Source organism: Schistocerca piceifrons, chromosome 2 (genome assembly GCF_021461385.2).
Source record: "Schistocerca piceifrons isolate TAMUIC-IGC-003096 chromosome 2, iqSchPice1.1, whole genome shotgun sequence".
Lineage (NCBI taxonomy): Eukaryota > Metazoa > Arthropoda > Insecta > Orthoptera > Acrididae > Schistocerca > Schistocerca piceifrons.
The window spans coordinates 163,450,958-163,739,315 of record NC_060139.1 but is presented as its reverse complement, the minus strand read 5'-3'; positions in this window follow the sequence as shown (position 1 = coordinate 163,739,315).

Genomic DNA, 288,358 nt, shown 5'->3' with positions numbered 1-288,358 from the left:
TAAATTGCTGCCGAAATAATTCAGAGCACAATGCTGTCTTTCGCATAACACTCGCTTAATTGTAGAATTTCAGCTGGTTCAGACATTCTAAATCCCATTCAGCCATGAATACTTCTCAATACGAACGTAATTTAATGTATTCATGCGGCCAGTTACCACTCAAAATCTGTCACATTACAAGTCATAAACCACACTAGCAGCTCTCCAACACATACGATACCTCGAACGTCCGCTCAGCGCGGTAGGACGCTTCAAGCAGAATGACCAGGAGCGACAGTTCACGCTGCCTTATAAGCCCTCGTTAAGCCCTTGAAAGCTTCGATCGATCACAAAAATACATTAAATGTATCACCGTTAAAAAAAAGTGCTCATCATGTTGGAGAGTATTCTATGGCTGGCGACGATTCTGCCTTCCCGTATTCCATTTGCTCCATTCATGCCGCCCTCCTTTCTAGTGGTCCTCTGGTATCCTTCGCGTCCCGGCCATCATCTCAAACCCAGCTCCTGCTACATGACCCACGCTTTCTTTTCCACGCTAGAGTTCACTGTTGCACTTTCTTTGACTATCAACTGTCATTTCAGACGTTTCATCTCTACGGTGTCTATTACTGATTTAACGAAACCCGTCGCCCCTTCTATGTTGTTGGCCCAGCTTGGAGATGCCACAAGCTCGCCTCCAGAACGTCAACTGTAGAACAAGCAAATCGTCCCGCTGACGCTTGTTTACTTCTCTTGTTTCTGCGCTGTACTTAGAGGTTTTTTTCAACAATTGAATTATGTATCACGTGTTTGGTTCTGATTGTTATTTTGTTTTTCCAAAGTGGTGTATGGCCCTCTTGTTCTGCTCTATTTTATTATTTATGTCGTCCAATGATATCGTAACCCCCGGACATTTAAAAGAGTTTATATCCGTGATCTTGCCTCCAGATACCCTGTTGTATTGTCGCCTTCCTGGAGAAATACTGTTTTTGAAAAACTTATTTGAGGCCATAATATATTCCTCTTTTAACTTCCGAAGCAATTACTCAGCATCATTCTGGTCTCCTGCTACGTCCCCATGCGGACTTCCATGCCTTGAAATTTGCTCCTCCAAGCTTTACAGTATATGCAATGCACAAATACGACACATATGTCAAAAGAACTGTTTTTCGTTGATAGTTCCTCTCAGGCAATACATGTCTACAATTTTACCCACAGGTACTTACGACGTAAAATTTCTGCTCACTCACTCAATCTGTATTGTTGTTAATACATGACAAACAATAAAGATGTTCTCCTCTGTTTACACTTTTTATATTTTATGTATATAATACTACTTTTAAATGAGGAGTGTCTTTATTAAACGCCGCAGTACCATATAATTAATTACTATTAGCCGAGCGGTCTAAGGCGCTGCAGTCATGAACCGTGCGGCTGATCTCGGCGGAGGTTCGAGTCCTCCCTCGGGCATGGGTGTGTGTGGTTGTCCTTAGGATAATTTTGGTTAAGTAGTGTGTAAGATTAGGGACTGATGACCTTAGCAGTTAAGTCCCATAAGATTTCACACACATTTGAACATTTGAACGAAATTACTTAGAAAACTACACATCTCGTACATGATTACATAGGCAAAGGTACAAAGAATGACATGCTACATTCATTTTCTGTGGAAGTGTGGGAAATACGCTGTTCTGACACATTTTCATAATAAAAAACCATGAAGTATTGAACAGTTCAATAAATACGACATAGACAGGTCTTTGACTTCCTGTGATGACATCTAGTGACCTCAGCTGTTACCCAACACCTTGGTCGTAAAGATCACATGAAATGCTCAATAAGTATTAATTTATAATGGTTTGTGTAATGTAAAACACTTACTGTGCCACTGTAATTTTTACAGTACAGCTGATATTAAAGGCTCGATTTACGTGATTATGGCCATGAGATTGGTTTTGTAACATGACAAATTTGTGAATTATTATTAAATTTAAAAAATTTTCTTCACAGTCAGTCGGAGTAACTTTGTATCACGTATTTAAATTTTTTGAAAGTACTGGACACAAAAGAATTTGATATCACAACAGACATTGTAACATTTTACATCTAGAGTTAGTGAGTGCTTGGGAAAGTGAAACTCTGCGCTAACTATGCCCTATTAGAGTAAAATTTCTATTTTAATAATGGCACAAAGCTACAATGCCATTTAGGGAAACTTAAGACCAGTCTAATGCTCTAGGTAAATTTAGATTATGTGAGAAGGAAGCGAGGTGTTGATAAGAAGTGGAAGCAAACAGTGATAATTCAGTCTTGCATGTTTACTTTGAAATATAAAGATGTTTGTATATACCTGGCATTCCGTAACTTAAATCGCTGTCGCCAGAAGCTCTCTTCACAGACACTGCAATTAAAGGATAATCACAAGCCTGAAAGATTGTGAGAAGGTGAAAAGACAACTGAAATGCTAACTTGAAACCTAAGACGTAAGAAAACGGTTACATTCAGTACTAAATAGTGCAAGTAGATGGAGCAACAACCATTTGAAACAAAATCAATAAATGGAACAAATACTCTGACTGGTAAAAAGGAATAAAAGTAAAAAGCACATCCACTGTCTGTCGTTTTGCTGATTCCGCCATGTGCAGAGCCACGGTTTGAACCCAAGCGGTCCAAGATTTGCCCGCCAAACGTAACTGACACTACCCCGCCCCCCATGGCGAGGGGAAACCCAAATCCTTTTCTGGCCACTGCTGGCTGCTGTGGGGGAGGGGGGCGGGTCTGTCTGCACCCAGAAAAGTCTGGTTTGACGTCATTTTGATGTGTACACACTGTATCGAAGACGGCGGAGGCTATGTACTGACTTTTACGATCGTTCGAGACGCTGAACTGTGGTACCCATTCTTGCAGGCGAATTGACGGGAGTAGCTCATTACATCTTCATTTGGTACAGCTCATTGAACTACCATTATGAATTGCATTGAATTACTACAAATAACTGGAAGCTGTGTGTGTTTGTTCTGTCTTTGGGTGTGAGAATCTGTCTACTGTACGAGAAAGACCTGACAATATTATTGGCAAACGGTAACTTAAATTTCTCAAGTGTAATGTCATCATGGCTCAGTCGAATAAACACTGAAGTGCGGTGGTACATGTACTGTTTTCAGACCTACTGAAAACGTGATCTTTTTAATGAGGTATTGACGACAGTATAAAAATTAGGGCATGACTGTAGACAATGCATGTAAACTCTTTTCTCAAATACTTTTTCTCAACTACCAGTTTCAAGTGATTATACTGAGCTAACATGTTTCCAAATGGTCCTTTATATCAGTAAAATACAAAGTTTTCTTAATTTTTTCCTTTGATAACCATTTCCCACACGTTTTAAAATTTGCACAGTATTTTCATTGCATTTGTCAAATAATGACGAATGCTGGATTGAAGAATTCTGTACGCGTTAACTGTCGAATAAAACAGAATGAATATATTAAATGACTAGAAACAATGATCTCTGTGGCAGGCTACGCCCTTCACCGTCTAAAAGCAGTTCATTGTGTTATGTGTGCCAGGGCAGATTACTTTCCTCACATAAATTGTCATTAGTAAAATCCTAAACTTTTGGACCGACCGAGGTGGCGCAGTGGACTCGCATTCGGGACGACGACGGTTCAAACCCCAGTCCGGCCGTTCTGATTTAGGTTTCCCGCGACTTCCCTGAATCGTTCCAGGCAAATGACGGAATGGTCTCTTTGAAAGGGCACGTCCGACTTCCCACCCCATCATTCCCCAATTCGATGAGACCGATGACCTCGCTGTTTGGTCTCCTCCCCCCAAATCAACCAATATGAAGAATATCCAAACTACCTCTGTAAGGCAGAAATGAGTAATACGTATAACAAACAAAAAAAAGCAGAAGTGGTCAGTGTAGTGCACTGTTTAAAATAATAGAAATTTTGACACACTTTTTGAACGTAATTTAAAATTATTGATGATGACCTTAAAAGTAACACGTTTTTAAGATACAGCTCATTTTGTTTCTAATTTTTGAGGGAAACGGACACACTTTCACATTGTGACATTTTTATACGTCTAACATGTCCGAATACGGTGGAGCACATATCCGCTATAGTTTGTTCTCGTCAGGTTTAGCGTGGACTCCATTCCATACAGAACCTTCACGGAAATATTTGTATCAACTTAGAAAGTCAGGTTTGTGGTGGATTCAAGCAACAGAGCACTTACCACTTGTAGCGCTGAATGTACCAACTGCAGATATGTAGAGGTGCAAAGAATACTTGTGAGAAATTCGATGCAAACCGCTAAGCAAATCAGCTGTTACTTAGAAATGCCAGGAATATAATCCTAAAGTGCGACACGACTGGACCAGTGTTGCGCTTCACTTCCAAGGCTTTTGGGGTAGTTTAATGAATGAGACCATAATAGTAAGTGAAGTGAAAGCTCTAACAAACAGAAACGGGAGTTTGAATTAAGGCAGCGATAAATTCAAGACCTTGCCGGCCATCTCGTCCGTAATTCTGGGGGCACGAGTGCTTTATGTTGTGCTGCCAAGGGAGTAGAAAAAGAATGTGTCAAAGGGAGACGAACTGGTCTATAAATGTAACCGCGACACCACACATATTCAATAGTCTGATCGAACTTCATATAGCAAGAACTGCTAAGGCTATCCGCACTTAGCTGAAGAAGACCAACAAGTCGATCTTAGAAATTTAGCACTGAAAATTTAATTCTTCATTTGGGCTGGAAATCGAAAGTATGGCAGCACTAGTATTGGTACATCATACAGCATACTGTGTACAGTGGCTTGTGGAGTACGGGAGGACGTTGATGTTCGAGGGTGACTCAGATGGAAACCTTATGCATTTAATATTATGCAAATGAGGTAACACTGAAAAACTGTAAATCCTATTACGTGTAAAGAGCGAATTCCACCACTTTGGAAATACTTGGCTACCTCGTGAGAAGATTTAACTTGATTGTGAATGCAGCCACTCGCCCACCGCGGTTTTCACTTCTTCATCGCTTCCGAAATCCTTATCTTCCAGTGCTTCTTTGAGCAACCAAACACCTGAAAGTCACTTGGGGTGGGATCTAGTAGGTAAGAAGGACACATTCAAATTTAATTTCCTGTATTGTGGCTAAGGTTGAACGGTCAGTAAGGAGATGATCATTGTCATGTTCCACGAAAACAGATGCAATCAGAAATCCCCACCGAAGCATGTTTTGTAACAGACTTGAGTACATGAATTACTGGTAACTGCTAATCCCCTTTCCACATAATGCTCCAAAATTAGCCCTGTTGGAACCCAAAATAGAGTGAACTTGATTTTCCCTGCCGGTGGTTGAGTGCGAATTGCTTTCAGTTTTTGCCGAAGCGCTATGGTACAATTCCTCACTCGATTTTTTTCTTCAGTTTGGCGACAGTGCTGCCAGATTTCATCTCCCATAACAATTTTGTCCAGTAATCCACTCTCTTTGGCAGGGGAAACAATGCAAAAGTTCTTCACACGCACCGAAACGACGATACCTCATTTCCGTAGTGCCCATGTAGCGGACACTTTACAGAATCGTAGCACATAATGGACAATACTGTTTGTTGAGCCAAGACTAGCGGACGCGTTGGGACGTGAACATCAACGAGCGGGCGCCGTAGTATACAAACTTCCTTACGAATTTAACCGATCGAAGGATACTCTTCGTGAAAGTCGGAGTACGTGTCTTTGTGCGTTTGTGAGAGTCCGGAAATGCAACTGTGTAAACTTCCGGAAACTGGTTCCGATTCCTACATCGTATGGAACTTTCACAGCAAGAATAGTGTTTATGACCTTACTGCGAAGTTCTGTGAACGAACTTGTGGTCCTAGTATGGAGTCTATTATACGCTAAGGATCTCGATGAAAATCACGTGTCGTTGGCTTAACATCTCGTTAAATTGGTATTATTTTGTATATCCTTGGTGGTTTATCAAAATAATGTACTGGTAGATAGGAGATATCGAATGCATTTTTGAAATATTATGAACAGTAGTATCGATCCACTCGCGAATATCTCAACTGATTATTCGTCTCCAAATACGTCCCAAAGCGCCTTTACATTATGCAGCTTAAATGGACGTCGGGAGGCAAAGAGTTTGTGGATACGCAGTATGCGTTAGTCGCTGGCGCCGAGGGTGCTACGTCGTCTAGATTAGAAGGAATAGACTAATGCATAGTGAGTCGACACCATCAGTTCGTTCAATCAATACAACGCAACCGACTTAAAGTCTGAGAATTCCAGTTTCTGTGAAGCAGATCCACATAAATAAAACTCATTTTATTGGTTTGAAGGTCTCAGGAATTGAAAGAAGTACTTCAGCTGCTATTGTTTCCAGAAGTCTGACCACAGGTGTACTTCTCACTTTTTCTTTGGTGTGGTACAGCGATGAACAGACGTGCAGTATGAGTTACGCGTAGGATAGGTGGCCCCAGATGACCAAGTGCATGTAGTTTCAATTCGATCTGGTAGAGGTCATTAGCTGGCGGACACTGAGCACCAGTCAAAATACTATTATTTTCATTTGCAATTCCGCTTGTTTAATTTTCTAATTTTTTATTAGTTACTATTATAAGTGTACTTAGTTATGAGAGTGAAGAAAGGTGTGAATGTGAAATAATGTTTTACGTAAAGTTTTTATACTTTAAACTGGAGTAACTGGTTCCGTAATCAATAGTTGAGAATGATGTGTGTGTTAGTTATTCGTACCGGGGAATTTCTTATAAACTATTCCGTCTCTTCATAGTACTGGGTAAATGAGATTACGATATCCTTAAAGTAGTTCTGTTACGAGGGAGTTAATTTTATATTTGTGGGTTTCAAAATTTATTTATGTTAATTTACTGTTCTGATTCAGTGACAACTTTCCATTCATTATGTGTATATGCGCGGGTTTGATGTTGTATTACGATTGTGTGTGACGTTTCTCTGCCAATCAGAAATTAGCATATTCGCGGGTACTTTGGGAACTAGAAATTTATTTGTGTAGACTCGGGTCTTGGATCTCATAGTTATCAGACCTATTGGCAGGTACTCCGACGAAAATTTTTAATATTGCGATATTTCGGTAGCAAAATGTTTGAAAGTGTCGTCTAGTGTGGAAGAGAGTTCGATTTAGTGGTGGCATTTTAAATAATAAAATTCCGCGTGGCTTGTTGCTTACTAGCGAACGTGAACATTTTGCTGCTGGAGACTGATTACAGCAGCATTTGAGCGAGCTATTCTAAAAGAGACAATCCGCTTGTAAACCTTCCCTGAAGGATGACTAATAATTACCATAAACTGGATACGGTTCTGAATGAGGGTGTGTTTGTTTGTGTGTGTGTGTGTGTGTGTGTGTGTGTGTGTGTGTTGACTTTTCAGACTTAGGGCAGCTTAGAGTAAGGTTCGGTAGTAATTGGTGTATGCAAGCTAACCGTAACGTGGTTAAATTTTAAGCATATAAATGCTTTCGTTTAACTATAATTAACCTCCCACCGACAAAACAATATTTAATGCGACTGTGGTAACGAGGTGTACAGCCACTTATTCTGAAGTTCTTTTCCGGCTGGGAATTGCTGTTCAGTGACGTGAGGGAGGCGTACGTGTGAGAAGAGATTCATCGCAAGGTGAGTGAAACTTTATTCAAAGCAGCAACGCACTGCGCCGCCGCAGTACGCGTATTATTGTTCCAGACTTTTTGAAGTCTTAAGTTTCTACTTTTCCAGTGAATTGGAGCAGTTAGGAGTAGTCTACATGGACACAGAATTTTGCGCCAAATCACGAGTGATAATTGATGATAACTGACAAATAAACGATTATCTTGCCAGCCACTCCCGCCAATTGCATCACCGTAGTTCCTGTCGAAAGTGACAAATAATATTAAAAGGGGGGGGGGGGGAGGGATTCATAGAGAATGGCCAGAACAATAGCGGATTTCTGGCGCCCGAAAACACGAGTGAAGACAGCACAAACAGCACAAACTTAGTCACACATAAACGCAATAAAGAGTAAATAGTTGAAACAATGGCGATTACGGAATCGTTAGTGATACTATTACCCGCAGCTGAATCTTCACACGTTCCGTAACGGCTTCCTTGATCTAAGTGGAAAGCGTGACGGGATCTTGGCTCAGTAATAGTAAAGTTAGTCGTGTTTTACGCCGTGAACGACCATTACAAGATCTCTTCTTCAGGGCTGTGCACGCCGCCAGTCTGTGAACGGGCACGTCATTCTTTTCTGTGAGCCCACAATAGACTGCCGCCTGTTAGTCACTTGTTGTAACAGAGGTATAACTTTTGCCAACTACTAAATCAATGGTACAACTAGTCAGAATTTTTGCGCAGTTTTAATGTGAAGGAGTGCTGCATCTTACGATACTATCACGTTCGTTACGCTGATTCATTTGTGTAGTTTTGTGGAAAAATAATGAGTTGCTAGTGCCGCATTTTCTGCAGTACTGCATTGTCAGACTCTTGCGCCAATGCATTCTAGTGGCTGTTTGAACAATAGAGTGTGAAAGGTCGTGTGTTCGGTAAGAGGGTACAAGAAAATGCCTGAGGTACCGATATTTGTAGTGTTGATACATGTGGGGTTTTCAGATGAGAACAGATGTTTGCGATCCCAAAAATGTGAGAGTAGCTGAGAGTTACGGAACATAATGTTTCAAAGACACACACGCGAAGAAAGTTAGTTGATTCCACAGATTGGCTTTGCTTCCTTAGGGAACATAGTGACTGTTTCAGAATGAATATTTTTAATTACCGTATATATTTCAGCCAAAGGTCACGCAGAAATATTTTCCAGTTACGATTTCCTTCATGTTATTATTAGAAGTGTTAATAACTCAGTCACGTAGAGTTGCTCACTAACTTTACGTAGCATATTCAAATTGTAACTCATGTACTTTTCGTGACCTGACCCAGCACCTGTCAGGCTGCCCAGTACCAAATTAATCTGTTAATTTAGAGATTCATAATGCTGACAAAAGGACGAGTTTATTGGTACCAAACATGGACCTATTAACTGTGTAATTAAAAAGCTCACTAATTAAATAAATCAATTTGTGTACCAAAACCAATTTTCTCCGGCCAAAACAAGCCACCGATGTCAAGCCTGCAGGGCGGACTGTCAACAGGAGGAGAGAAAACATTTTTCCCCTCCACCATACATTTGATACTAAAATCGCTCAAGACGGCGAGTTTTCTGGGAGGCATTGCTTTCAAAGCTGGCCAAAGTGCACTCTGATACATTGCGGTACCGACTGTGCATCAGCTCAAAAAAATGGCGCCCAAACAGGCCCGGTAACCTTAACTTCATCGACAGCTACATCTACATCTACATCTACATTGGCACTCCGCGAACCTCTGTATGGCGCCTGGCGGGGAGTACGCTGTACCACTGTAAGTCATTTCCTAAACGGTGAACGGCCGAGCATCTCCGCCCGTGAGGAGCCATAGGAATCCTTAGCGCCTCCTTCCCCAGTTACGATGGCATCGGGCACTTTCTCGCCTCCTGCGGAAGCGTGCTATGAGGAGGCACGTAAAGAAACAAAACCACGATGAAATTACCTCCGCGCCCTCATTGTACGCAGTCGGTTGAAGATGCAGTCAGTATCCGCAAAATGGATGTTACCATCTTTGAACACTACCGCCTCTCCATCACCTTCGAATCAGCTACTTGTATGCGTCAACTAGGACAACATCGTAGGAAGTCGGAAGCATGTTGCAACTAGAGTGGCTGCATATCGTGCAATCGCAGTCCGTCGGCAATAATGCAGATTTAACGTGCCGTCATGTTTCTGCTAACGTACCTGTGTCTTGATTGCCGTGGATTTCCTTTCTCATTTTCGAGGTCCAACTCTCGACATCATCTCTCTCTCTCTCTCTCTCTCTCTCTCTCTCTCTCTCTGTGTGTGTGTGTGTGTGTGTGTGTGTGTGTGTGCGTCTGTAGGTGCTGTTTGTCGATGACATCTGGTGCCCCGTGCTCTAGGGGTAGCGTCTTCGTTTAGTGACCAAATCGTCTTGGGTGCTGGGTTCGAACACCCCACAACTCCGTTCCACTGCTTCAATTTTGAAGGAAAATTATAGTAAATTGTGCTCGAAGACTTCCAGCATAAGAAGTCAACCCTATTCTGCTAACGGACTTGTCATAGAGGGCGTAGAGGGGACAGACATTCAAAGCACTCTCTTGCCCTTGGGGCGAGAAACTGCCCTAAAAGGCGGAATAATCAGCAATGATCAACGATATGAGGATGCAGAAGGCAGTGAAAACCACTGCATTAAATACACACAACGTGTATCCACAGAACATGTGGCCTGTAGTTGAAATAGTGTCATGATGATCTCCCCATTGGCAAAAGACTCCGGACTAGTCCCATTCCGATCTCCTGAAGGGGACTGCTAAAGGCGAGGTGACCATGAGAAAAAGGTGGAATAACCAACAAAAGGGTATCATTCTACGAGTCGGGGATTGGAATATAAGAAATCTAAACGTGGTAGGAAAGTAAGAAAATAGGACAAGAATAATGCTAATGTTCAGTCTAGGTATAAGTAGCCAGTGAAGTGAAATGGATAGAAAGTTCAAATGGTTCAAATGGCTCTGAGCACTATGGGACTTAACATCTATGGTCATCAGTCCCCTAGAACTTAGAACTACTTAAACCTAACTAACCTAAGGACATCACACAACACCCAGTCATCACGAGGCAGAGAAAATCCCTGACCCCGCCGGGAATCGAACCCAGGAACCCGGGCGCGGGAAATGGATAGAAGACAAGGCTGTCTGGTCAGGTGAGTAAGCGGTAATATCAGCAACAGCAGAGAATGTAGGACGGAGTAGAATTTGTTATGAATAGGAAGGTATGACAGGGAGTGAGTTCCTGTGAACAGTTCAGTGAGCGGGTTGTACTCATCAGAATCGACGGCAAGCCAACATCGACAATGATAGTTCAGGTAAACATGCCAACGTCGCAAGCAGAATATGAAGAGACAGAAAAAGTATATGCGGGTACTGAATCGATAATTCAGTACATAAAGTGAGAAGAAAATGTAATAGTCTTAGGGGTTGGTATGCGGTTGCAGAAAACGGAGTAGAAGAGTTGTTACAGGACAATATGGGCTTAATAGTAGGAGAAAAACTGCGCTCTGCAATAAATTTCAGCTAGTAAGGCGACAACTCTCTTCAATATTGACGAGAGGAACAGATATTTTTGGAAAAAGCTGGAAGATACAGGAAGATTTCAGTTAGATTACAACATGACCAGGCAGAGATTCCGAAATCAGATACTGTATCGTAAGGCGCACCCAGGGGCGGATATAGACTCAGATCACAATCTGGTAATAAAGAAGAGTGAGACTAGTGAGGAAGAATCTATGTGCAAAGAAATGGGATACGAAAGTAGTAAAAAATAAAGAGATGCACTTAAAGGTCACTGAGGCTGTAGATACTGCGATAATGAGTACCTCAGTAGGCAGTTCATTTGAAGCGGAATGGACATCCCTACAAAGAGCAATCACAGAAGTTCGAGGGAAAATGTAGGTAAAAGGAAGGTAACTGCGGAAATATCATGGATAACAGAAGAAATACTTCAGTTGATCGACGAATGGAGGAAGTACAAAAATGCTCAGAAAAATTCGGGAATACAGAAATACACGTCACTAAGAAATTAAATAAATCGGAAGTGCAGGGAATCTAAGACAAAGTAGCTAGATGAAACGTGAAGAAATCGGAAAAGAGACTGTTGTCGGAAGGACTGACTCAGCACATAGAAAAGTCAAGAGAACCTTCTGTGAAGTTAAATGCAAGGGCGGTAACATTAAGAGTGCAATGTGAATTTCACTATTAAATGCAGAGGCGAGAGAGAACAGCTGGAAGGAGCACATTTCAGGCGTCTATGAGGGTGAAGACTTGTCTGATCACACGAAAAAATGACGAAACTGGAGTCGATACAGAAGAAATAGGAGACCCCGTATTAGAATCAGAATTGAGGAGAACTTTTGAACACTTAAAATCAAATAAGTCAGATCAGAATTTCTGTAATCACTGGGAAAAGTGGCAATAAAACGATTATTCACGTTCGATATGGAATGTATGAGACTGGCGACATACCATCGTATTTTCTGAGAATCATCATCCACACAATTATCCTCGGCCATAATGGCTATGTTTGTGAACCGTGACTGTATGGGATAATTATTTATTTCTAATTTTTGCTACCAGTCACTTTTTTATTTTATGTTTAATGTAGGGGATCACAAATTTAGCATTGGAGGGCAGCGTGGAGGGTAAAAATCGTAGAGGGAGACCAAGAAATCAATACACTAAGCAGATTCAGAAGGATGTAGGCTGCAGTAGGTACTGGGAGATGAAGAAGCTTGCACAGGATAGAGTAGCATGGAGAGCTGCATCAAACCAGTCTCAGGACTGAAGACCACAACAACAACAACAACAACAATGTAACATAATACAACACGTTTCCAACAGTGAATTACGTCAGCAGTCAGTGACAAAATACAACGTGCAATAGTGTAATGTCAATCAACAGCTTCACCATTACATTAGTGATGCAAGTGAAGCAGAAAGATGACGAAATCGTAAGTGATAAACTGTCATATAAAAGCCTTTCACACTATTTTCGTAACACATAACTGATGCAAATCCACCTGCATCCTACTTACTCAACCACAAGGAAGAAAACCAGCAGCAGAAGACACCACTGATTTCGATTTCTAGTCATCCACTGGCCCCTCCCCCCCCCCCCCCCCCCCCAATGCCACACCAGCCTCTACAGCAACAAACAATAGAGTAAGAGTTCTAGGTTAATCTAGTTAAGACTGTTTATTTTTAAGTAACATTTCTCTGTATGTATGTATGTATAAACGCCTGAAGATGAACAGAACATGTTAGAAACGCGTTGTATCATGTTAGATTAAACATAAAACAAAAAAAGTGACTGGTAGCAGAAATTAGAAATGTATAATCATCCACACAATTCCGAAGATGGCAAGAGCCGACAAGTGTTCGAATTATCGCATAATCAACTTAATAGCTCTTGCTTCGAAGCTGATGACAAGAATAAAATTCAGGAGAATGGAAAAGATAATTGAAGACCTGATAGAAGACGAGCTGTTTGTAAATAGCACCGTAAAGGCGGATCTCACGTTGCAGTTGATAATGGAAGCAAGGTAAAAAAATAAAAAAATCAAACACTTTCTAGGATATCGCGACCTGTAAAAATGTTCGAAAACGTAAAATGATGCAACCTGCTCGAAATCATGAGAAAAATAGTGGTTAGTTTTAGGGAAGGTCGAGGAAAACACAATATGCATAAGAACGAAGGGAGAACGATAGGAGTGGAAGAAAAACAATGAAAATTCTGGAAGAGGCAATGATGGAAATAAAAGAAAGGTTCAAGAGCGGAATTAAAACAGTAGGTGAAATTATATCAATGCTAAGATTCACTGATGTTACTGGTATGCTCAGTGAAAGTGAAGAGGGGTTACAGGATCTGCTGAATGGAATGAATATTCTAACGAATACAGACTATGGACTGAGGATAAACTAGAGAAAGACAAAAGTAATGAGAAGAAAGAAGAAGGAGGAACGAGGACTAAGAGAAATTTAACATCAGGATTGATGGTCACAAAGTAGATGAAGTTAAGGAATTCTGATACCTCAGCAGCAAAATAACCATGACGGGAGGAGCAAGGAGGATATAAAAAGCAGACTAGTACTAAAAAACTAGCATTCCTGGCCAAGAGAAGGCTACTAGTATCAAACATAGGTCGTAATTTGAGGAATAAGTTTCTGAGGATCTACAGAATTGTATGGCAGTGATACTCGGACTGTGGGAGAAACGGACAGAAAAGAATCGAAACATTTAAGGTGTGGTGCTACAAAAGAATGTTGAAAATTAGGTGGACAGGGAAGGTAAGAAATAACGAGGTTCTCCGCAGAATCGGCGGAGAAAGGAATGTATGGAAAACTCCGACAAGATGGAGGGGCAGGTTGATAGGGTATCTTTTAAGACATACTGCCTTGCTACAAGAGGGATCTGTAGAGGGTAAAAACTGTAGTAGGAGACAGAGATTGGAATACATGAGGCAAGTAACAGAGAACGTAGGGTGCAAGTCGTACTCTGAGATCAAAGGCTGGCAAGGAGAGGAGAAAAAAGGCTCGGCACTTACTGTAGCTTCCCCATATCAGTATTTTATCATTTATGTCATCGACTAGACAACCAAAACATGCAATACGTGAAGAAGACGGATTCCTCAGCAGTCAAAGGACAGAAGGCCAGGGCGAGTAATTCACTTACCTTCTGATAAGGGACAGTTGTTAGGTCGTCACGATTCTTTTCATTTCAGTCACCAGTGACGTGACGACAGCCACAATCGTTGTAATACCCTGTTAGAACCAAGTGATAAAAACTACAGTCGCTAGAAAATCATCTGAAGATGACTTGCTAAGAAACTGCTAATGATACTACTCCTTTAATCTTGAGCTAAAACGTATAACAAAAGAAATCGTAGTTTAGTTCATTGCATTAGTAAAGCAAAGACAGATGTTGGTATACTTCGTGGATTTTCAAGAATGTACGAGAAGAAATGGATGGACACGAAGATACTGATCGCTTCAAATAAGTGTCCAGTGTGCGATGATCAAACCTTACCAAACGATTGTGACATTACGGTCCAAGAAGAAAATTTCGAAATTGTTGAGGAAATGCTGTACATGGCCAAAGCCTTTAGGTTAGATTTGAAACTTGGTTCCGAATAATATTGTTCGAAGCCACTGCCTTATGCTCCGTGTTTGTTGTTATGCTTCCTACACTTGAGTGTCCTGTCCTGTGTCACTGTGAAGAAGCAAGCGCCTTTGCTGCCTGGAAACATTGCCGAGGTTCGAGACAAAGGGACATTCCCTCTTCAGTCTATCCAGCCCCATGATCAAGCCAGGCTCACTTCTACATGTGTTTGAGGTAGAGAAAGAGTTATGCATCGGTGTAACACAGTATTTTAAACTTGTTGGATTCATTAGCAGAGTGGTGTAAAAGTATGCGGAAGTAAGGAATACTGAGTTGGAGCATAATCAAAAAGTAGTTTCACTAAAATTCGTTATTTTACGTAATTTTGCATCCGGCTTGGTTTAAAGATGCAAGGGTTAACTTTTGGGAGTATACGAATTTTGAAATAAAAATATGATACAAAAATAGGCGAGAAAATGTGAATTTCAGGCTTGACGGAGAAAAGTTCATGCCTGTAGATCAATTCAGGTACCAAGGAAACTCGTACAATAGTTACAATCAAATACACATAGATGTAAATTAAAAAATTTCTCCTGGCTCCAGATCCTATCAGAGATACGTTGAAGACTAAAGTCATACCACATACTTCATAAAAGATCTACAACGCCGTTCTATGCCACTTTGTTCTCTATCGTTCGGATAGCTAACTAAAAAGGAGAAGCAAACACTTATGTTATTTAAAAGAAAGGCGATGGGATGAATCTGAGACCCGGTGAGAGAGGGGCAGATACTTTGAGAGCGACAAAGACGAATGAAATGTATGACATCATCAATCAGACCACCGTTTTACAATACCAAAAGAGCAGACGTCTCCAATGGGCAGGTCACGTAATTCGCATATCAGAGAACCGACTTTCTAAGCAACCTTTCATTGTCCACATAACAACAAGTCCCCCGTGTAGGCCATGAAACAGATGGGAAGACGACGTGAAGGATGATTCGGAAGCTTTCAGCTTAGTTAGTTGGGAGTAAACGACAACATACAGACTGCAATGGAGTGTGATTACTGGCGCACCACATGGACTATAGAACTGAACAAGCTAGTAAGTTGTCTTCGATGATTTTAGAAACTTTATAGAAAAATTAAGTTTTGGACTTAAGTCAAAAAACCTTAGTAGATTATCCTCTATTTAGATATAAGCTAGAATATAGATATTACAACACCATATTCTGTATGTAACATGATGACGATGTACCAGGATTGAAGAGGACAGAGTTAGACCTGAGTTATTTCCGGCGTGTACAATGTTCATACAACTCACGGGAATGCAGCCAGTTCTAAATACCCGTGGACTGTGATGGCTTGCTGCAGTTTTGCCTTCAAAATGCCAGTGTGTGCTCCTGCCGAAATATCGGTGGTAGTCACTATCACCGGACTGCATTCCCGGAAGTTGCATGAATAAAATAGAGTTAGTTTAACAGGGATACAGCAATGACAGATTCGATGGGGTGAGACAGCTTAAAGTTGCATTTTAAAATCGTACTAACTGCGATATTTATCAAGATTTAAAAATGAAATTGAAGTGAAATGTTTCTCAAACACGAATCTGTGGTATTATAAATTAGAGTGGTGATACAACCCCAATTGGGAAAGTTATTAGTAATTTAGTGTGACGAGAGGGCACTTTTTGAATGTTGAGGTAGGGGTCCCGGCGTACTCGAAGCGAGTGTTCTGTTTCACGGTCCGCTCCCGATCGAATCGAAAGTATATGAGCTGCCTTAGAGTTTCACTCGCTCAGAGCCTTTCCCTCATGAGTGTGTATCGCTGTCGGATAAGTCGGTTCCGAGTTTAGCGATAGAGTGCGTTCTGATGTTAACGCAAACGGGAACGCGAGCGTCGGATGGCTGTGTACGTACTCCCCTTGGTAATAACGAGGAACTTTAAAATGACACTGTTATAGAGCTCTTAGAAATTGAAGTTTCCAGCGAAATGCGAGTAGTTACAAGCATCTCTCACTTTGACCTGAGGTGTTTTGTGCGTCGCGCTTGTTCTAAACTCGCGTGGCGGGTGGTGTATTAAAAACTACTTCGCTTAGGCAAGAAAAACTGAACTCCGAATCGGTAGAACAATTTGTCGCAGGTCATGAATTTATACATAGCAGAGTTTTGAGGATATTTGGGATCTGTACTGTGCAAAGTGTTGATAGAGCAGTAACGAATTTATGCGCCTTATTGTGAAACAAAAGATTTTTTAATGTACTTGATTATTGCAAACACAGAACTTTTAATTTTTAGTCATCATTTCCCCATTCCCTTCAAAGTAGGGAGTATAATTTTATTTTCAGACCTGGTGAGCTCAAACGTGTACGAGTGGACTACTGATTTCGAGTAACACGTTTCCGGACTGTTTTATGGCTACTCATATAAGTAACTTTTGGAAACAAAAAACCTACGTGGCCACACAACTCCAGGTTATTTTGATTCGGGGCGGTGTTCTACACGGATTCGCAGAATTCTGGATGCTTGTTTGATTTCTGGTAGTAGACTGGCAGTTCTTTCGCCGGCACGAATCTCTGTTACAAACGTAGTTGCGCGAGTAGGACTGAAACATAACGTATTCATTTATATTAACAGTAACACTAGTCATATAGACATATACTGAAAACCTACTCGTTCCACATCATTTCGATAAAAGAATCGTTCAACTAACTGACTAGTTAACGTGTGCAATCTGTGGCGCCCTTCCACAGACACTGGGAACAAGAGCAAAGTTATGTGCTACCCTATAGACGAGTATGCAACTCATCTCGCAGGTTATGCCATCTTGAATAAGTGGATGTAGTCCAGCTGTATCATCACCAGCTTACTAAGGTCGACACCATTAGACAAGATATCGACGTTAGCATCCGGTAACGGTGTGAGGCAGTGAAGCTGCTGATCGGAAAAAAAAAAATAGTTTCTGCCACTGAAGTGCGTTCACCAAACGTGGAACAACATGAGAAACGCCCCAAGTCGAGGAAAACATTTATGCACTTAAACCCAAGGTCTGGCTTGTTCAGCTGGCTGCTGTGGTCGAGCGGTTCTAGGTGCTTCAGTCCGGAACCGCGCTGCTGCTACGGTCGCAGGTTCGAATCCTGCCTCGGGCATGGGTGTGTGTGACGTCCTTAGGTTAGTTAGGTTTAAGCAGTTCTACGCCTAGGGACTGATGACCTCAGATGTTAAGTCCCATAGTGCTCAGAGCCATTTGAACCATTTTCTGTCTGGCTCAGCTCAACAGACCACGCTAGACCTACGGCGAGCATGGAAATTTGACTGGCGCCTTCCGAGCCACATGAAAGTAAAGAGACGAGGTCGACATAGAGATCACTAAACAGACCTGGCATGCAAGTAGCTAGATACAGAGCTGAAAGAATGAGACTGGCCCTTTTGTACTTCTCAGTTTTGTGGCAAGGTGGAGAAAAGTAAACGACCGTGCCGCGTATGAGTCTTCAATTACGTCTGTAAACCTGTTTATTTGGAGATCTACAACTAAATACGCCAAATGTGATCTAATCTAAAGCAATACAGGTACAGAAACACATATTCGATATACCTCTATACATCTGTATTATTGTTTGCTTCCTATTTCACACACACACAAGCGCGCGCGCGCGCGCGCACACACACACACACACACACACGCACACACACACACACACACTTCAGTTCATTACGAAACCGACGTTTCCTTGATGTTTAAGAACGTGCCCTGTCAAATCACTTCAACTTTTAGTCTGCGTTCTTTTTCCCTAAATCGCCGCGCGGTCTCAGGCACCTTGCCTCGGCTCGTGCGGCTCCCCGCGTCTGAAGTTCCAGTCCTCCCTCGGGCATGTGAGTGTGTGTTGTTATTAGAGTAAGTTAGTTCAAGTTAGATTAAGTAGTGTGTAGGCCTAGGGACCGATGACCTCAGCAGTTTGGTCACATGGGAACTTACCACAAATTTCCAAATTTTTCCCTCATTCGATTCAGTACCTCCTTATCAGTTATTCGAGCTAGTCTCTTAATCTTCCGAATTATTCCGTAGTAACGCATTTCAAAAGCTTCTGTTGTCTTCTTGTATGAGATCGTTGTTGTCAACGTTTCACTTCCGAACAAGACTGCTTGCCAGACAAATACCTTCAGAAAAGTCTTCCGAACACATAACATATACACCAAGTTCGAAAATTTCTCTTTTTCGTAAATGTTATCATGCTACTGCCTTTCTGAATACTATACTTGTGAATTATCACCTATTTTGCTGAGTAAGTAGCAAAATACATTTACAAGTGTTAGTGTTTCATTTTCTAATCTGATTTATTTAGTAAGCATGATTTAGCTCGATTATATTCCATCATATTACGTGCGGATGTGTGCTCTCGCAGCGACGTCCATTAATAAAATAGGATTTCAAGCCACATCATTTGTTAAGTGCCCACGAGTTCTCGGCAGAGATATCCTCTGCCATTGTCAAGTGTTTATATAGCACAGCAGTGGCATCTAAACGACAATCAACTGTTTGACAATGGCAGACAAGGTCACTGCCGAGAGCTCGTGGGCAGCTAACCACTTGACACCGCTTGAAACCTGGGAATATTTTATTAATACCTTGTATTTGTCTTACTTTTGTTGAAGTTCATCTTATATACTCTTTCCAAGACACTGTCCATTCTTTCAAGTGTTCGTGGCTGATTTACGGGTAGAATTACAATGTCATCAACATACCTTGGTCTTATGTCTTCTCCCTGAACTTTTAATTCCCATTGCAAAATCCGTTGATTCCTTCATATTTCGCCCAGTCCTCAGGTTGAGTAACGTCGTGGATAACTTACAAACATGTCTCACTCCTTTTGTTACGTAAGTGTGTGTCTGTTTATAGCTTCTATAATGCTTCTTAAACTAAAAATTAGAACTGTTCTTACTATTAAATTAAAATGGAAAATGAATTAATGTTTTTTTTTAATTTACGAGATTATGGTGTGACATACCCAGCAGAGCGAGACTGGTTTGCCTGCTACTGGCTGAGAAACGCGTCACCGCCATTAGGGGCGGAGTCAACAGCGCTGTACGCACGCATGAGCCGTTATAGCGCTGCGGCCTTAGCGATTGCAGTGCGGTCTGCAGCGCCGTGCTGCGGCCGAATTGTTGACTGTGACGGGTGGCATGTGCTCAGCCCGCCCGACGGTGGGCGGCGTGTACCCTGCGGAAGCGGCGCAGATGTGGCGGCGCTTTGATCTTCCCGCAAACGGAGGGCCAAGTTTGTTTAGGACTATGATGACCCCGGCCCCAAAGGCCGCAGCTGATCGCATTTCCTGCCCTCGGATCCAACCCCCACCCTACCGCGCACACCCCTGCAGCCGGACGTGGCTCATTCCGCACACGTCTGTGGACGCAGGCGTGTCGACATTTAGCACCCTGTCCCACCCCGTCCCTCTTTAAAGCTACGGCTTAGGGCCACATCTACTGGTCGCGTACGTAGCGCCAGCGAGAGCTTCAGTACCCCGCACACATACGTTGCGACATGCTTCGAATGGCGAACAGCAATTAGGGTGGCCTCACTCTGCGCAGTTCCGTTGCTACATTCGGCATTTCGGACGCATTCTGATTACTGTACCGTTAGCTGAGGCACCACTTCAGGTCGAAATTAAACGCGGGAGAGTGCTCCGGATTTCCGTTCAAAATCGGACGTTGCTAGGAACCCCTGTGATTACACCGTATCCAAAGCTGGAGAATCGGACGAAAGTCGTCCTTACATTATAATTTTCCAATTTTTGAAATCTAAGAGATAAGAAATAAAGTGGAGTTGCAGAGCAACTGGGAGATGGGAAAGGTTTTTTCTTATTCTCCGCGCCCGCAGGCATATTTAATTCGCGAAATATGAGAGCTCTGTTAAGAGTAGATGAATGCAGCTAACTTGTCCTTTATCTAATATTATCATTCCGTAAGCAATGCTGCACAGTGGCAATGTATTTAAAGAACAGCGTGTAATGGAACCACTGAAAGAAGCAATTTTGATCAAGCGTTTATCTTCAAACATGCTTGTTACTAGTTGCAGCATTTTCACGAATACGTTCACGTATTATATATTTTTCACTTCGTGGTTGATGAAAAGTATGTGGGCACCTACTAGTGGACGTTACTATGAGGTGTTTCCACCCCTCTCCTTCACGTCGGCTTGAAAAATGGCGCTGAGCACTATGCGGCTTAACTTCTGAGGTCATCAGTCACCTAGAACTTAGAACTAATTAAACCTAACTAACCTAAAGACATCACACACATCCATGCCCGAGGCAGGATTCGAACCTGCGACCGTAGCAGTCGCTCGGTTCCAGACTGTAGCGCCTAGAACCACACGGCCACTCCGGCCGGCACGCCGGCTTGAACTCTGGAGATACTTCCAGTGAGATGTCTGCATATTGCGCAGTACTTGCGTTATCGTACTCATCCGCCAACAGTGGGCAAGTAACTTTCAATAAAAAGTCTGTGCTATACAGGAATGTACACTGAAGAGCCAAAGAAACTGGTATACCTGCCCAATACCGTGTAAGGCCCCCGAGAGCACGCAGAAGTGCCGCAACATAGCATGGCATGGAGTCAACTAATATCTGAAGTAGTGCTGGAGGGAACTGACACCATGAATCCTGCAGGGGTGTCCATAAATCCGTAAGAGTACGAAGGGTGGAGATCTCTTCTGAACAGCACGTCCCAAGGCAATAATGTTCATGTCTTGTTAGTTTGTTGGTCACTAGAAGTGTTTAAATGCAGATGAGTGTTCCTGGGGCCACTCTGTAGCAATTATGGACGTGTGGGGTGTCGCGTTGTCCTGCTGGAATTGCCCAAGTCCGTCGTAATGCACAATGGACATGAATGGATGCAGCTTATCAGACAGGATGCTTACGTACGTGTCACGTTTCAGAGTCGTATCCAGACATATCAGGAGTCGCGTATCACACCAACTGCACACGCCTCACACTATTACAGAGCCTCCACCAGCTTGAACACTCCCCTGTTAAAATTCGGGGTCCATCGATTCATGAGGTTCTCTCCATACCCGTAAACCTCCTTCCGCTTGATATAATTTGAAACGAGGCTCGTCCGACCAGGCTACATGTTTCCAGTCATCAACAAACAGTCCAATGTCGCTGTTGAAGGGCCCAGGTGAGGGGTAAAGCTTTTTGTCATGCAGTCATCAAGGCTACACGAGAGGGCTCGGAAAGCCCATTTCGTTCATGTTTCGTTGAATTGTTCACCCGCTGGTACTAATTGATGGCTCAGCTTTGAAAGCTGCAGTAATTTGCGGAATGATTGAACTTGTGTCACGTTAAACGATTGTCTTCAGTCGTCGTTGGTCCCATTATTGCAGGATCCTATTCCGGTCGCAGCGATGTCGGAGATTTGATGTTTTTACCGGATTTCTGATATTCACGGTACACTCGTCAGATGGTCGTACGGGAAAATCCCCACTTCATTGCTACCTCGGAGGTGCTGTGTTCCTTCGCTCGCGCGCCGACTATAACACCACGTTCAATCTCACTTAAATCTTGATAACTTGAAATTGTAATAGCAGTAACCGATGCAACAATTGCGCCACATATTTGTTGTCTTATGTAGGTGTTGCCGACTGCAGCGCCACATTCTGCCCGTTTGCTTATCTCTATATCTGAATACGCATGCTTATGCCAGTTCCTTTGGCGCTTCAGAGTTCGTAATGGATATAATAGTGCAGGTTGTAGACACGCGTCTGGCAGTGAGGCGTGCTTGGACTGCCATAATAAGGGGACTGCTCGCGATAGTTGGGAAATACGGGTTCGAATTGCGGTCCGGCTCGAACTTGATGATTGTTTATATTCGCAATTGTGAATACATTTCGTATGTTCACCCCCTTCCGCCTTTAGCGTTTTCTAAGGGGACCATTCCCTCCCTATCTAACCCATGTTAATTTAGGCAAGTATTTGACCCATTTCTGAAAAAAAGTATTTGATGCACGACCTTAATATTTTTACTGTATGTTACATGACGCTAATAGAGTGAACTGTACTAAAATCTACTTTTTCCATTTTATAGTTTGTAAGAAATACTTTTTTAAATTTATTAACAAAAAATATTAATTTTATTCTGCAGAAAATATTTTTTTGTGAACTTCCTAGTGGGGGAATATTAATGAATGTAGTACCAGAGGTGGCTTTTTATGTTATATAACAGTTTCCGATATAATGGGGCATATGTTCAGAAAATTTTAGTTGGCGGCAAATTGACTTTAAGGAAAAAAATTTTGAAATTTGTTACTTACAGTTCATGAAAACTGTCCTGCTGCATATGATGGCCATTCGTTGGCCTCTAGCAGGTCTTCCAGTTTTTTTTTTTTTTTCACCTTCCTGGATGTTTGTCTTGCTTTCTTGGCCATATTAGATGCAGACCTGTCTGCATCGGCTATCCTCATTTTATCACACTGTTACAGACCAGTGATCATATTTTCACCAGGATTAATTCCCAGCCCTCTGAATACTCAACACTTTCCAATACTACCACAATTGGATGTAATAACAGAATCATGAACTCCTAGTTCCACTGTGCGAATGCCTACAAATACAGTTGTAGGAAAGCGGTTCCAAATTATGCTGTTGATACATTCATTTGGGTTCTGTGTCTGCTCATGCAGACATTTCCTTAAAAGGTCGGGATGAGCCAAATCTCTCAAAATAGGTTTAATTGCTGTAATAACAGCAGCAGGAAGAGAATGCTGGTGAGAATAAGATTCTCCAGTTGCCTGAGCCCTATTGTATTTGCCGGCCGGACTGGCCGAGCGGTTCCAGGCGCTGCAGTCTGGAACTGCGCGACCCCTACGGTCGCAGGTTCGAATACTGCCTCGCGCATGGATGTGTGTGATGTCCTTAGGTTAGTTAGGTTTCAGTAGTTCTAAGTTCTAGGGGACTGATGACCTCAGAAGTTAAGTCCCATAGTGCTCAGAGCCATTTGATCCTATTGTATTTGCAATACGAATTTTCTCCTGATGCACACAATCCATGACATGGCTTATCATCAGTAGAGGACTTAAGGAAGAATATGGCCCAAACATCTCTCTTCATTGCCTCCAGATTTTCTATATTTCTCCTAATTGCCTGTCCGTAGTATACCTGCAAGTTTTCTTTTTCAGTTTTAGTTAACCGACCCAGTGCGGTCAACAATTTTCCATTTTCTAACTTTTTTCCTGTCATATCAACAGTTAGTGTTCTCAGCCTTGTTCCCAAACGTTTTTGAACGTGGCCTACACATTCTATTTTGCTAATAATGGCATCTCCATATGGCTTAGAGTTTACAGTGGGTGGGTTGACAGTGGTTGACAGAAAAGTGGGCGTGGCACATAAACACACGTGGTAGGAAAATGCTCTTTAAATGCTCTAAAAAAGTTTTTTTCATCAAAATCCTTTTCATAGCACTAAAATGAAACCTTTATCTATCGAAATATGATGAAAACCGAAAATGGATTTTTTTCCACCTGAACCACGGTGTAACCGCATTAAGGGAATCCAGACCACGAAAAACACCACCATGACGTAACATCACAACCTCCTTAGTGAAAAGATGGCTTTACAATTGAAAGCAGACATTCTCTGGACATCCGCCAGAACCAAACTCATACACAAGGTAGTTACAGAGTGTGTAGAGTTTCATAGCTCCAGATCACTCGTTTTTGGTCATCTGTCCAGTGTCGTCGCCCTTTACACCATCTCGAGCGTCGTTTAGCATTTCTGCACAAGCATTTATGCTTAAGAGAAGCTGTTCCACCATTGTACCTCATTCCTTTTACTTCTCTGTATACAATTACTGTGTTAGCTAATTTGCTGGTATCTCTTTGGAACCAACGAGTGATCCCCTCCGCTGATTTCATTGGATTTTTATACAAAAGCATTCCGCAATATTTGACGACTCCTGTAATAACAGAATCATGAACTCCTAGTTCCACCGTGTGAATGCCTACAAATACAGTTGTAGGAAGGCGGTTCCAAATTATGCTGTTGAAACATTCATTTTGGTTCTGTGTCTGCCCATGCAGACATTTCCTTAAAAGGTCGGGATGAGCCAAATCTTTCAAAATAGGTTTAATTGCTGTAATAACAGCAGCAGGAAGAGAATGCTGGTGAGAATAAGATTCTCCAGTTGCCTGAGCCCTATTGTATTTGCCGGCCGGAGTGGCTGAGCGGTTCCAGGCGCTGCAGTCTGGAACTGCGCGACCCCTACGGTCGCAGGTTCGAATCCTGCCTCGCGCATGGATGTGTGTGATGTCCTTAGGTTAGTCAGGTTTAAGTAGTTCTAAGTTCAAGGGGACTGATGACCTCAGAAGTTAAGTCCCATAGTGCTCAGAGCCATTTGAACCATTTTTCTCTGGCCATGAGGCCACAACCTTGTACGAGAGATTTCTGACTTCTTTTGCGTATCCCTTAGAGATGGACAATAAACTTCTTGCATTTGTAATCTCACAACCTGCAGCCATCTCCTAAACGCAGGATGCGCATCCGCTCCTGACGTACATCCTTTCGGCCAAACCTATATGCTCTTGTGCAGAGGTGTCCGGATACTTTTGATCAGATACTGTAAAAGATAACATATGCGTTTACTCATGGTTTAGAACATACAACACTCATGTTATAAGCATCAATATAATAGGTGCATCTACACTGAAGCGCCAAAGAAACTGGTATAGCCACGCGTATTTAAATACAGAGATACACTGATGCTCCAAAGAAACTTGTATTCAAATACAGTGGTATGCAAACAGGCAGAATACGGCGCTGCTGTCGGCAACGCCTATATAAGACAAGAAGTGCTGGCGCAGTTGTTAGATCGGTTACAGCTGCTACAATGGCAGGTTATCAAGGTTTAAGTGAGTTTGAACGTGGTGTTACAGTCGGCGCAAGAGCGTTGGGACACACCAATGCCGAGGTAGCGACGAAGCGGGGATTTTCCAGTACGACCCTGTCACTAGTGTACTGTGAATATCAGGAAACCGGCAAAACATAAAATCCCTGACATCGCTGTGGCCGGAAAAAGATCCTGCAAGAACGGGACCAATGACTACTGGTGAGAATCTTTCAACGTGACAGAAATCCAACCCTTCCGCAAATTGCAGCAGATTTCAATGGTGAGCCATCAACAAATATCAGAGCGTGAACCTTTCAACGAAACATTATCTATATGGCCTTTCGGAGCTCAAGGCCCACTCGTGCACCAATGACGACTAGACGACACGAAGCTGTACGCCTCGCCTGGGCCCGTCAACACAGACGTTGGAGTGTTGGTGACTAGAAACATGTTGCCTGGTCGGACGAGTCCCGTTTTAAATTGTATCGAGCGGATGGACGTGTACGAGTATGGAGACAACCTCATGAAGCAATGGACGCTGCTTGTCAGCAGGGGGCTGTTCAAGCAGGTGTAGGCTCTGTAATGGTGTGGGGCGTGTGCAGTTGGTGTGATATGGGACCCTTGATATGTCTAGATATGAGTCTGACAGGTGACACGTACGTAAGCATCCTGTCTAAATTCAAATGGCTCTGAGCACTATGGGAGTAAACTTCTGAGGTCAACATTCCCTTAAAACTACTTAAACCTAACTAAGGACGTCACATACATCCATGTCCGAGGCAGGATTCGAACCTGCGAACGTAGCTGTCGCGCGGTTCCAGACTGTAGCGCCTAGAACCGCTCTGCCACTCCGGCCGGGAATCCTGTCTGATGATCTGCATTGATCTGCATCCATTCATGTCCATTGTGCATTAATAAGGACTTGGGCAATTCTGGCAGGACAAAGCGACACTCCACACGTCCAGAATTGCTACAGAGTGGCCCCAGGAACACTCTTCTGAGTTTAAACACTTCCGCTGGCCACCAAACTCCCCAGAAACGAAAATTATTGAGCATCTCTGGGATGCCTCGCAACGCTCTTCAGAACAGATCTCCACCTCCTAGTCCTCTTACGGATTTATGGACAGCTCTGCAGGATAGTGTGAGTTCCCTCCAGCACTACTTCAGACAGTAGTCGAATCCATTCCACGTTGTGTTGCCGCACTTCTGCGTGCTCGCGAGGCCTCTGCACGATATTACCCAGGTGTATCAGTTTCTGAAGGTCCAAACACTTCTGATCAAGAGACCATCTTCAAGTTGAGAAGCGCCTGAAGTTGATCTGTCTCCTCTCATTCTTTTAAATTCGTTTCTTCATATTCATTTGCTAATTTGGAAAAAAAAATACTGGATAGTGCTTGTGAAGCTGAACTGATACGTGAGTTTCAGAAAGGCTATAAAATGTTTTTCAGAGGATGCCCTCCGACCGCAGAAAACACGAAAGTAGTTTTTCGCCAAAATGACGCATTCCTGGAATACTGGCTGAAAAGCGTTTCACTGAGATAGCAATCCCTTATGTTGAATGAGAAGCAGACGCCACTTTCAGTTACGCTTTGTTCTCTGCTTTGTAGAGGGTGGATGCCTGGGAAAAGATTTGAGCGTTTCTCTGTACACAGAAACACAATCCCATGGATTCATTCAGAAAATTTCGTTAGGTGTAAGTTTTAACTTTGTTATTAAAGCTTCCATATGTCAGAAGCTTTATAGGTAGCCCTCTGAAGGGCGGAGGATGGTGCAAAAAGTAAACAGAGCTCTGGAACTGAGAAGAGGTGGAGTTTCGGGGGATTATGTGGTAGGCATTCTTGGTCTGGAAGTGTTTCAGGTCTTGGCTTTCATTTAGCACTTTTCGTACTTGGGCTGATGAGCTGCGGAGGCAGAAGGATATCGAAAAAAAGGGACATCTGTACGTATCGCAATAGATATTTGGGGCTCGTCCAGTTGTGAGCGCACATGTCGTGCAGGCAGATTACGACGCACAGTCGGTAAGACGTATTTGTGGCGCGGGGTTGCGAGACTTTGATGAAGATTATGCACGATCGGACTATGTGCTGTTTTCAATTTGTAAGCATCACCCCAAAAATATAAATGTGCGCTTGCCTTACCAGCGATTTATTGGTCAAAGTACGGTATCTGGGACAACGGATACCTTCGCAGTCACATTCATGTAACCACTCGCACAACTAGCTACTAAAGGGAAATTTTGTGGTTGTGTTTCAGATCCATTATGGTATTATGCATTTTCGCGACCCTAAACAGTACAGCTTTGCCGGACATATATTGTTTAATTTACTGTATGAATGTTTGTATGTGGTTTCATCTCATTTTTCCATCAGACTTCGTGATACCTAAATACTGCATATTGTTGATCTCATCGGAATACATACACAGAAAATAAGTGTTTCAATCTCTTCATACCATGAATTTAATGGAAGTGTTTGAAAATTCTATCCCATTTGATGTTAAGTGTTGGAAATGTCGAGGTATCGACAGCAAAACCAAATTACTTGGGTCCATTTTGCTGTTATTTAAATAATTACTTTTCATGAAAATGATTAGTCTCCATTGCGTACCAAATTTAGAAAAGTAGCTGGGTTCATGGGCAATGTCTGTGTCACACAGGATCTGCCGGAGCAGACGCTCTTTATTGAACTGCGGTTCAGAGTTCGGTTAGTATGTTGTGGATTAGTGTTACATCAGGTTAAATATCGGTGATTTCAGGATCTTCTTCTTTCCACAGCTCCTCTTTGTAATCAAATATAAATTTCGTACACAGCGACGTGTGTGGTATAATTACCTCTCCCTTTTGCTTATATTCTCCAGATAACATTTAGAACCAGCCACGTTTCGTTCCTCACTTCTTATTTTCCTCTGTAGCTGATAGCTTGAACACTTAGCCTCGCTTGATTTTTAATTTTCCTACACTTGGATAACTTATCAGAGGTCCATTTTCTTTTGAGCTTACGACAGTTTGAGTTCAAAATACTTTACAAATGCGCACGAAATGAAAATAGGAGTTCATTTTATGTGATGTCAACCTCAACGAAGAATTTGTATTGTTATTCTTAATGATCTATTGGATCACGTGAGAAATAACTTGGCCTGTTTGTTCGATATGCTGTTGTGCATGGGGAATGTGTCGCCGTCGAGTGACTGTAGGAGCATTTAGGACAACTCAGATAGCATTTACATTTCGTGCAATTTGTGTACGTACAGTTTAATGTCAACTGAGGGAGAAACATACCTCTAATGTTCGAATATAGTATTAGTGTTTGCTGATGCTGATTGTGTTTTAAGGTGACTTAACGTCTAAAATCATGTCTCTTATTCACCGACCCCCGGCCCACGCCCCCCGGGACGAAATCAGAGTACCCGACCTGTCTTTATATGTTAATTGCCTGATATAGGCACATATATGTAGATAAACTGGACTGAGCTCTACGATAGGTGCAGGTAGAGTGAGGAGACACGAAGCAATCAGTTTCGGGAGAGACGTGATGTCCGTGAAGACGGGAATTACCAGATGTAAAGCTAATGTCGTCAACGCCGAGAGAATATCGCAACAATATCAATTTTTTTAAAAATCCAAAGAAGTAGCAAGGTCCCAACAGTGTTACGGAAGTGGGGCGGTGCTACGGATTTCATGTAGAAACGACAAGTGATTGCACGCTATGTGGCCCCCTTATTTATGCTAAGAAATTTGCATATCGTCGGAACCACGTCACAGCTTTGATGTATCGCCTGTGTGTCGACCCGGAGGCATTTCCAATCGATAACATGTTTTGTCTCTGATCTGATATGGAAATTAATATACAGCGGTACTGGAACTTCATCTGACAAACTCAAATGAATGTGGGACCTTTGTTGATAACAAATGTAACATTTAAAGTAAATGTGACCAACAGAGCTAAAGGGTTAACATAATTGAATCATCGACGAGGCGCTTGAGTGCCTGAGTGCATTGGCCACCACATCTGGCTAACGATACATATGTCACAACTACAAAATAGCTCCTTCCTTTACATTTGTCTTTTTTCTTTATACGCAAAATAATAGCTACCATTTTTTATTCGTTAGGCCTGATTCTAGATTGCTTTGAATATTCTTAGCTCTCTTTTCCCTGTTTTTCTAGCAGTATCTCTCTATTCTTTCACTGTGTTTCTTTTTGCGTTCTTCAGTCCATTCTGAATTTTGTCGGATTAGGTTCTCAGAAAATATTTATTTGTAAATTACGTTTTTAGACTTAGTTTACCTTGAATATACTACACTATTGGCCATTAAAATTGCTACATCTCGAAGATGACGTGCTACATACGCGTAATCTAACCGACAGGAAGATGTTGTGATATGCAAATGATTAGTTTTTCAGAGCATTCACACAAGGTTGGCGCCGGTGGCGGCACCTATAACGTGCTGACATGAGGAAAGTTTCCAACCGATTTCTCATACACAAACAACAGTTGACCGGCGTTGCCTGGTGAAACGTTGTTGTGATGCCTCGTGTTAGGAGGAGAAATGCGTACCATCACGTTTCCGACTTTGATAAAGGTCGGATTGTAGCCTATTGCGATTGCGGTTTATCGTATCGCGACATTGCTGCTCGTGTTGATCGAGATCCAATGACTGTTAGCAGAATATGGAATCAGTGGGTTCAGGTGGGTAATATGGAACGCCGTGCTGGATCCCAAAGGCCTCGTAACACTAGCAGTCGAGATGACAGGCATCTTATTCGCATGGCTGTAATGGATAGTGCAGTCACGTCTCGATCGCTGAGTCAACAGATGGGGATGTTTGCAAGACAACAACCATCTGCACGAACAGTTCGACGACGTCTGCAGCAGCATGGACTATCAGCTAGGAGACCATGGCTGCGGTTACCCTTGACACTGCATCTCAGACAGGAGCGCTGCGATGGTGTACTCAACGACGAACCTGGGTGAACGTATGGCAAAACGTCATTTTTCCGGATGAATCCAGGATCTGTTTAGAGCATCGTGATGGTCACATCCGTGTTTGGTGACATCGCTGTGAATGCACATTGGGAGCGTGTATTCGTCATCGCCATACTGGAGTATCACCCAGCGTGATGGTATGGCGTGCCTCTGATTACGCGTCTCAGTCACCTCTTGTTCGCATTGACGGCACTTTGAACAGTGGACGTTACATTTCAGATGTGTTACGACCCATGGCTCTCCCCTTCATTCGATCCCTGCGAAACCCTACACTGCAGCAGGATAATGCAGGACCGCACGTTGCAGGTCCTGTACGGGCCTTTCTGGATACAGAAAATGTTCGACTGCTGCCCTGGCCAGCACATTCTCCAGATCGCTCGCCAATTGAAAACATCTGGTCAATGGTGGCCGAGCGACTGGCTTGTCACAATACGCCAGTCACTACTCTTGATGAACTGTGGTGTCGTGTTGAAGTTGCATGAGCAGCTGTACCTGTACACGCCATCCAAGCTCTGTCTGACTCAATGCCCAGGCGTATGAAGGCCGTTATTATGGCCAGAGGTGGTTGTTCTGGGTACTGATTTCTCAGGATCTATGCACAGAAATTGCGTGAAAATGTAATCACATGTCAGTTATAGTATAATATATTTGTCTAATGAATACCCGTTTATCATCTGCATTTCTTCTTGGTGTAACAATTTTAATGGCCAGTAATGTATTTATGGGTGCCAATTTATTTTAGAACATTATCAACATCAGTTGTTGTGGGTTTTCATCGGTTCAACTTAGTTCACAGTTTTTGTGTGAGCTTGTTTATGCATGCTAGACAGGGGACCATAAATCAGTAATCGCCGTTTCTCAGAAGACTATGTGATTTTTTTCTGGTATTTGATAACTTTCTATCATTTCTTTTTAATCCAAATGCAATTTTTACAAGTTCGTTCTAGGAATTGTCGGAGAATTTTCCTCTCCTGTTTTACAATTTCTTTTTCTTTTTTTGTATCTGCCACCACTAGGTGACTTTCGGTGCTCTTAATGGTTTTCATATGCTTTCTTTGTTAGCTTTCACACTTAGACCCACCATTCCAATATTTACTCCTTTCCCTTGGTAGTTGACTATGTCTGCTTGAGAGATTTTGCCTTATTTGGCGATTAGTAGTTGTCTGTTGTATCCTGTGTTCGTCTCTCCCGGTAAGTGAATCTCCCCCTATGTAAACAGTAGCAAAAATGTGCCTACTTTTTCATGGAGTTACTCTTCAGATAGTGTTGTTTCTGATCTGAGTGCAATGTCATCAACAAATGCTTGACAAAGAAGGCGAATTATATTTTTGAGGTTTCTGCCAATATTTAAATCTTTACTTTTATTTCATATTTTTCTTGTTCTTCATCTTACTATAAACAATATCTTTACTTTCACGTGTGATTACATTTGATGGGTTTTAAGTCTGTCATTATCGTAGAAAATATTAATAATTATAATTCCGTGTCAAATCAGAAACTGCTAATAAATGTAATTGCGTATCAGATCATAACCAGAAGCGGATACACCCTTTCAGGCGCCTGGAACAGACCTGTGACAAACAGGATGAGATAACGACAACAGAAAGCTGTTTTCTTCTCAGCGGCTGAGGATGCACGTCAGTGAGGATTGTTGTTGATGGCTCGCCAACGTGACGATACACGTAATGAAGAAATTTGTAGTGGATGTTAGAATGACAGTCAAACTTTATGGCGATCACATGTCGAGGAAGGCCGACAGATGTTGCAGAGGGCACGGTACACCCAGAATTAATGTAGAACGGATTGAAACTTCAAAGGAGGACAAATTAAAAGAGAATAGACATTCAGCGTGCAATCAGAGCAGCCAGAGTTTAACGACACTCCTCAGCATCACGTGATGGAGAAATAGGCACTTCACCTACGAGAAGACGGTCATTGACTGTGGTTGACACTCGTCAGTTGCATGCTCAGTAGCAGTTTTCAATATTCATCGGAACAGCATTGAACAGAGAGTGCCCGTCTCTGTCTCAAAGAATTAAGTTAGAGGAATCTGAGTGAATAGCAGGTACAAATTACTGATAGGTCTCATGTGATATAAAGCTACTGGCCCTTGATAGATACTGAATTATTTCAAAATGTTGATGATTCCTTATTTTAGGCCAAGTGGTCAGCAATTAGCAGATCGAGTGCCAGTGAAACCACTCGTCACTGATAAAGCATTTGACATTAAACGAATTGACTAAAAGTAAGTACTTGCTACTTCAGCTGCTCAATCCTCCAACTCACGAGAATTGACCACCTGTTGTAACTGAACTCCCATCCCAACCAAGGGCAGCTCCTCCCTCTCATCTCCGTTATCAAGGTTGAGAAACAAGCTACTAGGCTAATATTGTCGTTATCGTCCTCACTGCACCACATAGGTAACACCGAAGCCGCAAGAAAAAAAAAAAATGGTGTAACGAAACTGTGCAACGAAGCGACAGATCCATTCCATGTTGCTTCTAGTCATCTTATACTTAGAAGTAGTACAACAAACTCAGATGATTTTTACAGTACATTTCGTTACGTCTCTCAATATATTATCACATAATCTTATCGTTTGTGTTGTCATAAATCACTCGGGAATCACACTAACAAAAGGGAGAAACAAGTACCTTGTAACGAAGAGTAGATGATAAGAAGGGGACGGCGCCTGGTTGGCTAGTTCGCCTGAAAACGTCGCAACAAAATGTACTGTGGTACCCTTACGGAAGCGCTTGGTGTCGCAAAAGAGTTCGCCTTCTTTTTTATTTTATTTTATTCTTTTTTTACCGCCCCACTTCATCGATCTCGTAGCGGATGGGGGGGCTGTGAGGCAGCAAATAGCAGGATACCGCACGACAATGTGGCCATCAGACTTGGCGACGAACGCGCTGTTTGTTTACCGCTGCCTAGGCGGAGTCGTCCGCCCGTACGTGTAATACGCTTCATTTAATTTTCATTCAGGGCCTTCCACGTAATTTATACAGGAGAGCGGACACAATCGGAAAAAACGTAAAAAAAAAGAGGTTCGCTGCGCAGTTACCTGTGCGCACGCCGACATATGCGTGTGTGTTAGTTAAAGAGAGGGAGGGAGGAGAGCGAAAAAGAGGGATGGATGAATGGTGTGGGAAAAAGAAGGGTGGGGGGAGAGAGAAGAGAAATGATGGTAGAGGAGGAGGCCTGTTTGTTCACGTGTCTGTGTGTGTGTGTGTGTGTGTGTGTGTGTGTGTGTGTGTGCACGCACGCACGCCTCGGTTCCGCGAACAAGTGCGTGGCGTTGGACACAGCAAATACGTAAAGTGACAGTAGAACTGCGTTAATTTAATGGAGCTGCCTCACCGACGCGGCCGATTTTGTCAGTGAGGGAAAAATTGTCCACGCTCGAGCGGTTTAGCCGAATTTGCGGCCAACACTTCAACACTTGGCTGGCTTCCTCCCTCCCCATTAGGTGACACTCGATGACCACGCTGTATAGCGTGGAAAGGGGTGCATGCACACGTATGTTAACTATTTCCGCACTTCTTTACTCGCACCGTATTAAGCATTTTTTCACAGTCTATGAAATTCCCGAGAAATAAATTAAACCAGCCTTACTGCGATTTCTTATGTGCTACTCTCTGCAGGTATGCTTGTTTTATAGAAAGAAAGCTCTCCAATGCCAGAAAGTGGGTACAAAGTTTGTCATTTACTTATTTAATGTTTGTGTCAGTATCAATGGAATACACTTAAGACTTCTTGAATAAAATTCTGGCGGATGTAGGGCAGCGTTATAATGAAACAATAAAACAGGTAATGTCGACGTTTCGACCGTCTTTCTAGCGGCAGTCTTCTGGGTGAGGAGGAGAATATTAGTGTTTAACGTCCCGTCGACAACGAGGTCGTTGAAGACGAAGTGCAAGCTCGGGTTAGGGAAGGATGGGGATGGAAATCGGCCGTGTCCTTTCAAGGGAAACATCTTGGCATTTGCCTGAAACGTTTTAGGGTAAACACCGAAGACCTAAATCAGGATGGTCGGACGCGTGTATGAACCATCGTCCTCCCGAATGCGAGTCCAGTGTGCAAACCACTGCTTTATGTCGCTCGGTCAGGGTGATTAAATTGGTGTATTCTGGGACTGTCTTCCCTGTAAATAGCATCTTGCTTCAGTTATGTCACAACTGACGTAACTTTCTATTCGCTGGACAAAACGAAATCAAAATTCCTGTGGCGGGTGTAGTTATCTTGGGTTACTTTCTGTGCTACAGTAACATGCAACTGAAAGACAACAGCGAAACGGCAGCTGTAGCAGTATAACTTAGGCAACAGCCTTGTAGTCCAATGAGTAGCGATTTTGACTTGTTTTCAAATGCATCATGTGACTCAGCGACCCAATGAGGCAACTAATCCACACTCTGCTAAGTTGTATTGCAGCCCGTTGATTGTTCTGTAGTGTTTGGCGGTGGAGTGGGCGGGAGGGGGCAGGGTGTTATTCGTACCATGACTAGGGACTACTCATTCAGATTACCGTTAAAAGGATCCTGGACGTTTATTTCAACATTCTCGGTGACTAAGCGTCGCCCGTCTTTTTATATCTTCCTCATGAGTATACTGCGGACACTCCCATCTTCCAAGAATACAGAACCTGTGGTCACGAGATTCCGAGCACAATTTCCTAGTTTGGAGAAAAATCTGGCACCTTACTGCACGTCGATTAGCCTGGTAAAAAAGTCGATCTCAATCCTAGAAAATGTCATGGACGGTTTGGATCCTTTGACGCTACTGACAGGTGTAAAGGCGGTGTTAAATGATATTGGCTTCGTGTCTGTTAGTGTGACAACTTCGTTTTATTGTCCAGTGTAATTGTCACTCAAAGAATAAAACGCAGTTCGAAAAGCTCACAACATCCAGATAACTATGGTACGATCAATAAATTTTCTGTCTACATGACCAACTTATTCACTCTTCCCTTCACGATTATCAATCAAAGTTAGCAAAGATGGAACTCGAGTTACATTATGGAATCATGGAGTCAAAAAAATTGTCTGTGGATTGGGCGCAAGGTTATATATCTGGAACTGGCATTACACAGAGGTCCAAAATCGGAAAATTTGGTCAATATAAAGAAGTACAGCTTCTCTCTAGATGTATATGCCGTCGTCCGAGTCGTAATATCTTTTATCTTATCTTTTTAGTCCTTGCGTAACATGAACGTTGGTGTCAGTAGAATCGTTCTGCAGTCTGTCTCAAATGTCGATTCTCTAAACTTTCTCAATCGTGTTCCGCGAAACAAACGTCTTCTTCTCTCCAGGGATTTCCGTTTTGGTTCATGGAGCATTTCCATAATACCTGATGTTTTGATGTAGCATACGGTTTCCAGGGACATCATCACACTTCTGGAATTTGTTTCAGATGCTCCCCCATTTTTCTCACACACTTGGTCTCATTTACATGAATTTATTTCCAGTGTGACAACCTCCAGATGCTGTCACCCGTACACACAACTTCTCTGAGCGAAGTTCACCTAATAATTCCCCCCCCCCTCCCCATTCCCAGCCTAACCCGCCCATCTGCCCGTAAATTAGATCAACAAGCGAGCAAGCGAGTATTACGTAAATGCTCCATGAACTCAGATGTAAATCCCTGGATGGAAGAAGACGTTTGTTTCGTGTAACACGACTGAGAAAGGTTAGAGAGCCGACGTTTGAGACACATTGCAGAACGATTCTACTGTCACCAACGTACATGTCACGCAAAGACTATAAAGACCAGATAAAAGAAATCAAGGTTCGTACGACAATACACACAGTGTCACTTTTCCTCGCTCCACCTGCGAATGAGAGAGGAAAGGGAATGACAACGGGGGCACCAGGTACCTTCCGTCAAGCACTGTATGGTGGCTTTTGGAGTATATACATACTTGGTAGCGCCGTCGTGATGTTACAGACTTTCATGGATGATGGAGAAGGGTAAATGTATCAATACGAGGTAATGAACCCTGGCCCGGAAACGAGCGAATCGAGAGTTACAAGCAAAAGTCGTTCTGATATTTCTGACTGTGGAATTCATGTACCGGTACTGTTGCTGCTAATACTGCAGGGTAGACCAACTTTCGAAGGTGATAGTATGGACCAAAACACTAAAACAATATGAAGTAAACATGAGATGTAAAATGCGTACCTTAAGAGCTATGAGCACTTGTTCAACTTCGATACTGCAAACTCTTTGGTTTCCATATTTTGGTGGATGTAAGATGGACTAAAACAAAAAAAGAGTTGGTAAGTATGGACTCTAAAACACGAACAGTACCTTAAGTGCTATGAGCACGTGTTCATCTACGCTACAGTCAAACATCTCTTCTATTGAACAAGTGGCCTTAGCTCTTTATGACTGGCGAAAACACAGCTCATTCCCGTTGCGATCGTCGAATAGACGCATAAAATTTTGGGTCAAATTTTATGCTCGTGTCTTATGATATTTCTGGAGACCAAAAATCTCCTCCGGTGGAAACAACATGGGATCCGAAAACAATGATTCTGTGGAACCCAGCTTGCTCTGTTCGTCTCCAGACCCAGAAGGCGTCCAACTAAAAAACTAACTGACTCACGAACCTAATTTTTATTAGATTCTTTAGTTAATGAGTTTACTCGTTAGTAAGTAGGATTTTTGGTTAGTTAGTTAGCTAGTCAGATGATTTCTTTGATAATTAAAAGTTGTGTGGCATCATGACCTCGAAAAAACAAAAAAGAACTTACCGATTCTGCAGAAAAAAATAATAAATGAAAAGCACCAGTTTGCTTTTGTTCTACAATATTGTAGAACAAAAGTAAACTGGTGCTTTTCATTTATTATAATGTTGTTCTACCAAGAACCGACGGAAGATTCTGTTAATATGAAAGAAATTAATATTTGGGTCAACATTTGTAAATCTCTAACTCCTCTCTCTCAAACCCCACCCAATGGGGAGAGCCGGCCGCGGTGGCCGAGCGGTTCTAGGCGGGATTAAAGAAACGCGATCTGTCTCGCGAGCAGCACAACAGGCATGACGCAAACAAAGCGTGTTCGGCTCACCACTACCGACGGCAGACTGACGAACTACATACATCAAAAAAGTTTTGCATCACCCCGGTTGCGAGAGTTCCGGAACCCCTACAGAAAATTGGAATAGAGATAAACATAAATATCATGTCCGCCCTTTTTATTGCTCATATAAACCACACATTGCATGTTGTACCACCAAACAGCGAGACCTTCAGAGGTGGTGGTACAGATTGCTGTATACACCGGTACTTCTAATACCCAGTAACACGTACTCTTGCTTTTATGCATGCTTGTATTCGTCGTGGCATACTATACACAAGTTTATCAAGGCACAGTTGGTCCAGATTGTCCCGCTCCTCAACGGCGATTCGGTGTAGATCCCTCAGAGTGGTTGGTGGGTCACGTCGTCCATAAACAGCCTTCTTCAATCTATCGGAGGCACGTTCGATAGTGTTAAAATCTGGAGAACGTGCTGGCCATTCTAGTCCGATGTCGTTACCCTGAAGGAAGTCCTTCACAAGATGTGCACGATGGGGCGCGAATGGCCGTCCATGAAGACATGGTTACACAATCGCTCGGAAGATGGAATTCACGTGTCGTACAGCCGTTACGGCGCCTTCCATGACCACCGGCGGCTTGCGTCGGCCCCACTTAATGCCAACCCAAAACAGCAGGGAAACTCCATCTTGCTGCACTCGCTGGACAGCGTGTCTAAGGCGTTCAGCCTGACCGGGTTGCCTCTAAACACGTATCCGACGATTCTCTGGTTGAAGGCATATGCGATACTCATCGGTGAAGAGTCCGTGATGCCAATCCTGAGTCGTCCATTCGGCATGTTGTTCGTCCCATCTGTACCGCGCTGCATGTTGTCGTGGTTGCAAAGATGGACCTCGCCTTGGACGTCGGGAGTGAAGTTGAGCATCATGCAGCTTATTGCGCACAGTTTGACTCGTAACACGACACCCTGTGGCTGCACAATAAGCATTATTCAACATGGTGGCCTTGCTGTCAGGGCTCCTCGGAACCATAATCAGTAGGCAGCGGTCATCCAGTGCAGTAGTATCCCTTGGGCGGCCTGAGCGAGGCATGACATCGATAGTTCCTGTCTCTCTGTATCTCCTCCATGTCCGAAAAACATCTCTTTGGTTCACTCCGAGACGCCTGGACACTTCCCTTGATGAGAGCCCTTCCTGGCACGGACGTGATCGAACCGCGGTATTGACCGTCTAGGCAAGGTTGAACTACAGACAACACGAGCTATGTACCTCCTTCCTGGTGGAATGACTGGAACTGATCGGCTGTCGGATCCCCTCCACCTAATAGGCTCTGCTCAAGCGTGGTTGTTTACATCTTTGGGCGGGTTTAGTGGCATCTCTGAACAGTCAAAGGGACTGTGTCTGTGATACAATATCCACAGTCAACGTCTATCTTTATGAGTTCTGGGAACCGGGGTGATGCAAACCTTTTTTGATGTGTATGCTAAGCCATTCAGACACAGCGATCATCGCAACTGTACAGACTACTCTAGCACGCTTCCCGTCACCGTCAAATTGGCGATTTATCCGCACTCTAATAATGAAGCGCCACTTGACTGTTACACTCATTACCCGCGGCATTTTGCTGATTCCCATAACAGTTCGTGCCTCGTTGGCATCCGCATTGAAGTGATCATTGGGCATCCTCGCCTTATTTATATGCAGGTGCTAAAAGGTGGGAATTTAAAGAGATGAGACCTGGATAAACTGACTAAACCAGAGGTTGTACAGTTTCAGGGAGAGCGTAAGGGAACAAATGGCAGGAATGGGGGAAAGAAATACGATAGAAGAGGAATGGGTAGCTTTGAGGGATGAAGTAGTGAAGGCAGCAGAGGATCAAGTACGTAAAACAATGAGGGCTAGTAGAAATCCTTGGGTAACAGAAGAAATATTTAATTTAACTGAGAAAATATAAAAATTCAGTAAATGAAGCAGGTAAAAACGAATACAAACGTCTCAAAAATGAGATCGACATGAAGTGCAAAATGGCTAAGCAGGGATGGCTAGAGGATAAATGTAAGGATGTAGAGGCTTATCTCACTAGGGGTAAGATAGATACTGCCTACAGGAAAATTAAAGAGACCTTTGGAGAAAAGAGAACCACTTATGTGAATATTAAGAGTTAAGAGCTCAGATGGAAACCCAGTTCTAAGCAAAGAAGGCAAAGCAGAAAGGTGGAAGGAGTATGTAGAGGGTCTATACAAGGGCGATGTACTTGAGGACAATATTATGGAAATGCAAGAGGATGTAGATGAAGATGAAATGGGAGATATGATACTGCGTGAAGAGTTTGACAGAGCACTGAAAGACCTGAGTCGAAACAAGGCACAGAGAGTAGACAACATTCCATTAGAACTACTGACGGCCTTGGGAGACCCAGTCCTGGCAAAACTCTACCATCTGGTGAGCAAGAAGTATGAGACCGGCGAAATACCCTCAGACTTGAAGAAGAATATAATAATTCCAATCCCAAAGAAAGCAGGTGTTTACAGATATGAAAATTACCGAACTATCAGTTTAATAGGTCACGGCTGCAAAATACTAACGCGAATTCTTTACAGACGAATGGAAAAACTAGTAGAAGCCGGCCTCGGGGAAGATCAGTTTGGATTCCGTAGAAATATTGGAACACGTAAGCCAATACTGACCCTACGACTTATCGTAGAAGCTGGATTAAGGAAAGGGTTCAAATGGTTCAAATGGCTCTGAGCACTATGGGACTTAACATCTTAGGTCATCAGTCCCCTAGAACTTAGAACTACTTAAACCTAACTAACCTAAGGACATCACACAACACCCAGCCATCACGAGGCAGAGAAAATCCCTGACCCCGCCGGGAATCGAACCCGGGAACCCGGGCGTGGGAAGCGAGAACGCTACCGCACGACCACGAGATGCGGGCGATTAAGGAAAGGCAAACCTAGGTTTCTTGCATTTGTAGACTTAGAGAAAGCTTTTGACAATTTTGACTGGAATACTCTCTCTCAAACTCTGAAGGTGGCAGGGGTAAAATATAGGGAGCGAAAGGCTATTTACAATTTGTATAGAAACCAAATGGCAGTTATAAGAGTTGAGGGGCATGAAAGAGAAGCAGTGGTTGGGAAGGGAATGAGACATGGTTGTAGCCTCTCCCCGATGTTATTCAATCTGTATATTGAGCAAGCAGTAAAGGAAACAAAAGAAAAATTCGGAGTAGGTATTAAAATCCATGGAGAAGTATTAAAAACTTTGACGTTCGCCGATGACATTGTAATTCTGTCAGAGACACTAAAGGACTTGGAAGAGCAGTTGAACGGAATGGACAGTGTCTTGAAAGGAGGATATAAGATGAACATCAACAAAAGCGAAACGAGGATAATGGAATGTAGTCGAATGAAGTCGGGTGATGCTGAGGATATTAGCTTAGGAAATGAGACACTTAAAGTTGTAAAGGAGTTTTGCTATTTGAGGGGCAAAATAACTGATGATGGTTGAAGTAGAGAGGATATAAAATGTAGACTGGCAATGGGAAGGAAAGCGTTTGTGAAGAAGAGAAATTTGTTAACATCGAGTATAGATTTAAGTGTCAGGAAGCCGTTTCTGAAAGTAATTCTATGGAGTGTAGCCATGTATGGAAGTGAAACGTGCACGATAAATAGTTTAGGCAAGAAGAGAATAGAAGCTATTGAAATGTGGTGCTACAGAAGAATGCTGAAGGTTAGATGGGTAGATCACATAACTAATGAGGGGGTGTTGAATGGGATTGGGGAGAAGAGAAGTTTGTGGCACAACTTGACTAGAAGAAGGGATCGGTTGGTAGGTCATGTTCTGAGGCATCAAGGGATCACCAATTTAGTATTAGAGGGCAGCGTGGAGGGTAAAAATCGTAGAGGGAGACCAAGAGGTGAATACACCAAGCAGATTCAGAAGGATGTAAGTTGCCGTAGGTACTGGGAGATGAAGAAGCTTGCACAGGGTAGAGTAGCATGGAGAGCTGCATAAACCAGCTTCAGGACTGAAGACCATAACAACAACACGAACATGAGTAAAGCCGACATATTACAAGGTCGAATTCCTGACTGTAAATGGAGGAAAAAAGGTCCCATGATCATGTGTACAAAACTGGACGGTGTATGTCCAACGACAACAAATCGTCCCGGATCATAGTACAGAACTGCATCGGATCCACGCCACAACTGATCTTCAAAGTGGCCTCCATAGGATGCAATGCACGCCTTCACACGTCGGCAAAGAGAACTGATAACACAAATACAATAAGTGTGATCGTCTGGTGCAAAAACCATCGACAGAATTCTTCCCATAGAGGGACACCCGCTGCTGATATTCCTTGCACTCGGTGCAGGTGATAAAGATAGTAACGGTTGTCATGCAGAATACACGTAACCGTACTTTTACACTAAGTTGGCAGGCCATTTGCCTGGAGCTTGTACTATGTTGTTGTTGTGGTCTTCAGTCCTGAGACTGGTTTGATGCAGCTCTCCATGCTACTCCATCCTGTGCAAGCTTTTTCATCTCCCAATACCTACTGCAACCTACATCCTTCTGAATCTGCTTAGTGTATTCATCTCTTGGTCTCCCCCTACGATTTTTACCCTCCACGCTGCCCTCCAATACTAAATTGGTGATCCCTTGATGCCTCAGAACATGTCCTACCAACCGATCCCTTCTTCTAGTCAAGTTGTGCCACAAACTTCTCTTCTCCCCAATCCTATTCAATACTTCCTCATTAGTTATGTGATCTACCCATCTAATCTTCAGCATTCTTCTGTAGCACCACATTTCGAAAGCTTCTATTCTCTTCTTGTCCAAACGATTTATCGTCCATGTTTCACTTCCATACATGGCTACACTCCATACGAATACTTTCAGAAATGACTTCCTGACACTTAAATCAATACTGGATGTTAACAAATTTCTCTTCTTCAGAAACGCTTTCCTTGCCATTGCCAGCCTACATTTTATATCCTCTCTACTTCGACCATCATCAGTTATTTTGCTCCCCAAATAGCAAAACTCCTTTACTACTTTAAGTGCCTCATTTCCTAATCTAATTCCCTCAGCATCAGCCGACTTAATTAGACTACATTCCATTATCCTTGTTTTGCTTTTGTTGATGTTCATCTTATATCCTCCTTTCAAGACACTGTCCATTCCATTCAACTGCTCTTCCAAGTCCTTTGCTGTCTCTGACAGAATTACAATGTCATCGGCGAACCTCAAAGTTTTTATTTCTTCTCCATGAATTTTAATACCTACTCCGAATTTTTCTTTTGTTTCCTTTACTGCTTGCTCAATATACAGATTGAACAACATCGGGGACCGGCTACAACCCTGTCTTACTCCCTTCCCAACCACTGCTTCCCTTTCATGTCCCGCGACTCTTATAACTGCCATCTGGTTTCTGTACAAATTGTAAATAGCCTTTCGCTCCCTGTATTTTACCCCTGCCACCTTCAGAATTTGAAAGAGAGTATTCCAGCCAACATTGTCAAAAGCTTTCTCTTAGTCTACAAATGCTAGAAACGCAGGTTTGCCTTTCCTTAATCTTTCTTCTAAGATGAGTCGTAAGGTCAGTATTGCCTCACGTGTTCCAGTGTTTCTACGGAATCCAAACTGATGTTCCCCGAGGTTGGCTTCTACTAGTTTTTCCATTCGTCTGTAAAGAATTCGTGTTAGTATTTTACAGCTGTGACTTATTAAGCTGATAGTTCGGTAATTTTCACATCTGTCAACACCTGCTTTCTTTGGGATTGGAATTATTATATTCTTCTTGAAGTCTGAGGGTATTTCGCCAGTTTCATACATCTTGCTCACCAGATGGTAGAGTTTTGTCAGGACTGGCTCTCCCACGGCCGTCAGTAGTTCCAATGGAATATTGTCTACTCCGGGGGCCTTGTCTCGACTCAGGTCTTTCAGTGCTCTGTCAAACTCTTCACGCAGTATCGTATCTCCAATTTCATCTTCATCTACATCCTTTTCCATTTCCATAATATTGTCCTCAAGTACATCGCCCTTGTATAGACCCTCTATATACTCCTTCCACCTTTCTGCTTTCCCTTCTTTGCTTAGAACTGGGTTTCCATCTGAGCTCTTGATATTCATACAAGTCGTTCTCTTATCTCCAAAGGTCTCTTTAATTTTCCTGTAGGCGGTATCTATCTTACCCCTAGTGAGATAGGCCTCTACATCCTTACATTTGTCCTCTAGCCATTCCTGCTTAGCCATTTTGCACTTCCTGTCGATCTCATTTTTGAGACGTTTGTATTCCTTTTTGCCTGTTTCACTTACTGCATTTTTATATTTTCTCCTTTCATCAATTAAATTCAATATTTCTTCTGTTACCCAAGGATTTCTACTTGCCCTCGTCTTTATACCTACTTGATCCTCTGCTGCCTTCTCTACTTCATCCCTCAAAGCTACCCATTCTTCTTCTACTGTATTTATTTCCCCCATTCCTGACAATTGCTCCCTTATGCTCTCCCTGAATCTCTGTACAACCTCTGGTTCTTTTAGTTTATCCAGGTCCCATCTCCTTAAATTCCCACCTTTTTGCAGTTTCTTCAGTTTTAATCTACAGGTCATAACCAATAGATTGTGGTCAGAGTCCACATCTGCCCCTGGAAATGTCTTACAATTTAAAACCTGGTTCCTAAATCTCTGTCTTACCATTATATAATCTATCTGATACCTTTTAGTATCTCCAGGGTTCTTCCATGTATACAACCTTCTTTCATGATTCTTAAACCAAGTGTTAGTTATGATTATCTTGTGCTCTGTGCAAAATTCTACCAGGCAGCTTCCTCTTTCATTTCTGTCCCCCAATCCATATTCACCTACTATGTTTCCTTCTCTCCCTTTTCCTACACTCGAATTCCAGTCACCCTTGACTATTAAATTTTCGTCTCCCTTCACAATCTGAATAATTTCTTTTATTTGATCATACATTTCTTCAATTTCTTCGTCATCTGGAGAGCTAGTTGGCATATAAACTTGTACTACTGTAGTAGGTGTGGGCTTCGTATCTATCTTGGCCACAATAATGCGTTCACTATGCTGTTTGTAGTAGCTTACCCGCATTCCTATTTTCCTATTCATTATTAAACCTACTCCTGCATTACCCCTATTTGATTTTGTGTTTATAACCCTGTAGTCACCTGACCAGAAGTCTTGTTCCTCCTGCCACCGAACTTCACTAATTCCCACTATATCTAACTTCAACCTATCCATTTCCCTTTTTAAATTTTCTAACCTACCTGCCCGATTAAGGGATCTGACATTCCACGCTTGTACTAGGGTTCACCTTAATATCCTGTAGAACGATGTCCTCCAAATCTGATGTACGCACAGTCCGCTGCCTCCCTTCGTCCGTGCAAAATGACCCTTGATCACACAAATGCCCTAAAAGGGATTTAAATGTTGTGTGATGTGGTTGGTGTCTGTGAAGGTACTTGTTTTGGTATAGCCGTGCAACCTCTCGACCGTTTCCATTTGCTTGTCGGTACACAAACACCACCTCCGCTTGTTCCTGACATGAATATCGGACCATTCTGCTGCTTACAGTACACCGCGTCAATCACACAGCCTGCAACACACAGGGAACACATGTCATGTGTTCAGGGTAACTTTGTCTGCTCCTTCTACCGTGGCGTTTCCGCACACATGTTCGTGGATACATGTTTCTTCATTTCGAGTAGGCAATCTGCCCCTGCAATTTTCGGTTTTATTAATGTTGACCTAGATATGTGGTGTCTGTTCTTTCGGAATGTCCGTAAAAACAAACGCCACATGTATATTTATCGTTCTTTATTAAACATGCTGCAGCCTTAGCCAAAGGCAGCCAAAGAGACTAACACACGCTAGTGGCTAGTCCGTTCGTTTCCATCAGTGGAAGAGGTTTTCGCTACCAGTAATGGAACGAACAGACATGTGAATGAGTAACGTACCGGTCGCGGACACTCGACCGAGTGGAATCTTCAGTATATGCCGAGATATTTTTATCGAGAGGAGCGTGTCATGCGTCGATAACGTGTTTTTCAACACTCTTCACTCATTAGTATCATAAAATTCACTCGCTAACTCGTGAGCATCTGCTGTACTCTTGGTCGATCCATGGTACGTGACTGCAGTCTAAGGAATTGTTTTCAGAATGAGTCTTTTCCCCTGCAGCGAAGTGTGAAGCTGTAGAACGTGATTATGAGTTGGACAGTACATAAAGTTACTGTGTTAACTAGCATTTTGTTGATTTTTTATTTTAAAGTGTTACTGCCTCGTTTCTTTATCATATAGTTATATTCAACATGGGTTAGAAGGACAGGAATCGTTATACAAAAGATTTATTTATATCTGTATGCAATATGTGCCGAAAAATCTGGACATTTACACATTAATAACTGCTATCTATTTATACGTTAACTTTCAGGTATTCTTTTGGGGCAGGCTTCTTCCTGCAGTAAACAAATCCTCCGAAACAGCATTCCTCACAGATGTTTTGTAGATATAATGTGTCCTCGAACTAAGGGTTCCTAAGTGAATCTTTGATCTTGTAGTAAATAAATTCTCCGCAGCTGAATTCCTCACTGCTCGTTTGCTCCACGATGTTTTTGTAGCATCTGATAGGGGACAATATTCCAGAGAAGTGAGAGCCATGACTCTTTGATCTTGGGCGTGAAGTTTTGCATTCCTCTCTTGATGACTGCTGTGGGATGAGTCATTTCAATTTTTCTTTTATTATCCCTCTTGGCAACCGTTATCTTACTGCAAAGTATTATAATACTAGATATACGCGTCTGTCACATACCACTTTCACAGTCAGTCAGAGATCGGAAAAGTCGCACTGCAATTGCAGTTCGTTTAGCAAAACTACTGGGTATTTGTACGTTTATTCTAGACTACTAAGCTGCGGAAAATACTTAATTTTTAATTAACAAACTTGGCCTGATGGTTAGGGTGAGAATCCAAAGCGATAACATTGAAGAAAGTGCTGTGCAGTCGTGACGGAAACGAATTTCAGTGGTTATCGCTTATTACATAGTTTGCGTAAAGTTACACACGCTCAATCAGAAAGTTATCTGTTCTCTATAACGAGTAATGAATATCTGTTCCGAATCTAGTCGTTATCGTTTCTAATTTTTGTTGTTCCGATTTTTAGTCAAGCCTTGAGAGGTCAATTTTCAACCACATTCTGGTAACACAATCTATCTGCAACCACTTCGTAAGTCTGAAAACGTCTGAGCAAAATTCCCACCAAAACGTCTGTGGACCTGCATCATTTCATCCTCATTCCGAACGTTTTCGTCAGTGTCTACTTCGTTCACCCATTTTCTTCTTACTTATGGAGTAATTATCGCACAGAGCCAATTCTGCACTTGGGATTTGCGATGGAACCTTTCACTTATAGCTCGCTTTGAGAGCGAGATGTGGAAAACGATGAGTCGTCTTGCAAGTATTACAAGAAATGGCGTTTTCCCCCAATTGTGCAGAACAGTCAATTGTTTTTGTTATACCTGTGGTTTTACTAACAATGTAGCTACCAAAATATACGCTGATGGTTTGTACAGGAGGAAAGCCTGTCGCTGGAAGTGCAAAGTGAGTAAGATAGCAACTCGACTCAGAAGGCGTGCACGGGAACAATGTGTAACGTTGTGGGTATTTCTAGCGAGACTACAGCGTGACCCTTACACCTGTTGCGCAAGAAACGCGCCGTAACTCTCATGGTTTAAGGCAGGCTCTGTCTGTCCAACACGGAATAGCTTAACGAAACACCGAATTACGTGACAAATGGCGTTTGATGTAATTATTACATCTTTTGTAGTAAAGAGGACAACTATCTGTACTCTCAAAATGAGAATATTTAATCAAAATGATGAACAGCAAATAAATGTCCATCTTTTGAACTAGGCTTAGGGGCACCAAAGAGCTCAGCAGTTGGCATTGTACACAGTCCGGTGACTTCTAGAAAGACACGTTTGGTGAGGAAATTACCCGAACAGATTATCATCTCTCTGCCAGCCACAAAGAAAACCTAGCTATACGGCTTCGTTTCTTGTCCTTTTTCGCTGCTGGGTAGAAGTACGTTGAGTCCACCTGACTGCAAACCCTGGCGAGATCAGGAATTGTTCCACCACCATGCTACAAAATGAGCTTATTAGGCGCTTTGAATAAAATACGGTGTAGAGTGTATCTGAAAGTAGAACGTGGGAAGACCAAGGAATGGTGAGCCCGAAAGTCTGAGCACCTGGGAATCATACCACTAACCGTTAGTAGTATATATCTGCATCGAGAAGTGGAGTAGTGGTATTCAATGTAATGGTCCACTTTAACAGAAGTAATATAAAAAAATGACATCAGTACCCGTCTACCTATACCGAAAGAAACATCGTGTTTCAATCTGAAGCCGAATGATTGAGCACCTGGGAATCGATTCGCAGTTAGTAAATGTGGATAGTGCTACACCATTAACATTTTGACCAAAAGCTACCAAACCTATACACCAGTAATTCTATGCCTGTAAGATAAGTCGAGTGAGACATAATAATCATATGACTCGGAGAAAAATCGGATCGTTGTCATCAGAGGTATGGGACCACCATATCGATAGCTCGCAGACAGTTGTCTGTAGTACAATAGCTGGAGAATTAGTGGTGCCGAGATGGACTCAAGACAGCGGAGAGACAAGAAGAGCATGTACGGTTCCTTACACAAAAGTTCATAGTACTATTCCACTGGCGCTGACGAATAGACGGATGACAACACCAGAAATTCGAGCAGCTGTTACAGGCAGAGTGAGGCCGTGAAGTATCGGGATCACATTGTGCGAAGCTGGAACAATAAGTGGAATTCTGTGAAGTTGAGAGATGAGTCAAGCAACTGTTTGTGGGCGACGTCAGCAGGTCTGTAGATGTCCCTGTGAAAGGTCACTGGAAGCAGCGGTTCTGCAACTCCTATATAAATTGATGGGATTAGATATGACAAGAAGACTGAATTGGTAATGTCACTGGAAGCAGCGCTCCTCCAACTCCTATATACCTTTGTGGGATTAGATGTGACAAGAAGACTGAATTGGTAATTGGTGAACAGATGCTGAATGCTCGTCAGTAAGTAATTTCCCGTGGCATAGTGTCGAAGGTCACTAACGATAACTTGTTGAGAAAACTGAGGTTGAAAGAAAAAGATGTTTATCATAAACGTTTAGTGTTAATGGTGTAATATTTGATACACTATTGGAAATCTTTGTTCCCATACAAAGGGCCCCGATACATTACGTAGGTACGCCTTCTCCGATCCTGGAGTACATAGTTTTTACACTGTCCATACACATGAACGTGACCACATGTCAGAAGCCGTAATAACAATGTTTTTCGGCGCGGACTACCGCGGGACGGGCAGGAAGAGATTCAGTGAGGTCCTGGAAGGTATCGACAGGCATGTGGAGTCAAACCGATTACAGTACAGTTGAAAGGTATGTACTGAGATTCGATCAGGATAGAGCCAGTGAAAAATGTCGCTAGTTCTCAACCGCAAGGTTGGACGAGTCGTACATCTTCGAGTAGCAAGATCTTTGACAGGTAACAGAGCTAGGTGCACGCGGTAAAAGTTTGAGTAGTGGTGAGGAGATGTGCAGAGACAGCAGACGTGTTTCGAGTCGGAGCTAGATGCCTGCAGGAGGCAGCCGGGTCGTGACAGCATCAAAGTAAGAATTGGCGCTACGCACATAATAAGCTATATACTGAGCGAAACTCGGCACATACCTGGGGAAACTAGAAAGAATAATTAATAAAATAGGTTTTCTTTGGTTAAATAATGTCTGAAAGCTAGATAGAAATCCCATTGTTGGTGCAATAAGCGTTTTGTGAAACTTTCTCGCAAATCCATGCTATAGAAGTTTTTTTTAGTTTTTCACATGTGCCTTAAAAGTTTGAACAATAAATATTTTTTGGATTAAATTAGAGTTTCATCTCACACCTTATGTCGTTCTCTGCATCCTGTGCTTGCATTGAACCAAAAGGTACAATAAAGTAAAGTTCCCATGAGTAAAGCTAATAATTTCATTTATCAGAGTAAAATTATCTATATGCCATTGCACAGTTGGCAAATTATTCAGATGAGGACAGAATTTTTATTAAGTAACAAACAGGGCCAAAATGAGTAAAGTTATCTAGAATGACAATTTTATGCCATTGCACTACGGCTGAGTTGAATATATGTTTTATTATCGGCTAAACGGGAAGGAGTGCACGAGCTAAGTCCACAGACGCAGTCAGATGCAGGTTGGTGACTTTCATTTATTTTGACCACTAAACTTTCATGCAGTCAAATGTGTATTTTGAGTGTTAATTTTCCAACAATATTTTCATGCAGTGAGATAAAGTTCAGTTAAATACGCAGTCAGATGCAAGTTTTATTAAAGACTAAAGCAGTCACATGCAGTTCAGTCTAGTTTAAATAGAGAATTTTTATTAACAACACTTTCACAGTGGCTAGCTGCGCTAGGTATCTCGGTTCAAGACCCACGGTGCGAAAGTCCGATAGAAGCGGTCCTACAGATTCTCGACTCGGCTTAAATCTGGATAGTCTGGTGGCCAGGGAAGTACGGTAACCTTATCCTGGTGCTCTTCAATCTGCTGCGATCTGTATCACGTGTTGCATTGTCGTGCTGGTAGATGCCATCGTGGCTAGGAAGAACAAACTACATGGTACCCAAGAACAGATTCATACTTATGTTGATACATTGTGCCTTCCAAAATGACGAGATCAGCCATGTTACGCTCTCCAGCCTGCACCATTCTGATTTTTGTTGCAAGGTGTTTGCTTTCAGACATGTCAGATCGTACACGCCAATGGCTATCTGTCCGATGGAACATAAGACTCAATTTATCAGAAAAGGCCACCTGCTGCCACTAATTGGACGTCCAATTGCGGTGTTGGTGAGCAAATTCTAGCCTTCGTAGCTGATAAACAGAAGTCAGCATTGGTGCGTGAACCAGGCGCCTGCTGAAGAGACCCATACGCAGCAACATTCACTGAACGGTTGTTGGGGAGACGATGATGGCAGTCGCTTGATTCATCTGAGCTATCTTATGCTCAATAGTCGCACTTCAGTTAGCCTGTACACATCTCCGCAGCTGTTGTACATCCGTATCACCAATGGCGCGTGCTGCACCAGAGTTGCCTCGGGGCCAGTTTTGGAGAGCACCATTTTGCCACGCGCAGTGTACCTTAACCGCAGCGGCACGTGAATGGTTTACAAACTCAGCCGTTTTTGAAACGATTCCATCCTTGGCCCTAAAGCCAATGACCATCCCCTTTCCCTCCGTGTCCGTATTACTTCAACGATTACATTTTTCCCGCGTCCCCCAGACACGGTTTATGTACCATCCACTGCTAGTTCTGCCATCTGATGTCTGTGATTAGTTATTGGACATTAGCATCGAACACAGATGGTGGTCACATTAATGTGAGTGGACCATGTATTTGGCTGTGTAACTTGTTTGCTGATTTTAGTTATCAAAGTTACCTACATTTAATAAATTTTGGGTGGATACCCATCAACTCTTTGGGATACAATAAGCATGTTGCGTCAGTCATAAAATTTAGTTCTTATGACATGACACATCTCGAACCTGACCAACTCTTTTACCCTTCCCCTCCCTTCCAACCCCATCTCCATCTGGACAAATTTCTGCAGACATCTATTTCCTCATAATGAAAAAACAAAATACTACAGTGAGAGACGCAGTTACACCAAATCAGCCCTTATCTATTACGCTGGGATACGTTGTTACTGGGAATTCTTTCTTTTTGTTCTTCTACTTCTTCGTCTTTTTCTTGTCTGTTTGCCCCACACTGATGCAGAGACGGCATGGTTAGTTTATGCGTCCTACGTAAGCGTCAGAAGCGACCGACAGCGCGCGACGTCTGGATACGCAATACTCCAGCAGCAAGAGGCAGCTTCAAGCGATACGCTCGGGTGTCCTACGTGGAGCGACGATCTCCCGCTATGAGATGGCTACTAGATACGACCAGCTGCTTCGATAAAACAGCGGCTGCAAACCGTAGAATATTGAACCTCGAGAGAAAAGCTACAAAATTAACTTTACCTAGGAAAATACGGCAATATGGAGCGCTGTGGATAACCTTTACAAAGGGAGAAATCTCCTCGGAGAAATTCATAATTTATATGATCAGCTGCTAAGATCACCAGAGATATGTTCAACTATCTCATCAATAAATTAAAGACGAGTATTTATTATGTGACGAAGAACTTTCAACAGCCGATAAGTGTGGAAGAATGGCTAATGGGGAAGAATAACTGGCGAAGGTAAATAATGAAGAATTAGTGACGTTTCCCAGAAGGTCTCTGCGGTGTAATGATAACGTCTTAGGCTAGTAGTCTGGATTGTCGTGGATCCCGGCTACTTGTTATATTTGAAATGACTTAGCTACAATTCTCTCACATTTTTTGTGTACAAAGTTTTGTCTGTACTCTTTACATTACATTTAAAGTATGTTTTTAAGGTCTTGAGGAAGTACTTGATCTTTGTGTCTATCACACACATTAAATTCCTAATAAAACACGATGAACAACTATGAAATGTTTTATTGTAGCGAACGTAATTCTTCAGCACTCAATGTTAACACGAAGCATTTCAATTAATCTAACGTAAGCAGATAAAATTTTGGAAAAAAAGTTATACGTTTTGTGAAACAATTTCTCTGATAGAAATAAATAAAACAGATTAGAGAAATATTTTATGCACCTCATTTACTACATATGATTTTGAGTGTTATTCGAGGGCACATCAGATGTTGATATGATCTATTTTATTTCCTTTGACAAAAAATGTGACTGATTTCTTTCATTTTTTATATTAAGTTTTATTCAGAAATTATGATCTTATTGACACATCATTTGTCTTCCTAGAGACTTCTTTTCTCGAAATTTCTAAATTTAGTACCTGTTTCGAATGAAGCCTTTATGACAGTTGAATATCACTCCAATGTATCTTTTTATGTGTAAAATAGTTGGGTCTTGAAAATATGAACTTTTTTGACTATTTGATTATATAGCAGCAGCTGTTCGTGAAATATTTCAATTTTTCCTCAATTTACTAATTTTTCCTCAGTTACCCTGATTGCTTTCAAGCAAGTAATTTTTTTCCAAAACTTGAAAATTCGAACAAAATCGCATTGCGCATGTTTACACGGAGTCGGGATTTCGCTCCGCTCAAACATTTGAACAAAACGTTTCTAGGGTTAATCATATGAGAAAATACGTCCTCTTTGTGTGTTGTCACTTGCAAAAAACGTCTTTTCGATATCCTGAACCGTTTATTAAATACGACGATTTTTGCGACCACATGATTCCCGACGCACAAGGAAGGATTTAGGTCCACCGCCAGTGACCAGTCCGTAGGTATGACAACAAATATCTCCAGAATGAAAAAGAATGGCCAAAAATGAGCTGTGCGCATACTCTAAGATACGAGTTTTTACTCCTGCGAACTCTTCAAACCTTTATGCCGTCATTTACTTAGTTTCATTGGATTGGGCATTTATTAAGAAAGAATGACAGACTGATAAAAACAGTTTTACAAGATTATGTAGAAGGGAAAAGGAAGCGAGGAAGGAAGAGAGTCCAGATACTGGATGACATGATGGACGGTACAATATACAGCAGCCCTAAGAAGGAAGCAATGGATCGCAGAAAATGGAGAGGCAAAGGACCTGCTAATATAGCAGATAACTGATGTTGATGACTTAGTTTCATGCAGCACAGTAGGTATGGCGAATGACGAAAGTGAATTCAGTTCTCATCGAGCGAAGATATCAGGCTATAAGATGCAGAAGAATTAAATTTTTTCACAAAATAGTTTTCTTAAAATCGTGTAATAAGCATCACATAGTAGCCGGCGCGTCCAACTTCGGGCATTGCTCAGTGAACTCATAGCTGCGAGTATTGCTCTCGCGCGTGCTGCATCGACAAGATTCAGACATGCTTGAATTCAAACGTCGCAGAGTTTTAGCAGAGTACTAGCAGTGCCATGGTCGTCGCTCATCTACGACACTTTCGTAAAGATACCTGTGGTTGTGTTTTGTCATCAGAAGTCGTCGGGCGCTGCCCACAGCCTCTGTCGTTTACGTAGGACGTGGCCTAAGGACAGGCCAGACGCAATACTCTGTCGTCACACCGTTATTCCCTGTATGGAATACGTGTACCCCAACTGTTTGCATGTAGTGTTACTCATGTTCAAGTGAACGAACGTTTTCTGAATGTTTTAGAATCGTTTACTGTAACTGAGATGGTTACCTACTCAGAATTCACCTTGTGGGACGTGATAAGGTACCTGAAAACCACATCCAGACTGACTGGCAAACTGATCCTTGTCCTTAATCCGACGTGCACATTTGATCTGTTGCCGGCACACCTATCCCTGCTGCGGGAGCGGGACACTTTTCTAAAAGTATAATTCGCTTTGGAAATGTGCCCATACAACCATCTCAACACTGGAGACGTTATATTGCAGTTTGGTTTGAAAAGTTCAGGTGTACACTAGTTTAAGTTATACCCTGGTACGAAGTTACACGGGCTTAACAAAGGACAGATCCCGACATAAAACAGATTTTGCACCCACAGCATATTGAAACGAATAAACACAGAGGTGGTATGCTATAAAAATCCTGTTGATAACACAGTAAGAACAATAAATCGCCATTGGCACACATATGAGATATTACCAGTTCAATACATATTAAAGAATGTATTAATTTAATACTAAAATATTATCTTCTATGTTCTGTAAGAACTGTTGCAAATTATGCGGTCAAGGATCTGAATATTTGTGCAAATCTGTAAGTACTATCTAGACAGAATTGGAGAACAGTATACAAGAACCAGATTTGGGTATTAAAGCCATGCGTATACGAGAGACGTACATATAGATGCTACATAGCGACATATGTTTTATGCTGAGCATTCCTTATCTTGCTGAGAAACACGTGGCAATAGAGTGATGTTGCTGTACTATGGTGTTCCACTGGCATTCTAATCATTAAGAGTTTTAGATTAGCAGCACAGGGAGCTATATCGGGATGATGGCACTGTTGACGAACTTGTATAATGTTTTATGCATTACTATACCGTTTTATGCTAACAAAGTTTGGAGGCTACTTGGGAAGTGATGACCAAGAGCCTGAAGATTACTTGAAGGCTGTTTGTGTGATACATGTTCTTTCTCTCTGCAAACACATAAATGGGTGGCATTTAAGTTGAGCGGATAAAAGTTTTAGTTGAACTGCCAATGACTAAATTTCTGCCATGCTATAACTGTCGTGATGCTCCTTGATGTTTGCATCTTATTATATCATGGTAATCTTGGAATTGTATGATGAATTAGTGCGATTTTAGATGTCCTCGGCCATATCTCTTACCAATCCTATGACACTGAAGTGGCGCTTTAACATGGCCGACTACCCATGTGGGAGACACTGACAGTTCTATCAAACACTTTAAATTTAAAGAGAAGTTTGACCTCAAAGTATTCAGACTTAGCTATCATAAAGTGTAATGAAATTGATGTACAGTAAAGGATTATTTTCCACTAAGAAATGTATAAATATTCATATATACCTGTACACACCATTTTTTATATCTTTGCATTAATTAAATTTTTAAGTTAACTCCCACCATCTCCATCTACTGTGTTTTTTATGTACTACTTTTATCTCCCCTCCGTTTTTTGTAAGTGTTCCCCTTTCACGTATTTTGTAAAATAGTTTGCCTGAAGAGTGGTGGACTGTGCCACTGCCAGTTTTCCCCCACCCATATGGGGCACGGGAATGAAATTACAATAAAGAAAAAAAGAAATCTAAAACTTCGTCAAGTGTGTAGGGGTACGATTCATCCTTAACGTTTTTATTTTTATACAGATCTGCCATAACATGAACTGTAGAGGCAATTATTTATACATGTCGAACCACTTCAAGAAGATTGCTCTTCATCTCGTCTTGAACTCATTTTCAGCACATTAACAACAACAACCAAGGAACACTAAGATATCAAGGAACTGCAGCAGGTAGGTGATGCAAAGATATTATCAGTAGTGTCCACAGGTGGCACATTATTTCCGGGCAGTGCAATATACTTCAAAATTTTTCGATCTGCTAAATGTTACTGCTAATCTTTCAAACTTACCTGCACTCATCCTATACACTGAGGTGACAAAACTCACGGGGTAGTCATTTGCACATATACTGGTGGTAGTACTATTGGGCACACAAGTTATACAGGGCAGTGCATTGGCAGAGCTGCCATTTGTACTCAGGTGATTTATGCGAAAAGGTTTCCGACGCCATTATGGCTACATGACGGGAGCGCCAAATAGCAGTTGGAGTTAGGTGCATGGGACATTCCACTTCGGAAATCGTTAGGGAATTCAGTATTCCGAGATCCACAGTGTCAAGTGTGTGCCGAGAACAGCAAATTTCAGGCAATACGTCTCCTCACCGAAAACGCAGTGGTCGACCGCCATCGCTTAACGACCTGGAGCAGCGGCGTTTGCGTAGAGTTGTCAGTGCTAACAGACAAGCAACATTGCGCGAAATAACTACAAAAAACAGTGTTGGACGCATGTCGAATGTATTCGATAGGTCAGTGTGGCGGAATCTGGCGTTAATGGTCTACGGCAAAGACGACTGACGTGAGTGCCTTTGCTAACAGCACGACATCATCTACAGTGGTTTTCCTGAGAGCGCAACCGTGTCTGTTGGACCCTAGACGACTTGAAAATGGTGGCCTGATCAGATTTCAGTTGGTAAGAGCTGATGGTACATTTAGAGTGTGGTGTAGACACCACGAAACCATTGACCCAAGTGCAATATTGGAGTGCCTGTGCTATGCTGATTACGACGCAAAGTTCCTTTGGAGATGCATGCATGCAGTGCCGACTACAGCTGCTATCAAACACATCAAATGAATTCAGAATAGCGACTTTCCAACACAACGTCAGATCTGTACGGGAATATAAGAGGGTTATTCAGAAAGTAAGGAACGATCGGTAGAGAAATGGAAACCATCGTAAAAATCCGGTGAAGTTTTGCACAGGAGTATTGGGCAGTGTCTCCAGCATGCCCGTCGATTGCGTTACGTCGTTCTTTTTAGTTCTGAGCACACAGAGAGCACATAAAGATACCTAGAACAATAGTGTCTCCCGCCAAGTACGAGGGCCTGGTGAGCAATTTCGCCTGAAGCTACGCAGCCAGCGTTAAACAACTGTCATGCGTTTTCTTCTTCAACACAATTCTCAGTCGGATTCTGCAGGGGCAATGAAGATGCTCCTGTATCGTTTTCAATTGGAAATGTTTGATTACACAAAATATAGCCCGTAATTGTCTCCCTCTGAGTTTCATCTCTGCTCACATGAACCGCTGGCTATGAAGACAACATTTTGGCATAGACAACGAGCTGTAGGCCAGCCTAGAGAATTGACAGAAAACACTGGCGGCTGCCTTCTACACGAGGGTATTGGAAAGTTGGTACAACGGTACAACAAACGTCTAAGTCGGATCGGCGACTATAGAGATAAGTAGCTGCAAGTCTTACGTAATTGTTGCAAACAAAACAGTTTTGATTATCACTGTGGTTTCCATTTCGCGACCTATCATTCCTTACTTTCCGAACAGCCCTCGTACATAAAGGATGAACGAGTGCAGGTCATGGAAGCGTGGTTGATGACATATGGAAGTTTGGATCTGCCTGTAAGTCGTGCACAGATAGCCAAATGGTAAGGCGACCGCTCGCCATAAGCGAGAAATCCGGGTTCGAGTCCCGGTCCGGCGTAAATTCACAATGTCGTCATTCTGTTCTATAGCTGACGGTAGTCCTTATTCCCTATTCCGAATTTATTTGATGTGTTTCGTAACAGCTGTGGTCGCTGAAGTGCCTGTTCCTTCTGACATGCATGCATGTCCAAAGGAACTTCGCATCGTAATCACGAGTAACATAGGCATTGCAATATCGTATTTATCTGCCGATACCGGAAAGTAAATTTCAAGTATAATGTCTGACCTGTACGGAAATATAAATAATGCTTGTACGAGTAGAGGTCGTGGACGCGTGGTGGACAACATACGGAAGTTTGGGTCTGGCCGTGATTCGTGTTCGGATTGCCAAATGGTTTGTTCGGTCAGAGGGTTTAGCTACCCTCTGTAATAAAAAAACTGAGTGAACGGTAACGAACAAGCTAAGCAAGTGTCATCGGACGTACGCCACGAACGAAATCAACAAACAACATAGAACAAAAAAAAGATAAAGCGACCGCTCGCGATTAGCGGGTAATCGGAGTTCGAGTCCCGGTCCGGCAGAAATTTTGAATGTCGTCACACTACAGCTGCTGGCTGCATACATTCGCAAATGCGAATAAATTTTATGTGATCGACCCAAGTTGTAAACAAGGCACTGTGCAAGGTGTTGGTGGCTCCATAATGGAGTGGGCTTGGTTTACACTGAATGGAGTGGGTCCCCTTGTCTAGCTGAAATGACCATTGACTGCCAAATCGTTATATTCGTCTGCTTGGAGACCACTTGCAGCCATTCATGGAATTCAATTTTTATGGATAAGAATGCGCCATGTCAGCGGGCAATGTTTGTTTGTGACTTGTTTGGCGAACTTTCTGGACAGCTCGAGCTAATGATTTTTCCTCCCAGATCACCCTACATGAATCCCATCGAAAATTTGCGGGACGTAATCGAGAAGTCAGTTCGTGCAAAACTTCCTGCACCAGCAATACTTTAGCTATTATGGGTGACTGTAGAGGCCCATTACATCTGCAGGGGGACTTCGAACGACTTGTTGAGTCCATGCCACGTCGAGCTGATGCATTACGCCGGGAAGAAGGAGGAGGAGGAGGAGGAGGAGGAGGATATTAGTGTTTAACGTCCCGTCGACAACGAGGTCATTAGAGACGGTGCACAAGCTCGGGTGAGGGAAGGATGGGGAAGGAAATCGGCCGTGCCCTCTCAAAGGAACCATCCCGGCATTTGTCTGAAACGATTTAGGGAAATCACGGAAAACCTAAATCTGGATGGCCGGAGACGGGATTGAACCGTCGTCCTCCCGAATGCGAGTCCAGTGTGCTAACCACTGCGCCACCTCACTCGGTAGGGAAGAAGGAGGTGCGACACTATGGTAGGATGTAACCCATGGCTTTTCTCGTCTCAGTGTATGTTTAAAGGGTGGTCCATTGATAGTGACCAGGCCAAATACCTCACGAAGTAAGCATCAAACGAAAAACCTACAAAGAACGACACTCGTCTAACTTGAAGGGGGAAACCATATGGCGTTATGGCTGGCCCGCTAGATGGCGCTGCCATAGGTCAAACGGATATCAACAGCGTTTTTTAAAATAGAAACCCCAATTTTTATTACATATTAGTGTAGTACGTAAAGAAATATGAATGTTTTAGTTGGACCACTTTTTTCGCTTTGCGATAGATGGCACTGTAATAGTCTTAAACGTATTAGTACGTGGTATCACGAACATTCCGCCAGTGCGGACGGTATTTGCTTCGTGATACATTACCCGTGTTAAAATGGACCGTTTACCAATTCAGGAAAATGTCGATATTGTGTTGATGTATACCTATTGTGATCAAAATGCCCAACGGGCGTGTGCTATGTATGCTGCTCGGTGTCCTGGACGACATCATCCAAGTGTCCGGACCGTTCGCCGGATAGTTACGTTATTTAAGGAAACGGGAAGTATTCAGCCACATGTGAAACGTCAACCACGACCTGCAACAAATGATGATGCCCAAGTAGGTGTTTTAGCTGCTGTCGCGGCTAATCCGCACATCAGTAGCATGAAAATTGCGCAAGAATCGGGAATCTCAAAAACATCGGTGTTGAGAAGGCTACATCAACATCGATTGCACCCGTACCGTACTTCTGTGCACCAGGAATTGCATGGCGACGACTTTGACCATCGTGTACAGTTCTGCCACTGGGCACAAGAGAAATTACGGGACGATGACATTTTCTGCACACGTTCTATTTAGCGACGAAGCGTCATTCACCAACAGCGGTAGGGTAAACCGACATAATATGCACTACTGGGCAACAGAGAATCGACGATGGCTGCGACAAGTGGAACATCAGCGACCTTGGCGGGTTAATACGTGGTACGGCATTATGGGAGGAAGGATAATTGGCCCCCATTTTATCGATGGCAATCTAAATGGTGCAATGTATGCTGATTTCCTACGTCATGTTCTAGCGATGTTACTACAAGATGTTTCACTGCATGACAGAATGGCGATGTACTTGCAACATGATTGTTGTCCGGCACATAATTCGAGTGCGGTTGAAGCGGTATCGAATAGCATATTTCATGACAGGAGGATTGGTCGTCGAAGCACCGTACCATGGCCCGCACGTTCACCGGATCTGACGTCTCCAGATTTCTTTCTGTGGGGAAAGTTGAAGGATATATGCTATCGTGATCCACCGACTACGCCTGACAACATGCGTCAGCGCATTGTCAATGCATTCGCAAACATTGCGAAAGGCGAACTACTCGCTTTTGAGAGGAATGTCGTTACACGTGTTGCCGAATGAATTTAGGTTGACGGACATAATTTTGAGCATTTATTGCATTAATGTGGTATTTACGGGTAATCACGCTGTGACAGCATGCGTTCTCAGAAAAGATATATTCACAAAGGTACCTGTATCACATTGGAAGAACCGAAATAAAATGTTCAAACGTACCTACGTTCTCTATTTTAATTTAAAACCCTACCTGTTACCAACTGTTCGTCTAAAATTGTGAGCCACATGTTTGTGACTATTACAGCGCCATCTATCACAAAGCGAAAAAAGTGGTGCAACTAAAACATTCATATTTCTTTACGTACTACACGATTATGTAATAAAAAACGTGGGTTCATATTTTAAAAAAAAACACCTGATATCCGTTTGACCTATGGCAGCGCCATCTAACGCACCAACCATAGCGCCATCTGGTTTTCCTCTTCAAGCTAGACAAGTTTCGTGTTTTGTAGTTTTTTCGTTTGACGCTTATTTCGTGAGATATTTGGCCCGGTCATGATCAATGGACCACCCTGTATAAGTTTTTGGTATTTAGTTCTGCGGGCCGGCCGTTGTGGCCGAGCGGTTCTAGGCGCTACAGTCTGGAACCGCGCGACCTCTACGCTCGCAGGTTCGAATCCTTCCTGGGGCATGGGTGTGTGTGATGTCCTTAGGTTAGTTAGGTTTAAGTAGTTCTAAGTTCTAGGAGACTGATGACCTCAGAAGTCAAGTCCCATAGTGCTCAGAGCCATTTGAACAATTTAGATTTTTGGTATCATAGACATAAAATAGTGCTCAGTGTTATTGTTCAATCTGTCAGTCTTACGCCTACATGTCGTATTTTGTTGCGCATCCACAAGTATGACGAATTAGTACTGATCATCTAGGGGCAACTGTATGATAGCGACAAGTCTTCCATCTCAAGAGGTAACCCTCGCTGTCGTTCTCCAGCTACTTTTCAGCAAAGACGCACCCGCTATGCAACAGCCGCAGCTGAGACCTGTTACACGTTCCATTTCAGCGCTGGAGACGGAGTCAACAGCCATTTCTGGCGAGCAGAACCACCGTATCACCTGACGCGGTCGCCACTCTGCTCGCAGCAGGCACTCGACTCGGCGGGAGGCTTCATTAATGGCACAGTGGTGGGCGTAGCCGCGCGTGCTGCGGCGTAGCGTGGCGCGGCGCGGAGTGCAGTCGCTTTCGCTGCCTGTTGTCTGGCTGCGGGCTCGCGGGAAGGCAGGCGCAGAGCAGTAAACAAGAGCCGGCCTGAGCCGCCGCCAGGAATATCCAGGCGACGCTGCCAAGTAGGATGGTAAGGGAGGGGGGGGGTGGCAGGAGGGAGGGCAGCTGCTGCGAGCCACGCTTTGTGCGTCGCGGCCGCGATGCCTCGGCGAGGCACCGGCCCCTCCAGCTGCGGAATAGCTGGCTCTTGCATGAGGTAATCCGGAACGCATTTGTACATCTAATCGGCAACCTCGTACCGGTTCTGTCGGATTCAACCTATTCCCACATGCGACGAGAGGAAGTGTCAGTGGAATTGCTAACATGATGCATGACCCACATAAACCTATATAAACAAAATAGCCCTGACAGAGATTCAGGAACCAGTTTTTAAATTGTAATACATTTCCAGGGGCAAATGTGGACTCCGACCACTATCTGTTGGTTATGAACTGCAGATTAAAACTGAAGAAACTGCAAGAAGGTGTTAATTTGAGGAGATGGGACCTGGTTAAACTGAAAGAACCTGAGGTTGTAGAGAGGTTTAGGGAGATCATTAGGGAACGATTGGCAAGAAGAGGGGAAGGAAATACAGTAGGTGAAGAATGGGTAGGTTTGAGAGATGAAATAGTGAAGGTACCAGGGGATCACGTAAGTAAATTGACGAGGGCTAATAGAAATCCTTGGGTAACAGAAGATATATTGCATTTAATTGATGAAAGGAGAAAATATAAAAATGCAGTAAATGAAGCAGGCAGAAAGGAATACAAACGAATCAAAAATGAGATCGACAGGAAGTGCAAAATGGCTAAGCAGGGATTGCTAGAGGACAAATGTAAGGATGTAGAGGCGCTTGTCACTAGGGGTACCATAGATACTGCCTACAGGAAAATTAAGGAGACCTTTGGAGAAAAGAGAACCACTTGCATGAATGTCAAGAGCTTAGATGGAAACCCAGCTCTAAGCAACGAAGGGAAAGCAGAAAGGTGGAAGGAGTATATAGAGGGTCTGTACAAGGGAGATGTTCTTGAGGACAATATTATAGGAATGGAAGAGAATGTAGACGAAGATGCAATAGGAGATATGATACTGCGTGAAGAGTTTGACAGAGCACTGAAAGACCTAAGTCGAAACAAGGCCCCAAGAGCAGACAACATTCCATTAGAACTACTGACAGCCTTGGGAGAGCCAGACCTAACATAACTCTACCATCTAGTGAGCAAGATGTATGAGACAGGGGAAATACCCTCAGACTTCAAGAAGAATATAATAATTCCAATCCCAAAGAAAACAGGTGTTGAAAGATGTGAAAATTACCGAACTATCAGTTTAATAACCCATGGCTGCAAAAACTAACACGAATTCTTTATAGACGAATGGAAAAACTGGTAGAAGCCGACCTCGGGAAGGATCAGTTTGGATTCCGTAGAAATGTTGGAACCCTACGACTTTTGTTAGAAGATAGATTTAGAAAAGGCAAATCTACGTTTCTAGCGTAGAGATAGCTTTTGACAATGTTCAGTGGAATACTCTCTTTAAAATTCTGAAGATGGCAGGCAAAAATACAGGTAGTGAAATGGTATTTACAATTTATACAGAAACCAGATGGCAGCTATTAGATTCGAGGGGCATGAAAGGGAAGCAGTGGTTGGCTAGGGAGTGAGACAGGGTTGTAGCCTCTCCCCGATGTTATTCAGTCTTCATTCTGAGCAAGCAGTAAAGGAAACAAAAGAAAATTTCGGAGTATGAATTGAAATCCGTGGCGAAAAAATAAAAATTTTGAGGTTCGCCGATGACATTGTAATTCTGTCAGAGACAGCAAAGGATCTGGAAGAGCAGCTGAACGAAATGAACAGTGTCTTGAAAGGAGGATATAAGATGAACATCAACAAAAGCAAAACGAGGATAATGGTATGTAGTTGAATTTTATCGAGTGATGCTGCGGGAATTAGATTAGGAAATAAGAATCTTAAAGTAGTAAATGATTTTTGCTATTTGGGGAGCAAAATAACTGATGATGGTCGAAGTTGAGAGATATAAAATGTAGAATGGCAATGGCAAGGAAAGCGTTTCTGAAGAAGAGAAATTAGTTAACATCGAGTATAGATTTAAGTGTTAGGAAGTCGTTTCTGAAAGTGTTTGTATGGAGTGTAGCCGTGTATGGAAGTGAAACGTGTACGATAAATAGTTTAGACAAGAAGAGAATAGAAGCTTTCGTGTTGTGGTGCTACAGAAGAATGCTGAAGAGTAGATGGGTAGATCACATAACTAACGAGGAGGTATTGAGTAGAATTGGGGAGAAGAGGAATTTGTGGCACAACTTGACTAGAAGAAGGGATAGGTTGGTAGGGCATATTCTGAGACATCAAGGGATCACCAGTTTAGTATTGAAAGGCAGCGTGGAGGGTAAAAATCGGAGAGGGAGACCAAGAGATGAATAAATACATTCAGAAGGATGCAGGCTGCAGTAGGTACTGGGAGATGAAGAAGCTTGCATAGGATAGAGTAGTATGGAGAGCTGCGTCGAACCAATCTCGGGGCTGAAGACCACAACAACAACAGCCCTGTCGAGGTGCTGCCATATTCGAAGCCAACTGGATACTTACCCGCCATTTTTTGCAACGTCATGTTGAGGGACACTAGACATCTGCTAGCGTGGAATCAAAAAAATGGTTCAAATGGCTCTGACCACTATGGAACTTAAAAGCTGATGTCATCAGTCTCCTAGAACTTAGAACTACTTAAACCTAACTAACCTAAGGACATCACACATCCATGCCCGAGGCAGGATTCGAACCTGCGATCGTAGCGGTCGCGTGGTTCCACATTGAAGCGCTTGGAACCGCTCGGCTACACCGGCCGGCGCTACCTTAGAATCATACAGTTTTGTTTGTTATACAATAACATTTGCTGCTACCAGTTGCGATTTTTCATTTGCCGCCTGCGCAACGTGTTTTGGGAAATAACAGCCAGTATGATGGTGCGTTTATCGTGTACTACGACATCTAAAGCCATTAGAACACCAGTTTCAGTGTATCTGTGTTACAGTATATTAAGCAACGTTTGAAATACGAATCGGAGCAGGCGTCCACCTGATTGTGTGAATAGATTAATGTCTTTTGAAAAATATTTTAATTGGGCCGAAATTAATTCTCAGCTAATGCCACAGACAAAGCACGACAAGGAATCAACCTCAGCGATCTCGTGGAACCGACGCATGAAATTTGATACCACATCAGTCATTTGGATTCGTTGATTAGCAGACCAATATCCAGCGGCTCTGTTGTTCTTGTAGTGTAGGGGTGGGGTGTTGGTTTAGATGATGACCTAGCTGCCTGCCTTAAATTTTAAGACACTGCGTTGTCGACGATATGCAAGGTTGACTCATTGTATGGAATCTCCTTAACGTCCCGTATGCCAAGCTGAATCAGATGTTACATAGCAATAGACGCTTCCTCGTACAAAGGAGACACTCAAATAGTGAGTTGTGGCGTTCCTTCCTCTCTTTCTGATTCAAGTGCAGGTGCTTGGCAGATGGGCCATAGGGTGCCACACACATGGAGTACCCACTGCTTTCGGCAATACATGGTCGCTTCTTTGGAACTGGCTTGCCCACAGCTTGAGCAAGGCAACAGTCAGAGTTTGTTCCTTGACCTCCCCCCTATTTGAGTTGGCATCTTGTTCCAGGAATGGGAGAACCTCTTAACAATGGAAAAAATAGAACGGAGAAGCTGTAAGGCCACGTATTTCTCGTCTTCGAAGGAGCACTACTCGATCTCGATCAACACTACCGCTGGACGTTTATGACGCATCGCCCCAACATGTGAGCAGGTTCTCCACATGAGGCAAGCCCACTTCGTCATTACCTTCCTTTGTTGCCTAGTCCATAGTCTAAACTCTGGATAGGCCCTTTATAAATTACGCATTGACTAGCTGTGGAAGAGCAACGTGTGTGTGTGTGTGTGTGTATGTGTGTGTGTATGCACGCGCCCCCACGCGCGCAATTTTGCGCTTCTGTGTGCGAGTGAGCGTGCACCCCAATATTTGAGTATTGTTCGTTTAATTAAGGCACCCTTTGCCGATAGCTAAGTCCCACTTGTAATACAGTGAACATGGTTCTCATAGCCCAATTTCAATTACATTCTCACTCTCATTGCATCATTATAATATAAATTTAACTTTCTTTGTGTTGAAAAGTACAGAACGCGGGCCCCTCCAGCCAGCAGGCAAAGAAGTCAAAATTGCTGTGGAAAGCAGAAGCGATGTTTATTGCCATCAACACATGCTAGAAGATTATTCTTCCACAGATTCCACCATCACTTCCTCCTCAGTATTGATCAAAATTATCTGACGACAGAAATGACAATTATTCAAATACGGCTTTTAAATATTGAAACCTTAAAATGAAAGTGTTGTTCGTAGTGTAAGTTTGTTGGATTGCTATTTGGATATCTAATTGCATTATTAGTTACTATGACTTTTTTTAATTACGTAATTCGGACACTTTTCTTCGGCTTAATTACACTACTGGCCATTAAAATTGCTACACCACGAAGATGACGTGCTACAGATGCGAAATTTAACCGACAGGAAGAAGTTGCTGTGATATGCAAATGAGCTTTTCAGAACATTCACAAAAGGTTGGCGCCGGTGGCGACACCTACAACGTGCTGACATCAGGAAAGTTTCCAACCGATTTCTCATACACAAACAGTAGTTGACCGGCGTTGCCTGCTGAAACGTTGTTGTGATGCCTCGTGTAAGGAGAAATGCGTACCATCACGTTTCGGACTTTGGTAAAGGTCGTCTTGTAGCCTATCGTGATTGCGGTTTATCGTATTGCGACATTGCTGCTCAGTTTGGTCGAGATCCAATTACTGTTAGTGGAATATGAAATCGGTGGGTTCAGGAGGGTAATACGGAATGCCGTGCTGGATCCCAACGGCCTCGTATCACTAGCAGTCGAGATGACAGCCATCTTATCCGCATGGCTGTAACGGATCGTGCAGCCACGCCTCGATCCCTGAGTCAAGAGGTAGGGACGTTTGCAAGACAACAACTATCTGCACGAACAGTTCGACGACGTTTGCAGCAGCATGGACTATCAGCTCGGAGACCATAGCTGCGGTTACCCTCGACGCTGCATCACAGATCGGAGCGCCTGCGATGGTGTACTCAACGACGAACCTGGGTGCACGAATGGCAAAACGTAATTATTTCGGATGAATCCAGGTTCTGTTTACAGCATCATGATGGTCGCATCCATGTTTGGCGACATCGCGGTGAACGCACGTTGGAAGCGTGTGTTCGTGTTCGCCATAGTGGCGTATCACCCGGCGTGATGGTATGGGGTTCCATTGGTTACACGTCTCGGTCACCTCTTGTTCGCATTGACGGCGCTTTGAACAGTGGACGTTACATTACGGGTGTGTTACGACCCGTGGCTCTACCCTTCATTCGATCCCTGCGGAACGCTATATTTCAGCGGGTTAACGCACGACTGCATGTTGCAGGTCCTGTACGAGCCTTTCTGGATACAGAAAATGTTTGACTGCTGCCCTGACTAGCACGTTCTCCAGATCTCTCACCAACTGAAGACGTCTGGTCAATGGTGGCCGAGCAACTGGCTCGTCACAAGACGTCACTCACTACTCTTGATAAACTGTGGTATCGTGCTGAAGCTGCATGGGCAGCTGTACCTGTACACGCCATCCTATCTCTGTTTGACCCAATGACCAGGCGTATCAAGGACGTTATTTCGGCCCAAGGTGGTTGTTCTGGGTACTGATTTCTCAGGATCTATGCACCCAAATTGCGTGAAAATGTAAACACATGTCAGTTATAGTATAATATATTTCTCCAATGAATAGCCGTTTATCACCTGCATTTCTTCTTGGTGTAGTAATTTTAATGGCCAGTAGTGTAGAATTGTAGCGAGTGGTCGCGTTCTGATCAGGAAATTGAGCGAAGAGTGAGGGTGAGTGGACCAGTGCACGCCTGGAGTCGTGAGTCATACAGCATTATCTATAAGAACATTTATCGGTCAAGCATGGTTTACAAAGAGCCGCAGGCGGCAACCGAGCATGAGCATACGTGCCGCAAAGCAATGCTGACGCCGCGTTAGGAAGTCTTGACGCTAATGCCGCTGAAGATCAGCGTCATTGCTGCGTTCTGTGCTGGGAGAGGAAGGCGCGGCCCGCCCATACTCACTGCGATAGCCCACTGCTGCTACCATCCCAGCACTCTCGAAAACAGCCCATCATGCACTCCGGTGGTGGCTACTGACTGTGGTCAACGGTGCTGGTTGTCTTGAAGACTAGGCTCGGGCCACGCACCATGGATCGCCCAAGACTGCAGCAGATGCTCAAGAATCGGGGCCATGTGGACGCTCCTCGCCTCGTCGTTACGAAGATAGTAGCTCACTGATTATATGAAATGACCCAGCAGAGGAGGAGGGCTGTCTGCTCATCAGTCTTATCATCCGCAATGACCCTGTAGGCGGCAGTAGCAGACCTTGGCTGTGACATGCATCAAGTTGGCTGCATCTCGGTGTTGAAGTCAGCTAACAAGAAGCAGACTGGCCATCACCGATCAAGTGTGTCATGGTTTCACTGAAACTCTGTCGTTCTCTCCGGCTCTAATGACGTGGTCATAATGGTAGCATGAGAGGTGTTCTTGAGCATCGGAAGCCTCTTTGTCTAAAGGGTCGAGCCTGAGTCTCTGACGTAATGGCTCTGGTTGCATGAGTTTGTTTCTCCCCATTTATCAGACCCGTCAGTACTCCTTACCTCGCTTCGGTAATTTCAATAAAGATTTTGGTTCACTGAACTCAGTTCTTTCTGTCTACGCTTGACTTAGAAGTGGTATTTCGTCGCTGAAGTTACATGGTGTTACTCCACAGCCTCTGTTACGTGGCGCTTGTGTTTCTGTGTACCCTGTTCCGAGGTTTGCAGCATCGGTGGTACTCTGTGTTGACATAGCGGTCTGCAAACTAGCTCAGCGCTAACCTTCTTTGCTCAGGGCTCGCCTGTTACAGTTTTAATAATATTTCAAGCGTGCCAAATACTCTAATACAGTATCAGCATTATTACACTTACTGCAGAAAGCCTTTACCTGCTCCTTTTCAACTCACTAATTAATTGAAATTTTCACTACCGTCGTCAGTCGATAAATCAAAATAATTGTCTCCTTGAGCTGATTTAATTAGGTGTATAGTGCTCTGCTGTAGATTTAGTGACTTATGCTCTATTTGTATAAATGTGTATCTCGCTTACTGTCTTTTTGTGAACTGCTAACGACAATCGTGACGTCATGCTAGCATACTGGTAAATGTGATAGACATACAACGACACACTGGACTCACACTGGGAGGACGACGGTTCAATCCCGCTTCCGGCCATCCTGATTTACTCTGCGATTTCCCTGAATAGCTCCAGGCAAATGCCGGGATGGTTACTTTGAAAGGGCACAGCCGACTTCCTTCCCCGTCCTTCCCTAATCCGATGAGACCGATGACCTCGCTGTTTGGTCTCCTCTCCCAAACAATCCAACCCAACCCAACGTGCAACCAGAAAATGAACGACTGCCTGCTAAAACCAAAACAAGCCACCTTGGAGCTTTTTTTCAGTATGTCAAGCCACGCTATGCTTACATCGCCTGGCTGAGTCAGTTTGTAAAACAAACTAAAACAAAAAATTATTGGACAATGGTTCCTCATCTTAGATACATCCATCCACAGATGGAGCAGGCCGTGCAGCAGGCCGTGTCTTGTTCTGCACCTATGGGTATCAAGAGTGTTCACTTGATGCCTTTCCTGTCGAACGAAAGTAGCTGTGAGCTGCTACGCCCAAGGTAGCTCTAAGCATGTACAGCACGTGCGTGTTTCCAGTGCTGTTATTTGGCCAGTCTCTAGCTATAGCCCCTTGTAACAGTGTATACTTACAACCATACATCTAAAAACCTGAATCAAAAAGCGGTTAAAAATTTCAGTCTGTTGTTATTCACACTCCCACAGAACACCGCAGTAAGTAAAAACGTGTATGGAACCGGTCACGCCTGAAACGGTATAAGAAATGACTACGAAATCCTAAAAGAAACGATGGAAACTTGATTTGCTTGACGAATTAGAGGCAACCATGCACTAGATATATCTTAACAATATTCCTATTGCACAGATGAATGACAACAGAACGAATTTTTTAATAGTTTCTGGATTTTTTTTTAATGCAGATTAATAGCTGTAAATATTTAGAGATTCACGGAAGTAAAAGCTGGAGACTGGGAAAATCTACATCTACATCTACATCCATACTCCGCAAGCCACCTGACGGTGTGTGGCGGAGGGTACCTTGAGTACCTCTATCGCTTCTCCCTTCTATTCCGGTCTCGTATTGTTCGTGGAAAGAAGGATTGTCGGTATGCCTATGTGTGGGCTCTAATCTCTCTGATTTTATCCTCATGGTCTCTTCGCGATATATACGTGGGAGGGAGCAATATATTGCTTGACTCCTCGGTGAAGGTGTGTTCTCGAAACTTCAACAAAAGCCCGTACCGAGCTACTGAGCATCTCTCCTGCAGAGTCTTCCACTGGAGTTTATCTATCATCTCCGTAACGCTTTCGCGATTACTAAATGATCCTGTAACGAAGCGCGCTGCTCTCCGTTGGATCTTCTCTATCTCTTCTACCAGCCCTATCTGGTACGGATCCCAAACTGCTGAGCAGTATTCAAGCAGTGGGCAAACAAGCGTACTGTAACCTACTTCCTTTGTTTTAGGATTGCATTTCCTTAGGATTATTCCAATGAATCTCAGTCTGGCATCTGCTTTACCGACGATCAACTTTATATGATCATTCCATTTTAAATCACTCCTAATGCGTACTCCCAGATAATTTATGGAATTAACTGCTTCCAGTTGCTGGCCTGCTGTATTGTAACCAAACGATAAAGGATCGTTCTTTCTATGTATGCCGTCCGCGGTGGCCGTGCGGTTCTAGGCACTTCAGTCCGGAACCGCGTGACTGCTACGGTCGCAGGTTCGAATTCTGCCTCGGGCAGGGATGTGTGTGACGTCGTTAGGTTAGTTAGGTTTAAGTAGTTCTTAGTTCTAGGGGACTGATGACCTCATATGTTGAGTCCCATAGTGCTCGGAGCCATTTGAACTTTTTTTTTCTATGTATTCGCAGCACATTACACTTGTCTACATTGAGATTCAATTGCCATTCCCTGCACCATGCGTCAATTCGCTGCAGATCCTCCCGCATTTCAGTACAATTTTCTATTGTTACAACCTCTCGATATACCACAGCATCATCCGCAAAAAGCCTCAGTGAACACCCGATGTCATCCTCAAAGTCATTTATGTATATCGTGAATAGCAACGGTCCTACGACACTCCTCTGCGGCACACCTGAACTCACTCTTACTCCGGAAGACTTCTCTCCATTGAGTTTTGAAATACGTGGTACGTTCACACCAATGTGACCACCGCCTGTGTTCGAAGTAAACGTGCAATAACCATTCAAACGCGCCAGATGACAGCACCAGCGTTGGAGGGTATATGAAGCGTGTCGCGGAACGTGGAAAACAATACAGTCGTTGTCGTTATGCAGAAAAAGAGCGATTTACGCGATGTCCAAAAGACCTTTACTATTGCCTTTCTGGACAAGAGTGGAAGCATTTCCGAAACGGCTGGGTTTGTAAATTGTTCCTGTCCTGTTGTGGTTCAAGTACACCGTACATGTCAACATGGGGGGTACCAAAAAAAAAAAAGTTCAAATGTGTGTGAAATCTTATGGGACTTAACTGCTAATGTCATCAGTCCCTAAGCTTACACACTACTTGACCTAAATTGTCCTAAGGACAAACACACACACCCATGCCCATGGGAGGACTCGAACCTCCGCCGGGACCTGCCACACAGTCCGTGACTACATCGCCCTAGACCGCTCGGCTAATCTCGCGCAGCATAGGGGGTACCCAAAACAGGTGCAGAGGCAATTGTGTTACACGACGGGTCATAGGTCACAGGGATGGTACTTAAAGTGGATGGATAAGAGGAGGACCGACAGTGCATTATGTGTATTATTTTATTTTATTTATGTCACTCATTAAATAAAATAAAATAACAAACTGAGTTTCAGTAATCTCATGACTAGAGCATTGTCTCTGTCGATATGCGTAATTGAATTTTGATCAAATAGGGCAGAGGTTTGTAACTTGAGCCGGCATGTTCCTTGAACCAGTTTCATATCCCTGATCATTACTCTCTTATTTCAGTCTTTATCACACCAAATAGTATCTATAATTATGTGAGTGTAGACTGCTGTTGTTAGAGGAGCAAGCGGCAAATATTTCAGTTTCCTATGTATATCTTTTTTCACCTAAAACTTTTGTTTTTAATTCAATATTATTCCAACTGTCTATGCAGAAATAAAATTAAACTTAATTGGTTTATTATTATAACACACATTTATTTTAGTAACTATGCTGCGAATTTTCTGGCCATTTTATTATTTTAGTTTGTGTTAACCAAATATTGAAGTGGAAGAAAAGTTGTACCTTGAGTCAGCTGGTGATAGTGCATCATGATCTTGGCCTAAGGTATACTTTGTAATGGACATATACAATAGGGGACAAGAGTTTAACAATATAGAAATTAAATTAATATATGGCTTTTATACTTTTACTGACGTGTATTTTAAATCCAATTTGATAAATAGAAAAATTACTTTTATGTGTGTATATTTGGACATTCAGTTTATTAGCTCTCTGTTTATATGCAGTTAAGTCTATTCGTAATATATAATTTGTCCACTTATTTCAAGCTGTGGTTCAATGTACACACTTCGTACAGCAATTTGAAAAATTATATCTACGATGCAGCCTTCTGATTCACTGATTATATTCAATTGTAGTTCACGTGATGGGAAATAATAAAGGTGATGAAATGATTAAATAAGCGAGTCAAAAACTGAGACTCTGAGCCCGTGGCTGTGTACAAAATATAGGTTGACTCTTACATGGAAGTTAACAGCATCCAGCCACTTTTTACAATGCTTTTTATTTCTTTAAATAACGCCATTACTGGTTTCGAACTGACAGGCTAATTTTCAGATGACTTGTTGACTTTTTACATTGTCTTTCGCGTTTTGTTTTCCCAGTTTAGGACACAGACAATGGAGACTGTTCTCATATTAAACAGAGAGGCATTTTGCCTCTGATCAAGATGCTGAAAGTAATAGTTCCAGGAGAGCTTTCCTGTTTTTTCCCTATCTTCAGAACCAGTCACTTAAAATGTTCCGCCCCTTTACGTTTCCTTGCACTGTAACGTAACGGCACGGATTTTTCATCGGCACCACCATCCCAAGGACATGTAATAAACGCGGAAAAATTAAGGGGAGAGGTAATGTAAAATGTGCTCTAGCCGTCTGAAGACGAACCTTTCGGTTCGAAACCGATAACGGTGCTATTTAAATAAATAAATAGTATTGTAAAAAGTGGCTGGTTACTGATACCTTCTATGTAAGAGTCAACCTGTATCAATTAAAGTGTCTGCTATGACAGTCCCTATTAAGGCGGTTGAATGCATATTGTTATTACTGATTAAGTATAATAACTGATACCTCACGTTCGAATAAAGGATAATATTAAGGCTTCCACCATGATAAATGTAAGTTAACACTCGAAATTACGGGGGTTGGACTTCATCGCGAAAAATATCATATTCTTATTTTCAGGTTCAAGACATTTCCTACACATCTGTATAACTTTAGACTGTATCTTCCGAACGAAAACGAACGATAGTTAAGGTAATTTGCATTTTTTGCTGCTTTTTGTAGTGTTCGTAAAATACCCCTTCACTCGATGTACACTTCACGGACAATGTGTTGGTGTTGCTAAGTCTGTGCTACGGGATATCATATTAACGTTCTGTACCCTAGTAATACATCATTATCTACTTAAAATGTAAAACACATTTAACAAAATCTGTTTGTTTCCTTAGTTTTTCTTTGGGGGGGGGGGGGGCACAAAGTACCCCATCCCCCCAGCCCCCCACTTGAACGACGCATTATGGAAAATCAATTGGTGTTGCTAGGGTTAATATACTGTCCCTTCTGATTCGTGGTTTGGACACAGCTGTCATACCCGCTACGTGTGACAACGTAGGAGTAACCGAGAAGGGACGTGAAAACTGGGAACTCTGGTTTACCCACCAGTTAACCGCATCCCTAACCGACTCGGCGAGCGGTTCCACGACGCCTTCCGTAATGCGGTTCGCCCGCCTTCCGTCCCTCGCGTGGCTTTTTTCGTCGCGTCGCTACGCAACGCAACAGCATGGCCATTAGTGCCTCGCTTGCGGTCGCGCCGCGGGCTCTGCTCTTTCAGCATCGGACGAAACTCGCACTCCTAACGCGCCTCTGTCACGGGGACCTGGCGAGCTTCCTGCTTTTAAGTCGCGACGTCCCGTCGCGCGGCCTTTGTAAGCCTTGCCGAAACAAAGGGGGGCGCGTAATGGGGCGGTCTTCTTCCTTCGTAATGACGTCTCCAAAGAAATGACATCCGGGTGAACGCATTAAAAATTCCGCTGAAGTTTTACCGTCGCCTTGGTACGAATAGTTGATGAGAGAACTTGGAAAAACCGGTAGGAAATAATGAGGGAGAATATTGTGCGTTTATCCTATTAGGCTTGAGTCCCTGCGGCTACATTTGCTCTGAGCACGACAGTAGCAATTTAATTATGTTTTAAATGGGGTCTGGATATACAAGGTTGTTTTTTGTGCTACACATAATTTTACTAATTCTGTGACGAAATCAGTTTATCGACTGATTACCTTAAACGGGCAGTCTGTACGATGGAAAGAATTTCTGAAATTATGTATTTTCCGTAAAATCGTAAATTTAATGACGTCAGTCACAATTAAATCAACCCTTTTCGAGAGAGCTCAGCTCTTAAGGTCGGGTGTACCAAAAGTTTCACATCAGTTTTTATATGTCTGCGGAAGGTGGAGAACGCCACAGGGGAAAATTCGCTGTTAAGAAAACGACGCAACACGAAGGAATTATCCGAATGGTACGGAAATTGGTACAGATAAACATGTACAGACAAATTAATGATTACAATTTAAGAAAATTGGATGATTTATCCAAAAGAAAGAGTTTCACAAATTGAAGAAGTCAAAACTCGTTGGTCCACCTGTGGCCCTTATTCAAGCAGTTATTCGTCGAGGCGCTGGTAGAGTTGTTGGACTGTATAGCTGGCGACAGTCAGGTTGGTGTCCTACTGGTGTTCAGGGCATCACTAAACTCGTCTGCGGTCTGGAATCTCATTGACAGGAGTAGAATTGTCTTCAGGAATGATTCTCAGCCATCGGTGGTATACCAACTGACTGTCTCCCGCCATACGGCTCCACAACCAGGACTGATGGTCTGAGGGTGCCATTTCTTTACATAGCAGATCCACTTTGGTTGTCATCCGCGACAGCCTTACATCATAGCGGTACATCGACGATATTCTACTCACCTTTTTGTTACCCTTTATGGTAAGCCGTTTTGACCTTACATTTCAACAAGATAATGCTCGCTCGTACACGACGAGAGTTGCTACTGCTTCACTTTGGGCTTGTGAAGCAATGCCTTGACCAACAAGTTCGCTGGATGCCTCACCAGTTGAGAACGTTTGTAGCATTATGGACAGGGCCATTCTACCATCTCCGGATACTGAAGTTCCAACGCGCCAATTTGACTGAATTTGTCGCGATATCCCTCAGGAGGACACCCAACAAATCTGTCAGTCAATGTCAAGCCGAATAACTGCGTGCAAATAGACCAGAGGTGGACCAATGAGTTACTGACTTGCACAGTTAGTGAAAGGCTTTCTCTTCAGTAAATGACGCAATTTTTCTGAAATTCTGGTCATTGTCTGTACATGTACATCACATCCACCGGTTTCCATCCCATTTGGATAATTCCTTCGTGATGCGTCGTTGTTTTTGTCTTAGCGCGTGTAAGTAGTTGGATTCGCCGGAGTCAGTGCCCTGACAAGGGGAAGATCTCAGACACTGCCGGCCGATTTGACTCTTGTTTGACAGGTCGCTTGCGTTTCTTCGATTTACTGTCAATCCACGTTCTGTACCCAGAAGGCAGTTCATTGCGTGGAACAGGTCCTGTAATTCTTCTTAACATCCGCTGAGGATAGCAATGTTAGCAGCGAATCATATCATTGATATCCTTTCACTTTGAATTTTAATTGCGCTCTTGAACCTTTTTATTTCCGTCAATGCTTCTTCGATGTGTGCATTGAACATAGAGGCGAAAGACTATATCTCTGGGTTACATCCCTTTTAATCAGAGAACCTCGTTGTTGGTCTTCCGCCCTTATCGTTCTCTCTTTAATCTTGTACGCATTGTACATTATCCTTCTTCCCTATAGGTTACTCCTATTTTTCTCAGTTGGGTATTGCTTACAGGCGCTCACCGCCGAGGTTATCAGCGTATTTTCTCAGAATTTCGATAATCTTTACCTTTTGCTTTTTCGGACGCTTTTTCCGGGTAGACAAATTCTATGAATGTGTGTGATTTTTCTTTAGTCTTACTTTTACTATTAATCGAAATGTCAAAACTACCGTGCCTTTACCTTTCCTAAAGCAAAACTGATCAATTTTCTTTACCACTCTTTCGTACATCATTCTTGTCAGCAACATGGATCCATGAGCTGTTAAGCGGATTATGCGGTAATTCTACACTTGTTTTTCTGGAAGTCAGATGGGGTATTGCCAGACTCATCCATTCTACCCACCAACGTGAATAGTCGTTTTATTGCTACTTCCCCCAGTGACGTTCGAAATTCTGATGGAATAGTATTTATCCCTTCTACTAAGGAATGTTAACTGGTAGCATGCTTTGACGCATCCATCGGCCAAGAAGTATTTATGATCTGTCGATAACGACTTCACTCGTTATAGCAACTAAAGAATTTACGTGATCATTTGACTGAGAAACTTTCTTGTTATTGCCATAGTGATCGCTAATCTAACACAGCAGAAGATGACATAATCCGAGAATTACTTTCGCTCCACGCTCTAGGAGCTAAGTGACATTTAAGATAGATTTGCTAGTGGAGTGTGACAGATACTTTAGTTCCACTCGCTAGGACGTAAGATGTGCTTAAGAATGGTCTGCTTGAGGTGCATGGGATGCTTCAGGAACAGTTGTGGATGGTTGGAAGTCTCAGGCGAGAGGAATATCCCAGCAGTTTCTTCGAAATACTTCCCAGGCTTGCAGAATCACAAATTTGTTCAGTTTTCTGTGTCGAGTGTCCGTATAATATGGAAAACATTGTACACACAACGACTACAAATAACACGAGAGACATATAGTCACTTACAGCTCGTCTAACTGTTCCACGTAGTGCTAACTGAGTTTTGATACTTAAAAATTGCGTCACGAACAACACTGTGGAAGAAATATCGCAATTCCATTTTCTAACCAGTCTCCCCGATTTATTCTCTCTGCAGATATCTTTATTATCTTCGGGCTGTCCTTCCACAGCACAGTGTGTTCTCTGTCTATAATAATGCTGTCCTTGGCATAACGTCAACGTATAGTATTCTGTTCTTGAGACCAGGAAACTGGGCTCTTCTGTCAGAAGCCAGGCCAAATGAGGGTCGGTGGTGAAATAGGACACCCGAAATATAGGCCGATCTAGCTGGCCTGCCTAGTAAAATTTCGCATTGGTGCCCTACCTGAAGCATGCATGGGAATGTCAAAGAATCTTAAGGCAAAAGAAGACATCAACAGTCCAAGGATGGCTATAGCAATTTTCAAGCTGCACGGCTTGCAACATCGGATCTGTAATAGGGGAGAAGTGACATAACACAGATATTTAAAGAGAAATGATTAATAAAGTCTTAAAATGGGTATTATTTTGTCATGAACTTATTCTTATGTCGAATCAGTTTATTCTATTGTACACAAATGCTGTAAAGAATGTTCTAACAAGTTTCTAACTAAAGGAAATAAATATTATAGTATCTTCTTCCCACTGCTTTCCTCTTTATTTTCCAGCTTTATGAGACAAGTGACCCCAAAAATATTTCATCCCAACACGAGCCTCTTTTACGAGGATTTCACAGTTTCTTTGTTTTCTTTGCAGATATTATTGTTCCAAGAATGAACTCGTAATCTCAAAGTATTGTGAACTGTATGACATTTAACTTTTTTGGCTGTTCAAAATATTTTCATTGCTGGGAGACCGTATCTAAACATTATAGAATCCACGTTCCCACAAATGAAACAAAAGTGAACTTGAAGCAGAAATAATACAGCAGACGTGAAATAATAACGGATGATGTTGATTCTTCTATGACGTATCCACCAATGTACGTCGTATCATGCTTGAAGAATAATGAAATATAACCTTTCAGTGACGCACAAACGAAATTTATTAGTCACTGCACTGGTAGTCCCATTTTCCGTAGTCTACACGAGACGATTTGTAACGTTGTGGTTAAAACAGGGCATGCATTGTTTCTTTCCGGAATTTCCGCGATGTGTTCGTTGCTGAGGGATGGTACTGACGTCACTCCACATTACGGCAAACTGTATCAGAATAGAATGTCCGAGTATAAATACAGCAAACATTTACACATGCGAAGCAAACAACATTCGTGCTCGCGCTCTCAGCAGTACAAACTCATAAAACAAACAGTATTACCCTCAGAGCAATGATAAATATCTGTCGACCATCGCACAGTTTCTCTCTTTGCTCAATAAAACGCGAACGTTCAAGTCTGGGAAACCTACACACACAGCTGTTCAGCCGTCTAAAGGGAGGCAGTTACATTTGCGGAATTCCACAACAATGCAATTGTTGTATGCCAGTATTGTTTTCGAAACATTATTATTTAAACATTTCCTTCAGTGGCTCCGGCAAAGAGTTTACAAGAATGACAGACATATTTTTGTTTTTGTTGTCTAGAAAATTTAATTTACTGGGAGCAGACTTAGTTTACCGTCACCTGTTTCATAAATACATGACTAATCAGAAACGAAGAATAAATTTCAAAATGTTACTTCGTAAAGCGCGTAGACCGTTAAAAATGTAAACTCGATTCCATCGTTGCTGGACAGGAAATGTTCAAAGTTCCTTCCACTTACAAAATTATAGCTCATACCTGGGCTAGCTACTACATGTTTAATTGACAGGATGGGTAATTTTGTACTGTAGATATTGCAGACCTCTAAGTCGGGATGGGGAAAACTTCTTAAGTAAAGAGACAGAACCACAAAAATTCCGTGACACAAGACCGTAGGTTGCTGCCGATCACGAGTACGATAATTTTCACTTCTTCTTAACATTCTGGAACGGCATTATACATGTAAAGCTAAAGATTTAGTGGAAATCTGAGCCTGGTCTTCGTACGAGTTCTTTCCCTTATATGGAATCTAAATTACGTATGTATTTTTTAATAAGTGTTCGCCATATAACAATTGTGCTTGATTTCATAGTGTTTACATTTTCATTATTGCGTATTAGTTTCAGCATGTATGTTCTTCGTTGTTCCTAAGTGTTAGCAAGTTAATGTTTTTAACACCTTATTTTATCAATTCGTATTACAAATAAAAGACACCCTCCGCCTTTGTCTGTTTGTATGTGGAGGCTAATTTTACTAAATACTTCAAAGATTTTAATACCGTTTTCACTAATTGATTCAGGAGAAAAGTTTTCATAGATAGTTTGTGAAAAGTAAGTAATAAATCAACAATTATCGGCTTCATATTAGATTGGCATTTACACTGACATCTCGTGGCAATAATGGGAGATAAAAGCTGGTCAGCTGTAGAGTTCGCTGTATCTGGATGGGAAAGGATTAAGTAAACAGACGCCTCAACTTTGCAGAACAGGGAACCTTGACTAGAATGTATACGTATCTGTCACCACGTAGGACTAGGTATACAAATAAATTAGAGTCCCGCACAGTGTTGTCCTGTTTTTGAAGGCTAATCTCAGGATATATTGCAGGGATTTTGATAAGATTTTGACTGTTAGACAGACTGATTCTCTAGAAAGGTATGTGTATATCTATACGTGATATGAAGTTCCCCCATTGTTTTTTTCTGTCTGAACGTTAGGGTAAGAAGTGTCGAGGGAGACAGAGATTCGAATACATCCAGCAGATAATTGAGGATTTAGGTTGCAATTGTTACTCTGAGATGTAAAGATTGTCGCAGAAGAGGAAACAGTGGCAGGTCGCATGAGACCAGTCAGAAGACAGATGTCTCAAAAAAGAAAGGAAATAAAGTTAAGGCTACACTCAAGAATTATTTTACGGATTTTGATATGATTTTGACCAATTGAGTCACGATGATGGTTTGTGTAAGTAACTTGTTACTGCTACACCAGACAAGTCATCCAGCCTTATGTACTCCGTGATATCCCATATTTCATGCCACATACCTGATGACGGGATTCTCCCGAAACGCAGCAAGTCAAACGAAATAATTTCCACTATCAAAACTTGTGATTTACCGTTTGTATTACGGTTAACGTTCTCTCGATAACAAAAGAACTGTAGTTGGAGTACAGGCTTTAACAAAGAGAGAGCAGAAAATGACGAGCGAGCGACCAATGAAGAGATACACTGCAGAATACTCTCAACACGAGAAAATTCGTACTTTGTAGAAAGCTGAGAGATCACCCGTGGTCTAGGGGTAGCGTCTTTGGTTCATAATCAAAACGTCTTCGGTCCCGGGTTCGATCCACGCCATTGCCTAAATTTTGATAAATAATCAGCATTGGCGGCCGTAGACTTCCGGCATAAGAAGTCAGCCTCATTCTGCCAACGGCCTTGTCAAAAGAGGGCGGAGGAGCGGATAGAGGTTCAGGGCACTCTCTTGTCCTATGGGTGGGAAATTGCCCCTTAAGGCGGAAGAATCAGCAATGATCAACGACATGAGGATGCAGAAGGCAATGGAAACCACTGCATTAAAGACACGTAACGTGTATCCACAGGACATGTGGCCTGTAATTGAAGAAGTGTCATGATGATCTCTCCATTGTCAAAAGATTACGGAATAGTCCCCAATTCGGATCTCCAGGAGGGGACTGCCAAGGGGGAGGTTACCATGAGAAAAAGACTGAATAATCTACGAAAGGATAACGGTCTACGAGTCGGGGCATGGAATGTCAGAAGCTAGAACGTGGTAGGGAAACTAGAAAATCTGAAAAGGGAAATGCTAAGGCTCAATCTAGATATAGTAGGGGTCAGTGAAGTGAAGTGGAAGGAAGACAAGGATTTCTGGTCAGATGAGTATCGGGTAATATCAACAGCAGCAGAAAATGGTATAACAGGTGTAGGATTCGTTATGAATAGGAAGGTAGGGCAGAGGGTGTGTTACTGTGAACAGTTCAGTGACCGGGTTGTTCTAATCAGAATCGACGGCAGACCAACACTGACAACGATAGTTCAGGTATACATGCCGACGTCGCAAGCTGAAGTTGAACAGATAGAGAAAGTGTATGAGGATATTGAAAGGGTAATGCAGTATGTAAAGGGGGACGAAAATCTAATAGTCATGGGCGACTGGAATGCAGTTGTAGGGGAAGGAGTAGAATAAAAGCTTACAGGAAAATATGGGCTTGGGACAAGGAATGAAAGAGGAGAAAGACTAATTGAGTTCTGTAACAAGTTTCAGCTAGTAATAGCGAATACCCTGTTCAAGAATCACAAGAGGAGGAGGTATACTTGGAAAAGGCCGGGAGATACGGGAAGATTTCAATTACATTACATCATGGTCAGACAGAGATTCCGAAATCAGATACTGGATTGTAAGGCGTACCCAGGAGCAGATATAGATTCAGATCACAATATAGTAGTGATGAAGAGTAGCCTGAAGTTCAAGACATTAGTCAGGAAGAATCAATACGCAAATAAGTGGAATACGGAAGTACTAAGGAATGACGAGATACGTTTGAAGTTCTCTAACGCTATAGATACAGCAATAAGGAATAGCGCAGTAGGCAATACAGTTGAAGAAGAATGGACATCTCTAAAAAGGGCCATCACAGAAGTTGGGAAGGAAAACATAGGTACAAAGAAGGTAGCTGCGAAGAAACCATGGGTAACAGAAGAAATACTTCAGTTGATTTATGAAAGGAGGAAGTACAAACATGTTCCGGGAAAATCAGGAATACAGAAATACAAGTCGCTGATGAATGAAATAAATAGGAAGTGCGGGAAAGCTAAGACGAAATGGCTGCAGGAAATATGTGAAGACATCGAAAAAGATATGATTGTCCGACGGACAGACTCAGCATACAGGAAAGTCAAAACAACCATTGGTGACATTAAAAGCAACGGTGGTAACATTAAGAGTCCAACGGGAATTCCACTGTTAAATGCAGAGGAGAGAGCAGATAGGTGGAAAGAGTACATTGAAAGCCTCTATGAGGGTGAAGATTTGCCTGATGTGATAGAAGAAGAAACAGGAGTTGATTTAGAAGAGATAGGGGATCCAGTATTAGAATCGGAATTTAAAAGAGCATTGGAGGACTTACGGTCAAATAAAGCAGAAAGGAGAGATAACATTCCATCAGAATTTCTAAAATCATTGGGGGAAGTGGCAACAAAACGACTATTCACGTTGGTGTGTAGAATATATGAGTCTGGCAACAATACCATCTGACTTTCGGAAAAGCATCATCCACACAATTCCGAAGACGGCAAGAGCTGACAAGTGCGAGAATTATTGCACAATCAGCTTAACAGCTCATGCACCGAAGCTGCTTACAAGAATAATATACACAAGAATGGAAAAGAAAATTGAGAATGCACTAGGTGACGATCAGTTTGGCTTTAGGAAAAGTAAAGGACGAGAGAGGCGATTCTGACGTTACGGCTAATAATGGAAGCAAGGCTAAAGAAAAATCAGGACACTTTCATAGGATTTGTCGACCTGGAAAAAGCGTTCGACAATATAAAATGGTGCAAGCTGTTCGAGATTCTGAAAAAAGTAGGGGTAAGCTATAGGGAGAGACGGGTCATATACAATATGTACAACAACCAAGAGGGAATAATAAGAGTGGACGATCAAGAACGAAGTGCTCGTATTAAGAAGGGTGTAAGACAAGGCTGTAGCCTTTCGCCCCTACTCTTCAATTTGTACATCGAGGAAGCAATGATGGAAATAAGAGAAAGGTTCAGGAGTGGAATTAAAATACAAGGTGAAAGGATATCAATGATACGATTCGCTGATGACATTGCTATACCGAGTGAAAGTGAAGAAGAATTAAATGATCTGCTGAACGGAATGAACAGTCTAATGAGTACACAGTATAATAATAAATGAAAAGCACCAGTTTGATTTTGTTCTACAATATTATTTTTATTGCTAACCGGATTTCGGCTTACAGACGTCTGAAGATGGCCTTGTAAGCCGAAAACCGGTTAGCAATAAAAATAATATTGTAGAACAAAAGCAAACTGGTGCTTTTCATTTATTTATAATGTTGTTCGACCAAGAACCGACGGAAGATTCTGTTAATATGAGTACACAGTATGGTTTGAGAGTAAATCGGAGAAAGACGAAGGTAATGAGAAGTAGTAGAAATGATAACAGCGAGAAACTTAACATCAGAATTGATGGTCACGAAGTCAGTGAAGTTAAGGAATTCTGCTACCTAGGCAGTAAAATAACCAATGACGGACGGAGCAAGGAGGACATCAAAAGCAGACTCGCTATGGCAAAAAAGGCATTTCTGGCCAAGAGAAGTCTACTAATATCAAATACCGGCCTTAATTTGAGGAAGAAATTTCTGAGGATGTATGTCTGGAGTACAGCATTGTATGGTAGTGAAACATGGACTGTGGGAAAACCGGAACAGAAGAGAATCGAAGCATTTGAGATGTGGTGCTATAGACGAATGTTGAAAATTAGGTGGACTGATAAGGTAAGGAATGAGGAGGTTCTACGCAGAATCGGAGAGGAAAGGAATATGTGGAAAACACTGATAAGGAGAAGGGACAGGATGATAGGACATCTGCTAAGACATGAGGGAATGACTTCCATGCTACTAGAGGGAGCTGTAGAGGGCAAAAAGTGTAGAGGAAGACAGAGATTGGAATACGTCAAGCAAATAATTGAGGACGTAGGTTGCAAGTGCTACTCTGAGATGAAGAGATTAGCACAGGAAAGGAATTCGTGGCGGGCCGCATCAAACCAGTCAGTAGACTGATGACCAAAAAAAAAAAAAAATTGAGCCGTGCGCCGGTTTCTATCTATACGTTATGAGAGCGGTCAAATACCGTCTTGCTGCACTGTGGCACGACGGACTTCGCCATGGCTCATTAGGAGGAGCGCAACTGAGGGTTTAACGCTGCACGGTGGATGGAGAGGGAGGTCTTGCTCGTAGGCGTTTCGCTAGAGCTCTCTTTTGGTACGCCACCTGAGTTGGAAGTGTGCGGAGGCGCAACGCATTGCTGTGTAGCGGCTGCTGATGGGAATGTGATGCACTGTGATGAATGGTGTTATCGAGTAGTGTCGTCCGGCATTATGTTGCGTCGCTTCGTTTGGAAGATTCATGCGAGGCAAGGTTTAAACTCGCAACAGGTTGCTGAGGCGGATTCACTGGTGATTTACTGCCGTCTTGTCTGCGCAGTATTACTGAACCTGTCGAGCGGCTCGTTGGTGCTAGTGGTATTCGTAACCTGTAAGGCACACAAACCATGTGTATGGAGTCAAGCTTATTTGTTGTGTTGAATGGGTGCCGTTGCTGTAGAGGAACTGATTATGAATTGTTGGTGTTGAGTCCAGTCGACCTATCAGTCTTGCTAGTGAGCAGCTGTTTAAAGCTGTGATTGAAGTGTGTTACTTTATTGATTTATTGGTTGTAAAACTGTTGTGATTATTGTAATTGCTTGGTTCAAGCAGTATCCTTAATGGTTAAGACCTTCAAAATAATTTTTTATTTGAACCGCTGAGTACCATAAGGACCTAAAACACACTGTCATCGATTTTAACATTTTCGTATGGATCCTCCTGAAATTTGTTGATCTTATTGTAAACCAGCTTTATCTGTATCTGTAGCTCCAGACGATGTATATGAACATTCACGAAAACCTGTCTCGTATATTTCTCGGATGTTCGTCCGTATGGGCCCAAAGCACAAAGTATAATTTAATTGCTCCACACTGCTCAAACGTTGTTTAGGGGGACACAACAAAATTTAGCGTCTACATCACGTACGTCATAATAATACGCCATAGTCTGTGATGTACTGCCAGTTTTATCTGAACTTCGATCCCGCCTGCTTAGCTGAGTCAGCCGGCACGGTAGTTCACCGTGTTCGGACAGTGGGCCGGTTGTCCTCTGTAGTAAAAAACCTCAGTAAAGGAACCAGCGATCAATTTGAGCGGATGTCATGTGACGTCCGCCCAGATCAAACGAAACGAGCAGTACCAAACAAAACAGTATATTAAAAAAAAAAGTTTAACGTGTTTGCCCACCATGCAGCAGGCCAGGGTTCAATTCCCGGCAGGGTTGGAGATTTTCTCAGCTCGTGGACTAAGTGTATCTGAACCTCAAGCCTGAAAATATGCCCAAAGAAAATGATGATAATGAGGGCCATGAAGTTTAGGTTCAAATGGCTCTGAGCACTATGGGACTTAACAGTCCCCTGAACTTAGAACTACTTAAACCTAACTAACCTAAGGACATCTCAGACATGCCCGAGGCAGGATTCGAACCTGCGACCGTAGCGGTCGCGCGGTTCCAGACTGAAGCGCCTAGAACTGCTCGGCCACACTGGCCGGCCATGAAGTGTAGGAATAGGTCGTAAGTGTGTATGTGGGGGGAGGGGGGGAGGAGCGGGGTCATCTGTTCTGTATGTTCTGATTTACTTTCACATTAATTACATACTTAGCAACTGTAAAGTGACACAATTGTCACTAATGTACACCTGGAAATTTAGTAAATTTACGCTAGTTATTATTTTATAAGAAATATAGTGTATTGAGACTTAGTTTAAAAACAAGTCAGACGTGTGAGAGTGCCAATTCGTCTATAAATCTCATTTAAAAAAAAAAAAAATAAAAATAAAAAAATAAAAAAAAAAAAATTGTTCAAATGGTTCTGAGAACTGTGGGACTTAACATCTGAGGTCATCAGTCCCCTAGAACTTATAACTACCTAAACCTAACTAACCTAAGGACATCACACACATCCATGCCCGAGGCAGGATTCGAACCTCCGACTGTCGCTGTCGCTCGGTTCCAGACTGAAGCGCCTAGAACCGCTCGGCCACACTGGCCGGCTCTCATTTTCACGAACATATATTTTTCTCCTAACTTTTTTCTGTACTTTGGGCGCTTCTGGTTCTGAGTACCTCATTTAATTTCAGTTAATTTCAATTGAATCAGAGTGTTAAATCAGTAGGAATACGTCATTTCAAGGATTGTGCCATCTATCCTTTGTTGAGTCCTCTGGAAAATAAAACGCTACTTTTGTATTAAAACCTTTCTCTACTGGAGCCCAGTACCTACCACTCTTCTGCTCCACACAGTTGCTACCATACTAAACAACCTTAACCATATCAAAATCACTTACGTAAGCAGGAAAATAAACAAACAGGCCAGGAAACACATGGGCTATGAAGATAAAATTATATGAGTTATGAATATAAAAGTTAGCCTCTATAACCGAGTTGTCGACGCAACCCGGCTCCAGTAGACTGCGGTGCATTCAACCTCGTGATGCCAGTTGATGAGTTACCTGATTGAGTGGTAGTAGCAGCAAGGTCGAAACATCGACAACGGCCAGGAGTGCGGTGTGCTGACCCGATGCCCATCCATAGAGCATTAGACGATGTATGATTGAGGATGACATGGCGGTCAGTCGACTATTTCGTGGTCTTCAGGGCCTGATCGTGAGGTTTCCTTTTACTTCCTTTCCTTTTCGCGAATATGAAATGATGGTAGGCGATACAAGTAACTGAGTGTACGAGTGTTAAATGACCAAGAATGTTCTTCAGAGGACTTCAAGGCGTAAGGAAATACGTGACCCATAATACAAGATTGATGACTGAGTAACACCGAACTCCCTAAAAAATGGTTCAAATGGTTCTGAGCACTATGGGACTTAACATCTGAGGTCATCAGTCCCCTAGAACTTGGAACTACTTAAACCTAACTAACCTAAGGAAATCACACACATCCATGCCCGAGGCAGGATTCGAAATAGCGACCATAGCGGTCGCGCGGTTCCAGACTGAAGCGCCTAGAGCCGCTCGGCCACATCGGCCGGCCCGAACTCCCTAGCTGAGAACAAACAACAGGGGAGAGTGTTGTACTTTGATGATAGTATACCTAGGAACACGTTCCCTGGATTGCTGTTTCACCCTATTGACGGATTTTAGAATCACATGAAAGAATGTGCACTAGAGACCACACTGAGCAGTTCACGCCCTTTTGTTGTTGTTGTTAGTGGTGGTGGCGGTGTGAGACATGAGGTCGTGTTGTGACCAACTTTTGCGAATACACAGACGGAAAAGAAATCGCGACGCCAAGAAATAGCTGTGTAACATGAATGAAAGTTGGTAGGGGTATTTCTACATCTGAAAGATGATGTCTATTCAAATTTCGCGTCAGTCGCTTAAGAGAGGCGCTAGTAGCGCCACTATAAATATGAAAATCAGGTTTGCTTTAAATATACGCTATAACGGCCGTGAGCGTTAGCTACCTTTGAGATTAAAAGAGGTGAGTTGATGATAGTCAAGAATGTCTTTAAGGCGAAAAAGACGCCATTATCAACCCTTCACTCATCCAAACGAGGTCGTGTAATAGGGCTACGATAAGCTGGATGTTCCGCCTGCGAAAAGGCAGTAATCTTGGCAGGAATGTATCCACTGTACGTGACTGATGGCAGGAGTGGTCACGAGAATGTACGATCTCAAGAAGACCGGGCTTCGGACAACTACATGGCGCTACCGAGAGGGAACACCATTGTATTCTTTGTGTGACTCTGAAGCATCGTACTGCGTCTGCAGCAGCAATATGAGCCGCAGCTGGCTCCACAGTTACACAACGAATTGTTACAGATCGGTTGCTTCAATAACAGTTCCGAACCAGACAACCCGTAACGTGCATTCCACTGACTCCAAACCACTACCGGTTGCGAATTCAGTGGTGTCAAGCGGGAGCTCAGTTGAAGGCGGTGTGGAGGTCTTTTTTGTTTCCTGATGAGAGCTGGTTCTGCTTGGGTGCCAGTGATGGCCCTGCGTTGGTTTGAAGGAGAGCAGTTAAGGACCCGCAACGGTCTGTCTGTATGCTACACACACAGGACCTGCATCTGGAGTTATGGCCTGGGGTGCGTTGCGTACAGCAGCAGACACACTCTCGTGATTAGCCCACGCACCTAGATTTCAAATTTGTACGTCAGTCTGGTGATTCGACCTGCTGTGTTGATATTCCTGAAACAGTATTCCACGGTGGTTTTCCTACAGGATAAAGGTCACCAATATACCGTTGTTGTAACCCAACATGCTCTACAGACGGTCGACAAGTTCCATGGGCCTGCTCAATGACTAGATCTGTCTCCAGTCGAGCACATATGGGACATCATCGGACTAGAACTCTAGTGTCATCCACAAACAGCATAAATCGTCACTCTATTGACCGATTAATGGCAACAGGCATGGAATTACATCCCACAAACTGACACCCGGAACCTGTAAAACGTGGTACATGCACGTTTTTATGCTTGCATTCAACATTTTGGCGGTTACCCGGTTATTAATGTACCAGCGTTTCACATATGCAATGGTCTAACTCGCGCTTACAGCCTGTAATCTTGCAGTGTTAATCACTTAAATATCTCATCAAGAAAAACGTATTCCTGAAATTTTACTCTACATTCGCTTTTTTGGTTTCTTAATTTTTTCCGTCGTTGTATTTTGAGTGCTACACATTCAGCTGTAGTAAAGCTATTTGGAAGGTATAGTTTACTCTTCAGTCACAGAAGTTTACACACTGAACCGCCGAAGAAACTAATATAGGCATGAGTATTCAAATACAGAGATACGTAAACTGGGAGAATACAGCGCTACGGTCGACAACGATTATATGAGACTACAAGTGTCTGGCCAGTTGTCAAATAGGTTACTGCTGCTACAGTGGCAGGATATCAAGATTTACGTGAGTTTGAAAGTGGTGATACAGTGGCCGCAAGAGCAGTGGGACGCAGCACCTCTGTGGTAGCGTAGGACCATTTCACGAGTGTACCGTGAATGACAGGAATTCGGTAAAGCATCAGATCTCCGACAACGCTTCGGCCGGAGAAGATCCTACAAGAACGGGATGGACGATGAGCGAAAAGAATCGTTCAGCGTGAAAGAAGTGCAACCCTTCCTTAAACTGCCGCACATTTCAATGTTGGGCCATCAATAAGTGTCAGCGTGCGAACCATTAAACGAAAGTCGAAGACCCACTCGTGTACCCTTTATGACTGCACGGCACAAGGTTTTACACTTCGCATGGGCCCGTTAACACCGAGATTGCACTGTTGATGACTTGAAACATGTTGCCTGGTCGGACGAATCTTGTTTCAAATTGTATCGAGCGGATGTACGTGAACGGCTATGAAGAGAGCCTATGAATCCATGGACCCTGCATGTCAGGAGGGGACTGCTCAAGCGATTGGTGGCTCTGTAATGGTGTGGGGCGTGTGCAATTGGAGTGTTATGGGACCCCTGATACGTCTAGATACGACTCTGACAGGTGACACTTATGTAAGCATGCTGTAGAACCACCTGCATCCATTTATATGTATTGTGCATTCCGAAGGACTTGGGCAGTTCCAGCAGGACAATTCGAAATCCCACACGTCTAGAATTTCGACTGAGTGGCTCCAGGACCACTCTTCTGAGTTTAAACACTTCCGCTTGCAACCAAACTCCCCAGACCTTAACATTATAGAGCATATCTGGCATGCCTTGCAAGGTGCTGTTCAGAAGAGAGCTGCATCACCTCGTACTCTTACGGATTTTTGGACAGCCCTTTAGGATTCATGGTGTCAGTTCTCTCCAACACTACTCCAGACATTAGTCGAGTCCATGCCACGTCGTGTTGCGGCACTTATGCGTGTTCTCGGGTCCCCTACACGATCTTAGGCAAGTGTACCAGCTTCTTTGCCCCTTCAATGTATTTAGTGAAATTCTATATATATTGCAAAACTAGTTGTGTAATTTGGACGGTTAATTCATACTTTGTCGGCCGTGCCTCATCCTCTACCCGGAAATGGAAGAAAGTGTTCTACTGTGGAACAAATGATATTTGCAAATGAAATTAATTTCGATAAGGTGAAAACAATTTTACCTGTCCGCTCCTAGTATCTGAGTGGTCAGCGTGACAGAATGTCATGCCTAACGGCCCGGATTCGATTCCCGGCTGGGTCGGAGATTTTCTCCGCTCAGGGACTGGGTGTTTTGTTGTCCTTATCATCATCCTTTAATCCCCATCGACATGCGAGTCGCCGAAGTGGCATCAACTGGAAAGACTTGCACCAGGCGACCGGTCTACCCGACGGAAGGCCTTACCCACACGGCATTTCCAGTTTTGCCTGTCTTGAAAATGGACATTGGTGTCAATTTCTATTAACTTCTGTTTCAGAATGTATGCGACTTGCTACTGGACTATGCTAACGCTTCTAGTAAAATTACTTCATTTCTGGAATTTTTTTGCTGGTGTGTGGTTCGAGGGGGGGGGGGGGGAAGAGTAATAATGTAACACACTGATCATGTTGTACCCTGGGATACTTTTTTTCATTTGGAAAACTTTATATTTTTAAGTAATTTTTGTTGCTTCAGAAAAAGGCTGCAGCGCACAAACAGTTGATCTAGAATTAGTAAGTAAATTAAACTTTGTTACAAGGCCGGCTAGAGGCGAAAGCCTGAAAAGCGTTCCACAGTACAACACACTCTCCTACTGAAAATGATGTTATGTTAGTGTGCTGTTGTAGTGGTCTTCCGTTCGAAAACTGGTTTTACGCAGCTCACCATGCTACTCTATGCTGTGCGAGCATCTTCATCTCCGAATAACTACAGCAACCCACATCCTTCTGAATCTGCTATCTGCATTCATCTCTTGGTCTCCCTCTACGATTTTTACCCCCCCCCCCCCCCCACTTCCCTCAAATACTAAATTAGTCATCCTTTGTGTCCAATCAACCGAGCCCTTCTTTTGGTCAGGCTGAGCCACAAATTTCTTGTCTCTCTAATTGATTTAGTACCTCCTCATTAGTTACGTGATCTACCTATCTAATGTTCAGCGTCCTTCTGTAGCACCGCACTTCAAAAGCTTATATTCTCTTCTTGTCTAAACTGTTTATCGTCCATGGTTCACTTCTATGTAAATACTTCCAGAAATACTTCTTGATGTTTCAATCTATACTCGATGTTAACAAATTTCACTTCTTCAGAAACGCTTTCCTTGCCATAGCCAGTCTACATATTATATCCTCTCTGCTTCGACCATCATCAGTTATTTTGCTTCTCAAAGAACAAAACGCATTTAAGTGTCTCATTTACTAATCTAACTCCCTCAGCATCACCGGATTTAATTCGACTTCATTCTATTATCTTCCTTTTGCTTTCGTTGGAGTTCATCTTATATCCTCCTTTAAAGATACTCTCCACCCGTTCAACTGCTTTTCCAAGTCCTTTGTTGTATCTGACAGAATCACGATGTCATCGGAAAACCTCGAATGTTTTACTTGTTTTGTAAATGAAACTGCTTTTTCCTGCTGCTAGCAGCAAAACAAGTGTTTATATGCTTGCTACGGAGGATGGCCACACAAACAAACTCCAAATGTTTACTTCTTCTCCCTGGACTGTAATTCTAACTCCAAATTATTCTTTTATTTCCTTTACTGCTTGCTCAAACACAGATTGAATAACATCGGGGGATAGGCTACAACACCGTCTCATTCCCTTCTGAACCACTGTTTCCCTTTCGTGCCCTTTATAACTGCCATCAGATTTCTGTACAAATTGCAAACAGCCTTTCGCTGTCTGTGTTTTACCCTTACCTCATTTAAATTTGAAAAAGATTATTCCAGTAAACATATTCAAACGCTTTCTCTTGGTATACAAATGCTATAAACGTAGATTATCGTTTCCTTAATCTATCTTCTAAGCCGTAGGGTCAGTTTTACCTCGCGTGTTCCAACATTTCTACTGAATCCAGACTAATCTTACTTGATTTTACATACGTCTGTGAAGAATTCTAGTATTCTGGAACCGCGGCTTATTAAGCTGATAGTTCGGTAATTTCCACACTTGTCAACACCTGCTTTCTTTGGGACTGGAATTATTATATTCTTCTAGATGTCTGACGGTATTTCGCCTGTCCCATACATCTTGCTCTTCAGATGGTAGAGTTTTGTCATGGCTGGCTGCCTCAAGGCTATCAGTGGTTCTAATTGAATGTTGTTTACTCCCGGGGCCTTCTTTTGACTTCTATCTCTCACTGCTCTGTCAAATTATTCAGGCAGTTCCATATCTATCATTTCATCTTCGTTTATGTCCTCTTCCATTTCCGTAATATTTCCCTCAAATACATCGTCTTGGTATACACTCCTTCCACCTTTCTGCTTTCCCTTCTTTGCTTAGGACTGGTGTTCGACCCGAGCTCTTGATATTCGTACGGGTAGTTCTTTTTTCTCCAAAGGTCTCTTTAGTTTTCCTAAGGGCAGTATCTGTCTTCCCCCTTCATCCATTCATTTTCCCCTAGCCATTCCTGCTCAGCCATTTTGCACTTCCTGTCGATCTCATTTTTTAGACGTTTGTATTCCCTTACGCCTGCTTCATTTACTGCATTTTCATATTTTCCCATCTATTAAATTCAATACATCTTGGGTGATCCAAGGATTTATACCAGCCCTCGTCTTTTTACCTACTTGGTCCTCTCCTGGCTTCAGTATTTCATTTCTCAAAACTACCCATTCTTCTCCTACTGTATTCCTTTCCTCTGTTCTTGTCATTCGTTTCCTAATGATCCCTCTGAAACCCTCTACAACCTCTGACTCTTTCAGTACATCGATGTCTCATCTTCTTAAATTCCTACCTTTTTGCAGTTTCTTCAGTTTCAATCTGCAGTTCATAACCAATAAATTTTGGTCAGAGTGCACATCTGCCTCTGGAAATGTCTCAAAATTTAAAATCTGATTCGTAAATCACTGTGTAGCCATTATATAACCAATCTGAAACCTTACGGTGTCTCCAGGTCCCTTCCACGTATACAGCAACCTTCTCCCATGAATCTTAAACCATATGTTAGCTATGATTAAATTACGCGCTGTGCAAAATTCTAACAGGCGGCTTCCTCTTTCGTTCCTTTCCCGCAGTTCATATTCACTACTAGTTTTCCTTCTCTTCCTTTACCCACTATCGAATTCCAGTCCCCCACAACTATCAAAGTTTTGTCTCCCTTAACTATCTGAATAATTTCTTTTATTTCATCATAAGTTTCCTCAACCTCCTCTTCATTTGCGGAGCTAGATGCCATTTGAACAAGTACTACTGCTGTGGGTGTGGGCTTCGTGTCTCTCTAGGCTACAATAATGCGTTGACTACGGTGTTCATAGTAGCTTACCCGCGTTCCTATTATTTTACTGATTATTAAACCTACTCCTGCAATACCCCTAGTTGATTTGGTTCCTGTATACTGAAAATGTCTGCGAAATGTGATCTCTCATTTTTTTTCCCAGGAGTTACTGGTTAACTCTGTACTTCCAGTAATTCTTCTGAATAGCTCTTTTTTTCTTTTTTGCATGGAATGGAAATACAACTAGGCTGTATACCTGGAAGCACACCATTAATATCTCCGAAACGTTTACAGACTAATGTGTGTCTCTGAAGACCATGGTGAAGCTTGCGCAGTCATAAAAAGGTCCTTATATGATACGTAGATTAAGTATTGTGCCAGGTGGTTTCCATTGCAGCCATAATTTCACGACGAGAAAGGGCACGTAGTGGAACATAAGTAGTAAGGCCATGTAACGTCATATCCTACTGATACAGGATCCTTGGAATTGAATGTGGTTGGAAATGATGCCTGCTTTGTTACATATTAGTAAGGAAAATCTCCTTTCGCAGTACTGTTTACATCATTGTTTGCACAGATCAGTGTGATGCACTGTGCTATTATTTACAGAGCTGTGAAATAATAATTACTACAAAAGAATCGATCTAAAACGCACAAAAGGTTCGGAAATAGTTTACAGAGAGTAATAAGATAAAGTAACGCTTTGGAATTCATATTTCGACGAAGCTGAACTCTTAAAAGGTGTATTAACTGTCTTCAAGATAGATATATTACAGAACACTGACAACCACCAAATTAATCAGTACGATTCGTTTATATCTGTCACTTATTTTATAATTATTTTACACATTTTTATAATTTTTACACTTCTAGTATCCGTGAGTACTTGAATTACGTCTCTTCGAATTTTCAGCTGCAGCTGTGTTTCCATTATGTTCTATCAACTGTCATGACATGTTCGTAACTACACGAAAGCTTAATTATTTATGTCCTCGACATTCTATTTGTAGAATTCGTCTTAACGACTGAGGCAGATGTTGCGTAATGTTACCACCTGGCAGGTCTCATTGTAAGACCTAGACACGAAGCGCCTCACGTGCCACTGTGTCAATTGTAAGAATGTCTTGGCAGCGAAAGGCGACAGCTGTCTTTCGATATTATGGATGTTCTCCTCGTTTGACCCACGCCGACAACAGGAGGCTTAGCCACAATTCCTTTGTAGCTACATGTGTAAAGGCAAAAAAGGACAAAGGAGAGAAAATGTATCGAGATAGAAACTCAGATTTCGCAATGTTGTGCACAGTTTCGAGTTTACAATACTACACAGGGTGATTACAAAAATGGAGCTGATTTTGATACTTTTCTGCGACCAACGAAACAGGAAAATATACCCATCGTTACTGGATGCACGTGGCCTACAGGTTTAGCACAGTAGGCGTAGACGTCCAGTTCAACGTCGCAGTGGCATGTCGCTTCCCCGTAAAAGAACGACGACGTCACAACTGTATCGATATTGTGTGTGCTGAATCCATATCATACACAAATCCCTCGAGAAAATGTATTGAAAGGGTACAGTACCGCCCAACACTGAAAATAGGTACGAAATTCTTGTCAGAACAACACATTTTTTGTGTAAAAGTAACTCAATTTCAATTAATACAGCGAAGCCGGATACCAGTGTGGGAAAGAATGACAATTTATTTATTTAATTGATCACATGTGCACTCCCTCAAAATAAATCCCTACATCCAGTTTGGTGAGATCTGTGAAAGGAATGAATGTATGGTCGTCTGCTAACCACAGATAGTGAATCGGAATATATGATCATCTTTGAGTCGATCCTTTGGCTACCTTTGGTGAGACCAAAGAGATGGAAGTTACCAGAGCTTTGAGCGTCTGAAATGTGGCTGACCAATAAGGTAGCAAGGTGCTTCTCCCACTTCGAGAGAGGTGCGAGAGAATCAGAATACGGCCATGTTTCAGCTACTCTGCCGCTGAACCTTCTGCTGTAAAGACCTGTTTTTTTGTTGTGCTCCGTAATGAAAGAGTGGAGGCATGGTATGGATGTGGAATATTTAAGAGTAGTTAGAATTAATAATTTCTCTTTCACAGGACCTTTTGTGGGGAAAATTACAAAGTGAGGCAGGTAATTTTAAGGGGATTGTAGTAAACTAACGGTCACAATGAGCCCACGTGTAGTTATAAGTTGAGATACTTCCGTGAGCTTAAGCTGAAATATTTAAGAATTAATAGCGTGTGTACAATAAGCTGAAATATTTAAGAAATAGCGTGTGTATCATAAGTTGAAGTATTTAAGAAATATCATTCCGTGTGACGCTGAATTTAAACTCTGAGAGAGAATCAAGGTGAGTCGGCCGTTTTTCCAGCAACGCCACATGGCTTGCATTGCACAGGAAGACGTGCGTTTATCTCCAGAGTTCACATTAGGAAAGTAGAAATTACAAAGTGGGGCAGTGTCGTGTGAAACTGGGATAAATATTGATTGAAGTGGGAAAGCGGAAAGTGATGAAGTTGTAACCGTTCTTTGTGTAATATTTCATATTGTTGTGTTGTGTATGTCTTGTAATTTGGGTATGTGTGTTTTGCATGGGAGTAGCAAGGTAGTTTCGAAAGATTTGTGGGTATGCCTGTTCCTTCTGTATCGCTCGATCTGGAGGAAAGTTTCGTGAGGATTATTGTGAGAGGCGAAGTGTGAGGTATAATAAAAGATCCACCATCCGATCCAGGGAGTGCACTGTTGCGGTAAATAGATTACGAGACCATAGTATAGAGATTCACTAACGTAAAGCCATGCCCACTGGGCGGAATTTCTCATGTGATTTTGTTGTAGGTTGTAGAATTTGTGTGTTTAGGAATAAATCAAATAGTGAAAAGAAAGAGATTGGTGGCCTTTTTCATTAAATTGTATGTTATCGTAATGTCCCGAATTTATATAAAAGCCGTTAAATCAAAGACAAAAGGTAAATGTGGTATTGCCAGTGCGTAGTGTACAGTCAGAGTTCTATAAATCACTGATAGTCACATGCGTGTTTCCGTTGCGTATTATTCATACAGGAGGATAATTTGTAACTAAATAGTAAGATGCGAGAATTCATGTTGCTCGATAAATTAAGGAAGATTCCACTCGCTTGGCAAACCACACATCTTGCAGGCCTGACTGCTTGATGCCACAGTATGAGAAAGGCAAGTGGGTGCCTCTCAGTATGTACACGGCTAACAGAACTAAGAGAGCTTGGCCAATGGTCTGTATAAAGATAGCGAACTGACACACGAGTATCTCTCTACTTTTCTGGGTTACGAATTTCCTTTCTTAATGCTCAGACTTTCCCCACCGTATGATACCAAGCGACACAATATGTTGAAAGTGTGCAAAGTAGAAAAACTCACGTTTAGCAGACAGACAGACAGACCGTTCTCATAGTAAAGATCTACATTTATATCTACATTTATATCTACATCTACGTGATTACTCTGCTATTCACAATTGCCTGGCAGAGGGTTCAGTGAACCACCTTCAAGCTGTCTCTCTACCGTTCCATTCTCGAACGGCGCGCGAAAAACAAGCACTTAAATTTTTCTGTCAGAGCCCTGACCCCTTTTACTTTATAGTGATGATCATTTCTCCCTATGTAGGTGGGTGCCAACAGAATGTTTTCGCAGTCTGAGGAGAGAACTTTCCTTTCGCAAAGAAAAATTCCTTTGTTTTAATGATTGCCACTGCAATTCATGTATCTCGTATGTGGCACTATCTCCCTCATTTTGCGATAATACTAAACGAGCCGCCCTTCTTTGAACTTTTCGATGTCATCCGTCAGTCCCACCTGATGCGGATCCCACACTGCACAGCAATACTCCAAATTAGAGCGAGCAAGTGTAGTGTAAGCAGTCTCTTTAGAAGACCTGTTTCACCTTCTAAGTGTTCTGCTAATGAATCGCTGTCTTTGATTTGCTCTACCCACAACATTATCTATGCGATCGTTCCAATTTAGTTTATTTGTAATTGTAATCCCTAAGTATTTAATTGAATTTACAGCCTTCAGATTTGTGTGACTTATCGCGTAATCAAATTTTAGCTGATTTCTTTTAGCACTCATGTGAATAACTTCACACTTTTCTTTATTCAGCGTCAATTGCCACTTATCTCACCACACAGATATCTTATCCAAATCATTTTGCAATTCGTTTTTCCTGAATCCGTGTTGACTATGTGTTAATAAACCGTTTTCTTCCATATAATTCATAATGTTGGAACACAGTATATGTTCCAAAACCCTACTGCAAATCTAAGTTAGTGATACGGGCCTGTAATTCAGAGGATTACTCCTATTTCCCTTTTTGGGAATTGGTGCAACTTGAGCAAATTTCCAGTCTTTAGGTCCGGAACTTTCTGTGAGAGAGCGGTTGTATATAACTGTTAAATATGGAGCTATTGCATCAGCATACTCTGAAAAGAACCTGACTGGTTCACGTCTGGACCGTAGGCGTTGCCTTTATTAAGTGATTTAAGATATTTTGATACACCGAGGATATCTACTTCTATGTTTCTCATCTTGGCAGTTGTTCTTGATTGAAATTCTGGAATATTTACTTCGTATTCATAGGTGAAGGAGTTATGGAAAACCATGTTTAATAACTCTGGTTTAGTGGCACTGTCATCAGTGACTTCACTGATTGGCAAAACTTTGCCAATCTTGATGATGTTGATATCTTTTAAATTTGGCATGCTTTTTTCGTTGCTTCTGCAACAACAATATGACCCGTTTTATGTACCATGGGAGATCAGCACCATCACTTATTAATCTATCTCAACTGCCGCCGATACTATCTCTCTGAAATCATTCCACATCTTTTCTACGCTTACGTTATCAGATTGGAAGGAGTGGAGACTGTCTCTTACAAAGGCGTTAAGAGCATTTTTATCAGCTTTTTAGATAGATGTACTTTATGTTTCTTTTTGCTGGTTGTAGGTTTTACAGCATTCAGCCCAGCAACAACTGTCTTGTGGTCGCTAATCCCTTTATTCGTCATGATACTCCCTATTTGTCTAGGATTATTTGTTGCTAAATGGTCAAGTATGTTTTCGCAACCATTTAGGCTTCGAGTGGGCTCATGAACCGATTGTTCAAAATAATGTTCTGAGAAAACATTTAGTACAATTTCGAAAGATCTTACATGCCTGCCACCAGCTTTAAACGTGTAATTTCTCCACCGTATCGAGGGTAGACTGAAGTCGGCACCGACTATGACTGTATGAGTGGGGTACCTATTTGAAATGAGACTCAAGTTTTCTTTGAACTGTTGAGCAACTATATCTTCTGAGTTCGGAGGTCCAATTAATAGTTTAGTTCGATTGTCAGGTATTATCTCTAGCCATATAATTTCGTAGATGGCTCCATTTTGTTTCTTATCAAGACCCTGAAAGTAATAGATCCAAGGGAGCTTTCCCCTATCTTCGCTGTCGTCAGGAACTGGGACTAATAATTTAAAATGTTCCATTTCACTGATTATTAGATTCTTTCTGAAATAAATTTTTTGTCCTACATGCTATTCATGTCACAAAGCGATCGTAACCTGTTTTGTTTCAATTAAGAATCAATCTGTTGGTGACAAGCTAACGATTTTTGCCACCGTATTTGCTATATATTTTACATTACATTCCATGTATTTTGAAATGAACTTGCGTCATGTATCTCAGGAGAAATGATTAACATTCAGAGATATGACGGGATTCCAAATTCGGTACGATAAACATGTCGTGAAAATGCACTTCTTCATCTTCGATAATGTGAAACAAATCTCTTTTACCACAAGCTCCTGGCTTTCCATATTTTAAAAGGTGGCAGTATGAACAAAAAGAAGAGAAAATTGCGTAGTAAAGATGGGCTCTAAATTGCATACATTATGAGCTATGAGCAATTTTTCATCTTCGCTATTGTGAATCACAGATCATCTACTGCAAAACTGCTCATATTTCATGGGTTTAGAGCCCATGTTTACTAGATAACTTTTTCCTGTTTTGACCCATACTGCCTCGTCCGAAAATGTTGAAAGTAAAGAGCTTGCAGTGGAAGAGATGTGCTACACAGTATCGAAGATGAAGAATTGCCCATAGTTTATACGGTGTGCATTTTCGAACCTATGTTTACGAGACGTTTTTGCTACGAAATATCGTTTCTGTCAGATCTCCGAATATTGACCATTCCTCCTGGGACACCGTATATATTAAACAAGGAACCAATACTCACTTCTCATGTTACACCACTCAAAATACCTACTGTTTTCAACATTAATAAATAGGAAGTAATTCTTTAATTTTATCCATATGGCCACACAAATTATTCTTCATATTCAAGAGTTTCGAGAGTACAAGTTCTCATCATCAAGTTTTCCGTAAGCTGCAGCCACTTTTGACGGCATGTTGCATACACGCAGCTACTTAGAAGGCCATTTTAGGTTGCTGCAATGCATCACAGTACGTGAGAGGGCGATGCGGTGCCGCCAAGAAATACAGGGTGTCCGAAAAGTCTTTCCCTGATTACATAAATTGATAACGCAGGCTAGAAGTAAGATACAAATATGAAACTTGTGTCGAATTGTTTACAACTATCAAAGTTTTTTTCTGTTTTAGATTCACAGTACGTAAGTAGTGGATAAGGTGCAGTGCCCAAGAAGCCATGTTAACCAATCACGAGAAGGCACAGTGTGTCCTGTGATACCATGAGACACGATCAGCAACCACAGTGCAGAGACACTTCCAGACAACATTTGGAAGGAATCCACCTGATGTCAAGAGCATTAAAGCCTGGTATGAAAAGTTCAAGAACGCAGGATCGGTAGCTGACCTTCCGAGGTCTGGTCGACGGAGAAACTCAGCAGACAGGCAGCTGTAAGGCAGTCTTTTCTGCGCAGTCCGAAGAAATCGGTGCGCATTCGGGAGGACGACGGTTCAATCCCGCGTCCGGCCATCCTGATTTAGGTTTTCCGTAACTTCCCTAAATCACTCCAGGCAAATGCGGGGATGGTTCCTCTGAAAGGGCACGGCCAACCTCCTTCCCTATCCTTCCCTAATCCGATGAGACCGATGACCACGCTGTCTGGTCTCCTTCTCCAAACCAACCAACCAACCAAATCGGTGCGCAGGGCCTCACGTGAATGACAGATGCCAAAAAGCTCTCTCCATGACATTTTACACAAACGTTTATTGTTTCGTGCATACAAAGTGCAAATCGTTCAGGCCTTGTTGCCCAATGACAGTATACATCGACATGACTTTGCGGTCGAAATGCTATCACGTATTGAGGACGATGATGGTTATCTCAGACGAATTGCCTTTTCGACGAAGCGAGCTTTTTTGTCAGTGGAGTAGTGAATCGCCATAATGAGCGCATTTGAGGTTCACAACCCCCTGGCGAGGTCATGGAGTGCACCAGAGGCAGTCCAAAGGTGAATGTTTAGTGCGCGCTATTGCACGATCGAATTATCTTCGCTGAAGCTACCATCACATCTGCAATGTATCTGGACATGTTGCAACTGTATGCTTCTCCACAGCTGCTTCAGTACCACCCCGATGTCTTGTTTCAGCAAGACGGTGCACCGCTTCATTGGGGTTTGGACGTCCGTGCCTATCTCGATATGACCTTTCCTGGGCGATGGATTGGTCGTGATGGGCCAACGGTTAGGCCTCCACGCTCTCCTGACATAACCCCATTAGACTTCTTTTTATGGGGTTATGTCGAGGACGAGGTCTACCGAACACGTGTACCAGATCTTGAAACCCTGCAGCAACGGATAACCACAGTCGTTGAATAGATCCCTCCAGTGATGTTGGCTAATGTGTGGACGGAAACTGAATATCGCCTAGATGTGCTACGTGCTACCAAGGTTGCTCATGTGGAAGTTTACTGATGTGTGAAAAAATACTCTCGTTGTTTTTAAACAATTAGACACCAGTTTCAATTTTGTATCTTACTTCTAGCCTGAGTTATCAATTTATGTAATCAGGGAAAGACTTTTCGGACACCCTGTACGTCTCGCTCGTTGACTGTACCGCTCGGGGTAGGCGCGTGGTCTCGTGCCTTGCAACGGTTCGCGCGGCTCCCCCGTCGGAGGTTCGAGTCTTCCCTCGGGCATGGGTGTGTGTGTGTTGTCCTTAGCGTAAGTTAGGTTAGATTAAGTAGTGTCTCAGCCTAGGCGTCCCGTAGGAACTTGCCACAAATTTCCAATTTCCACATTGACTCTGAAGAGATAAACAGGAGCCTGGAAACGCAGCCAGATAGCGTCTACTGATAATTTCCGAGCGACACACAGTCGTATTATAGAGGAGCGCACTATATACTAACGGTCGATTGAAGAACAGTGAATGAAATGAGTTCTTCTCCCATTCCTACTTTACGACCGTGGTAATTGTTTCACCAGTTATGTTTGATTAACTATCTTCTTACATGGTATGTTCAATAAGCATTTTACATTGTTACTGTTTTCAAAATGGAACACTGTACATAGAGGGCTCCCTTTCCAATGCTAGAGTTTGCGCCTATTAACACAAAACATTGAACTTAACGTAACCTGCCTCTTCTCGAATTCCTAGTACTTCGTCGGAAATCCTCAACATCCCGCCAACTCGACAGCATTTGTGCCTCAAAAACTTACCAATCCAGAGCTGCAGCTCTGAGTCATCACTCTTCTGACTGGTCTGATACGGTCCGCCACGAATTCCTCTCCTGTGCCAGCCTCTTCACTTCAGAGTGAAGCACTTGCAACCTACGTTCTCAACTGTTTGGTGGATGAATTCCAATCTCTGACTTCCTCTACAGTTTTTACCCTCTACAGCCCCCTGTAGTACCATGGTAGTTACTCCCTTATGTCTTAACAGATGCCCTACCATTCTGTCCCCTCTTCTTGTTAATGTTTATCCATATATTCCTTTCCTCTCCGATCCCGCGCGGAACCCCCTTGTTCTTTACCTTAGCCATCCAATTAATTTTCAACTTCTTCTTTAGCACCACATCTCAGATGCTTCGAATCCCTTCTGCTCCGGTTTTCCCACAGTTTATGTTTCATTACCGTACAATGCAGTGCTCCAAACCAGTTTCCTCAAAAATTTGTTAATCATATTATGACATATGCTCGATACTAGTAGTCTTGGTTGAGAATGCACTTTTTGCCGGTTATAGTCTGCTTTTAATGTCGTCCTTGCTCCGTCGTCATGGGTTATTTTGCTGGCTAGGTAGCAGAATTCCGTAAATTCATCTACACAGGATTGATGGTCACTAAGTAGATGAATGTGTATGGAATCACTGGAGGTGGTACGGGCAGACAGTCTTGTCAAGTAGATTACAACACGTTTCCCCAAAACTGCATTTAGTGATTTGTTATACAAACTGCCCTCAGAGGAAATATTTTAGACCTTGTAGCGGCAAACAAGCCAGACCTTATCGACAGAACAAGGACCCACCGTGGTATAAGAATTTTTAACGTTGTGCAGCCCTATCAGACTGGAAAAGAAAGCTGAGGATCTCTTAGACGATGGTCAGATTGGCTTCAGGAGTGGTAAAGGCACCAGAGAGGCAGTTCTGTTCTTTTACCTATCTTATGTACTGGTGCCAACTGTGCTTTTTTCCAGTCGCTAGACACTTGGCGCAGTGTGAAGGATTCGCGATAAACGCGAGCCGAGTAAGAGTGTTGGGTTGGGTTGTTTGTGGGAAGAGACCAAACTGCGAGGTCATCGGTCTCATCGGATCAGGGAAGGACGGGGAAGGAAGTCGGCCGTGCCCTTTAAGAGGAACCATCCCGGCATTTTCCGGGAGCGATTTAGGGAAATCACGGAAAACCTAAATCAGGATGGCCGGATGCGGGATTGAACCGTCGTCCTCCCGAATGCGAGTCCAGTGTGCTAACCACTGCGCCAACTCGCTCGGTTGAGGCCGAGTAAGAGACCAGTGCCGCAGAGTACTGTATGTAGAACCTAAATAGGATTCCTTGTTGACCAGCTGAGTTACTGTTTTCAGCTCTTTCAGTCGCATCTCTACGCCAGCGGTAATAAAAACGAAAACACGACGCTAGGCGATTGGGCTCTGCCGACCGCGTTACATCGACCGGCCGCCGTCCCATCCTCTGCTGGTGAGGCATGGACTTGCGTTGGGTCTGAAAACGGCACTCCCCGCCGTTTTCGACGCATACACTTTGGAGCAGATACCTTTGGGGAATCTGTGCGACAGTCAAACGGAGGTATGTTTGTACGATACTTCTGCTTGAAATATTTTTTAAGTTGAAGACTGCAACTCTCCTTTTACTGGACTCTGTTGTCACACACGATTGATCAACGAATGATTGGATGGAAGCCTTCGACACGCTTAGCGATTTTACACAGGACCAGAACTTACGCGGGCTCTCTAAAAATGGTTCAAATGGCTCTGAGCACTATGGAACTTTACATCTGCGGTCATCAGTCCCCTAGAACGGAGAACTACTTAAACCTAACTAACCTAAGGACATCACACACTTCCATGCCCGAGACAGGATTCGAACCTGCGACCGTAGCGGTCACGCGGTTCCAGCATGAAGCGCCTAGAACCTCTCGGCCACACCGGCCGGCGCGGCCTCTCTGCTAGATCCTTTATTAAGGTGTGACTGTGGTAATTGTTACATGCTTCACGCATCGATCGTTTCAGACAAATGAAACTCTTCTAACTTTTCCCTATCGTCATTAGCGCATTTTTTAACCGAGAGCGCAACAGTTTTTGTTTTCTTAGCATTACCCAAATTTTGTAATCAAACCACTGTGGGTATGTAACACGTCAGCCTAAGTTGCAAATAGAAACCAAATTTTACCCAGGTTTCAGCCAAAATAATTTGGCCTTCTTCAGCTGCTCGCTACGTTTAGTTTCCGGCTCAGCTCTCGCGGCCAACCGACCTCGTCCGCGCAGTGGGGCCTGCTGTTTCTCTTCAGCCCAAGTAATGTAGATTATGATTAGTTACTACGGTGCTGCAGTTTTATACTTGACATGGCCCAACTTTGGCATGCACTACTTTAGTGTCACTAGCTTCTGAAGAAGGGCAAATTATTTTGGCTGAAACCTGCGTATAGTTTGGTTTCTCTTTGCAGTTGAGGCTGACGTGTTACATGTTCAACTATCACAGTTGCTGATAGGGCTGCACAACGCTAAAAATTCTTATACCACGGTGGGTCCTTGTTCTGTCGATAAGGTCTGGCTTGTTTGCCGCTACAAGGTCTAAAATATTTCCTCTGAGGGCAGTTTGTATAACAAATCACTAAATTCACCTTTGGGGAAATGTGTTGTAATCTACTTGACAACACTGTCTGCCCGTACCACCTCCAGTGAATCCATACACATCCCAGTCTATACTCAACAGATTGAAGTCGCCTCTATCTAGTACTGTATGATCTGAGTATTTCCGCACTACTGATTGTAGACGTCGTTTGAATGAGTCTAAAACTGTTACGACAGAATGGTGTAGGCGGTATAAACATCCGACAATTAACTTGATTTCACCTAGGCCTGCTACTTGTGTCCAGGTAACTTCACAGTTAGACTCAGTTTCGACCGTGATACACACAATATTTTTGCCGACCGCAGTGAACACTCCCCTGCCCATTGCGTGTAATTTACATTTACGTATACGTTCCGTGCCTCTCTAAACAATTCGTAGCCTTTTGTTTCTGGTTTCATTCAGCTCTTCGTTCCGAAAATATTTGTGTCAGACAGCGTTATCAAATGGTTCAAATGGTTCTGAGCACTATGGTTCTTAATATCTGAGGTCATCAGTCCCCTATAACTTAGAACTACTTAAACCTAACTAACCTAAGGACGTGCCACATATCTATGCCCGCGGCAGGATTCGAACCTGCGACCGTAGCGGTTGCGCGGTCCTGGACTGAAGCGCCTAGAACCACTCGGTCACAGCAGCCAGCACAGCGTTATCACTGTCTCACCGACTTTGAAAGGGGCCTTATTGGTGAACCATATTTGGTCGGCTGGTCAAACAGTGCAATATCCATTTTTGTGGTTGAAACTTCCTGGCAGATTAAAGCTGTGTGCCTGACCAAGACTCGAAATAGGGACCTTTGCCTTTCGCGGGCAAGTGCTCTACCAACTGAGCTAACCAATCACAACTCACGCCTCGTCCTCACAGCTTTATTTCTGCCAGTACCTCGTCTTCTACCTTGCCCGCGAAAGGCAAAGGTCCCGAGTCCGAGTCTCGGTCCGGCACACAGTTTTAATCTGCCAGGCAGTTTCACATCAGCGCACACTCCGCTGCAGAGTGAAAATCTCATTCCAGTTTTGTGGTTGATTCTGGTGTGACAGTGGCTCGATGTTGGATTGCATGGGAACGTGAGGGCAGCCACACTTGTCGTCAACGTATCGATCGAACACGTAGGACTAGCAAAAGGGAGGATCGCAGTATTTTTCACCAAGAACTTTGTAATCCCTCTACATTTGCGCCTGCCATTCGGAAGCAAGCAATGATCACCCTGCTACATTCTGTGTCATCCCCCCACAATTCTTCGAAGTTTAATAGCAGCTGTACAAGCGAAATTACCATATCTTGCGTGGGTTGTCGTTAACACCACAGCAAGAGCGGATGCGACTGCAGTAGTGCCGTGATCGGGAATCATGGAGTGCTGATGAATAGCGCGTCGTATACAGCGATGAATCGCGCTTCTGCACTACCTGGATGCCCATCTTCATTGAGCGTGGGGGTGATGTCGGAAGAAGTCTAATTCTTCCAGTGTCGTGGAGAAGCACAGTGGTGTTACACAGCGGTGCTGCTCCTGGCGTCATGGTGTGGGGAACCATTGGATATGACTTCAGGTCACGGTAAGTTTGTGCGTCACGAGCATCCTGAGTCACTGTTTCGTCTTATGTGACACTATCGTGGTGCACGTTTTCAACAGGAAAGTGCTCGTCCACACATGGCACGACGAACTGTTTACTTAATGTTGAGCTTCACCCAGATCTGTTCAAACTCACCTTGCTTTTCTCTCGCATAATAATCTAAGAGCCAGGGATGAAGCGCAACAGACAGATTCCGCGTTCCTTGATTTCCGGGAAGTTTTTGACATGGTGTCCCAATGCAGACTGTTGACGAAGACCCGAGTATATGGACTGAGTTGCCAGGTATGTGAGTGGCACTGACTTCTTAACTAATAGAACCCACTAAGATGTCCCAGAAGGCGCTCCAGATTGGTACGACAGGATCTTTCTTATTTTCTGTATAGATGGATGATCATCTGGACAGATGAACAGCTATTTAGGGCTGTTAGCAGATGACGTTACGGTGTACAGGAAGGTGTCGTTGTTGAGTGACTGTAGGATGCAGTATGACTTGGACAGAATTTCTGTTGGTGTGATGAATGGCAGCTTGCTTTACAAGTGGGAAAATGTAAGTTAATGCTGGTGAGTAGGAACTGTTACCTTGGAATACAGCATTAGTAGTGTGCTGCTTGACACAATCAGGTCGATTGAATATCTAGGCGTAACGCTGTAAAGCGATATGAAACAGAATCAGTAGATCAGTATGGTAAAAGGAAAGGGGAATAAGAGGCATCGTTTTCAGAATGAGATTTTCACCCTGCAGGTGAGTGTGCGCTGATATGAAACTTCCTCGCAGATTAAAACTGTCAACCGGACAGAGATTCGAACTAGGGACTTTTGCCTTTAGCGGGCAAGTCCTCTACCAACTGAGCTACCCAAGCGCGACTCGCGGCCCCTCTGTATATTTTGCAGGAGAGCTTCTGTGAAGTTTTGAAGGTAGGAGACGAGGTACTGGCGGAAGTGCAGCTGTGAGGACGCGTCGTGAATCGTGCTTGGGTAGCTCAAATGGTAGAGCACTTGGCCGCGAAAGACAAAGGTCCCGAGTTCGAGTCTCGGTCCGGCACACAGTTTTAACCTGCCCGGAATTTCTTCTGAAAGGAGTACCAGCTTCAGGTGGATAGCTGGCAGGTTCATGAGCCATATAGTGTGGGAGGTAGTGGTGTTGTAACGGCCGCTACTATTCGCCACCTGAGCAAAAGGTAAATGCCACACGGCCGACAGGGAGCGGCGTTTGGCATGAGAACGCACTTCCCTCGGGGGATTGATAGAGAATTCTTCTTTCTACGGATAGATCGACGGCATTTCACTGGCGAGACCCACAGCAGAGAAGCAAGCTGTCTAATTTTGGGAAGTACTGCTTTCGACAAAAGCACTGTGGAGTCTGACACACACTCAATTCCTCCTTATAAGTGAATACTGGAACGGAATTTCTGTTTCTGGTCACTGAGCAAGCAGAATTCTTGACTCGTATTCTGTTTTATACTGAGGTAATTTTAGCTCTTGAAGGTTTCGGACGGCATATTGCGTCCACTGACAAGGGAAGCTCCCCATCGCACCCCCCTCAGATTCAGTAATAAGTTGGCACAGTGGATAGGCCTTGAAAAACTGAACACAGATCAATCGAGAAAACAGGAAGAAGTTGTGTGGAACTATGAAAAAAATAAGCAAAACATACAAACTGAGTAGTCCATGCGCAAGATATGCAACATCTATGACAGTGTGAGCTCAGGAATGTCGTGGCCCCGTGGTTAGCGTGAGCAGCTGCGAAACGAGTGGTCCTTGGTTCAAGTCTTCCCTCGGGGGAAAATTTTAATTTTTTATTTTCAGATAATTATTATCTGTTTGTCTTTTGGGAGTGATTATCACATCCACAAGAAAACCTAAATCGGGCAAGGTAGAAGAATCTTTTTACCCATTCGCCAAGTGTACAAATTAGGTCGGTCGACAACACATTCCTGTCATGTGACGCACATGCCGTCACCAGTGTCGTATAGAATACATCAGATGAGTTTTCCTGTGGAGGAATTGGTTGACCTATGACCTTGCGATCAAATGTTTTCGGTTCCCATAGGAGAGGCACGTCCTTTCGTCTACTAATCGCACGGTTTTGCGGTGCGGTCGCAAAACACAGACATTAAACTTATTAGAGTGAACAGAGACGTCAATGAACGAACGGACAGATCATAACTTTGCGAAAATAAAGAATTTAAAATTTTCACTAGAACGAAGACTTGAACCAAGGATCTCTCCTTCCGCAGCTGCTCACGCTAACCACGGGACCACGGCACTCCTGAGGTCTAACTATTCTAGATGTTGCCTATCGTGTACATGGACTACTCAGTTTGTATATTTTGCTTATTTTTTTCATAGTTCCATACAACTTCTTCCTGTTTTCTCGATTGATGTGTGTTCAGCTTTTCAAGGCCTATCCACTGTGCCAACTTATAACTAAATCTGAGGGGGGTGCGATGGGGAGGTTCCCTTGTGAGTAGGCAGGAGGCAGGAATTGCATGTACATCCCATACATTATCTCCACAGCGACCAACGCTCCAAGGGTCAGATCGTTAGTGTAGTACAGTTGCAGTCCAGGTGATATGCACACTCCGGATAGGAACATTCACAGTAATGTGTTGAGTTCAGTTTGTTTGTCCATTGAGCATTTTCTGAAAGTGCCAGTGAGGTTGTAAGTATCCAGTTTCTCACTGCTAAGCAGATTAGCCAACTCTGTGATTGTCTAATAACGAGGGGCGTGGTCTAAAGTCATACATAGGATCTGCCAGTCCCGAAATTAGATGATAGCTAGAATCTGATATTGTGTATTTCATATTTGTACAATTTTTGCATTCAAACGTTTTTTGTTGAGAGTAAACGAGTTACATTTTCCAGACGTGATTTATTCTAGCAGCATCCCGATAAGAATGATTGGCTTTATGTGGTTAACTGAAGTACAACCGCAGCATGATATTTCGTTTTACGAAAATCCCTAGTGGTAGGTTCTCAAAAAGCTAAGACGAATTCTTTGCAGACGAATGGAAAACCTAGTAGAAGCCGAGCTCGGGGAAGATAGTTTGGATTTCGTAGAAATGTTGGAACGCGGGAGGCAATACCGACCCTACGACTTATCTTAGAAGATAGATTACGGAAAGGCAAAACCACGTTTCTAGCATTTGTAGACTTGGAGAAAGCTTTTGAAAATGTCCACTGGAATACTCTAAAATTCTGAAGGTAGCAGGCGTAAAATACAGGGAGCGAAAGGCTATTTACAATTTGTACAGGAACCAGATGGCAGTTATAAGAGTAGAGGGGCATGAAAGGGAAGCAGTGGTTGGGAAGGGAGTGAGACAGGGCTGTAGCCTACGCCCGATATTATTCAATCTGTACATTGAGCAAGCAGTGAAGGAAACCAAAGAAAAATTTGGTGTAGGAATTAAAATCCATGGAGATGGAGTAAAAACTTTGAGGTTTGCCGATTACATTGTAATTCCGTCAGAGATAGCAAACACTTGTAAGAGCAGCTGAACGGAATGGACAGTGTGTTGAAAGGAGGAAATAAGATGAACATCAACAAAAGCAAAACAAGAAGAATGGAATGTAGCCGAATTAAATCAGGTGACGCTGAGGGAATTAGATTAGGAAAGATTAGGAAATGAGTCACTTAAAATAGTAGATGAGTTTTGCTATGTGGGGAGCAAAATAACTGACGATGGTCGAAGAAGAGAGGATATAAAATATAAACTGGCTATGGCAAGGAAAGTGTTTCTGAAGAAGAGAAGTTTATTAACACTGAGTACAGATTTAAGTGTCAGGAAGTCTCTTCTGAAAGTATTTGTTTGTAGTGCAGCCACGTATGGAAGTGAAACATGGACGATAAATGGTTTAGACTAGAAGAGATTAGAAGCTTTCGCAATGTGGTGCTACTGAAGAATTCTGAAGATTAGATGGATAGATCACGTAACTAATGAGGATGTACTGAATAGAATTGTGGAGAAGAGGAAATTGTGGCAAAACCTGACTGAAAGAAGGGACTGGTTGGTAGGACACGTTCTGAGGCATCAAGGTATCACCAGGTTAGTACTGGAGGGTATCGTGGAGGGTAAAAATCGTAGAGGGAGACCAAGAGATGAATACAATAAGCAACTTCAGAAAGACGTAGGTAGCAGTAATTACTCGGAGATTTAGAAGATTGCACAGCAGAGAGTAGCGTGGGCAGCTGCATAAAACCGTCTGTGGACTGAAGACCACAACAACAAGAACAGGCTCTCAATATCAGGGTCATTTCAGTAATTTGTAGGCGTGAGAATTCCATTGTGGTGACAGCCAGTCATAGACAAGCTACACGTTATGTGCATCACAGGCGTTTAAAGAGTATGTAAAATGAGACAAGAAATGAAGCAGCCATCGATGAACATCGTGTGGTGACTTGCGGAGACTTCACACAAATAACGGGCTTTCGATAACACATTTCGGCAGTTTACGACTCGAGATTATGAGCAACTGGTAGTTCGGTAGCGACGGAAGCCGCCGAGCTGGAGTAAGAAGCGCGGCAGCAACGAGTTACTCTGGAGGGCCGCCCCCCCCCCTCCTCCCCACTCACTACTTGTTAACCACTGCAAGTGGGGGCGCTCGGCACAGTTTGCAGCGCAAAACAGCTTCAGGGTCGGCGGAGGCGGCGGAGGCGGCTGTTGTGGCGTCGACGAGGGGGGCGGTCCGCTGCCACCGGCGCGGCGTCCCGTTCTCAAGTCGTCGTCTGCGCTGGCGCCTTGGCGGCCTATGACGGCAGCGGCCTGATTGAAATTAATGACCGGGGCACCGCTCCTGCAGACGTACACTCCGTAGCGACGGCGCTCCACGGCTCGACAGACAGCCGCTGCCCCTCCCCCTCTCCTTCCCCCCTCCCCCCTCGCCGTCGCTCTCTCAGTGATTTATGAACCCGGCCGTTTCTGCCACGCTACTACAGAGAGAAAGAGAGGGGCGGCAGGGTAAGGGGGTGGCGGGGGAGACGAGAGGAAGGGGTGGGAGAACCTACAACTGGGGCACCCTGCCCATCGCTCGCATTTGAATGCGATTCTGTTTGCTCCCGCTTTGGCTGCTCGGGCGTTTAATTACGGGACGTGAATTTAAAATTCTAGTGAGTCGATATGGGGCTTCGCCTGTGAACAGAGTAGGGGCGAGTGGAAACTAAAATGTTTCTCTCCGATTCATTTTCGCGCATTTTAAAGTGAAATTTAGTCCGTTTGAGAGGAATGAAGGTTAGCTGTGACAACGACGTGACGAGCTATGCAAGTGCCAATAGAGAGTACTTCTTTTTGCCCTACCCCAACTACCTCTATAAACTGGTAGGCAGCGTGAGAATTAACGACTGCGTCAGAGCTTTTACTACACATCCCTGAATTTTAAAATTTATGGGCAGAGCTACATTCACAATGACATATAAAATTAGCATACTGTGCCTCGTCTCCGTATTGCACACGCAGTCCTTTCTGTTGTCCTGCATTCTTCATTTCTTCCTGTTCCAGAAGATTTTTCTACACTAATAAATTGTGCGTGAAACACCTGATACTTGACGCATAGGCTGGCTGCTCTTTCTGGAATTTTATGTCCGTCACGCTGACACAAGAATTAGTTACAAAAATAAATTCCATGAAATGCAGCGTGAATCCACGATGTTGTTATTGGTGTGATCAGCACTCCGAAGACTGGTTTGACGCAATCTGCATGCTACGTTATCTTGTGCGAACCTCGCCATCTCCGAATAACTACTGAAACCCACATCATGTTGAATCTGCTTACTGTATTCATCTCTTAGTCTCCATCTGCGGATGGTATCTCCCTCCCCCCTCGCCTCCCCCCCTTCCCACATGTTGTTGTTGTTGTGGTCTTCAGTCCTGAAACTGGTTTGATGCAGCTCTCCATGCTACTCTATCCTGTACAAGCCTCTTCATCTCCCAGTACCTACCGCAACCTACATCTTTCTGAATCTGCTTAGTGTATCCATCTCTTGGTCTCCCTCTACGATTTTTACCCTCCACGCTGCCCTCCAATACTAAATTGGTGATCCCTTGATGCCTCAGAACATGCTCTACCAACCGATCCCTTATTCTAGTCAAGTTGTGCCACAAACTTCTCTTCTCCCCAATCCTTTTCAATACTTCCTCATTAGTTATGTGATCTACCCATCTAATCTTCAGCATTCTTCTGTAGCACCATATTTCAAAAGCTTCTATTCTCTTCTTGTCCAAACTATTCATCGTCCATGTTGCACTTCCATACATGGCTACACTCCATACAAATACTTTCAGAAATGACTTCCTCACACTTAAATCTATACTCGATGTTAACAAATTTCTCTTCTTCAGAAATGCTTTCCTTGCCATTGCAAGTCTACATTTTATATCCTCTCTACTTCGACCATCATCAGTTATTTTGCTCCCGAAATAGCAAAACTCCTTTACTACTTTAAGTGTCTCATTTCCTAATCTAATTCCCTCAGCATCACCCGACATAATTCGACTACATTCCATTATCCTCGATTTGCTTTTGTTGATGTTCATCTTATATCCTCCTTTCAAGACACTATCCATTCCGTTCAACTGCTCTTCCAAGTCCTTTGCTGTCTCTGACAGAATTACAATGTCATCGGCGAACCTCAAAGTTTTTATTTCTTTTCCATGGATTTTAATACCTACTCCCAATTTTTCTTTTGTTTCCTTCACTGCTTGCTCAGTATACAGATTGAGTAACATCGGGGATACGCTACAGCCCTGTCTCACTCCCTTCCCAACCACTGTTTCCCTTTCATGCCCCTCGACTCTTCTAACTGCCATCTGGTTTCTGTACAAATTGTAAACAGCCTTTCGCTCCCTGTATTTTACCCCTGCCACCTTCAGAATTTGAAAGGGATTATTCCAGTCGACATTGTCAAAAGCTTTCTCTTAGTCTACAAATGCTAGAAACGTAGGTTTGCCCTTCCTTAATCTAGCTTCTAAGATGAGTCGTAGGGTCAGTATTGCCTCACGTGTTACAACATTTCTACGGAATCCAAACTGATCTTCCCCGAGGTCGGCTTCTACTAGTTTTTCCATTCGTCTGTAAAGAATTCGCGTTAGTATTTTGCAGCTGTGACTTACTAAACTGATAGTTCGGTAATTTTCACATCTGTCAACACCTGCTTTCTTTGGGATTGGAATTATTATATTCTTCTTGAAGTCTGAGGGTATTTCGCCTGTTTCATACATCTTGCTCACCAGATGGTAGAGTTTTGTCAGGACTGGCTCTCCCAAGGCCGTCAGTAGTTCCAATTGAATGTTGTCTACTCCAGGGGCCTTGTTTCGACTCAGGTCTTTCAGTGCTCTGTCAAACTCTCCCCGCAGTATCATATCTCCCATTTCATCTTCATCTACATCCTGTTCCATTTCCATAATATTGTCCTCAGGTACATCGCCCTTGTATAGACCTTCTATATACTCCTTCCACCTTTCTGCTTTCCCTTCTTTGCTTAGAATTGGGTTTCCATCTGAGCTCTTGATGTTCATGCAAGTGGTTCTCTTAACTCCAAAGGTCTCTTTAATTTTCCTGTAGGCAGTAAGTATCTTACCCCTAGTGAGATAAGCCTCTACATCCTTAAATTTGTCCTCTAGCCATCCCTGCTTAGCCATTTTGCACTTCCTGTCAATCTCATTTTTGAGACGTTTGTATTCCTTTTCGCCTGCTTCATTTACTGCATTTTTATATTTTCTCAGATCATCAGTTAAATTCAATACATCTTCTGTTACCCAAGGATTTCTACTAGCCCTCGTCTTTTTACCTACTTGATCCTCTGCTGCCTTCACTACTTCATCCCTCAAAGCTACCCATTGCTCTTCTACTGTATTTCTTTCCCTCGTTCCTGTCAATTGTTCCCTTATGCTCTCCCTGAAACTCTGTACAACCTCTGGTTCTTTCAGTTTATCCAGGTCCCACCTCCTTAAATTCCCACCTTTTGCAGTTTCTTCAGTTTTAATCTACAGGACATAACCAATAGATTGTGGTCAGAGTGCACATCTGCCCCTGGAAATGTATAACAATTTAAAACCTGGTTCCTACATCTCTGTCTTACCATTAGATAATCTATCTGAAACCTGTCAGTATCTCCAGGTTTCTTCCATGTATACAGCCTTCTTTTATGATTCTTGAACCAAGTGTTAGCTATGATTAAGTTGTGCTCTGTGCAAAATTCTACCAGGCGGCTTCCTCTTTCATTTCTTAGCCCCAATCCATATTCACCTACTACGTTTCCTTCTCTCCCTTTTCCTACTACCGAATTCCAGTCACCCATAACTATTAAATTTTCGTCTCCCTTCATTATCTGAATAATTTCTTTTATTTCATCATACATTTCTTCAATTTCTTCGTCATCTGCAGAGCTAGTTGGCATATAAACTTGTACTACTGTAGTAGGCGTGGGCTTCGTACCTATCTTGGCCACAATAATGCGTTCACTATGCTGTTTGTAGTAGCTTACCCGCATTCCTACTTTCCTATTCATTATTAAACCTACTCCTGCATTACCCCTATTTGATTTTGTGTTTATAACTCTGTAGTCACCTGACCAGAAGTCTTGTTCCTCCTGCCACCGAACTTCACTAATTCCCACTATATCTAACTTTAACCTATCCATTTCCCTTTTTAAATTTTATAACCTATCTGCCCGATTAAGGGATCTGACATTCCACGCTCCGATCCGTAGAACGCCAGTTTTCTTTGTCCTGATAATGACATCCTCTTGAGGAGTCCCCGCCCGGAGATCCGAATGGGGGAATATTTTACCTCCGGAATATTTTACCCAAGAGGACGCCATCATCATTTAACCATACAGTAAAGCTGCATGCCCTCGGGAAAAATTACGGCCGTAGTTTCCCCTTGCTTTCAGCCGTTCGCAGTACCAGCACAGCTAGGCCGTTTTGGTTAGTGTTACAAGGCCAGATCAGTCAATCATCCAGACTGTTGCCCCTGCAACTACTGAAAAGGCTGCTGCCCCTCTTCAGGAACCACACGTTTGTCTGGCCTCTCAACAGATACCCCTCCGTTCTGGTTGCACCTACAGTACGGCCATCTGTATCGCTGAGGCACGAAAGCCTCCCCACCAACGTCAAGGTCCATGGTTCATGGGGGGGGGGGGGGGGGGGCACATATCCCTCTAATAATAAATCTGTGACTACTTGATGTTTCAGAATCTCCTACCAACCAGTCTCTTCTTTTGGTCAAGTTGCGTCACAAATTTCTTGCCTCCCCAATTATGTTCAGTGCCTCCTCATTAGCTATGTGATCGACCCATCGAACTGTCAGCACTTTTCTGTAGCACCACGTTTCGAAAGATTCCATTCTCTTTGTCTCCAAATAGTTTATCGCCCATGCTTCACTTCCATACATGGCTACACTCCAAACAAATAACTTCAGAGAAGACTTCCTACCACTTAAATTTATATCCAACGTCAGAAATGCTTTCTTGCCAGTCTACATTTTATATCCTCTTGGGTTTGGCTTTCATCACTTATTTTGCCGTCCAGATAGCAACACTTATCTTCAGTCTGATTACTCTAACATCACCTGACTTAATTCGACTACATTCCATTACCCTTGATTGCTTTTGTTGATGTTCAGCTTATATCCTCTTTTTTTTAACATTATCCGCTTCGCTCAGCCGATCTTCCAGATCCTTTGCTGTGTCTGACAGAATTACAATGACGTCGATACCAATCTCAAAGTTTTAATTTCATCTCCCTGAATTGTTATTCCTCTCCTAAATTTTTCTTTGATTCCTTTACTGTTTGTTCGATGTACACACTGAATAACATATGGGATAAAATACAACCCTGTCTCACTCTCTTCTCAAACAATGCTTCCCTTTCACGCCCCTCGACTCATTACTGCCGTCTCGTTTCTGTAACAGTTGTAAATAGCCTTTCACGCTCTGTATTTTATCTCTGCTACCCTAAGAATTTCAAAGAGATTTTTCCAGTCAGCATTGTCAAAAACTTTCTCTTCAAATGCTGTAAATTTAGTTTTAGCTTTCCTTAACCTGTCATTTAAGATAAGCCGTAGGCTTAGTATTGTCTCGCGTGTACCTACTTTTCTTGCTTGTAGCCCTCATGTCATTCTTCTGTAAAGAATTCGTATTAGTGCCTTGCAACGATGCCATATCAAACTGATAGTTCTGTAATTTTGACGCCTGTTAGCATCTGCTTTCTTTGTAGCAGGAATTACCACATTCTTATTGAAGCAAGAGGATATTTCTGTTGTCTCATACATACTGCACACCAGGTGGCAGGGTTTTGTCTTGGCTGGCTCTCCCAAGACTGTCAGTAGTTCTGACGGATTTTCGTCTACTCCCGGAGCCTCGTTTTGACTTAAGACTTTCAGTGCTCTGTCAAATTTTTAACGCAGTATCTTATCTCCCACCTCATCTTCATGTACGTCCTCTTGCATTTCCATAATATTGTCCTCAAGTACATCTTCCTTGTATAGGTCGTTTATGTACTCTTTTTCACATATCTGCTTTCCCTTCTTTGCCTAGGACTGGCTTTCCATTTGAGCTCTTGATGTTCATACAGGCACTTATCTTTCCTCCAAAGGTCTCTTTAATTTTCCTGTAGGTGGCATCTATCTTACCCCTAGCGATATACGCTTCTGCATTCTTACATTTATCCTCTAGCCATTCCTGCTTGGCGATTTTGTACTTCCTCTCAGTCTCATTTTTTAGACGTTTGTATTTCCTTTCACCTGTTTCATTTGGTGTATTTTTAAATTTTCTGCTTTCATCAGTTAAATTCAGTACCTCTTGTCTTGTCCAAGGATTCCTACTAGGCCTTGTCTTTTTAGCTATTTCATCCTATGCTGCCTTCACAATTTCATCTCTTAATGCTACCCATTCGTCTTCTACTGTATTCCTTTCCCCTGTCAATCGTTGCCTGGTAATCCTCCTGAAATTCTCAACAACCTCTGGTTCTTTCAACTTACCTTTGTCCCAACCCCTTAAGTTCCTACCTTTTTCAAATTTCTTCAGTTTTAACCTACAGATTGCAACCAATAAATTGTGGCCGCTGGGAATGTCTTAAGATTTAAAATCTGATTCCTAAATCTCTGTCTAACCATTATATAACCAATCCCAAATCCTTCTGTGTCTCCAGGTCTCTTCCACGTATAGACGTTCTTTTATGATTCTTAAACCATGTGTTAGCCACGATTAAATTACGCCCTGTACAAAACTCTATCAAGCGGCTTCCTCTTTCATTCATTTCCCCCAGTCCATATTCACCTACCACTTTTCCTTCTCTCCTTTTTCCTACTATCCAATTCCATTCCCCCCACAATTACCTTTTCGTCTCCATCAACTGTCTGATTCTTTTATCTCATCGTACATTTCTTGAATCTCTTCAACATCTACGGAGCTAGGTGCCCTGTAAACTTGCACTACTGTGACAGGGGCTGGCTTCGTGTCTGTCTTGGCTTTTCCCTTTTTAAATTTTCTAACCTACCTAATCCGATTAAGGGATCTAACATTCCAAGCTCCTATCATTAGACTGTCAGTTTTGTAACTCCTGATGATGATATCCTCCTGAATAGTCCCCGCCAGGAGATGTACTATGTCACTTTATCACTTAGTAAAAGGCGGTACAAATGACCTACGGAACCTAAGTTAATTGCTTACCCTTGATGAAAGGACCTGAGTTGGAGTCAATTCTGATAAAGGCATACATTTTTACATCCGTACAATACACCATTAATACAGTCGAAAGACTGATGACACAAAATAAATCAAAGATGGCTTCTCTATGCGTTGATATTTTCGGTAAGAGATACTAAAACTGTGAGCAATTCACAGTGTAGAATAACGCAACATCACAAGAACTGTTTACGTTGACACGACGTTAGAGTTATTTATTCCATGTCAGTGGCATGATACAGCAGTACTACTTCATCAAATATTGATTTCCCGTTGGACCCAAAGGAGTGAGAGACCTGTGGGTTCTATTTTTCTACCACTAAATCTACCCTACTCAATCAGCTTTGCAACATACGAACTTGGAATACCTGAGGGAAGATACAGCCCAGTCTCTCCTCTCCGGATCGTGAAAGATAAGCGGAAGATAGATACTTTCGGCTACCTCTGCGAACAGAGTCGGAGCCAAACCTATTCAAATTTACGCAGACTGCACTAATTCAGCCGTTTTCAGACATATACTTTGCTGATTGCATTACGAACAACGAACTGGAAGTGATGATGACGCAGTGGTAGAAACAAATAATAAGCATTGTTCGTTTCAGCAGATGAGAACTGTATTACTAAATTCCTTCTCTGGTTTATGCGTGCTGAAGTGATCTTCTACTAGTCTACACTCTCTAAAGATCTCCTTCACTGACAGTGCGCAACCGGTAACGATACCTGTCTTTGGGTCACTATAGTGTAGTTGATACTGATCTGTCAAAATATGATAACATGTCTCCGTCTTCTGCGATCACCTTAGGTTACAATCACGGCAGCCTGAGAGTCATTGTAAGACTCCTCAGGAAGTGTGGTTAACCCACAAAAGAGTAGCTTACAAAATTATCGTTTGGTATATACGATAATCCGCAATTTTTTGTCGGTCAAGGACCTATATCGGATGGAATCGATAAAGAAGATCCAATTGAATGTACCTCATTTCGTCTTATGTTCTTTTAGCAACCATGAATGCTTCATAGAGATGCGTATCTGATAATACGGGAAGATACTGCAACAGCGGTTTTGCGAATCACGTTGTGATTTGCTATTGAAATTCCTAGAATGTATGTCCCTCGAAATGTCATCGAATATATTGCTTCCTGTTATTTACATATTGTGTGAAACCATGAAGGTGATATCAGAGAGACTGAAACTCACTCGGAACCATACTAAAAGTCGCTTTTCCCGCACGCCGTTCGCTACTGGAACGGGAAAAGGAGGTGATGACAGTGGTTTACAAAGTATCCTCAGCCACGTACCATTAGATGGCTTGTAAAGGACATGCCTAAACATCCGTGCATTGTAGTGGGGATAGAATGCAGTGGATTTTTATTGCTTACCTGGACACATGGGATGGGCCTATGTTGTTTATTGCTCAAATATTAGATATCCACCTATCATCGGTGTTGCCTGATATGCTTCTCTTCGGCAAGTATAAACATGGGAAAATTTCAAACCAAAATCTTTTACGAAATTGCCAACATAATTATCAACAGATACAGCTCATTTACGATTTGAAATAGGAAAAGGAGATCACAAGTAACTTCAGAAAGGCACATTCGCTTTTAATCAACGTACTGCCGGCAGGAGTGGCTGCGCGGTTAAAGGCGCTTCAGTCTGGAACCGCACGACCGCTACGGTCGCAGGTTCGAATCCTGCCTCGGGCATGGATGTGTGTGATGTCCTTAGGTTAGTTAGGTTTAAGTAGTTCTAAGTTCTAGGGGACTGATGACCACAGCAGTTGAGTCCCATAGTGCTCAGAGCCATTTGAACCATTTTGAGCCAATCAACGTACTGCATTCTAGTAGGATCCACACCTACATACATACGCCGCAAGCTACTATACGGAGGGAACCTTGTCCCTGTGCCAGCCATTCCCTTTCCTAATCCACTCGCAAAGGAACAAAACGTCTGTGTACCATTGCACGAGCCCGAATTAGTCTTGCTCTGTCTTCTCGCGCCTCAAGAGAAATACGCATTGGCGGCAATAGAATTGTTCTGGAGTCAGCCGCAAATGCGGGTTTTCTAAGTTTTCCCAACAGTGTTTCATGAAAATAACAACGTCTCCCCTCCAGGGGTTCCCATCAGAGCTTACGAAACCCGTGATGCTTGCATGTTGATTGAACAAGGCAGTAAAAAACCTAGCAGCACTCTTCTGAATTGATTCAGTGCCTTTCTTCACTTCAATCTTAGATCTTCGGGATCCCAAAAACTCGATCAGAGCTCGAAAATGGGTCACACTAGTGTTCTATACGCGGTCTCCTTTACAGATGAGCTACATTTTCCTAAAATTCTCCAAATAAACCGACAGGCATTCACCTTCCTTACTACTGAAATTACGCGCTCGCTGCATTTCACGTCAAACTGCAACGTTACTCTTGTATATGAGTATACATGACTGTGTCTAGCAGCATGTAGCTAACACTGTTTACGAGCGCTACTAATCTTTATTTATCTGTAATGTCTACATTTAGAGAAAGCTGTCATTGATCACACCAAATAGCGATTGTATCCAAATCATCTTGTCCTAGAGTCACTTTAACGTGAAATTCTCCCGTACACTACAACAAATAGTCACACATTGCTACTCACCCCGTCCGTCAGAAAATTTACGTATATACAGATCTCTCTGATAAACACTCGTCGTCGAGGACAACCTAGTGGTTTCTATTACATAAAGTCTTTGAGCCACTCATATATCTGAGAACCATCCCGTATGCCTTCGTTAATAGTTTGCAGCGGGGCACTATGTCAAACGCTTTCCGGAAGCCAAGGAATATGGAATCTGCGTATAGCCCTTGATCCATGGTTCGCCCTACTTTAAGAAGGTCACCAAAGAGCAGTTAAAGGTAGCAGTGACAGCAGCTCACTATTGTTTATCACAATAGAATGCACGGCAAAGCTGTCGTGAGTATCTGTTGAGAGTGATGAAAGAAAGGTGAGCCCAGTAGTTGAAGACAAGGAGTTGAATGTCCACGCCTCAGCACAAAAAGTCACACCACAGATGGTGGAGGTCGGAGGGTTGCCCGTTCTGAAAAACTGGACAGGCGTCGTTCTGTGACAGATACAACGACGGCACACAACACTGATGAAGGACTTAAGTGGTTCAGAACACACCTTTCGCCTCAGACTGTTAAACGTAGGTTTCCAAAGCAGACGTCCGTTACGTGATCCCGTGTTGACACAGTGACATTGTTGCAGAAGGCTTGCGATCTTCGAGAGTGGAGCATGTATCAATGGAAACGTGTCGGCTTGTCGGACGAATCACACTTCCTATTACACGAGGTCGAGGGTCGTGTCCGCATACGCTGTCATCCAGGCAAACAGCTGCCCGAAACATGCAACGCGCCTCAGGTGCAGGCCGTTAGAGACAGAATTATGCTATGGGAGACATTCACCTCGGCTTTCATGCAAACTCTGATAGTAATCGAGGGCACTACGTCAGCTGCGGAATACGTGAACATTTTCGTGGGCCCGCTTCTCACTTCCATGCTTGATGTCTTCCCCTACGGCAATAACACATTCCATCAAGATGAGGGTCATCGTCTAAAGACCATATTCGAGCTACAATGGTTTCATGAACATGACAGCGACCTGGAATTGTGGTCCTGGCCACCATACGCGCCTCGTATGAAGGCTATTTAACACATCCAAGCACTATCGAACCCCAGCTTCGCATTCACAAACCATTGTTCCATCAGGCGACCTGTGCGCAGTCTGGTGCCATATACTTTCGGAAATGACTTTTCGCATACACGCCGCGTAGAATCGCTGTTGTACTGCATCACAAACGTGACCCAACTTGCTATTAAACTGGTGATTGTAATGTTTTGGCTCATAGCGTAATTCAGTAATTATATGACCCAACACAGAAAGCCGGAAAGACAAGGAAAAGGGAGTTAGATATAGTAGATATAGAGGATTTATGAAAGCAAAGTAAATGATGACAGAAGTCTGTAGGTTGATTCACCATATCCGCTTAGAATGTGAGAATGAGCGAAAACGAAACTTTCGACTTAAATGTGTCAATTATTCTTAATGTAGTAAACGTTGCGTTGTTGTTCGTGGAACTACATAACTCTAGCTAAACGTAGTTGTCGGATTCGAACCAAGGCTGCTTACACAAGTATTCATACAACAGAAGTTTCTGTCAGCAGGCGATAACAGTAAAATGTCTAACAGCATAAAATGAAACGACGAGTGTTCGGCGGCAGTGCAAATAACATGTTTCAACGATTTATGTTATCTTCTAGGCGTTATATTTCCCAGTGTACCTACTAGGCTTCAGCTCAAAGGTACAAATAATGTGAGAGTATACACTTAATTTGTAATTCTAAGGGATCAAATTCAGTTTCAATGGTACTCATCGTGTTCATGCAGCAGTGAACAAACAAACAAAGGAGTACTTCAGGTTATTTTAGGCAGCATGGAGAAGTTATTACGAGGGCGTGCTAAAGAATAATGCCTCCGTATTTTTTATCTGAAAACTCTCTTAACTTATTAAACAAATCAAATGTTATTAACATTTCACTTCTATATTCTTCCTGCCTACATATTTGCATACCTCTACCGCCAGAGGGCTCCGAACCGTAGTCTGTAGCATTGCAGTGTGTTAGGTAGCTATGTTATGCTGTAATCGAGTTTCGAATTCGTAGACTTCGTCTACACATGGACACGCCCTCCTTCAGTATGAAAAACAGCACACGCAACTCCCGTTGTGTACAGACCTATCTGCTCTGAAATAAAGTAATTTCTGGCCAAGAAATACTGGCATTGACCACATAGTACAGCCGCCGAAACCTCCAGTTCTTATAAAATTATTGGCATCTGTAAAAGCAGTCTGTCATTTGTGAATGATCCGACAATATGCGAGTTTCAATAGCTGAAAAATATCGGGTACTTTGGACCACTTAAAAACGAAACGTTCCGAGTCTCATGTAGCAGAGGAGCAGAGATGACATTCTGCCGTACATAAATACACAGCAGGCAGTGAAACTGGCAGTACCGATACAACCATACTGTCACACATCAGCAGCTCAGAGCTTAATTATTCATCCACGCCTCGTAAATCATGCTTTTTTTCTCGTAGTATCAATGCAAATTTATCTAAATTGCAGATTAATGTTGATATTACTCCAAATGCATGTTTAATTAATTTGCTACAGTGATAATCGATTGTTGTAACCTGTAGGCTATCGAAAATACAGTGTCGATGAATTATGTCCTATGTTTAACGGTCCCAATCTAGCTGACGTTGCATGATTTAATAGATGCTGTACTGCAGTGGCAAGGGGTGGAGGTTAAGTGTGCACCATATCATCGCAATATCTGCGTTCGCTCATCTCAGTAAAAGACCATGAGCCAAAATGTGCCTAATTCGTCATTGTGCAATTATGAAGTAATCATCTTCTGAGCAGTCGTAATAACGGAGCTTCTGTCTTTTCCTTCGACATCACAGCAACACATTCGAGGTTCTGTAATAATGAAAGAACACACAACAACAAACTCGCTTATGTACGTAAGTTAAAGTTTAATTTTTGGGCATTTCTACTTTTGACATACTGTACCTGATTTCCTCAACGCTAAGCCAAAAGGTGTTACGGGAAATTACATCCGCAAACTGTGACATTACGTAATACAGTTGACGAATAGATACGAGACTTAGTTATACAGTTCTAATAATCACCTCGGCACAATAAAGCTATATAATTTTTTTTTGTCTGCAGATGTTTTAGTTCTGATATACATTGAAATTTTCGCTCTACACATAGCGTCACAGCAAACTACTGTAGGAGATAAAACAAATGGCGCAGCCCGTTGATGAAGTCGTGAATCTAGGGTTAACGAACACTCCGTTATTATCGGAGTCTTCCGTTTTTTCACCCTAAATTTCTTCCTCCGTTTATTTTATTCTGACCTGGTCAGCTGTCGATCTGGACTTGCTTCTTGACGAAAATTATCGCACACAGTTATTAATGTATTATTTTACGTATTATTGTGGGTTTAAAATAACAAATTATGTTTGTTCAAACTATGGTATTACTTTTCTAAAAGCTTGAACTGATCGAAACTAGTAGCGAACTGTGCAAAATAAATGACAGCTGAATGTGTCAGCATGAATTTTGACACTATCGTTTTTCTCTGCCTAACCTGCGGTTTATTTACCTTAGCCAATGCTTGCAGCTCTTACATTCCATCAACACTGGTTTTTTCAGGAGTTCATACATTCAGTGGTGTCTCACGTTTTCAAAGGCCCAAAACTGCAGGACCCCAATACATCTTAGGGATGTTCAGCTCTGTTACCCGGTGCTTTCTGGAGTAACAGCCAAATTTATACATTTGAGCTCAATTGTGCCTTCTGCTAAAAAGCGAAACTTCTCACTTCATTCCCAGGTCGCAAAATGTTTTCGCCATGAGTTTTCACGATGTTAATCGAGAACAAAATTGGTTGCCTAGGCACGCCACTGCAAAAGCATGAGCGATAAACCGTCCCCTCTCACTAGGCAGGCGTTCTGCGAATAGGCTCTATGGATAGCGGCTGACTGCTGTCCTCCCTGGCGATCTGTGTGCATTTTCTACCGTTCAGAATGCTTTCTGTGTTCTCTCGCATCTACGAGGCATGCCAGTCAGAATCAACAGAAGAGGAAAAGTAAGTTTGCACTGGTCAGTTACCGACAATCTCTAGCACTGCTGTTTACCGGATTCCTCGGCATCAATAAATATTCCGATCAAACTGTCCTTTCATTATGAATTTACATATGTTACATGTGTGTTTCTGGAAAGTCATGCTACAGCATACCTAGAATCACGATGGGGCTATTTTCGAGGTATAACAGCATACCCAGAATCATGACGAGGCTATTTGGGAGGTATAACGTTTTCTGAAATTAGTATAACCTAGGTCTCTACCAAGTCATCCGTTGTAGGATGGATGAATATGTACAGGACTAACTCCACTGCCAGATTCCATGGTCGCAGATCGATTTTTCCGAACTGATAATTAGATATTTATGACTATACCTGTCGATATCTACAGCGTGATAAACAGAGCGCACAACCTGACATGAGAACTGCATTTCGCTTAGTGTTCAGCGTCGATAGGAGTTCATAAAAGATTTTTCCAGGGATGATATTTCTGAGGAATGTGCTATGCGACAGGCTTCATCTGCATCATCATGGCAAATGACGTGTTTTAATACATTATCTTGGGTGTTGCACCTTGAAATGTGTGGAATGTGTGGGTGGCACAATGCTAAGTACTCTCTGCCATGTACTTCACATTGGTTTTCAGAATCTGAGGAGGCCTATGTAGTTATATAGATGAAATCTGGTTTGGAAACTGTCTACTCATTATGACCCACTCATTCAGTACTATGCTCAAGTAAGAATCAGTGCAAATAACACATGCCCTGACCAGTAAGTGTTGAAGCGAAATGCAAAGAGCGGTCATTGTCTGTACGAAAATAATACTCTCAACGGATTTTCTATACAGATATCCAGTATTAAATACAATGGACAACTCAGGTAGTTACTAATGTAGAGCTGCATTACTAACATTATCATCCCTCATTGTCTTTACACATCAGGCTATTGCAAAAGATATTTGCAAACACTTTCTGTTGATTCTATGTGTATCATGGTGAAATGACCGAGTGCGGCCTACTATGACTGTTACACATAGTTGCAAAATAAACTGTCAGATAATCATTACAGCTCAGGTGTTGGGTTCAACTATGTAAATATAGGTGAATGAAGTCAACTTTCGAAAATATGAGCATATGGTAATTTCAGAAGCCTTCGTTTTGAGAGTGAAGAATTGAAACTTAAATCTGACACGGTTTTTCAAAATAATCTTAACAGTCTATTGATCCTCACAGCCATTCACCTTACCCAATGCTTTTTAATTCAACTTGTGTCAGTGAGTATCGCACTTTAGAAAGGACTGTGATTAGCTGACAATATCGATCCTACTTTGTAAACCAGATTTCATGAGCTGTAGGTCACCTTTGGAATCTCAATAACTGTTGACAAACGGTACAGGCACTTGCTTGGCATCCGACATCAAACTTAATCTATGTTTCCTAACAACTCTCAAGCATGATTTTATCAAATCTGGGTCACAATATAGTCAGATACTATGAAGATTATACTACTTTGTACTGCAATCGCCAACCAAGTGAGTAGATTATTTAAAAATAAATTTCTCACTTTCTATTCACTGGTTTGATGCCACTCTTCATCGTTTCTTATCTTGTCCTAATGTTTTCGCAACGACCTCGTTAAGGTGGTAAAAGATTTTTCCATCTTACATTCAATATTCATTTATATTACACTGAAGCGCCAAAGAAACTGGTATACGCATGTGTATTCAAATACAGAGATATGAAAACGGAGCTGCGGTCGGTGAAGCCTATATAATGTATAAGATAACAAATGTGTGGCGCAGTTGTTAGATCAGTTACTGCTGCTACACTGGCAGGTTATCAAGATTTAAGTGAGTTTCAACGTGGTGGGTGCTATAGTCGGAGCACGAGCGACAGGATACCGCATCTCCGAGGTAGCGATGAACTACGACCATTTTATCAGTGTACTGTGAATATGAGGAATCCGGTAAAACATGAAATCTCCGACGTCGCTGCGGCCGGGAAATGATCCTGATCCTGTTGGGGGGGGGGGGGGGGGGGGGGGTAACCAACGACGAATGAAGAGTATCGTACAACGTGACAGAAGTCCAACCCTCCGCAAATTGCCGCAGATTTCAATGCTGGGCCATCAACAAGTGTCAGCGTGCGAACTATTCAACGAAACATCATCGACACGGGCTTTCGGAGCCGAAGGCCCACTCGTGTATCCTTGATGATAGCACGACACGAAGCTTTACGCCTCGCCTGGGCTCATCAACACCGGCACTGGACTGTTGATAACTGGAAATATGTTGCCTGGTCGGACGAGTCACGTTTCAGACTGTATCGAGCGGATGGACGTGTACGGGTATGAAGACAATCTCATGAGTCCGTGGACCCTGCATGTCAGCAGGGGACTTTTGAAGTTGGTGGAGGCTCTGAAATGGTGTAGGGCGTGTGCAATTTGATATGGGACCTCTGATACGTCTAGATAGGACTTTGACAGGTGACATAAGTACGAAAGCATACTGTCCGATCATCGGCATCCATTCATGTCCACTGTGCATTCCGACGGACTTGAGCAATTCCAGCAGGACAATGCGACTCCCTACACGTCCAGCATTGTTACAGAATGTCTCCAGGAATACTCTTCTGAGTTTAAACACTTCTGCTGGCCACCAAACTCTCCAGACATGAACATTATTGAGCATATTGGGATGCCTTGCAATGTGCTGTTCAGCAGAGATCTCCACCGCCTCGTACTCTTACGGATTTGCCACAGTCCTGCAGGATTCATTGTGTTATTTCGCTCCAGCACAACTTCAGACATTAGTAGATTCCATGCTACGTCGGCACTTCTGGGTGGTCGCGAAGGCCCTCCGTGATATAAGGCAGGTGTACCAGTTTCTTGGGCTCTTCAGTGTCGATCACTATTTGTGATACATAATTCGATTGTTAATCATTTCTTTAGTTGATAGTGGCTATCACGACACATTAAAAATTAAGGTACTATTGAATGTCTACGGGATTGTTAGAGCTGAGCACTGACAAACATTCACAGAAGCTGCTATCGGCTAAAGATGGGCTGGGAAGAGACATTACCGTTGTTATCTTTTATACATTCTTCTTTCCAGCCTAATCTTCCCCATTTTCCAGTATTCTTAGCTGATGCAATCTCCTCAAATTTCCTTTTCCCAGAACTCGCTATATCAGGAAATATACACTTTGTAGACCTGTGAATTCTTCACATATATGCCAATGTCAATTGTTATTATTGTCATTATTTTTGTTGTTATTTTAATCACTATAAGTGGCTGCAGGTGAAGTATTACGAGTAATGCCAGAATTAACTTTGTTAGTTCATCCACAGTGTAATTTATTCTCACTGCCACTTCAGACATTTAGATCATTTTATTACTAGTTGAAATATTAAAATTCTTATTTATTAAGTAATTACGATGCAATGCGTACTGTACGTGCGAAACCCTGGTCATACTTAAGGCGGGGTGGTAGGACGTCAAACGGGGCGACTTGAAGCATGAGAGGTAGCACAGGACATTTTAATTTCCACTGTCTATACTATTAGAAATAAATTCATAAAACTTTGTCAGCATGCCCAGGAACGATTCAGGATTCACACTCATAACAGAGGAAGTTCAAAAACATAATAACATAAACTTTTTTTAAATGTGAAATTCATCATTTTTTTCACTTACTAGTGGTTGCATTTGTTGCTATAGGTACATTTTTCTTCATAATTAAGAGAGATTCTGCGATGAATTTTGCACAGCATACAAATCACACTTACAGGTATATGAAACTGTAGAATCTTCCCAAATCTATTAGAAACTGTCGTAACAATTGAGGTAATTAACTATAAAACTTTAGATTTCTCTAAACATGAAGTTTAAATGTAACAGCTCATTCATTTCTTCATAAATTAAATAAATTCTAGAGTTTCATACACCTATAGGTATGGTTTGTATGCTGTGCAAAATTCAATGAAGAATCTCTCTCCCTTATGAAGAAAAGTATACCTAGAGCAACAAATGCAGCCAATAGTAAGTGAAAAAATTATGAAATCTCACATGCAAAAAAAGTTATTTTGTTATGTTTTTGAACTTCCACTGCTCTGAGTGTGAATCCTGAATTCTTCTTGGTCATGCTGACAAAGTTTTATGAATTTATTCGTAAAAGTGTTGACAGAGGAAATTAAAATGTCCTGTGGTGCCTCTCCTGCTCCAAGTCGATCCGTTTGACGTCCTACCCCTTAAGAGACGGTCTGATGGCCATAATCAGGTCAGGTTAAATAATGAAATAAAAATAAATAGTTGAAACCAGTTGCTAAATAGTAAAGGTTTTTGCGTTTGTGGAATACATATATTCGTTTTTTGCCATTCTTGTTGAGTGCAAGAAATTTTATCATTACCTTAAGAGCTGAAATACAGAACCAAAATTCATGGAACGTTCTTGATGAATCGATCTTCGTGTGTGTGTGTGTGTGTGTGTGTGTGTGTGTGTGTGCGTGTGTGAGAGTACGTGCGCCCTTGTTTGAGATAAGGCAGCACCAGAAGGTGTGGAAATGCACTCGCGGAAAGAACTTGTCACTGCCTAACGTGCGGGGAACAGCTGCGTCACAAGAGTGGGTTGACGGTACAATGGGCCGCCGCAGCTGCCAGCCACAGATGTTATTTAACCTGGAGGAACGACCGCTTGCCAAGATTTTTTACGTAACCCCGTTTCCCGGCAGCCGCTGTATCCAGAGCCCAAGCAGCGCCAGCATGCTAAGCGAGCACATTCAACTCCAGGAAATCCCCCAAAGGTGACAAAACGCTTTTCAGATTTTCCCCAGTGACAGTAGTAAATACAATGTAACACTTCCTACACTACAAAGAGTTTGAAACATTCGTTTAATATTTTGTTTTGCCTGCTGACAGTTCCATCGGAATTTCTTGGAACATGTTTTAATTTCATCTTTCATGAACTATGTTTTAGAGGAGCCAGCCACTGTGTCTGTAATGACGTACAGAATAAAATTTCTGCATCAGCTACGTTTTACCCATTCGTAGCACAACCTGTATCTAGAATTTATTCCCATCTTCGAGTGCTGTGAGAGTTTACATAAGATTTGGATGAGTTGTCTGCGTGTGTGTTGTTCTGAGTGTCTTTCCCTGAAGTCGCCCCCTAACGTTCTCACTGTATCGCAAAACCGGAAGTATAAATCTTGCAATTTACTTGTCAGTGTTATAAGATATCATTTCCTATATGTCTCCTTGTAGCTATTGTGCTTCCTTCGTTAATAACTTTGGACACCGATTCATAAACACAGAGGAGGGTCTTCAAATACTTCAGCATATCCAGAAACAGTATTTAATGGTTCTGACGGAGGCTTAGAAATTTTTGTGCGCCATAAAACGTCTGTGGAAAACATTCTTAATGCCAAGCTAGATACTGAATCCTTTATTCTACTCAGATGTTCTTCTTGTGTATATTATCTAAAGTTAATCAAAAATATTTAATAGTTTTGCAAACTCTATGTAGTATGTAACAATTACGACACAAAATGAATGCTCTTTTGCAGAGTAGTATAAAACGTGTCATATCAAGAGCTTTGTTGTTTCTGACGGCATCTGTACGTGACATTAGGGCCGCGCCGGATTAGCCGAGCGGTCTAGGGCACTGCAGTCATGAACTGTGCGGCTGATCCCGAAGGAGATTTTCGAGTCCTCCCTCGGGCATGGGTGTGTGTGTTCGTCCTTAGGCTAATTTAGGTTAAGTAGTGTTTGAGCTTAGGGACAGATGACCTTAGCAGTTATGTCTCATACGATTTCACACACATTTGAAAATTTTTGACGTAAGGCAAAGTAAAAAGCTGTGACTATAGACTAAAAGAAATATTTCATCTTACCGTGTTCGTCGCTGTTTCACCAGATAGTATGTCGGGACAGTTCTAAGTTACTGAAGAAAATAGGCCACTAAATTAGGCCATATGTGACCGTACGCTGCCTATTAGGTGAAGAGAACTGTCCCCATATCTTTGTATTGTGGTATTATTTATAGGAAATAAACATTTTGGTCGAAGTAGAGAGGATATAAAACGTAGATTGGCAATGGCAAGGAAAACGTTTCTGAAGAAGAAGAATTTGTTAACATCAAATATAGATTTAAGTGTCAGGAAGTCATTTCTGAATGTATTTGTATGGAGTGTAGCCATGTATGGAAGTGAAAGATGGACGATAAATAGTTTGGACAAGAAGAGAATACAAGCTTTCGAAATGTGGTGCTACAGAAGAAAGCTGAAGATTAGATGGGTAGATCACATAACTAATGAGGAGGTATTGAAGAGAATTGGGGAGAAGAGGAATTTGTGGCACAACTTGATGAGAAAAAGGGATCGGTTGGTAAGACATGTTCTGAGGCACCAGGGGATCACAAATTTAGCGTTGGAGGGCAGCGTGGAGGGTAAAAATCGTAGAGGCAGACCAAGAGATGAATACACTAAGCAGATTGAGAAGGATGTAGGTTGCAGTAAGTACTGGGAGTTGAAGCTTGCACAGGATAGAGTAGCATGGAGAGCTGCATCAAACCAGTCTCAGGACTGAAGGCCATAACAACAACAATAACAACAACAACAACATTGTGTGTGGGTGAGAGAGTGTGTGAATTTATGCTTGTTGAAGGAGGCACAAGTAGTTAGATTAAAAAAAAGAAGAAGAAAGTATCCCATAACATCGGAATCTGAGTTCTAATATTTACATTTCCATGTTTCCGATTAAAGTGAATACATGAAATGACGACTGCTGCGGGAGTCAAAGAACATTCATGAAGTCATCATATTCAGTACCTGTGTAAACTCTTACAGGCTCGAAAATACGGACAGATTCTGGAAATGTGTTGTGTTATGAAAGAAAAAAAAAACATTACTGGTTCAGTAAATACATGATTACGTCATTAACTCTTTCACTCTACGTGAAACCTTTTCATGCCTCGTAAGAAATGCTCACGATATTACTGCATATAGATGCTATTATTGCCTCGCTGAAAATTGTGTGATGAAACGAGCTGTAAAATATCACGGTGTAGCGGTGCAGTGGACGCTGTTCGTCGACAGACTTCATACCTTCCTGCCTGGTGCTCGAATATACCACTTTCTGGAGCGTATGCATATGTGCACACATGTGCATCTGCGAATATTATTAAACTAAAAACAAACGTCCGATAATTGTAAGAATCGAAGTGGTAAATCTTTTTGTGCTCATCAGTGTTTTAGGTGGCTTGCAGTCGCCCACCAAGATTTCCTCTCCTGCGCCAAACACTTCATCTCGGAGTAGCCCTTGCAATCAAGTCATCAGTTTGTTGCTGGATATGTGCCAATCTCTGTTTTCCAGTACAATTTTTGTCCTCTACGTCTCCATCTAGCTAAACATTTTCAGCTGGTAGCCTTCATACGAATGCGATGTGGTACAATTATGCTGTTTAGGTACTTTCTCAAAATGAATAACTTTTCAGTGCTGACCTCTCTTGGAACATAGATTTTGTACACCTTCCCTACCAAAAAAGAGATTTTGGTCTGGTGTACGTGACATTGGCACTTTACACTCATGATAGTGCCCCTCTCAAAAAATTATTTTGCAATGGGTTCAGTTTTTTCTTTCTTTAACTGTGGAGGTGAAAGTCATGCATAGTGTTCTATAAATAGACATTCCGCATCCTAACTGTTTTTATTTTATTCATCTTTCGATCCTGCTACTAGATTTGGGTTCGCATCCCCACTTTCAACCTATCATTCCCGTCATAAGCCAAGCTGTAAGGCTTGGATCCGGCATTACCACTGATGTACATCTACATCTACATCCATACTCCACAAGCCACCTGACAGTGTGTGGCGGAGGGTACCTTGAGTACCTCTATCGGTTCTCCCTTCTATCCTCATGGTCTCTTCGCGAGATATACGTAGGAGGGAGCAACATTCTGCTTGACTCCTCGGTGAAGGTATGTTCTAAACTTCAACAAAAACCCGTACCAAGCTACTGAGCGTCTCTCTTGCTAAGTTTCCCACTGGAGTTTATCTGTCATCTCCGTAGCGCTTTCGCGATTACTAAATGATCCTATAACAAAGCACACTGCCCTCAGTTGGATCTTCTCTATCTCTTCTATCAACCCTATCTGGTGCGGACCCCACACCGGTGAGCAGTATTCAAGCAGTGGGCAGACACGTGTACTGTAACCTACTTCCTTTGTTTTCGGAGTGTATTTCCGTAGGATTCTTCCAATGAATCAGAGTCTGGCATCTACTTTACCGAAGATTAATTTTATATGGTCATTCCATTTTAAATCAGTCCTAATGCCTACTCCCAAATAATTTATGGAATTAACTGCCTCCAGTTGCTGACCTGCTATATTGTAGCTAAATGATAAAGGCTCTTTCTTTCTATGTATTCCCAGCACATTACACTTGTCTAAATTGAGATTCAATTGCCATTCCCTGCGCCATGCGTCAATTCGTTGCAGATCCTCCTGCATTTCAGTACAATTTTCCATTCATACAACCTCTCGATATACTACAGCATCATCCGCAAAAAGCCTCAATGAACTTTTATCCACAAGGACATTTATATATATTGTGAATAGCAACGGTCCTACGACACTCCCCTGCTGCACACCTGAAATCATTCTTACTTCGGAAGACTTCTCTCCATTCAGAATGATATGCTGCGTTCTGTTATCTAGGAACTCTTCAATCCAATCACACAACTGGTCTGGTAGTCCATAAGCTCTTACTTTGTTCATTAAACGACTGTGGGGAACCGTATCAAATGCCTTGCGGAATTCAAGAAGCACGACATGTACCTGGGAACCTGTGTCTATGGCCCTTTGAGTCTCGTGGACGAATAGCGCGAGCTGGGTTTCACACGATCGTCTTTTTCGAAACCCATGCTGATTCCTACAGAGTAGATTTATAGTATCCAGAAAAGCCATTGCACTCGAACATAACACGTGTTCCAAAATTCTACAATCGACGTTAGAGATACAGGTCTATAGTTTTTCACACCTGTTCGACGTCCCTTCTTGAAAACGGGGATGACCTGTGCCCCTTTCCAATCTTTTGGAACTCTACGCTCTTCTAGAGACCTACGGTACACCACTGCAAGAAGGGGGGGCAAGTTCCTTCGCGCACTCTGTGTAAAATCGAACAGGTATCCCATGAGGTCCAGCGATCTTTCCTCTTCTGAGCGATTTAAATTGTTTTTCTATCCCTCTATCATCTATTTCAATATCTACCACTTTGTCATCTGTGCGACAAACTAGAGAAGGAACTACAGTGCAGTCTTCCCCTGTGAAACAGCTTTGGAAAAACCAGTTTGTCTATGATTGCCGGACGTCAGCCTAATAACTTGTTTGATGGTAGGAATTATTGCTTGGAAATGGGGCTACAGACGTACGATATCATACCCGCCTATAAAATTCTTCGTATAATATAATGCAGAAGTTCGCGAGGAGTTCAATGTACTGATCATAGAAACAGAAAGTACAATGGTATTTAACTCACCTGACAGAAACGTTCAAAGAGGTTTACAGTGTTCCTCTGATATTCTTGCGACAAATATCGCATTAGCATTGAGAGTATGCATCTTTTTCCAGGGTCGTTGAGGGTGCCAAGACCTGATATAAACATAATATTAACACGGAGTGATTCCGATGATATCTTCAATAGGCAACGCCCTATAGAAACGATTTTGGTCAATATTACTGCCTTTTTCACCCACTAGTACTATTGTGCCTTCCAATCTTCACACACTGACCGTACATACTCTATCATCTGATCCATAGCAGCACTTCTTTCTTTTAGTGTTCAACCCTGAGGTTGGCTTGCAGCAGAGCGCCATTCCTCTCTTCTGTCTGCCTTCCTCTTCATTTACACGTATGTGTTACATCTGAAGTCACTCATGATCTGTTGCATGTATGATATCCTTGCTCACCCCTGCCGATTCCTTCCCTCAATAGCTCCTTCTCTGATGTTGTTGTGTCGTAGGCTGTGCCCTACAAGTTTGCCTCCTCTTCTTTGGATGTGCCTCCACAGAGATCTGGTTTCCTGTACTCTTCTAAGCACCTCTTCATCTGCTACTTTCTCTCTCCAGTTGATCATCATCCTTCTATAGCACCACACCTCCAGGGCCTCCAGCCGTCTTCTCTCTTCTCTTCCAATTGTACAAGTTTCACATCCGTATAGGGCCACACTCCAAACGAAACCTTTCATGATACGTTTCCTTATTTTCAGACTGATGTTGTTGCTGGTGAGTAAGTTCCTTCTCCGATTAAATGCAATTTTGTCCTTTTGTATTCTGCTCGCAATTTCTTTCTGGCTTCTACCATCCCTTGTGAATTTGCTTCCCAAGTAAGTAAATTCCTCTGTCACTTCCAGCTCCTCTCTTCCAATTCCCATTCTCAGAGGTTCATATTCTGCTCCTGTAATGCATACCATCACTTTGGAATTTTTCTTGTTTTTTCTCATTCCATACTGATTGCATAGAATTTTTTCCATTGTTCTGAGGACTTCCTCTAGATCTTCTTTTGTCTCCGTGACTATGGCAGTATCATCTGCCTAACGTAGCATATCTATCTTCTGCCCATTAATGTTAATGCCCACGTCAGTAGTTTCTCGAACTTGGTCTATAGCTTCCTGGATGTAAGCATTGAATATAAGGGGAGAGAGAGCACATCCTTGTCTTACCCCTTTTCTAATATTTTCTTCTGGTTCCTGGCGACCGTTCCTAATAACTGCCACCTCATTCTTATAGGAACTGAGTATCACACGGATGTCTTTGTACTTTATTCCACTTTTCCTCAGCACTCTGAACATCTCATGCCAGATAACGTTATCAAATGCCTTTTCCATGTCTACAAAGGCGATATAAGTTGGTTTATTTTTCTGTCATTGCTTTTCGAAAACGAGTCACAGTGCCAGAAAAGCCTCTCCTGTTCCCAATCCCCTTCTGAAACCAAACTAGCAAAAAACAGTATTAGGATTATAAAATTAGCTGACGCGATAATCAGATCCTAGTTTTGTTTTGAAGCATACATCTTATTTCAATACCAATGATCCAGTGAGCTGTGTTTATTGTTTACTTTATTTGCAAGCTATTTCGGGGGCTTTTATGTCTTTATCTTCAGACATTTACACAGAGCTGTCGCAGTGAAATTAGTAAAAACTGTACATTGTTATCGACCTACGTCTGTGTCGATCCAACGCAGCTGTGGTTGGCCAACAAGAGACACTTGCGCATGGATTTCATTTCGGTAACTATATGTGATTGTCTGTGGATGAAACTATAAAAGGCTTCAAAATAGCTTGTTAGCAAAACAAGAAATACAGCTGTCGGTACGAAACTAGCTTGTGTGATCTAAAACAAAATAATTTGCACCCGAGGAACCCATTATCCAGCACCATGGAATCAACAAGATGTTCTTTGTTCACCCTGCTATAATTTGCCAACACCTCTTTGACGTATGTGAAACACAATAAGCATATCTGAACACTTTTCAAATATCAGCGCTTAATGAACCACTAGAGTGACAGGTATAGTACGGAAAACATACACCAGGATGACCCCTGGTTGCTTTGTAACAATGTACTTAGAAGTAGCAATACCGTGGTTGGCCTGCATATGTCTTCCTGTAACTTAAAAAGTAAAATAACAAGAAAATGTCGATCTGAACGAAGTAATTCGTAAAGACAATGCACAAGAAAAAACAGAATGGAGACACTGACCTTTCTTCTTTGCTGAAACCTGGCTAGCTGTAAAAGCAATTGCTAATAAGGATATGACACCTTCAACGTGTGACATTGTGCTCTTACAACTTTTCTCTCCCTGTTTCGTTGTGTAGACGCGTAGTATATGGCGCTACAAGGAAAGAAATACGCGACAGTATGAACTGAACACTTAAGCAACCGAATGTGTGGACTGCAGTCAGTGTTTAGTGCAATATGCACTCGTCGTACTCATTCATTACCTCCTCTATTTCACTGCAGATAACACGTATCTACTCCCATTTTTACGAGAGATGCAGTACTTGTGACGTGCCTATTTTTGATTTATTCTGCTGCATCATGGAAGAACACTGAGATTCAGTAGATCAGCCAGTCAGATTATCCGACTAATAAATTTGTGAGGCGGCTGCCTCTTTCAGGCCTTTGTTTTCACATATTATCCTACGTACACACTGAATTTGAGCACGAGACTCCCATGCTTGTTTTCCGACTCAGTTTTTACGTGTCAACTGTTGACCTGTACTGCGTGCTGATTGAGGGAGTGTTTAGGGGGTAGCTTGCAGAAACGTAGGTTACCTATGTCTCTGAACGTAACCTGACATTTCATTCTTGTAATATTTTTTTTTCATTAAATGCTTCTGGTCTTGGCCGGGGGAACTCGTTTTCGATGGGGTGAAAACAGGAGGAACTTTTGCAACGGTCTGGAAGAGCTTCATGTCATTCAGAAGGCAGGTACGATGCTAGCAGACCGCACGGACAGTCGGTCGAGTCTTTCAGAGATTGGCCTTCTGGTTCAGCCTCCACAATGGCGGAACAGAAAACTGATATGTCCTCTATAGCAGAATGGGAAACTACTGGTGGAAGGTGTGAGAGCTCTGCTTGTTTGTTAACTCTGGGTAGAGGCCTCAGCTGTCCACTTGCCATTATCATACTGTGTGTGGTCTCCAGACAAGCATCATGAAAAGAAAAAAAAAAAGAAAGAAAGAAAAAACAACTACATGTAACCACTTGTGCGTTGCCAAATTTCCGAACTTTGTCTTTCGTGCAGCAGCGCTGTGCAAAGCCCAACAAAATTGTCATGATTCCCATCAAAAACGTCTGAACGTGGGAAGAGGCGACACACGTTCCCGATTTTCGTAACTCATTGGCGGATATATCTTGAACTTCATGGTGGGAGCTAGTGAAGGGGCTTTCACGTCCCCCATTGGAAGAGAGTTTCATATCTACATCTACGTGATTACTATGCTTTTCACAATAAAGTTCCTGGCAGAGAGTTCAATGAACCACCTTCAAGCTGTCTCTCTACCGTTCCACTCTCGAAAGGCGGGCGGGAAAAACGAGAACTTAAATTTTTCTATGCGAGCCGTTATTTCTCTTATTTTATCGTGATGATCATTTCTCCGTATGTAGGTGGGTACCAACAGAATGTTTTCGCAATCGGAGGAGAAAACTGGTGACTGGAGTTTCATGAGAATATCCCGTCGCAACGAAAAATGTCTTTGTTTTCATGGTTGGTACTCCAATTCACGTATCTCCCCTATTTCGCGATAATACAAAAGGAGCTGCCAGTCTTTGAACTTTTTCGATATCGTCCATCAGTCTCACCTGATGTGGATCACACAGCGCACAGAGGAACTCCAGAATAGGGCTGACAAGCGTGGTGGTCTCTTTAGTTCTTTAGTAGAGCTGTTGCACCTTCTAAGTGTTCTGCCAATGATTCGCAGTATTTGATTTGTTCTGCCTACAACATGATATATGTGAACGTTCGAGTTTAAGTTAAATGTAATTGTAATCTCTTAGTATTTAGTTGAATTTACAGCCTTAAGATTTGTGTGACTTATTGCGTAATCGAAACCTAGCGGATTTCATTTAGTACTCATGTGAATGACTTCACACTTTTCTTTATCCAGGGTCAACTGCCACTTCTCGCACCATACAGATATTCGTTTTGGTCATCATCTGATGACTTTACAAGACGGTAAAAGTATCATCTGCGAAAAATCTCAGACGGGTACTCGGATTGTCTCCTGTGTCGTTAATATAGATCAGGAACAATAGAAGGCCTATAACACTTCCTTGGGGAACACCGGATATTGCTTCTGTTTTACTCGATGACATTCCATCTATTACTACGAACTGTGACCTTTCTGACAGGAAATCAGTAATCCAGTCGCACAACTGAGGCGACATTCTACAGGCATGCAGTTTGGATAGAAGACGTTTGTGAGAAGCGGTGTCGAAAGCCTTTTGGAAAATTAAAAATATGAAGTCAATTTGACATCCTCTGTCGATAGCACTCATTACCTCATGAGTATAAAGAGCTTGTTGTGTTTCACAACAACGATGTTTTCTGAGTCCGTGTTGATGTGTCAATAAATCGTTTTCTTCCAGGTAATTCATAATGTTCGAACACATTTTACGTTCCAAACCCCACTGCAAATCGTTCATTAGTGATATGGGCCAGTAATTCAGATGATTATTCCTCTTTCTCTTTTTGGGTATTGGTGTGACTTGAGCAATTTTCTAGTCTTTAGGTATGAAACTTTCTGTGAACGAGCGGTTGTATATAATTGCTAAGTATGGAGCTATTGTATCAGCGTACTCTGAAAGGAATCTGACTGGTATACTGTCTGGACCGGAGGCCTTGCCTTTATTATATCTACTTCTATGTTTCTCATCTTGGCAGTTGTTCTTGATTGGAGGTCGGGAATATTTACTTGGTCTTCCTTAGTGAAGGTGTTTCGGAAAACCGTGTTTAATAACTCTGGTTTAATGGCACTGTCATCAGTGACTTCACCGTTGTTATAGCGCAGTGAAGGTATTGAATGCGTCTTGCCACTGGTGTGCTTTATGTATGACCAGAATCTCTTTGGGTTTTCTGTCAGATTCCAAAACAGAGTTTCGTTGTTGGAATTATTAAAAGCCTCTCGCTTTGAAGTACGCGCTATATTTCGAACGTCTGCAAAACTTTGCCAATCTTGGGGATTTTGCGTTCTTTTACCATCACTTATTATTTTATGTGGTATGTAACTCACAACTGCCGTCGATAATATCTCTTTGAAATCATTCCACATCTTTTCTACGCTTACGTGATCAAATCGGAAGGAGTGGAAACTGTCTCTTAAAAAGGCATTAAGAGCATTTTTATCAGCTTTTTTAAATAGCTATACTTCGCGTTTCTTTTTGATGGTTGTACGTGTTACGGTATTCAGCCTAGCAGCAACAGCCTTGTAGTTGCTAATCCCTATATTCGTCCAGGATTATTAGTCACTAGCAGGTCAAGTAATCTTTTGCAACCATTTACGCTTTGAGTGGGCTCATCAACTAACTGTTCAAAATAATTTTCTGAGATAGCATTCAGTACAGTTTCGGATCATCTTTTATGCCTGCCTCCGGCATTAAAAGTATAATTTTTCCAGCATATCTGGGATAAATTGAAGTTATCACCGGCTATAATTGTTTGAGTGGGGTACCGATTTGAAATGAGACTCAACTTTGGTTTGAAATGTTCAACAACTATAACCTCTGAGTCGGAGGGTCGATAAAACACACCAGTTAATAGTTTAGACCAATTGTCAAATACAACCTTTACCCTACCTGTTTCGCAGGAACTATCTACTTGAGTTTCACTAAAAGGTAAACTACTTCTGACGGCAAATCACCAGCAACTGTATTTAATCTATCGTTTCTGAACACTGTTAGGTCATTTGAAAAAAAATCGGCTGAACTTATTTCTGGCTTTAGCCAGCTTTCCGTACCTATAACTATTTGAGCTTCAGTGCTTTCTCCTAGGGCTTTGAGGTTTGGTTCTTTCCTAACACAGCTACGACAATTTCCAACTACTATACCGATCATTTTTATAACTACCTTAGGGTGTTTTACCATTCCCCCTTTTAGACGGACGCCCTTTCTGTGGTTTCCTGAGACCCTCTAACCTAAAAAACCGCACAGTCCCTATCACACAGCCCCCGCTACCCGTGTAGCCAGTTCCTGTGTGTAGTGTGTACTGAGGCCAATTCTGGGATTGGCTAGAAGGATTTGCTGCGTGCTTTTCTGGGGAGTGAAGGAAGACTATCAAAACTGAGAAAGGCATCCGAAATCAGATTCGAGCTCCAGCTTGGTGATTATACTCTGGACTCCGCATTCGTACGTGTTTTTCAATGACATCGGCTTTCAGGCAAATCTTCGATAATTCACTTTGAACTTAGGGGCATCTAGGATATGAGTCCTGAGAAAATGCGATGTACTGAGAGAGGAGTGCTTTCTCGGTTTCTATTTTTAGTCTTCATAACTTGATCTACGCGCCTGATGCATTACTATGCTTGTTTTTCTGCTGTAAAATTCTTGTTACAAAAGGGATCTTTACCGTAAACACTCATGTCTTGTTTCGTTATCGAGTTAAATTCACAGCAGCTCAGCAGTCTGACGATGATTATTTCTAGAATGAAAATTTCACTCTGTAGCAGAGTGTGCGCTGATATGAAACTTCCTGGCAGATTAAAACTTTGTTCCGGACCGATACTCGAACTCGGGACCTTCGCCTTTCGCGGGAAGTTGTTCTACCATCTCAGATACCCAATTCCGGAATCATCCCCCGAGCAGTGGCTACGCTACGCTTCCGCAATATCCTTTCTTCCAGGAGTGCTAGTTCAGTAAAGTCTGCACGAGAGCTACTGTGAAGTTAGGGAGGTAGGAGACCGGGTGCTGGTGGAAATGGAGCTCTGAGGATGGATCGTGAGTAGTGATTAGTTTGTTCAGGTGGTGCAGCACTTGCAGACGTCCCGAGTTTGAGTCTCGATCAGTCACACAGTTTTTATCAGCCAGGGAATTTCATGATTATTTCTATTTTTTTCCCTTTATTCATTGTCTGTTGTGTATTCTATTTGACTTCATACTCTTCTATTTGTGTAATTTTATAGTGTGGCAATCACGGTAGAAAGTGTAATTCGTGTCCTTTTATGTGTTTCAGCATCATCTCAACTTCACAGAACAGCATAGAGCTTGTGACAGCCCTAATAACCATTCACTTTCTTATCATTCTTCTTCCTTAATTACGTATTTCTTTCCCAAATTGTTGTATAACCTCGATGTTTATGTATCCTGAGTAATTTTCCCCGGTGTTTGAATAAATATTATTTTACCATATCAAATTATATCATTAAAGGATCATTAAAATAAATTATTCAAGTGAAACGGCCACGTCCTCCAAACACAAACAGCAGGCGAGGCAGATATCGTGCTTAGAAACTTACCAAATAAGGATACTGATATGTGGGGCAGTTGATTTTTCAATCAGTCTGTTAATTTCAGGGGCTACTCTGACATTTTACATGATCTGGAGTTATAGATTCAACAATACTTTGTCTGCGTACCCACAGAGCACCTGATGAGCAAGAGGTCCTGTTCACAGCACACCCGGCTTGTGGCAAACTGTCGGAATTTCACACGGCAATGGAACTAATTGTACCGTATGTCGTCGGTACTACCTCACTCCGCTTCTTACGTCACACATCACCTAGTGCAGTCTCAGGTAAAGTATCAGGTGAAGTTTAGGGTAGAATATTATGCATTCAAAAGCCAGAAATGTTGCAAATGTAAGAGTCGTTGAATACAGAACGGAAGGAGAGTTTCCATTAGGCTTCCCCGCGCCTGTAGGCTGTGTTTCCGATCATTCACATTTCCTACGTATCTGACATTGTACATTGTAGCACCATAGAAACTGGTACATGCATGATATGTAAACAGGCAGAATACAACGCTGCGCTCGTAAACGCCTGTATGGGACTAGTGTCTGGCGCAGTTGTTATGTACACTCCTGGAAATTGAATTAAGAACACCGTGAATTCATTGTCCCAGGAAGGGGAAACTTTATTGACACATTCCTGGGGTCAGATACATCACATGATCACACTGACAGAACCACAGGCACATAGACACAGGCAACAGAGCATGCACAATGTCGGCACTAGTACAGTGTATATCCACCTTTCGCAGCAATGCAGGCTGCTATTCTCCCATGGAGACGATCGTAGAGATGCTGGATGTAGTCCTGTGGAACGGCTTGCCATGCCATTTCCACCTGGCGCCTCAGTTGGACCAGCGTTCGTGCTGGACGTGCAGACCGCGTGAGACGACGCTTCATCCAGTCCCAAACATGCTCAATGGGGGACAGATCCGGAGATCTTGCTGGCCAGGGTAGTTGACTTACACCTTCTAGAGCACGTTGGATGGCGCCGGATACATGCGGACGTGCATTGTCCTGTTGAAACAGCAAGTTCCCTTGCCGGACTAGGAATGGTAGAACGATGGGTTCGATGACGGTTTGGATGTACCGTGCACTATTCAGTGTCCCCTCGACGATCACCAGTGGTGTACGGCCAGTGTAGGAGATCGCTCCCCACACCATGATGCCGGGTGTTGGCCCAGTGTGCCTCGGTCGTATGCAGTCCTGATTGTGGCGCTCACCTGCACGGCGCCAAACACGCATACGACCATCATTGGCACCAAGGCAGATGCGACTCTCATCGCTGACGACGACACGTCTCCATTCGTCCCTCCATTCACGCCTGTCGCGACACCACTGGAGGCGGGCTGCACGATGTTGGGGCGTGAGCGGAAGACGGCCTAACGGTGTGCGGGACCGTAGCCCAGCTTCATGGAGACGATTGCGAATGGTCCTCGCCGATACCCCAGGAGCAACAGTGTCCCTAATTTGCTGGGAAGTGGCGGTGCGGTCCCCTACGGCACTGCGTAGGATCCTACGGTCTTGGCGTGCATCCGTGCGTCGCTGCAGTCCGGTCCCAGGTCGACGGGCACGTGCACCTTCCGCCGACCACTGGCGACAACATCGATGTACTGTGGAGACCTCACGCCCTACGTGTTGAGCAATTCGGCGGTACGTCCACCCGGCCTCCCGCATGCCCACTATACGCCCTCGCTCAAAGTCCGTCAACTGCACATACGGTTCACGTCCACGCTGTCGCGGCATGCTACCAGTGTTGAAGACTGCGATGGAGCTCCGTATGCCACGGCAAACTGGCTGACACTGACGGCGGTGGTGCACAAATGCTGCGCAGCTAGCGCCATTCGACGGCCAACACCGCGGTTCCTGGTGTGTCCGCTGTGCCGTGCGTGTGATTATTGCTTGTACAGCCCTCTCGCAGTGTCCGGAGCAAGTATGGTGGGTCTGACACACCGGTGTCAATGTGTTCTTTTTTCCATTTCCAGGAGTGTAGTTACTGCTGCTACAACGGCAGGTTATCAATATTTAAGTAAGTTTGAACGTGGTGTTATAGTCTGCGCACGAGCGATGGGACATAGCATCTCCGAGGTTGGGATGAAGTGGGGATTTCCAAGTACGACCATTTCCCGAGTGTACGTCAGTATCAGGAATTCGGTACAACATCAAATCTCCGACATCGCTGCGGCTGGAAAAAGTTCCTGCAAGAACGGGACCACCGACGACGAAGATAATCGTTCAACTTCATAGAAGTCCAACAAGTGTCAGCGTGCGAACGATTCAACGAAATATCATCGATATGGGCTCTCGGAGCCGAAGGCCCACACTTTGATGACAACAAGACACAAAACTTTACGCCTCACGTGGGCCTGACGACACCGACACAATAGAAACAAGTTGCTTGGTCGGACGAGACTCGTTTCAAACTGTATCGAGCGGATGGACGCGTATGGGTTTAGAGGAAACCTCATGAGTCCATGGACCCTGAATGTCAGCAGGAGAATGTTAAAGCTGCTGGAGGCTTTGTAATAGTGTACGGTGTGTGCAGGTGGGACCCCTGTACGTCTAGATATGATTCTGACTAGTGACACATACGTAAGCATACTGTGTGATCACCTTCATCCATTCATGTCCACTGTGCATTCCGACGGTCGTGGGCAATTCCAGCTGGACAATACTACAACCCACACGTCAAGAATTGCTACAGAGTGGCTCCAGGAACACTCTTCTAAGTTTAAACACCTCCACTGGCCACCAAAGTCCCCAGACATTACCATTATTGAACATATCTGGAATGCCTAACAACGTGCTGTTCAGAAGAGTTCTCCACTCCCTCGTACTCTTACCGATGTATGGACAGTCCTGCAGGATGCATGGTGTCAGTTCTCTCCAGTACTGCTTCAGACATTAGTCGAGTCCATGCCACGTCGTGCTGCGGCACTTCTGCGTGCTTGCGGGGGCTCTACATTATATTATGCATGTGTACCAATTTCTCTGGCTCTTCAGTGTATAACGAAATAATAAGCAGCCAGTTGCATAAAAGAAATTCCTTTACCGCTTTCGTTCACTAAGTGCCCATCTTCAGAAGGTTATACCTACTGCATTATTTGCGAGTGACGGCAATAAGATGTGTACAGAACAATACACCACGGTCATGTGATTCATAGTGATTGTACAGCTGTTGGCAAATTAGCCATGTGTCTTTACTTCCTGTTTCGTTTCTTTGTACTAATTTTGTAGACACACTATGAATGATATGACCATGGTATTTTTCTGATACTCGCAATAATGCGATAGATATCACGATCTGAAGAAGGGCGCTAAGTGCCTAAAACTGGTAAAGAAATTATATTTCCTTTATACAACTAGTTTGTTATTGTTTCGTTATGTACGACTATAGTTGCTTACGGTGCATAAAATACTAAATATCTGAGATTGGTTGTACACTGCATTCGATCTTCATAACATCACGTTGCTCCCCTGCCCCTCCTTCCACCCGTGCCTCTGGTTTTAACATTGCTCTCTGAAGAGAAATGCGGTGTTGAGGAAACTTTCCCGGGTGCACGGCTGAGCGCTGATGAGGAGTACAGAATTCGATGTACAAGGGTAGTAAAGGGCAAAACGCGTGAAGAGACTTTCTGGAAACATTAGCAAGCTGAATAGCTTCGTTAAACAGGTATGCGGCAGTAATAACAGACACGGGATTCGTCGAGGTCGCAATAAAGGTTACAGTCGCTACGTGCGCCGTATCTCGGCGACACCCGCGACCGACTGTGCTGAGGTGTAAAGGTCTGCGGATGGCAATAACACAAGATTCTGCGGGGTGCTGGAGCACGTAATAATAGCCCCGAGGTTGCTGTTACCTGTACGCTCTCGAGGCTCCGGCGGCGTCAAAAATTGAAGCCTCCTCTTCTCCCCCCCCCCTCCCCCCACTTCCACCATCCGTGGCATGTTTCACCCCCTTTACCTTGCCCTGCCCCTAACCACCTCACTCATTTTTTTCCGCCGCCGTTGGCGCAGACGCCGCTCTTGCCCCCGCGGCGGCGAAGTTCAACTGGTTGGAAAGGGGTGAAGTAGTCTCGGAGAAAGGTAGGCGGCTGCCGGGGCGCTTCTTGCGGGCAGAGTTCAGATGAGAGAACGTGTAGGGCGTCGGCGGGAAGGATGGGTTAGGAGGGGCCGAGGGGGGTTGGCGCTGCCGGCCTGCGGTGCGGTACGGGGAGGCCGAGAAAAATTGCACAGGTCAGAACTTTTTCTCTCGCCGGGAAATTCCTCTAGAGCGGAAGAACAGGGAAACAGAGCGGCGGCGAAACGTACGGGAGCCCGCGCGCCCGAGCGGAAGCGGCGCTGGCTGTGTGTAGGGAGGGAGGCGGAGGATCGGAAATGCAGATGAAATAATTTTTTTTTCCCTCGTCTTCCTGTCGCTTTCCTAGTGCGTTCACATGTGTATAGAGGATACAAAAGAGGCCACCGAGAAAAGGACGGGATAAATTCGGCGTGGGACGTGGAAAATGTTAAAAGGAAACTACTGGAAGCTAGGGAGATTTAACTCGAATGGTAGAGGCGAGAGCGGTAAAAGCTCGCAGAGTCAGCATCCTCACTCACTCTCTCTCTCAGGGATAGTAAGAGGATAAGCCGTCTTTTGTGGCCGCAACAAGTCACTTGTGATGTTAACCCTTTTATTTACGTAAGTGATCCATCTTAACCGTTTGGTGCCAAACGGATACGTGCAACTCTTCACAATGAAGCGTCATCATAGCTCTCTCTCAGAGAGGTTTGTCACACATGGAAGGTGTGGTGTCACCGCCAGACACCACAATTGCTAGGTGGTAGCCTTTAAATCGGCCGCGGTCCGTTAGTATACGTCGGACCCGCGTGTCGCCACTATCAGTGATTGCAGAGCGAGCGCCGCCACGCGGCAGGTCTAGTCTAGAGAGACTCCCTAGCACTCGCCACAGTTGTACAGCCGACTTTGCTAGCGGTGGTTCACTGTCTACATACGCTCTCATTTACAGAGACGACAGTTTAGCATAGCCTTCAGCTACGTCATTTGCTACGACCTAGCAAGGCGCCATATTCAGTTACTATAATGGGAACAGATAATATTGTGAATCATGTACCGTCAGGAGCGATGTTCATTATTAATGGATTAAAGTTAAGTATCAAAGAAATTACGTCCGATATCTGAATTCTCATTCATTGTCATGTTTCAGACCTCACGTCAGTATAGTTCTTCCCTCCTCACGCCAGCCTGCGTGAGCTAAAACGGGTGCATTTCGGCGTCCATAAGTAACACGGTGTTGACTCTTCTGCCAACACAACAGAAGGGAAAAAAGTAATAAAAGCTCAGAGAGTGACGGGACCCCACTCGACTGCTCCTGTCATGGATAAATCCCAGGTAGTACCAGGAGTGAAACCTGGGTTCTCCGCATCTTATTCAGACATGCTGACTACGCTGTTACGGTGGCGAAAAATGTTACATATGTAACTCGTATTTATTGTCAGAAATGTGTACTAGTATTTTCATTTGGAACTTGGTCCGTAGTCAAATTTTTGAATGACATTAATCTGTCACACTTTGGATTACACTGTCTTTTTGTTTTGTCCTTTTCACTACTGCACAGTTCCGGCGGTGTAGCCATTTTCAAGTGTATGATGTACTCCTCGAACGGATATATCTGAAATGCATTCAAACGTTAAGTTTCTCATGCATTGCTAAAATGTAGTAATTCTTTCTTGAATTGCAGGGACGTACGATTACCCTTGGAAGAACCATAACTTCTTGTATATGTCCGTTTGAAGGTTTTCACCATACATTTAAAAGGGTTTAACGCAGAAAGAATGCAGTTGTGTAAACCAGAAACTAAAAGGATATTCTGTCCCTCTTCACGACAACCAGTGCCGAATTTCATGGGTAACAAAACCAGTTTTAATATAGTGGCACCGGCAGTTCAGTATGTGAGTATTGCCAGTTCTGAAAAATTCTATTCATTACTGACAGATTTCTCACGTCTCCTGTCTCATATGAAGAACTCTAAGAAGGGAAAAGATATGATAACAGAGAATATCTGAAGATGACTAGAATCAGTTGAAAATGGCAACAGCTAAACGTAAGAGAACTGCGCATTCAGATATGGTTAATAGAATTCTGTGTACTGCGGGATCAGCTAAAATACATATTTAAATCTTAGTGTGCTATTGCCTGTACAGTGTGTCGCAAAAATTTGCATTAATGAGACCAACTATGAAAATGAACTCTTTCGCGTAGGTACTCCTCTCAAGCGGAAGGACAAGGAAACGCAACGGCGGTGGAGTTTGTCGAACGAGGGAGCTCGCGGAGATGGAAGAGCCGGCGCTGCTTCATTGCAAGCCTATCCCTTGCCGGATCAAATTTTGACAAAAAATTTTCAAATAACGTTTCGACACTCTTCGCTGAGAGCAGACAACCGCCAAGCGCTATTTTATCTACCTGTCACACCGTACTGTTTCGTTGGTCTGTCGCTTCAGTCTTGCAGGCACTGACGAGTATTTCTCTCTCTCCTATTTTATGCGTGGAAGCATTTCACTGTGTAATTCTGGATGCTGCAGAAAGGTGACAGTATCCAACTCAAGTGCAATATTTGAAGCTCTTCCGCCGACTAAATGCCCCAGCGCGAAACGCCCCACTGTTTGTTGGATGTTTTCTATCAGTTTTATTTATCCAATCTGGTAAGACTCCCAGACTGATGAACAATACTGCGGTGTATATAGAACTAGGGTTTCCTAAGGCAATTCTTTCGCAGTTGAATTACATTTTTTCAATACTCTACCTGCGACTCCTAGCCTGACATTTGAATTTCCTACAGTAGGCTTTATGTGTCTGTTTTACTTGAGGTCTCTCCATATGGGCGCTTCTAGGTTCTTTACAGTGATTATGCCTTCGTAAAGGTTATTAGTCTATGCTCAAATAACTTTTGATTTCTGGTCATACCGTTTTCGAACCTTCACTCATAGTCAGTAGCTCATTGTGTTTCTTACCAGTTGGCTGCGTCAGAACGTAGAAGGTGTGAGTATTGCCTCAAGATTCTTACTGGTAGGAGCTCCGACGGCCGTTGTCAGCCAAAAGAGAATTCTTTTGGTTGAAGACGTACACCTAGGCTTCAAAAATAGTTAACCCCGCTTTGTTGACCCTATAGGTTGCACTAAATGGGAGATGGTATGGTAAGTGAAGCACTAGGTCTGCCAAAACCGAGTGATATTCGATTGAATACAGTAGTACGCTAAGTATAGCCGGAACTGACTCACTTCCAACTATAAAATTTATCTGATGCTAATGGTGCGTGGATGTAGTTACTTGTATCAGAAAGATTAGCCTAGTACTAGAGAATGGAAACACACGGCAAACAAGAATAAAACACTTTCCACGCAATTTCTATATTTTTCGAGTCCTGAAGGAAAACATTCTTGGCCATCGATTTGTTTCGTATGAAATAGTGCACGCCTGGGTACTTTTCCTACTCATCTGCATTAACTCCAGTTTTTCTACATTAAGAGCAAGTTCATTCATCAGACAAACTAGAAATTTTATCTAAGTAATCTTGTAGGCAAACCAGAGAGTGTACCAGCGTCGCCATCGCAAGGCGATGCCTATGTCGAGAATTGAGCGATACTGAGTTCGTGAAACGAGATGAGAAGTAAGACTAAAGACCGACAATAAGTACTAGTCCCCAATGCTCCGTAAATCTCGAATTCCTTTGAATAGTAGGTAGCAATCTGTAGAAGATCGACGTCAAGGACTAACTTCCGATCATTGAGAAATTCTGTGTTCTGTTCAAGACGAGATGGCGACCAAGCCTTGTCCCTGAAAGTATAGTGCTTGGCAATTCCTAAGAAACAGGGACAGTGCTGGAACAGAACAATCATAGGCTGTGACGGGCAACCTGAAACATACGTGATAGACGCAAAGACAGAGGTAATAGAGTTGGGTAGGTATATTTAAAACAGTAGGTTTTACCAAATGGGAAAGCAGAATAAAAGATTTAAGTAAGCACATATTTGACGCAGGTCATACTCCCAAAATAAAGGTCGTTATCGGTCGCTCAGTAGCCATTATGACCTCATTGGGAACTATTGCACATTTTTCACCTGTTATTTGCGCTGGATGCCAAACTGTTGAGGAGTCGTTGGGGCATATTGTCCACTCCCCTCTCAAGGTGGTTTTCAGTTCCTGCACGGTTAGGGAAGAGGGTTTTCGTCGAGAAACTCGTCTGCCAAGGGCTTCCCACACATGCTGTGTAGGGTTTAGCTCCAAGGAGTACAAAGGACATTACATATGTCAATATCTTCACTTTCCAGTGTGTCCAGCTCCATAGCGTCGTCAATAAACAAAAAGTCGGAACTTACCATAAGCCTAAAAAGACGGTCAGTATCAAGAGTAATCTCCGTGCAGTACCGCTGTGCTGTAACTATACCTTGGCCAAAGAAACGCAGTGGTGTTGGGCCACTATGCACATTGCGTGCCCACATCACAAGCCTGGGCCATGCCGATGACTTTCATGGACATTATGTGGTATGCAACTTGTTCCCCCCTCTTTCCACACGTAATGGTGGCCAGAATCAATTGCCATATTGAAACGGTATTCGTCGGAGAACATCACTCTAGACCACTGTTGCTGACCCCAATCAGCCTACATCAACTAACTCTTTCTCGAGGATGGCGTGTTTGAAGTGGGGTGCATTTATCAGGCTTCCGAAGATACATATCAGCTTGATTCAATAGCCCCAAAATGGTTCTAGCACAGATACGTGGATCGGCAGCGGCTGCAAGGTCTGTAGCAATCCGTTTCGCCACTACGGCTACGTTTCGATCCTCGGTGGTCCATCCACTACCACCGGCATGTTTTCGCTCTGCATTTCCACCTCAGCGGCGTTTCCGAATTGCGAGACGACACTTTTGGACACACATTGTTGTAGTCACAGTCCTGACTGACCGGCTTCGTGCAGACCAACGGCTCGCCCATGGTAGTAAGCACTCAAACGATGTCTTGCGGACGTGTTTTGTACCTGACGGAATGTTACACTAAACGACTCCACAACAACCTTCGTCAAATACGGTACTTCATGAACTGCCGAATGCAGAAAGAGAGTTCGTGCACAGGCTTCGTTGTGGTTAACATGATACACCCTCTTCATTTCTTTTATTGCCATATTCCGTAACAATTTTCGGTTAATACGTAGCAATCGGCAGTTGGCCCTTTGCAAGTATGTGTTGTTCCCTAACAATTGTCAAGCAAAGTATATCCCTGGTATGGTTTGACTTAATACAGAACAGAAGCAGTTCCGCTATCTGTCCTTACAGAACACAGTTTAGTAATAAAGTCTAATTCCTCTGAATAACCGAGCATTACAATGTAGGGATATGGTGTTGCCCTGAAACTAAAAGAGCTCCGTGTGCTTGTAGATTACTTACTCCGGTAAAAGTGTAGCATTTTTAGTTCGCCATATACAAGCTAGCATTTCGGTGAAACTCTCTATGCCTTTTCATCACCGACTACTTTACTGAAATACCACCGCTGAAAAGATTCCGCCGGCCGTTGTGGCCGAGTGGTTCTAGGCGCTTCAGTCCCGAACCGCGCTGCTGCTATGGTCGCAGGTTCGAATCCTGCATCGGGCATGGATGTGTGTGATGTCCTTAGGTTAGTTAGGTTTAAGTAGTTCTAAGTTCTAGGGGACTGATGACCTCAGAAGTTAAGTCCCATAGTGCTCAGAGCCATTTGAACCAATTTTTTTGAAAACATTCCTGTCCACTTTTAAGTCTTCGTTAAGGAGCACATAGTGATTCAGGACAGCCAGAACAGCGAATCATTAGAGAGCCTTGAAGAGATTCTCACTGTCTACTACATTCTGATGCAGCCGTCAGCTAACGAGCATAACGAGTAATTAAAAACGACGTGAGAGTCGAAACCGATTTTGGCAGTTAAAAAAATTGATGTGAGCATTGAATGACAACTTCTGTAATTAAATTCGATGAGCTAACGGGCGCTCTACAGCAGCAACACGACAAATTTGAACAAGTTACTATAGTTACTGTTTGGAGTGATTTAGCGGTGATGGTAATCGAACTGTGTTGGCTCGCTTCACTTATCTACTTAATTGTATTTATTGCCTTTCAGGGTCAACTGTATGAATCTACAACAATCATCGACCCTCTAACAGCGTCTCTATGCTTCGTTACAGTCTTCTGATATCGCAAATTTCCATACTTAACAGTATGGATCGTAAGCAGCCTCACTAAGCTTCCAACGTCATACGCTGAATCATTTATACGTAATGTAGATATTTAGGCCTTCGCCAAATCTTTGGGGTACTCCCTAAAATTACCTCTACATCTGTCGACTATTTAATTAAGAACAACGCCTTGAACTTAGGGAAACCCAGAATCCAGTCACAAAACTGGGATAATACGCAGTAAGCTAGTAATTTGTTCGCTAAAGGGCAGCGTGGATCTGCATCGGGTGCCATCCGGAAGTCTTAGACCACTTGGTGCCGTTGTCTATGCCGATCTGGAACTGAGCTGTTTCACAATAATTTTGATTTCGGAATCCATTTTGGTTTTTATAGATATACTTTTGCTATGTAAAAGAATCATAAAGTGTAGACTGCATATTACTCTCCACGACCTTGGAAAGAGATTTCAAAGAGGGCTCTATCGCACATCTGGAATCTGGTCAAAGTGCTACTAGATATAAGCCCAGTGAACTAGCGCCCTTTTACCAGGGGAAGAAGTTGCACAACCGACTGTCCTACTGGGCGAATGTGAGCAAACGCATAACTCAGAGACAGTAGCTCTAAACTTTAAAAGTTACTTACTTGCATCAGAAAACTGGTCGTAATCTTCGCTGTAGCTTAGTGAAAATCATAGCTGGATGTAAGTGGTGAGGCGTGTCGTAGCTGCATCATCTCCTGATTTACTCTTTCTACGGGGTAAATCAAACTATTCTCCCAACCAGTTTCAATAACAAGTGACAAACAATCAGTTATCTTTAATGGTAATGACAAGGGAAAGGATTAATTCGCCCCAACGCTTCATCTTAGATTTTGCATTTATTGTCACACCCTTCAGTGTAAACCACAGAACAAGCAAGTTTAACAATGAGAATATTTGTAACCGTAATATTTGCTATATAACTTAAGAATTACTTAATAAACAATAGGAATCCAAAATTAGTCCATTTTAACAAACTTTTTAAGACCGTAAACGGTAAATAAATTCCCATAAACTTGAGCAAGGATCACCTTTTCAGTCTCTGAATGAAGTCAGCGGGTGACATAGTGGACAATCAGACGTACATTAAATGTTACACCAGTAAGGACGATCACTCATTAAGAATTATAACCACAAATGAAAGAAGATTCATTTAAAGCAATTAACATCAATAGCAAATAATTAAGTCACGTCTCAGAAAATTTATCAAAACCAAATCTTTCAGTTCTATAACAGTGTTGGGTCGTGGAATACGCCGGATTACCGACACAGAAGGCTATATTTTACCAAACAGCAATTTCTCCAAGCCTAGAACTATCTTAATAGTGTACAATACTTAGGTTATCCAGAACTACTCTAATTCTCCTTTCTGGGGCATAACGATGGATTAGATCATTAAAATCTTATTTCATCCACCTGGGACATTGAGCAGCAATAGACACTAGGGCAACTCTTACCCCAGCGTGGCTCGGGAAAGAGAATGGCTCCACCAGGAGGAGGGAACATTTACCCAAACTAGAAAAGGAACTCGTCTAACACGAGCCACTAGGTTGGACGAAGACCAGTTGGTGATTTTTAATAATTTACCAAAGCTTGCTGGCCAGCGGACGACAATTACAGAGGCAAAGGTAGCTTTGTTTGTGCTCACAAGAATTGATAACCTCTGCAAATGAGATTCCACCAGAACTAACGCCGTAGTATCAATACGGGACTTCGGAGCTGAGGAGAGCAAATCAACAACAGTCTCCACCCAATAGGCCCAACATTTCAGACAGACCGAGCAACCGACATCAATCGTGGCTAGGTCGATTATCAAATAGAGACTCTAGCACTACCTTAAATATAATTAAATAGAGCACTTAAATACCACGGGAACTAAACTCCTTAATACGAGAATATATACACAATAACGACTAAAGTTTAATATGCCTCTGTACTAAAACAGATATTGGCGAACATTAACATAATCTCACATTTCAGACATCCATAAAATTAATTGGCTCTATCTCTCCAAAAAAAATGTTTGTGAAATCTTATGGGACTTAACTGCAAAGGTCATCAGTCCCTAAGCTTACACACTACATAACCTAAATTATGCTAAGGACAAACACACATACCCATGCCCGAGGGAGGACTCGAACCTCCACCAGGACCAGCCGCACAGCCCATGACTGCAGCGCCCAAGATCGCGCGGCTAATCCTGCGCGGCACTATTTCTCCGCCAGACAACGTGCTTCTCCAGAAGTGACCTACGCCGTCCATGGGAAGACAACGGTTTGCGGAAGGTCCACAGCCAAAAAATTTTCTTTTCGACGAGTGCCTTAAGTCCGCATGGCGTGCAAATGCACGATCATGCAAGGGGACAGTAGCACACACGCAGGGCAATTTCCGATCACAAACTCAAAGCAGAGAAACGTTGCCATATAGTTATTAATAGTGCCCACAACACCGGGAGATTGGCCCCGACAGACGACGGCCACTGCACTAACTAGATGAAAAATCTTAGTTTCAGTGACGACACCACATTCTGGAGGTTATTGGCAGCCGCAGACGGACTTCATAGCTTCCCCAACCCATGAACGGAAACCAAACATTGTCCACAGATTTACGGCCTCTTGTGTCCTCACGCCCCGGCTTTTTGTGCCCATTCAGACTTAGCATAGAGGGATCGAGCGTCCCGCTGCAGAACGGTCGTCTGGGCCAAACACTCATCTCAACTGCCTCCTCTGCCGTGGGCACGGCACACAGCACGGCACACACGGCTAACAGCGCGCTCGCGGAAGCTCAGCAACGCCCTCTAGGAAAGCGCATGAACTCCAAACAGGAGTAAACCAAGGGAAAAACAGGAACCGTGGCAAACGACACGGTTCACCTACAGATAAATGATCTGCTTCGGTGAATGCACTTTGACAGACCCACAGCGATAGGAAATATTGTCCCTTCGTTGAATTAACTAGGCACACGGAGGTTAGCCGACTCAGGTAGGTGCGCAGGCCCCCCATCGAATCCGCCCAGCGGATAACGACATGGGCCGGTGTGCTGGCCAGCCTGAATCTGATTTTAGGCGGTTTTTCACCTCCCACTAGGTGAATACCGGGCTGGTTCCCCCATCCCGCCTCAATTACACGACTCGCAGCCATTTCAAACACGTTCACACTATTTCATGGTTTACAGTACACGCAGACGGCGGGGGTACACTGATTCTGTCTGGGGGGATATGGAGTGGCAGCAGGAAGGGCATCCTACTACCCCCATCCATGAACCCTGCAACATCCGATTGTAACGACGCTGATCCTGCGAAAACTGGAGGATAAAGGCACAAACCAAAGAATGGCTCTGAGCACTATGGGACTTAACATCTGTGGTCATCAGTCCCCTAGAACTTAGAACTACTTAAACCTAACTAACCTAATGACATCACACACATCCATGCCCAAGGCAGGATTCGAACCTGCGACCGTAGCAGTCGCGCGGTTCCGGACTGAGCGCCGTAACCGCGAGACCACCGCGGCCGGCAAACCAAAGAAGAAGTAGTTGAATTAACTAGGCACACTGGTGTGTAAAGGTCAAAGACGAAAGTAGTATTAGCTTGATTTGTCATTGTCAAGTATCATAGCTCGATGAAACTTGAACCATAAATTGAAAGAACTGCTACAGTACAACACAGAAGGCAAATAAAATAAATACACAATGAGATGAACAGAAATGACACTTTTATTCAAAGACAATTTTTACACTGATGGTCCCTGGGCATTACAAAATGCGAGGTGTGGTTGTCAATAGGGTACGTCATCACCACAGACAGAAGTGCGTGCTATGCAACCTGCTCCCATCTGGACACAAGATTGATAAGGATTTCATGTAGTAAGGCATTCCATTTCTCCACCAGAACAATTTACGACTGCTGGGCCGTTGTTGCTTTGTAAGAACATGCGGCAGTACATGTCCCCACCGGATTTCACACATGTTCGATGGAATATAAATCGGAGGAACGTGCAGGACATTTCATTCGCCGAATATCCTTTCGATTAAGAGCTCGCTCCGCCTGCACTGTTCGATGCAATCTCGGATTGTTATCCATAGAAATGAAGGCAAGGACGAATGCACCACTGAACAGACGACGCATTTTGAGACGGAATACAGTGTCACAATAAGGCGACCAGTGAATGTATGGCGTTCGAAGATTTAGAGGTATCTACACACATGAAGCACTATGCCTCCACACGCCTTAGCCCATGAACTACCATGATCGACAGTGCTCCTGGGTATATTACGTGTCCTCATCTCGCACAATACTAGCATGTGAGACGCACGCAGGAACACTGCCGATTATGATCGAGTTGGTGGTCCAGGTGTTATGGAGTGGGAAGGCATAATGTTGCCTGGGCGTACTGAACTTCAAATACTTTAACACGGCACACTCACTGGTAAACGTCATTCTGACTCTGTACTCCTTCTCCATACGCGTCTTCCAGTGGTGTATTCGCTCTTGACTTCATTTTTCTGGATGACAAAGCGAGAGCGCATCAAACAGCTCAGATGGACGAACTCTTAAAACGAGAATATATTCGGTGTTTGTACTGGTCTACCTGTTGCCCCAAATTAAACCCACCCTGTGGGATGCGGTGGTGAGACGTTCTACAGCACGTCCAAATGCATCAACGATCATCCAACAGTTGTCGACCACACTCACACTGTTGGAGGAATGGAACGCCCTACCATAAGAGCCCCTTATCAGCCTTGTAGTCAGCAAGGAGTCACGTTGCAGAACATGTATTGCCGTACTCCCTGATTACACTCCATATTAAGAACCACGTCCCACCTTTAGTAATGCCTAGTGGTCCACCAACCATATGTCGGGGTGACTTCAGTATAATTATTGTCTACAAATGACAGTGTCATTTCTGTTCGTCTCATTTCTTTCAGTTGTTTCTGTGCGCTGTTGCAGCAGTTTTCTCTGTGCATGACCCAAGTTTCATGTAGCTGTCTTACTTCCTAGTGACACATTAGGCTACAGGTACTTCCGCCCTTACGTTTTGCACGCCAGCGTAATGTAGCTCCTTGCTAATCTTAGAATAACAACCACTGCGCCTCGCTAAGCCTATTCGAGCACCTCCCACAGTGCCAGGTCTCAACAACGGATGAAACTCTCTTCCGGATAAGTATTTTGTGCTAGTTGAGACTCTAAACCGGAACCTTACCGTTTCCGAATGTCGCTCATAATCGACTGAGCTTTTACTAAGAGCATTTATACAAAACGCAAAGTTTCGGGTATACGTCGCAGTCCAGCGTACCGTTTTAATCTGTTGAGAAGCGTCGCCAACGCACACACTCAGTTGCAGAATGGGAGAGACCTTCAGGAAACACTGACACCTGCTTTTGACATCGGAAAGTCCACATGATATGCAAGATCTGTCCGTCACGTCAGGTCGAAATGACGTCTGTGGAATGCCTCAGGGAAGGGTGATAGGACCGCTGTTGATATCTGCATACGTAAAAGTTCCGACGGGTAGGCTGAACAGAAGTCTGCGGCTGTTTGATGATGACACTGTAATGTTCATCACCGCAGTTAAGCGCTGTCGGGCGTGGCCGGCACTTGGATGGGTGACCATCTGGGCCACCTTGCGCTGTTGCTTTTTTTCGGGGTGCACTCAGCCTCGTGATGCCAATTGAGGAGCTACTCGACCGAATAGTTTCGGCTCCGGTCAAACAAAACCATCATAACGACACAGAGAGCGGTGTGCTGCTCACATGCCCCTACTATCTGCATCCTCAGCTGAGGATGATTCAGCGGTCGGGTGGTCCCGATGGGCCACTTGTGGCCTGGACACGCAGTGCTGTAATGTTCAGGAACGTGTTACCTTTGTGATAGAAGACAGGATGATTCTGACAGAATTTCTAGTTGGGATGATGAATCGCAGGTTTCTCTAAATGGTGGAAAATGTAGGTTAATGCAGTAATGTTCGCATACAGTGTTAGCTGTGTACTGTTTTGCACAATCACGTTGACTGAATATCTTCAGATCGTGGAGATTGCAATATAACTTTGCTCAAACTAGTAATCAGTATCAACGTATATCTGAGCAATAAAATTTCTGCTTTTTAAGCTTTCTTACGCTGATAAAGGACGATAAATAGTTTAGACAAAAAGAGAATAGAAGTTTTTGAAATGTGGTGCTACAGAAGGATACTGAAGATTAAATGGGTGGATCGCACAACTAATGAGGAGGTATTGAATAGAATTGGAGAGAAGAGAAATTTGTGGCATAACTTGACTAGAGGAAGGGATCGATTGGTAGGACATATTCTGAGGCATCAAGGGATCATCAATTTAGTATTGGAGGGCAGCGCGGAGGGTAAAAATCGTAGAGGGAGACCAAGAGATGAATACACTAAACAGATTCAGAAGGTTGTAGGGTGCAGTAGGTACTGGGAGATGAAGAAGCTTGCACAGGATAGAGCAGCATGGAGAGCTGCATCAAACCAGTCTCTGGACTGAAGACCACAACAACAACAACACGGATACAGAGATCACTATCCTTGTGACAATGTCAGATAATTACAGTTATAAGAATGTGCAGCTCATTTATGAAGGACGCTGCTTGCGTAACACTTCCGTTACCCATTTTTGAGTATAGCTCTAGAGTCTTGGATGCCCACGATGTCGTATTGAAGGAAGACAGCGAAATAATTCTGAAGCGTGCTGCTAGATCTGTAACCACTAAGTTCGACGAAGGCGCGGTTGTTGCGAAAGCACTCGGACAATTCCTGGTGGTAATAAAATGTTCTTCACATGATAGACTATTGAGTTAGTTTAGAGAAACTGTATATGCTGTAGACGGCAGAATGAACCGACTGCCAGCAACATGTAAGATCCAGTCAGATTAATGTGACCATAGCCTATGTTCGACGTCAACGTGCAATAACCACTCACAGACGGAAGAAGGCAGCGCTATCAGTGGACTGTATGTAAAACGTTTTGGGGGCACGTAGGAAACAATGCAGTCGTTGTCGTAATGCGGAAACTTAGCGATTTATCTGCTGTCCCAACAGGTATTTCATTGGCTTATGTGAATGCATGGTGTCTGTTGTCACGAACATGACGGAAAGAAGAGAACCACTCATTCATGTAATTGATTCGCCTAGATGGGCAAGGGATCCATCTCCTTCAGTGCGGATTCAAAAGTATATCCGACCTCCTGCGGGAATCTCAGAGTAGCGAGCATGGAGGAAATGGACAGGGACTGGGAATAGGTGGCGCTCGTTGAGAGTGTGGTCGGTTGTAAGGCATGCCAAGATAGTCCACCCAGTTGCGATAACACTGCGTCCCAGATGACGCAGTGGTTAACGCACCTGCGTAGTAAGCAGGAGATCCTGGATTCGTATCCCGGTCTGGTACACATTTTCACTCGTCGCCACTGATTCCGCGTAATGACCCGATGCAGCTTACATGAGTAAGCCCTTCCTTCTCCCCCCCCCCCACCACATCCCGCCCCTCCGCCTCCCACCGCCGGCCAAGGTGGTCGAGCGGTTCTAGACGCTACAGTCTGGAGCCGCGCGACCGCTACGTCGCGGGTTCGAATCCTGCCTCGGGCATGGATGTGTGTGATGTCGTCAGGTTAGTTAGGTTTAAGTAGTTCTGAGTTCTGGGGGACTGATGACCGCAGAAGTTAAGTCCCATTGTGCTCAGAGCCATTTGAACCATTTGAACCGCCTTCCACTATCAAGTTACATATCACTGGCTTTGGTGTCAAGCGTGGAAGCATTTGCGAAATACCTAAGTTTGTAAACCATTCTCTTGCCGCCGTGGTTAAAGAATACCATGCATGGGGAAATGGCGCTGTCTGAAACCGGCGTCGACGCAACTGTGGTTCATCACGGACCTTACATGACAGTGGTGAACGACGGCTGTGGAGGTGTGTACGGACGAACAGACGTGCAACTAAAGCAGCTGACCGCCCAAATGAACCAAAGGACCACCAGCAGCGTCTCCTCGACGGTTGTTCAGCGAACGTTGCTACGTATGGGTCTCCACAGCCGACACCTGGTTGATACATCCATGCTGACTGCTATTCGTCGGCGACGAAGACTGGAATTTGCACCATAATACGGCAGCTGGACGTCCAATGAGTGGCGACAGGAGGCCTTTTCAAATGAATCACGTATTATGCTCCATCACATGGATGTTCATTGGCATGTACGGCATGAAACAAAACCCCTGCAACAATCGTCGGAAGGGTCTGGATCTGAGGAGGGAGTGCTACGGTCTGGGAAATGCTTTCGTGGAATTCTGTGGGCCTTCTGGTCATTCTGGAATTCGCAGTAGATCAACACACGTTTGCATCAGTCCTTGGGACCATACCCACCTCTACGTGCAGTTGGTTTTTCCTTGGTACGATGTTATCTACCAGCAGTACAATGCAAAGTGTATTTGCGTAGTTCGAAGAGTAAGGGGATGAGGTTATCCTTTTCCGCAGGACACCGAGCTCCCCACGTTTAAACCCAATTGCATTGTACTTGCGCGGATCCTCAGCCGAGGAACTAGCGCAGCTGGTTGCAGTACCAGGATCGCTCCATACTCCAGTCCGTACTATCAGAACCTCTCTGCAGGCACGTCTTGTAGCTGTCCGCGCTGCTAAAGGTGGCTATCAATGCTTTTGACAGGTGGTCACATTAATGTGATTTGAATGTGTATGTCGTATAAGGACCGTTTTCTCTTCACTCGATATGCGTGTGAACAAACAAGGAAACAACTACGGTGGCGCTCTAAACTCTCGCTAATCCGGCTGCCAGACACCAGGTCTCTAAGTAATCCGACCCACATCTCAACTCTAGTCTCTCGACGCATACAAAACTGAATTCTTCTGTGCACCAATATTATTAATTAAATACAATGTTAACAATGCTATACACGTTTGAAATTATGGACTTTTTTCGGTTCAGTATTGTGGCTTCTAAACTGAAACGGATTATGATAGACCTCAAGCAGAAACTCGAAATTTGAGCTAAAATGAACTGAGGTTCTTTGCAGAAAGCCACTGCTGCTGAGCAACTGTTGGACGAGCGACTGTTTATGACCAAGAGATGAAAGCATACAGGAAAGTTATGATGAAAGTGATGAACAAGAGGAGGTAAGAGAAGAGAACATGAAGATATGTCACACTGCTGGTGCTGAAATTGCAGACATTTTCCCAACGTTTGCTATGCAACATAAAGTACCGATGTAATTCTGGTAAAGCGGTTGTGTGATAAAGCGTACTGCCATCACATATCATTACGGTGAAAAGTAAAAACTTGGGACATGTTCCATAGCCAGTGATATGATTCGGTACATACACACTCGATGACAAAGTTATCTTTGAAAATGAATCTATTGCTGTCCGCCCCCGATAGCTGAGCGGTCAGCGCGACAGAATGTCAATCCTAAGGATTCAAATGGTTCAAATGGCTCTGAGCACTATGGGACTTAACTTCTGAGGTTATCAGTCCTATAGAACTTAGAACTACTTAAACCTAAGTAACCTAAGGACATCACATCCATGCCTCAGGCAGGATTCGAACCTGCGACCGTAGAGGTCACGCGGCTCCAGACTGTAGCGCCTAGAACCGCTCGGCCACCTCGGCCGGCAATCCTAAGGGCCCAGGTTCTATTCGCAGCTGGACCGGAGATTTTCTTCACTCGGGGACTGCGTGTTGTGTTGTCCTAATCATCATCATTTCATACCCATCGACGTGGAAGTGGCGTCAAATGGAAAGACTGGCACCTGGCGAACTGTCTACCCGACGGGAGGCCCTTGCACACGACATTATATATTTTTGCAATGTATCGCTAAGAGCAGTCCCTAGGTGTTTATACTAAACTTAAAATATTCTCAATTACCCAGCAATATCGATAATCCTGTAGCAATAAGTGCAAGGAATGGCCGGATTAGCAATAGTCTATTGCACAAAAGCGTGTAATCAGAATAATCGCTGGAGTTCATTCAAGATCATCCTGCAGACACTTATTTAAAGAGCTCGGGATCTTAACTGTAGCCTCGCTATATATATATATATATATATATATATATATATATATATATATATATATATATATATATATATATATACGCTTACTAAATTTGTTATTAACAATCCGAACGAATTCAAAAGTAATAGCAGTGTACATGGCTACAACACTAGGAGAAAGGATGATATTCACTACTTAATGTTGAATCTAACTTTGGCTCAGAAGGGGGTAAATTATGCTGTCTAAAAAGTATTTGGTCACTTATATAACAGCATGGCAACGGCCTTGCCGCAGTGGGTACACCGGTTCCCGTCAGATCACCTAAGTTAAGCACCGTCCGTCGTGGCCGGCACTTGAATGGGTGACCATCCGGCCGCCATGCGTTGTTGCCATTTTTCGGGGTGCACTCAGCCTCGTGATGCCAATTGAGGAGCTACTCAGCGGCTCCGTTCAAAGAAAACCATCATAACGACCGGGAGAGCGGTGTGCAGACCACGCGCCCCTCCTGTCCGCATTCTCAGTTGAGGATGACACGGCGGTCGGATGTTCCCGGTGGGCCACTTGTGGCCTGAAGACGGAGTGCTTGTTTTTACCTAATAGTATCAAAAGTCTGACAGATAACCATACAGCATACGGACTCTCAGCTACCGGGGCGGACAGCATTTAAATTTAAGTTAATAGAAAAGAATTTCTGAATGGAAACTCCTTCACTTATTAGATGAATATTTGGATATAGTAAGTGGGTAATTTCCCCACCCCCGACCAAAAAGAAAGTGTCACGCAATATTTTGTGTAATGTAATATCTTGTATAGACACCTTCTATTAACCTGACACATTCCACATGATTACGAAGTGTCGTATTCATGATCTGTGCCGGCCTTACTTCTAGGCGCTACAGTCTGGAACCGCGTGACCGCTACGGTCGCAGGTTCGAATCCTGCCTCGGGCATGGATGTGTGTGATGTCCTTAGGTTGGTTAGGTTTAAGTACTTTTATGTTATAGGGGACTGATGACCTCAGATGTTGTCATGTAATATTTTGGTAATGTAATATCTTGTATAGACACCTTTTATTAACCTGACACATTCCACATGATTACGAAGTGTCGTATTCATGATCTATGCAACAACTACTAATCTAATCCAACTAATCTAATCTAATCTAATCTAATCTAAGGCACACTCTGGCATGTTCCATATGGTGGCATGCAAAGAATGTATACAAATGTAGATGTAATGGTGGTATCAGCAGACTCCAGCACAAATTACTATTGTTTAATCCCTCTAATGGATTGGATGAAGTGCACTCCATCACCCCATTCACACGGTTAGAGTGTGTGTTAATGTATGTGGTGTTTCATCACCACTTATGGTTTAGTACGATGCTGTCCCATAAACAGGGCCCTATGTTTAAGAACTCATAAAAGTAAACTACGATGGTGCAGAGTTGACGGACTTGCGAGACAGAGCTTGTCTGATGGATGAGGACCTGGCCGGCCTGACGCAATGATTTCCCCGTACACGGACCAGCCTGCAGCTCGGGGCAGCCCGCGCGAGGCCTACGCAGCGGGGGCGGCGCTGGGAGGCGAGGGTGTGGGCGTAGCAGGTGCGGGTGGCAGCCCTGCCAGGTACGGCCAGCCTCATCAGCAGGGGCTCACATGTTGTTGCTGCCAGGGTGCAGTCTGCAGGCCACGTAGTGATCAATCACCCTCCCGGCAGCCGCGCCACGCCGCGCCGCCTGGCACCGTCGATAACACAGCCGCCGCCCACCCCCTAGCTCACCTGCCCACCCCCTAACTCACCTGCCGACCCCCTGCACCGCTACACCTGCTGGGCTGGCAAAACAGCACCCCTGTCTGCTGCTATTAATGAAAATGAGTCGCTCATAGCCTATCACATTTGTAATTGCTCTGCCGTGAAAAAAATCCATTCAAAATATGTTACGGAATTTAAGTGTAATCTGTTTCTCATTTTTTCAGACAAAATTCCATTTCAGGTTTACATGTACAGGGTGAGTCAGCTGCCCTAACGATAAGTTTCACGCAACCCACAACCCCTTCAAGTACCGAGCACAAGATTCTCAGATTCTCCCACTCGCTATGCACAAACTGTTAGTCCTGCAGAAAAAATAAACACTGCCTTTCTTTAGGAAATTTATTCTAGTTAAACTTTTTGCTGGTATACGTTTTCACCGGCGGCCGCAGATTTCGAAAAAGTGACCTTTCTTGAATAACTCGAAAACGACTGTCTCTAGCGAAAACGTATCACAGTACAAAATTTAACTACATCAAATTTCCTACAAAAGGTCCTGTTCATCTTTTTTGTAGGACTAGTAGTTAGCACGTATCAAGCGAGAGAATCTGAAAATGCCGCAAGTGGTTTTTTAAGGCGTTGTGGACTGTATAAAACTCATCGATAGGCGCAGCTGCAAATGGCTCTGAGTACTATGGGAATTATCGTTTGAGATCATCAGTCCCCTAGAACTTGGAACTACTTAATCCTAACTAACATAAGGACATACCAACATCCATGCCTGAGGCAGGATTCCAACCTGCGACCGTAGTAGTCGCGCGGTTCCGGACTGAAGCGTCTAGAACCGATCGGCCACAGCGGCCGGCGGCGCAGCTGAACCACCCTCCATAATACCCGATACTATGCAACCACAGAAATCAAACCTCTAGACTACCAAGCCACACCTGTAACACTCATACTCCACTTCAACTAGTCTACGTGTCTTGCTAACCGAATGCAGCAAAAAATGTAGCACAATGCAAGAAATATTTTCCTTGATATGATTTTTCTGCACGGAAGCTCACCTTTTGTGACCGTTTCTGTTGATGAAGCATAAACGGCCACGAGAGGTGAGCTTTCATGAAGAAAAATCATTTCAAGAGAAATATTTCACTCATAGTGCTATATTTTTTCGGCATACGCTCAGCAAGACAGGGAGACTAGTTAAAGTGGAGTATGAGTGTTATTGATGTGACTTGGTAGTCTAGAGGTTTGATTTCTGTGGTTGCATAGTATCGGGTATTATGGAGGGTGGTTCTGTTGCCCCTATCGATGAGTTTTATACAGCCCATAATGCCTTAAAAAAACCACGTGCGGTACTTTCATGTTCCCTTACTTGCTATATTCTAATTTTTCTGCCTTCAGCAAATCAGAATTTCTTCGGTTTCACCCACACATGTTTTCGTAATGTTTAAGCATAATAAGTAATTCCGAGTAGAATGTTACATGAGAATACATGTAAGTTTAGAATTATTATTCCACTCAAAACTCTTTCAGTAAAGGTATGTAGCCCCTGTTAATTTATCTTTCCTTTATTACGCAATATCAAAATGTGACATAGAGGCCCAAAATGAGTTAAACACACAAGAGGTCATAGAATTTTTGCACATTAAAACGAAGGTCTTTAAATAATGCTAAACATTGACTTTACGCAATGCTGAATTTTTAAAATTTTTCTTGAATTGCTTGAGGCATGTTCTCCTGCTGTTCATTGGGTCACATCTTGGGTCTTTTCTCGATCGCCGTGCTCCCATTGACCGTTCAACAACTGACCACACTAATTCAGTGAGTCCCCCCCCCCACACACACACAAGCATAAAGCGTTACAGTGAAGCATTTGGACACCAATTCTCTGTATATAGGTGTAGGGGACGCGTTGCCCTTACTCTGCATCTGACGTCTCATCATGACATTTAGGAGGTCGTCGTGTGAGTAGGGCCTCCCGTCGGGTAGACCGTTCGCCGGGTGGAAGTCTTTCGATTTGACGCCACTTCGGCGACTTGCGCGTCGATGGGGATGAAATGATGATTGGGACAACATAACACCTAGTCACTGAGCGGAGAAAATCTCCGACCCAGCCGCGAGTCGAAGCCGGACCCTTAGGATTGACATTCTGTCGCGCTGACCACTCAGCTACCGGGGGCGGACATTTAGAAGGTGATTTAAAATTACAGCAATTCACTTAGGACGAAATGAAGATATAACAGCAAAAACAGATGTTCACGATGTTGTATAATGGGCGCAGGCTCTAAAAATGGAAATTGGCAGGACATATCCCAAGAAGAAATGACGGACAAAGCGGGTACTTGAAGAGAGACCCACAAAGAAAACGAAGACCACAAGGCAGACCACACCACCGTTACGATAACGAACTGAAGAATTTCGTAGGCTTCGGCTAGCAGGTGATAGCAGGAGACGTATGGTAACAGCGAATGAAATTCGTATTCCTTAATATGAAACAAAAGAGGCTACACTTTGGAAAGCTTGAAATAGCTGAACAATAAATAAATAAATATTAAATTTCATCTTGCATGTACTTGTTGTAACCACTTGAATTTCTAATTTTCTGACTGTGTCATCATACCTATCGAAGCTATGTCTTAGGTGTATAAGACAAAAAAAGAAAGGCGAAATGCGAGAAGAACTCACGCTCTGAGGGTTCCGGGGTTCCCTATATACTTCATTTTATACATAGACATGTATGTATTTCATTCATCCTGGCAATCGAGCGTCTCAACGATTGTTGCCTGTTATCGACATCTATACAGACTAGATGCTGGTCCTGGGTATTCTAGTACCGTAGCAATAACTCTACAGTAAATAGACTAACCGAGACATACAAAAAGAAGTCAACAGCAGACCTCGGTTTATATGTGAAGAGATATAAGATTTAATAAAATATTTTTAATTTACTTACTAAAACATAACTGTAACTTCCATTTTATGTTTGCATGCAGTAATGTTTGTCTATTAGGCTTTTGACAGATGATGAATATAATGTACATTCTAACGGCAAAAAGATATTTTTATGTGATATAATTACAGTTTCATAATTTTCAGTTTATTTGACTTTACTTGTACTGTGAAATCTTGATTCTACGTCAAATCTATAGGTTCTGATGTGTGACTTTGCGATTATCGAAAATGTAACATAAATGGCAGAAACTTTTGTTTGCACTGACTTAGAAGCTTAAATTTCTTACACCACCCAGAGACCGTAAACCTTAGTAAGTGACATAAATTTGAATTTGATAACCCAACCTCTCCAAGAGCGAAATTTGTCCTTATAGGACAGACAGACAGACGGATAAAAAATGACATAATATTGTTTGGTGTTATATAATTATAAATTATAAATTTCCTGGCTTTCTCCTATACTTGTGCTGTGAATTGCCAAATTTCATGATGCTAGATCAACGGGAAGTACACTACAGGTTTTGATGAGTGAGTTTTTATCAAAATATGGGACATAAATGACTGTATCTTTTGACTTAATTGACGTAGAAGCGAAACGTTTAACACTGCCAAAGGAATACAGACCTCAGTACGTGATATAAATTTGAACTTCAGACGCGTATCCACACCTGGTAAAAGGGTTCGTAACAGTCGGACATACAAATAAACAGACAACAGAGCGATCTCATAGCGGTTCTCTTTATACAGATTGAGGGACGGAACCCTAATAATTAAGTAACCATATTTATCAAAAGCGCCACGTCTCAGCCAGAACGTGTATTTCTTATACGTTTGACTAGAGGTGCAAGTGGCGCTCGACTTCGGCGCAGATTTTACAGAAATTATTACTCAGCTTTGTTTCACAACTTCTGAGGTTTTTATGGTTGAATTTTTACTTTTGTTGACTGGTAATCTATGTACAATATTACTTTATTCTGAAGCGACTTTCAAGTAGTATATCTATAACGACTCCTGCCCACTTTGTTTACATACTATATTCTGGACCAATCTGTATACAGCACATGAAAGAGGACCTTGACCTATTCTTGACGTCATAAGATAGTCTCTCCTCATCGATTAAATTATCATTCTAATCATTGACCCCTGTAGATGCACCAAAAATCTGCACCTGGTGACCTTACCGATAATCAGCCGGCCGCCCAATAGAATCACAAGTATGTAATTACGGTGTCACACAATTAATAACTTAATGACTTTATCTCGTCACACAATGATGGTTATGCAATGAAACATGGGTATGGTAAAACATGGTGATAAAAGTAAGGAGTTTGATCAAACAGATAAATCATGATAAAGGATGACAGCCAAAACAGTTGCAGGATAAAGATTTATTAAAATTGTTGACCAAAGTTTCGGTATATATAAATATACCTTCATCATAAGTAAAAAATCTATAATTACATCATTCAGTGGAGATTAATAAAACAATTGTGCCAAAGCCGTCCTCAACTATTAAGACATCTTCTCCATTTGTACAACATGATTATGGGCACAGGGTCAATGCAAACAGTTTAGCACCAGTACTTCGCCTATGAACTGCTGGTGCTAAACTGTTCGCATTGACTCTGTGCCCATAATCATGTTGTCAAATGGAGAAGATGTCTTAATTATTGACGGCGCCTTTGGCACAATTGTTTTATTAATCTCCATTGAATGATGTAATTGTAGATTTTTTACTAATGAGGAAGGTATATTTATATATACGGAAACCTTGATCAAGAATGTTAATAAATCATTATCCTGCACCTGTTTTCGCTGTCATCCCTTATCGTGAAGAATTTCAACAGTTGCTGTTTCAGCCTGTTTAAAATCTTGAAACAGCTAAATGAAATATTGATCTCTATAGAACCAGATTTATTACAATTTGCAATGTACTTCAGGTCAGACACTAATACACGACCTCATGAAATCATCAGATTCATTCAGTACTAATGATGGAAATAAAAGAAAGGTTCAGGAGTGGAATTAAAGTACAAGGTGAAAGGATATCAATGATACGATTCGCTGATGACATTGCTATCCTGAGTGAAAGTGAAGAAGAATTAAATGATCTGCTGAACGGAATGAACAGTCTAATGAGTACACAGTATGGTTTGAGAGTAAATCGGAGAAAGACGAAGGTAATGAGAAGTAGTAGAAATGAGAACAGCGAGAAACTTAACATCAGGATTGATGGTCACGAAGTCAATGAAGTTAAGGAATTCTGCTACCTAGGCAGTAAAATAACTAATGACCGACGGAGCAAGGAGGACATCAAAAGCAGACTCGCTATGGCAAAAAAGGCATTTCTGGCCAAGAGAAGTCTACTAATATCAAATACCGGCCTTAATTTGAGAAAGAAATTTCTGAGGATGTACGTCTGGAGTACAGCATTGTATGGTAGTGAAACATGGACTGTGGGAAAACCGGAACAGAAGAGAATCGAAGCATTTGAGATGTGGTGCTATAGACGAATGTTGAAAATTAGGTGGACTGATAAGGTAAGGAATGAGGAGGTCTTCTGCTCGTAAACACGGCTGTTCCTCTCCTCCCATTCTAGATTTTATCCGCATTATCAAATGGCAGCAGCTCTTTCTATTTTTTAACAGAGTCAACAACAAGGTAATTAACTTGGTGCCACCCGGACAGCTACGGGCCCTTGTTCTCAAACACAAAAACATCAGATGGCTTTCCCGTCTCATTTTATTTCAGATATTTCTATCTTTGTATTGCTTTCGAACAAGCATGCCCTCTCGATAGTGAAAGTTCTTCAAAGGAGCAATCGTCCTGCTAAACGATATTGAAAAATGTGGATGCCTTAAACGTTTTGCGTGGATACTTTGTCGCATCGAGAAGGCACGTTCCAACAGCGGTGGGATTATCTTTTATATTATAAATGGTATCAGTACCTAGTGTAAGAAATCTGTATTGATCTGAAAAGATAAAAAGTAACACTGGTTGTTATTCCCAGCGCCATTTAAAAAAATGTATATCTAAGACTGCTGCATTTTGATTGTCTTCCATCATTGTTTATTGACTCTTAACCGTGAAAGTTCAATGAACTTCTTAAACAGATAAAATGTTAAAATTAATGTAATCAGACTTTGATAGTGTTAGGGAAAATTGTTATCTGAATGCAAACCTCTGAATACGGCCTTCTGAAATTCATAAAACGCTAATCTAATCCAAAAATGTTATTCAGATAAAATATTTCATCTGATACTGCGGTGTTATATAGATAATTAATGTTCTACTTATTATTTTATAGCCGGCAGAACACAGAACTTACATGTTGTCTCTACCATGATCAATCGGATGAAAAAAGGTTAGTAAGGATGGAAGCAATAAGTGGAGCAAAAACATAAGCTTGACAACAACAACATAAAGTACCCAATGGCTGGCCTCTCAGGCTCGTCTACTTTAGTAGTAAACCTTGGTATTCAGACATCGAGTGATTTCAGTTTTATTCTTGGACTTTAAATACCACATATACAAATAAATAAATAATTTTGTGAGATATTTTGGTTTGGTATTAGAAAGCAATGCTGTACTGCTCACAGTGTGTCCCTCCATCTCGAGTGGACTCTTCATGTTAAAAACATCATACTACGGCTTTCTATCATTTGGGATGCAACATAGACTGCTCGTTCGTCAGATTTTAGCCCACATGCAATCTACGGTTCCGACTTCCTACTTGTGCTTCTCATCCCCCCTGCCAGCTCTTGTCCTTTAATAATGCCTGTGGCTCGATTAATAGCCAGTTGCTGGGTACATACCCTGTGGAAGTGTCCTCTTCTGAACCTGCGTCTCAATAAAACTAGCAGCTATATTTAAAAAGACCGCCATTAGAAGAATTTAATGTAGAAACCTAGTAACTGGATGCAACAATCACTGATATTAACTTCAGTCATATTTGTACTCCTGTTTAAATCTTGAGGTTGTCTGTAATTGGCTAGACTCTTTAATTTATTGGAATTATGGTGCCAAAAACTGTCGCGCACTAATATCATTATCCTTGTTAATGATAGCAGCATGTCACTTCCATTTTCCCCTTGCCTATAGCCAACCAAAATCCAATATGGCAGTTTCAACAATACATAAATAAATAAATTAATTAAAAGATCAAATACAGCTTATCCAGTCCATTGTGGTTTGTACCCTCTCCCTCAGGTAGTGCCGGCCGCTGTGGTCAAGCGGTTCTAGGCGCTTCCGTCCGGAACCGCGCTGCTGCTACGGTCGCAGGTCCGGATCCTGCCTCGGGCATGGGTGTGTGTGATGTTCTTAGGTTATTTAGGTTTAAGTAGTTCTATGTCTAGGTGACTGATGACCTCAGATGTTAAGTCCCATAGTGCCTAGAGTCATTTGAACCATTTTTAACCTCAGGTAGTCACGTAAAAATGGTGGAACAATCGATGATATGCAGTAAAAATTACGTAACCTTCACTTATACAGGCACCAAAGTCAAACATGTCTACTATTTTCCTGAAAGCCAAAGGTATTTGAGTACATATAAAAGATTCGGTACTTAATCAGTTTGAGGTTACAGTGATGCCTATGGTCAGTTTGGAGTTGACCACCATTGCCATACATAATATTGGTTATCGCAAAGGCATATGCACATTGCATACACCTCTGTAAACACTCTAATGTCTTATAATTCAATTTTATCTCACAAAGTATTTCCTGTCTCTGTTCCCACCTGCCGCACCACAAAATTTTTTCTCACATGTATGTGTGCACAAAATGTTTCTGCATAGCTATGATTTACATTCCACAGTAAATTCCATATCTTTCCATCTCTACGTTATCATTTAAACACACACACACACACACACACACACACACACACACACACACACACACACACACAAGCGCGTAATATGGGTATCGTGTATCGTTTTACTAGGAGAGACAGACCATAGTGCAGGATTTGTCCCCCTCACGTCTCAGGTTTCCTGATTGCACACAGCCCAGCAGGGTCAACTAAGACACGGAGAGAGACGATGCACATAAACTCGCTAATGTTGCATTGTGTGAACCACTAACAACGTTTTACAGAATAAATAAAATCTCAAACAAATTATGCTTTAGATATAAAATTTATTATAAGGAATTATTTAATAAAATTTTTGCAAATACAACACATTTACGTTCAATGATTTTACATATAATTGGTTTCACTGTGTGGGTTAGCAAACTTCGGAAAACAACATGAAGATAATGGTGGCATGAGTATGTGAATTCACAGATGTCAAAAGTACGTTTTTAAGGTTCTCACATTTTCACATTTTTTTCAGTTATTTACATTATGTACATGGTTTACAATAAAATCAGTCATTATCATTTTCATGTGTAAATTGCCACAAGCTATTGTGTTGATGTTGTCAGGAAGTATCTGTTATTGTGTTGAGGAGATAAAGCAAATTTGCTGTAGATGTCGTTGTTGTTATGGTCTTCGGCCCAAAGACTGGTTTCATGCAGTTCCTCGTGTTACTCTATGGCGTGAAAGCCTCATTATCTGCAAATAAGTATTCCAGTCTTCAGCCTTTTAACCCTGCTTACTGTTTTCATCTTTTGGTCTCCATTTTCACCCAGCCCAGCGAGGCAAAATGACACGAAACTGAATTGTGTGGGAAGCAAAAGGAATTCTTTTTAGCTAAAATAAGAGTCTGAAAGGCAGGAGAGAACACGAAGCCACAATGTGTGCGAGCAGCATTTTAGTCCAATAGAGGCAGCTGGAACGTTTGTTCAGATTTTAGTATTAAGTGCTCCTGCCAGCTCAGAGTAAATGTCTCTGAAGCAGGGCCAAATTCCTACACACATATATACTAGCCACGACTGAGACTCTGTCATTTAGTAGAAGAGATTTTGTGGCTTCTCCTCCACTCTATGGGAGAAATATACATTATTGAAGCAGGACAAAATCCACAAGAGCGGGAAATTGTGAAACTTGTTTATTATATTATCAATGGTCAGAACTCACGAGTACTGCTGCAATTGTTTCGTGAGATCCTGACATGGGCAGAACTAGATAAGTGTCGTGGAGAAGAGAACACACTTGTCTCAGAGACAACACACTTCTGAGGGCGCGACAGACGACACATGTTCCAGGTTTAAGGCAGTATGCTGTATCTTAGAGCTGCAGAGTGACATGTCTTCAACTTAGAGCTGCGTCCAGAGCTTACAGCGTAGTGAGCTTACAATTTTCAGCCACTATTACAGTCCTTAAGTGGCCTTGCACATCTTAAGAGTGCAGGACATGGACCACCATTGCAGCCACTGAGTCGAGGCAAGCACGAAGTCAATTAATTTGCATCATGATTTCGTTTTCCAGATGTAATGTTCATAGCCAGCTAGTTGGAACAATCACGCACTTAGGCGAGTGTATTGATGTTTTTCATGCTTTCTGGGGACCTTTCTTTAAATCATTATCGTTTCCCACAATCACCGGCCATATTCACGACACATTTTATATTGTTTCATATATCCAGTCACCTGTGTCAAGGCTACATACATATTTGCAAGGCAAATAAACCAGATAATAGTGACCATTATTTTCCTCTCGTACTTAGTTTCCTCTCGTACCTTGATGGATACCATTATCGATATGCGCATGTGAGGCGACGTACACCTCCTTGCATGCTTAATTTTGCCATCCCTAGTAATTTTCACTTAGAAAGCAATTATCTGTCGTGCAACCTTGTTCATTTTAAATTTGTATGATATTATGGGGGCTATCCATCACTGAAGGTCACCAGGGATGGAATCTGTAGCATTTTATGGGTATGCTAAACAGCTCAACCGACATCTCACATAGAAATTCGTTGACACTTGGCCAGAAGTTTTCCAGTCACTACCAACCCTTTGATTTTGGAGCCTTTTTTTTTAGGTGAATACATAAGGATTTGTCGCCAACTATTTCAGTCATTCATTTATTGATCATTTTTAACTTGAAAAGTGTGTATGAACACTAAAATAATAATGTACATCTAGAATTTAAATTAGACATAAGTTGCATGATCAGTTCTGATTCGTACTTCTTTTACAGCAAGAAGAAGGCACATAGGTAGAAACAGTTATTGTCATGAGATTTGACGTTGCAAATCAGGGGAACTATATTACTGCCTTTGGGTTTTTGATAGGATTTCATTGTGTTTCGTCGTGTGCATAGGTTAGAAATTTTGTCGGTCTCAGTGTCAGGGTACACCAAGGTTAACCCATGGTCGTGCAAGTAGTTTGTGAAAGATGAGTGAAATAGGGGAATAGCTAATCCACCTGGAACTGCAGACAGTGATCTTACTGTGGAAGTCGAGCAAGACAGTTCACAGAGTCTCTAATCTCTGGAAAATGAAAATAATGATTTGCAAGTATTATTAGCATTTGTAACGAATCAAAATACGTTCCTGTTAAAAGGGAACTGTCTGAGTCATTGTGTGATAAGAATGTGACGACGTCACAGCCAGTGAAATACTCTGTGTCCACTGGACATGAGGTAGTGACACAGAGTGTTGCAAGTAAAGCAGCATCTCCTTCGTCACCGTCTCCTTTTGCTCTCCAATCCTTCCTGAATGACATAACATTTTAACATATGAAACGACTTGACAAAATGTTTGAAAGATTCGAAGAGCAGCAGAAAAGATGGAAGGGCTTTTCAAAAAGGGAGAAGAACAGCATAGAAGAACGATAGAATGTTATAAAAGGCGGACTGAGTGTCATAACAAGATGGAAAGGTTTAAAAAAGAAAAGAAGAATCGAAGAAGATTTCACCGCACTCGTATGGATCAATAAACAACCCGAAGCGAACGATGTATGATTCAAGAAGGCAGAAAGACAGTTCAAGAAACATAGTGAACATTTTGAGAAGACCGAGCAACAGCTAATGGAGTAAATAAAAGGATTTGATGAAAAGAGTGTACAAACTGACAAAAATGTCAGTGAAGATATCAAGAAATCTAAAGGCAAAATGATGCAAGTAATTGAGGAACAAATGGGTAGTTATGTCAGTAATCCAGGTGCATTATCTAAAGAAGTTAACAGCATGGCAGATGAACTGCACAGTGACATAGATGTCCTTGAAGGATGACTGAATGCCGAAATGGACGATGTAAGCCAGGTGAAGAAACAAGTGGATCAGTTGTCTTTACGTAGTGATTCAAGTTCTGACAGCACCACTCCAGTGAACTTCAAACATCAGAAGGAAATAAGGGTGTTATTCCAAATTAAACCCTATCAATACCAAGGTATTTTCCATAACACACATTACCACTGGTTGGGGGGGGGGGGGGGGGAGGGGTTCTTCACTCCTACCCTAAGAAAATTCATTAATTATTGTTGAATTATATTAACAACATACTTTCTAAGTAGGTACTGAGGTGTAAATAGGGTACAGACTCTAAACATCTCTTAGCACAGTCGTAACAATATAAACACACTTTCAATAAAGTGTACTACCAACTTTATGACCACCTGAAAAAATTTTATAAATCCAGATTTCGTTAACTGTTGGTAAGTTTTACTCTAAAACACTTTGTAAAGATGTACTGAAATGCAAGTCAGGCCCTGAGCCTGGATGGAAATGATGTTATGTCATTCACTGGGGAAAGTGACATCTTCTTTTAAGACATGATTTTTAGGTTAAGTTTAACTGAAAAATATAAAAGGTGTATGGAATCTCGTAAAAGAGTTCGCTAAAAATAACAAATATTTTTTACAAAATTTTGAAATATTTTCAAAAGGTGGGCACCAAGTACCGATCCGCCTTGGCATCGCGAGGGTTATGGAAATACAGGCAGACATCAGCTGTCGCAGTCGAGAAGGGCTAGTAGAATTATTCATGGAGAAAAAACTTAATTGTGTTTCAGGGTATAGTAAAATAATAAGTAAAACGTTTGCATACAAATATTTGGATCAAACAGTTCGAAGACGGACTTCTGAGGACTAGATCTGCAGAGTACAAAATCAATATCACATGCACCCATCTCCTGGAAGAGGCAGAGGCCGTGATGCTTATAATCGTGGGAAAAATTCGAACCTACGAGGAAACAGGCATGTTTGTGTGGGTACTGGGTGCAAGAGAAGCCGAAGCTCGTGAAACTAGCTGATTTGTACTGATTCACTGTCTCGTAACCCAGTTCATTATTTCAGTGAGATGGTGATACGAAAGCACTTCATGAACATTCCATTTGAGCAGGAAGAATTAGTAAAAATCTGTCAAATTAAGTTGGTAAACAGCATACAGAAAGATAATACTCTTGCAGGAAGAGATCTGAATGCGTTCTCATATTTAATGGATGCGCTTGGGTATGACTGTGGAGTGGACGTTAGAGAACTAGTGCAATTTGTGCAAAGTGACTATGGGCTGGTACAACATGGACCACCTAGTGGAAACTGGTGAGTGAGGCATCCAGCCGCAAAAATGGAAATAAATGATGTACGGACAATCCTCGTGTATCATGGACAACACCGTATAGAACGGATGATTGACAAAATTAAGGCAGGCGCCATGACCAGGAAAGAGTGGGCACATAAATCGTTGAAATACGTAACTCAGGCCCATAAGATAACCCGAGGGACGACAGTGAAAGAAATACGGAGAGGCCTAAATGAGCGGTATCTCTGGAAATCATTGTCCTACATGCCACAGAACTGAGGGTGCTGTATGTTCATCTTCAGGAGCTTCGACAAACTCCTTTAGGGGAGGAATAAGATGAAATCACTCTTAGTTATCCCGTAGTTAATGTGAAAAAAAGTAGGAAGCTACAATGTATTTTAAACACTGGAAGCCAGACATCGGTTTTAGACAAGTGTGCATACGATGACTTGACAGGCTCGCCACTGGCCAGTTTGAAAGGCAAAAGATATAAAGATAAATGGTGTTATTAACGGAAAAACTGCCGAGGTCAGAGAACAGGTCGACATTGACTTCAGTGTAACAATGCAAAATGATGCGAGCTTTATGGTGATACAAGCCATATTAGGGCTAGAATTCATGCAGAAATATGAGATGTTAGTGCACTTAACAGACAGGATTGTTTTGGCGAGACTTGTGGATCATGAAGTGAGCTTTTGTCTTAATAATCATGCCAATAAGGACATGGGATCGAATTAGGTGGCTCTGAGGCTTGTGGGTACGAGTAGTGATGAACCATTGGCCACTGAGGATGGAACTAGTAAGAACCTGTATCGTACCGAGTCCCCAGGCATGAAGGAATTTGGAAATGTACTTCTTGCTCATTCATCGTAAACCAACACAGTAACTGCGACCGAGAGCAATGGACCATAAACGTTACAGGTGTTGCTGTAGTAGTTCCGTGGCGTGCATCAGTGGATTTTCATGAAAATTACTGTCAGGTTGAGCTGCATCCTGGATGTCAAGAATACACGGAATTTTTATGTTTCAGACGTTTTACAAAATCACAGTTCGCACTGAATGCGTCATCAGCTGGCTTCGTTAGGGTACTGGGGATCTATGATCTAGGATATGCTAAGGGACGAGTGATGTCGTACATCGACGACATACTCGTTGCGGGGAAGGCATGGAGTGAACACATTGCGGTACTAGATCAGTTGTTTAGTTCTCTCAAGGATCAGGGAATTGTGGTTGATCTAACAAAGTCAGAATTCAGACGCAAGAACGTACGATTCACGGGCGGTATATTCTCCGTTGATGGTATCCGGGCAAACCCAAGGCACTCACGGCAACAGAGAAGTACACGGTACTACGAATAAGAGGGTAACTCTGCACATACCATTAATTATACAAAAGGTTTAAAAGTTGACAGTCATAACTACCAAACTCTGTCGATTGATTGGAAAGAACATGGCATGGACTTGGAAAGAACTTGAGAAACGACAATTTAAACAAGTCAAAGAAGCATTATTGAGGGCTTCACTTCTGTTCCATCCTGATTTGAAGAGTTAATTCTGATTAATCCAATTAATTAATGGATATATTTCATACCTACTTTCAGTTGAACCCAGCATCAAAAGCATATCGTCATATTCATTGTTTGTGTTCAACATCGGGAAGCTGCACTATACAGGGTGAGTCACCTAACGTTACCTCTGGATATATTTCGTAAACCACATCAAATACTGACGAACCGATTCCACAGACCGAACGTGAGGATAGGGGCTAATGTAATTGGTTAATACAAACCATAAAAAATGCACGGAAGTATGTTTTTTAACACAAACCTACGTTTTTTAAATGGAACCCCGTTAGTTTTTTTTAGCACATCTGAACATATAAACAAATACGTAATCAGTGCCGTTTGTTGCATTGTAAAATGTTAATTACATCCGGAGATATTGTAACCTAAAGTTGACGCTTGAGTACCACTCCTTCGCTGTTCGATCGTGTGTATCGGAGAGCACCGAATTACGTAGGGATTCAAAGGGAACGGTGATGGACCTTAGGTACAGAAGAGACTGGAACAGCACATTACGTCCACATGCTAACACCTTTTTATTGGTCATTTTCACTGACGCACATGTACATTACCATGAGGGGTGAGCTACACGTACACACGTGGTTTCCGTTTTCAATTACGGAGTTGAATGGAGTGTGTCCCGACATGTCAGACCAATAGATGTTCAATGTGGTGGCCATCATTTGCTGCACACAATTGCAATCTCTGGCGTAATGAATGTCGTACACGCCGCAGTACATTTGGTGTAATGTCGCCGCAGGCTGCCACAATACGTTGTTTCATATCCTCTGGGGTTGAAGTGTAAGAACAGGAGAACGGGCTGGCCAATTTATGCGTCCTCCACGTCTTATGAAACTCCCGTCGAACATCCTGTCAAGGGTCAGCCTAGTGTTAATTGCGGAATGTGCAGGTGGACCATCATGCTGATACCACATACGTCGACGCGTTTGCAGTGGGACATTTTCGAGCAACGTTGGCAGATCATTCTGTAGAAACGCGATGTATGTTGCAGTCCTCTCAGATACACACGATCGAACACCGGAGGAGTGGTACTCAAGATGCAATTGCAAAACTGTAACAAATTTCTACTGTATCAAGCTGACCCTCGAACTGTATCAACTTGCCACCAGCCATTACTTACTTGGCCTAAAACTGTACAATTTACCCCATGAAACTCTAATGAGTTGCCCTATGTTAGAACATAAGTGTAACAAATTGCCCTCATTTTGTACCCAATTACATTTAAGCATCAAAAATGATAGTAATTTGCTCCATACATGTGTAACGGCATGGCCTATTCTGTTGAGTGAGGGAAATACTGACGGAGGATGCAGATTTACGCTGTTGCATACAGTCAAACAGTAATAGTATTGACAGGTATTTATTCAAGCAGCCTTATAGAGCACTCCAGTTGGCCTCTCGGCTGCACAATATGCTTGCAAATGTAGTCAGTTATGGAATGCACTAAAGCCCCAATCTGATGGTGATGGCCATTGTCCTGGATCGTCAGTGGCACCTATCAGAAAGCCGGGCACCCCACTGGCAGGTGAACCTATATGTGGTACCAGCACTGAAGAAGTAGTGTGGCCCATCCAGGTCCTCCAGAATTTTGTCTGCTATTCAGCCTGACACAGCCTGCACTTGGGTGCAATCATGGAGCAGCAATGCTTGGGGTACCCCAAACCCCCCCCCCCAAGAGTCAATCAGGACCATGACCAATGTGATGACTAGATAGTTCAGAGGCTGCAAGGGCGTGCCTCCCCTAGGTGGATCGTCGGCAGCCCGCAGTCCATTTGCCAAGGTCCCTCAGAGGGCTGCCGATGGTCACACACTAGCTGCCTGCGGTGGTGAAGTTTCCTAAGTCACACGGCCGCTACGCCACAGGTAGACATGCCTTCCCAGCACTCAATGAGGCAGTCGGTGGGTAGGTAGTCAGCTGATCTCTAATGGGGGGTTGCGGTTTCTCTGTACCTCAAAAGCTCTTCCTTCTCTCCATCTCTAGATGCAGACAGAATTGCGGCATGACTGAATGCTTTGAGCCCGTAAGTTCAGTTATTTATAACCCTGCAACTACACTTCTGATGTAGTCCTACTGGAGGGGGGACGAGTACGTTTGCTTCCTGTTACTTGTTCTGTCACCTCTTCCTAGATCTGACCTGAGCACAGATTGCTAGGCCCAATTAAATTTGAAATGTAAGTTTCTCTGTAGCTCACAAGTGTCTGAGCTACAAAATATTAGTCCACTCTTGGTCACAACATGTTATGTGTTTCATGCATTCGGCCACTGACTGGTGTCGCAAGCCACCATCTGCTTCGAGTATTTCGTTGTTATGTCAATATTACCATCTAGTGGCTTCCTTGATTAGCACATAGGCTGTCTGCCCTCTACTGCCTGAGTACAGTGGGAAAAAAACCTTTAAAAATTCACAATTCACATGTAAAATTTTTATGGGGTGTAGCGCGCCCCCCTCTTTCAGAACATTCGGCCTCAATCTTCCAAGACACGTCTCCAATTAAAATTAATTGTAACACAAAGAACTCTATAGCGTGCTGACAGAAACACCCAGTTCTAGCCATTAGCTGCCCAGATGGGCTTCTCCATTATCCACTGCTAACATGAGCTTACTCTCTTGAGTGCAGCCTTCAGGACCGTAACATATCTTAACAAAAAGGTGTTACCACTTTAAACAGACGTTTTTCTTTCGTCAACTGTTCCCTCAGCCTATGCCAGCTAATCTGTAGTCTGGCAGCTCAATCATTCGTTGACCTGTAGATTGTACGTGTCTGCATTTGTTACAGAAATAAAATATGCAAATAGCCGGTAGAATCATGACGCAACTTGTAGCTGAAATGCTTATTGATATAATAATTTGCTGACGATTTTCGTGAAACTTTTGAACATGTAGCATCTGTTCAATTGAAATTTTCCCCTGCAGCTATTTGACAAATTTATCTATTGAAAGCATAAGTTCAGGCTAGAGGGTGGCATTAAAGTACGTTAAATTCTGGGTGGGTAATACCATCTGTAACTCTCCAGCCGGTAGAATGTACTCTTCATCAATGTCATGACAGTCATACCAGTGAATGTAATTCGAAGGCGGAAAGCCTTCCCGACTATCTCACAAGCTCTACCGTTAATGATAATACTGCTTCCCTGCAACTTTAATTTTCTCAACCTCTCATGTTTCCCTTTTTCATAACAATTCACTTACACAGTTTCTGGTGATTAGACTACATACAACCAATGCCTCCCTATCTTTGGGAAATAAGACTGTGTGCACAGGAATTGCTTCTCGCAGTGGGTCTAATTCATATTCCTTAAATATGGGTGAATGTTGTAACATTGAAATTTCGAACCAACCCCTGTTATACCATACTGCTATACTACCATATATTTCCTTGGTCCACCTGTTCTTACCTATATCCTAGCCATATGAAAAACTATTGGTAAATTAGTTTCTGTCACTTCTGCTATATGTCTTAATTCTATTGAGAACAGCCTCTTCTTAGGGTGTAGCCAACATCCACGCTGGAATCAACATCAGCCTAAGCCATCTGTGTACTGCATGATACACTGCTTCTTGCAATGTGGTCGCCTCACTCACTGCATCACTGAGCCGATTTGCCACTGCACAGAGCAACCTTGTAATGGCCAACTTTTTATCTAGCACACTTAATTGTCCTTGTATCTTCCACAGATCGTTAGCCAACACCTTTTTCATATCACTAGTACACTGAGTTAGCTCCATAGTTAATTCCGGTACTAACCTCGCTTACTGGAATATATGTTATCCACAATGGACACAGCTAAACTCTGTGACTGTTCCTTCGTAGGATGTAGATAGTAACCCCCACCAGTCACCATTCAAGGTGATTTTACTTAGCATACGACCAATTTTGGGCTTGTGCTCTTCTTTAGCTGGTCCACATTCATGTACACTTTTCTGTACTGTGATGGAGATCAAAATAGCTGGTGTAACCATTTCGTTTCCACAATAAATTTATCACATTTTGTACAAAAATATTTCATCTTCTACAAATTAACTGTATATTAATCCCCACATTAATTATTGGTGTTTCCACATATATCTTGATAAAGTAGTGGTATTTTACTTGTTGCTAACTTCAGAAGCACATGTACTGACAACATCGAATATCTTTAGATACTGCAATAGTAGTAATTTGCTTCATACGTCTTTTGGTGTATGAAGTTGTAACAAATCGTCCCACAGCAATGGTCAATGGACAACGAAGGACGGTGGAGAATGATGGTCAGCTTACAATGAAGGACAGTGAAGAATGATGGTCAGTCTACAATAATGGTCAGTGGACAATGATGATCAGTGGACAATGATGGTCAGTTGATAGGATGATCACCATTACCACATACCACTGGTTGGGGCAATGGCACATGCACTCTATATAAACCTATATAAATATTGTAGTGCTTCACATTTTACTTTCATCCCACAAAATATTTTTCCTGTCCCTGTTTCATCTGTGCCTCATTTTTTAATTTTATCAAAATATTTGCATACAGCATTTTCACATTTCTCTTACTTACAACACCACAGAAATGCCTCATCGTTAAGTGTCATTTCTTGTGTGGAGCCACACAACACCATAAGTTCGACTCAACTTTTGCGTCATGTTCACGAAACAAATAGTTGAAATACATATACGTGAATTTTGTGTTATGTTCAAAAATATATCGACGTTACCTGTTTACATCATGTTCAAGGAAAGCGTAACACTTAGTCAGTAGTAATGCACATGCTATGGACATTAGTGCTGTCACTTGCTTTGAGAAAGAGCGGTCAGTGTGGGAGTTACACCCTCAAATCTGAGTTGCTGTGATAACACAAAGCCCAGGCAGGTCTCTTAAAAGATACAGAAAGACAATGCATCGGAATTTTCTAATCCTGTATTACATGCAGCACAAATATTATATTACAGAAAAAGGTCAATAAATAATACTGTGTGCACACTGTTTAAAGAAGAAATGCCACACTTGGATGTCAGCACGCAATTCCCCATCCAGAATCAAGACAAAAGTCTATCTACTACTACCAGATCGGATGCGTTGTGAAAACACATGTATGAAAACAAGTAACTGGCGGCACTGTTGTATCGTGCAACCCATTAGAATGTACAGAGAAACGTGTATCATCCTGCATTATTGAACAAGCTGTCGTAGATCACTGAGTAGACTGAAGGGACATCAAACCCACATCAACCTAGGAGCTAAGGTACAAATCCTCCTCAATTTCTTTTTCATTTTCTGGAGATTCGTTTTCTAGTTCTCGTCGTTTTTAAACAGGACATCATTTGACACATGACAATAGCCTATCACGTGGCAAGCGGTTACCATTTAATTGCACGCATGTGGCTACTAACTGTGTGTGTGAAATCTTATGGGACTTAAGTGCTAATGTCATCAGTCCCTAAGCTTACACATTACTTAACGTAAATTATCCTAAGTACAAACACACACACCCATGCCCGAGGGAGGACTCGAACCTCCGCCGGGACCAGCCGCACAGTCCATGACTAGTCCCGCGCGGCGACTAGTAACTGTGCAGTGCACAACAATAACTGTTGCTGTCAAGATTATACAGGATGAGTCACCTAACTTTACCACTGGATATATTTCGTAGTGTCATTGTTTAATACAAACCATACAAAAATGCACGGAAGTATGTTTTTTAACACAAACCTACGTTTATTTAAATGGAACCACGTTAGTTTTGTTAGCATATCTGAACATATAAACAAATACGTAATCAGTTCAGTTTGTTGCATTGTAAAATGTTAATTGCATCCGGAGATGTTGTAACCTAAAGTTGACGCATAGTGAGAGAAGTCCTGACTTGACAGCCTTATTTATCCATGTGCAGATGTGTGTGTGTGTGTGTGTGTGTGTGTGTGTGTGTGTGTGAGAGAGAGAGAGAGAGAGAGAGAGAGAGAGCGATGGTATGTATGTTTGTGTGTGTCTGTGTGTGTGTGTGTGTGTGTGTGTGTGTGTGTGTGTGTGTGTGTAAGTGTGGGTAATTTAGAGGTAAATATCGTATGTAAATATCTCTGAGTTTCATGGAAATAATGCAACGTGATGCCATTTTTGGACATCACTTTAATATTACTCGAATTAAAAACAGAGGCTTCTATTGAATGAAACAAGTATACTGTTACCATTCACTGTTTATTTATCTCCAAGTTACGTTTCACAGGTTTAAACCTTCATCATCAGGTGGATTTGCATTTGTTGGTATGATATTTGTCTGTGTTACGACTTTTTCTTTGCAGGAAAATGTGGCACTGTCTAGTGGAGAAACAAAACACTGTTTCAGAACATAGTTTTGGGTTTCTTTTGACAAAAAATTAAACGTATACCTAACGGTAAACATAAAATAAGTAAAATATAGTACCTCCAATGGTCACAGGTTAATTTCACAGTCGTAACACATAACATATATATACTGTCATATTTTGTAAACAAATGTGGCGTCTGGAAACTATTGGGTGCAAGGATCGTATAGCAGAAGAGGAAACATTATCACAAAATACAAAGAATATACATCGTTACAACATTATTTCAGAATAAATTTTAAAGGATTTGAAGGTGTTTGTTTTGAGGAGTCTAATACATGCGCTGAAATAAATTGTACGTTTACGGAAATATCCTTTACTTTCAGAGAAATAATGCAGATCTTTGACCTTGACATCTCTTCGAGTGAAGGCTACATAGTTTCTTTCTGCATATCTTCAAATGTCGAGCCATTTTTACGCAACTGGCTGTCTGTGGTTAATAATTTTACTGTGAATAGCTGGAGAGTGGGAGGCACAAAAGACAACTGAGCGAGTTCCGCCATCTCGGATTTTTTCCCCACTGGAACAACTGGGGTAAAACCGTCATCTTAGATTTTGATTGGCTGAAGTTTAGTGGGAAAGTGGGTGTGGCCTGATGGCTTCATTGGTGGGGATGATGATGTCCCTGATTAGGAGCACATGGATTGTGACACCACTGATAAATCAGTATCTTCGATCATATGATGTACGTGAAGTAGTCCAGAACAGAGAATATAAAAAGAAGTGGGCTGGGGTCGCCGTAGATCTACTATTACTTCATTTCAATTACAGGATATGATGACGGCATTAGGCGAAAGACGTCTGCAGTGTAGTAAATAAAAAGATACGTTACACGATTTTGAAAGGATTTTTCGTAAAAGCTGATAATGATTGTAGATGCACACAAGAAATTAATTAACTTTGTTTATAAAACAGCCTTACTTCTTGGCACGCTCTCCACAATTCTCTTCGCGAACGTGGCAGTATACATGTAAACTGTAATAAAAGCTGTCTTGTTAAGGACATTTTTCTGACAGTGTTCGTAAACGTAACTAGCGTTTCAGTAATATTTCACACCAGTTCTGCTTAGGCGGCTGGTCTGTCTGGAACACAGAGAGAAGCTGTGAACGTTAAATTTGGTTCCACTTCACGACTGCTGAAAGACAGCCTTGTTGTCAGGATGCACTGTGACGCACTCACGTTGGGCTGACGTATGGGACACCAGATATTTACAGGCCCTGTAAAAGCAACGGAACTGGAGGATGACGGGTCAGCTATAGCTGAAACGCCTCAACACGGGTGAGCTGCCAAATCTTGGCAGTTGTATCCCTCTGGAGATAAACAAACGACACCAAGACTGTAGTGACGACAGCGACGTTAAGAACCAGGAATGTGCGCAATATTCCTGCTATCTCTCTCTCTCTTTCTCTATCAGTCTATCCGTGTGTGTGTGTGTGTGTGTGTGTGTGTGTGTGTGTGTGGTGGTTTGTGGGAGCGTGCTCTTGTGGGGGAGAGACATGGTGAGTTCAGAATCTGAGTGGATGGGAGATTGTATAATGTGAAATCGATACAGATAACTGCTGACTGTTATACTGCTGACAGTCGCAGTCGAAACGCATGGTCATCTTCTTGTCAGAACCCACCTGATACTGGCCTGAACGAAATACGATAAGATTAAAATCAGGAGCTAAATGCTGGATAACCTGCTTAAGATGATACAGGAATACTACTACACTCTATGACATTCCTGTGTCAGTGTTCTCGTAGATGGTGATGAGAAATGCGTCGCAATGTAGGACAATTGGATGATCTGCAACTTGCCGGAGGCCACATGGAGATAAAATTTCTTGTAGAGCTCATGGTGGTCGTTAGGCAACTTTCATCCGTTACGGAGAGCATGCGGCTAATGCTCCGGTAAAAACAGCCGTTTTCAGTACGGTGTTGCTTATTATATATATTATACATCCGTTTGTATAGCACTGATTACTACATTTTTATCCTTTAGCTGCTTCCTTCATACCACCTCAATTTGCTCGTGGACTGGGTGAGAAGTTTATCGACATACACGTATTATCCACAAGCCAGTGTATGTTTAACCACCGAAAAATTTTCACCAATCTCAACACATTTCTATACGATTTTACATGATAGCCAGCAAACATTTCCAAGGAGAACGAACCATATGGCCACAGGAGTAACTCTAGTTTTATGTATAATGTTCACTACAGTTAAAGATTATTAAAGTGAACTTTTTATTACTTAAAAATAAGGTCTTAAAATGAAGTGTAGAATGAAATGTTTGAAAATACCGTTTAAAAAAATTCGTTTTGCAACTTGATCTGCCTTCTTGAGATCAATTTTTCTAACGTATCTGCGGAGGGCTAGGTTTCGTTTCTTTGTCTGTCACTTTTCATTATATTTTCAAGAGTAGAATTTCTTTCTGCCACATATAAAAGGGAACTAGAGACAGCGTCCACGTGGATGATCTTGTCATGTTTCTTGTTAGTTTAACTACGTTCGAAATATGGTCTACTACTCTCACGTCACACTTTGCGACAGCCAAAAAAATATATTATTGCTTACGATAAACGTGGAATTGGGATACTGAAGTATTGAAGAATGATGAGATGCCTTCGAAAATGTCTTAGAGTCCAGATAGAAAACCACAGTAGAAAGTTTAGCTGAGGAGGAGTGGAAATCTCTAGAAAGTGTAATCAAAGGGGATGTCTGTGAACGGTAACTGCGAAAAAATTGTCGTTGACAAAAGAAATACGCCAACTAGTCTAAGGAAGAAGGGAATAAAATAATGTGCGGGAAAATAGAGCTATACTGCAACACTGTTTAATTAAGAAGAATGTCAGTAGTATGCGCAGTGACGCAAAGTGGAAATAGCTGCAGATATTACTTTTTCTAGACATTGGAAAGGAAAGGCTAGTCGGGAGTACAGATTCCGCGTATAGAAAAGTCAAAATAACTATCACATAATTTAAAAGAAAAGATAGTTATCTCACTGACAACGTGATCAATGATGAAATTGCTGTAGATTTAGAGCACAATAAGGATCGACTTTTGGTCTGACACAGATTTATAAGATTTGTGGTCATACGTTCGTGTACGGACTGATGATATTCTGGCAGAACCTCTAAAATGGTGGGAGGAAGTGTCAACCAAGCGATTATCCAAGTGAATGTGTACAATCTATGAGACTGATGACATGCACTAGGGCATTCTGAATAATATCATCGAGTTAATCGTGGAACACAAATGATGTCGCACTGTGACCTTGACTGTTCAGATGAGGACCATAGACTCAAAAATGGAAATGAAAATTGAGGATGTATTAGAGTTATTTAGCTTCACGTAAGGTAAGATCAGGTGAAGGTCCTGACAGTTTGATCAGACTTTGCATGTAATAAAGGACGAATGGGTTTACAGTTTTTTTAGTATCCGGTAGCTCTATCGTTACAGATCCGCCACAAACAGCTACGCACCGTCACGCTAGGTCTCCACACTTGGGCTTGGCTAATCGCCACATACCGTTAGTTATAGGGGGGCACTACAGCGGGATCAGCTCTTTCATCGTAGTAAGCCTTTGCAAGTAATACCCTTTAATAACTGTAAGTTTTAATTATTTATTTCCAAGAACTGTATTCTCAACACAGAAACAAAAATTGTTATTAATTGATTGTGCGAATTCATTTTTTGTTAAAATGCGACAAACATACTAGACATCACCTATTGGAATTAGCCTTTTGAGATGTATTAATAACGTGAATTCTACCCAAGCAATATTTTATCCTGTGTTGCCGCACATAAATTCCACTGGTAAGTTACACCTGTTGCTCTTGCAACCAGTATGATCAGGTACGTCGTGATACATTTAATGTTTGACGACGTTGTATTTGTTAGCCCATTTTCAATTTTACAAACGTCTAAAGGCGTGAGAATGGTTCATGCTGAACCAAAATTGGTTATTTTAAAAAGTAAGGCAAACAAGGCGAACAGTAAAAAATATTTTCGCAGGCAGTGATTTTGGACCTTCTCCAAGGACATTACGTCAATTTTTGCAAAGTTTCTACACTATGTGTTAAGGACTCACCCGTAGACGTCTGTCATGCACAAAAGAAACAAAAAGTGGGAACATGCAGGGCCATACAGGAACGTAAGAACGCCACATGGCTGTAGCTACCTGTTGGCTGACGCCAAGACAAATAAAGTAAAGGGTTTGTACCTCAAAACAAACTTAAAGTGGTTGTAAGTAGTAGATATAAGTGTAGAATAGTAAGTGTTTTATTAATCATTTTCATGCGGACGTGTATTGTGTTTAGTATGTGAGTGTATATTACTTGGCCGTCAGCCTGGACTTAACATTTGTAGGTAGAGGAAGAACTGCCTTCAGCGACATAATGTACAGTAGTTCGCCAAACGAAAGCCCATCTGGTAGACACGACCTAATACAAGTCGAAGTGAATATTTAATTGAAAAGTAATATAAAGTGCGTTGGACAATAATTAATATGTTTCATTTGAATTTTCACTATACGTTTATGTTATGTTTGAATGCCACATAGGCAGAGACAATCGAAGTTTAAAACTCATATGTAGAGATGTCGTATGGTAACACCCAGGTATGTTTCAAATGACTCTGAGAACTATGGGACTCAACAGCTTAGATCATCAGTCCGCTAGAACTTAGAACTACTGAAACCAAACTAACCTAAGGACATCACACACAACCATGCCCGAGGCAGGATTCGAACCTGCAACTGTAGCGGTCGCGCGGTTGTAGACTGAAGCGCCTAGAACCGCTCGGCCACACCGGCGGCAAAACCCAGGTATCTTCAGTTCATTGCACAAGGGTAAAACCGTATATGAAAAGTGTGTGCCTTCTCCATGACAACTTGATATGGAAGTTTTGTTTCATGGATGAATAGCCATGTTTCTGTAGTTTCGTTATGAGCGTGTGTTTTGTAATAAGGAACATACACTGCCCTCCTAACGAAGTAATCTACAATGGGTTTTAACTTCTGGCAGTAATTACAATTAGGATATGACTATGCGGTAAAGATTATTGTAAAGTCAGGCCCGGGTCTGTAGCCACGACGAAGCACTCTTGTGATCCGCTATTTGACGTGGATGAATAAAGAAATAAAGCAAAGTCAGAATTACAGAACTGTGTATACTAAGTTTATAAAGGAAATGTCCTCGTCCGTAAGACGAACTGAAGTTAGATAAAGAAAGTAAAAAATTATTCGCAGTCTGGTGACTAACGAAAATTTTAAACCAAACGCGCGTTAGTGACCAGAAAGTGTGAGAGGCAACACGTGTGTAATGAAGAACCAACACTTCTTGGTACAAAGCCGTGCAATATTATGTGTAAAAACCTCGTCTACGTTACAACTTCGATATAAAGCTGTTGTGTCCTAAGACCAAGCTGTGTATTAAAGATCTGTGTACAAAACCTCTGTCAGAGTGACAGTGGAAACTATGTAGGCAGTGGTTACGCACAGGTAAGCTGAGATTCACTCGCAGACAATTCGCATACCTCGTTAACCGCCTGCGACGCAGCTCAGAGTATGTACGATCGAAGCACTAAATGTTTGCAGAATGCAATGAAACCGCGAGCGTCTGCGCTCTGTGAATTTACAGCTGACAGATAAGTCATGAGACAACGGTGCGTTAACGTGAATAAAATTAATCGTAGCGCAAACCGAGGCATCTTCAATAAACGTAGATGATGTTTGAGAATAAATCGCCAAACCAAATAATCTTCAGAGCTGGTCCTGAGTAAACAATAATGATGCATAATCCTCATGTGTTTCATCCAGTAGCATCCAGCGTCTAAGTCAATCAATGTGTAATTTTATATTCCAAAGATTTTCATGGGCGCACATGACGGAGCTGTGCGGCCGAAAGCATACCTAAGTTCGCGGGAACGAGGTAACGACAAGTTGACGGCAGCAGCTAAGCAGTCGTTGCTTGGGGCTTCGGAGTTGGACCCAGTGTTCCTGTCGACCGTTTCTCAACATCTATACCGAAACTATAACGACGTGGTAGCAGAACTTCGCCTTCGTTGTTGGAGATTCCTAAGATGAAGAATATCCCAGAAAAAATTTGAAATACACTCCTGGAAATGGAAAAAAGAACACATTGACACCGGTGTGTCAGACCCACCATACTTGCTCCGGACACTGCGAGAGGGCTGTACAAGCAATGATCACACGCACGGCACAGCGGACACACCAGGAACCGCGGTGTTGGCCGTCGAATGGCGCTAGCTGCGCAGCATTTGTGCACCGCCGCCGTCAGTGTCAGCCAGTTTGCCGTGGCATACGGAGCTCCATCGCAGTCTTTAACACTGGTAGCATGCCGCGACAGCGTGGACGTGAACCGTATGTGCAGTTGACGGACTTTGAGCGAGGGCGTATAGTGGGCATGCGGGAGGCCGGGTGGACGTACCGCCGAATTGCTCAACACGTGGGGCGTGAGGTCTCCACAGTACATCGATGTTGTCGCCAGTGGTCGGCGGAAGGTGCACGTGCCCGTCGACCTGGGACCGGACCGCAGCGACGCACGGATGCACGCCAAGACCGTAGGATCCCACGCAGTGCCGTAGGGGACCGCACCGCCACTTCCCAGCAAATTAGAAACACTGTTGCTCCTGGGGTATCGGCGAGGACCATTCGCAACCGTCTCCATGAAGCTGGGCTACGGTCCCGCACACCGTTAGGCCGTCTTCCGCTCACGCCCCAACATCGTGCAGCCCGCCTCCAGTGGTGTCGTGACAGGCGTGAATGGAGGGACGAATGGAGACGTGTCGTCTTCAGCGATGAGAGTCGCTTCTGCCTTGGTGCCAATGATGGTCGTATGCGTGTTTGGCGCCGTGCAGGTGAGCGCCACAATCAGGATTGCATACGACCGAGGCACACAGGGCCAACACCCGGCATCATGGTGTGGGGAGCGATCTCCTACACTGGCCGTACACCACTGGTGATCGTCGAGGGGACACTGAATAGTGCACGGTACATCCAAACCGTCATCGAACCCATCGTTCTACCATTCCTAGACCGGCAAGGGAACTTGCTGTTCCAACAGGACAATGCACGTCCGCATGTATCCCGTGCCACTCAACGTGCTCTAGAAGGTGTAAGTCAACTACCCTGGCCAGCAAGATCTCCGGATCTGTCCCCCACTGAGCATGTTTGGGACTGGATGAAGCGTCGTCTCACGCGGTCTGCACGTCCAGCACGAACGCTGGTCCAACTCAGGCACCAGGTGGAAATGGCATGGCAAGCCGTTCCACAGGACTACATCCAGCATCTCTACGATCATCTCCATGGGAGAATAGCAGCCTGCATTGCTGCGAAAGGTGGATATACACTGTACTAGTGCCGACATTGTGCATGCTCTGTTGCCTGTGTCTATGTGCCTGTGGTTCTGTCAGTGTGATCATGTGATGTATCTGACCCCAGGAATGTGTCAATAAAGTTTCCCCTTCCTGGGACAATGAATTCACGGTGTTCTTATTTCAATTTCCAGGAGTGTATTTGCATTCTGTAACCGGAAAGAGAAACTCTTAGAAAAATTTCTGTAAAACTTCATGCTTGTAGCAAGCGTTCATGTTTGATCTGCATATTTATACGTAGCTCTAAAATGTTAGAATAACAGCTAAGATTGAATGAAATATTTTACAAATGCTAGACATAAGAAGTATCTGAGCAGACTGGGCGTGGAGACAGGTCCTTTCCTGGTTTCTCGAGCCGTTTCCGCAGTGATCCGCCCACTAATAGGAGGACTACAAACCTTTTTAACGGCTCAAGCTAATAAGCCTCCTCTCGAAACAAAAGTAGTTTATAAATACTGCTGCAAAACTTTGTGCAGCCTTAAAAAGTAGACGCCGATTAAATGATTCATATGGCTCTCAGCACTGTGGGACAACATCTGAGGTCATCAGTCCCCTAGAACTTAAACTACGTAAACCTAACTAACCTAAGGTCATCACACACATCCATGCCCGAAGCAAGAATTATACCTGCGACCGTAGCAGTTGCGCGGTTCCGGACAGAAGCGCCTAGAACCGCTCGGCCACCGAAGCCGGCAGACGCCGATTAAAATACAATAATATACATAATAACAAGCAGCAGCAAACACTAGTTTATAAGATTAAAAAATGTCATGCATCTTTCGTAAACTGAACATTAACTAACGAGCTACATAGACGTTATGTGTAAAAGTTTGTGAACAACGATCGTTCCATGAACTGTTAGTGAATGTAACCCCAAACCGTTGAGATACTATTTATATGATGCGTATGTTATAAAATTAAGAAAAGCTAGTGGAATGCACATTACAGACAATATGCTACGTCCCCATATATCTTCGTCACGAACATCTCAATATAGAAGGGCCACTGTGATTGCGTCACTCTGCTTGACATTCTCTCTCTCTCTCGCACTCTTTCTCTGACACTGTCGTTATTATTAAGATCGCTCTGCGTCTTTTCTAGTCATGTTATAATGCAAAGGTGTGGGACTATGCACTGCTATACAATTATAGTGAGAAACATCCACAATTATAGTTATTTACACTGGCATAATTGACTTTTGTGGTGCGAAAATAGGAACTTACGTAGACGTAGTTACGGACGCTTATCTACAAGAGATTCTTTTTCCTTGGTCGTTGATTATAAGAGCATTTCCACCATACAATCATAATAATTAGATGCAAGACTCAATTCACGATTATTAAAGTAAATGTGGCTAAGAATTGTCCTGTAATTTACGTCCCAAACTGAAGTGTTAGACCACATGCCATATTTTACGTGCTTATTTTCAAACATTATTTGGATTTATTCAATGAAAGCCACAAAAGCAAATATTTACCAAAAACAAAAATGATTTTCAAACTCGAAACACCACAAGGAACTAACACAGAATCCCTATCGTCACATGTTGCCACAATTTTCCATAAAAATTATCCTGTTGGTCAAGAAGAAACTGCACCAGACGACTGGAGGTTGAAAATCCTCTTCCGTTGTAAACTTCTTTTATTATCATGACCGGTTTCGGGCCCTCATAAGCCTATCATCAGGTGTCGCAACTGTGCTGTGGCACCTGATGATGGTCTTATGAGAGCCCGAAACCGGTCGTGATAATAGAAGAAATTTACAACTGAAGCGGATTTTCAACCTCTAGTAACATGCTCAGTTGCGGATGTTCTTCCAACAAGATTGTTTGAACCAGAGGAATCAGACAGGATGTTTAGACGTGCAGATAGTCTATGAGGAGGAGGGTCGATGCCCACGGCTGTCGGGTCGGGGAGGGACTCCCCAAGGAGTTGGCGACCCCGTGGCCGGAGCGGTCACGTCACGGCGCTGACAAATGAAGTGATAATTAGGTGTCACTGGGCGAGTAATAGCCCCGAATCCCTGCGCTGCACACAGAGGGAACTGATGCCCGGACGTTTCGCTCCATGGAACACTAGGTGAGGGAGGGGTTTGTTGGAGGCTGATAGTGGGTGTCTGGAGGGGGCATATGGAGTTAGTGGCGGATGACAAAGGTGTCAGTTATCGAGCGCGCGCTTGTGTGTGTGTGTGTGTGTTTGTGTGTGTGTGTGTGTGTGCACAAAGGTGGTAGTGAGTTTTGAACGTATTGCTCTGGAATTTTGTCACCCTTTTCATATCAGTACATTTAACAGCGTGTCGTAATGTCTTCACGGGTAAGACGCTGGTCCCGCATTCGAGGAATGTGGAGTTTTTCTCTTCCCTATGGAGACTTAGTTTAAGTTTATTTATGTTAACTACTTCACGTCAGTGTCTGGATACTCCATTCTAGCCTCTTTCGTTTTATACTTGCGCTGATACACTTTTTCCGATGCTTTTTACGGCAACTGTTTGTGTAAACTTTCTTTATCAGTAACTGAACTGGCTGTCATCAACCTGGTAAAAACACAGCTTCATCATTACGCATCAACTGTCCTAATCCCTTTGCAGTTATTTAGAAAAACTTTTTTTTTGACATGTAAAGAAACTATCTGAAGAGGCCCCTCAAAAGGCACAAGCAGTATTGTGATTATTATTATCGAAGAAAACACGACACAATAATGAACATGTTTGAAGTTTTTAGTCATATTGAATGAGCTATACCACAATAAGGGCGAGTCTGTATTGAGGTCCGTAATGTTAAATTATGTCCAGCCCTTCTCTGATTTTCAAAATCCAAAGCTTCCCTCTCCTTACCCATAATGAAGAGCGTGAGAATGTGCACGGTTTGTAAATTAAAAAAAGATAACAAACCCTTTATGGATATATGAACAATACAAAATCGGTACCTCTTACAACTGCGTAAATCATAACCATACAATACAGACTTTTACGGCTGGTATTTACATCCTCGATAACACCAAATTTATCGGCATTAGTGCTGCAGTCTAAGGCCTGTTTCTGTGCATAACGCTTGTTCCCTATTACGGGACACTTCCTCAGAAGCTATTAAGATGGATTTACTTCATTTTCAAATATAATCTCAGTTGAATAATCTTATAACCTAAAACTTGCACCGCAAATATTGCGGAAATGAAAGTACTAGTGACGTGCAGCTTTCATGGAATGGATTAATAGTGTTTATTAGTATTAGTCGATCAACAAAGTGTAATAATACTCAGAATGTGTATTTTTGTGCACATTTACACTTTGTTTAAATGAACCAATGCCTATTGACATTAGCAAACTAAAATCAGGATAAATTAGAATATTAGTGGTGTTTACTGCAGGATTCTAGTGCGAGTTGTTTACAACATGTTGAACTTTTGAAAAGTTCCCACACCGACACCTGTAAAATACATGTGGTAGCACACACTAAAGACAACACAAGTGCATGCTCTAGTTCTGTGGATCCTGACCACTAACGAGACAACTGATCATAGCAGGTTGTGTTCAGAGTGACCACTGACAGCGGCAATACACACTTCCGGTTGGGTGCGGAACGACTGCCGCAAACATGCTAGCATTTCAGTGGAAATTTCCAAGGAGGCTACGCAGTGTGTCTTCGCATGTCATCGACCGTAGTTGGTATGTCCTTGTAAACAGCGTCTTGCAGATTTCCCCACAGAAAAAAGTCCACAGGCGTCAAATATGGGAAACGGACCGGCCAAGGTACGGGTCCACTGCATCCAATCCAACGATTTGGAAAGAATTCATGATGACATGCTTTAGTACTTTGTGCACTATGAACTGGACAACTATCGTAGCGGTACAGCAGGTTCCTCCTATTCTGCACAGGAACATCTTCTAGCACCCGTGGAAGATGGTCTGTTAGGAGTTTGCGATACCTGTGCGCTTTCACTGCTCCGTCTATGAGCTGATGGTTCACTATCCCACACTGCCCGTTGACACTCCAAGGACTCTGAATTTCAACCTGGCGAAGGCAACGGTGATTTTCAATAGACCAGTACTGCACGTTTCGACGGTTTACCTGGCCAGGATGGGTAAATGTGGCTTTATCACTAAACTAGATATATGATACATCTGGAGCATCCTCCCTTAATGCCCATGTACAGAAGTTAACATGATTGTCATAATCGTGATAGAGATGTGATATTGATAGAACCTGTGTCGATTGAGAATGCACAAGAGGACATGCCTGACTCATACTATCTCGTTGTGCGATTGCGCGGGAGCTAATGTGCCAATCAACTGCAACAGCAGCAGGAACAGTAATCTCGCCCTCTTCTGCCGCATACTGCGATATCTTGCCGCATACAGCGTACAACAAGAACTGCATTCATTCTTCCTACATTCTCCATACACCATGAGCATGTCCGGTTTTTATGCTTTGGTAAATCCCATCTTCCACTCACGGTCTGCTGCTGGGACTGTCGCACACTATCTGGCCAGCAGTCTCAATACACACAAAGAAGACACAAGCACACTGTAAGAAACACAACAACATCTCACCTAGCTACTGCACAGGTTCAATGGCAAAAACCAACGTCGGTGTGGAAACTTTAAAAATACGATATCTCGTAAACGACCTCGCACTGAGCTCTTGCAACAAACACGACTGACATTCTAATTTACCCTACTTTTAGTCGTTAGTTTCAGTAGGCATTGTTCCACTTTAAAAAAGGTATATTTCAACAAACATACACCTTTAAATATTATTACAATCTGTTTATTGGCTAACAATACGAACCCCTGACTGCCATTCCATTCTGTGAAAACCTCATATCAGTAGCTCATCATTCATTTTCGCAATATTGGCTGAGCAAGTTGTAGGTAATTCACCCTGTATAACTAACTACGTCTTTATAGCCTCTGACTGTGCCTCAAGTATAAGGGGCGGGTAAATATACCCTAGAGTATTGCATAACGCCCGAAAAATGAATGATAACAGAGGCAATCGCGCCCTTATCCTTTTAATGCGAACCTAATGTGTCATTATGAACACTCATTAAGGTTTTAAATATGTATTTAACAGATGTGCTAGATACTATAGACGTCTTATGACTCCCATTACTCATATAATAAATACTCACTAACATTATATCATCTGGATAAACGACGAAAAATTGCTGGATAACGGAACCTTTAGCTGCTGTTGTACCCTAGACTGTCTTATTCTGACTATGGAGCAGAAAATCTGAGACTCTGTGAGCTGGTGTGAAGGGCTACTATAGTTATGCTGCATTACGTGCGATATTTTTCTTTTCAATCACAGATCGGCTGCTAAATTAAAAATGCAGTAAAAATCCCGTGGAACTTATCACAGATAAATTGCGCACTGTCTTTAGTATGACAGTCTGTCCATCACTTCGAACTTTTCGGTTCTGAGCACACGGTGAGCATATAAAGGTGCATACAACAGTAGTCTGAAGTGTCTTTTGAAGGGTTTCGCATGATTTCGTGCAGCCCACATATCGTGACTGTCATGCGTTTCCTTCTTCATGACAATTGTAGGCCGTGCACTGAAGGTGCAGTGAAGAAGTTCATGCAGCGTTTTCGGTGGAAAGTATTTGATCACCTCCTGTACAACTCGGACATGGTTCCCACTGATTTTCATTGCTTCACTCACATCAACTACTCGCTTTGAAGACAGCATTTTGGCACAGACAATGAGGTGCAGACCAGCGTATGGAATTGACGGAAATCACACGTGACAGACTTATATGACGAGGGTATTCGGAAACTGGTATCTCACTATGACACATGTCTAAGTAGGAGCGGCGTCTATGTTGAGAAGTAGCTGGAATGTGAAGCTAAATGTTGCAAATTAAAAATTTTTATTTTTACTGTGATTTTCATTTCGTAACTGGATGGAGATTGAAAACAAAATACCTCTCGTAGTAGTAGTTTTATTCATCTGTAGATCATTTCTGCAAGGATAAGTGCATACTGCTGCATTATAAATTACTAAATAAAGTATAATTCATACACGCAGAAGTTTACATACTTACAGGTTATAAAAAAACCAGAATTATGTTGACCTTTGATCAATAGTACATCATGATACCAAGCCCGTTTGACAAAACTTGCGATTCCATTGTTTTCTTTCAGCTATTTTTCAGATAAAACTGCAGATCTGAAGTGCAAAAGAGGAGCCCATGGGATCGATGTATTGTATGGAGATATTTATTTCAGTTTCAGTCTCTTCCAATTTCTCTGCTAGATTCAGGAACAACATTTTTATCTCTGTTTAAAGAAGATAAATATCCTATAAATCCCTTTTATTTCATTTGACATTAACTGGCATATAATTATTTGGCACAATTTTGATTACGAAAGTCTTCATGACGTACATTAAATCAACAACTCTTACAATTTTTCAGAAGCATGCTCTGTTTCTCGTAAAAATCAATCATATGAAAGAAAATACGAAACGTTTATATTTTGGCAACGTGACAACTCCGTAAATTTTACGGAAACTCTGTTTCAAAATTGTGTACAGTAATCCTTTTGAACCTTATAAATTTTGCTAGTCTCAAGAACCGTGTTTTCTTTGTAACTGTTCACTCATATATGCATAAATATATCTAAAAATTTCAACTTGATCAATTACTGATTCTGGAACATTTTAGAACTTCAGACTATATTATATCGCGTGTCGAACGCACTAATTTGTTAGTCTTTGTTTCGAGCTCGAGTAGAACGATCTTTTGTTAACAAGCTGCGAAGTAAGCTCGTCTTTGTGCTGTGGAGAGAAAGTACACCACGTACGCCTTTTATATTGTAAACTATGATTTATAGTTGAAAATTCATCTGTAATGTTTAACTAGATTGTTAATTGAGAACAGTGAATATTATGAAATCTGTGTAAACTTGCAAGAATGCCCTCTTTAGCGACGTGCAAGAATTTGATGCATAAGTTCCGTTGTTTTCCGTGTGTGGATGGGTAAATAACCACTATATCATGAAAATGTGAATAAGTATAATTGGTTACGTTTAAAAGCGTGGACCTTTACATCGTCCCCTGGACAGCAAGAAGATGTCGTTTGGAACCACAATTGTATCCACGAGATAAGAGGATTACTAAAAGATTTCATTCATCGCAACAACCATACTCGAACTGTTTCCCTAGCTGAAGAAATACTATGCTTTATCATCAAACTGCACAATAACAGCTTTTGTATAGAACGTATGGAACGATAGTGCTAGATCTAGTTCGATAAGAATGGAGTAGACAGGTGACTAGTACGAACAATCAATTCAAACAGTTTTTAAATTGTTTCACATATACCGGGTGATCAAAAGGTCTGTATAAATTTGAAAACTGAATAAATCACGGAGTAATGTAGATAGAGAGGTACAAATTGACACACTAGCTTGGAATGACATGGGGTTTTATTAGAACCAAAAAATACAAAAGTTCAAAAACTGTCCGACAGATGGCACTTCATCTGATCAGAATAGCAATAATTAGCATAACAAAGTAAGACAAAGCAATGATGGTGTTCTTTACAGAATATGCTCATGTCCACCATCATTCCTCAACAATAGCTGTAGTCGAGGAATAATGTTGTGAACAGCACTGTAAAGCATGTCCGGAATTATGGTGAGGCATTGGCGTCGGATATTGTCTTTCAGCATCCCTAGAGATGTCGGTCGCTCATGATACACTTGCGACTTCAGGTAACCCCAAAGCCAATAATCGCACGGACTGAGGTCTGAGGACCTGAGAGGCCAAGCATGACGAAAGTTGCGGCTGAGCACACGTTCATCACCAAACGAAGCGCGACGGAGATCTTTCACGCGTCTAGCAAAACTTTTTTTTTGTTCTAATAGAACCCCATGTCATTCCAAGTATGTGTGTCGATTTTTACCTCTCTAACTACATTATTCCGTGGATTATTAAGTTTTCAAATTTATACAGACTTTTTGATCACCCGGTATATCAATGAAGCACAAACAAGCTGTTTTCTCTCTCTCTCCTATTCATCGAACCGTCCGAAATCCACTGTTGTTCAAGATTTATGAAATTTATTTTATTTTAATGTCGTAGCCAGATGCCTTTCCTGTCGCGATAACTGTCACTTAACCAAAAATGGTTCAAATGGCTCTGAGCACTATGGGACTTAACATCTGAGGTCGTCAGTCCCCTAGAACTCAGAACTACTTAAACCTAACTAACCTGAGGACATCACACACATCCATGCCCGAGGCAGGTTTCGAACCTGCGATCGCAGCGGTCGCGCGGTTCCAGACTGAAGTGCCTAGAACCGCTCGGTTACACCGGCCGGCGTCAGTTAACCGATCGTATGGAGATCGTGAGTGCCATCTGTCTGTGAATTGTTCAAACTTCGTTCTGTATGTTATCGTATTTTCTGTCTGTTTACTGCTTTTCTCAGGTGGAGGTAGGGAACCATTCCAGCAGTTGCTTACACGTCTATGGAAATCCACCTGAAATCTTCACAGGATATCCGGGGCACCAGATCATCAGCCGTTCACCCAACTTACTGTTTCGGTTAGTATCTGGCTCCTGTTCCGATCTTGCAAGTTAACGTGATACGTTTTAGGATATAGGCTACGTACGAGCAGGTCAACCACAAATAATACCTTCATTTATATATAATTTTCCAAGTAGAATTTCGGTATAACTATAAGTTTTGTGAGATGGTTATCATGCAGCAAAATCCAATTTTCTTACCTCATTGTCAAGCAACACACAAAGGGAGAGCTATTCCGTGAGTGCAGCGACTTTTATTGTGCCTGGGAAGGTGTGGAGACGGAGCAGGTAGTTGCTGTAACCGACTTGGTCAGCTCCACGCACGACTAGCTTTATCTCCCGGAGTCAGAGACAGGGTGGCTGTCGTAAAAAGGATAAGTGGCCCTGGAGAGCCATCCCTGCTCTTAACTGCACCTCCCGTTAAGCTAGGGGGCCGTCCGCGGGCGACACGCAAAGTGCTTTGTCGACCTGCCGAAGCACCAGCGCCGCCGCTGCTTAACTTTTGCGACGTTACGGCTTCGAACGGGTCTCCGGAGACCGTAAAGACGCTGGACACTTCGCAGAGCTAGTTCGTCTCCTAATAGAGACAGTCTTGCTACAGTGAAATGGGGAACGAACCGACTGGAGTATTTCTTGAACATCATTAAGAACAGAGAGACATATATTGCTGTTGTGATCTCTCGGGTTTTTTTCTGCGTAATTGATTAATACTGAGCTTTCGGAATAACAGATGAGTTGTCCTCTTTTTATGCACGATATTTCGACAGGAAAACCAGTCGTCTTTTCTGGGTGCTGCAAGTTGTGTGGTTATCGCAGAAGAGTTCTAGGACTGTTTCACAGAACTTTTTGGGCACGTTCTGATAGCTGTTCGACGGAAAATATTATGAACACTTTGCTGTCGTGGTACCGGGATATTGCTATCGCTTATCGTTGCAAATTTATGCGTAGAACACTTTGAAACAAAAACACGAGAATCCGCCAAGTTAAAACCAACGTGATTTTATCAAAAATGTTTGTGGTGTCACCAGATGAAATGGAAATGTTCCTGGAACACTTGCTGTTTATCCTAATGTAAAATTCATGACGGTACTTGAAAAAGAGGACCCTCTACCTTTCCTGGGTCGCAGTATACATAGAAAACTCATGCACACTGACAATCTCCACCCCTCGAACCATCAACCGTCACAAAGAAATGGGGTACTGAAGACTCTCCTCGGTAGAGGTCAAACACTTTCAGACAAGGAGAGCGTGAAACTGTGAAGTTAAATAAAAAAGGCCTGAGAAAGAGGTTAAGACTGAGACAGAGAAAAGGGAACCAAAAATTGCATAGCAGCCTTATGGTGTCATACGGAAACATGGCATCCTGCGAATTCCATTCCAACAACAAAGATGGAAAGTCTTCTTCGTAATGTTACAGCCGACCTAGTTCACCAAAAGCCAGATGTGTACCGCATTCCACGTGAATTTGGCATGTCTTCCATGAGGCAGTCTATTACAACAGTCGAAGAAAGATGTAAGAAACATCAACGACACACTTGACTAAAACAACAAAACAAATTATCTGTCACTAGGGGGGGGGGGAGGGGGTGTACCAGGTTCAGAACAAAGCGACACGTTGTTCTGTTATGTAAAGAAACCAGTCAGTCACTGTAGCTCTCCTTATGCAAACAAACCGGATGGGGGTGAGAGGAAACATCATCCCGTATCTCAAAAAGAAGTTGTTTCCTGGTATGTCACTATAGGAATTTCTCTTCTACTTTCGTCCAATACTCCCTTTTGTAGGGATATGTGACACTGTATTTGTACTAATCTGGACCATGTTTCATGCTAAAGTAAGAGGCAGCTCATAACCACATGTATGCAATTATCTTGAAAATGATTTGTTTGTGGTCTCAGGTGTGCTGGAATATTTTCCTATCTACTGTCATATACTTTCATCCGTATCAGTTTTCTCAATTAATCGTAATATACCCTGCATAACAGATACTGTGTAAGATGGTCATCTGAACAAAGAACAAATATCATGTCGTTTCTGGAAACACAGAATCTACTCTGTAGGAATCAACATGGATTACGGAAACAGCGATCGCGTGAGACCCAACTCGCTTGATTTGTTCATGAGACCCAGAAAATATTAAATACAGGCTCCCAGGTTGATGCTATTTTCCTTGACTTCCGGAAGGCGTTCGATACAGTTCCGCACTGTCGCCTGATAAAGAAAGTAAGAGCCTACGGAATATCAGACCAGCTGTGTGGCTGGATTGAAGAGTTTTTAGCAAACATAACCCAGCATGTTGTTCTCAATGGAGAGACGTCTACAGACGTTAAGGTAAACCCTGGCGTGCCACAGGGGAGTGTTATGGGACCATTGCTTTTCACAATATATATAAATGACCTAGTAGATAGTGTCGGAAGTTCCCTGCGGCTTTTCGCGAATGATGCTGTAGTATACAGAGAAGTTGCAGCATTAGAAAATTGTAGCGAAATGCAAGAAGATCAGCAGCGGATAGGGACTTGGTGCAGGGAGTTGCAACTGACCATTAACATAGACAAATGTAATGTATTGCGAATACATAGAAAGAAGGATCCTTTAGTGTATGATTATATGATAGCGGAACAGAAAGTGGTAGCAGTTACTTCTGTATAATATCTGGGAGTATGCGTGCAGAACGATTTGAAGTGGAATGATCATATAAAATTAATTGTTGGTAAGGCGGGTACCAGGTTGAGATTAATTGGGAGAGTCCTTAGAAAATGTAGTCCATCAACAAAGGAGGTGGCTTACAAAACACTTGTTCGACCAATACTTGAGTATTGCTCATCAGTGTGGATTCCGTACCAGGTCGGGTTGACGGAGGAGATAGAGAAGATCCAAAGAAGAGCGGCGCGTTTCGTCACAGGGTTATTTGTTAAGCGTGATAGTGTTACGGAGATGTTTAGCAAACTGAAGTGGCAGACCGCAAGAAAGGCGCTCTGCATCGCGATGTTGCTTGCTGTCCAGGTTTCGAGAGGGTGCGTTTCTGGATGAGGTATCGAATATATTGCTTCCCCCTGCTTGCACCTCCCGAGTAGATCACGAATGTAAAATTAGAGAGATTCGAGCGCTCACGGAGGCTTCCCGCGAACCATACGCCACTGGAACAGGAAAGGGAGGTAATGACACTGGCCCGTAAAGTGCCCTCCGCCACACACCGTTGGGTGGCTTGCGGAGTATAAATGTAGATGTAGATTTGGGGAGAAAAGCATGTAACAATGCCTTACTGAAAATTTTCTTTCCGTCCGTTGACGAAAATGTGTCCTCATCAACTTTAATAAAAAGAAAAGAATGGTCCAAGTTGACAGGTTGTTCCACTACAGAGATCAGTTTTCTTGCGATAGGAGGTGAGAGAGAGAGAGAGAGATTGAGAGAGAGAGTGAGAGTGGTGTGTGTGTGCGTGCGTGCGTGAGTGCGCTTGTGGGTGTGCGTGGGTGGGTGTGTCAGTGCGCATGTGTATGGGTGTGGGTGGGTGGGCGAGCGGATGTGTATATGAGAGAGCGGGAGAGAAAGCGCTGATTGACGCACGCACGAGGCCCTGCTACGGCACTGTGCGGGGGATTAGTGAATGGCGAGTCGTTAGCGGTAGCGAGAGGCGGGCCATTTCCTCGCAGCGGGCGCCGCCGGAAGCTCTCAACGTATTGATAAAGCCCTCCGCGACACCCACCGCCCTCGTCTGAGAAAGAATTCCAGCCCTGGCGGATATTGATGATTTCGAGATAATCGAATTGGCACTGGCAGCAAGCTCCGGCTGGAAGAAGCGCCCTCCAGCGCCGCCTCGCGGGGCCGTCGTAAATTAAACGGCAAGTGCCGGCGGCGCGGCTCCCGCAGGGTTCTGTAGCGGGGCTGTATATCTCCATCAGCGGTGCTCCGACGTTCCGGGAGAGCCTGTTAATACAGAGTTTAGCGTCTCGCTGCGTTAACGCTTCACAAGCTACAATCAGTGGGGACCCTCTATAAAGGCCTTTTAATATCCAGAGAATAGAGACGGCTGGGGAAATTTCGTCTGCCATCCCACTGGGCTTAATTTGTTTCCTTTGAAGTTCTTTTTGGAGATCCTTACGGTCTCTTCGTAAGATACAGTGATACGTTTTGCGCAACTGATGGTGATAAATTGCAGTTCCCAAAGAATTCATTAAATGCTAATGAAATTTAGTCTGCACATTACTTACATTAACACAAAGAAAAATTCTGGTGATGAATACTACTCTGATCCACATAGGACGCCATTATGAAATTTTACAATGAATGATAATAATACAATTGCAGTAGCGTATTTCATCAGCTGCAGGAGTGTGAATACATTTTGTAACGCAGATTTACTTTCACAGAAGAAATTTTGCCCATGGCTATTAAGTTAGAATACCTTCTTCAGTTCACTGTCACTTCATACACTGATGGAAAATATCGAACAACAAAAAATAATTACTGTAGAGTAATGTAATTTTGGGAATACATTTGTCAAGGCAAATATTTAAGTGATTAAAATTGTAAGATCACCGGTTAATGTATGTTGTTGTTGTTGTGGTCTTCAGTCCAGAGATTCTCCATGCTACTCTATCCTGTGTAAGCTTCTTCTTCTCCCAGTACCTACTGCAACCTACATCCTTCTCAATCTGTTTAGTGTATTCATCTCTTGGTCTCCCTCTACGACTTTTACCCTCCGCTCTGCCCTCCAACACTAATTTGGTGATGCCTTGTTGCCTCAGCATATTTCCTACCAACCGATCCCTTCTTCTAGTCAAGTTGTGCCACAAATTTCTCTTCTCTCCAATTCTATTCAATACCTCCTCATTAGTTGTGTGATCTACCCATCTAACCTTCAGCATTCTTCTGTAGCACCACATTTCGAAAGATTCTATTCTCTTTTTCTCTAAACTACACTCCTGGAAATGGAAAAAAGAACACATTGACACCGGTGTGTCAGACCCACCATACTTGCTCCGGACACTGCGAGAGGGCTGTACAAGCAATGATCACACGCACGGCACAGCGGACACACCAGGAACCGCGGTGTTGGCCGTCGAATGGCGCTAGCTGCGCAGCATTTGTGCACCGCCGCCGTCAGTGTCAGCCAGTTTGCCGTGGCATACGGAGCTCCATCGCAGTCTTTAACACTGGTAGCATGCCGCGACAGCGTGGACGTGAACCGTATGTGCAGTTGACGGACTTTGAGCGAGGGCGTATAGTGGGCATGCGGGAGGCCGGGTGGACGTACCGCCGAATTGCTCAACACGTGGGGCGTGAGGTCTCCACAGTACATCGATGTTGTCGCCAGTGGTCGGCGGAAGGTGCACGTGCCCGTCGACCTGGGACCGGACCGCAGCGACCCACGGATGCACACCAAGACCGTAGGATCCTACGCAGTGCCGTAGGGGACCGCACCGCCACTTCCCAGCAAATTAGGGACACTGTTGCTCCTGGGGTATCGGCGAGGACCATTCGCAACCGTCTCCATGAAGCTGGGCTACGGTCCCGCACACCGTTAGGCCGTCTTCCGCTCACGCCCCAACATCGTGCAGCCCGCCTCCAGTGGTGTCGCGACAGGCGTGAACGGAGGGACGAATGGAGACGTGTCGTCTTCAGCGATGAGAGTCGCTTCTGCCTTGGTGCCAATGATGGTCGTATGCGTGTTTGGCGCCGTGCAGGTGAGCGCCACAATCAGGACTGCATACGACCGAGGCACACAGGGCCAACACCCGGCATCATGGTGTGGGGAGCGATCTCCTACACTGGCCGTACACCACTGGTGATCGTCGAGGGGACACTGAATAGTGCACGGTACATCCAAACCGTCAGCGAACCCATCGTTCTACCATTCCTAGACCGGCAAGGGAACTTGGTGTTCCAATAGGACAATGCACGTCCGCATGTGTCCCGTGCCACCCAACGTGCTCTAGAAGGTGTAAGTCAACTACCCTGGCCAGCAAGATCTCCGGATCTGTCCCCCATTGAGCATGTTTGGGACTGGATGAAGCGTCGTCTCACGCGGTCTGCACGTCCAGCACGAACGCTGGTCCAACTGAGGCGCCAGGTGGAAATGGCATGGCAAGCCGTTCCACAGGACTACATCCAGCATCTCTACGATCGTCTCCATGAGAGAATAGCAGCCTGCATTGCTGCGAAAGGTGGATATACACTGTACTAGTGCCGACATTGTGCATGCTCTGTTGCCTGCGTCTATGTGCCTGTGGTTCTGTCAGTGTGATCATGTGATGTATCTGACCCCAGGAATGTGTCAATAAAGTTTCCCCTTCCTGGGACAATGAAATCACGGTGTTCTTATTTCAATTTCCAGGAGTGTATTTATCGTCCACGTTTCACTTCCATACATGGCTACACTCCATACAAATACTTCCAGGAACGACTTCCTGACACTTAAATCCATACTCGACGTTAACAAATTTCTCTTCTTCAGGAACGCTTTCCTTGCCATTGCCAGTCTACATTTTAATCCACTCTACTTCGACCATCATCAGTTACTTTGCTCCCCAAATAGCGAAACTCATTTACTACTTTGAGCGTCTCATTTTCTAATTTAATTCCCTCAGCATCACGCGATTTAATTCCACTACATTCCATTATCCTCGTTTTTATTTTGTTGATATTCATCTTATATCCTCCTTTCAAGACACTGTCCATTCCCTTCAGCTGCTCTTCCAGCTCCTTTGCTGTCTCTGACAGAATTATAGTGTCATCGGCGAACCTCAAAGTTTTAATTTCTTCTCCATGGATTTTAAATCCTACTCCAATTTTTTCTTTTGTTTCATTTACTGCTTGTTCAATATATAGATTGAATAACATCGGGGATAGGCTACAACCCTGTCTCACTCCCTTCCCAACCACTGCTTGCCTTTCATTTCCCTCGACTCTTACAAACGCCATCTGGTTTCTGTACAAATTGTATGTAGCCTTTCGCTCCCTGTATTTTACACCTGCCACCTTCAGAATTAGAAACAGAGTATTCCAGTCAACATTGTCAAAAGCTTTCTCTAAGTCTACAAATGCTAGAAAGGTAGGTTTGCCTTTTCTTAATCTATTTTCTAAGATAGGCCAGAATTGCCTCACGTGTCCCAACATTTCTACGGAATCCAAACTGATCTTCCCCGAGGTCGTGTTCTACCAATTTTTACATTGTCTGTAAAGAATTCATGTTAGTATTTTGCAGCCGTGGATTATTAAACTGATAGTACGGTAATTTTCACATCTGTCAACCCCCGCTTTCTTCGGGATTGGAATTATTACATTCTTTTTGAAGTCTGAGGGCATTTCGCATGGCTCATACATCTTGCTCACCAGATGGTAGAGTTTTGTCAGGGCTGGCTCTCCGAAGGCTATCAGTAGTTCTAATGGAATGCCGTCTACTCCCGGGGCGTTGTTTCGACTTAGGTCTTCAGTGCTCTGTCTAACTCTTCACGCGAGATAAATTATTGCACATGTGAAATTCTAGCGCACTAAGGACCGCTGTAACCTCCAGACTGTTAAATACAAGCATGCAGATGGCATGAATTGTGCTGTACGGGTGCTGGACTTCAGTTTGATGGATGGAGTTCCATGCATGTGGCACTTATTTACTCAATACAAGGATGGATAATCCTGGTTGTCGATGATGCTGGAGTTGTCGTACGTTGATTCGAGATAGCTCTGAAGATCTGAAGATCGAGCAGCCCATGGAGACATGTCGACACTTTGTAGAGGATGCTGGGTTACAACAGCGGTATGTGGGCGAGCGTTATCCTGTTGGAAAACACCCCCTGGAATGCTGTTCATGAATGGCAGCGCATCAGGCCGAATCACCAAACAGGCATACAGTTTTTCAGTCAGAGTGTGCGGTCATAAGCAGTAGCCCATAATTCCAGAAGCAGGTGTAGTGTGTCTAACAGACAAGGAAGATGACGGTAGGCTGTCAACGTGGCTCCTTCAAACCAATACACACTCATCTCTGGCACCGAGACGGAACCAGCTTTCATCAGAAAACACAAGTCTCAAGTGATGGTGATTTCGCGTCGGTTTTCGGGCCGGCAGAATGCGCTCTACAGCCCGTCTGGCTCAGAGCTATCCTTGAAGTAACCAATTTGTAACATTCTTTGTGTCACTGTGGTGCCAACTTCTGCTCAAACTGCTGCTGCAATTGTAGTACGATGTGCCAGAGCCATACGCCGAACATGATGGTCGTCCATCTCGGTAGTGCCATGTGATTATCTGGAGTCTGGTCTTCTTTGTGACTGTACATTCTCGTGACTACCGCTGCAACAATCATGTATAGTGGCTACTTTTTTGCCAAGTCTTTCTGCAATAACGGAGAAGGAATATCCAACTTCTCCTATCCTTGTTAGACGACCTCGTTCAAACTCAGTGAGTTTCTGACAATGAATGGCATCTATGTCGCCTTAAAGACATTCATAATTAACATTAATCCAACAGGTTCAGTCTCAAAGTGAATAACGCTCATGCCCGTTACAGCGTCTATTTAACGCATACCTGATTTGTGAAATTTGAACAGACATCGTCTTTCAGATGTAGAAACACGTCTCCCAGATTTCGTTTATGTCCCACAACTCTTTCTTGTACTGTGATTTTTTTCTGTCAGTGTAATTAATGTCTTGTTGGCCGCGGTGGCCGAACGGTTCTAGGCGCTTCAGTCCGGAACCGCGCGACTGCTACGGTCGCAGGTTCGAATCCTGCCTCGGGTATGGATGTGTGTAATGTCCTTAGGTTACTTAGATTTAAGTAGTTCTAAGTTCTAGGGGACTGATGACCTTAGATGTTAAGTCCCATAGTGCTCAGAGCCATTTGAACCATTTTAATTAATGTCTTTCCACGGACAAAAAGAATATTTTGACAGGCGGATTATGACGTGAATGACTTAGCTCATGTCATCTGGATCTATACTCCGCAAGTCACGTTATAAGTGTGGCGGAGGGTACATATTGAATTTGCTACTTGGTTTTCCGACGTTGGTCATGTCCTGTAGTTTCATTTTAAATATTACACGAACGTAAAAGGGGCAATCAAAAAGTTTCCCACCAAGGCTATTACTGCAGCCTTCGTGCAACGTAGCGCGACTCTGTTGCGGGTATATAACCATCGACATGGAGGAGAAGGATTAGTGTGCCGTTTGTCTCTTTCCGACGTTCGTGCGTTGATGCTAAAACTTTATCTATGATGGCCTTATTGCCAAATGTGCCCAAACAGGACCAACGTAATGTCATTCTTTTTTTGTTGCCGAAGGACAGACACAGACATCCATCGGAGAGTGAAGATTGTCTATGTGGCAGCATGCCTCTCGAAAACCACTATTGTGGAATAAAAACTGCAGCAGTGTATGCTGCTGCTTCAAGATGACCCACGTCCGCATATCGCAAATATCGTAACGCAGAAGTTACGCCAACTCAAGAGGGAGACACTCAAGCACCATCCCATAGTCCTGATGTCCCTCCATGCGATTATCACTCCTTCAGTTCCTTGAAAAAGTCCTACAGTGTCGACGATTCCTGTTGGACGAGGCTGTGCTGGAGACACAGTACTAAAAAATGCCAAATGATCAGTTGAGACGCAACATATCTGTAGATTAACATTCCCATTCATTATGCCTTTGCTGTTATTTAACAAAACCTAATAAGATTCAAGAAGCTCTCCCCAGCAGAAATCACAGAATACATCAACCATCTGGAACTGGTATTGAAAAATAGTCAATTACTTTTCAATGGAAAAACTACAAGAAAAGAAATGAGCTAGTTGTGGCCCAGCGAAACAGGAACTATAGCTGAAATATTACTCAGGCACAAACTTTCCACAAAATAGTCATCATGCATTCAAAAAGTTCAGCTCTACAGAAGACAGACGACACGTTTCTAATCATTGATGGGGAAACCAAAGGTAATGTCCAAGGCAGCTTCCAAACGTTCAAAAATTGCACAAGAATATTAAATTCACCTGTGAGCAGGAAATATATAACACTTTTAACTTCCTCAAATTAACCATCTGCAAACAAGACAGCAAATATGTCTTCCAAATTTACAGGAAACCAACCACCACATACATAAACATATAAACATACATGACTCCTCCTGCCATCCTAGCATTCACAAACTAGAAGCGTATGGCTCAGGGAACCACAGACATCTAAAAATCTCACAGAGTAATGACAGGCTCAAGAATGAAATAAACATCATAAAAAATAGCTGTAGCTTATGAGTATAAACCCACACTATTAGATAATTCAATTAAAAAAAAATAAAAAATAAAATGAACAAAAGAACCCCGAAGAACCAAGAAATTACACTAACAATATGCATCCCTTTCCCCTGTTTCAATATTTTTGTGTATTGGAAAAAATTGCCAATATCTTTAAGTGATACAAAATAAGAATTTCATTCCAAGCATGCAATAAAATATGCTATAGACTTCCTCATAACTTTAGCTGCAGTCAAGACAAATTTTCATTAATTTTAATTTGAATAATTAACAGCCTCAGTTGTATCGTTTGCCTAGAATTTACCTAGGTTTCAGTCGGGATAACTCAACCTTCTTCAGTATAATAGTAACTACCCTCTTTACATAGTGGACATCGTCAAGCTAAAACTACAAATCCATAAATTATCATCAGACTATAAAACTTATCTGGAACTGCCTCGGCCCCACTTCGCTACCGCGATGCGACAGCCACTAGGGCTGTACAGCTAGAAGTCAAAGGTTCCTTTTCAATGGAATAGACAAGAATTCGATTTAAACAATTAATGAAATCCTTAGAAGACCTAAATCTGGATGGCCGGATCGGGATTTGAACTTCTATACACCAGAAAGTGAACCCTGTGCCTCATCGCTGAATAAAAGCAATTGTATGAAGTTATAAAGCACGAAAAACTGAAGAAAACTAATGATATTTGATTCATTGCCCTCATAAGGCACCGATATGTATTCGAAACCCTGTTTTAGCTTTCCACATACGGTTACCGCAGCAAATACTTCACTTACAGTAAAGTACTGATTCTCACTAAATATAGTTCTCCTACAAATTCCACTTATTCTTCTCATCCGCTGTTTCAACATTTGTTCAACTTTATGGTGTGTGTTTTAAATGACATTAATTTTTGCTTATTTTTATTATAATACAGTCATCGTATACATGTTTAGGTGAAGATTCAAAGTCGTCAATGAGTCACTGTAAAGCTCATAATTTGCTCCATCTAGTCATTACTTCGCTGTTTCCACCTTTTAAAGTTTCAGTGCAAACTGTGCTTTTTAATGGGCGCTGTGTCACTGTTTAGAGGTATTCCCTTGCTCCGTCACGCTATGGATAAACATCCCCAAACAGTGAGAAAGTCTGTGTCAAAAAGCACAGTTTACTTAAGGTACGGAAAGGTAAAGTTCTGATTTCTGACCTAGACTGACCTATCGTGCCCGAACGACCTCCGTGTCGTCCTCCACTCTCCTGAAATTGAAACCGCTCCTAATCGGTTGAGTAACTCCTTAAGTGGTCTTAGGACGCTGAGGACACCGCATACCAGTCTTCCCACGAAGGAAAAGTCCTTGGCAGTACCGGGGCGTGAGTCTGAATTCTTCGAATGGCAGTCAGCCTCACTGAAAACTTTCTTTTTTTTTTCTTTCCAAGAAAGCGGTTTATTGCTCTCTCTTATACAAAATATATGCAGTAAATAGGCCCTATGGGGTGAGGACTTGTCCGATTACATGATGGAAGAAGAAACGGAAGTCGACAGTGAAGGGACACGGGATCCAGTGTTAAAATCAGATTATAAGAGAGCTTTGCATGACTTAAGATCAATTAAGGCAGAAGGGATAGATAACATTTAATTGCCAATTTCTAAAATCATTGGGGAAAGTGGCAACAAAATGCCACAAGAGATCGTTGGCCTGTAGAATATGAGACTGGTTATATACCATCAGGCCTTCGGTAAAATATCATTGACACAATTCACACAATTCCGAAGACTGCAAGACTTGACAAGCGCTAGAATTACCGCAAAATCAGCTTAACGTCTCAGGCTGTTGAAAAGAAAAGTATACAGAAGGAGGGAAATGAAGACTGAGGATTTGTTAGATTACGATCAGTTTAACTTTAGAAAGGCACCAGAGAGAAAGTTCTGACATAGCGGTTGATAATGGGAGCAAGACTCAAGAAAAATCAAGATGCGTCCATAGGATTCGTCGACCGGGAGAAAGGGTTCGAGAGGTGTCAAGATTCTGACAAAAATAGGGATTCCTTTCATGTTAATTTCTTAAATCTGTTCTCATTTACGGCAAACATTCCACTTCTAAATTTACTGTGGTGTTTCTGACTATATGGGAGGAGAATGAGCAGTGGAACGTGTTACTTTTACACATAATCAAGAACGATCTGTCACACTACTACACTTAAAAACACAGTTTATATGTAATTCATGTCAGACAGTCTCATATGGAGCCTACATCTACTTTCTTTTATATACTGTATATGATAAGATACTGTCATCCCTCTTCCCTTCTGTGTGAAAGGATGAATGAGCAAATGTATTTCTAGTTGCATGCTTGATGGTAGCAGACAAACCTGTCTGCTAGAGAACAGTAGGACCCACATCAGAATAGGTAGCTATGCTTTCTAAAAGCAAAGAGGTTTCTATTCATAGTATGGTCCTGTCCATCCCTTGTCATGTTGGCATAGGAAGCTGCCTCTCTGGTCACTTCCGATTGTATCTGAGAAGCACCCTCGGTAGGGGCCCACGGCAGTCGGTCCGCAGCGAGTGTCTGAAGTGGTAAGATCTCCGGCTAAGCGCGTCTCCGCTAGCTCCGTAGGACAATGGATTTCTTAAGTTCAGCATAACTGAAGATTTAATCGCCTTTATTTCAGGTTTAGATCTAAAATATCTAATGTTATCTTAAATTACAACGCAGTGTAATTCGAGTGCGAAGTTCAGAATATCTGCCGGTAGTTGCTTAGTGTCTACTTTGTGAGTAAAGTGGAACCACATGTTGATCAGTAACTCTAACTAAGATCATCAGTCTTAAATGCGAGTGTGCGTGAGATTATAATGTCTCATGTTGACAATATTTTTCAATATAGCAACTTTTCTTTATGTTCAACCTACGTGGGGTGTACTTTGTGAGACCAGTACCACGCGCTTATACAATTGTTTGACCCATCACGTTAATAGTAAGACGATAATAAACAGTTCGAGGTTTTTCTTTTGCAAATTGCGTTTCGATGTAATATATTTTAATTATCAAAATTATTGTGGAGTTACACTCTTTGTGTAAATCAAGTTGACCACGTGAAGCATGTAGTGTAATCATCAAAGTAGGCCTCAGCTATTCTTTTTGGGAAGATTTCACAGAGATTTAGTATGAATTTAGTATACCAGTGTGTGGTAATTTCATGACAGACAGAATTGCGCTATGAATGTAGCTTCTTTGGGTGAAAATTGAATCGGTTGGTTGTAGTTAATTTCCTCTTGCATACGTTTCAACGTTATTCGTGTGTTATTTTATGAATGCAGTGTTGTATGCAGTCTCCCAATATTGGCTCCATATTAGATGTCTTCCGTAAGATTACAAACTCAAATTTTTACAATCCTAAATAAGGCACCAGTTTAGTTATGAATCAAGTTTGATATGCTGCAATTTTAACGGAACAATGATCAATGTTAAAATAAATGTCGAAATATAAACTGATTTATTTCTTTTTATTCAAATTCTCTCTCTCTCTCTCTCTCTCTCTCTCTCTCTCTATATATATATATATATATATATATATATATATATATATATATATATATTGAAAGATGGCTACACTGAGTCACAGCGCCAGAGATTGCACCAAAGAGTATTATTCAGCCGCCTGTACTGGCAGTGCTTGTTGAGAGGAGGTAGTGAAGAGTGCTTGTCGGGAAGTCGTCGTGGAGAGTGCTTATTGAGAAGTGGGCAGCAGGAGTTCTGATGTAGCCGTGACTAGTTGTGACCATGTTGTATGCAGTTGTTCTGATGGGATAGACAGCCGATGCTGTTAGATTGCGGATGTTGTAATGATCAGAGTATATGTTTCGTCAATAATTTTTTTATTTCAAATGTTTTAATTAACAATGCCTCTTGGTCACAGGTTCAGTCAACAAAGCATCTGGCTTGTGTTCATGTATTAGAGTGTAATTCTGGTTTCTATATGCAATTATAGTGTTACTGGCTTTTTTTAATTACTTCAGTGTAAATGGTGCTTAAAATACCTTGTCTTATTGAGGAAGAACCGTGCCAGATGTGTACGTTGAATCACACTTCCACACACAGAACAGTTACACTTGTGGTTTGTTGTTCGTAGTTTTGTTTCGTAGCTTTTATAGTTGCTGGGGACTTAATTAATTAATTGTGTTAACGGAAGTTTTCTTTCATTCTTTGTTGTTATTCTGTGCAGTCAGATTGCATACTAATACTAGTCAGTGCCAACCAGTTACGAGACTGCGTAACCGGACAATCAGCTACTAAGATCAAAATTATTTACATTTTTATTTAATTAAGCCCCCATGCACGTGGCGACCGCTGCTTCGGATCGTCCCTTGGAATTCTTTTGATAGTAAAAATAGCAGACAGTAGTATTGTTGTAGTAATTCATAGTTTAGTAATTGTAGTCTATATTGCATGTGTAGATTTGGCAATGAACATTTGTAGTTCTCTTGTCTTTCTTCTAATGGTATTTTGCAGAATTTAATTTTTGATGTCTTGTATACGGGTTTGACAATTTTGTGCAATTATGAAGATTTTAATTGTTCGTTAATCGTGTTTGCCGGTAAGCATTTGTGTGAATGGTATTGTTGGTGAAAAAGTGTATACTATGTGTAATTTTTCTTGTAGTGACGAGTTTTGTACGTTTTGTAAATGATTACGCGATCGATGAAAAAGGCAAAAATGATGGATAGTCAGAATGACGAAATTGTTAACATGGTGAACTCGCCAACACAGGAGAACGGTATGATGAATAATGAAGTAGAAAACAATTTAATAAGTCGGGAAAATAGTCCGTAACCAGTTCAAAATTTTTCACAATCAAAAAATTTTCAGAATTCGAGATTAACGACAGAAGATTCTGGAATAGTATCGAACACAGATAGCTTTACGGCTATGACGAAGGAAGTTAGTTTTACGGGAAATGTTAGGGGTGAAAAGAATTTCGAACCAGTTAATATGGAGCAGTTGATGAGTGCGATATTAAATTTGGGATCTGAATAAAAAACCGAGATGGAAGCAATGGCAACACGGTTAGGCTCACGACTAAGGACATGCTTTAAAAACATGAAAGATGAATCAAAGAAAGAAATTAGAGAAGAAGTACAACCGATTTTGAATGCTCACAATAATAGTTTAATTTCAATAGAAGTTAGACAAGAGGAACACGACAGAGAACAGGAAGAAAGAGATCGCGTGATAGTACAAAAATTTTCAGAGTTAAATTTACAACGCGCACATGATAAGGAAGAAATATTTGAAAGAATCGAGGAATCTGGACCAAATGACAGAATAAATAACCTAACACAACAGCATGAACAGGTAACTACTAAATGTGTCCATACTGAAACCCGAGTCGCGACACTTACGGAAGACGTAGATAAACAGAAAGAAAAAATAGGTGACTTATCGGAAAGAGTTGAGGAGATTTCAGATAAATTGACAAGTCTTAGTTTAAATGGGGACAGAGATTCAGATGATAGAGCTCCATTGCCATTTGCAGAAACCGAAGAGTACCAGAACATAAATAAGCATGTTGAAAATCAGGGAAAATTTAATGAACGCGTCAAAAGGGAATTTGAGGCATTACGAAAGCAAGTCAAACAAATTGAAGGCGAAATCCTAGGAAAAAGACAGCAGAATAAATTTAGAATCACAGATAGCAGGGGGGTTTGAAGAAAATAATTTGTTTCATTTACGAGATGCAACAGGAGAGCGCCAGGCGCGCGAACTTGACAATAATCGACACTGGGACTGGGACAGATGCGGTAGGTTTTTGTCGCCACGAGGTGAAAACTTTGACTATAAACACTTTTTAATTGTTCGGAAATTTAAGATCTTTCACAATTCTAAGAATGACATACATCCATGTTCATGGTTAGATCAATTTATGTACGCACTTCCACCAAATTGGCTACTAAGTCACAAATTGGAATTTATGTGCGGCTATTAAGGTCCTCAGGGGATTCACTACACTAAGTGAATATGTGCCGTAGCGTGCACAGGGCCCCGAGCTGTAGTGGTGCTATTTCCCTGTTAGTTTTCTGCACTGCTGCCTACTCTTTTACTATTCTTTGTATCTATCAAAACAACTCTTCGACTATCAATCTATCTAGAGAGTCGGTAAAAAATAACCGGATATGACTATTTTACCCAAAAGTGATTTCGGAAATTACCGTTTGGACTTACTGTATCTTCAGCGGCATTCATTAGTAGTTTCAACGAAATTTTACCTGTTTATCATCGTGACAATATTACTTCATATGTTGACGATATTCTTTTGCTACACGTTCTTGGAGTGAGCATAAACAAATTTTGGATTCATTATTACGTATTTTTGCAAGAGTTGGCATTACAGTGAACTTGAAAAAAATCTGAATTTGGTCGTTCTCAGGTGAAATTTCTTGGTCATATTATTTCTACAGAAGGTATTCTTCCTGATCCAGAGAAACTAGACGCTATTCGTAATTATGCTGTTCCTACCACAAAACGTGATGTTCGTAGTTTCCTTGGTGTCTGTAATTTTCTTAGACACTTTGTTAGATTGGACGATTTGGCCACACCTCGTTTATGTGAACTGTCTGGTTTAAAGAATTCTAATTGGTGTTGGGATGAGGAAGCTCAATCAGAATTTGAACAACTTCATGATGCTTTAGTTGCTGCTCCACTTCTTTCACACCCGGATTTATCTGAAGATTTTTGTTTGGCGACGGACTCATCATACAAAGGCCTAGGTGCACACTTATTTCAAGAGATAGAAGATAACGGCGTTGTAGTGCAGAAAACTACTGCCGATCTGTTCTTGCCAAATGCAGATTATGTCAAAAGGCTAAGCCGCCAACTATTTCTCACAGAGCACCGTTGTTTCCTATCATTCCAGTGAAATTAAAGGACATGGCTGCAGTCGATTTGTTCGGTCCAGTGGTTCGTTCTACTAATGGTTTTGCGTACATTTTGGTAGCAGTGGAATTGACATCAAAATATGTGTGTTTTACACCTTTACGCAAAGCAACAGCTCGTTTAGTATCTAATGCTTTCATCAAACATTTTCTTAAATAAGTGGGTCATGTTGATAAAGTTATATCAGATAATGTATCACAGTTTCGCTCTAAAATTTGGCTTCATACTCTAAGGCGTCGTAAGATTAAACAAATTTTCGTTTCACTTTTTCACCCTCAATCTAACGCTTCAGAGAGATGGATGAAGGAAATCAATAAATTGTGTCGACTTTATTGTCATCAGAATCACAGAACTTGGGATCAGTATCTTCATATTTTTCAAAACATTCTGAATGAACTCCCTAATGATTCAACTTCTTTACCACCTATATTGATATTAAAAAATAAAGCACCGACAAATCGCATTTCTGAAATCGTTCCTTTTCCGCCTTCACGGAAACTGCGGCATTGTGAAATTGTCAACCTGGCTCTACGAAATATTGCATCTGCAGCTGCTGGAAGAGAGAAATCAGCTAAACGTCCTGGTCGTTTAAAAACCTTGTCAGTCGGTCAGAAGGTGTTAATTAAGTCTCACCGTTTGTCTCACAAAGGAAAAGGCTTGTGTCGCAAATTTTTTCTGCTTTATAACGGTCCATATAGGGTTCGTAAAATTATTCATAACACTGTCGAAGTAGAAACTCTTAAATCTCGGCGCTCTAAGGGAATACATCACATATCGAACGTTAAAATTTTTGTGGAATGACATACATTCGAGAAACCAATAGTTATACGTAAACATGCAGAGAATACAAGGATACCGCGCCGTGTTCCGGCGGCGGCACATACTCAAAGCAACAGTCAAATCTGCGCGGCGCACGAGGCAGTCGTTGACCGCAAACAATTACTTCATACGTCACGCGTACCTACAGCTGATCGAGCGCTCAGTGCGAATGCACTGACAGCCGTAAACAAATACACAGTCTAATTTCTCCGATTAAATTCAGTATAAAACTATAGTGACTTGATAAATTATGTTATTAACGTTCAGTATTTTTCAGGATACGGTTGTATAAAATATTAAAGAACTTCAGGTAAATTCTGTGTGTGTCCGACGTTCAGAGAACTTGCTATCGAGACAATTTCAGGAAGAATGTAATTTCGAAGAAGAAAGTAATAAACTAAAAAGGTAACTATTAATTGAGATTATTTTTCAGGTAACATATTTCCACTTGGTACGTACTTTAGACGTAATTTGCTGCTCGCGATTACGTGATTCATACTTTGTGCTAAATTTCATGTTCTATGAATTTACTTGTGAAGCAACGTGCTTGCGTACATTCACTGATTTTGACAATGATTGATTAATGAACAGGGTTGTTACTTGTGTATATTATGCATCGCTTGGCTGCACTGATTTTTCACTGATGTCATATTTTTTTTATTATGTGCCTGCTGTGCTTATTTATTTAAATTATAATTGTCACCCGATTAATTGTGCTGACTGTGGTTATGTTTGTAAGTTATACTTTGTGATTTATCTGCTTGCGCCTTCATGTTTACTTATTAAGATTACATATGAACATTTATTTGCTTATGCTGATATGATGCTAATGACCTGTTTATTATGTAAGATACAAAATTGATGCTTTGCGAATGGATTGCATATTTACACATTTCTATTTTCTTGTCATAGCTACTCTTTAATTTGGTATATAGAAATGCTGATATGCGGTGTACGAACATGGAGTTTAGGTCACACTATGGTATTAATTATAGATTGTTCGCTTGGCAGAGCCTCGTTGTGGGAATTGTGCTGCATCCACTTGTTAACATTCTGTTCTCCACTGGTATATTTACTCGCTATTGCATGTTTTGCTTACGCTCAGTGCCTTATATTTTTAAGATAAGAAAATGAACTGCTATAATTCGACGAACGACATTAGTACAAGAAACTTCATAGAAGTCACATGAGCTTGAGGTTTTATGGAAGCTGTATAAATTTATGCTAATAGGAAGGAAGCTAACGACATGACATACCAACACTAGGTTTAGACCATTGACAGTTATTATACCGCATTCTTCGTGAACAATTGAAATAGCAAGTGACACTTGACACAAGAAATACTCCACATGTTTGCTTCTGTTTTGCCATGATTCTTAAAGTGGTGTACACACTGTGAATTATTACTATCATTCACACTCCGTACTCGCACCTACTTACTGAAAGTTATTCGAACTAAAGGCTGTTAGAGGTCATGTATGCATTTCTTTTATTTAATGATGGACAAGGAAACCAAATTGTATTTTATGACTCATCATGAGTAGAAGATATTGGTCAGATGGATTACACAGAGGTTGTGTGTGGACATTGTGTCTTCGGATTGTATGGGATAATGAATTGAAGTTTGCACTAGAATTTTATCTGTACTTGTTCGAGGAGACTGACTAGAGGAAAGAGTTGTTATGGAAGTGAAATGATATTAGTGATAAGGTTTATATGTATCGACGTAAGAGGTATTATTGAAGTATTAAGATTATGTGATGCTGATGGTTATTGGAGTTTTGGTGGATAAGAGGTAAAGTAAATGAGGAGCATATTTTTTTTTGTTGGTTTATATGGAACAAGGAGGATGAAGATAGCAGACTAGAACACTCAAGTGGAAAGAAGATTGTCTACACACACACTTTGTTAAATTAATAAGCAGTATATATATATATATATATATATATATATATATATATATATTTTTTTTTTTTTTTTTTTTTTTTTTTTTTTGGAGAGAGGAAGTATTTGCGTATCTTGGCACACTGACAGTTGTTCAGCAACCGTACATTTTGATTTGGCTTGGCAAACATTGGTCTTGACGATGACTACGACGTTGACTAACTATTATTGACTGTTATACATTGCTGCCACTACTACTTGATACACAAATTGAACATAAAATTTTGGACCGAATTGCATTTACACAGTTAACACTATTCAATTACACAGTAGTACTTAATGTGGATGAAAGATGAGTGAGTGTGTTTTGTGTGTTTTCCTTTCCTAATCCCAAATAATTGGTACTGACTTATCTCCTAAATATTATTTTACTTGTATGTTGTGGCTTGCACTGACACCCATAATTATTGTAGGTTTACTGGTATTTGTGTATTTTTAATAGTTAATATGACAATTATCTGATTTCAATTGTGTGTTTATTATATTTTGTATTTTTAGTGTAAGAGCATTGATAATAATTTTGTAAAAGCAATTGTGTGTGCATTCAAACTGTTGTTCATGCTTGCACCTATCATCATTCATGGGTGCCACTTGGAAATGTTTAATTTCTGCTAATGAACTCTGATGAACTGTCTGATTAGTGGTAGTGAATATTATGGCCTGTTACCTGCACTTGTTCAACATTGATGGGTGCCACTTGGAAACGTTTAATTTCTGCTGATAAACTCTGATGAACTGTCTAATTAATAATAGTGAATATTATGGACTGTTACCTGCACTTGTTCAACATGATGGGTGCCACTAGGAGATGTTTAATTTCTGCTGATGAACTCTGATGAACTGTCTAATTAGTGATAGTGAATATTATGGACTGTTACCTGCACTTGTTCTTCATGATGGGTGCCACTTGGAAATGTTTAATTTCTGCTGATGAACTCTGATGAACTGTCTAATTCGTGATAGTGAATATTATGGACTGTTACCTGCACCTGTTCAACATTACTGGGTGCCACTGATGGACTGTTTCTACTGACAGAATGTCACTTGATGGTGTCTGCACCTGTTCAACATTGCTAGGTGCCACTGATGGACTGCTTCTACTGAAATGATGTCACTTGTTGGTGTCTGCACCTGTTCAACATTGCTGGATGCCACTGATGGAACTGCTTCTACTGAGATAATGTCACTTGTTGGTGTCTGCACCTGTTCAACAATGCTGGGTGCCACTGATGGACTGCTTCTGTTGAAATGATGTCGCTTGTTGGTGTCTGCACCTGTTCAACATTACTGGGTGCCACTAATGGACTGCTTCTACTGAGATAATGTCACTTGTTGGTGTCTGCACCTGCTCAACATTACTGGGTGCCACTGATGGACCGCTTCTGCTGAAATGATGTCTCTTGTTGGTGTCTGCACCTGTTCAACATTACTGGGTGCCACTAATGGACTGCTTCTACTGAGATAATGTCACTTGTTGTTGTCTGCACCTGCTCGCCATTTTTGGGTGCCACTGTTGAAGCTGTTTAAATACTGCTGATGAAATGTTATGAGACTGCTATTTGCACCTGTTGATCATTGCTGGGTGCTACAGTTGGAACTGTCAACTACTCTGAGGAGTACTACTTGTTTATTGAACTATTGAAAGGATTTTATGTGAAAATTTGTATAAACTGATTTTTTGTGTGTTTACTGTTTATGAGATGTTATGAGACTCTTACCTGCACCTATTCGTCATTGCTGACGCTATTGATTGAATTGTTTAACCACACGATACTTGTGTAAACTATTATGTAAAATCATATGTATGCAAGCATTTGTATTCCTTACTGTATTTTATATATTGGATTATTGAAGGGTCAGTGCAAAGCCAAAATTTATTTAGTTATGTGATATTTACTTATTAATATTACTTTTGATTTTTGTCTGTATTTTTTGGACGAATTTGGTGGTATTTTCACCACCAATGCTGGCAAAAATACCATCAAATTCTAGCCCGTGGAGGAGGGGCATATGAAAGGTGGCTACACTGAGTCACAGCGCCAGAGATTGTGCCAAAGAGTATTATTCAGCCACCTCCACTGGCAGTGCTTGTTGAGAGGTGGTAGTGAAGAGTGCTTGTCGAGAAGTCGTCGTGGAGAGTGCTTATTGAGAAGTGGGCAGTAGGAGTTCTGATTTAGCCGTGACTAGTTGTGACCATGTTGTATGCAGTTGTTCTGATGGGCTAGACAGCCGATGCTGTTGGACAGAGGATGTTGTAATGATCAGAGTGTATGTTTCGTCAATATATATGAAGGTAAAGAAAAAATTTTCTTTTTCAAATGTGCTAATTAACAATGCCTCTCGGTCACAGGTTCAGTCAACAAAGCATCTGGCTTGTGTTCATGTATTAGAGTGTAATTCTGGTTTCTATATGGAATTATAGTGTTACTGTTTTTTTTTCATTACTTCAGTGTAAATGGTGCTTAAAATACCTTGTCTTATTGAGGAAGAACCGTGCCAGATGTGTACGTTGAATCACACTTCCACACACAGAACAGTTATACTTGTGGTTTGTTGTTCGTAGTTTTGTTTCGTAGCTTTTATAGTTGCTGAGGACTTAATTAATTAATTGTGTTAACGGAAGTTTTCTTTCATTCTTTGTTGTTATTCTATGCAGTCAGATTGCGTACTAATACTAGTCAGGGCCAACCGGTTACGAGACTGCGTAACCGGACAATCAGCTACTAAGATCAAAATTATTTGAATTTTTATTTAATTAAGCCCCCATGCAATATATATATATATATATATATATATATATATATATATATATATATATATCACCGGTTGTCGTAAGGTGACTATTAAGAGATTATAATTAATGTTAGTCTGGTTGGGAATTTGGTAAGCTAGACTGGATACCTGGTGAAACAGTTGCTCATTAATGCAAGGTTAACTTCCCCAGATAGCTCACAGCTTTTAACCCGCTTTTATTATCTTGAATACCAGCACCGCTTTCAGAACCCCTTAGTGCATCAACATTACAATATATAGGGAACGGCAGGTAGTATTCAATATGTGCAAGAACCAAGGGGAAATAATACGAGTGGGAGTCCAAGAACGGATTAAAATGGGTGTCAGACATGGATGGTGTCTTTCACACCCACTGTCCAGCCTATACATCGAAGAAGTAATTACATAAATAAAAGAAACGTTCAAGAGTGGGATTAAAATTCAAGCTGGAAGGATATCAGTGATAAGATTCGCTGATGACATTGCTATCCCGAGTGAAAGAAAAGAAGAATTACAGGATCAGCTGAATGGAATGAATTGTCGAATGAGTACAAAACACGGATTGAGTGTAAATCGAAGAAATATTAATGTGATGAGAAGTAGCAGAAATGAGACTAAAGAACTGGTGATCACGAAGTAGATGCAGTTAATGAGTGCTACTACCTAAGCAGCAAAATAACCTGCGACGGACGGAGCATGGAGGACATAAAAAAAGACTACAACTGGCAAAAAGGACATTCCTGGTCAAGAGATATCTATTAGACCATTTGAGGAAGAAATTTCTAAGAATGAAGGTTCGGAGCACAGCATTGTATTGCAGTGAAGCATGAGCAGTGAAGAAGCTTTTTCTGGGGAGGGAGCAAAGGAACAGAGCGACATTATCTTCATCACTATGCGCCTTTTTTTCTTCTTCTTCTTTTATTTCCTTTTTTAATTCCGTAGTTTCACCGACTTTTTCTTTCCCGCAATCTCTCGGTTCACAGGCGCGTGCTTAATGGCCTTCTTTTTGTTTTTACAAAATCCCTTGCAAATGTGTTTCTCCATTGAATTACCCATCAAACGTCACGTGTATGAAAATATGACAAGTACAGAAGAAACATATGTTTGAAAACAATACAAACTCGATCCAGCGACATACCGATTACGGAGATCGATCGCCAACCACCATAACACCACCATTCCTTTTTTTCCAAAAACTTCATCGAACGAAGAAAACACAAAACTCTGCCAAGGATCGAAAATGGACCAGGAGTTGTGGTAGTCTAATACCTAGATCGCTTCTTTTTGAACAAAACTAATGGGGTCACAGTAATGAACTGCGAAACAATATAAATGAAACGAGGCCGTGACCAGGAAGCGACAAGGACCGGCTAAATCTGCCGATACCTTGAAGACGAAATAGAAGGTTCAACATATTGGCAAACAAGTCGCAATACAGTGGGAGACGTAAACACTTCCAGTATGCAGTGGCCGTACACTGGCAGAAAGCGAATGAGTCCGTATCGCCGTTCCAACTGCAATGAAATGGACGTAGCGTCCCAACAGCCAAGTAATAGTATTTGATTTTGCGTTTGGAAAGCAGGAACAGTCTGGACACAACAGGATATCAGCCGAAAAGGCGGTCTTCAGCCGATAGTGTTAGAAACGCTAATTGTCATTTAAGCGTTTGTCAGTTCGCTTCGCAACCATCGCTGGCAAATCCATGTTGTACGATGCCTATAGCGGGACAGCGACAGCATTGATCTGTGACACTAAGTCCAATGCGAAACAGGCGCTGGTGGATAGCAATCTGTGGACCATCTGATACTACGTGAAAGCCACCGCATCAGTAGAAAAGGAAGTCTAAGATGAAACCACGCCGCTTTCCAGGATGTTTGTGGCGATGCCCTGCAAGAGTCGTCGTACAGTCAATACGTGCTCCTGGCATAAACAAAAATTTGGTTGCGAGATGCGGTCTCTGTAGATTGTTAACCTCCAAGTGACTGACAGCAATATTAAATTTACCGATATGTTTTAACTGAAAATTCAATCGACCGATATCGACAGGCAGATAAAAACTGCCCTGTCGCAGACAGTAAAATTACCGAGAAGTGAATGTGTGGATTGCGGGAGCGATAGTCATCACAGTACTCTGAAAGAAATACCTACTCAGTTACGGGGGCGAAGCTTGAAAAAACAGCGAAAAAAAGACTAATTGTACTGCAAATGACAGACAGCTGCACAAACATTGATACGTCTTATTCGCTGCAGTCATGGACTGTGCGGCTGCTCCCGGCGGAGGTTCGAGTCCTCCCTCGGGCATGGGTGTGTGTGTTTGTCCTTAGGATAATTTAAGTTAAGTAGTGTGTAAGCTTAGGGACTGATGACCTTGGCAGTTAACTCACATAAGATTTCACACACATTTGAATATTTTTTTTTCTACGTCTTATAAAGAAAATAAACCCACTGACGATGCTGACACAGTAACGAAACTTGTATTTGTGTTAAAGAAGAATATGTATTCGCTCAATTTAGAATAATATGACATAATACAATCTTGTGAGAGCACTTCGTAATTCTTCTCTACATGGATAGGAAGCCCATACGAAAATTTCGGCATATAACATGTGTACGATGTTCAGAAAAGTGCTATAACACAAAAAGGTAATGCATAGATTTTAGGAGATAAATTCAGGAATCTACTTTCAGGAATCTACTGCAGGAATCTACTTTCATATGTCATGAGAAAAAAGAAGTCCAGAAATGCTACGGTACCAACGGTCATGCATTCTATTTAGCGTTTTTTTGTGTGACTACCCCAGTATTTCCTGGTAGCATGTCAGCAGGTCACAAGGTAACTGAAGTGAGACAATGTATCCCACTGCAGAAGTACATAGCAGAGACGTTAATGAGTTCACTGAGAGACACCACGCTCCAGTTCCAAACGGTCTCACGGGACAATCCAGGGAAGTGCCGACCTCTCCCGCACGAGTCTTCGCGCTGCAAACATTCATTTCACTTGTCATAAAGTCGGAATGCAATAACAGTTCGTCCTCCCCTCAACCTCCGGAGGCTTCGAGCAAGGACAATAAGGCAGAGGATCGTCTTCCGGCGACCCCTTCTTCTCTCCCGGCACGAGGCAGGTACCTCCCCACTCCCCCTGTTCCCCCCCCCCCCCACTACCACTTGCTTCCCCTTCCCCCGCCCCTCTTTCCGCTGCTGCTGTCCTTCCCTCACCTAGCGACCCAGTGAACAGAGACAGCCACCTCACTTCATTTTCTCTCTCTCTCTCTCTCTCTCTCTCTCTCTCTCTGCTGCGCCAGAGAGAGAGGAGGGTGCCGGAGGAAATTACACACCTGTCGGAACTGCAAAATACAAGACCGGATTGAGAGGAGTGGCGCCGACAGCGGCGAATCCGAGAACTCGCCGGAGCGCGAGCTGCTTTTATTTGCCGGCTCTCGCTCACAGGTACGGTACGAAAGCGCGCAACAGCGAGCGCCGTGTAGTCTTAGTGCTGATGACGAAACTGGAACTCTTCTACCTGTAAAAGTTCCCCGTTGCCTCCGAGAAGTAATAACGCGGACGAACTTTACTCGCGCCATACACAGCCGCTGGTTCCATCACTCACTCACTTTACACGTTTCTAGCTAAGGGTGGAAACGTGTGATCAAGAGCAGAGCTTTACATGACGCAATGCCTAGGTTCTAAAAAGCTTCCACTTCTTGATTCAAACTATTCTCCCCTCATAGAGTTTGTTTTTGCTCGTACTTTAAACTGTTGCACCATTTGCAAACTACGAGCGTCAATAAGAAATAAGAATCTGCCCGAAATAAGAATCATAAGAATCACGCCGAAAAAAAGTTACGTTGTTATCTTTTTGTGTCTTTGCAGGTGCAGAGGTGTACTTCTACAACTACTTCCACAGAAATACTCAGCAAATCACGCATAAGAGCCAGGCAGAGGGTTCATCGAATCACCTTCTCTATCACTCCATTCTCGAACAGCGCGCAGAAACAATGAACACATATATCTCTCCGTGTGAGTCCTGATTTCCCTTATTTAATTATGATGATCGTTTCCCCCTATGTAGGTCGGAGTCAAGAAAATATTGTCTCATTCAGCGTAGGAAGTTGGTGACTGAAATTTCGTGAGAAGATCCCGCCGCAACGAAAAACGCCTTTGTTTTCATGATATCCACCTCAAATCTTGTATCATGTCCGTGGCACTCTCTCCCTTATTATTCGATAATTTAAAACGTACTGCAGTATGCATGAAAATGTTGTGAGCCGACGCGGCCATTTGGATGCACTTTTCCTGGAGTCCCAGGAAACTTCCTGGCAGATTAAAACTGTGTGCCCGACCGAGACTCGAACTCGGGACCTTTGCCTTTCACGGGCAAGTGCTCTACCATCCGAGATACCGAAGCACGACTTACGCCCGGTACTCACAGCTTTACTTTTGCCAGTATCACGTCTCCTACCTTCCAAACTTTACAGAAGCTCTCCTGCGAACCTTGCAGAGCTAGCACTCCTGAAAGAAAGGATATTGTGGAGACATGGCTTATCCACAGCCTGGGGGATGTTTCCAGAATGAGATTTTCACTCTGCAGCGGAGTGTGCGCTGATACGAAACTTCCTGGCAGATTAAAACTGTGTGCCCGACCGAGACTCGAACTCGGAACCTTTGCCTTTCGCGGGCAAGAGCTCTACCAACTGAGCTACCGAAGCATGACTCAGGCCCGGTACTCACAGCTTTACTTCTGCCAGTACCTCGTCTCCTACCTTCCAAACTTTACAGAAGCTTTCCTGCGAACCTTGCAGAACTAGCACTCCTGAAAGAAAGGATACTGCGGAGACATGGCTTAGCCACAGCCTGGGGGAGGTTTCCCGCGAAAGGCAATGGTCCCGAGTTCGAGACTCGGTCGGGGACACAGTTAAAAAAAAAAAATGGTAGAGCACTTGTCCGCGAAAGGCAAAGATCCCGAGTTCGAGTCTCGGTCGGGCACACAGTTTTAATCTGCCAGGAAGTTTCATATCAGCGCACACTCCGCTGCAGAGTGAAAATCTCATTCTGGAGTACCAGGAAAGGTCCCAAGCACAGACCGTCTGAAGCGTTTCTCGCCTGGACAAATGTCGGAGTAGTGCATGTTGTATTCAATCCCCATGATATTTCTGTGTTTCATCGTCAATGGGAAGGTCCAAGGGTTACAGTAAACCTGCAGTGGTGCATCGGAAAGTACTACTGGACTGCCAGGAAAGTTTCCAAGCACAGACCACATTTTCATTTTTTCAACATCCTTACGTGTTTCGACACTCCGTAATTTTCAAAGTTTACAAAATACAAAACAAAACTGGTAACAGAAGACAGGAAAATATAATACATTTCAACATTGATAATAGAGATATTACAACGACAATAATATGGCTTCATTACATAAATCTTATCATGTCAACATTCTCGATCACGAGACAACTGCAAACTACCACAAAGGGAAAATTTTTGGAAGCCATGTGGACTAAACCGCAGTTTTCATCGTAAACAAAGTATAAATATTTTCACAGTCAACATGGAAATCACAATGTTTTTGACAAAAAGGTGTTACTTTACAGAACAATGTGTAACAGATTTTTTTTATCTAATACTTTGGAAGAACGCACTGATTGGCACTGGGGCCAACTGACTACAGTACAAAATGTGCTGCTCTTCTATGAGTTTTCTGGATATACTCCAATTAATCGTAAATGGTATGGATCGGACACCCCGCAGCGGTGCTCCAAAAGAGGACGGAGAAACTAGTGCAAGCAGAATTTTTAGTAGATCTGTTGCATCTTCTAAGTGTTCTGCCAATAAATCGCAGTCTTTGGTTCGCCTTCCCCACAACATTTTCGATGTGTTCTTTCCAATTCATGTTGTTTTTAATTGTAATTCCTGGGTAATTAGCTGAGTTTACGGTCTTTTGATTTCATATGACTTATTATGTAACAGAAGTAGTTTGGATTCCTTTTAGCACTCATGTTGACGATCTCACACTTTTCATTATTGAAAGTCAAACGAAATTTTCGCACCATACAGATATTTTTTCTAAATCGTTCCGCAATTTGTTTTGCTCTTCTGATGACTATACTAGGCGATAAACGACAGCATCACTTGCAGACAACCTAAGATGGCTGCTCAGATTGTCACCTAAATCGTTTAAATAGATAAGGAACGGAAAGGGCCTATAATACTACGTTGCTCAAAAATGCGTGTGAGTTCCTAAGGGACCAAACTGTGGAAGTCATTGGTCCCTAGACTTACGCACTATTGAAACTAACTTACGCTAATAACAGCATACACACCCATGTCCGAAGGAGCACCCGAACCTCCAGCGGGAGGGGCCGTGCAATCCGTGACATGGCGCCTCTAACCACGCGGCCACTCTGAGCGGCACACTACATGGCGAAACGCTAGAAGTCACTCCGGATTTGCTCGATGAAGTTCCGCCAATGACTACTAACTGTGACCTCTCTATTGTGACCTTTCTCACAGGAAATTACGAATCCAATCGCATAACTGAGATGCCATTTCATTAGCACGCAATGTAATTACAAGACTTCTTGAGGTACTATGTCAAAAGCCTTGAGGAAATCGATTTGAAATCACTTGTCCATAGCATTCAACACTTCGTTTGAGTATAGAAAGATGTTTTCTAAATCCATATTGATCGTGTATCAATAGACTGCTCTCTTCGTACATTTCTAGTACACATTGAAATCTCCTCGCCCCAGTACTGTAGTGAGTCGCTAGAGAAATATGACGTAGTGCGTCTTAACCGGAATTTGTCAGCTTTATTTTGAGTCATACAGCAGCGTGCTACGGTAGTAAGGTGTGAGGATTTCAGTGCGAACTAAAAATGCCCACATCTAATGTACCAGCAAACACACAAAAGTTAGCTACGTAATTTTATTTTATTATGGTTATTAAATATTATACATATTCAGTAATTGTTCTTGATAATTTAAACTCGACGTCTACTCCTCGAATTAGTGCTGCTGACGAAAGTGAAGTACAACCATTGTATCATGCTGTAAATGCTGGCGAATTCCCGTTGAAACGTGATCAACACAAGAAATAACCCATCTGGAACAAGTTTTTGTTGCTAAGAAATTGTTGTTGAAATAGATTTCTGGCATCTTTTTTGACCCAGAAGCGATAAAGACAGTAAATGCAGCTTTTTTAAACTAAATCTTTCTGTTTTAGATGCACCACTTATGGAAGAACGGTTGTGGGAGACCACCCGCCTACACCACCTCTGACATTTCAATAATGGAGGAGCTGCTCTATTAAAACACAGTAATAAAAATACATCATCCCAGTTAAATTACATGTTTATTTTTCAGATAATAAGAAAAAATTGTTCATAATTCATTTTTCTTTACAGAGTATTGATAAGGCCCATAAAAGCAGATCGTCTAACAACAAAATTTCTTGTGACAGTGTTAATGTTTCTCTCTCCTTGATACGGAACAGAGTGCACTCAGTTACATAAAAGTTTTCCGAGTACCGTAACGCGTCATAATATAAACACAGAAAAAAAGAGAATTACTATATTTGCTGAAGAAACTCTCACTACGGCTGATGTATTGTTCCAGTCAGTCATCTTTCCTGTTTACACGTTTTCATTCTTCTATGTAAACAGTATTTTCTAACTCACACCTCGTCACTGTTCGAGATGTTCACCCGTAATGTGGTGGAACAGCTGACTATCTCTAAAATCTTTTGAAGAAAACTATACTGTTAGTAGACCCAAGGAAGGCCACTGTAACCGTGGCCGAAACGTTGGTTTGTCTAGTACAGTTTTTTCCATTACGACAAGGTACAACACACAGAAAAGTTTTACATCAACAGACTCTCGCCGCGGAAGCCTTCACAATTATGCTGCACTAAATGTTCGCCAGGTTGAATCTGTCTTACCATGTATGTGTTGTTTAGCTCCAAGTTTATTATAATATGACATAAGTGTCTTATCCATCGGCAAATACACGTTTTACAAATAAAAACAATTCTCATTAGTGACAGCCACAGGTTCCAGATTTCATACAGTGTACTGTTCATCTCTCAGTAGCAGTTACAACCTACATCCTGAATTACTTCGTGGACGTATTCCAGCCTCGGTCTTCCTCTCAGCAGTATTCCATGATATAGTAACACATGTCCTATCATCTTGTCCCTGTCTCTGGTCAGTGTTTTCATATAAACCTTTCCTCGGTGATTCTGCAGGGAACCTCCTTATTCCTTACCTTATCAGTCCATCTAATTTTCGCCGTTTTTATTTAGAACACATCTCAGCCGGCCGAAGTGGCCGTGCGGTTAAAGGCGCTGCAGTCTGGAACCGCAAGACCGCTACGGTCGCAGGTTCGAATCCTGCCTCGGGCATGGATGTTTGTGATGTCCTTCGGTTAGTTTGGTTTAACTAGTTCTAAGTTATAGGGGACTAATGACCTCAGCAGTTGAGTCCCATAGTGCTCAGAGCCATTTTGAACACATCTCAATTTCTTCGATTGCCTTCTCTGTCTGTTTTCTCACAGTTCATGTATCACTACGAAACAATGCTATGCTCCAAACGTACACTCTCGGAAATTTCTTCTTCAAAATAGGCCAATGTTTGATACTAGCAGACTTCTTTTGGCCAAGAATGCCGTTTTTGCTATTGCAAGGCTGATTTTTATGTCTCCCTTGCGATAAGCGGGAATTCCGAGTTTGAGTCATGGTCCGGCGCAAATTTTCATTGTCGTCATTCCATTCTACAGCTTATGTTCGTCCTTATTCTCATTTGGTAAAGCATTTGATATACTTCGACATTGTCGTCACCATCTCACAAGGACTGGGAGACTGTTTCGTTCACCGCCATTGGGTTGGGTGGGCTGTTTGGGGGAGGAGACCAAACAGCGAGGTCATCGGTCTCATCTGACTAGGGAAGGACTGGGAAGGAAGTCGGCCGTGCCCTTTCATCCCGGCGTATGCCTGGAACGATTTAGGGAAATCACGAAAAACCCAAATCAGGATGGCCGGACGCGGGATTAAACCATCGTCCTCCCTAATGCGAGTCCAGTGTGCTAACCACCGCGCCACCTCGCTCGGTCACCTCCATTCCATAACCCTTTGACTACCACGGCACGTACATATGTGTCCAACTGTAGTTTTCCAGAGAACCAATTGAAATTTGTTGCACGTTACTGCTACGTATCAGTGTCCCACTGCTAAGAGGGGGCCTAGTAACGGTTAGTAAAATTCTTTTAATTACAGACTGTACGTGTCGATTGTGCCGTCGTCAGGTTGCATTGTTAACCCCGTTCTTAAGCCTACCATACTGTCTCGCCGAATTAGTTCGAACCCGCAGGGGAGCAACCCAGTTACAAAATTCGCAAAGTGGCTGCTTTCGCATCTTGTCGAACACATCGCGGCAACCATTTGCACTCATGAATCGACGCTTGCCATATCACAAACGAAGCCCAGATTGAGCACCTGCAGTGTGAGTTACAAACTTTGAGAGATGCACAGACCAATGATGTGTGTCTATTTGCAGGATGTCCTGTATTTTTTTGTGCACCCGTTTTCTGGAACACTGCAGGTAATTTTGAAAAATCCATTATGGCCTGCCCTCACCGCCCTCCCAACCCTCTTGGGAAACGGAACGGCGGGAAATATTCTTTTCATATTGTTACTTCTAACTAAGACATGAATTAAAGTAACCACACATAGGTGCGATTGCAGGCTTTCTTGGCGTATTCCAATGATGAAATGCTCTTCGCTTGAAGATCACTGATACGAAACTCATTGAAACCGAGAAAATAACTATACATTAATGTTCTGAAATATATTAGTAGTCAAAGAGCTAAAGGAGTAAACTATTTAGGCCGTATATTCAAGCCGCGACAATGTAAACACTTCCAACAGTCACTTATTTCCCGCACTTAAAGCTATTTTGAAAACGGTCCTCTCGCTGTACCCTACCTCCAAAATATTTCTTCACAGGATTTGTTTCTTATCTGTTTTAGCTTGCAAGTTCATAATAACAGAAGTAATGTTCCTGAAATGACCGCCTTACGTATAGCAAAGTTAAGCCAGTGAACCCGGAACTACATACAGTGGTAGTGGAAACCCGTCTGGCGGTCGACATAACTGCTAACTACGACTGTCCTTCTGTTTACCACATGTGTGCTAGGTTAAACGTGTGCTGGTTCTGCGCTATAAATTACGTAAGGAAATGGCCTGCTGTACCGTAGCTGCGGACGTAAGCACGAGGTAGGACGGCCGGGTCCACTGGCATGACGTACGCGCGTTGGCGCACGTTGCCCCCGGCAAAGTGCCAGAATGCCAGCCGCGGTAGCCCATGTGACTCAGACGCTAGGACATTGCCTGAGGGATCCACAACTGCATACACTCCTGTTTTTAATAAGACATTCTATATGAGGTTGAAAGGTCTCTGTTGGATTCCTTTCATGTTAATTTTATTAAAACTGTTGTCATTTACGGCATACATTCCAATTCTAAATTTACTGTGGTGTTTCAGACTATCTGGGAGGAGACTGAGTAGTGGAACGTGTTACTTCTACACATAATCAAGAACGATCTGTCACACTACTACACTTTAAAACACAGTTTATATGTAATTCATGTCAAACAGTCTCATATGGAACCTACATGCGCTTTCTTTTATATAGTGTATATGATAAGATACTGTCATCCCCCTTTCCTTCTGTGTGAAAGGATGAATGAGCAAATGTATTTCTAGTTGCATTCTTGATGCTAGCAGACAAGCTTGTCTGCTAGAGAACAGTAGGACCAACTTCGGAACAGGTAGCTACGCTTTCTAAAAGCAAAGAGGTTTCCATTCTTGGTATGGTCCTGTCCGTCCCTTGTCATGTTGGTATAGGAAGCTGCCTCTTTGGTCACTTCCGATTTGTATCTGTGAAGCACCCTCGGAAGGGACCCCCGGCAGTCAGTCCGCGGCGAGCATCTGAAGTGGTAAGATCTCTGGCTAAGCACGTCTCTGCTAAGTCCGTAGGATTTCTTAAGTTCAGCCTAACTGAAAATTTAATCATCTTTATTTCAGGTTTAGATCTAAAATATGTTATCTTAAACTGCAACGCAGTGTAATTCGAGTGTGAAGTTCAGAATATCTTCCAGTAGTAGCTTTGTCACTCCTTTGTGAGTAAAGTGGAACCACGTGTTGAGGATCCGTAACTAAGACCATCAATCTTAAATGCGAATGTTCGTGAGATTATAACGTCTCGTCTAGACAATATTTTTCAATATAGCGACTTTTCTTTATGTTTAACCCATGTGGGGTGTTCTTTGTGAGACCAGTACCACATGCTTATACAATTGTTTGACCAATCAGGTTAATAGTAAGACTATAGTAACCAGTTCGAGGTTTTTCTTTTGTAAATTGCGTTTCGATGTAATTTATTTTCATTATCAAAATCATTGTGGAGTTACACTCTTTGTGTAAACCAAGTTGATTACGTGAAGCATGTGGCGTAATCATCAAAGTAGCCCTCAGCTATTCTTTTCGAGAAGATTTCACTGAGAGTTAGTATGAATTTAGTATTCCAGTGAGTGGTAATTTCATGACGGACAGGATTGCACTACGAATGTAACTTCTTTGGGGGAAAATTGAATCAGTTGGTTGTGGTTAATTTCCTCTTGCATGTGTTTCAACGTTTTTGGTGTGTTATTTTATGAATGCAGTGTTGTATGCAGTCTCCCAATCTTGGCTCCATATTTGACGTGTTCCGTAAGATTACAAACTCACATTTTCACAATCCTAAATAAGGCACCAGATAAGTTATGAATGCTGAAATATTAACGGAACTATGATCAATGTTAAAATAAATGTCCAAATATAAACTGATTGTTTTCTTTTTATTTAAATTGTCCTTTTGTATATATATCACCGGTTGTCGTAAGATGACTATTAAAAGATCATAATTAATGTTAGTCTGGTTGGGAATTTGGTAAGCTAGACTGGATACCTGGTGAAACATTTGCTCAGTAATGCAAGGTTAACTTCCCCAGATAGCTCACAGCTTGTAACCCGCTTTTATTGTCTTGAATATCAGCACCGCTTTCAGAACAAATTAATGCATCAAAATTACAAGGTATAAAAGTCTCTTTCTTTTTGACACGTCTGTATTATCTGATGGTCTTGCTCCATCACGTTAATTTCAGTTTCCAACTATGCTTGTACTAATCAACGAAGTGTCGGTCCAGTAGCTGGATAAAGTCTACATACTGCTACGATACTTCGGCTGACAATCGTTCACCATCTGCAGGTGAGCTTACACCGGAAATTGCTGATGCAAGCCGCTGACTTGATGCCGAAAATTGGCTCGGCGGTGCACTCGCATAGATTTTTTCTGCATGACAGCCCCCTGACGAATTTAACTCCATCTATGCAATACAGTGGTATAGATTAACCTCACAAAAGTCTAACATAGCGATACGGACATACACTCCTGGAAATGGAAAAAAGAACACATTGACACCGGTGTGTCAGACCCACCATACTTGCTCCGGACACTGCGAGAGGGCTGTACAAGCAATGATCACACGCACGGCACGGCGGACACAACAGGAACCGCGGTGTTGGCCGTCGAATGGCGCTAGCTGCGCAGCATTTGTGCACCGCCGCCGTCAGTGTCAGCCAGTCTGCCGTGGCATACGGAGCTCCATCGCAGTCTTTAACACTGGTAGCATGCCGCGACAGCGTGGACGTGAACCGTATGTGCAGTTGACGGACTTTGAGCGAGGGCGTATAGTGGGCATGCGGGAGGCCGGGTGGACGTACCGCCGAATTGCTCAACACGTGGGGCGTGAGGTCTCCACAGTACATCGATGTTGTCGCCAGTGGTCGGCGGAAGGTGCACGTGCCCGTCGACCTGGGACCGGACCGCAGCGACGCACGGATGCACGCCAAGACCATAGGATCCTACGCAGTGCCGTAGGGGACCGCACCGCCACTTCCCAGCAAATTAGGGACACTGTTGCTCCTGGGGTATCGGCGAGGACCATTCGCAACCGTCTCCATGAAGCTGGGCTACGGTCCCGCACACCGTTAGGCCGTCTTCCGCTCACGCCCCAACATCGCGCAGCCCGCCTCCAGTGGTGTCGCGACAGGCGTGAATGGAGGGATGAATGGAGACGTGTCGTCTTCAGCGATGAGAGTCGCTTCTGCCTTGGTGCCAATGATGGTCGTATGCGTGTTTGGCGCCGTGCAGGTGAGCGCCACAATCAGGACTGCATACGACCGAGGCACACAGGGCCAACACCCGGCATCATGGTGTGGGGAGCGATCTCCTACACTGGCCGTACACCACTGGTGATCGTCGAGGAGACACTGAATAGTGCACGGTACATCCAAACCGTCATCGAACCCATCGTTCTACCATTCCTAGACCGGCAAGGGAACTTGCTGTTCCAACAGGACAATGCACGTCCGCATGTATCCCGTGCCACCCAACGTGCTCTAGAAGGTGTAAGTCAACTACCCTGGCCAGCAAGATCTCCGGATCTGTCCCCCACTGAGCATGTTTGGGACTGGATGAAGCGTCGTCTCACGCGGTCTGCACGTCCAGCACGAACGCTGGTTCAACTGAGGCGCCAGGTGGAAATGGCATGGCAAGCCGTTCCACAGGACTACATCCAGCATCTCTACGATCGTCTCCATGGGAGAATAGCAGCCTGCATTGCTGCGAAAGGTGGATATACACTGTACTAGTGCCGACATTGTGCATGCTCTGTTGCCTGTGTCTATGTGCCTGTGGTTCTGTCAGTGTGATCATGTGATGTATCTGACCCCAGGAATGTGTCAATAAAGTTTCCCCTTCCTGAGACAATGAATTCACGGTGTTCTTATTTCAATTTCCAGGAGTGTATATTGATGGCGGTAGTATCGCGTGCAGAAGATACAAAAGTGGAGTGTATCGGCGGGGCTATCATCTGTACACATGTAGTTCACGTGTAAAGTCTCCGACGTGATTATGTCCTCACTACGGCAATTAGCAGACTCTGAACGCGGAAATATAGTTGGAGCTAGACGCATGGGACATTCCAAGTCAGAAATCTTTAGGGAATTCAACATTCCGAGGTCCACAGCATAAAGAACGTGACGAGAAAACCAAATTTCAAGCATTACCTCTCACCACGGACAACACAGTGGCCGACGGCCCTCATTTAACGATCAAATGGTTCAAATGGCCTTGAGCACTATGGGACGTAACATCAGAGGTCATCAGTCCTCTAAACTTAGAACTACTTAAACCTAACTAACTTAAGGACATCACACACATCCATGCCCGAGGCAGGATTCGAACCTGCTACCGTAGCAGCAGCGCGGTTCCAGGCTGAAGCACCTAGAACCACTCTGCCACAACGGCCGGCACTTTATGATCAAGAGCAGAGGCGTTTGTGTAGAGTTGTCAGTGCTAACAGGCAAACAGCACTACATGAAATAACGGCAGAAATCAACGTGGGACTTATCCATTAGGGCACACGGCGAAACATAATGTTAATGAGTTATGACACCAGAAGATCGAAGCGAGTGTCTTTACTAGCAGCACGATATTTCATGCAGCTCCTCTCCTGGGCTCGTGACCGTATCAGTTGGACTCTATAAGACAGAAAAACCGTGGCCAGTTCAGACGAGCCCCGATTTCAGATGGTAGGAGCTGATGGTAGGGTTCGAGTGTGGTCCAGATCCAAGTTGTCAACAAGGCACTGTGGAAGCTGGCAGTGGCTTCATAATGGCAAGGTCTGCGTTTACGCCGAACGGCCCAGGTCCTCTGGTCAAACTAAACCGATCACTGCTCAGGAATGGTTATGCCCGGTTACTTAGAGAGATATTCATGGAATTCATGTTCCCAACAACGATGTCATGTCACCGATCCAGAACTGTTCTCGATACTTTTGAAGAACATTCTGGACAATTTACGCGAATAATTTGGACATCCAGATCACCTGACATAAATTCTGTCGAACATTTATGGGACATAATCGAGAGGCTAGTTCGTGTACAAAATGCTGCACTGGCAACACTTCCGTAATTATGGGAGGCTATGGTGGCAGCTTGGCTCAATATTTCTCTAGGGGACTTCTGCGATCCAGCAGAGTTCAAAATCAATTATGAAATTAGTAAAATTAATTGTTGCTTTGCGTTTCATGAGGGTAAAAATTTTGTTTTCTCAAGATGTCAGGGAAATCACCGGTTCCCAAGTCGTATCAAATAGATAGCCACCTCAATATCAGTAACATGTTCCATAAAATTCATTTCGAGAGACATCTATGTATTGAACCCCAGGATGATCTCGTCGTGCCCAACACTTTCGTGGAAAAATAATTCATGTCCAGTGTTCGGCTATGGCTGACTCACTGGGCTGCAAAAGCGAGCGTGCCGATTGTTTCACGCGCCTCAACAAAATGTGCGTGTGGTTTGACCAATGCAAACAGAATAGTTTTCTATTTTCCAACACGCTGTCAGGTATTTGGCGCCGTTGAAACGTCCCCTTAGAAAATTTTGAAAATGACTGTGCAGGTAAACTTCTACGTTATTTGATTTTCAAAAAGCTGAGCAAATCTGAACGTACTCAGACATTTCTCTCTTTACTTATTCTGATCATCACTAAACTGACACACAATATTTTTAGCGCAACGCAATATGATTTTCAATAATCCCCACGAAAGAATGACCCTGAGTAACAATAACCTATACCTTTCATGAATCACTTACCTCACAAAAATCTTCGTTACTCGAACTACTGCCATACAGCGAGCGCCAATACTGCCAGCCAAATAAAAGACTCTAACTACTGAAGGCACTAACTACTGATAGGCATAGTTAGCAAATGAAAGATTTTGATAGAGAACAAAAAATGGGTCAAATGGCTATGAGTACTAGGGGACTTAACATCTGAGGTCATCAGTCCCCTAGAACTTAGAACTACTTAAACCTAACTAACCTAAGGACATCACACATCCATGCCCGAGGCAGTATTCGAACCTGTGACCGTAGTGGTCGCGTGGTTCCAGACTGTAGCACCTATAACCACTCGGCCACACCGGCCGGCTATAGAGAAATAGAGAACAAACAATGTGTTTACCTTAATAATATTCTAAAGTCATCATATATATATATATATATATATATATATATATATATATATATATATATATATATATATATATCGGTGGAGAGAGAGAGATGCCAGAGTTTTTTGGGAGGTCACTAAAACAGGACGATCTGGACGTGAGTCCGCCAGAAAAAGGAAATTTGGAAAGATGGAGGTCACGAATTGACGATTTTTGAACGTTATTAAGGTAAATACATTGTTTGTTCCCTATCACAATCTTTCATTTGCTAACTATGTCTATCAGCAATTACTGCCTTCAGTAGTTAGAATCTTTTATTTAGCTGGCAGTATTGGCGCTCGCTGTATTGCAGTAGTCCGAGTAACGAAGTTTTTTGTGAGGTAAGTGATTTGTGAAAGGTATAGGTTAATGCTAGTCAGGGCCATTCTTTTGCAGGGATTATTGAAAGTCAGATTGCGTTGCGCTAAAAAAATATTGTGTGTCAGTTTAGCGATAATCAGAATAAGTAAAGAGAGAAATGTCTGAGTACGTTCAGTTTTGCTCAGCTTACAAGCACAGTTATTTGTAATTTTTCAAAGGGGATGTTTCAACGTTTGTTACTACTTACGTGTATGAAAGTGGGTTTTCTCAATTGTTGTGCATTAATACTCGTAATAAATACAGAAACAGACTTAATATTGAGGAAAACTTGAGATGTAATCTGAGGCCATTTGACCCAGACTATGAAGCTGTGAAACATAAAGATGTTCCTTCATCAGAATCTACATTTGAAAATTCACTAATTAATGATTTTCAGGTCTGATCTAGCGTCAAAGTTTGATTTTACCCTGAATCGCCTTGATTTCTGGAATCTACTTTACTGTACCCTATGTTCAGTTTATTACTCTGTCGCACATATACTAAAAGCTTAATAAATGTAAAAGCTTAATAAATAATTTAAATATCATTCCTCTTTTACTCACTGAATGTTTGTATCAGAACAGGCTTAATTTAATTTCACATTATTTGCTACAAATAGGTACCACATGTAATCATGAACGACTCTATGAAACAGTGTTTCCACGAAACTTTAGGTGCACCTTTTAGCTACTTCTCTACGTAGTCGCCGCTCTGATATAGACATTTGTCATAGCGTTGTACAAACTTTCCAATACCCTGGTCATAGAAGGCAGACGCCTGTGCTTTCCGGTACTTCGTTGTGCTGGTTTGCAATTTATTGTCTGTGCCAAAATGTTGTGTTCATAGCAAGAGGTCCATGTGAGCAGAGTTGAAACTCAGGGGGAACCAATTACGGTTTGCAATGTTGGTAGTCAAAGACTTCTATCGAAAACGCTGCAAGGGCGTCCTTACTACCCCTCCTGTAAGTGTCGAGAATTTTCATGAAGAAAGAAATGCGTGACAGTTCCGGTATGTGGAATTGCATATATCAGCCGAATTCGCTCAGCGGGCACCCACGCCTAGCGTGAGATATTATTGTTCTAGCCATCTTTACGTTCTCAGCGTGTGCTCATAACTGAAAAGAGCGACGTGACGTGATCGACATGGGTACTACAGACACTGCCGAACATATCTGCACAAACCTTCACTGCCGTTTCCATTTCACGATTTATCGCACTTTACCTTGCGAATAGCCCTCGTAATAGTTGATAGCCACGAGGCAATCATATGTGTTTTGTCAGCACCGAGGAAGATGGCGAAAATTATTTACTCCGTACCTTTCTTCAGCGCTGCGGCAGTGGTCTCTCAACCTTTCGCATCTGCCCTCCCCCCCCCCCCCCCCCACCACCCCCATACTCCTCAAACACCTCACTGCTAAAAAATGAACAAACTATAGTGATAAGCCAAAATTTCTGAAACTGTCAAGTAGTATGAAGTGAAAAAAATTCTGGGACTCTCCGCATTAGAGAGACCCTTGTGAAAAATTGACCAACATCAGAATTTGCTAAAAACGTTCGATTGGTTGAGTTATAGAGACTTTAGCCTATATGCTTGACTTCCTTGCACAATACTTCACACCTGATTGTCATCTGCGAATCTCTGCACCACAACCCGGTCCTCCAGCTACAAGCTTCAATGCGTTGTGTAGGTCACCTGTGCACTGTTACATAGGCGAGAGAATCTCGGAGGAGTTTAGTTGTCCACAGCGAGGAGACGTAAGGAACGGGCAGCGGATGTAGTGGAAAATGATATCGCGCGCTTAACAGGGTAAATAATTGGTACGATCTCGAAGTGTGAATTTTGGTAAGATCGCTTCAATGACAACCAAATGTAAATAAACAGTATGTTTTTCATTTCCTGGTCTCAGCAAGCAACAGAAGCCTTCGTTGTGGAGCACAGTAGCGAACATCACCTCGTCTGTGGCGCAGCGCATTCCTTGTCAACACCAGCAAACTACCGGCGAAACGTGGAACCACTTGAAGGAGCTGCGGCTGCGGGGGATGAGAGCATGTCTGGAATAGTTGGCCAAGAATTTTCGGCGTAACTCTGCCAGCTTAACGCTAGTTAGCGCCCTTTAGAGTCAGATGCTGTTGGCGAAGTGAGTGACGTCACTGGCGCCAAGGTCGCAGCTGCTGACGTCGATTTCATCGTGAACATCTCTAATATGATGTGACCTATGGAGAGCAGTTGCTGAACTGTTCATCATTCGTCCATTTAATTAACCACTGAAAGGCCACCCCAAGTCCCAATACACTGACGGAGAGAAAATCTTAACACCAAGCAACAACGAATGTAGAGCAATGAAATTTCGGAAATAAATTTGCCTAGGTGAAATATTTAGGCAATTAACGTTGCAAGATCACAGGTTAAAGTGGGTGCGAAAAAAGAAGCTGTTGCAAATGTAAAATTCTGGCACATTAATAACCGATGTAACCGTCAGAAGTTGAATGTAGGCATACAAAAGGGCATGCATTCTGTCCTACAAGTGCCGGCCGGAGTGGCCGTGCGGTTCTAGGCGCTACAATCTGGAACCGAGTGACCGCTACGGTCGCAGGCTCGAATCCTGCCTCGGGCGTGGATGTGTGTGATGTCCTTAGGTTAGTTAGGTATAATTGGTTCTAAGTTCTAGGCGACAGATGACCTCAGAAGTTAAGTCGCATAGTGCTCAGAGCCATTTGAACCATTTTTTGTCCTACAAGTGCCGGATGTGAAAGTGTGGGATGGAGTTCGACGTCTGCAGCACTTTGTCGGTCAACACAGGAACGATTAACGCTGGCTGTGGATGAAGCTGGAGTTGTTAAGCGATGATATCACATCCGCGGTCGATTGGAAACAGATCTCGTGATCGAGCAGACCAAGGCAACATGTCGACAGTCTGTAGAGCATGTTATTTGCAACATCGGTATGTGGGCGAGCGTTATCCTGTTGGAAAACACCCCCTGGAATGCTGTTCACACCGAGCGACGTGGCGCAGTGGTTAGCACACTGGACTCGCATTCGGGAGGACGTCGGTTCAAACCCGCGTCCAGCCTTCCTGATTTAGGATTTCCATGATTTCCCTAAATCGCTTCAGGCAAATGCTGGGATGCTTCCGTTGTCAGTGCACAGTCGACTTCCTTCTCCAGTCTTTCCTAATCCTGTGTGACCGATCACCTCGCTGTTTGGTCTCTTCCCCGAAATCAGTCAAACAACCAATATCTGTTCATGAAATGTAAGCACAACAGGTCGAATCACCAGACTCGCGTACAAATTTGTAGTCATGATGCGTGGGATAACCACAAGAGTGCTCCTTCTGTCATACGAAATCGCACGGCAGCACATAACACTAGCTGCAGGTCCAGTGTGTCTCGCAAGCAGCAAAATGTTCAAATATGTGTGAAATCTGTTGGGACATAACTGCTAAGGTCATCAGTCCCTTACACACTAGTTAACTTACATTATCCTAAGGACAAACACACACACACACCCATGCGCTAGGGAGGACTCGAACCTCCGCCGGGACCTCGCAAGCAGCCAGGTTGGTTGCAGGATCTTAGTTGGCCTCCTCCTAACCAGCAAACCACGGTCACTGGCACCAAGGCTGAATCAGAAAACACAAAAAACCTCTATCCTGCTCTTAATGAGCTCTCGCTTCACACCACTGTGATTCGGAGTCAGTGGAATACAAACCAGAGGGGGTCTGGCTCGGAGCTGTCCTTGAAGTAACCGACGGTCCATTTTAGCACGGGTAATGTATCACGAAGCAAACACCGTCCGCACTGGCGGAATGTTACATAATACCACGTACTTAAATGTTTGTGACTATTACAGCGCCATCTATCACAATGCGAAAAAAGTGCTCCAACTAAAACATTCATATTTATTTACGTACAACGCGAATATGTAATAAAAATGGGGGTTTCTATTTTTAAAAAACACAGTTGATATCCGTTTCACCTATGGCAGCGCCATCTAGCGGGTCAACCATAGCGCCATCTGGTTTTCCCCTTCAAACTAGACGAGTTTCGGTCTTTGTAGTTTTTTCGTTTGAAACTTATTTCGTGAGATATTTGGCCCGCTCATGATCACTGGCCCACCTTGTATACGCGAATCTGTATACACAACTGTTCTCCGCAAACCAACTTACTGTGTACACGCTGAGAACTACCACTTATCCTCTTTTCTTTGGTGTAGAATTGTGCGCGGGAAGAACAACTATTTGTAAAGCCTTGGTCAGCTGCTTTAGTCTTACCGATGATAACATGTTCATTAAAATAGTCTGTAGAGGAAAGAAAGGGGAGTGTGAATAGTCTCGTAACAGTTTCTCCGCCGTGCCTGCTCGTGACATGTGGTGCGAGGAGAGAACTGAGTGATGCCTCTGAGATTTCTTTCCAGTCGAAGCAGGAGTTGGTGTGAAGAGCTTGTTTCTTCTAAAATGCTGCTTCTAAGAAATTATATGTATACGTAGGAAGGCCGAATTTTCCGGTTTGAATAATATACGACGCTCAAAGTTGATAAATCCAATCTGGCTGGGGAGCGCCTGAAACTTGGGCTGCAACTTCGAGGCTTGTGGTTTACGTAGGAGACTGTGCACCCGATGAAGGGGATTAAAGCGCACGCTCAGAGTTTCGATTACCTGCAAACTGTGCCAGTAATCACTCTAGCAACTTGTAGCTACACGCTGCCATAGATGCCGGTTCACCTGCGCACCACCTGATTTTCAGAATATCGATTGAGAACACAATGCGTCTTGGCCAATTTAATACACGATTTACTTGATACCATGCCGTCATAAATCTCCCAGATAATTCCATTCTTCGGTAACATTTTTAAATAATACACGTCTCTCTCTCAATAGAAACTCCGCCTTTATCGATAAACTGCCGCTAAGGCCTAAATGGCCCTAGGACTCAACGGTTGAAGCGAATTGTGAGGAGCATTTGCAAGAATATGGAGAGACACTTCGAGCCGATCCATGGGTCACGGCGCAGACTTATAACTTCTTCGGTTGTAGACAAGTCAATCGAATTTAGTGTATAGCGAACGATAAAGTTTTAATGCAGCGATAGTAACGAAAATATTTACATGCACGAAGTATAAACGTAACTCCGGAGAACAGCGTCAGAATGGGATCCAAATTTTGTAACGATGAACTAGAAAGAAACTATTGGAATAATGTGTTTGAGACTAGTTCAGACGAATGTGTATGGAAATGAAGATGTTCTCTTATGTGTGCCTCACAAATTGACAGACAAAAGACAACACGTATGAATCGACAAACGTTTTCGTTAACACACGCGACCGTGATATATCTTTCTCCACATGGCATAATTCTTTACTTTACCAATTCTCTTCTGAGCAGACTGAGCACCAATTATGGGCAATAGTGTACGAATCGGGATGTGACTAAAGACGTATCACACCACTGATTACATCTTATAGAAGAGTTTACTGACAGTCTTCAGCATCTTTGTAAACGTTGCAAGGAGTAAATGGAGGTCACTGTGAAATATTTGGAGCTAAATAATTGATGTGTAATTTCTAATTCCGTAAGTAATGCACTACGTTGACAGTCCTACACACACATTCACTGCAGAAAGAGATTATCAGATCACAGCGGAGTGGAGCTATTCTGCGATTTCATTGAAGATTAATACAGTTTCCCAGATCAGATATTGAACCCGGAGACTTGTCTAGGCAGAATGCTGATTGTTTTCAGAAATAGTCTTTCACACTGCTGAGTGGTGAAAGGTCCTGAGGTCGAGCATAGATTCAGCAACAGTTTTAATCCGCCAGGATGCTTCAAATTTCCTGCAGTTATGGTAACATGTACTTTAAGGTAGGTAACCATGTTACATCATGCCCACCCAGGGCTTATAATGTTCAGCTGAGTTGCCTTTCTTAAAGGGTACAAAATATTTTCAAACATCTCTCTGTTTCTTTCTCATTTGACTCAGACGCTCATACCAATACTTTGATATCCCTTCAGTGGTTTGTGTAGTGCTTTTGTCGTATGTTCACAAACATGATGTCAGTGATTGTGGTGAATCCACTTAACGGCGGAGTGTGTGTTTGCTGTTGGTGGTGAATACTAAGAAAGCCGAAACCTGCGACCAGCACTTCACTTAAATCTCACTATGAGCACCAAAGGGTTCCCCGATTTTGACGTCCTTAGATAGGGAAAAGATCGCCGTACATTCTACACTCTTCCATGAACGTGTCACGGAACATTACTGAGTAACTTGTGTTGTAATTTTAGCTGGATATCACATGATATACAGATCAGTTCTGGCGATGAATATTTATTTCTCGATTTGGATTGAAACCTCTAAGGTAAGGAGTGGGAGGCGTTTAGTTGGTGACATAAGCTGTGGAAACTTAATATTAATTTTCTGAGTAGTAAAGGACTTCCAGATACTCTGGACGTGGACGAGAACATCGTTTCACAACAGAATACCCCTACCAAATTTTACCCGCTAATAATAGCTAGGCATAAACTATTAGGAAGCCGGCGTCCTTTGATCGTCGTTTGTTGTTTTGAAGTTCCAACAGCATGTTAGCTAGTCTTTCAAACGCCACACGTCTCTACGAACCGTAGGATGCTCTTGAGCACCCATGTTTACCCACGTTTCACCTTGGTTCCTTAAATGTTTCCTGTGTCTTTAGGAAGGAACTCTACTATGAACGGGGCTGGCGCAAAGATTTTAGAGCGATCCTTGCAGATTTTCGATGTGGTAGCCGACGGTTAAGAAAAATAAGTTTCGAAACTTGTGGAGCTAAGTGATGTTTTTAACGTAAGATTTTCGTTAATGTGTATTCCACGTTGCACCACTGACAGAATAAAGGAAATATTTTCTTCATGTTATTTGCAAGGGATTGTAGTGTTTTGCTCACTGTGGACCCCCCCCCCCCCCCCTCCAAAAAAAAAGTAAATAAAATAAAATAAAATCTGTTTATAAAGCAAACACTGACAGAAGAGCTTCGACCTCAAGACGGTTATTCAATGCGTAGTTTCGGAACACCGTGTAACACTCACAACAAGTGCCTTTGAGCATAATTAACAGTTCACAAACAGGCGATTCCAAAGTAAATGATAAAAAATGAGAAATAATCTCAAGGAATTTCACATCCAGAAACATAACGAAACTGCCAGACATGTACTTTACTCACACTTCGGGAGTTCATTTAGGAACTTGTAAGGGATCCGTGATCCCACGAACATAGATGCTAGCATCCGACGCCCAGGTCGATAGTAGGCAGGAGTCGACTGTCGAGTGCTGCAGGAGGCAGTGAGGTGAGTGCTGAGTGAGCAGTAGCACTGGAGTGTGTCGAGTGACAAGTAGTGCTGGAGAGACAGGCAAGAATGGTGGTGGAGTGAGTTGTAAACGGTAAAAAAATTTCACCGGAGTATGACGAGTGAGCACGTACCCCTGGGGTTGACCCTCACTAATACCGATTCGCGAGTGATATGAAACCGAAAATGACAATTGCCGGATTACGTGTTTCGCGTCAACCGTGTCGGCCAGCAACAACCATGGATTGCATTGAGGATTGTTTTGAATGTTAACCATCATCATTGCGTGTGACGAATTACTGAAAATCAGCAACCAATAAAAAGATATAACCGTAATTAGACGTGTGAGGCGAAGGTAGTAACTAAATCAGAATTTGTGTGTCAGTAGGAAGTCTATATCACTTTGTACATCGCAACGTTTGTGGTCTTTTTTTTTTGTCATCAGTCTACTGACTGGTTTGATGCGGCCCGCCACGAATTCCTTTCCTGTGCTAACCTCTTCATCTCAGAGTAGCACTTGCAACCTACGTCCTCAATTATTTGCTTGACGTATTCCAATCTCTGTCTTCCTCTACAGTTTTTGCCCTCTACAGCTCCCTCTAGTACCATGGAAGTCATTCCCTCATGTCTTAGCAGATGTCCTATCATCCTGTCCCTTCTCCTTATCAGTGTTTTCCGCATATTCCGTTCCTCTCCGATTCTGCGTAGAACCTCCTCATTCCTTACCTTATCAGTCCACCTAATTTACAACATTCGTCTATAGCACCACATCTCAAATGCTTCGATTCTCTTCTGTTCCGGTTTTCCCACAGTCCATGTTTCACTACCATACAATGCTGTACTCCAGACGTACATCCTCAGAAATTTCTTCCTCAAATTAAGGCCGGTATTTGATATTAGTAGACTTCTGTTGGCCAGAAATGCCTTTTTTGCCATAGCGAGTCTGCTTTTGATGTCCTCCTTGCTCCGTCCGTCATTGGTTATTTTACTGCCTAGGTAGCAGAATTCCTTAACTTCATTGACTTCGTGACCATCAATCCTGATGTTAAGTTTCTCGCTGTTCTCATTTCTACTACTTCTCATTACCTTCCTCTTTCTCCGATTTACTCTCAAACCATACTGTGTACTAATTAGACTGTTCATTCCGTTCAGCAGATCATTTAATTCTTCTTCACTTTCACTCAGGATAGCAATGTCATCAGCGAATCGTATCATTGATATCCTTTCACCTTGTACTTTAATTCCACTCCTGTACCTTTCTTTTATTTCCATCATTGCTTCCTCAATGTACAGAGTAGGGGCGAAAGGCTACAGCCTTGTCTTACACCCTTCTTAATACGAGGACTTCGTTCTTGATCGTCCACTCTTGTTATTCCCTCTTGGTTGTTGTACATATTGTATATGACCCGTCTCTCCCTATAGCTTACCCCTACTTTTTTCAGAATCTCGAACAGCTAGCGCAATTTTATATTGTCGAACGCTTTTTCCAGGTCGACAAATCCTATGAAAGTGTCTTGATTTTTCTTTAGCCTTGCTTCCATTATTAGCCGTAACGTCAGAATTGCCTCTCTCGTCCCTTTACTTTTCCTAAAGCCAAACTGATCATCACCTAGCACATTCTCAATTTTCTTTTCCATTCTTCTGTATATTATTGTTGTAAGCAGCTTCGATGCATGAGCTGTTAAACTGATTGTGCGATAATTCTCGCACTTGTCAGCTCTTGCCGCCTTCGGAATTGTGTAGATGATGCTTTTCCGAAAGTCAGATGGTATATCGCCAGACTCATATATTCTACACACCAACGTGAATAGTCGTTTTGTTGCCACCTCCCCCAATGATTTTAGAAATTCTGATGGAATGTTATCTATTCCTTCTGCCTTATTTGACCGAAAGTCCTCCAAAGCTCACCTATCTGCTCCCTCCTCTGCATTTAACAGTGGAATTCCCGTTGCACTCTTAATGTTACCACCGTTGCTTTTAATGTCACCAAAGGTTGTTTTGACTTTCCTGTATGCTGAGTCTGTCCTTCCGACAATCATATATTTTTGTGGTCCTTAATAATAGACAAACTTTGAATTATTCCACTATTCAGTCTCAGAACAGCCGAACTCGGTTGAAATACCCCCGAAGCCACAGCAGAAAAGCCGATAGCCTTTCATCCATTAAGCACACGGTCATATATCATAATAATCAACTGTTTGGCGACTTCGGCAAATTACACAAAATTCAGTAAAGGAATTAAACGGGGGTGTTTCAAACTCTAGCTTCACGGTTCTTCGCAGCGTTTTCTCTCCCTGACTGTGCTGAAATACGAGAAGGGGCGGTGTAAATTGGTAGAGTGCAGGTAGCGCAAGATCGCGAGTCTCATACACTGACTCTCCTCATAGAAGCAGTGCACGATAGTTATACATCGTCCCCGTACCGCGCATAGTCGTCGAAGTCATCCTCACTTCGGGCGCAAGAACGGTAGCGTCGTATCGCACTGCCGATTTCTGCAGAGCAAGGGCGCTAAATTTGCCGGTTCACTTAATCCAGCAGCAAGAACGGTGACCCGCAGGACCGCAACAGCAGCAATAGCACGATAGACGGTATCTTGCTCCCGCCTCCGGGGCTAATATCGAGACGGCGGCCTCCTGCAGGCAGCAGTGCGATCCCACGAGTGTGCTGCCGTTTGCGCGGAACGGAGCCCAGCAGGTGGTATGCGGTGAGCGTCGGAGGTCTGGAGCCCGCCAGCGTAACGTGCTCGCGGCCACCGCAGACTGTGGGGATCCCAACGCCCAATCATCTCGCCTCACCCTATCCTTGAATTACGTGACCGGCTTCCGGTCTGCTCCCTCCAGCATCCGACCCGGGCTCGATATCTAGTTCAGCCGGCAGCCGCGCCAAGAATTCGCAAGATGGTGTTTGCACAATGCCAGGTCCGACAGCAAAAGTAAAGGTACACCGAAGGCTGTTTTCTGGGCTTTAGTAAGCGTTATAAGCATTGTGGGTACGTTTCTTAGAAGCGGCGTCATAAGGAGGCAGTTTTCTCACAGATCATATACACTATGTGACCAAAAGTATCCTGGCACTCCCAAAAACATACGTTTTTCATATTAGGTGTATTGTGCTGCCACCTACTGCCAGGTACTCCATATCAGCGACCGCAGTAGTCGTCAGACGTCGTGAGAGAGCGGAATGGGGCGTTCCACGGAACTCGCGGACTTCGAACGTGGTCACGTGGTTGGGTGTCACTTGTGTCATACGTCTGTATACGAGACTTCCACACTCCTAAACATTCCTAAGTCCACTGTTTCCATTGTACCAGTGAAGTGGAAACGCGAAGGGACAGGTACAGAACAAAAGCGTACAGGCCGGCCTAGTCTGTTAACTGACAGAGACCGGCGACAGTTGAATAGGCAGACATCTATGCAGCCCATCACAGAGGAATTCCAGACTGCATCAGGATCCACTGCAAGTACTATGACAGTTAGGTGGGAGGTGACAAAACTTGGACTTCATGGTCGAGCGGCTGCTCGTAAGCCACACCTCACGCCGATAAAAGCCAAAGGACGCCTCGCTTGTGTAAGGAGCGCAAGCACTGGACGATTGAACAGTGAAAAAAAGTTTTGTGGAGTGACGAATCAAGGTACACAACGTGGCGATCCGATGGCAGGGTGTGGGTATGGCGAATGCCCGGTGAACATCTGCCAGCGTGTGTAGTGCCAACAGTAAAATTCGGGGGCGGTGGTGTTATGGTGTGGTCGTGTTTTTCATGGAGGAGGCTTGCACCCCTTGTTGTTTTGCGTGGTACTATCACAGCACAGGCCTACACTGATGTTTTAAGCACCTTCTTTCTTCCTACTGTTGAAGAGCATGTGGGGATCGCGATTGCATCTTTCAACACGATCGAGCACCAGTTCATAATCCACGGCCAGTGGCGGAGTGGTTGCACGACAATAACATCCCTGTAGCGGACTGGCCTGCACAGAGCCTCCTCTTGAATCCTATAGAACACCTTTGGGATGTTTTGGAGCGCCGACTTCGTGCCAGGCCTCACAGACCGACATCGATACCTCTCCTCAGTGCAGCACTCAGTGAAGAATAGGGTGCCATTCCTCAAGAAACCTTCCACCACCTGACTGAACGTATGCCTGCGAGGGTGGAAGCTCTCATCAAGGCTAAGGGTGAGCCAACACCATACTGAATTCCAGCATTACCGATGAAGGGTGCTACGAACTAGTAAGTCATTATCAGCCATGTGTCCGGATACTTTTGATCACGTAGTGTATCCACATATGTGGCAACTGAATATCGGTACGCTGAATAAATTTAGTTTAAAAGTGGGTTACCCGGGCTGTAACAGCTTTAGTAGGTTAATTTCATGTAGTTCATATTAAACACGATGTGGATACGTCTCTGTACATGCAGCCGCACATTTGTGCTTCATTGTTAACTTAACGAACAAAATACAGTGGCGTGTAAAACCTGAAGACAGAAGCTACTCTCTCATGTGTGTCACTGCCAGGTAACATACCTCAACGCATCCCTTATGCGTTGTACTTGTTTTTCTTGTCTTTTATTCAATACACCGGAATAACTTACATCTAATAGAGCTGCCAATGCGACTTTTTTTATAACACTACAGTCGTGTTGCTTTATATTTTAAAGTCTTCTTAACTGTTCCACAGGCACTTGCAATCATACGATATTTAACACCCAAGATAGTTAAAATATTTTACTTGTTCTATAGTTTTTTTCGTCAGCTACTGCCTTCGTTCTTACTGAATAATTTGCCATTGATTTCATATTATGTTCTGTACATAATTTATTTATTTATATATTCTTAATGTCTGTTTTCATCATGTATATTGTATTTAGTTCATAAATTACTTTTTGAAAATTCTCTTGTAAACGTTAGTGTAAGGTCGTCAGCATATAGGAGTGGGTTTAGCACCACCAAATTGTTTAGTTGTATTGTACCCCACTGATTTAGAATTCAGTCTGCGAGCTGCATCGTCAGTGTATATACTGAATAGCTTAGGGAATAGCCTACAGTATTGTCTCACTTATTTATTTATTTGTGCTGGTTCTGAGTATGTGCCTTCTACAGAAAAGATTACTCGGGTTTCATTATACTGAATTCTGATATATGATGTACACTGTAAGGGTACTACGACATATTAGTAATTTTCTCCTTTTTCTTGTTTTAAGAAAACTATTTTATTTTGGAGCAAATACAGTAGTCTGACTACAAATGTGTTATTTATGTTGAAGAAAAAACATGTCTATATGAGACATGCAGTCATAATGCGAAAAATCTGGAGCAATCAATTTAGAAAATGTTATTGATGTAAAACAATATCTGTCTTTTGTCTGACATACTTCACTTGTTACTTCACTATTCATGTTCGCTACTCGTAGCTGCTATCTGTTTAGAGGCATGTGTCAATGTAATTTTCTTTAAGTCTGAATAATTACTCATTTTTGTACTAGTATTGTGTAACATTCTTTCATTTTGTAACATTAGTACGCTTGTTATGTTATTGACAGGTCTTACAGTGGAAGGCTGACTGTAATTATTCAGAAGCTGCCTGCTTTTTAATTTACGAAATCCTGTTTGCTAGTGCTAACAATTTTGGCTCACTTCAGAGATTCAAAGCAGAATATAAGAAACCAAGCCTGTTATTCTCGCAGCTTACAATATATCCTTTACAGAGTTAAAACGGGTAACATCTGTGCTCCATTATTCTCAATTACTTTTCTCTAACGACATTATGAAAAGCTTTCTCCAAATCGATAAAGGCAATGTGTGTACGCTCGTTAAACTCTCTCTGCTTTACAATAATTTGTTGTAAAATGGAAGCAGGCTTACCTCTACATATTTTTCACATGTGCTTTTTTCCCATTCTTATACATCGATTTTGCTTTTGCTTTCTCCGCGTTTCGTCACACATCTTTTTGCTTGTGGCACGCGTTAAACAGACATAATATTTTGAGGGTGACAGTCATCCATATTAAATTAAACCTGCATTAATAGCATCCAAAGCAACTGCTTTTGTATTTTGTGTGGTTTTCAAGGCTGCTGTGAATTCTTCTATTTGTTATGTAATTTAGGTATTTTACTTCTGTTTCTGGATATTTTTCTTCCTGAGCATCGTACATAGGTATTTATAATTTGTAATCCTATCGTGCGTCGTAATGTTATTTGAATGAATAGTGTCATTTTCTGTTTTATTTAAGCTTTTCAAAGTCTTATATGCCATATGCTGGCGACCTTGAATATCACGTTCTGTGTTACTAACGTATCTGTCCAATGCTTTCTGTTGGGCTCTCTTCACGATTCGTTGAGTGTACTTCCTCTACTGATTACTGACTTGCTTATTTTCAGGGTAGACTTTGAAAGTTACTTTTATATGCTGTTTATTTCGTATTGTTACCGCAATTTCTGTTAGTCATATTTTTAACCAACACTTTTCTTGAGAATGAGATTTTCACTTTGCAGCGGAGTGTGCGCTGATATGAAAGTTCCTGGCAGATTAAAACTGTGTGCCGGACCGAGACTCGAACTCGGGAGCTTTGCCTTTCGAGGGCAAGTGCTCTACCATCTGACCTAGCCAAGCACGACTCACGCCGTGTCCTCACAGTTTCACTTCTGCCAGTACTTCGACTCCTACCTTCCAAACTTTACATGAGCTCTCCTGCGAACCTTGCAGAACTAGCATACCTGAAAGAAAGGATATTGTGGAGACATGGCTTAGCCACAGCCTGGGGCATGTTTCCACAATGAGATTTTCACTCTGCAGCGGAGTGTGCGCTGATATGAAGGATCGACTTAAAAAAGATAAAAGAACTAACGATAGAGTATTCGTGGCGCTCGTTCGATGAGTCACCATCGATTGAGTGCCACGAATACTCTATGGTAAGTTTTTTTTTAAAAAAATTATAAGGCCAGAAATTAATTTCATCGTATAAGTAAAAAAGGAAGAGTGGTAGGTTACTTATTTTATAAATAAAACAAAATTTAAAATAGAATGGTCCAATTATCATTGGCGAAACGTCACAGTGAATTTACTTTCATCTGTATCGTTCCTTGCGAGAAAGGGAAGAAGGATCAATTTCATGTCGCCTTTTTCCTAGGTAAAATTATCACACCATTATGAAAGAAAGATTGGTACAACGTTAGGAGTTTACATATGTTAATTTTCGTAAGACTTTGGCTTTTTATAATACAACGATAAGACATAGTTCTTTCACTGTCTAGTTAATGCAGCTGCACAATTTGATGACTTGTTCGATGGATAAGTCATGGTAAAATAAATAGTGAAGGACATTGTCCAGCAATATACTCAGCCCAATTTCTCGTCGAGCGTTATTCATCCCCCATTTCCAGCATGGTATCGAGATTTTTCAATGTCCATAATCGATGATTTAAAATTACGTAAATGGTGAAACTGTTGCTGGGCGATATAACCAACTATAGCAACTGAGAATGACTTTTTTCTTCCTAGCCGTACTGATATACGCCTGTTAAGAAATATAGCTCGTAACATAAATGGCAGCAGAATATTGACCCAAACAAACATACAGGGCATTGGCAAAATAATGTGAACACCTGTACTTCCTTTGGAATGGTTTATTAAAAAGGGATTGGACCCCCATTTCCCCCTAATACAGCTGCGATTCTTCTTGGGATACTGACATATAATGATTGTATAGTCTCCAGTGGAATGTTTTACCACTCTTCAATCAGAACCTCTTCGAACTCCTGTAGTGACGAGGGAGGCGGATATTTGCTCCAGAGTCTGCGCTCCAATACCACCCAAAATGGTATTTGAGAGGAGTAATATTGCTTATTGATAGCTTTAGAGTATAAATTCGTGGAGTTGTTAGTCAGTTGTTTGTTTTGGACAGCCAGTGCACTTTTGACACAGCTCAGCGAGCTTGAGCAGCCGCTGGTGAAGTGTCAGTGCAGCAGCAATGCAGTAGCGAGTCGCATATTTAGCTTTCATATTTGTTTTGTACTTTGATTGTTAATTTCTTTCCGAGTGTTTGTGCACTTGCATATTTAATTACATAAAATCCTTGCGTATTCTCGTATTTGAGACGAGTAATATTGCTTATTGATAGCCGTAGAGTATAAATTCGCGGAGTCGTTATATATTAGCAGTAGGACGGATAGGGTGTGTGCGTGCTGCATGCGGGCGCAGGAGGAACTGTCCGCGGTTCGCGAGCAGCTGAGCGTGCTGTTGGACACGGTCAGCCGGATTCAGGCTGCTGCCTCAAGGTGCAGCGACGGCGGAGGGTCTGGCGCGTCGCTTGAGACACTTCAGGTGTCGCTTGCTGCGTCCGCTGACTCCGCCGCCGAGGCACCTTCTAGTGTACCCAGCGCGTTGGGGTAAAGGAAGTACAGGTGTTCACATTATTTTGCCAATGCCCTGTATGTTTGTTTGGGTCAATATTCTGCTGCCATTTATGTTACGAGCTATATTTCTTAACAGGCGTATATCAGTACTGCAACGCGTTCGCGTCGCTCGAGGAGGAGGGCCAATGTGGAGGCTGGCCGGCTGGCCTCGCCCGTTCATCCTGTCAGTGGGCAGGTGGCCGCTCCTTCAGCAGGGCCCGAGCAGGCACACGGGGGCAAAGGCTTGCTGATTATTGGGAGCTCCAACGTTAGGCGGGTGATGGAGCCCCTTAGGGAAATAGCGTACAGGGCTGGAAAGAAATCCAACGTGAACTCGGTTTGCCTGCCGGGGGGCCTCATCCAAGATGTGGAGGCGGCGTTGCCTGCGGCTATCGAGCGTACGGGGTGCAGTCGTCTGCAAGTAGTTGCTCACGTCGGCACCAATGATGCCTGTCGCTTGGGTTCTGAGGCGATCCTCAGTTCGTACAGGCGGCTGCCGGATTTGGTGAAGACCGCTGGCCTCGCACGCGGGGTGCAAGCACTACTCTCTGTTTGCAGCATCATTCCCAGAGTTGATCGGGGTCCTTTGGTTTGGAGCCGAGTGGGGGGTCTCAACTAGAGGCTTTGTCGACTCTGTGACGGTCTTGGCTGCAGATTTCTAGACTTGCGCTATTGGGTGGGGAATTGTAGGACGCCCCTAGATAGGTCAGGGGTGCACTACACAAAGGAAGCGGCTACTCGGGTAGCAGTGTACTTGTGGCGTGCACATGGTTTTTTTTTCGGCTAGGCAGTAGTGCAAGTTGTCCTGATGAACACTCACCAGTCGACGTGCAGGGAGGGAAATCAGGACGCGTTCAATGTAAAGACACTTCAGCTATCAAGATATTAGCAGTAAATTTTCAGAGTGTTCGGAATAAAGTTCCTGAATTTACTGCCCTTCAGGACCACCACGCGCAAATTATTCTCGGGACTGAGACCTGGCTGAACCCTGAGATAGGAAGTTCTGAAATATTTAGTTAGGGTTGGAACGTGTTTGGAAAGACAGATTAGACACCGTAGGAGGTGGTGTCCTCATTGCAGTTGACAAAAATATTATGTCTACTGAGGTCGAAGTAGAGTGTGATTGTGAAGTTATCTGGGCACGTTGAACAGGGCTAGGGGATATAAAGTTAATTGTGGGGGTGTTATTACCCGCCACCAGGTTCCACCGTGACAGTTCTAGAATCATTCAAAGGGAGTCTACATTCTGTATCGCAGAAGTATCCGGATCATGCTATATTAGTCGGAGGCGACTTCAACCTACCTAATATAGACTGGGATGTCTATGGATTCATTACAGGTGGTACAGAGAAGCCGTCGTGTGAACTACTTTTGAACACATTATCCGAAAACTGTCTTGAGCAGCTAAATCGACAGCCAAAGCGTAATGGAAATATTTTAGATCTGGTAGCCACGAACAGAAGAGACCTCATCGACGGTGTCAGTGTTGAGACAGGGATAAGTGATCATGATGTTGTCATTACGACTATGGTTACGAAAGTTAAAAAGTCGGTCAAGAAGGGCAGGAGAGTATTCTTACTAGAAACAGCAGATAAACAGTTGATAGCATCCCACTTAGTAAATGACTTCATTTACTTCCGGTACGATGGACGTGGAAGAATTATGGGCAAATTTTAAACACATTGTAAGTCACGCATTGGACAAGTATGTGCCGAAAAAGTGGTTACGGACGGAAAACACCCGCCGTGGTTTAACAGCGCAATTCGGAGAATGCTCCGGAAGCAACGGCAGTTGCACTCGCTGTACAAGAAATATCGGGAGAATGAGGACAGGCAAAAGTTAGTAGAGATTCGTGCTGCTGTAAAAAGAGCGACGCGCGAAGCATACAACGACTACCACCGTCATACCTTAGCAAAAGATCTTGCCGAAAACCCAAGGAAATTCTGGTCTTACGTAAAATCGGTAAGCGGGTCGAAGGCCTCCCTCCAGTCACTCACTGGTCTGGCCTGGCAAAGGAAGACAGCATAACAAAAGCTGAAATTTTAAATTTAGCATTTGAGAAATCTTTTACGCACGAGGATCGTACAAACATACCGCCGTTTAAGTTTCGTACAGATTCCCGTATGGAGGAGATAGTGATAGACATCCCTGGGGTTGTGAAGCAGCTGAATGGGTTGAAAGTAAATAAATAGCCAGGTCCTGATGGGATTCCAATTCGGTTTTACAGAGAGTGCTCTACTGCATTGGCTCCTTACTTAGCTTGCAATTATCGCGAATCTCTTGCCGAATGTAAAGTCCCGAGCGACTGGAAAAAAGCGCAGGTGACGCCTGTATATAAGAAGAGTAGAAGGATGGATCCTCAGAATTACAGACCAATATCCTTAACATCGGTTTGTTACAGGATTCTAGAACATATTCTTAGTTCGATTATAATGAATTTCCTTGAGACAGAGAAGTTGCTGCCCATGCATCAGCACAGCTTTAGAAAGCATCACTCCTGCGAAACGCAACTCGCCCTTTTTTCACATGATATCTTGCAAACCATGGATGAAGGGTATCAGACGGATGCCACATTCCTTGACTTCCGGAATGCGTTAGACTCGGTTCCCCACTGTAGACTCCTAACTAAGGTACGAGCATATGGGATTGGTTCCCAAGTATGTGAGTGGCTCGAAGACTTTTTGTCCTCGATGGTGAGTGTTCATCGGAGGTGAGGGTATCATCTGGAGTGCATCAGGGAAGCGTGGTACGTCCGCTGTTGTTTTCTATCTACATAAATGACCTTTTTGGATAGGGTGGATAGCAATTTGCGGCTGTTTGCTGTTGATGCTGCGGTGTACGGGAAGGTGTCGTCGTTGAGTGACTGTAGGGGGATACTTGGACAGGATTTGTGATTGGTGTGAAGAATGGCAGCTAACTCTAAATATAAATAAATGCAAATTAATGCAGATGAATAGGAAAAAGAATCCTGTAATGTTTGAATATCCCATTAGTAGTGTAGCGCTTGACACAGTCACGTCGATTAAATATTTGGGCGTAACATTGCAGAGCGATATGAAGTGGGACAAGCTTGTAATGACAGTTGTGGGGAAGGCAGATGGTCGTCTTCGGTTCATTGGTAGAATTTTGGGAAGATGTGGTTCATCTGTAAAGGAGACCGCTTATAGAACCCTGGTGCGACCTACACTACTGGAAATGGAAAAAAGAACACATTGACACCGGTGTGTCAGACCCACCATACTTGCTCCGGACACTGCGAGAGGGCTGTACAAGCAATGATCACACGCACGGCACAGCGGACACACCAGGAACCGCGGTGTTGGCCGTCGAATGGCGCTAGCTGCGCAGCATTTGTGCACCGCCGCCGTCAGTGTCAGCCAGTTTGCCGTGGCATACGGAGCACCATCGCAGTCTTTAACACTGGTAGCATGCCGCGACAGCGTGGACGTGAACCGTATGTGCAGTTGACGGACTTTGAGCGAGGGCGTATAGTGGGCATGCGGGAGGCCGGGTGGACGTACCGCCGAATTGCTCAACACGTGGGGCGTGAGGTCTCCACAGTACATCGATGTTGTCGCCAGTGGTCGGCGGAAGGTGCACGTGCCCGTCGACCTGGGACCGGACCGCAGCGACGCATGGATGCACGTCAAGACCGTAGGATCCTACGCAGTACCGTAGGGGACCGCACCGCCACTTCCCAGCAAATTAGGGACACTGTTGCTCCTGGGGTATCGGCGAGGACCATTCGCAACCGTCTCCATGAAGCTGGGCTACGGTCCCGCACACCGTTAGGCCGTCTTCCGCTCACGCCCCAACATCGTGCAGCCCGCCTCCAGTGGTGTCGCGACAGGCGTGAATGGAGGGACGAATGGAGACGTGTCGTCTTCAGCGATGAGAGTCGCTTCTGCCTTGGTGCCAATGATGGTCGTTTGCGTGTTTGGCGCCGTGCAGGTGAGCGCCACAGTCAGGACTGCATACGACCGAGGCACACAGGGCCAACACCCGGCATCTTGGTGTGGGGAGCGATCTCCTACACTGGCCGTACACCACTGGTGATCGTCGAGGGGACAATGAATAGTGCACGGTACATCCAAACCGTCATCGAACTCATCGTTCTACCATTCCTAGACCGGCAAGGGAACTTGCTGTTCCAACAGTACAATGCACGTCCGCATGTATCCCGTGCCACCCAACGTGCTCTAGAAGGTGTAAGTCAACTACCCTGGCCAGCAAAATCTCCGGATCTGTCCCCCATTGAGCATGTTTGGGACTGGATGAAGCGTCGTCTCACGCGGTCTGCACGTCCAGCACGAACGCTGGTCCAACTGAGGCGCCAGGTGGAAATGGCATGGCAAGCCGTTCCACAGGACTACATCCGGCGTCTCTACGATCGTCTCCATGGGAGAATAGCAGCCTGCATTGCTGCGAAAGGTGGATAAACACTGTACTAGTGCCGACATTGTGCATGCTCTGTTGCCTGTGTCTATGTGCCTGTGGTTCTGTCAGTGTGATCATGTGATGTATCTGACCCCAGGAATGTGTCAATAAAGTTTCCCCTTCCTGGGACAATGAATTCACGGTGTTCTTATTTCAATTTCCAGGAGTGTATTCTTGAGTACTGCTCGAGCATTTGGGATCTCTATCAGGTCGTATTGAGAGAGGACATAGAAGCAGTTCAGGGGCGGGCTGCTAGATTTGTTACTGGTAGGTTTGATCATCACGCAAGTGTTACGGAAATGCTTCAGGAACTCGGGTGGGAGTCTCTAGAGGAAAGGAGGCGTTCTTTTCGTGAATGTCTACTGAGGAAATTTAGAGAACCAGCACTTGTGACTGACTGCAGTACAATTTTACTGCCGCCAACTTACATTTCGCGGAAAGACCACAAAGATAAGATAAGAGAGGTTAGGGCTCGTACAGAGGCATTTAGGCAGTCATTTTTCCCTCGTTCTGTTTGGAAGTGGAACGGGGAGAGAAGATGCTAGTTGTGGTACGAGGTACCCTCCGCCACGCACCGTATGGTGGATTGCGGAGTATGTATGTAGATGTAGATGTAGAAGGGTTCGATAATGTTCAAGCCCGGGGACTGTGTTCGCCAGGGAAGACGCTGCAGTTCAGTTACATGCTTCTTATACCACGATTTTACTGGCCTGGATGTGTGAATGGGTGCATTATCGTCCTGAAATATGGCTTCATTTGAACAATTGAATCGTGGGTGCACCTGATCTTCTAAAATGTTCACATAATCGTTTGCTGTAATGCTGGAACCATGATACGGCTACCCATACCATCACACTTCCACCTTCATGTTTAACCGTTGGAATCAACCAATCAGTATTATAAACTTCTTTTGGCGTTCTGCAGAGGTAAACCCGTCCCGATGCTGGAAATAACGAAAACGTTGACTCGTCGGACCATATGACGCGTTTCCACTGATCAGCCGTCCGGGCTAACACCATGTTTTACGCTTCTTTGCTTTGGTTGTCGTCACTAATAGTTTCGGTATAGCAACTCGTCCGCGAATATTCGCATTATGGAGTTCTCGGCGGACAGTGTCGATATATAGGGGGTCTCGAAGATCGCTATTGAGCTCTGCGGTCACTTTAGCCGCCGTAGATTTGTGTTGTTTTAACACAATTCGTACCAGCGTACGACGATCTGTGTCATTTAATTTTGATTTGCGCCCACTATTACGTTTACACGATGCGGTCTTCCCATGGTTTGTGTAGGCTGTCATGACTGTTGAACGAGTTGCTCTTGAAACATTCAACAGGTTGCCTGTTTCGGTTACTGATGATCCAGCTAATCGGGCCCACACAATCAGCCCTCTTCGGAACTGTGTTAGGTCTTTCATTGCATGCCGACCTCGGCCTCTGAATACAAATACTAAGTGTGCACTACTCGTAAATAACCCGTAGTGAAAACACGCAGTCCCAGCGCGACGCATGCCTTACCTGCGCTGTTGATAGTCAAACACAACCATCCCATTACTACCACTGCTAACATTATTTTGCCTATCCCCTGTACGTAATACCATACATGAATATCAACGAATAATCACATCAGTCCTCACCTGTATTCGCAAGCTACATTACAGTTTGTGGCGGAGGGCACTTCTCGCAGTTGGCGCTCTGGAAGAACTTCTGGGAATGTCTAGTTGCGCTCATTTCGCGAGACGCACATAGGAGGGCGTAACATGTTGCCTGATTCTCCCCGTAACGTACACTCTCCGAATACTTGTTTCAAGCATCATCGTGAGGCATAGCATCTCTCCTGTAGCGTCTACCCCTGTAGTTCGTTACGCATCTTCGCAATGCTCTCTCGTCTACCTAAAGCCCCGTAACGAAACTCACCGCTTTTGTCTGGATCTTAGTTGTTCCGTCTATTAATCCAAACCGATAAGGGTCTAAGGCTGATGAACCCTGACGTAGTAAAGGTGTTCCTCAATTAACATTTCGTTACTGCTCTTGACAGTATCAACGTCTCACGACGAGGGTTACCAAGAGGAAAGCTAAGCTGTGAAAATATCCTACGTTTTTGGGAACGAAAGTTAAGATGAAACATCTGCAATAAGACACGAGGCCTATAAATGTTGTCTCTGTAGTCAGAGCTTCCGTCGTGTAATAAAACTGTACCTTGCAGCAAGGTTTGCGGTTCCGTGTCACAGAGTATAGGAGCGTGCCATACCACAGCTTACGTAAAATAATATGACGGTACACAGGTGCACACACGAAGGCGGAGGTACCTTTCGAAGGAACAGTCCGTGGCGTGCGTGTGTCGCACATGCGAGCGCGTCGCGGTCGGCCCTAGCGGCTATCGACAGCTCGGTAAATAACGCGGAGCGGTCGACGTCGCTGGCCTAGTTGCAGTGGAGACATTTTTAATGGAGCGTGTCGCCGTAAATCTGCTATCAAGCAGCGCGACCGCAGGCCCGGGCCCGAGGCACGCCCACCGTCTCGCTAACGACGCGCGACTCCCACGCATCGACGTTCAATTGTTTCCTACTCCCAATCTCGAAAAATTCTTCTCTGCTGGACATGTTTAGCCGATTACGCCCCCTTGAATTATTTTCGGAAACTGAAGTAACATACCATTTATTTAGTGAATGCCAAACTGAACTGCTAATCACTGTTGCGGTGTACTATTTTATTTATGTTATCGGTTTCAGTGGTAAATAATCGTCATCAGGTATATGGTATTTTTATCTTTAAGCGTCGGAAAAAAGTCCCGTGTAACTTCGAATATACGCTGAGGTGACAAAAATACAATAGACATAAAAGGGTAGCACATAGCGGAGTTGTCATTTGCACTCAGATGATTCATGTGGAGAGGTTTCCGACGTGATTGTGGCCACAGGGTGGGAATGGAACCTCTTCCTACGACTTGGACGACCTCTTCACGCCCTTCTCGGCGGGAGGAGGTCGTTTTTGGCCCGGTTACGAATTGGACACTGCCGGTTCAGCCATCGCCATCTGCTGACGGCTGCGCCGGCGTCGTTCTGCCCATGTGGGCAGTTGCTGACTGTACGTCACATTTTTAACGTCCTGTCCGAATTTTAATACACTGCGCGTTGATCTTGGCCTGGCATGTACTCTGGATGCCATTTTAGCGGATGACTTCGTTTTATCCACTTGACAAAACTGTCTAAGGACATTTGATTATGCTGTTTTCTTTTAATCCCTTGCCTGTTAATATGTCTTTTATAGTGCTGTCCCTTTTAGTTGCTGTTTTAACCTTGTGCCTCGCAGTGCATTCCTAACTTAGTCTGGGCGCTAATGACCATTGTAGTTGTGCGCCCTAAAACCACAAAAAAATTAAAAAAACAGGGTGGGAATTAACAGACGTTGAACGCGGAATGGTAGTTGGAGCTAGACAGATGGAGCCTTCCATTTCGGAAATGGTTAGTGGGTTCAATATTCCGTTACCCATAGAGTCAAGAATGTGCCGAGAACATCAAATTTCAGGCAATACCTTTCACTAAGGATAACGCAGTGGCCGGCGGCCTTCACTTAGCGATCGAGAGCAGCGGCGTTTTGTGTAGGATTGTCAGTGCTAACAGACAAGCAACACTGCATGAAATAATCGCATTAATCAATGAGACAATGAGGGGAGTACGACGAACGAATGAGTTAGGACAGCGCAGCGAAATCTGGAGTTAGTGGGCAACTGCAGCAGACGACCGATGCGAATGTCATTGCTCACAGCACGACATCACCTGAAAAGCCTGTCCTGTGCTAGTGACCATATCGCTTGGACCCTACACTACTGGAGAACTGTGGCCTGGTCTGATGAGCCCCGATTTCAGTTGGTAAGAGCTGATGGAAGGGTTCGAATGTGTAGCAGACCCCACGAAGCTTTCGACCCAAGTTGTCTGCAAGGCACTGTGCAAGGTGGCGGTAGCTCCATAAAGTTGTGAGTTGTGTTCATATGGAACTTACTGGCTCTTCTGGTCCAACTGGAGAGATATTGACCGAAAACGGTTATGTGCGGCTACTTGGAGACCATTTGTTGCAATTCATGGATTAGAAGTCGCCAAAAACGATGGAATTTTTATGGATGACAATGCGCCGTGTCATCGGACAACAATTGTTCGCTTTTGGTTTGAAGAGCATTCTGGCAACTCGAGCTAATTATTTGGCCATTCCGCGCGGAGTAGCCGCGTGGTTAAAGGCGCCATGTCACTGACTGCGAGGCCCCTCCCGCCGGAAGTTCGAGTCTTCCCTAGGCCATGGGTTTGCGTGTGTTGTGTTTTGGGTACGTTAAGCTATTTTAGTGTAAGGAGTGTGTAAGTCTAGGGACCGATAACCTCAGCAGTTTGGTCCCTTAAGAACTCACACACATTTGAACATTTGGCCATTCAGATCGCTCGATATGAATTCCATCGAAAATTTATGCAACATAATCATCAGGTGAATTGGAGCACAAAATCCTGCACTGGCAACACTTTCGCAATTATAGACGGCTATACAGACAGCATGGCTCAATATTTCTGCAGGGGACTTACGACATTTTTTGCCCGTGCCACGTCGAGTTGTTGCACTACGCCGGGCAAATGGAGGCTTGACACAATATAGTGTTAATATGATTTTTCGACGTAAAGTAGTTTTGGACATATTAATAGTCATACACAAAGGATGAGATGAAAAACAATATTTCATTCTCAAGAATGGTCTGTTAAGGTTGAAACGTAGCACCTGCTCTACTAATTTTTGTTACTAAGTTATTATTAATGGCTTGATGGTTCTCTCCGGGCTATCCCGTGCCAGCCTTTTCACCTACTAAATTTTTCTGCGACCTACATTCATTTGAACTTGTTTGCTACATTCATGTCTGTGATCACCTTTACATTTTCTATTCCCTTCCCCCAACCCTCCACTCTCGCCAAAAAGAGCCATCCATTATCAAGCTGACGTTTTCTTGATGTCTCACCACGTGTCCCATCAACCGATACCTTTTTCTGGTCAAGTTGTGGCACAATTCTGTTTCCCATTTCTATTCAGTATCTCTTCATTAGTTTTTCATCCATCCATCAAAATTTCAATATTTCTCCTAATGTTTAAATTCATATTCGATGTATTTAAACAATGCTTCCTTCAGAATTTCAAACGGTTTATTTCAGTTGAAAATTGAAAATATTTCTCAAAAGTCACACATTTTCTCAGGAAGTTCAAAATTCCCTTGAATCGTTGCGTAGAATTCTTTCATGGTATAAAACTCTGTTAGGCTTTCTTCTGAAAGTAATCAGATGGTCCAAATGGCTCTGAGCACTATGGGACTTATCATCTGAGGTCATCAGTCCCCTAGAATTTAAAACAAACCTAACTAACCTGAGGACATCACACACATCCGAGTCCGAGGCAGGATTCGAAACTGCGACCGTAGCGGTTGCGCGGTTCCAGACTGAAGCGCCTAGAACCGGTCGGCCACACCAGCCGGCTTTTGAAAGTAATCCGTCCTTACTTTCCATAACGATGCATAATTTACGATACTAATTACACTCAAATTATCATTCCAGTATAGGGTGCACTAGCCAAGGGGGAGAGAACTATTCATTACGTGATGGCTTTTGTTATTGCGGTTCAGTGGAAATTCAATGTGACAGGTGCTAGTTCTTGTACTGAATTAATTAAATCGGAAAGTAGCTTAATTGTATAGTTAATTCTATTATAATTCATGCGTATTTCGTATCTTTTTGAGAGCGGACACACACACAATATTCCTTGTCTTTCTCAGTAAGACGTGTTGTAGAGTACATAAAACTCAAAACGACAATAAATATGAGTATATGTGTGGCTGACTGATCATGCAACATATTGTTAACTACCCACTAAGTAACAAATACTTTCAGCATATATACGTCCAATGGTGTGCAAATCTTACGGACGAAAGAAACGTTCGCATGACGCATCACTGACAATTAAGATAGCTCGATGTAAGCCAGACCATACACAGAAAAACTGTTACAATACATTACAGTAGTTACCTGAAAGATTTACGAAATGAGATGAATAGAAATGACCCTTTTATTCAAAGATAATAATTACATCGCGATTTATGATGGTCCCCCTACATTGTAAAAGATGGGTTGATTTGGGGGAAGACACCAAACAGCGAGGTAATCGGTCTCGTAGGATTAGGGAAGGAATTCGGCTGTGCCCTTTCAGAGGAACCATCACGGCAATTGCCTGAAGCGAGTTTAGGGAAATCACAGAAAACATAAATCAGGCTGGCCGGGCGCTGGATTGAACTGTCATCCTCCCGAATGCGCAGTGTGCCAACCACTACGCCATCTCGTTCGGTGCAAAATGTTCTTAGTAGGGTGTGTGTTCGCCGCAGACGCAAATGCATGCACTGTAACCCACACTTGCTGGCCACAATGATGTTCCGTGGTTATTGTAGCACGGCGCTCGTTTCTCCACCAGTGCGGATAGCAACTGCTGGACGTCGTTGGCACGTGTGGAAGGGCGACACTACCTCTTCTGCTCGAATCCCCCATGTGATCGATGGGATATACACTACTGGCCATTAAAATTGCTACACCAAGTTGAAATGCAGATGATAAACGGGTATTCATTGGACAAACATATTATGCTAGAACTGACATGTGACAATTTGGGTGCATAGATCCTGAGAAAACAATACCCAGAACAACCACTTCTGGCCATAATAACGGCCTTGATACTCCTGGGCATTGAGTCAAACAGAACTTGGATGGCGTGTACATGTACAGCTGCCCATGCAACTTCAACACGATACCACAGTTCATCAAGAGTAGTGACTGGTGTATTGTGACGAACCAGTTGCTCGGCCACCATTGACCAGACGTTTTCTATTTGTGAGAGATCTGGAAAATGGTCTGGCAATGACAGCAGTTGAACATTTTTGTATCCAGACGGGCCCGTACAGGACCTGCAACATGCGGTCGTGCATTATCCTGCTGAAATGTAGGGTTTCGCAAGGGATCGAATGAAGGGTAGAGCCACGGGTCGTAACTCATCTGAAACGTAACGTCCACTGTTCAAAGTGCCGTCAATGCGAATAAGAGGTGACCGAGACGTGTAACCAATGGCACCCCATACCATCACGCCGGGTGATACGCCAGCATTACAATGACGAATACATGTATCCAATATGCGTTCACCGAAATGTGTCCATACACGGTTGCGACCAACATGATGCAATAGACAGAACCTGGATTCATCCGAAAAAATTACGTTTTGCCATTCGTGTACCCAGGTTCGTCGTTGAGCACACCATCGCAGGCGCTCCTGTCTGTGATGCAGCGTCAAGGGTGACCGCAGCCATGGTCTCCGAGCTGATAGTCCATGCTGTTGCAAACGTCGTCGAACTGTTCGTGCAGATGGTTGTTGTCTTGCAAACGTCTCCATGTGTTTACTCAGAGATCGAGACGTGTCTGCGCGATCCGTTACAGCCATGCTGATAAGATGCCTGTCATCTCGACTAACAGTGATACGAGGCCATTGAGATTCAGCACGGCCTTCCATATTACCCTTCTGAACCCACCGATTCCATATTCTGCTAACAATCATTGGATCTCGACCAACGCGAGCAGCAATGTCGCGATACGATAAACCGCAATCGCGATAGGCTACAATCCAACCTTTATGAAAGTCGGAAACGTGATGGTACGCATTTCTCCTCCTCACACGAGGCATCACAACAACGTTTCACCAGGCAACGCCGGTCAACCGCTGTTTGTGTATCAGAAATCGGTTGGAAACTTTCCTCATGTTAGCACGTTGTAGGTGTCTCCACCGGCGCCAACCTTGTGTGAATGCTCTGAAAAACTAATCATTTGCATATCTCAGCATATTCTTCCTGTCGGTTAAATTTCGCGTCTGTAGCACGTCATCTTCATGGTTTAGCAATTTTAATGGACAGTTGTGTAATAAGAGGGAATTGGCAGGCCAGTCCATTCGCCGAATACCCTCTCGTTGCAAGGGCTCCTCCACTAGCATTGTTAGACGTGGTCGCGCATTTTCAGGCTAAAATATAATTCAGGGCAGGATGTGTGATGTTGTCAGGTGATCGCAGTGCTGCATCAAAATCCGCAACGCGAATCGATACCCCAGATATTAGTGAGGGCCCACTGCAATGCGCAATGACGTTGGGAGATGTTCCGGAAGGCTGTGCCTCTCTCTCAGCAACAGCAGCGTCATCGCATTGGGGTCAATACGATGTTGAACATGCAAGAGCTCAACCCAGTTCGAGAACTCAGCTGCAGTAATCAACACCAACCAGTAGGACAGTGGCAGTTAATTTTTAAGATAATGTGTACTTCCATAAATGTAGCATTTTGTTCTGCAAGCGAACATTTTGTTAATATGTGCGTCAAGTGGTGCTTCTCTAGTCAGCGGCAGTTGTAATTTATCCAGCAATCATGTGTCAAAGAAATGTGTCAAAGTTAACCAAACCTTTTCTTCACTCATGTAATAGTGTGCAGGTCTAATGAGCCTTCTCCTCAGTACTCAACAAAGGGAGTTCCACGAGAAAGACAGGCCGTGGGAGGGTAGGGCTGAGATCGCTCACTCATTCGGCTCAACAGAAGAACTGCGTTTCTAAACCTGTTAACTCGTAATTGGTTGTTAAACTACTAACGAGAATTGTATTTTCTACTGTAATCTGCTATTATGGAGTCCTACTGATTATTAGTACTACAACAAAATACACAACTTTGCAGCACAGTGTAAGTTAAGATCCTTGCTCGATATCTATGGTATAACGGCTTGTTGTAGCATTTAGTTCTTATTTATTAGAAGATGTGTTGTCTCACGCACCTGATATTCATTTTGGCATGATTTATTTTACCGAGTACAGCTATAACAATTTATTAGAATGCCAATGGACTTCTTATCGTCCTGGGACTAATAAACAGTAAGACTGCACAATAGCGGATCCAGCGAAAGCTGATATTCTTGTTTGTACGTAAATACCCAATCCACAGTTGTAGAAATACGCTCTGCTGAGCTGAGCGACCGAGCGAGCTCAGACCTACCTTCGTGACGTAGGCGCCGTGGCGTGTCCTTCTCGTGGGCCTCGTCAACAAACAAGTATCGCCACCGCCGACGGTAGGTGTTCCAAAATTTCGCTCATATCACAGCCATGACGAAGTGTGATCGTATTAAAGGGAGCAATTAGAGGCACATTTTGTGGCCTACAAAGTAAATGGTATGGAGCGCAACGCATATTTCTTGTCCAACTGCGGTCTCGAAGTGTATCCCCTGTATATTAAACTGCGTGGGGAAACTGTTCCCCAGAAAGTCGAGTACGACGACCTTGTGAAATTGTTAGACGAATATTGTGACTGTCAAACCCACTTAGCAGCGACTCGGTTCAACCTTTTTCTTCTGAAGCAGCAGTCTGACATGTCATGTCAAACAGTGGAAAGCAGAACTCAGAGATCTCACCACACATTACAAGCTTTAATGTTCGCGTGGAATTAACTATAGTGGCGTGATATTACGTGATGCCATTACTCGCAATGTATGTGATGCAAGCTTTCGCGCTTCAATTCTAAAACTGCCTGACTTCGATTTCAAAACAGTACTATCTATTGTGGCACCTCAAACAATTGTGGACTAAACAGAGGTTGCTTTAGAGTCTTCATGTATTTCGTTTGCTTTTAGCTCACCGGACACTCAGTCTCATGGACAGAATAGTATTGAAGAGCTGAAACAAAAAGTTAGAATAGTAAGAACAGGGGAATCAAAAATTGTCAGCCTCATACAACACACAAAACTTTGGTTAAAAATTGAATTCTAACTATTTTCCGAGGCATGATCGGAAAAATCGTTCGTGCCGTAACGCTGGTTGCTTTCAGTGTGCACTTGGAGGTCACCTTCAAGCTGCGTGTTTACGCGGAAAGTAAGGCAAGGATACCTACTGATGTCATGCTGCGCACGCCGGGCACAGCTTCGCTCTCAACAAGTGTTCGCTTTGCAGGCGATGCCACTTGCAACAAGTGTTCACTAGGCAGGCGATGCCATTCGCTTAGACGCTAGCCGAATCAAGTACTTCCACATCACGGAAATCTTCTGCTGCAATATGCAGGCAGAGGTTCAAATGGCTCTGAGCACTATGGGACTTAACATCTGAGTTCAGAAGTCCCCTAGAACTTACAACTACTTAAACCTAGCTAACCTAAGGACATCACACAAATCCATGCCCGAGGCAGGATTCGAACCTGCGACCGTAGCGGTCTTGCGGTTCCAGACTGAAGCGCCTTGAACCGCTCGCCCACACTGGCCGCAGGCAGAGGAACAATCTTTATCATCAGTTCTAAGTGGCACATAAGACGAGTAAGTTGCAATAGGACCTAGTTGATTCTGTTTTCCTGACTAATACGCTTATGCCAGAATCGGGAGCCCGCCACTACAGCGGCCTACTGCTATTTCGTGTGACGAAAATGGAAAACAAATTCAAGTCCTTGGCGTGTATGGTTTGTATTTTCATGTACTCAGTTCTAAATATAGTACAATCATTTTCTGGACAAATTTATTTGATTTTTTTAAATTTTGTGCTATCAGAAAAAGTATTACAAATCTTTGTTTCCTTTAATCGCTAACGTTTTTGACTTATGTAGTGAGTAAAAGTAATTATTTGAACCAGATACCGGAAACGATAAAGAGAGCACAGCCTCCTTTTCACAAGATCTGTCTCCGATGCATGATTTGAACAAGTGACTGAGTAATTGCAAAGATGTTAAGACAATGGGGATATCTACCCCGAACCTGCAAGCCAGTGGGCATCGCCCTTGTTACTTTGGAAAAGCGTTCAGGTGGTTTGAGTTTGTGTGCAGACTTTAAGGCAACGGTAAATCCACAAACAGCAGTGGATTGCTTTCCTCTTCTATGTGGAGAGGAATTAATGGACGGAATGGTACAGCGCAGATAATTTATTTTTACCGTTGGACGAATAGTCCGAGCAATACTTTGTGATAACACTCACGTAGGTCTGTTTTAGTTTCAAAGACTAACATTTGGAAGTGTTTCAGCTGCTTCAAATTTTCCAAGTTCCTGGAACAGTTAACATCCGAAGTCTCTTCAGTTGTCTGTAGTCGCAGATCGTATGCCTACTGAACATTTAGTAAATTTAGATTGAGTGTTTTCAACTTCTTTCTGCTGTTGGCGTAAAGTGCAACAAAAGCAAGGACTCCTTCATCCAGGAAGAAATGGGATACTTAGGAGGAGGAGATTAGGACATAGGTGTTCAACGTCCCCCCCCCCCCCCCCCCGACAACTAGTTCATAAGGATATGGAGCAGCATAAGCTCGGATTAGGGAAGGATGGGGAAGGAGATCAGGTGAACTCTTTCAAAGGAACAGCATTTACCTGAAGTGATATAACGAAATCACGGAAAACCTAAATCAGGATGGTTGCACGTGCGTTTGAATTGTCTTGAGATAGTTAGGTCATGTAACAAATGCACAGGGTATACATCCAGCTACATCGGCTGCTATTGGAGATATGCTGCCGCACCGTAACATTAAGAAGCTATAATCTGTCATGGGGCAGCTCACATATTATACAAAATGTATTCCTAACACTGCGCAAACTGCTGCACCACTTAACCGGCTACGCCAAAAAAATTTTCCTATTTTGTGGTCTGAAGTGTGCCAGAACACATTTCAGCAATTGAAAGAGGCCACTGACGTTTGATTCACTTTGATCCAGCGGATTATGTCGTGTTACCTATGGAAGTGTGGATGCACCTTCTTATGGGACTGGAGCAGAGCTGTCCTATAAGACTGCTTCTCCTACAGACTTGTTACATTTGTCTCGAAAACTCTTAACTAAGTGCAGTTTAACTACAGTAACCCAGAAAGAAAGACACATGGTGTTATGAAATTCCACCAGTATTTTTACGGTCGGAGGTTCTACATGCTTACAGATCATCAACCTTTGATGGACATGTTGAACCCTGCAAAGCCTGTCTCACCTCGGAGAGCGCTAAATTTGCAACATTGGGCTCTGATATTGTCTAATTATCAGTATTAGTTGTACAGGACCATTGTCCAGCATTCTAACGCTGACAAGTTGTCTCACTTACCGATCAGTACCGACACAGCATATGCTTCATGTGAGGAATCATGCTCTTAACTTCTCAGGTTATTGAATGTCTTCTAAAGCTTCCTCTCGACTTACGGCTTGTTGCTTCTGACGTAGCTCTTCAGATTGGTTTGCAATACATGCGCCGTGGATGGCCACGCAGTTAAAAAGAATTCACCACCCAGTGGCTTGACACTATTATCCCATCGTCACGCGCTTTCGACGTGAGCAGACATTGTGCTATTGCACATGGAGAACGACAATTCGCGAGTTGTGATTGCTCTATCCCTGACCTCTCGTTGCAAAGTGAGTGCACAAAAATCAGTTAGTTCTGGCGCAACACTTTTTGAGTGACCATGTCCGCCTGGAATGTGGCAGCGCATTCATACTGGTTTTTCAGGTCCATTATGGAACAGACAATGGTTGTTAGTCGCAGGTGCTTTCAGTATGCTTCCTTTGTTGTTCCTGCGACGTCCGCTACTTCTGCAAGTACGGTCTCGTCTTTGTCTCCTATTTTTTGTCTTGAAGGTATCCCTGAGGTCATTGACTCAGCCAATGAGCCACAATTCATGTCAGCCGATCTGTAACAGCTTTATACTGCCAGTGACATACACCCTGTGACCACAACACCTTTCCATCCACAGTCTAAGGGTGAAGCTGATCGGTTCGTTTAAATGTTCAAAAGTCTCTTGGAGAAACTCCTTTTATCCCACCTTTCTTTTATTTCCATCTTGCTTCTTCGATGTAGAGATTGAATGGGAGGGGCGAAAGCATGGAGCAGGCACTGAAAATTTATCTGTCCTCCTACCACTCTTTACCATGTGACGGGAAGTCTCCAGCAAAATTTTTTTGTACAGTGGAAGGCACCGTACCCTGTTACATCTCCTGTGGCCGCCACGGTAAGAATTAATTCCACCGGGTCGGACAAAGTTTCAGCTGCAGAATGAAGCCTTTCACATAAAGTTTGTCAAGAAACAGTTTGGGAACCACGAGTCGTTGCCAAAGAGATCGAATTCTCAGTTCATGTTGTTCACTGTTCTCTTGGGCTACTGCGGCACCACCACAACCATATGCGCCGCTTGTACGAGTATACCAGTTATTCTGCTAAAGAATGTTTGTCCACAGAACCAGAACGTCGTTGGTGTCCTCATCTGCATTCGCAGCCATATCTTCGCCAGAGGCGGGCACCTTCCCCTGTAGTGCCCAGGGAGATCGTCAGCTTGGGATTGCCGTCTGAGGACGAGCTGTCCGCGGAAGGTCATGACGCCGCTCCAGAAGATCCTCTTGTTGTCCAGCCGCACGCAGTATCTACGTCTCTGGACGTGGGCATGCTGCCTCTGTCTGGTTTTCGGCTGGCGTTACCGGACACGCTCAAAGTGGATACTGGAGTATGGGCTGGGAGCCATCATCAGCCACAGTCACCTTCCATGACTCCTCTTCTGCTTAACATTCAGTCCTACCGATCCCTTGATCCCCCCTCCATCCCATCATCACATGCGTCTGTCATACATGATGATATTATGAAAGTTGCACGGGGAGGGGCAAAAGGGGTGGGGGAGGAATGTGGATTTGTCCAGAGATTGCGAAGCAATGTCAAAGTCGGCAGTGCGAATCGATACCGCAGACATTAGTGAGGGGTCACTGCAATCTGCAGTGACGTATGGGAGGTGATCCAGAAGATCACGCCTCCCTCTCAACAGCAGCGTCCTAGCACTGAGGTCAATCAACTGAGCATGCACGAGCTCACACAAGAACAAGACCTCATTTATAGCAGTGAACATCGACAATGGGGCAGTGACAGTTAATGTTTCAAATGAAATTTGCTCTCATAAATATTAGACTTTGTAGGGCAAGGGAGCAGTTTGTTAAACTGTGCATCAAGTCATGCTTCCTAGTGATTGATAGTTGTAATTTATCCAGGAGTCCTGTGGCAAAGAAGGGTGTCAGTGTTACTTAAATCTTCAATTGATTTAGCTAATAAAATGAAAGAATATTTCATTTGTTCTAGTATGATTATGTTTGGCTGTAATGACACCCTGATGACTTCTCCGTAGTTTAACTATCCCAAGAGCCGTATTCCATGCTTTGTCCAAATTAAAACAATTGCCTTTAGTTATTAAATTACTAGCTAATCTAATCTCTACAGCTTCCGTGAAGATAAAATCCGAAAAGGAAGAGGTGCAAATTAGAATCTTCACACCAAATTAGAATCTTCTCCCAGAGCAATCAATGAACCCATAGTTGTGGCCGGATGATTATAGTTTCGTCAGGTCGCACGAGAGTACACCCCTGCAAACATGTACATGGGGAAGAAGTATAGTGTCACAATAACTTTGACTGGTAAGAGATCCGTGTTCAAAGATCTGGAGTCAGTACGCCCATGCAACATTATACCTCCCCACACCGTAACACCTGAAACACCAAAACGATCAAATGCGACTATGTTGCATATACCCTCCTTACCGCAAGATGTGGGAACACTTAATACAGATTAACGAACGTTATCGTTTTGGTAACACAGATGATATGGTGTGGAGAGGCATAACCTTGTGTGGGGTCCTAACTTCCAAATCTTTTTTGAACAGAGTAGTCTCAGTGGTCCATTGTGACACTCTACTCCTAAATCAGGTGCGTCTTTTCAGGGATGTGTTCAATCCTCTGCTCATTTTTATGAACAATGTGTGACTGTATCCAACGGCTCTTGAAATGAGAGGCTATTTAGCGAACTGATTGGTACCCCCGTTCTCCCGACTAAAAACCCATTGCACACGCGAGAGACAAGGACACGTCCACATGCACCAAAGACCATCCGCACTGCTGGAGGAATGGAACGCTCTACTACAAGAACTCCTTACCAAACTTTCAGACAGCACGGAAGCTCGTAATGCTGTCCGTACTGATCACACAACCTATTAAGGACCATGTCCCAATTTTTAATGTCCTGGGGGAGTACTATAAGTCGCGATGACCTAGGTGTAATTATTGTCTTAGAATAAAAATGTCATTTCGGTTTGTCTCATAGCGTGTTTCAGTTAGTTACCTTCTGTACTATGCTATAGCAGTTCTAACTAAGTTTGATCCAAGATTCCCGGGGCTGTGTTACTTGTCAGTAACACATCACGCCAAAGTTACTTTCGTCCTTAAGTTTTACACACCAATGGAGGATATTTTATACAAGGAGCAACATCAGTACTTGGAAATATTTTTCTCGTTAATCATCTAGTGGATTTTAATGTTCTTTCGTGCACTATTCCACTATTTGAATTTCGATTTACTCTTTCTCAAGTAAGATAATTATACATATTTGGTGCACAGTTACCACAGTGCACAATTACTTTCGAGTTCTTTGGCTTTAGAAATCGCTGCAAAGTCACCGCGCACGCAGCAGAGGTATGTTGCGTGTTGCATCTGATTTCTGGTTTTCGTATGTCTGCCTGCTTAGCTGAGTGGTAACGTGCTTGCCTCCCTTGCAGCGGGCCTGGATTCGATTCCCAGCCCTGGAGATTTTCTCCGCTCGTGGACTGGATGTTGTGTTGTCCTCATCGTCATTTCCCTCATCAACGGCGCGCAAGTCGCCCAATGTGGCGTCGACTGAAATAAGACTTGCACTTGGCGGCCGAAATTCCCCGAATGGGGCCTCCCGGCCCACGATGCCAAACGCTGATTTCCATTTCTGGTTTTTGTACTTTCATAGTAGAAGTTCCAGCGATTTTGAAAGCTTAAGAGTTTTGGTGTTTTCGTCGTATTTAGAATTAAGCAAGCTGCCGTCTTCGTAGGTTCACTATTTTGTTGATATCTCACCAAGTGTCATGGCACTGGCTTAGACTCCTGACGAAATCTTGTTCAAGGCAGCTTGAGCTGCCTCGCTTATTTCCGAATACCTTGCACTGGAGTTAAGATGGATGACGAGTGTGGAGCAACAAGGAGGCCACCAGTTTTGTTTCACACATTTTACACAGAAAAAGTGTAGTAACGCTAACATGAGCACATCACAGGTCTATAGAACCTGGTCACACTCTAGCATTAGAAGAATTATTCCTTACAGTATTACTAGGATTACATTTCACTATTCTACAAGCATGTGAATACTGAGAAGCACCTTTTACCACTTCTGCTGCAGTTTATAGATCAATATTGCCTCACCAACTTAAGTTTCTGCCAAATATTTAGCTTCCTTATTGAAACCATTGGAAGGAAAATTTACTCACCACATTTGTAATTCTATGGATGTTTTTCACAGATTCAGCAGTGTCAGGTTAAATAGTACGGATGTGCTCGTTAGTTTTGACGTGGTATCATTATATACTAAGGTACCTTTAAAGGACTCTTTATCTCTTATCGGCCAACGTTTTGATGAAAACATCACGGCCTTATGTAAACACGTGCTTTTGTCATCTTATTTTTTCAGTTTAATGATGAATTTTATGAGCAGATTGATGGACTTGCTATGGGAAGCCCCCTCTCCCCTCTCGTAGCTAATTTATTCATGGAAGTCTTCGAGGAAAAGGCACTAGACTCAGCAAGTTTTAAACCAACGGTCTTGCGGAGGTGCATGGACGACACATTTTTAGTATGGCCGCACAGGATGGATGAATTACATCGATTCCTTGAGCATTTGAATTCAATCCATGCATCAAGTTTACTAAGAAAATAGAAAAAGATGGCTGCCTCCCCTTTTTGAATGTTGTCGTTCGCCGTGAAGTTGATGGCCATTAGGACATGCCTTACATCGTAAACCTACACATACAAATCTATATCTACATGTCAGTAACTGCTATCACCATTCACAGACCATAGGTGTCCGTAACACCTTAGTGCATAGGGCGCTCTGTATATCCGATAAAGATACTTTGCAAGAAGAGCATTTTTAAAGCCAATGGATTTTGTCCGTAACAAATTCGTAGGGCATTCACCGTAAAACCTATAACGCAGGTAAGTGATGGGGAAGAAAATAACAATTCTTTCAGATCAAGTGCATTTTTGCCCTATGTGGTTGCTCTTTCCTCGAAGATAGGCCGTATTCTCGAGAAACATTGTGTTAAGGTGATCTTCCGGCCTTGCAGCTGTACTCCGCTCTGTAAAGGAGGAGTTATTGCTTCGTAAGGCGGGTGTGTATCAGATTCCTTGCGGTAATTTTGTGAAGTCATACATAGGTCAAACAACACGCATGTGTGGAACATCGAAGATACACACGCTTATCGCAGCCAGACAAGTCAGCTATGGCCACACATTGTATTCATACAGGGCATTCCATGAACTAAGTGGTGTGAGGATTCTAACTGACATCTCTTCCTTTTGGGATTTTGTCTTCAGGGAAGCTGTAGAGATTAGATTAGCTAATAATTTAATAACTACAGGCAATGGTTTTAATTTGGACAAAGCATGGAATCCGGCTCTTGGAATAGTTAAACTACAGAGAAGTCATCATGGTGTCATCACAGCCAAACATACATCGATTAGTGAGTAGAATGTCTGTAGGCCTTCGCCACAGACAGCGCGTGCGTATACTTATCTCTTTGCTGCCGAACAAAGTCTGTGGCTCGCAGGGGTGAACCGCTTGGCAACTTGTTGTGATTTCCTAAGAAACTCTGCATCGCTATCAGAACAACACAAGCATCGCAAAACCGTATAGTACAGTTTTTTAAACAAATATGAATCCTAGCATCAACAGTATCGCATGAAACAGGAGAACGCGTGTGATAAGTGAGAACACATCAAAACTTACTAGAATATCAATGTCATTCAAACGCGTTCCCTCTGATAGACGTCAGAAATTCTCAGAGATCTTAATGTGGTATTCACACCGACCTACTATAGGGACGAACAGAGTAGCAAGGTGTTTGCTACAAGAAATATCGGAGCACCAATGTTACTCGTAATCGGACAAAGAGGATCACCGGAAGGCTATATAACGAGGAACAGCACAATAAGTATTAGGACTCCTGACAGTCTTCTGCAACAAAACACTTTTCTTCAGGAGACTGTTAGTCTTCCTCTGAATGAACACTTGTTGTTGGGTCAGCACCGATCCTGCAATACGCTAAATCAGATAGCCAACAGTTTACGTTTTGAACGTTATTCTCCTTGTCCGGGACAACTGTAGCGCTTCCCTTGTCTGATGGTAAAATTGCCGGCCTGTGTGGCCGTGCAGTCTAGGCGCTTCAGTCTGGAACCACGTGACCGCTCCGGTCGTAGGTTCGAATCCTGACTCGGGAATTGATGTGTCTGATGTCCTTAGGTTAGTTAGGTTTAAGTAGTTCTAAATTCTAGGGGACTGATGACCACAAATGTTAAGTCCCATAGTGTTCAGAGCCATTTGAGCCATGGTAAAGTAACAATATCCGGATCAGCCCTAAATGAAAGTAAAGTAGCCATACCTGCTGTTATTATATTACTCTTAGGTGGACGTGCCCTAGTCATCAAACGAAATGCCTTCCATCTAACCACCTTTACAGCATCGGGAGATAGTTTGGAAAAGGTCTGTTCAATATAACTAATAAAATTAACTACTCACAAACGCTTAGGCATCAGTGCAAAATTAAACCCTAGTACGGATAAAGAAGCGTCGTCAAAAGCTTTCTACGTGATATTTATCACTGAACATCGAGATATAATATTAGACTGCGAACCATAGGAGCGTTCAATGAGAGTCTCAGTCAGACTACGAAGCACTGTCCCGCTATGTGAGCAGAGAGTAAAATCAGACATGAAACTGATGAAAACCTATAGAAAGGGGATCACTGGTTGATGAAATTTAAGATATGACGTACAAGATCATTCTATGAGATGAAATAAGAGTAGGCGATAAAGGAAAAACTCGTCGACTTGGATCAGAGAGAAATTTTTCAAAAGTACGTTTGCATTACACCATTCTATGGAAATCAAACATGGTATCACTTACAAGACGAAAAAAAAGTACTCAGTGTTCGAAAATATATTCTTTCCAGAAACCCAAATCTGCTGCACAGCTCTACATGCAGATACAGAGTAAAGAATTGGGTATTCTGCAGAGTCGAAGACGGTGCAATCTTCGGAACGGATGATATATTTCAGGACGAGTCCTACTTCCATTTAGTTAAATGTAGGCGTGGAACGACACAATAATTCAGTCTGTGAAACATTTTTGTTTAAGATTAAGTACGGAAGTCGACATTAAGACATACATGGTACGGAAATAATACAAGAAATCCATTAACATGATCCAATTTAAAGCAAAGCAAGTAATGAATAAGGTCTTTTGAAGTTAAATTCCTGTGTCCTCACTTTGAGGATTGCCAATGAGAGGTATTTTCTCCTTAATTATTGGTCTTCGCATCTAACAGGATTTTTCCATTTCGTTATTTTTTCTAACTTCAGTTTTAAGTTTCACTGTCAGTCTAACATTACTGACATATGTATTAAAAGTCTTTTGGGAATATTTGTAATTATATTGCCAAACCTATACGACACTCTGGATTCAACCATCTACAGATGCAATTTAGGATCGTTAAGACACATTAAAAAGACAAGTTGTGCTTTGCATGACCTCAAAAAAAGTGCTCACTTTTTAGTTATCAAACTAATATACCTCTAAAAATTACTGAATGTACAACTGTTACTCCTTTGAGACGTTATGAGTTTCGTGTGTCTCCTGTAAAAATTAGTTCTTACTGCACGACACATCTTCAGACTCACCACTTCATATCAAAAATGCCAATTTTGGGACCTTACACGCTCTCGAATAATTTTCTGCGATCGTCCGTGCCCTTTGTCGCAAGGAAGTCAATTAATGTGACTTATCAAAATCTCAAGAATCTTTTAAATTGCTACTAAGTTAACTGCAAGGCGAGAACATAGTGAAAAGAAAAACAACGAAGAGCACTCGATCGTGCTTTTTAAGGTGTTTGTAAGAAACGTACAGACATTTATTACGCTGTTATTAATTACTATAACCGGCACTGAATCATCCCAGTTTACTTGATAATTATTGTTTATTGATAATAAAAAACCAATTTAGTTTTTGAGTGGTCCACAGCTGAAGAAGAACTATGCGTAATTCAGGAATAAATCAAGCTAGATGCTTTCGTTGTAATAATTCTGATGCCTTCTCATTCTTTGCTTTGAGCTTTCGTGCTTTATCAGCCCAGTGGAACAATGCGTTCATTCGATGGATGGTGGTTTCTTTCGAATCAACCACAATCATTACTATTTGGAAATAGACGTATGAATGCTGGGCACCGAAAACGTTTTTCCCATAACTTTTAGGAAAAATGTAATTCCTGGATATAAGAAGTACAAGTTGAAAGTATTTAGTAAATTGCATGTGTGTACAATGAAATGGTGCGGAAGAAGATACATCTGTAGTAGAGAATTATCTCGCGGTTTACACATTCAGTAGGTTTGGATGAGTTACAGCAAGCTGCACAGGTGGGCTAGCAATATATCTTGCAGTTGGTAGCTGCGGTTTGGCTCAGAAACACTGGCCTCCCGGCTCATACTGCAGACGACGCGAATGAAACAATGAGCTACCTGGCGCGACTGCAGGAAGCACTTGGGGTTCACAAAGCCAGCGAACAACAGCAGTGCGTGCGTTGCCCCCTCGCATGTGCAGAGTAACTTCGTCGTCAAACAGGTACTGTTTTCTTCATTTGTAACACGATACACTGACGCTGTTACAACAGCGCATGGAGTTCTCCAGCAAAGATCTGAGTTGTAGGTTCCTTTTCTTCTGATGAATGAACGCAGTTGAGAGATCCTGTTTTAAATCGAGAGGAGAAAAGCAAGATATTAAATTAAGGAAATGGGACCTGGATAAGTTGAAAGAACCAGAGGTTGCTGAAAGTTTCAGAGGGAGCACTGGGCAACAACTAAGTAGAACGAGGAAAGGAATACAGCAGAAGACAAATGTATAGCTTTAAGAGATCAGATAGTGAACGCAGTAGATGACTAAATAGGTAAAATGGAAAAAGCCTAGTACAAATCCTTGGATAACACAAGAGATATTGAATTTAATTGTGAAAGGAGAAAATATAAAAATTCAGAAAATGAAGCAGGCAAAAGGGAATACAAAAGTTTAAAAATTAGACTGCACGGATGTGCAAAATGTCTAAGCAGGATTGGCTAGAGAACAAATGTAAGAATTTAGAAGCATTTTTGGCTAGGGGAAAGATAGATACCGCCTACAGGAAAATAAAAAGAGGACTTTGCGTAAAAGAGAAACAGCTGTATAAACAGTAAGAGCTCTGATGGAAAACCAGTCCCAAGCAAAGAAGGGAAAGCAGGAAGATGGGAGAGGTAAATAAAGCGTCTATACAAGAGAGATTAACTCGAAAAGATAATATTATAGAAACTATCAGTTTTATAAGCCATAGTTGCGGAACACTAACAAGAATTTTTTACAGAAGAATGAAAACACTGGTAGAAGCCGATCTCGGGGAAGATCAATTTGGATTGCCGAGAAATGTAGGAACACGCGAGGCAATACTGTCCCTACGACTTATCTTAAAAGATAGGAGGACTTAGCTTTTGACAATGTTGACTGGAATACCGTCTTTGAAATTCTGAAGGAATCAGGGGTAAGATACATGGGGCGAAATGCTATTTACAATTTGTACAGAAACCAGGCGGCAGTTACAAGAGTTGAGGGGCATGAAAAGTAGGCAGTTGTTGAGAAGGGAGTGAGGCATGGTGGTAGCCTATCGCCGATGTTATTCAATATGTGCACTGAACAAGCTGTAAAAGAAACCAAAGAAAAATTGGAGAAGTAATTAAAGTTCAGGGAGAAGAAATAAAAACGTTGATGTTGGCCGATGATATTGTAATTCTGTCAGAGGTAGCAAAGGACTTGGAAGGGCAGTTGAACAGAATGGACAGTGTTTTAAAAGGAGGATATAAGATGAAAATCAACAAAAGCAAAACAATGATAATGGAATGTAGTCGAATTAAGTCAGGTGATGCTGAGGGAATTAGATTAGGAAATGAGACACTTAAATTAGTAGATGAGTTTTGCTAACTGATAATGGCCGAAGTTCAAAATGGTTCAAATGGCTCTGAGCACTATGGGACTTAACTTCTGAGGTCATCAGCCCCGCCGGCCGAAGTGGCCGAGCGGTTCTAGGCGCTTCAGTCTGGAACCGTGCGACCGCTACGGTCGCAGGTTCGAATCCTGCCTCGGGCATGGATGTGTGTGATGTCCTTAGGTTGGTTAGGTTCAAGTAGTTCTAAGTTCTAGGGGACTGATGACCTCAGAAGTTAAGTCCCATAATGCTCAGAGCCAGTTGAACCACCATCAAGAGATGAATATAATAGCAGATCCAGAGGGATGTAGTTTACAGTAGTTACTCAGACATGGGAGGCTCGCACAGGACAGAGCAGCATGGAGAGCTGCATCAAAGCAGTCTTCAGACTGCGGGAAATGATAATCAGTTTTTCCCTTTCATTCCATGTACATGATATTAAAGCAGTTATAATGTATGGTTTACTTTCAGTCTTCGAATACTGTCAGAATACACTATTCTGATGTGTGGTTCTAGCTGGCTCTGAGAACTATGGGAGTTAACTTCTGAGGTCATCAGTCCCCTATAACTTAGAACCACTTAAACCTAACTAACCTAAGGACATCACACACACACCCATACCCGAGGCAGGATTCGAACCACCGACTGTAGCGGTCGCGCGGTTCCAGACTGTAGCGCCTAGAACCGCTCGGCCACTCGGGCCGGCTGTGTGGTTCTGATACAGTCGCTATGGGCTGCTGACGCTAGAGCTTACTCGTAGATCCAAAAGTGATCCAAGAAGATCGAAATTTGTCATACTGTGAAAAAAAATAGTAACTAAAACTGAAAAATAAATGATAGATTAGAAACGTTTTAAATATCAACACACTTCCTATTCTCTCGTGACGAATACACTGTTATTAAAACGGCCACGCGATAGCGATATGCGCAGGCACAGACGGCAGCAATAGCACGTACATAAGGTACAAAAGGGCAATGCATTGGCAGAGCCGCCGTATGTGCTCAGGTGATTCATTTGAAAAGGTTTCCGACGTGGTTATGGCCGCAAGACAGAAACCAACAGATTCTGAAAGCGGAATGGTAGTTAGAGCTAGACGCATGGCACATTCCATTTCAGAAATCGTTAAGGAATTCAGCATTCCGAGATCCATAAGAACGTGCATTACCTGTCACCAAGGACAACCCAGTTACGACGGCCCACAGTTAACGACCGAGAGCAGCGGCGTTTGTGTGCCAACAGACAAGCAACACTGCGTGAAATACCCGCAGAAATCAACGTGGGGAATACGACGAACGCATCCGTTAGGATAGTGCGGCGAAATCTGGCTTTGATGGGTTAAGGCAACAGACTGCCTTTGCCAGCAGCACGACATCACCTGTAGTGCCTTTCCTGGGCTCGTGACCATATCAGTTGGACCCTAGATGATTGGGAAACCGCGGCCTCGTCAGATGAGTCATGATTTCAGTTGGTAGGAGCTGATGGTAGGGTTCGAGTGTGCCCGAGACCTGAAGAAGCCATGGACCCAGGTTGTCAACGAGACACTGTTCAAGCTGGTGGTGGCAACATAATGGTGTGAGCACTGTTTACTTGGAATGCATTGTATCCTCTGATCCTAATGATCCTAATGAACCGACCATCGACTGAAGATGGTTCTGTTCGGCTACCTGGAGACATTTTGCAGCTATTCATGGACTTCACGTTCCTAAACAAAGATGAAATTTTTATCCATGTTCATTCGCCTTATCATTGCGCCCTAATTGTTAGCGACTGGTTCGAATCAGTGCCACCATGATCGCCCGACATGAATCCCACCGTGCGTTAATGGGACATAACCAGGATGTCAGTTTGTGCACAAAATTCTCCACCGGCAACATTTGCGCATTTACGGATGGCTGCAGAGGCACTATTTCTCAATACTTCTGCAGGCGACTTCCATTGACTTGTTAAGTCCATGCCACACCGAGATGCTCCACTACGGCGGGTAAAAGGAGCGGTCCCATGACTTCAGGCATCTCTGTGTTTGTAGGCTATATAGTATATAACGTCAGTTTATCTCACTTTTGAAAAGCGTCTAAATGCTAATCATATTTTATATCAAATGAAATTATCTACCTGCAGTATTATCGTAATGCATTTTTATTTCTTATGGTAAGTGTGTCAGGCAGCAAATTCGCTTTTCGACAGTGCTCAAATTGTCGTTCTGGGAGTGACGTGACGTTATATTTCTTCGGTTCACCATAACTGTATTTATTAAAAACTCATTGAAGCATAAAATAAAAGTGTGGTCCTAATCTTAAAGGCGATATTGTACAATAATTGAACCAAAGTGCACCTATACGCAGCGGTATGTTAGAGTTATAAAAATTTCCTGGTGGAGAAATGGCGTAGATGACATAGAAACTACTCCTTTTCTTATACTGGACGACAGAGCAAGTTAATTTTCAATTTACTGGTCTACTTGGTAAACTGCTCTCCTTAAACGGCTTTTGAAATAATGTATGAACTGAAATACAGTAAAATTAATTGATTTTGTCGTACGTTGGCGTAGGTTGTTAAGTGTCTACTCCTTCGTTGGCAACAGCTAGAAAATGGACAGCCGCATTCAAAAGCTCTCCAACTTTTACATAATTACAATCGAAACGTCCATTAACACACTTATCAGGTGCACAACATGGTAACGCACGGAAAAGTTTTCATCTTATCGAAGATATGTTTCCGTACCATAGTGTTTTGCTAACTACTCGTATTGCAGATGTATTTAGATCGACTAATTGCTCAGTTACTTGAGAGGAACAAATCTGACATTGGAAACACATAAACGCGTCTTCCCTCATTCATCATTTTCTCTTATAATTGTAAAGAAGGGAGGAATAATGCTGATATCAAGATTTTCATTCCTAAGAGTTGTCTGTAATAGATTCACATTTCAAGCACAAAAATTAGTAGCTTACTTTATGTTGATACCATACATATAATGTCGCTAATATGAAAGGCCCATCGCAGTCTGATAGAAGCGGCCTCGTAGCTAATATGGATGACACTAATGTTACTAAACGGATGTCCCTTTACACTTACACGTACCGAATCACTAAGACTATTAATACATCAATCAAAATTAGAAAACTCTGCGCCTGAAATCATGATAAGCTGTTCCTCACAAAATCGTTTTGTATTCGTTTCCCTCCCTGCCTCCCTCTCCGCAATAAATGGTGATTGTGAACTACTGGCTGTCAGCAATCAGGGACCGACAATTGCTTCATCAGAGTAGCAACTGTCCGCCATGGCTTCACTAGAACCAGTGATATATGCGATCGAGCAACGTTTATTGTACATTTAAGTGAGTACAATTCACGAGAGAAACGCAGAGGCTCTCTGTGTTCTAAGACGACGTAGCACTTCAAGCAATAACAAACAGTAAAACTTTTACTGCTGTTACAATGGTAGGTTATTAAGATTTAAGTGAGTTTGAAAATGCTTAAAGTCGGCGCACGAGCGATGGGACACAGAGTCTCCGTGGTAGTGATTAAGTAGAGATTTTCCCGTGAGACCATTTCATGAGTCTACTGTGAATATCAGAAACCAGGTAAAAAGAAAAAGATTGTGCAAGAACGGCACCAACTACGACTGAAGAGAATCATTCAACGTGACAGAAACAGAATCCTTTCGCAAATTGCTGGATACCTCAATGTTGAACAATCAGTAAGTATTAGCGTGCGAACGATTCACCGAAACATCGATATGGGCTTCCGGAGCTGAAGGTCCAATCGTGCACCCTAGATGACTGCACGACACAAAGTTTTACGCCTTCCCTGGGCCCGTCAACATCGACAGTGGACTGTTGACGACTGTAAACATGTTTCCTGGTCGGAGGACTCTCGTTTCAAATAGTATAGAGCAGATGGACGTGTACGGGCATGGAGACAATCTCATGAACCCATGATCCTGCATGTCAGCACGGGACTGTTCCAGCTGATGGAGGCTCTGTAATGGTGTGGGGCGTGGGCAGCTGGAGTGATACTAGACACCTGATACGTCTAGATACGACTCTGACAGCTGACACATACGTAAGCATACTGTCTGATCACCTGCATCCCTTCATGTCCATTGTGCATTCCGAAGAACTTTGGCAATTCCAGCAGGACAATGCAACATCCCACACGTCCAGAATAGCTACAAAGTGGCGCCAGGAAGACTATTCTGACTTTAAACATTTCCTCTGGCCCTCAAACTCCCAAGACATGAACATTATTGAGCATATCTGGGATGCCTTGCAACGTGCTATTCAGAAGAGAACTCCACCTCCACGCATTTTTACGCATTTATGGAAAATCCTGTAGGATTCATTGTGTCAGTTCCCACCAGCACTACTTCGGACATTAGTCGAGTCGGTGCCACGTCTTGTTGCACTACTTCCTCGTGCTCGTGGGGGGGGGGGGGCTACGATATTAGGTAAGTGTACCAGTTTATTTGTCTTTTCAGTGTATTAATCCTTATACTGTGGCCATGCGATGTGTTCTGTAAATTCATCCTCAGGTTCACTGAATGTAGCGATGGCTGCAGCGAATCTTATTACTAGCATCGTTTCATCCTGAATTACAATCCCAACTCATTACTACTTTGATTACTGGGTAAGTCCCTGTTTTACTCCCCCTTATAATCTCTTAACTCTAGGCCTTCCGTTTCCGTTTTAATTGAGTCTTCTTGGTTCTCGTACATATTTTATATTAACCATTCTTCTCTTAGTTTATAACTATTTTCCTAAAAATGTCGAACACTTGCGCAACGTAGCGTTGTCGAACGCTTTTCCTAAGTGTATTTGCTTTGGCGGAGATGTTTCTTTCAGTTAGATGTCGTGTGGCTTCGGAATACTGCTTCATCTGCCAAGTCACACCATATGTGTGATCAGATGTTCCGCGGTAAAACTGGCTAACTATTTATATCAAAGAGCACTCTGCTTTCACTGTCTATTTTCACGTTATGAGAATGAATTCTGGTGCAGGCCCTGCTGTGAGCGGTGATCTGACCCAGAGAACCATACGGTGACGAACGGATGATGTCTCATCACCTACCGTAGTGCTTCACTTGGATGCGGTGGGGCCAGGTATGAGGTTAGGGTGCTGATCTCGCGGCCGTTCTCTGCTTTCTAGGACCTGAACTCGCAACTTTCAGTTAAATTTCTTCCCAACACTAGCGAAGTTCACACCGTTTCTATCCTGCCAACAAGCTCAAAGTCAGCAGTTCGGAGGATTGAATCTGGATTCTGCCCTCGTTTCTGGGCTCCATTCTCCGAACTGCTGACTGTTTTAGATTGTTGGTGGGAGGTGGGAGGAGTCAACATTCCACACTTGCAGTCATACATGAGGACTGCTCCCACCAATAATCTAAAGCAGTCAGCAGTTAGGAGAATGGAGCCCAGAAACTCCACACTAACAGTCATACATGTGGACTACTCATCCGAAGAGGATGAAGAGGGATTATATTAGGCTAACGTCTTTTATCACATGCGGGAACCTGGTGTCAGCAACTGACGCAAATAATTGTCGACCGAAGAAATTTGCTCGTATATTAATAGTACATTTTGAATCTAGGTGATGGTTGAAGCATCTATTCTAAGGTATTGGTAATAAGTGCATAATAAACGAATTTTTGTCCTGTGACATTGAAGAATAATAAGATATAAGATGCTTTTTCGCAGCTCGCAATACAGAAGAAATGCAAAAGATTTTAATAAGGCACGTCACAATGGATAAGTGCTCTTACAATATACATGGGTGGCCCAGACTTGGATATTCCTCGTGTTGTTCATTTCGACGATTTCCATTAATATCTGAATAGCTGCCAATATTGTATGACGTCTGTCGTGAGAAATAGGCCAATAGTATCAGTCGCTCTGGAATAACGGCAGAGATATGTGATGCATTATGATTTTGTATGAAAACTATCATCGAATTCCTGATTGAATATGCAATTCACGGATACATACTCTCCTTAATAGAGACAGTAATAGCTTCAGTGTTCCTTGTAACATTATTACAAACTTCCGAACAATGCTAACTATTCTATTCCAGTATGTATACAGGGTGATTCCGTGACGACTTTACAGTCTTTCAAGAATTATCAAGAAGCGTAGATCTATCAATCTGATGTACGGTACTCCAGCCCGGAAATCAACGCCTCGAAAGTTATTAGCGAGAATCTTTCTGATGCTTCTGACAACTTCTACCGGTACTGCTCTTTTCTTTCTTTCTTTTTTTTAAAAAAAAATCAGAGACACATTCCCACGCTCCTGGAACATATCCCACTTGTTATAATCGGGTGCGGTTCCAACATGATGGAACCCCACCACAGTTTGGACTGAGAGTTCGTGAACACATGGATCAGACATTTTCTGGAAAGTGGATAGGCAGAGGAGGTCTCGTTTCGTGGCCGGCACGTACCTGCTCTCATCAAAACTGATTTTCTCTTGTGGAGCCACATGCAAAGTTTTGTGTAGCAGACGCCTATCGGGGAGGGTCTCCTGGCAAAAATTCTCCCTGCCTGCGACACTATTCGAACACCTGGGATATTAGAACGGGTACGACAGAAATTTGTACGTCGATTCAGTGCCTGCAGTGATACTGTGGGCCCCATTTCGAACAACCAGAAGCAGCAGCTTGTGGAACTTGTGCAGGTAAATAAAAATCATTATTAGTGTACCGTAGACTTAGGATTTTCGGTGTCACTGACATAAAGTTTCGTGCGCCGTTACTCGTCCATCAACAGAGAAATTGGGGAGTATTCAGTGGGAAATTCTGTACGTCATAATCAGGACTCGGACGTTGGTGACCCTGGTTTGAGCGCTGCCGGAGGCTAAGGCGGAGTTTGAGTAGATTTTCGTTGATACACTACTGGCCATTAAAACTGCTACCAACGAAGATGACGTGCTACAGACGCGAAATTGAACCAACAGGAAGAAGATGCTGTGATATGCAAATGATTAGCTTTCCAGAGCATCCACAGAAGGTTGGCGCCGGTGGCGACACCTACAAAGTGCTGACTTGAGGAAAGTTGCCAACCGATTTCTCATACACTCTCGTGTAAGGAGGAGAAATGCGCACTATCACGTTTCCGCTTTATCGTATCGCGACAGTGTTGCTCGCGTTGGTCGAGATCCAATGACTGTTAGCAGAATATGGAATCGGTAGGTCGAGGAGGGTAATACGGAACGCCGTGCTGGATCCCAACAACCTCGTATAACTAGCAGTCGAGATGACACGCATCTTATCCGCATGGCTATAACGGATCGTACAGCCACGTCTCGATCCCTGAGTCAACAGATGGGGACGTTTGCAAAACATCAACCATCTGCACGAACAGCTCGACGACGCTTGCAGCAGCATGGACTTTCATCTGCGTGGCTGCGGTTA